Below are 288,358 nucleotides of genomic sequence, written 5' to 3' on the forward strand. Positions count from 1 at the left end.
CAACAGTGACAGAGCCCTGGCCTGTACCTATGGTCTGGGGGGCTCTGTCACAAGGGTGAGGCTTCATATGCACAATGCTGGTGTTGGACCAGCCTCTCCAGGTTTTGCTCCTAAAATTGTGGAGAGGCAGACTCAGGCTGGTCTATCCGCTGAGGTCGTACAGACCATCCAAGCTACCACGTCTTGCTGTAAAGCTAAGTGGTTGGGCTTTCAGCGTTGATGCATTGAGAGGGAGACGGATCTGCCTACCTGTTCGGTGGGATCCGTTTTCTCTTTCCTGCAAGGTCTGATGGAGAAGGGGCTGTCGCGCTGCAGCTATCTCTCCTGTCACGGGGGGTTTGGTGACAGAACAGTCTTCACCCACTTCCTCGTGATACGGTTTCTGCCGGGGGTGAGAAGACAGCGACCGGTGTCGGGTCTCTCGGCGCCTCAGTAGGACTTGCTGCTTGTGTTGGTGGCTCTAATATCTGCACCATATGAGCTCCTGGAGCAGTCCTAATTGAAAATGCTATCTCTTGAAAAGCCCTCCGCCTTGCTCTCACCTCTGCCAAGAAGGTGAGTGAGCTGTGTGCCTGTCAGTTTACCCCAGCTGCATGCTGGTTCTTGGTGTCCACAGTGCAGCCGGATTGAGACAACGCACCTCCTTTGTTCTTAAGAACATAAGGAGCATGTTCAGGTCCAGGACAATAAATCTGGAGGCTCTCTACCCTCCTACCCCACTTAGGGTGCAGGGAGGTGAGAGTGCATCTGTTGTGTTCATGTGTGCTAGGCTAACGTCCTATGCAGAGCACACAGCCCCCATTCGATGCACTGGTCAGCTGTTCGTCTGTTTCAGTGATAGTGCAGTCAGTAAAACCCTGTCCAAGAAGAGCCTGGCCAGCTGGCTGTGTGAGTGAATCTCCCAAGCCTGTACACGGGCGGGAACAGACCCACCCTTAGCGGTGCGTGCACATTCCACTCGGAAGAGGCAGTCAGATGCTGAGGCAGTAGGGACACTGCTATTTATACATCACGCACATATCGGTAGCGACGTCCTATTGGTCGGCTACGTGCACGATAAAATTTCAGTGGGCAAGTGCGTGCGTGTGATTGGAGGAAACTAGGGTTACCATATCATAACCTTCGTTACTAGCCAACCTAACACCTGTTTAACGAGCTAGCGGTTAGCTTGCAAACCTAATCTGTTCATTCTGCTATATTTTTAAATGTAATTTAAAATTTCTCTGGCTGCAAATTTTAAAATAAATGTTTAATTCACCAAACATGACCACCTTATTTTATAAATTTTTAGGAATACAGAAGAGCTTCAAAAATGACAATAAATTATTGTTAAGGTACCAACACTACTTAAATGTACACTCTGTGGTGTGGACCCATATAGCAACTTTAAAAGTATTGAAATTAACTCACAGAGTTAATTTGGTTATTCTGATTTGGCAGTTTATCATTACAGAGCAAGTAAATATATCAGGGTCTGTTCAGGGTCCTGTGGATTTAAATACTTCATATTTATAGGGGCTTCATAATGAACTAGAATAGTAACCTTTGGAAAGCATATTTTTGTGTCACCACAAAATAAAGCCATTGCAATCCAGTAATGCCCATTAGATCTTGGTGTTCGAAGGTGAACACCCCCCCCACCCCCCCCAGGTTTAACTCCGTTCAATTTCATGAACTCACCTTAATTGATTCAGGACTGCCTCTCTCCAGCTGGCATCAATCCATCACCAGTCTTGCCTGTGTGGAATGTAATACAGCCACCAGTTAGGCAGGCTGCATACATGCTTCTGCTTGCTCTCCTCCACTCCCCTCCCTGTGTCATTCCCTGTTTGAAAGACAGATTATATTGGCCTTCTCTTAACACACAAAATCCACACCCCTCAGACGTATCATAACAAGCTGTAAATTAACTCAAATGCTGCCGTCAACTGAAGAGCAAACTGGCAATGGACATGAGCATGTTCTTTCTCTCTTTTTTTCCATAGGCGAGGCATTGGATTTACTGATTTAATAAAACTACCATAATTCTTCCTCCTCTACATCCACCAGCCACGTATTTATGGTACCATGAATTATTCCACCAAACATTGTGCCAGTAAGGCCGGAGTTATGGGGACATCATTGCACATCACCATAGATGGATCAGTGTGATGAAAAATGAGCATACCAGGGTTTGCTGTACGGCTCTGACATTTGGATAAACTGTCGAACAGGCTTACAGTACAGAGCAGGGCGATCATAAAGCTAGTTTTGCTTATTGCTGTACATACTGCAGTAGACACCAGTCATTGCTGCTGAATTTCCCTCTTCAGCTTCCCAGAGACAGCAACAGGTGTTTTCACAATGGCTCATTTCAACAGTTTTTTTTTTTTTGCTTCTTGTCTTCCCAAACAGGCCTTTAAATCAAAGCAAGTCAAGCACAATAGCATTATTTCTGATTAAGTCTAGACATTAGGAGTTTAAAGGGAAATATGTTTATTATAGATTAAATTCAATGCAGTAATTCTGTTACAGTGAGCTCTCCATAGATCCTTTTTGATATCAGTGTTTTTGACATCCAGAATAGCATAAAGATGAGAGCAATCTATTTACATTGTATCTCATGGAAAAGCCTGCCTTGCTGCCTCAAGAAACCTAATACATGTTTTTCCTACAGTAAATCAGGTATTGTATAGGCTTTCTAAAGAGTATTGTCAATACTGTATAGAAGAAAGAATGGGGACTGATCACAAGTGTCTTTGCTATTCTTATTTTTGGGGATTTCTGATGTGAAGGTATGTAACTATAAATGACAACACAACATGGATGCTTTGTCTATGGTAGAAGCAGCAGAAGCAGGTACTGTAATGTGTGAAAGGTGAAGACAATATTTCAGCTTTTAATTTTTAAAATAATAATGAATATTTGAATCTCTTTCTTGGTCTCCCTTGTCTTTGTCTGGATTTTTTTCTAAGACTTGTCAGGTAGTTCCATAATGTTGTCTAAATGGTAATAACAAATAACAAAAGTCCCATTCTGTATAGAAATGCCCGTATAAAACACTGAAGATACTACTCATTTATTTATCTACCATATTTCCTAGCTCAGATAGGAATGCTGGTTGTGCTTAGTGTTGTCACCTGACTCGTATTATGAAAATTTGCCTCATCTTGGCATTTAGCAATGAATGCTGGAGTGTTGATGTTCAGCGATTTGTTCCAGTACCAGAAAGCACTCAATGCTGGTCTCATTATCTGCCACAGCTTGCACATAGTGTGCCTGCGGGCTGTTTTTAAAAAAAATTAGTCTACGTTAACATAGTTTTTTGAGTATGCCATGAATGTCATGCCATGCATGTAATCAAGCGGTATGTACAGAAGATGAAACAGCATACAGAATGTACATGATGTCCTTAATCTCTCCCTAAGCTGTTTGACATACAGATGATCTGCAGCTACACAGTCAACAGAGTGACCAGACAGCTGTAGGATCACTGTTCACCCTGTGAACCATTTTGGCCTCATCTTTCCTGGCTGTGGCATTTGTCCCAGCTTTTGCTCCTAATTCACTCCATCATAATGCTAGACATGTCAATCAGAGCTCTCAGAACACTCATCTCCCAAGGAGATTATATATCATCAGAGGATGGAGGAACTTGCAAATCCCCCTTTCCTTTCACTGCTCTTATTGAGGGCTTGAGCAGTAGCCTATCTCCTCCTCGGTGATTAAAGTGGGAGATTGAGTGTGTTTGCGCAGCACACAGAGAGGCTCATTACAATGCACTAGCATGTTGTTGGAAATAACCCAGGCCAGAAGCTGTAATCCAGAATGTGCTTAATGAGGGGCCACACAGCCACTTCATGGGTCCAAGGAGTCGGTCAGGGGAGGGGAGAAAGAAAAGGTGAGGGAGAGAGAGAAACAGCTTTCTCCACCAATATATCAATCTTCACAGTGATTGAAAAATTATAATAATAGAGCTCACAGATGATATTTCGGCCTCTCTGTCTTGCGCTGCCTTTGCTTTAATGAGATTCATGTCAGATGGCGGTTCAGGGGAGAAAATGAGAAAGTATGGAGAGTCTTACAGGAGTGTGCAAGCACACAAAGACAATGCAGGAGATGTTTTGACGAGATGTTATCGTGATTAAGTGAATATTGAAGAGACAATTGGAATCGTTATATCTGTGTCAAGCACAATAGATAAGGCAGCTTATTTATCTGTGCTGTATACTTATTTTAAAAGTGCACTTCTCTTTTAAAAGAATAATGATAAAAAAACACTACAATCCACTGCAATACAAAGCACTCACATCTTCACTACTACGAAACAAATCCCATCAGTCCAACACAGTGGCAGTGGCAGTAATGCAGAATAACAGCTGATAAAGATTGACATCCATAAAGGGAAGTTTTACCTGTGAATGCAGCCACAACTGTTCAAAACTCAAGAGAAAGAAGTCACAATCTTAAAATTCTGCAGGGAGAAAAAAGCAATATTAAGATTTTTCGTGCAAGAACTTCTCTTAAGAATGGAACAATACATGTTTTTATTTATCTTGAGGCAGGAAGTGCGTGTTCAGTCAACATTCTGCAGCCTGAATTAGTCAGTTTACCTTCAAACTGCAGCTAACGTGATGACCTCTATTTCCGTGATTACTTTTAACCCAGCCACACTCTGGCCAGGCCCTTTGGCCATTTGCCCACAGCCAATACTCGGCATGCCACAAATCATTCTCTTAATTATTGATAAGCCATAACACAATAATACATCTAATGCAATTATTTTCTTTTAAAGTAAAATAGGTAGTGCCATTTATAGCTTAACATTTCTGGAAATAATGGAAACGGTATAAAGATAATGGACCAGTGTGTTTTATTTTGCATTTTTATTTTATTTTATTCATCCCATCTTTAACCAGGTATAACGAGGTATTGTTATACCCTTATCCTTGGTGGTGAGGCTGCATTAAACATTTGATTCATTACAGATTACTGTAACCTGTATATATAAAATTGGAGTACTCAAACCTAATATCATAACAAGATTTGTTAATATCTTACTTAGGTGTCCCCATCCCCCACAAAAAAAACAGTAACCAGTTAAGTGGAATGACTTCAGATCACATAACAAAATTAATAAACTTTATGCAACATTATATTGTCATTAGTTCAAATTGTGTTTTTTCAGCACAACTGTTATGAATAAGTAGGATAATACTGTCAAAAAACAAAATAATAATTTGAAGAAACTGAACATACAAATGAGTCTCAAGCCTCCAATATTAGGTGAAACTGTCTATGGAACAATAGCCTTATACATAATTGAGAGAAAATTACTTTTTCTCTCTCTTGTTTTCTCGATACATCTCCCCACAGGAGGACCTGCATACATATCTCTCAATCCCTTGTTTTTTTGGGGGTCTTTTCAATTAATTTACTTAATATGTATTCATGTATCTAGTCAAAAGGAACTGCCTCCTTGTTGCCGGGAGACCAGTTGTATTATCACAGTCATTCATCCTTGCTGCACTCTCTTGGGTCAGTATGTGACTAGAGTACTGTGCACATAGCTTGTTGTGTAGTGACATACAGCTTGTCCTTTTCAAGTCCCAAATTAGCCAAACAATTACTCGCACAACAAAATGGGTTTGGAACTACAAAGGAAAGTCAAAGTGTGAAAGACTAGTACAACTTAGTTCTGAAAAGATTGGTATATAAATATTAACAGCGCTGCATGTATTTTAACACCAGTAAATCATTGTCACATTATAACAACAAAACCAACAATTAAGAGATTGGTAGTGTTTGCAGGCCTCCGCTCTACATTTTACAGGGCTGGATTTTATGGTAAAGTCTACTGGATTTTTATTATTTTTGTGGCAGACTGTCTACAACTCCATTTCTTCCTGTTCCTCTCAAAGTCTTCACATTTTCTTGCAATGGCAGATGGTGTAATACATTTAAAAGCTTTTGAGAACAACATGTGAATCATCCAGTGTTAAAGAAGGGAGAAAACGATCACACTGGAGTGATACCTGGGAGAAAGTGATAATAATGGCTGAAACATGGTAAATGCGCCTGTGTATCTCCTTTGCAGATATCATCTACAGACTGCAGACAGTACGTTAAACAAGATACTGTGAGGATTGAAAGACTACAATGAGTTCCCTTAATGCCCTGGAGAAAACATTGACCCCCCCACCCACCTGGTTGTCTTTGTATAATTTGCACTCTGGCTATATGTACATATTTTTGATGTTATGCTTTGATGTAAAGATCCTCTTTTTGCCTTTGCACAGTGCTGATGAAATGCTGGAAGCTACAGAAAATAATCAGACTTGAATGCATTTGTTGAATGCCATTTAATTTGACACCAGCACATTTACATTCTGTTAAGTAGTGTGACAAGGAAATTTGTTACACTACTTGTTATATATGTTAAAAAAACAAACAAGAAAATAACAACTCACCAACCAAAATATTTACAGATGATAAACACTGTGTAGACCTTGGTATTCCTACTAGGTGTCTCATTGTTTTCTTTGGCTGCTGTGGTTTGTAGGAGCAGGGATTGAGTGGGGCTTATGCTGACAATTGGTCACCAACAATCAGCTGTGTGTGCAGTTTTCCCATCCACAAACAGCGATGTTTCAACTTTTGAAACACTCACCAGGCCTGCACACATGGTGGAATTATACCACTGTGAACGTGCAAGATGCTGCATCCCATGCCAACTGCTGAGAGATGCATGTTGGGGTCTTAAGTCACACGGATCTGAGAACATATGGTCTTATTTTTGACACACTCTCTGGCATGAGGTTCACTTTTGGTATCCTGTTTACATTAGTAATGAGGTGCAAAGGTATCACAAGTAAAATAGTAATTGTTAAAAATGGGTTTTGACTTAGTGGTCCTGTATTTCCAACTCTTTTCACGTGTCCTGACAGACTTATATTTTTGTGTGTCACCATCCTTCATGGTACATTTCAGATGTTTAACATGCTTCATGTTCATGTGCAGCTCTGACCTTTTTATAGGACATAGTTGACATAGGTGTGTTGTAGTGGACTGCATTGTAATGGAAGTTTGTCCATTGCATTTATATACATAAGCGGGACAGAATAATCATAAGAAATGTACAATTGTAGATAGTAAAATTTTGTCTTACTTGATCTTTTCCCTTATTTGACCCAAGTTATCCAGTTATACAAAATAAAGTGTCTAGATTTGAGCTACGATATCATAACATATTTAAAATAGGATTAGTCAACAGCATCTTCCAAATTCCAAACTCATGCTTAATTAATTATTTCAACGATGCTTGTGGGAAGCACATTTTTTATGTCAACAAACAGGATTTCACATTCATTATGTGAAATCCTGTTTGTTATTATAAAAATTGGAAGGTTAGAATATTTATTGCCAAACACAGTAAAGCTCAAAAATGTAACATAGAATAACATCCCATCAACTAGAAACTTCTTCCCTTATTACCCCTTTGGAGACCCATTTCACAGTATAACAGAGTGCTTTTCAGACATTGACTGAAATTAGCTCTGTGCCACAGAACCATAAAAACACAGGGAGGGAGGGAGGGAGGCAGGGAGGCAGGGAGGAAGGGAGGGAGAGATGGAGTGGCTGGTGGCTGGATGCCAGGTGAATCTCTCCTGAGAGGACCATGGGCACAGTGGCAGATAGATCCAGCCAAAGAGCTTTGTTGTGATAAATCAGATTCACAACCCTATTTTTACTGATCTATAAATCTCACTGGAGAAAAAAGGCAAAAGAGCCAGGGAGCCATGGATGCTTCACATACGCAGGAAATGAGCAAGTTACTTCTCGGTGCTGCGGTGGTTGAACATGCTCTAATGACCATTATTTATTTCTGCTGTCGTCCTGGTCCCAGATTCTAATCTGCAGCAGATCTGTCTGTACCAAAATGAGATGATGATTAGGGAAGGGCGAGAGTGAGAAAGAAAAACAGAGAGAGTGAGAAGGTGAAGAGAGACGAGAGGCAATTACCCTGCTTTGCTAATTGCACTTATTTGCGCTTATCATGGCAATTACAGGCCCCTGTGAATACAAATACAGCAGTGGGTGATACTGAATACTGGAGGTATGTTTCTGGGGTGCCGTTGTGGTAAAAGATGGAATTGGCAGTAATTCATATTCCAGCGGTTGTAATGCAATTATTCAAGGGATAGTCTTGGCTACACCTTGGACTTGTACTTCACTGAATTCCTCTTCTGCAGCAGATGATCCATCTGCACATCATAAAAAATCCATTTACATTATAAGGAAATAGGTTCTCTTACAGTTTATGAGAACAGTAGTAAACTAGTGATGTATTGTCTGTGTGTAAGTGGTTAGTCACCTACACAAAGCATAATTAGAAATAATATTTACGGAGCTCAAAGCATTTTTGACTGAAAATCATAGGTCATAGAAGACTTTAAAATATTCAGACTGAGAGACAGTTGATTGTTGTCATACATCTCTTCATCAATATGTACGAGCCTCACTACGCTAGATACATGGACTAATAGGGACATTTTAAATTGATGAAATGATATGGAGTATACTGGCTAATGAGCCACGCAGATTATGGTAATGATTGGTACTTGTCCATAATTTAACCAACCCTTCCTCTTTGACAAGCATATTATTGATTGCCTGTGTTAAATCTAAGAGGTTCACTCTGTCTGAGTCAGGATCTGTTTCCAGACATCATGTCTCAATTCAGAATTATTCAGAGGACGTCTTTAAATTATAGAACATTGATTAGAGTTGATTATTTAATTCTTCCTTTTTGCAGGCATCTACTTTTTCCTCTCTGGACATGGAAAAGTTTAATGATCTGTTTATCTGTTTCATCAGTGCATGGAGAGAATCATCTCACCCACACTTGTAGCTTGATTTAATAAAAATTAATGATGTACAAACACTGATAATTAATTTCATGGCATATCTGCTTTCCCGCACTATCAGCTTACTCAGCAAAGGGCAAATACTGTATATGCTAGTTGTGTATATAATGAAAAATGCCTTGTTGAATTCACACTGGACTGAAGATTGATGTTCCATGAGCAAGGGTGACTGTGATCCAGTAAAAGTCAGGGAAGGTTAGCAAAGTGGTTCAACTTTAAAAAAGTATAATATAAATTAAAATCCATTAAAATGCTTCTCTAATTACTAAAATGCTACTCTATTTTCCTACAGCTTCACTAAAGTAAACATAAATTGATCAAACGGTAACACTTTTTATGAAGGTCATCACTATAATGACTTATGCATATATTTATAACATGATATAATGCTTCCATAAGACATTATAACAATTGTTATAATCACTTACAAACATACATTAGGCGCTACAGCAAAGTTCATAAGTCATTAGTCAATATTTCATTTAATGTTTTGCCGTTTTGGCTTTCTGTGTGTCCTGTGTGTGCAAAGCGAGTGTGTGGACCAGCAAAAGAGAGAGAGAGAGAGAGAGAAAGTGGCAGAACGGGAAGAGCTTGACAGTGAAAGTAAGTGGAGGAAAATATTTAAGTTACTTAGTAAGTTGTCAGTCTGGTAGAACATGTGCAGTGTAGGTCACAGTGTGTCCGTTAAGTCTATTGTTTCCACAAATCCTGGAAAAGTGAAGGCTGCAATGTAACGTTAGCTAAATGAGTAACGGAGAAATGTTAATTAGTTGCATGTCATTACTACCTAACTTGTCAGGAATAAGTACATCAGGTGCAAGTAAAACTGGTGTCCTGTACACATACTGTACATCCTGATAGTTAAGTTATATTTCAGTTTTCAGAGTCTGACAACTGGTTGTTAAAAGAAGGACGCTGGTGACCACGGAGGAGCTGAGGCTAGTAAAGTAAATTAGGGATGTAAGCTATTCCTTTTAAGCAATTGAGACATTTCTTTTGGATGTTTGAATGTGCACATTAAATGCTTAGTAATTATACAACATTAAACATTACTATAAGCTATTATTCCATTTTATATCACTTATTCTAAATTGTGACTAAAGTGTATTTATAAAGAGGCAGAGGCAGATGGGTGGAATTTGATTCGACTTTCAATCTCACAGTCAAAGCTTCATCGTGAAACAAGGATAATGCCATTTTGGCGATTTTGCCATTTTAGGGGTGCTCAACATCATATTTTACATAGAACTACCAATTTTCTCCCAATAAGTTAATATACAGCCTATTATAATATATATTTCAACGTTTAATGCTGTAAATAAACATGTAAAAAGAAATAAAACTTTCAATAAATGTTTCTAAAGTGCGTGAATAAATCCAAAATTGTAACCTTAACCCTGGGTCATCAGTGCGCATGTGTAGGCGTAGCGCGTATGTGTGCAGAGGCAGAAGACGAATACTTGCTGAAGAGACTGAGCCCTAGCTTCACTGGTGTTGTGCCGAGTTGTCCGCACTTCGCGGGACTTTTGGAAAAAAACTTTGATAAACCACACAAAGAAAATTTTATTGTTAATAAATAGCCAGCTACTTGACATAGACCCATGAGGAATGCTGGAAATTTACAGTGTAAGTTGAATGAATAGGGACTACAGCTCTGCAGCTTCTCGCAATAGTAGTGCACAAAAACACACATGATTCGACTATCAGTCGACTACAGGCAGGACTTGATGATTCTGATTCGATCTAAATCCTTAGTCGGTGACAGTCTTACGGAAGCATTATATCGTGTTGTAAACATATGGATAAGTCATTATAGCGATGACCTTCATAGAAAGTGTTACCATGCATCCATCCAGCCATCGTCAACCTCGTATCCTGCGTACAGGGTCGCGGGGGGCCGGAGCCAATCCCAGCTGACATCGGGCGAAAGGCGGGGTACACCCTGGACAGGTCGCCAGTCCATCACAGAAAGTGTTACCAATCAAACTTTAAATTATATAAAAATGGATGGTTTGTACATTTCGTTTGTTTGTTGTGTCCATATGAACAGAAAGATTCCACTGCGATTTAGCTAGTCAAGCAATATTGTGTTGTATAATTTATGGGGCCAAAGTGTCATTATTTGTTCACTTCAAATAGCTTAAATAAAGCAACTTAACAACTAAAACAACCATGCGTTGTTCTATAAAGGTAAATGAGGCTTAAACATCAACTTTCCTTCAGTCTAAATGACAAATAAGCAAAGAATGGCTTTATTTGAAAACTTTCTGGAAATACTGGAATCACTGCAACTGGAGCTGCATCTCTGAAGTTTCTTACATCTATGGTACAGATGTCATTATCGTGCAGCACAGAGTGGCAACAGCGACAGGATACCAGTCATTATGTATTGAATATCAATACATATGATGGTGCAGGCCTCTGAGACTCAATGATTGACTGGCACCACTTAAAGGTGTTGAGAAAGTTAAAACTTTGTGCAAATGTCCTCTGACGTGTTCATTTTTAATGGCCACTGGAAAATGGAACTACATCACTAAATAAACAATAGGGTTATGTATCAGACTGTTTCTTGCCGGGCATCCAGCAGAGACTCCAGGAAATTACTGCTCCTGGCCAAAAAGTAACTACTGTGTGACTGTATAGTGATAACACAGGGCAAGCAAAAAAAATAAAAAGAAAAAGCTCAATATAAGCTGATTTTGTAAATTACATGCTCAATGTTAAACTCTTAAACACAACAGAAAGCTGCTGCAGACTTAAATGGGAAGCAAAAGACAGCTTGCTACTGTTGAATCTGCATGTCTGAATGATCCATTAACTCAGTTGGTGATTTTTTGTCAGGCATATATACTCCAGACGGTTTTCACAACAGAAAATAATAAGTGGTTAGTTAGATTTGTCTCTTGACCCCCAAATTCACTGGCCAGAGCTCAAGTGCAGCGGACTCTACAGGAGCCATCACCATTGCTGTCAAGGCCAGGACAAGGGCTAAGCATCATCTTGTTCAAAGGCTGTGGGGGAAACACCGCAGCCAACATCGAAAGGGCATTTACCTTTTCACTGAAATACCATTTTCATGTTGCTGCCAGTACTCTGCCATCTCTGCGCACAAGAAAGTCATATGAACAGAAGGCATCATCTCTCAGGGCTCTTCAGCCACATACAGGTTGAGCGTCGAGTGCAGGCTGCCTGGAAAGACTGGAACAGTTAAGACTGGAGTTCTTGTCTTGACAAAAAAGACAAGTCTTACTACTATCAGTTAAAAAAAAGATCTGCCCCAATTAAGCTCTGGTCATCTGTGTCATTTGATCAACTTAACCATTTGTTTGATTACCTCTATCTAATACCTCTGTGTTACCAATGTTCAAACAAATGACTAAAAGAAATAGACTCTGTAGTTTACACACATAGTATCATTTGGACTTTTCTGTGTGAGAGCCAATGTAGCTCAAAACAGCCCCACTATGGTAGTTAGGTTAAAACGCAAAGGTTCTGCATCACAGTTGGGGGTTCAAATCAGGTCTGCATCTTTGGGACATTTATTGGAACATATTTTTAATATCAGTTATCAAGGTCTTGGGTTCAAACCCCAGTCGCCCCGGCCTTTCTGTGTGGAGTTTGCATCTGGAGTTGCTACCAAGGCGCTGCACAGTGGTTGGCCACTGCTCCCTTCAGGGATGGGTTAAATGCAGAGAATGAATTTCACTACATGTATGTGGCAAATAAAGTACCTTTATCAGTGCCTTTTTCACTCCAAAAATGAGTAAATTCGAACTCACCCCCCCCCCAGCCCCCCCCCCCCCTTTCTCAATTTACTACCCGTGTCAAAATTTCATGTTAAGTGCCACTGGGTTACATATAGTATATGGAGTGTATTAAGCATATTAATAGTGCTCTATAAAGAACTCTCTGTTCTTGTGAAGCCTGTAATTGTAGTAGCAGTGAGCTGTTCCAAGCAGATGTCTCCACCAAAGTTGAAAAGAAAATTATGCTCATGACCCATGAGCGTAATTTTCTTTTCAACTTTCAACTACCTGTTGGGTCAGCCACAGCCAGCTGCATGAGGAAAAGTAGGCTGCTGAAACTGTCCTGATTTTCACAAGTCTGTGTTGTGTTTTGTTGACATCAGCATGACACGAGACATTATGCAGATGTTTACTGGTGTAAAGGCAGGAGCAATAACACCAATCTCCACTGAGCCATCCTGATTGGGAAACTTTGTTTGTTTTTCTTTTTTTCATGATTAATGTAAATAAAAAGCCCACTTTAAATCTGGACCTGCAATTTATGAAATCATTACTATAGAATTAGAACAGTAAAGTGATGTGTTTACCAATTTCTTTTAATAATAGATATGTTAATTCAAAGCAAAGATTAAGGGGTCTGTTCAGACACAAAAAATCTTCTTGAAAATGTATTTAGAAATTATTATATAGTTATTAGAAAGCTATTTAACATTTGTTTATCCCATAAATGTCTGATTTGTTCAGAAATTTCTGTGGCACACATCCTTCTAAAGTTGACTAGTCTCCTACAGTCATGTAGAGTCCTACAGAAGTAAGTCAAGTCAGTTAGATTTATATAACCTAATACCACAATTCACACAATTGCCTCCCTCACATTTGCTTTACAATCTGTACATGCATGCCCACAGAGTGGGATTCTTCAGCCCAGCTTACTAACCGCTTCGTTATCATCTAGTACATTTAGCTGTGCGCACATTGCTGAGCCTCCGGTGAATGATACACAGATTGTAATGCTAGTTGCTGAAAAGCAGCAGGCGAGCTAAGCTGTAGCATGTCGGCTAAATGCCATAAATGTAACATTATCATGTAAACAGCATAGATTATTTCAACCTGCAGCTGATAAAAATATTTCTGTACATTCCAATGTGAGTTTCCAGCATGTTGTGTGAAGCTGTCTCCCTGTCTGTCTAAAGCCACTGTCACTCCAATATGCAGTATGTATGAAAAGTGTGGAGCCGGAGTTGATCTGCCTCTGAACCAGGAACATTGAAGTAACAGAGCCGGAGTTACCGCGTTCATTGTAGGATCTTTGTATGAAAGCGGTGGTGTTTTGGATTATGCTCGCTCATGAGTTCAAGCAAGCACGGGTACAAGCACACGCCTGGTTGCAAACTTAGAAACGCACAGCTAGTAGCTGCTGAAAACGCCATAATGCCCCTTTAAAGTAATGATTATTTTTTCATTAGTCATTTAATCTAACAACTAATTTATGAATTATTTTAAAGATTACTCGGTTAATATGACAATAAATTTATCCAAAATAAACTTGCCTCATTAATATTTCTATCATCCTGAAAAAGAGACAAATAAAGCACATTAGAACAATGCTAATAATAGCGTATTTTAAAATTTGTCTAATTTCCTAGTCATAGTATCAGTTCATATCATTAACAATAGTAATATGCAGTAAGATAATCATTGGCAAATGTATTTTTGCATCAGTGAGGGGGGAATGCTTTGCAAGGACAACAACAGAAACAATTTACAGACTATGTACAGACAGCAGTCTGTAATGTTAGTTTAAGTCATTTTCTCATACATGGCCATTAAAATACTCAGAAAATTGAAAACAGCGTAATGATAGATGACACATGGTGTAATGTTTTTTTTTCTCCAAAAAGTAAAGAGGATTGGTGGTGCTGTCTTGCTTGCTTGACAAAGCACTCAGGGATGTTTTCGCTTCAAGTATTCGCGCCATGTCAACTGTTCATGCGTAGCGGTTGTTCTGCTGCAATTTTTAGAGCTTTTAGAGCACCACTTTGTTGGGTCTCTGTCTCCCAAAAATTAGATGGTTGTAGGCAAGGTTTTTTAGCTGGAGCATGTTCTCCAGGGTAATCCCTGCAAAGATCAGGCGAAGCACTTCAATGCATTGCACGTATACTCTGAAATCAACGTTGACGTTCAACAAGATGTTCATGAAGACATCTGTAATTTTAACGCATTTGGAAGAACTTTCTTCCCATGCTTCTCTCCTTTTAATGCGGCCCCTCCTCAGCTCTACCATTTCTCTTTCTCTTGTTCACTCTCTCCTGTGCTGTCCAGTTTTTCTCCACATTGCTTGGCCCGGTGCACTCTGTGAACTGACTGAAGGTTGTGTTGATGTGCTTGTGACCTTTGATGACAGACCGATATCATATCATCAGGTTAAAAGCAAGCAGGGGGGGGGGGGGGGCTGACACTGTCTACACTTCTGAGGGCCTGTAGCTGCACTGTGTTGTTTATTCATTTAGCATTTTAACACTGGCCTGACATTGCAGGCCTGTCAGCTTACCAGGCCATCAGGAGCAAGGAAAGAATTCCTGGAGATGTCATCCGAGCCGCCAGAAGAATATCATGTCTTTAGAGCAATAATGCTTTGTAGTAACCCTGGTGAATAAAAATCTTGTATCTGTTTAAAGCCATGTTCTTAACCAGTTAATTACCTTGACATTTCATTGCCTTCCATAGCAAAGAAAGTTTAGAACCACACCGCTATACAAATAATTGCATTATTATAATATTGTATACCCAGATCAGGGAATTAGGCACAATGGACACAGGACTCAAAAAACACCAGACTTGTTCAAAACAAAACAGGCACATGGACACAAATAGACGGTATACAGACTGTTTTGTTACAACTAACTTAATGAAAGCTCATTTAGATTTTATCTAAAACTATTTCTCTATAATCATCAAAGTAAATCACAATAAAGAAATCACCTGGAAAGCTACAGGGACCGGTGGAGGTGAGGTAAAATGTCCATTCAGGTGTGGTCTCTAAATCTCACAAAATATTTTGGGGGGCAGGTGGATCATTTATCCGTAGGCCTATATGAGTGTTCTGTTAATGTCGGAGCTGATCCGCGCATCACACCAATTCAGCTGCTATAACCGTGACAAAACTGTACAAACAGCAGCTGAAGTCAAAATATTAGGCTGTAATATCAACCAGATCATTCAGCATTGATCTGTATTTCATGTTATAATAATAGTGGTCATGCAGTCTATACATGTCATTCCAACAGTAGCCTATTAGTCCTGTGAAGACAGTTTTAATTGGTGCTATAAAGATAAATGAGATAAATGTTACTGTGTCATTTTGTAAAAGGACTGATGATGAAACACTCACCTCATCAGGCTGAGGGCTGAAATCATCTCTTGTTTTCAGGCAAGAGTTGCTGTATTTCTTTCACTGTAGTGAATGATTAGGCTACTGTAATCTGATGCTTTAATGTTTATTGGAACCTCAAGATGTTTCTACATCTTATAATGTTGACCCACATGCTTCTAGATTGTGAAGATATGATCTGTAGCCTTTAGTGCCACAAGCTGGTCTGCTCATCTGACAGAGATCACAGCTCAAACAGTGGACGGATGATGCAGCTGTGCAACATGGTCTTATTTAATTGACTTAATTGCTTTAAAATGACGGCTCCGATGAAAGGACATCTCATTTCATTAAATGCCTGTTTCCTCGACTCCTCTCTCCTCGCGTCTCCTCCTCAAGCTCGCATCTTGGGTAGGAGGGAAAAGATGCGCCACAAGGAGTCGAGGATTGATGAGGCACAAATTTGGGAAATGAGAAAGGCCCAGAGTGTATTTTTTTTTTAAGATACATCTGAGCGAATTCACATCTGCATACATCTTATGCCTTTGGCAGCATGGTGGGTATGTATTGATTGTTCATTGTTATCTACAACCTCAGAGTTTATTATTTTGGGACAATTTGATATTTGTGAAGTTTGATATCAGAATTTGTTCAATCTGCTATTAGACTACAGTGTTCTTAAGTCATATAGGAAGTTCATAGAATGACAATTACAAATGAATGAATTAACAGATAATTGATTTCATGTTACAAAGACAATGAGATTTAATTCATTAGAATTTGAGTTTGTATTCATTATGCTCTGTATCTCTGTACACGTTAATGGCATTTATTATGCTTTTGTACATTTTAGTTTCAACGGGTTATCAGCTCTGTAAGTCAACCCAGGGTTTCCCAACCCAGCCATGAGCACGTTCACATAAAAGGGGCCGTGTTTGCAGCGGATGACCAATCGCAAACTTGGACAATATTTTACAAATGAAGAGCACATTTTAATATTAGACAAATATAAAAAGGCAAACTCATAATCCTCAACACAGCTGCAGCTGCCACATGCAGTAAGACTGAAAATTGCTGACTGTGGGAATGGCTAGTTCACAGGCATATGATATGAATATATCGCTTTGATATATTCTTAATGACAATTTCCGCCATATCCTTTCAGTTCCACAATAAAGTCGTGGGCACTGAACAAGTGGTCGTTAAACTAAAAAAATCTGATTGATTTTTACACTCAAAAATGTTCCAGACATTGTTCTAAATTAACTTCATAAAACGAGACAAAAAATCCATTCATGTCATAACAAGTGCTCAATTAGTGGTCAAAAGACTGTATCTCAACCTTTGCTGAAAACCCCCCTCATTATTTGTGCCCAAACAGCAAAAGGTGGGGATTCCCAGTCAGAAATTTCAACTGGTATGCTCCCTAAAGTTAGATTTCTGACTTGGAATTTTGGGAGAACCACACTACCCCCTGTCTTTGTGATCCAAAATGGCTGCTCCATGTCTCAACAGTTAATGAAAGCTGTAATTTATAGGGTTTATTATCATTTTTGTGTATTTGTGTCTCATAGAAATTGTCATACATAAAGTACTGTCCAACTGTTGTCTGTGGACATGTTGCTATTGTGTTAAGTATGCGTAAATACCATGTAATGCGTTTTTATCAGCCGGGGCACCACCACAGTTTAAGGAAAACAGGGAATCTTAAACCAAAGTAATTAAAACTCGATTAGTAATTTGATCAATCTTTTTAGAAGGAATTTAATTATATTGACCTTGTCTTCTGCTTCAAAGAAAACAAACAGACACTTCTTACTGATTAAATGAAGGCATTTATTTATAGCTAAATACCTGATGAGTAAATGAGGAGTAATAAAAAAAGAAACAAACAACAGATGAACAGCAGATATAACGATGAAATTAACCTGATCTTATTTGTAATAGTGATGTGAAGTATGTGATCTTATGAAAGCTAACATTTCGCTGGGGCACTTAACTTCTCTAAAAGGGAATTAATATATTTTATCCGCCATCAACTCTTTATCACAGCAAAACGGTTTATGTTATGTTGCATACATGTTGGGGGCAGCTGGCACCTCCTTGTGGTTCCTTTGGGACTGCTGTCGGCTGAATGTCATTGCTGTGTTGATTGGTTGTGGTCGCGTGGGTGGGGTCGTGGTTCGGGCCGGCCATTTTGGATTGGTTTAGAGGGTCTGGATGATTCATCTTTGTTTTGTCTTTGGCATCCACCTGTGTCCAGCCCTGGAGAGGCTTTGATTGTGAGTTGTATTGCGTGTTTTGGCTTTGTGGATGAGTGTCGATGCATGTGTTGTTGGGTTTGTGGATCATTGCATTGCCTTTTTGCCATGTTTGTAGCAGCCATCTGTTTGGTTCCAGCATGTACATTTCTACACTGTTTGGTTGCATTGATGGCTTTTTTGTGTGTTTGCTCTTGGTTTCGCAGAGGTTTCATTATTTTTCAGAGCAAAACACTGTAAGAAAGCAAGTTGACGAAGACAAACAAGTAAACAGCCCTCAACTTTACTTCCACATCTCACTCATCATTTAACCCTTTCAGTGTCTAAGACATCTGTTTAGCTATCTGTCACCTTGTGTAGAGCCACACAAGCAGTGGACAGAATAGTTTAGTTTAGCCTACTGTTGTGAAGCGCTTGTGGAGACGAGCCGTTCCATGTGGCTCTCTGGCGTTGTAGGCGGGGCTGAGGCTGCTTTGCAGCAGGGAGAGGCAGTCCCAGGTGACTCGTGTTGAGCAACGGATCACAGAGCGGTCCGGGTCTCTGTCCCAGGACCCTGACTTCAGTGATTTTTAGTCACTTTGTGTGCACAAAATTCACATACTCACTATGGTTTAAACATGAAAATGACAGTGATTAAAAACTTTCAAGGAAACACAGTCTGTTTGTCAGTAGATAGTGTAGTTATATGATACACAAGAGGTTAATTTTGTAAATTACCAACTTGCTCAGTTCATGTCCTACAAGAAAAAAAAATGTGTTAAACATCAAGACAACCTGTGTTTAGGAAGGTTAGCTGGATTACTTATTGATTAGACAGCTGATTATCCTTAAATTAGATTCTTGCTCAAAAATAGGGATACAGCAGTTAATTTCCTTTTAAGGTATGTCACTTCATCTATTATGAGGGGCATCTGGCATCTTATCTCTCACCACATCAGGCTGAGAGGAAGTATTTGTGTGTGTGTTCAGTCTCTTCTCTTTGCGATAGCCATCAAAGAGAAAAGAGATTCATATTGGATTGTGACTTTTTTTATTATCCTAATCAGACCACCTTTTCAGAGGTGAAAAGTTCTTGTCTTGCCTGGCAAGTCTCCAAAACTGTCCCTTTTACTGTCAGGGAAAATAGGAGTTAGTCCGGTCTCATAGAGGCTTTTCCAACCCCACACCTCTGGTATTCAAGAGGGTCGTAAATGCAGAAGTGTGCCTGTGAACGTGGGAGACGTGTTGTGATTACTACATATGTTTACAAGCTTGCAGAATTAGAAGTTGGTTTAATTCTGAAGGTCCACTGACTCGGGCTGCATGGTGACGTCTGTCCTGACGTCAACGTCCACTGGAAGCATCTCAGAAGCGTTTCAGCAGCACAGCTTGTAGCCTGCCCCACGTTATTGACTTGTGGTTAATTCATCATTTTTTGTGCTTCTACTTCCTTCTCCATAGCTCTCTGTGACCCCGATTTGTTCCGTCGGCTGCACCCACAGGGAGGATTTCAGAATCAGAGCATTTTGCCTGCCTGATTTTGCTAACATGTTTTGATTTGGTAATTAGTGCTTGCTTTTTGTGCTTCTACTATGATTAATTAGGCTACTTAATTAGATGTTTTCTTTTTTTTCCTGTTGTGAACATCCGTGTTTATTGTTGTATTATGATCGGGAGTCTGCACAGGGTGTTTTATATTGAAACTTTACCCGATTCTCTACGCCATTTTTGTGTCTGACTTCCTGCCTTGTTTGATCTGCTCTGTGCTGCTTGACGCGGCTTCTGTCAAAAATAGACTAGCTACCTATTCTCTGCAGAGTGGAGCAGAGAGCCGCCTCTGGGATGCTAGGACCCGCTGTGGCCGCGTCTCGGGGACTCACAAGCAATTACTAGAATTGCCGTGATTAGCTCCGGCAACTGCGTAACACGAAGCAGGCGGATGTAGTGGACTTAGCGGGTATGACTTTCCTCTTGACACCTGTTTACACACGTTAAGAAAAGTTTTACTGAGAAATGGAAATGAACATCTATGCTGGTGGTGGAGTTGACCCTATTGCTATGTATGACATCATGTTTTATGAATCTGTTTACACAATATGTCCACAGTCACTGGTTGAGACTGTCTGTGTAGTGAATGCGGAATAGAATATAACAGATTGACACCATGATATGTCCTCTAGTTGACTTTTTTCTTTGATAGAACTGGATACATTGATTGAAATGATATACTCATATTTATATTTCCACAGCATCAACTACCTAGCTAATACTAATTGTTCGCAAATGTGTAATAAGCCCCTTTTCCACCAATGGTATCAGCTCGACGCGACTTTGGCCCACTGTTCTACGTTGCAGATTGTGCCCCCTCAATGTAGCTGGTCGTCATAGCAATGTCTCACACAACTGCTATGACGTAATGTTCAACGCGACCCACACACATCAGCTGTCTCTTGATTTAAGTTAAATCGTTTCAACATTACTCAGAATGTAAAGACAGAAAATACTTATAGCTGTGTTTACCTCAGCCGCTGTTGCAGTGGTCTGTGAGCTGACTGGCCGGCTGGCCCCCACCCACAAAAATTTAGGACAACTTACCAAATCAACTCAATCTAAACAATTCAGCAAAATCAGGCAGGCAAAACGCTCTTATTCTGAAATGCTGTGATCGGTTGTCGAAGCACACAAAATGACAAATAAACAACAAATCAACAACGTGGGAAGGCTAAACGCTCCACTGCTGAAATGCTTCTGAAACACTTCCAGTGTGACGCAGGGCTGAGGACGCGGCGCCTGTGTGAGTCCGGGGTGAGGGACACATATAAGATGGGGCGGTGCTTGGACAGGAAAAAAATAGCAGCCTGGTCTTTCAAATTACAGCTAAACAGTACACTAAAATGTGACAATTTGATTTGAGTTTTTTGAGCCAACCAATCAGAGCAGTCATCGTATAAAACCGTCCCATATTAGATAAACGGTTGTGATTGGCCTGACCAGATCCAGTGCAGGTTGAAATCTGTATGAATGGGAGGGTGGCCAGGCGTATCTGCCAGACCAAATGAAACATGCGCTTAGCTGATTTGTCTGGTTCCCAGGCTACCAACTACGCTGATTGAATGGACATCAGTCAGCTTTATTTATTCTGCTGTCAGCAATCATCTGATGGAAACTAAAAAAAAATGCCAAACAATGTGGACTCTGAAGATAACATTTATGGTTTGATGGATAATTTTGCTGATAGCTTGAAAATTCCAAGTTTTCCCTTGCCGCATAACTGTATTTTTCCAGTGGCAAGGTTACAACAAACTATGCATATTAGCATTCTTAAACCACTTTTTAGTCCTCTCTGAGAAATGTAGTCATAACAAAATAACGTAATGTAATTATTAATTGGTAAACATACTGTTCTACTAATTCTAATAAGCAAGTGTATCTAAACATCCTTTGATTTGTCTATCTAATAAATAACCTATAATAACTAACCATTAACATTGTCTGTCTGTAGTGAGGTAAGCCTTCTATATAATTGCCATTCAAGCCCCTCTATTTAAGAGATGGTTTTAAAATATGATCTCATGTGGAAATTTTCCACCTCCCTGTATGAACAGCACTGTTTTCTCCTTGTTTTATCTCAGACTGCAGCTGACCCTGAAGCTCTGCCAGGCTTTATATACTGTAAGTCAAACAAGGTCACAGTAGTACTGAAAAAGGATTTACAATAGACATTTGATCCATAGAGCCCCTCACCTTTATCAGGAAGCACAACATCTTACTTCTGAAAATGAGTTAAAATCCCTGAGCAGAAAAGCTTGTCAAGTGAAAGCCAAGAAACAGGAGTTAGCAGCATTAGTTCTTGGCCAAAAATACCATAAACACACTCCATGTACAATATGTCCCGGTGAAAACACACTCTGCATTTTATAGGTCAAAACATCATTTTTTATCTGCATTAGGTGATTCTGGATCTTATTCCAGCAAAATAAAATTGTTGTTGTCGTGGGTTGATTGAATTCAATAGTGATTTTGGGGGCTGGAGTGTGTGGTGGTGTGTTTGATTAAAATGCCTTAAATGCACAAAAGTAAATGTAGGTATGCCATACTCATATATATATATATATATATATATATATATATATAACTGTGCACTTACTTTATTTATTTTATTCAGCTAAGCACTAAAATACAAATCCTCCCACACTCATGAAAATAGTGTTTGACCTTTTTGATGCATCTACAATGACGTCCTCATTATTTTTCATACAAAAAGAGAATGGATCAAAAGTAGCGATAAGAGGAGAATTGTAAAGACACATGGGACTGAGTACTAACCTTGCCAATGGCATTCATTGTCTGTGTGTGTGCACAGTTGTCTTTATGGGGCACAGAGATGCTGGGGTATACAAGCTGTCACAGCTTGCCAGTCTCTGCCCACACCGACCAAGTGTCTGCACCCCCCCCCCCACACACACACATTGGATGGTTCCATGTGTAGAGGAGCTGCAACCTTCTCACCATGGGGTCTGGCCTATTGCCTTCACATCACTTAGCAGACTGCTTGATTGTGAACTCTTTGGTAAAAGTAATTAAATTTGTCAAGGGTGTAGAAGAAAAAGAGCAGCGATTTAGAGGAAATTCCAGTGGTAAACAAGCGAGGCTATGTGAGGATGTGTGGTTCAATGAACATCAAAGCAAATTCAAAAAAAGGAAAATCTTTTCAGACAATCCTCAAAGCGAAAAAAAAAGTGGAAAGTGAAACTAATTTTTGTGCTGCTGGATCAACATTTCTTGTCACAGCAGCCTCATTTCACACAGTGCAGTATTGAAAATGTAAGATAATAATTTCATTATTTCCACATCACAATTTCATAGACTTGAAGTAAGTAGAGGCCACTATATCGCTGTAAATATTACATGAGCCAGGTCATTGAAAAAGTAATTAGCTTTTAGAGTTGGCTGATACTGCTACTGTCTAGATTTATAATGTTGACTTACTGTACAAGACAGAGAGGGTTATCACTAGGACAGTTTATCTTAAAGCTCCATCTGTCTGTCACCCTCCGACACTGGGCAAGGAGTACAATTGGTTTAGGGCAAAACAGTCAACCTAAATCAACTTGGAATGCTCCATGGATAAAAATGGGAGGAAAAATGGAAGTTTTAATCTATTGAAATTAGATCCAGGGAAAATCTAATGCTTCATTCAGAATGCATTTTCTTTTCATCTTTTTCTAATTCATCTTCCTCTCTAAGTTTCCCTCACTTGCTCTCTCCAGGTTTTAGCTGAAATTAAATTGATTTGCATAATGAAAGGAGATCAAATTTACTGTACAGAAGTAAAATAGAAATAAAAAGGACTTTCCTCTGAGGGTGGTATGAGCCACGAGAGGAAGGGAGAGGTGAAAGAAAGAAACAATAAAATGCAATTATACAGCTTCAATAAACCCATAATTCCAGCACGTACAAAAATACCCAGATAGGCGGTTCACATTATTTCATCCGACAAAGCTATAAAGACTCATTCAAAGCCGCACCAAGCCTTACAACACCACAAATTGGCTAATCGCTGGTGTTAAAAAAAAGGAAATTAGAATGTCGCTAACCCTAGTGACAGCCTCCACTTTCTAGGTGTTATTACTAATTACATTTCCATTATCATGGTAATGCTTAGCAACCTTCAACAAAGAATCTCATCCAATTATTCTGTAATTTGTTATATATCTCTGTTCTGGGTACCATTCTGAGATGTGGGATCGCTTTTGAGTCTGATACACCTCGGCTTGGGATCTCCCAAATGTTGACATAAATATGACAAACATGGGGGAAACGGGACGTGAATAAATGCTCATCAGTAAATTCAGTTAAGTTAAATTAGTTTATAATATTTTTTTTTCTTTTTAGAAGGCAAAAAAATGGCATTATAAAGTACTGTTTGCATGGGTGTTCTTGTCAAATAAATAGTGTTGTCAAATCACACTTCCATCCACTCCAACTCAATGAGGAAAGCGTCTAGATACTTGCTGCGGTTTCTCTCTATCGGGGCCTCCCCTCTCTGCTGCATTTAATAATGTATGACGTCTTCATGTCTGCTTCCTCTCTTCCTTGCTGAAATGTCAGCGGTGAGTAGAAAGGAGGTGTGAACAAAATAACACATTACTTACACATTTGAAGCCGAAATGCAAGCTTCAAACCTACGCGCAGGCATGCACACATACATGCACATGTTTCTGAAAAGACCATGAAAACCTAAATGTTTGTATTTCTAAGTAAATATTAATCATATATTAATTAAGTTTAACACTCAAGTGAATCTTCTTTATCAGGGCTATGTCGGCTTAATTAATTGAACAAGTAAAATTTGACAAATCGGAAGGTAAGCTTATTTGCTTCTGGCCGAGAGTTAGATGAGAATATTGGTACCACAATCATATTACTCTCTGTAGGTAAATATGAAGCTACTGTCAGCAGACGGTAAACTGGAGCTAGCTCCACTGGTTGCTTGGCAACCTCACTGTGATGACAAGGATTCAGGAGGTTACTGCGCCAATCCAGACATTCAGAACATAACCCCCCATAAAACCCAAACCTGCCATTTTAACTTTTTTTTTTTTGTACGTATTAGCCCAACCAAATGAGATGTATCATGTTAATTGGTGATCATTAGAGGTCATGGTATTTTTCCAGTCTTTGTGCTAAATTAAGCTAACTGGCTGCTGATGGTGGGCTTCATATTTACCATAAAGACAGACTGATACAGATCTCCTCATCTAACTCTCAGGAAGAAAGCAAATAAGCATATTTCCTAAAATGTCACTAAATATTCCTTTAAACATTTTAGAGATTTTGGTGACAGATCAAATTTTTCTGAGGGGGATGGGAGCTATGTGATGTGGTGAGACTTGGACTTGTTTCTCATGTACTCTAAAAACTAAAGGAAAAATTCAACTTTGTTCTGTGAGTGCAGACTGGTTGCCAATATATCAAAGGGCTAACACTTGAGTGTAGACAGTGTGAACAGTTTACATTTATCAAACCTGCATGTCTTTGGACTGTGTGAGAAAACCCACACTGACATAGGGTGACCATGAAAACTTCACACAAATGCCCCAGCTGGCCAGCTGTGAGGCAGGTGCGAACCACTGAGCTCATGTGCTGCCCTGTAGTATATTACTATTTATTTTCATTAGACGGGATCTCTTCCTTTTCTAATTAAAAGGATGTGTCCATTGTTCAGCCACTGGAATGACCATACCTAGATTAGGTTTGTCTTATTAATGCAGGCACATGTGATTTCTAATCAAGGAGTGAGGCTCCAGCAGACTGTGGCTCTCTTAAATCCATTGTTGAAGTAGCCTCTTCAGAGACTCAAACCCTTTTTTTGAGATGACCTTATAACATCTTCTGCTCATGAATAGCAATGAATCATAACAACATTGATGACATTTCTATTAACAAAGTCACTGCACATTTTTGACAACACAATGCTCATTCATGTGAGACCCAAACGAGAGCTGCATACCCTGGACATTACTTTTCCTTTATCTTCACAGAACTTGTGCCAAATGCTGTTTTATGGCCAATTTTAGTATAAGTGTGAAAACAAAGTGCTGGCGAGGATATCAAACTGGCAGTACAAGCCTGTTTATCACATTTCAGTTACCATTTGCTGGAGTTTATCTAGCATTGTTATTGTATATTGAATGCAAAGTCAAGTAATTGGTCATTGTTGTTGGTTTTTTTGTCTTTAAGGTCCCTAACAATGTTTGCATAGTCAATCAAAAGCGAGAGAACGTAACACACATTAGTATTTCATACTCATATAAAAAATAAATTGTATCCCAGAAATTGAGTCCAAAACAAAACAAAAGAGTTATTTGACGAAAAGCACAGGCATTGAAGACAAACTTTGAGAAACACAATAAGACAGCTCCACCTTTGCCCTTGATGAGTTTGGTAGTTTGTCAACCCTTACAATCTCCATTTAGATGACAATTGACCCTTTGCTAAGCCACGCCCCAAATACACAGCTGGCCAATCACAGCGCAGAATAGGACTCACTCTAACTGAGATCCGACACTTTCATGACTGCGCTCCATTGACTCTAATGCAAAGGAGTCATTTTCTAGCTTTCTTCTGACGTATTTTTCCAAGATATGGTCAAACGCTGTTCCTGGGGAACTTGAAAGTACAAGTACGATTTATTTTCTATCCTAAACCTAAAATAAATCCAGAAAAATGTGGCTGTTGGTGATGTTAGTTAGCTAAAACTAGCTAACTTCCTACTGTGTAACATTATAAAGCCCTACTGTTCTGCTTTTTAACGATTGTAATAATGAATAGAGGTCTACCCAGCTTTACAGGAACAGTGTTGATCCTTAATATCGTTGTCTTTTGTCTCAATCGTCGGGGGATGCGGTGGTTCACTTGTACTGTGTGATCGGTAGGCTTTTGCTTCTATCTTTAATTTTTTTCACATCCGTTTGAGTTAGTTTGACAGCCTGAATACAACCTTCAAATGTACAATGTAACTGCAAAACTGTCTGCTTTTTCTGAGGTCGCTTTTTCCAACAAATTTGTGAATATTTCTCCGGGGAGTGCAGTAATAGACAGTGGCAGCGCAGTGATAAAAGTCCAACAGCTCTAACAGTTTGTCGGACTTAGCAACAGTATCAACCGGGGAAAGAAATTGGGGAGTATAGTGCTTGGAACACCTCTGCATGCAGTGCTATATGGTGTATCTCTGTCTTCCTACTATTACCTAGACGCTAGTAAATTTTTTGAGACATGAGAGACTCAGACTACTTCCCTGTGGGAAAAGAGGCTTATGCTGTAAACACCTCCCAGTAGAGAGATTATTTACCTGGACACCCATTAATTAATCCATAAATCTTAAATTTGAACGTCACTGATGAAGTGCTACATGTTCAGTAAGACAACTTTTGACATGTGTGGGACTATATGTCTCCTTGGATAAGCCTTTGCAAGATGCTGTTTAAATGCTTGATTAAATAATATTAATATGCACCCTGTGTTGCAGGCACTGGATCAGAATCTGCAGACTCATTCCAGCTGCATGGAAGGTCATGGCTTCAGTTTGTTGAAGGTAGCGTTATAATTTAATTTTTCAAAGGTTGAGGCCTCAATGGGGACTTATGTTAAGTGACAACATAATTTAAAAAAAACAGTTATGTTAGATGTGATGACAGTTGATGTCTGCTCAGGAGGAGTGGTGTTCTTAGGGAGGGAGGCATCATCTAACAGCGGAGTCATAGAGCAGCAGAAATTGGGTCTCAAGGGCATCTACAAAGAGAAACGAGAGTGGATCAAGCCACCTTTCAACTGTATAAACTGGGTAGTTAGATTGTCAGTTTTTCTCCTCACAAAGCAAAGGATTTTGCTGGTTTGCCAGAAGAGAGAAAATAAAAAAGACAAGAAGAGAGAGGACAGCTTTCATACACAATGTAATTGCAGTATTAATCGGAAGATTCATTACCAGGACATCCATTTTAAACTTTATCCTCAAAGTCAATGATATTCAACATGTAATATAATACAGTCCTGTTAGAGCATCATCACAGCATGGTATCAGTAAAAAAGGTAATTAATTCTTCCATTTTATTTCCCGCCAGCTAATATTATAAAATTTAATTAAAGACATATTTAGGACCTATGTCACAAACATATGACACATTTTAATTGATGAAAATAATCTAGGATATGCAGGTTGTTTGTGTCTACCTGTTGTGAGTGTCCTGGTTATTTCTCCCTTTTTTTTGTCTGTGATTCTATTTTTCTCTGCCTGCCTCCCTGTGTCTCCTCCCCTGTGTGCTCTCTCTCTCTCTCTCTCCCTCCGCTCCTGAGCCCAGCCAATGACCCGCACCTACACCTCGTCAGCCACCTCCTCTGCCTGCCACACCTGCCAGCAATCAGCCTCATCTCCAACACTACTTCTACCCCGGTTCTCCACTCCATTGCTGCTTGATCGTCATTGCTCCTTACCCGGTGCCACTTCAACATTCAAGCTCGCACGTATTTTGCATCCTTTCTATTTCCCTGTGCTTTGTCTCCACTGTGTCTGACCCTGTTTGTTTGTCTGTCTGTCTCTCCCTTGGTTCACTCACCCTCGTCTTCAGTCAGTCAGCTGGGCTTGCTCACCTGCCCTTTCCCCTCGGGCTACCCCCAGGGCGTCCTCCCAGTTCTCTTGTGCCTCCTCTCTTCTTTGGCCCCAGTGTCCCCCGGCTCTCTGGTCTCTGTCTCCTCGGTTCCCCGTGCCTGCGTTTCCCCGGCATCCACCTCACCCTCAACTCCAGTCCCTCAATCCCTTCTTTCCCCTAATAAAACCTGTCAAACCTGAGCGTTGCATTTGGGTCCACTCTGTCCCCACACCACACCTGTAACACTACCTTTATCTTGTAACTAAATCTGGTACAAAACACTTTTTTCTTCAGATTCGTGTTTTAATTCAGTCTCCAATAAATGAACTGACAACAAATACCAGCAATTGTGGCTTATGGTAAAAGAAGAATAGTGTTCACAGAAGTTTTCTTTCTTTCTTCTTTGAAATGAGTTTGTTTCCTCATCATAACTGTGAGAACTGAACAACTGCCATGGTTTTCTGCCTCATATTTCTGCATGTTAGCAATATAAAAAAAATTATAATTTTTATTTTATGCATCTAAAGCTGTGAAATAATGCACTTCACAGCACCCACACAAGCAGCACGTCAAGAGACTATACAGCATTAATGTCCTCCTTTATTTAAAAGTGACAGAGATGCTATAGAGGTACACTCAAATGTAGTAACACAGATACGGCATTAAATCAATTGTCTGCTATAGTGCCAGTGTGCAATGAGGTATAGAGGAGTCACAACTGACCTCTAAATCAGGTGAACATACTTTAAATGACTGCTACAAAACTAATTTACAGCTTTTAATAGAAGCGTAACCATTCGGAGCTTTGTGTAGTTACCAAAATATAGTTATTGATGGTTTATGTCGTGTATCTAAAAACTTGAGGGCCACAGGTATGATCCCTAAAGTGTTTCAATGTAGTAATCACCAAACCCTCAAGTGTTTTACAATTCCTGAAATACCATCACTAATTTCTTCTTAAAACTGAGTTTGGACTGAATTTTCAAAACCCTTTTGATAAGGTTGTGGGGTCAGCAAGTCTGGATGGCTTGGAGCACCAACAATAAGACCAACCAGCCAGTATGTTTTCTCCCGTGTGGTGGGTGTGTAAGAGGCATTATCCAATCAGCAGTAACACGTTTCTGCAGTGCACTTGCAAAAACAACGGGGTGTTCAAGGCACCACTGTTTCTGTTGTAATACATTTTTTGCTACTTTTTGTTTGCACTGAACTCCCTGGTAGAGTAATGGTACGTCACGTTTTTGTGAACACACCCAAAGAATGAAAGAAATGAACAAAACTGTGTCAAAGTATGTATAATAACTACAGACAAGATACAAACCAGCCAGGTGAGGTAAGGGGATTAATCTTGTGCCATCTCACTCTCCTTCCTTCAATTTTTGATTAAACAGCAACAACATGTAAATATTTAGTAACCTAGGAGAGTTGCTGAAGGGAAAAAGGATTATAGAGCCTTTGCATTATCATAAACCTGTGTAATCGCCTTTTATTTTAATGACACTGAGAAATAAAACATCTTTCAGTACCCTAAATATCAACTTTTCAAGAGTATTCGAAGAGTGTGCACACGCTCAGTTATTCCACCACACCATCCTGTAACGAAATGTTCATCGTAGGGCTGTCCCCGACTGAGGATTTACGTAGTCCAATCACTGATAGTTGAATTATGTGTGTTTGTGCCAGAGATGGGGACTGGAGTTTGAGACTTCAGACTTGACTTGAGACTCGTCCTCAAAAGACTTCAGACTTGACATTGGCGCCTGTTTCACACCCAGGTGCGAAATAGTGACCTAAAAGCAGAGCCAGTATTGACTGCGCTTCTAATCTTGCAGGTCACCCCGGTAACGCAGCCGGCGCCCCCTTCAGGTATAAGTAGACCTGAGCACAACCAGCACATTGTCTTTCCACAACTTCACAAGCGGTGATAGGAGACACAACTTTCTCAGTGCTGAACTTTCTTTGTTCCTGAATACAGACTTCACTTGCCAGACGAGCTACTCTTTTTTTCTTCTCTTTCTACCTCTATTATTTTTTTTCTTTGTGTTACCAACACAATTTTTGATCACTAAGGAAACTGTTATACATAAGATAACGTTTCATGCCCGCATAAGAAGACGAATAAACTCTGTGCTTAACTGAGAAGATCACCTCCGTGTTCTACCTTCTCAACCTACGGTGACTTCACTGATTCCTGTTGCTGCTGCTGAAGAATCAGCTGTGCCGCTGAAACTACCGGCATCGTCAGAACCGAGCTGATCTGTCTGCTCGATTTCCTAAAAGGACCGATGCATCTACTCGCTACCCAAAGCGACATGTAAGAGGCTTTAGTATGTCTGGGCAGTTCTTTAATGTTGTTATTGTAACTTACTTATATTATTGAAGATATAGATATTTGAAGACCGCTGTATCTTTTTTTATTGCTGTGTGTTTTCCATGCTACGCATGTTTGAGTCTGGTACCACCCGCTGGGCCCTGACTGCTTTGTTCCTATTACTGTGTGAAAACATATCAGTATTTTTATCAAGCCAAAGAACACGGTTGCTGAATGCAAGTTCATTACCGTCCCTCTCATTGAGAAAGTTGTGGCTGAGTGTTTGCAACAGTAATAAGGATTTTTGGTGTTGGCTTCTGTTGTCTGAGAACAGATACAATTGCACATTCTATCTAATCCAAAGCTAGCAACCGCTGCTGAATGAACTTTCACTGCTGGTGGCTGTAAGATAGTTTGTGGTATATTGTATGTATATAGCTTTGCTCTGTGCCTTTCTTTCCTCCTTCTGCTTACTAACCCCACATGCATACACCACGTGATTTCTGAAGCTAACCAGACCTGCGACCCACAGCAGGCTCGCATCAGAGTGCGTCTCCAATTTTTTTAGTTCAGTGGAGAGTGATTTTCTGTGTGGTATCCGAACAATAATGCTGCGATGATGTGTTGATAAGAAACCCGCTTGACACTGTTCTTGATCATAAAAGTTTATTAAATCAAAGAGTTCAGCATCAATTACAAGCTCTGCAGCAGCTTGGAGAGTGACCCAGCCTGATGGCCACTCTGTCTCTCTGTACTTCAAACATAGCTTATATAGGATATGTTTAGGTATCTGTTAGGTACCATAGAGGGGTTTGAGTAAAAGGTCAAACCCATAGAAGGGTACAGTACTATTCTGAGGTAACAAAACAAGTGGCTAGAGGTCAAATTCTATAGAAGGGTTCAGTCCCTACATAACTCATAGAAGACCACGATGCTGTTGTGCAAATCTCCTCGACGCTCACCCCGTTGAAGAGGGCCGTTGACACAGCCACACCCCGTGTGGAGTGAGCCCTGTTCTCCGAGCCTGGGACATGAAGGGCCTTCAGAGACAGCAAGTGTGCTGCAGCCCACGTCCATAGGTCCTCTGCTAACGTCAACAGAGCTGCGGATCGGACTCCGCCCTGTCTGTTGATGTAGGCGACTGTCGTGCGGTTGTCTGTCCTCACCAGCACGTGCCTGCCCTGGACTAGGGCTTTGTGGTGCTGGAGGACCAGAAACACCGCCTGGAGCTCCAGTTGGTTGATCTCCCCAGGAGGCCACACACCACCCACTGCTCTCCCCAGGCAGGTCCCTCCCCATCCGGTCAGAGACGCATCTGTGAACACCGACACGTATGAGGATATCAGGCGATGAGGGGACCCCCAGAACTGCAGGTACTGACTGGGGGGGCGTCACCATGCATCGCTTGTGCCTCTTGAGGTTTAGATGCAGGCTGGTAAACCAGCGTTGTAGCCGCCGCATGTGTAGCAGGCCCAGGGTAACTACTGGATGGGCTGCTGCCATGAGCCCCAGCAGCTGCATTACTGCCAGCGCAATCACAACAGTTCTCAGCTGGAGCTTGCAGACCGCTTGAAGAAGGGTCGTCTGTCTGAGTTCCGACAAATGAGCTCTCAGGCTGGCTGAGTTGAGCACAACCCCCAAATACTCCACCTCCTGGCGGCGATAGGAGGAGCTCTTCTCCCAGTTGATTGCAAAGCCCAGGTTGTTCAGATGCAAAATCAACTGAGCTGTGTGGAAAACTGCCCATTGTTTTGACCTGGCCATGACAATGAGGTCGTCTAAGTAGAAAAAGACTCTCATGCCCTGATCGTGCAATGGTAGCAGTGCGGTGTCTACGCACTTGCTGAATCTGCGTGGGGCCAGTGAGTAGCCAAAAGGGAGTCTGGTGTATTCGTACGCCACCCCCTGGAAGGCAAAACACAAACACTTCCTGTGTTTCCGGGCCACCTCGACATGAAAGTAGGTGTCTTTCAGGTCTATGGTCGTCAACCAATCGCTGGGCTGCACTAGCTCTAGCTGTTTCCTGAGTGTCAGCATGCGGAACGGTTTCCGTGCAATACGCTGGTTCAGGTAGCGGAGATCCAGGATGGGTCTGAAGCCTCCAGTCTTCTTGGAGACCAGGAAGGGGCATTCTGGGATATCTGGCTATCCGAAGTCCACACAAGTCACCACTGATGCAGGCTCGGTAAAACGGGCGGCGCGAGAACACATCCGGGTATTTGACTGTACTTGGCTAGATGCTATCTATTGAATTGGAACAGTACTTTGGCTGCGACTTATGACGTTTCACAAGTCCACAAGAATGCAGAATGAGAAACAGCTTTGGACTCTAGCTCAAAGACTTGTGAGCATCTCTGGTTTGTGTGTGTGTGTGTGTGTGTGTGCTACTTAAAAACGATATTCTTTGTGTGGTTCATCAATGGTGATAAATAATTCGAATGTCCCGCAAGGTGCTGACAAATTGGCACAACACGTCTCTTCAGCAAGTGTTCCTCTTCTGCGACTACACACATACACATAGATGCTACACCTAAACATGCACACCCCCATTCTTTAAGAGTTAGGATTACAAACGATTTATTCACACAATTTAAAAACATTTATTAAAAGCTTTTTCACATTTTTATTTACAGCATTATATGTTGAAATTTATATTGTAATAGGCAGTATATTAACTTATTGCCAAAAGGGCATAATCCAGTTTTGCAACGAAGACTGTGAGGTGTTCGAATCAGGCTCCGCCCATAGAAGCATCAAACCTTAGACTATTTGGGGTCAGCCCTAGTTCATCTACAACAGGCTTGCTGTCAGTGCTAGATAAAACAGTGAGGAGTCTTTTGAAAGTGGCAAGAAACTCTCTTGATCGGGACAAGTTTGGACATTCCTAATATGATTAATCAATATGGTGTTCTAATCTACGACATAACGTGGCTGTTGTTGGTGATGTTTTTTCGGCACACAAATTATTGCACTTTATCACTTGCTCAGACAAAAAAACATACATTCATCAATATGTGAAAGAGTTGACATTCAGAATTCAACTTTGAAGATGTTCATCTGCATGGAGGATAAAATAATCCGTAACAGAGCAGTAAACCACTATAAATCCGATCATCTTATCAGTAACAGCGGTCTCACACGTAAAGTACTTACACATCTAGACGAAACAGGCAAATACGGACATTTCCTGCTGGTGTCCACACCTGAGGAAAATATCTCCCTGACTTGCTATGTGCATCTTATTTCATGTGGCCATTGCTTACTTTGGCTCTCTGCCATTTTTTAAGTAATTTCTGGAATTTTCAGTAGACTGAAAGTGAGTGAAGAGTACAGTTTTATGTGGGGGAGTTGTGGTAGCCGGAAGGTCTCATCCACACAGACCAACAGACCAAAAGAGGAAAACCAACAATCAGATGAAACTTGCATAAAGCTGTTGTCTCAGTGGGATAAGCAGTACTTGCAACCCTTGTAATATAATAAAATGTATAGTTTATAGTAACTCTCTTTATTGGAATATAAATCAAAAGCATCCTCCGTGTCACCAGCCTACACAGAGCAAAATTGTCACGTAAATTTTACTGATCACCTTCAAAGCCTGGTTAGGTCATTGGTTGGTCTGGCCCCTGGCTATACTACACACCTTTTCTCTCTCTATGAGGCTGTGCACATCCTCTGATCCTCCAGCAGGGACCCTCTAGCTGATCCAACATTTAGAATTAAAAGAAGGGGTAACTGGGCCTTTTCCATTAGGGCCTTTATGATTTAGAACAACCTGCATGAGGAGCTTGGGCAATAACAGAATCAATATCATCTTAAGGGCTTAAAATGTATTTGGGTAGATGTGTTTTTATTTGATGGAGCTATTGCCTCAAAGCGAAAAGCCCCTGGTTTTTCCCGCTGGCTTTTTTCTCTGTGGAGTTTGCACATTATCCACGTTCCTGCGTGGACTTCTTCCAGGTACGCCATGCAGGTTTGGTGAGGAGGTAACTCTTGGAAACTCTGCCCTTGGGCCTGTTTATATGTGTTAGTCCCGTGATTGACCGGCGACCTGTCCAGAGAATAGCCTGCCTCTCGACAAATGCATGCTGGGAAAGTCTCCTACCCCACTGCAACCCTAAACTAGCAAAGTGCTTTAGAAAATGGATGGATGTTGTTATTTGATGCGTTTCTCCTTTTTTTTCTACTCTTATCTTACCTTACTCTCTCATTTATGTTTTATGTTGTTTTATATCACAAGGCTGTATTGTTTGATTTTCAAGCACTTCAAGTCCTGAGTGTTTGAAGTACAATACAAATAAATGCAACTATTGTTTTTTCTATTTAATTTTGTATAAAATAAATTGAATGATCTTCACAGTAACGTACTGTCACAAAAACAACAACAACAAATACAGACTTCATCATTATCCATGCTTTGAATGAAGTTCTTCTATGGGAATGGGAAAAGTGTCATTTTGTGAATATAACACACGCTCACGCAATCCTCAACCTAAGTGCAGTTTTTGTAGTGTCAATTGCCATCTCACTATAATAGTCAGCTTACTTTATTAATTCAGCTTGTCAGAGTGCTGTTGTGCATTTGTTGTGGTAAAGTCAGGTTTGCTTATGCATTGTATTTTAGCTAAATGGATTTGTTGTTACCCTAGTGAAGGTGAAAGCTGCAGCTCAACACTCAAAACAAAGCTTTTGTTTTGAGTGTCTCTGAAAACTAAATAGCTAATGCTATTCAGCCATTACGCTATATATGATTGATATTTTCTGCAGTACACATTCATATTTCCCCCCAGTGCTTAATCAATTGTCATTACCCTGCCAAGTACAGAAAGAAGAGGATAGTTAATGTGCACATAGCTGCACCCTTGGAGAACTGTCAATCACCAATCATCTATCTGCATTACTAATGACATGCCTCATGTTGCCCTTGGGGTTGGGGGGGTCTGATTTATGGCAACACATTCATATGTTCACATGTGCAGGCCATCACTAAGGAGTGACATTTTCTATGACAATCATGAAAGATGAATCAAAGGCTTGTTTGCAGGGAAAATAGGACTGAAGTGACCAGAGGTGCTTTCTTCCCCTGAACATGTGCTTACTCAGCTTTCACAGCATCAGTCACATGACCTGTAGCCGTCAGGATGACATCGTCTTGTACAGAGTTTCTTTAAAGGCACACGTATATTCACCGCTCCCTGTATGATTGTGACTGTGAAGCTCATGCTGACCTATATCTGTGTAAATCCATCCAGACCATGGCATTTGCTTGTCAGTTAGCAAATGCTGTTGGGCTAAAGGCTAGTATTAATAATGGATGGCCAAATCACTCCTTGGCAAAGATACCCAAATAAATACATACACCGCAGGAGTATAGGTCAATACAGTATAATAGAGTATGCTGCATATTGATAACGGCAGCAATGTAAAATGTCATTCAAATTGTCAAATCAATTTAAGTTTGAACTTTAACCTACTGTAACTTAATTACTTTACACATCATCAGGACGCCCATTTATCCATGTCCTTGGTGAATTACACTTTTAAGTTGGTCATTCAGATTTTTATAAGCATATTATAAGTAAAACCCTAAATTGCAAATTTGTTATCACACTATGATTGCGACACTCTTGTAAAATTAGCAAAACCTGCATTTCTTTATTGTGGCATCACTCCTTTGGTTGTACAGACAAAAAGTCTGTGACAGCTGCACTACTTTGTATTTTTCCAAGTTGCAGCCACTTCATCCATAACAGAACAGTTAAAGTCTAGAAAGCTTCTTTTTGTTTAGCAGTGATGGATAATTTATGTTTGAAACACAGTACAATGACAGCTCTCAGAAATCAGTGGATACAGTAGACCTACTAATGACTGGGGAAAAAAGCTGACATATTCTTTAAAACCCAGTTGTGAAAGCAATTGAAAGTGATTCCCAGCCACTGTCTGACTGGCCATTTTAGCAGCAGATCATAAAGATGAAAGCAACTTCATCTGCCTCAGCATCCTCTGGTGACTACGACAATTACAGTAGTATGGCAGAAGGCAGCCAGGAGGGAGCCACGCTGAGAGGAGAGTCTTTGTTTGGCTGTGGCCTGTCATATGGTCTGTTTGTTTCCATCTAAGACCATTCTCTGAATCTACCCCTGGTGTAAACACAAGCTAGCTCCACAATTATTCATAATTCAGGAGACATATTCAGCAAGTGGCAAACAAAAATTAGTAATACAGATGCTCTATTTACTTTATCACTGTGATCTCACTTATGGAGTAATTCACCGAGTATAATGTAGTTTATTACACACAGCGAAATGTAGGATTTTACCAAAAAAATTAAATATTTATTTGTTTTCATGTTTTTTAAAATTTTCCATACATTTGCAAGTTAAGGTCAACATTGAAAAGGTTGTGGATATCAGGTGGATGTGACCAGTCCATTAACCCTCTCCCTCTCAGTTAGACACAACCATCCTGTTGTCACTAATTGCCCCTCCCTCCCCCAAAGCAAAATCAAATGTTTCAGGATATAAAATGAATTGAACATATAGTACACATTCACACACAAATCTGGAATGAAAATTGGCTCCCTGGAGGACAAAGCTGGCCACCAGCCAATTCCATGAAACAGTAATTTTTCTTAAATCACTGTTGCGGTTTGTGCCTTATTGCCTTACAATTGGCTGTGGAGAGGGTATGAAAAGAAATTGTTAACACGCAATTGTCCTCATTTTGTGACCTCCAAAAAACACTTTATAAATCACTAAAATACAGCAAATGTATGTCAGTCTCAACCATTCAGATTGAACTGGCAGCTCTTTTCTTCTGCAATGCCTGCACTCTTTCTATTTGCCTCTGCTTTTCATCTATCTGTCTTAAGTTGGTTATTTTACAAAAGTGGTCATAGAAAATAAATACAAATATTTTCTAGAACGTAATTTTTATATGACCCAGATTTCACCTCCGCACCAGTATTTTCTGGCCACTGCAGTCCTTCTTTCCTTCTGTCTTCCATGCATGTTATCTCTCATTCTTTTCATAATGTCCTCCTCCCTTTACTTTTACTTTAGCACTTCAGCAGAGTTCACTGCAGTTACCATAGTGATCATGATGTAAATAAATAAATAAATAACTACATAAAAACAAATAAATACATAAATATTTCCTCCTCAAATAAATACATGTTTGTTAGACAGTTTGCCTTGGCATGATTAAACCCCTACCTACGTAATGTTGATACTCTGAACTCATAGCTCTCTCGTAGTCCTTCAGACTAAATATCAGTTCTGGGGACTGGATAGCTCTTTCTTTACTCTTTCTCATGTCATCGCCAGAGCTTTCATGCTTAAGTCCGAAAACTCACAAAAAACAGTGTCAGAAGTCAAAGTTCGACTCTCTGTGATTTTTCTTTCAAAGAAATAAAGAAGTGGCGCTCTGTCTTTAAGGAGTACACAGTGCTGGCTCTGATGATCTCAGTAGAGTGCCAGAGGGTGAGTAGAGGAGGCAGAGAAAAAGAAACAGGAGGAGGGAGTTTAAAAGTCTCTCTGCAGAGGAGAAGCTGTGCTAGGACCCTTCCTCTTCAGGGTTTCCTGGAGCATAGTAACCTGCGAGTTGCCTGAAACGTGGTCCCCAGTCGCTGAGGTAGGAAAAATCCTGCTCCGACGTGGTGGACAGAGTGTGGATGGAGCTGAGTGAAAGCGCTGGTGAACTGGTGCCCTCAAAGGCGTAAGTCTGGAAGGAGTCGTACGGTGGTACTGACAGGTCAGCATCTGCCTGTTCCACCTTCTTTCGGATGTAGCCTTTGAATAGGGAGAAGTCAGCTGCCGCTGCTGCAGCTCCCTCTGCACCAGCACTCACCCGGCTAGCCTGTATCCACTGCGGCAGTGAGCGGATGTCCGAGCCAGAGTCACAGCTCTTGGCTTCAGGGAAGTCATAGAGGTTCCGCAGGGCACTCATGTCGTATGCCTGAGTGTCCTGCTCTCCTCCACCCTCGTCATTGTACTTTATGACGTTGTCCCTCATATCCTCCTCATCCTCCGCCATCCTCTGGCCCTTCCTGTGGCGTTTCAGGGTCAGGATCAGCAAGACAAGCACTGATGGTGAAGGAGAAAGAACAAGACAAAGAGAGGGAGAAAGACCATCATTGTAATTACACGCTATTGGTCAAATGCATATAGGTTAATTGTGCAAGTTTACAAAGAAAACCTTGATATTCTTAAGTGTTGGCACATTTCGCAACCTCAAGTTGTGACACAACACAACATAAAGGTTAAATATGAATTTGTCAGATCAACTTGAACAATAGCATGAGATAAAAGCCAGGAGAAAGATAGTTTCCCATTTAAGGGATTACAGCAAGTGTTTTGATACCAATGGTTTTAACTCTCAGATTTAGAGTTGTCAGGACTAGTTTAAAGAACATACATGCAAAAATGGAATTCCTCTTCACCTTGCTAAGAATAATGACATACCACACCCAGATTCAAATAATTCAATACTAAAAACAACTGTTCTAAATAAAGTAATTGCACTATATGTGTACATACTGTATAGGGCTGCACATCACACATGTGTGATGAATTTGCACATACTTTTAATGGCAAAGTTTCTAACTACTCCCATTGTAACTTTGCTTTCACCTCTCAGGGCAAAGGCACAGCAGGGGAAGATAATATATTATCATGTTTTACATTTCAAATGCATGAGCATTGATTTTTTCGCAATCCTGATTGCCTTTCCCAGAAATATGATTCAAAAGGCCTAATGGAGACCAGTCTGTTTATCAATACTCATCCAAGTCGAGTGAAACGAAGACTTTGTGGTTCCTTGACTACATAAAACCAGAGGCAACCACCTACAAAGAGAAAGAAATACCTCAGAAAGTTAAGTTTGGATAAAAAAAGGGGAAACAATTGGATCACGTTATAGAGTAGTGAGACAAGAGGAAAACAAAGGCTGTATGCGCAGATAAATCAATGAGGCTTTAATTTCAGCTTAGTTATTTTAATTACTGCCTAAATTTGTGATTAGACATGTCTCACTTAGCTCAGACACCCACCCCCTGACTCCACCATCCCTCCTTGGGGCTGCACTCTCCACCAGACTTGTCTCAGACTTGCAGCAACATCAAATGTCATTTTCAGTGATGATAAAAACATATTACAGGCAGTTATGAATGAATTACGCACACTGAGAAATATGAGAAAGATAATTAAAAACTCATTTTAATAGTCTTATAGATTAACAACAATCAAGCCTATTTTAAATCATCCAATTAATAAACAAAGAAGAATGTGGACGAGGATTGGTGTATAAGTACCGGGTAAATACTCTCAAATTGTCATTGTCATAATTTTATTAATATTATCCAGAAATGTATTTATTAAATCAAAAGGTCAACAAGGTGGGGTTTTACCTTCAGGCAAAGGAAAAGTTACAAACAGCTGGACCAGAAAGTGAGCCTGTACAACTACAGTTTAAGAGCTCAATATTAATTTGAATACCTTTTATTCTTTTGCACTGCGTGAATTCACATTAGCTAGTAGTAGTATTTGTTTCCTCATCTATGATGGATAACTGATCAAAATAAATGTGAGTCTTTCCAGAAGATGTTTATTTCTGTTCTCCTACATCACAATAGCATTTGAATTAGTAAAGAGTTAGTTGGCGTGTGTTTTTTAAACTGGCCATTTGATAATTGTTGTACATGCTGAGAAATAATTACGGTAATATTGGTGATAAAAATCAGGCTTATTATTAAAGGATTTCTGTGATTAAAAAAAAGTAGATGGTAATCAGATGTAGAGATGGAAATGTTTGTCCTCGGTTATTGAGTTTTGATTGGCAGCAGGATGTGTTTCCTGTGGCCAGTCAGCTATGGACTACGTTACTGTGTAACAGTGGAAAGAAACTCTTTGTCTTCCTCTTAGCAGGGACAATGAGCAACGACTCTAAAAGGGATGCCAGTGAAAGGACATTTAGATAGATCATTAACCAGTAGGCGCCATGCATCTTCTGGAACAGATAGCCTGTTACCTAAAACAAATGCCTACAAGCCCACAGAGATAAAAAGACTATAAATTATAATGAGACTTTTGCTGTCTGGGATGGCACATATTGTTTGATGGGCTGAACCCACCAGAACACCCATCCATACATTGTGAAAATGAGATATGCCCACATCGTTTCACAGTCAAACTAGATCAGTGTCAAGCCTTTATGTGATGTGTACAGGAAATTCACATATGTTAAAGCAAGTATATTATTATGCATGAAAAAAGACCATGGACAAATGCACTCTTTCAAAATGACCTTGGAAGTCAGGATGTGTGTATAAAACACCATGTTTCACCATGTAGTCTTTTCTTTCTCCTGAGCAAAGTGCAAAATCTGTTTCAAGCATATAATCTGTACAAATGACTTGTTGCTGCTCCCAGTAATTGTCTTCATTTGGTGTAAATGGCCTAAAAACTAACTTGCGGAGTGAAAACGCCCCGTGTGTTCCTTGCCTAAAGAGCTGTGCCAGCCTGAAGAGCCTTGCTGATCTTGAATGGGGATTTTATGCAGTATCTCTGACTGATAATGTACATTAGTTCTCCTCTTGCATTGTTTACTGGGCTCCATTGGGAAAGCAGTGTCTGTAACCATTGTGTTTATTCTTCTCCTCCTTGAATGGGGCGAATTAATTGCCACGGGGTTGAGGAAGCAGTCATGGTTTGTGGTAAATTGAGGCGCACACCGCCATGCATACTAAACAAGTGCCAAGACAATTACGCTAAATTCACACTAATGAGGAGAATAATAGGAGGTAGAAAACTTGATGCTGTGAACTACCCTATACGTGCAGATCGGCTACTTCTTCCGTAAATAGTATTGAAGGAGCATGTGACCGTATGTGGCAAAGACGATCAGATAACCTCACTTCTGAAAAACCCTTCCTCACTTATCACATGTGAATGTTGCTGCTTATTAGGTACACATATGCTTGAACCGTAAGCTATTGAAAACCTATTTAACTTGGAGATTGGCACACCCAGGCAATGTTAATACAATGCCATGTACAGAATTTAACTTTGTAGGAAGCATATGTACCTGTGTATAGACGCCTCCTATACATACAAAGCTGGTCCCCATGTGTACAGATGTTGCGATACGCTTTCCAGCCAAGACGGTTAATTTACCCTTGGGCTGCGTTGGTTTCCCCCCCACCCAGGAGTTCATCACAAGCAGATGGGAGGTAATTGGAATGGATGCATGCAGATGCTGCGACGCAGTGGAATGGATTCATCACATCAGGCCTTTAAATGAACTGATGGAGGGACTGTTTGTTTGTAAGGTAATTAGGCAGAAATTTGTTTTCATTTTTCTCATCAACCAACAATTGATGTAATAGAGGTGGTCCAGCCTCTGGAGAGAGGGAGAGCTGGCTGGCTGGTTAGGTGTGTGCGCAGACAGAGCGTGTGTGTATGTGTGTGTGTGTGTGTGAAAACATGGTGCACACAGTAATTGCGCATTGAGAGAACGGATTGCACTGCAGTTAATAGGTGAGGAGTGATTTGTCTAAGCATGTGGATGTGTGCTTAGCATTCAGGAGCAGACACATACTAAATCTGCGCATGTGTGCACATGGTAAGTAAAACAGGAACAGGGAAAGTGTAATGTGCAGTCGATAAGATTGCTGCCACATGCCTCGCTCCCGTATGTTATTCACACCACATGATAGTTGTGAAAACACTGCTCATGCCCCTGATCCCAAACCCTGCAGCCCTAAGGTTTTTTTGTCCACATGATGACTGTCAGAAGCCAGACTTAGCCTGTCCTTCAGTGCTTTGATGAGGCGTGTTCAGTCCATTTTCTACCAGTCAGTATGAGTCACTCAAAGTGGCATGGATTTAGCGCCGATTAGAGTCACTGACACTATTGGAATCATCATTGCATTAGTGAAATCAAAATAGTACAAAACATGACATAATACCAAAAGCATCACTTTCTTTAGCATATGTATGCTACTCTGTGTAATGTATGTTTCATCCAAGTTGCCAAGGCTGCAATGAAAAAAAAAAAAAATCTTTGTACCATGTAACTCTATTTTTCTGCAGTGTCTAGCTTTCCACAAATTTAAAGGCCAGAGAACTGTTTGCAACTCAGGTCTTTGAGGGGATGTCATCTAGCCCAGAATACCAAAACAACGATATGCAGGCAAACAGTTTTTTTTTATAGCCAGCAGAGGTTGCCTCAGATTTGTACACAACATTTTTGTTGAGGCTTTTAAAACCATGATGAATAAATGATGCTCTGCTTTTGAAGTTCACTTCAGTAGGACGTTTGGTTAATGGAGGCAGAGTTTTAACAACTCTCATTAGAGAAGCTCTTAAAAGAAATATATAGCAATGTTAGTCACAGTTAAAGCTGCCTGATGTCACATCATCCATCATTCACTGCCTGCACAATGTAAAACGTGTATAGGCGCGAGCGGGGGAGACAAAACACTGTGACAGCGTTGTCGTTTCTTTCTGTCACTGAGGAGTTAGATGATAAGATGTAAAGCGGGGAGGGGGGGCGGGGGGTAACTCATAAAATTTTCAGATATGACAATACTAAACCTCTTCGGTCTCTGAGAGGGTGAGAGTGTGCGTGCATGTGTATGTTAGGGTGTGCATGTGTGACCTGAGTGTATAAAAATCAAAGACTGTCTGGAAAGCCTTGTCTATTTAAAGCTTGCTGCTCCAGATGTATACAAGTGCTGAGGCAGCTCTTTTGGCTGTTTGCTCTCTCTCTAACCACTCCCATTCATTCCATCTCCGTCTGTGTTCTGAGGATCAAAGTGGCTTGATATCATTCATAAACCCAGGCATCATCTATGCTCCTGTCTAAACAAAAGCTTTTTCCACATAAAAGCAGCAACAAAATGTTCAACAGGATAGCTGCTCATGGAAGAAAGATGAAAAAGCGATTTTGTTTTCTATGTCATTCGTCAAAGTTTTTCTGCCACTGCATGTGCAACTGTATTCGTGAAATACAGATAACCTAAAAGTGGTCTATCCCTTAAAAGACACATGCTTGGTCGTATGATTTTGTGAGCAGAGGGCATGGAGTGGTGTCTTTAGGTGCAGCCCTCATGCTTTCCTTTTTACTAGTACATCCCACTATTGAAAGTGACCTGGTGGTCCTGCTGGAGTAATTGATCTTAGCACTGACCCCAGAAAGGAATTACCAATAAATTGTGCCTATCCATCCATTTAGCCATCTATTCATCTCCACATACATACTGTACATCTACTTACCTATAAGGATGAGCATGCAGACCAGCAGTGCTATAAGTGCCCCAGGGCTGAGAGCAGCACTCATTGCATAGGCTGTGGCATTGCAGGACTGGATGGCTCCCTCTGTGTTGCAAAAATAAAGAGAGGCATTTACTGTACAGATTCAACACTAGTTATGACTCAGTTCAGTGGACAAGGATTAGGCAGTGTTTTATCAAGAGAATAAGCTGTGGTTTTAGCATGCATATATTATATTTTCACTCATCTTAAATCACTGTTTGTCTGGGATTTGGGGCCATTTGTCTGCAGATTTGTGGCCTTGTTTTATTTGTTACTCCATAAATATAAGCTGATAAGACCTGTTTGCTGATGAAAACAATGGCATGTGGATGACCTTTTAGTACTGCTGCTGCAGATGCACAAGGTGACAGTGATGATAATGTTAGTAATGGTGCAGCTCCTCCAGTAGCACTCACCTGTGTCGCAGCCACAAACATGAATGGTCAGGGTGCCCGTGGAGCTGAGGGAGGGAGGCCCTTTGTCAACCACCAGGATAGGCAGGAAGTACACATTCTGCTCATAGCGGTTAAAGCCTGACCGCTGGGTTCGGATGCCAGCTGTGTTGTCTGAGTGGGCGGTGTGAGTGTATTGGGGGAGACATGGTAAAACAGAGAATTACACAAAAGACACTTAAAATATGAAGATCAAAGCCCCTTTGTCTGCTCACCGATGTCTGTTTTTTTTTACCAGGGTGCAGTAGAATTGATCAATCTCCATCCAGTGAGTGCTTTTATTACTCTTATTGTTTTGTCTCCTTTGAACTCAAGACTGTACTGATGGAAAATGTAGTGATTTGACATGACAATGTAAGATGTTTGCCATTTGATAAAAAAATAACAATGAAAATAACTTTGCAAGAAAATAGTTGCAAGTGCTAAAGTGGTAAAGAAAAGGACAAAAGTACCAACCTTGTTATACATAGTCTGAATAAATCTTTTGTTACAATGCATAGTTCAAGGACTCCAGGCAAAGAGTGTCAGGATTGTCAAGTTTAACTTGGGGTTGAATGATTTCACCGGGGGAAGTGAACTGCTTCTGAGCTATTAACATTTATCATGTGTTTACAAAAACAGGAGAAGAAAATGCGTGAGAGAGCCACTATTTGAAATTAAACTTCACCGCTGTATATTTGAGCCCTCTCCTGGAGACACAGATAAATGTAATGCAGAATACAGGATGAGGCTTTGACAAATAGAGTCAGAGAAGCTTTGTGGGTAGACTTGCACAGAGGATAAGCAATCCATCTCTCAGAACATATATCACCGTTATCCATGTCACCTCAGAGCTTCTCTGGCACGAGTAGAACAATCTTCATGTTAGCGTTTATGTAGGGGATGTTACGCCCCTGAGTTTGTCCTTTTGACTTTTACGCAGCATTCTCTTCCTAGAAAAAAAATATTCTCTCTAAGACATATGCATACATATAGACTACATGTGTATACAGGCATCTGTAATTTTATATCAAAACAATAAATTTGAAAGGTTGGCCATACATAAAGTTTGATCAGACACCTTTTTCTTAAAGTAGTAAATTAAGTAATTGTTGTTTGCCCTTGTTGGAACAAATAGGTGAAGTGACAACTCTGAACTGAGAAAAAAAAAATATATATATATATATATATAATTTTTTTTCTCTTCTCCATCCAGATTGACATTCGGGACTATATCTGATGACAGCCAAGCCAGCAGCTCTGTGAGGCTGTGCCTTGGCACAGCGGTGCTTTGCTCTAAATGCTAATGTCAGCATTCTCACACTATCAACATGCTGACGTTCAGCAGGTATAATGTTTTCCATGCTCACCATTTTAGTTTAGCATGCACACATTTGCTAATTAGCACTAAACACAGGTGGAAAGTCAGGGGATCACCAAAATCATTTGTATTAATTTTCTGGGGACCATTGATATCTGTACACATTTTCATGGCAATCCATCCAATACCTTTTAAGGTATTTCAGTCTTAACCAAAGACGTGGACTGACCAACAGAATGACACTGCCATCTCCAGAGCCACACTGCTGGCATGACTTTTTTCTGAATGCTGAAATACTTTAATAATTAACAGTCATTCTTGATGCGCTATTTCTGAAACCATTAACACTTGTAGCCAGTGTGCCAAACTGAATGCACGTTCTCTGCTTTAGACAACTTTAAACACAACTCGCTGCTTTACACTCAGTTTGCAATTCAATAACACACCGTAAATATTATTATATTTTGCTACACTATTCCGCCAACTGGCATTTCACATTGACACAAGTGAAAACACTTTTTTAGTGCTTGAGCACTAACACGTGAATAGGCCGCAGGTAAAAAAGTTTGGCTTGCAATGGAGGCTTTAGAGGGGACAGAATTAGAGGAGGAAGAGAAGGAAATGGACAAGGAGAAGAAAGAAGAAAATGATGAGGAGTTGAAGAAGTGAGAGGAGGAGAGGGCAGGATAAAGTAGGATGTGGCAGAAGGAGAGGACCAGGAAGGGGAAGAGGGAGGGAAGTTAGGGACATAACTGATGAAGTCAGGGCAACTGTGGTTGACCATATTGTCAACCATGGGATGAGCTTCAGGGAGGCTGGCAACAAATTCTACCAAATCTGAGACGCTATACCATTGCAGGTATCATCTGGTTATTTTGAAATGAGAAGTGGCAAGTAACTGTAAGTGCTGTATACAGCACTGGTACTGGTTCAGTAATATGCACTGTAATGATAAGAATCTGTCACCACTGTAAAACCAATCAAATGTTACAGAATTGCAAAAAAAACCCAGCCTAGAGCCAGAGATCAACATTGCCAATATGGTCATTGCAAATAACTGCATCACACTTAAAGAACTACAGAACAACATAGTGGCTGATAACACAGTGTTCCAAAACATCAACAGAGTGAGTCTCTCTGCATTGAATAATGTAGCTGTACAGAGTCCCTTTCAAAATAAATTCTATTCATATAAAACAAGTGAGGAACACACATCCATACTTTACATTTACAATTGGGCAGTTGTATGTATGTGAGTTTACATGCATGACAAAACTTTAGTGCAAACTGATATGCCCTACACACAGAAAACACAAAGGCCACAAGTTTTCATTTTTCATTAGCTGCTACTTCGAGTGCTTACTCAAAGACGTTTGTGTGTACTGTCATGATGCAAAAACACATTTTTAAAAGAGGTTGAAGGGTTTTGCAAGAATTGTTTTGCTGAACTAAGTTTCAAAAATTGCGCCTAAACAATCAGAAAAAAATGTACAAACAACTGGTTTCAAGGTTACAGTAAGGTTGACTGCTGGAAGGAAACGAGATGCACACAGCAGCAGTCACTTACTTCAGCCAAAAATGCCCAGGCCGAATTTTTGTCCCAGTCTAATATAAAGTATATAAAGAATAGGATTGCTATAGCGACTTTGTGTGGCTGTTGTACTGCAAAATATGACTCCTCTTATGTTATATCACTTTAGCTTTGCCATTCATGCTTTGTCAATGTATCCCGCAGTGGTGCGTCTGCAGTAAGGTGTTTGAAATGTCGGTCACTAACCAAACCACAAAAAAATATAATAAGTGATACAAAACCTGCTGAGTTTTTTCAGCTTCATATCATGAGATTTCTTTTAAAGCTCGACTAGGGGACAACATGAGTTTGAAGATTTATGTCAATTATTTCATATGACAACAAAGTTTATTTGGTAAAGATGATGTTTTGCTCTACAGACTGCCAGCACTGACTTAAAAGAATTTAGCAACATGGGGGGAAAAAATACCTTTTTCATCATTGTGTGTCAAGCATGGAAACAGAACGCAATGTGAGGCCGTGATGGGGGAAAAAGTGACAGATTGAAAGTGACAGGTTGACAAATGTGTCCATGAAGAGACACCAGAGTGGAAGAAGGAGGGTGGGAGGATAAAAAGTCTGTGTGGGGTTTTGTTTGTCTATACACAGGGTCTATAGGGGTTTTTGTGTTTGTGAATACAAATATTTTTAAACAGATGTGTGTATTTGTGGGAGTGTATGTTTGTATGTGTTGGGGAAATGGGGCAGGAGGTATAGCATTTACATCTAAGCATGAATATACTTTGATTATTATTGGTCTACCTAAAAACCTGCATTTCACACAAAAGTAGACTTCACACTGTGTGTGTGTGTGTGTGTGTGTGTGTGTGTGTGCATGCATGCGCGCATTTATGTGTAGAGGAGAGAAAGAAAGAGCTAGATGGACACTTCTGTCATACTTCTTCCTTCCTGTTTATGCACGTGTGTGTACAGTATGTGTGTGTACATTACGCGAGGCTTGTGTTGTGTGTGAATCCATTCATGTGAGCGGGACTGCAGCAGACCTCGCTGCCTACACACGGTGACATTTCCCTGGCTCGGGCTGCTCCCCTGACATTTTCCTGGTGTCAGATCAATCTTGGTTTAGCCAGATGTCACATTCACTGAAGTACACATCTCTAAACGAGGGCTCTGCAAGCATGTTTGCAAAAGCACAGATAAGCATGAAAAACATGTATTCCCGACAAATGAAAGTCATCACTGGCGGGAACAGTGATATTAATGTTTTTTTACATTGTGCAGATGCGTATAAATGTTGTGTTTTTGCAGAATGCCATTTTCCCGATGACACTTGAGAAAATGATGTAAGCTGTTGACATTCTATTTAAGAGGAATCAAGAAAATCTTATGTTAAACAAAGTGTTCAAAACAGAAATATATGAAAAATGACATTCATATAAAATGTTACTGCAGTAGGGAAAAAATATCATCTTATCATTGCAGTTAATATAGTCAAATTGACTGTAAAACTTTATTTTGCAAGTACAGAGTATATCTGATATGGAGTGGCAGGAAACACTTTCTAATAATTTTACTCTGCTTTGAGGACCAGAACAGGTGTTGTTTATCCAAAAATAATAATAAAAAAAATCTGCCTGCCTGATTATCAGTCGCATGCCAAGTAAAAAGAAATTTGCTACTTTGCATTCACATAGAAAAAGCCTCCTGCCATTATCAAAATCGTCTGGTAGTGTACTCCATGAATTGTCTTATTTAAAAATGTCAACCATCTGGCACCTAAATTAGGTAACTAAGACACAGGAACTATTGGTTAGAATTTTGACAAAGTTTTTGGAGCTGCAGTCTTTTAAACTCAATATTCAATCATTTCACCAAACACACACACATTGCCTATTACTCTGGTAAATAGTGACATCATCTTAAATTCTTCCATCTTTGTGAGCTTCATCATAACTTTGAACATTTGTCAGTCAAAAATAGTTTTGCTGCACTGTTGCACACAAAATGTTCACACCCACACACACAAAATATAACAACTGGCCTTAGAGACTCCTGCTTGTTATTATACCCCAATTATACCCCAAAAATCTAATTATGCTGTAATTTTTATGCAATAACCCCAATATAAGACCTTTGCCGTCTCACCTTTGGCATCCCGCAGGATGAAGTGTCGATTGCTGGAGGCTTCAGGGTCCAAGGTGAAGAAGAAGTGATGTTCAGACTGTGGCTCGTCTCTATCCACCGCACTGATGGTGTGAATTAGCTGAGGAAAGAGCACCAAAAGCAGATGATGAAATGAATGGACAAGAAGGAAAAGAAACAGGTTAGATTTTCTACTCAGATCCACTGAATAGGAACAAGAAAATGAATATGAAAAGCACTTTACACTTTACATTTCAAATGCCTCTTTCATGAGTGAGAGAGTGAGGTGGAGCAAGTATACTTGGATGCAACAGACTCAAAAGGCTTCCTATGAAAGTGCAGTTCAAAGGGGGTACAGTCACAAGAAGATAACAACTTCTTTTTCCAGAAGGTTGACTAAGCAATATAAAAAATGTCATAAAGTTAGAAATGCAAAACTATCATAAAATGCCTCACTAAAAAAAAGCTTTTTTTGAACAGTAAAGGACAGAGATATTCTGTGGGGCTGCCATATTTTTTTCTAAGAAGGAGCAAAGTCAAAATGCTAATGTGCAGAGGAACAGTAAGAAAGACACAGAGAGTCAGTGAGGGTGTAGTCCTCCAATCTAATGTAATAGTGATCCACATTCAAAGATAAAACTCAACTGTGATCCAATTTTGAGAACTCTGCATGGACACAAGGTGAGACAGGATACACTGTCAGATGAACAGACATCAAACATCTCCTGGAGATCCTTTCACCTAAACACAGGCCTCTCAGTGACAATTCATCCTTTCTATTAATCTGCAGCCAGTGTCAAACCAAAAGCTGATAAATGATATTTTCACATCACATCTGTTGGCCGTTTCCCCCTCTGCTGGCACAGTACATGCGAGTCCACATATTTCTTATCATTTTGATTTTCTTCGCCTTTGTTTACTGCATAATCTAAAAAACAAAAAACAAAAATCTACTCTTTAATGTAGTTCAATAACATAAAGTAGAAAAGTTGCAGACAACATACAGTGCAGTACAAGAGTGAAATGTGTTCTAAAAGAAATAAAAAATCTTTACATGAATGGTAAGAAGGCAGTAGACCGACGGCAGAGCATCATGATGAGCCAGGCTCATAGATGTTTCGTCTTAAAAGCTAACTAACTTGAATCCTCTTGTGGTATTATATTACATTACTGTGAAAACTGTTATATGTAATATATAGTCCAATACTATAATCTTTAATCAGTCTGATGGTGCTTTGAATGATGCTTGCTTGCCTTGAGTTAATGAAAGCTATGTATAAAATATCTTTACATTTTGCCTGTGAATATGTTGCCAAGAGCTTGAGATTTCGCCTACCTGGCTTTTCTTTTCAGTTGAAATAATAGATCTATTCTTTTAATTTGATTTTCTTGATTTTCCCACAATATTTATGTGAGTATTGTTTGCGGGTGGGAAATATGAAGTCTCAATGCTGTAAAGGAAGTGAGTTGGTTTTCATTCATGGCAAGGGAAACCCTAACAAAGCTCTGTGAAATGATTTTCACAGAGCTGGTCTAATTTTCCTAAAGCCTATCAAAAATAATAAAATGATATGTACTCCCTAATTGACAAGTTATACCTTATTTGTTTAATTCCAGGCTAACTGTTTCAAGTCATATGTGGAACGGACAAACATGAGAGAGATCACGATATTGTCATCTAACTCTCCACCTCAAAGTGATTGAACGTATTTCCCAAAATGTCAACTATTCCTTTATAGTCAATTTTGAACAATCAAGAAAAGCTTTATAACTAAATGAGTGACACACATGATTAGTACACATGATTAAAATACATTCTGAAAATGTAGTTTTTTACCAAGCATGCATCTGGTGTGTTGTCTGTCACAGAATGCAGTAGACACGAAGCACATATGGCAAATGTGATTTTGTCAATAACACTATAATTGTTTTTATCCTGGTTTACAGGAAAAGCTGAGTGCTGCCACTGACTTTGTGGAAGCTCATTTCCCTTCTTTTCTGTCTTGGCCATTTTGATAGCTTATGTGTTTGTTCGGCAACAGCTCATCCCCTTCCTGACAGATTTTGCAAGTATGTATAGCAAAACTCCCATTGCACACACAGTTGTTCTCACTTGCCTATTCTTACTCTACACAAAGGCCTTTCTTGGAAAACATCTTTCTGAATGTTCAATGAGTCACATGATGAGGAATCAGAACACATTAAAGTGGATAGGGAGGCTTTATTGAGAGATTTTAAAACATGACTCTATAAGTTGTGAATAGCTGGGAAAAGACACAGAGAGAGTCAATCTCTCTAACCTCCACTACTGATTTTTTCATTTTTGTACCTTGTAGGATCCCCAAGTTCATTCTTATTTGGAAGTTTGAGAAATACTAATACTTTTGTTTTTGTCAAGCTAATGTCCCAATAAATGTTTTTTTTCCTGTTAAGGAAAAGTTTAATTGCACAGTCCACCCCCGCCTCCACCCACTTCTGTTTCAAATCGACACATAAACACACGCAGGTGAACTGCTCAGAAGCACTGTTAGAAATCAGCAGCGACGCACATGACAAACAACCCCCTGAACTACCATTAAGTGAGACATTTCTCAGAATGATTAAAGCAGGATGTTCGATGGCTGTGATTCCTCTGTCTGGTCTCACAAAAGCTTACAATGTCAGATAAGATCGAGGGAAATATATCAAGCCATTACTCAGCTGTTACAGTAGCAGTCTCCTCTTTAAGGGGCAGGATACTTATAAAATGTTAAACATGGCTTTGTTTACTGGACTGAACTCTTCCTCTGTGTATCTTTTCTCCTCCACCTCTCTGTCTCTTCAGCCTGCTCTCTGTATTCATCACTGTGGTTTCCGTTTCCTCTGATTCCTTGTCCTTCACATTTATCTTCTCCAAAGTATCTCCCTCTCATTCTTGTCATTTCTGGAAAAATTTGCCCCTTATTTATCATCCACCTGAAAATTGATTATTCAAACAATAATACTGTAGACATACTCCACACCTTTCTCGCACATGTGCTTTAATGTGTGATATTTAAGCTCATGTTGCCTGTCTTTGTGAGACAGCCTCATTCATTTACAGCTTTGCACACAACTCTGAATTATGAGCCTGAGCGGTAGCTATGCATTACTGTGACTAAGCTACTGCCGAGCACACTTCCGGGCCACAATTGTACCTTCACAATAAACAGCTTCACAGCACTGACATTGCATCACAGACCCAGAACAGGCTTAGTCATACCCACAGCTCAAAGAGGCTGTTCGGGATAATATGGCTTACTTTGTAATTACAAAATGCTACGGCATGATTTCAGGGTAAGTCGCATGCTTCTTCATTCGCGTGCTGCAAAATCTGCACTCGAGAAACACACAAAAACACATGGAAATGAACCAGGAATTACTGCCCGCATTACTACAATTGTGGAGAATGCCATTACATCTTTAATCTTAACCGTGGTCCAGATTGCTAGAGTTTCAGAAACTTTGATGCCTTTTATTGCTTTTGAGAATGCGGCCCTAATTCTTGCAAATTTGGAAAAGATGTGCTAAAGATGTAATGCCAAGATGCAACCTAATGAGTTACAAGATATTGCAGTAGCAAAATAAATGGCTGTAATGCTGTCCAGGTTGCATTTATCTTTGTTTTGTTGAGTTTTTATTACACAAAACACCCCGTTTTCCAAAAAGACTAAAAATACCACTGAAACTAATAAAAACTAAGCATTTTCAAAAACTAGAAAAAATAAACTGAATAAGCAAATCTGCTATAAAAACTAATTAAAACTAAAGTGAACTTGAAAAAAAAAAAAAAAAACATAAGTAGTTAAAAATTTGATATTTATTAACATATCAGAACTAATGTTCATACTGTATTGAATAAACATGCCAAATGTTTAATGCTGATGTTTTTCAAATGGACAGTCTACAATAGTCATGTTTGGCAACTAATATATGATTAAGGTACCATATTTTCAAAGTTAGGCCACCACTTTGCTAAGAGTTAAGAGCTACACTTCCTGGCCACTTTATCAGGTACACACAAGGTGTTGGAAACATTCCTCAGAGACTTTGGTCCATATTCACATGATAGCATCATGCAGTTGCTGCAGATTTGTCAACTGCGAATCTCCCGTTCCACCACATCCCAAAGGTGCTCTATTGGATTGAGATGTGGTGACTGTGGAGGCCACTGGAGTACAATGAACCCATTGTTATGCTCAAAACAAAACAGTTTGAGATGATCTGAGCTAATAAAATGGCCAGTGTGTGTATACACCAGCTGTGTATGATGTGCGTTAAAACCTACATGTTAATACATGTATTGTATTCACTGGCAGTTGCTGGGTCAGGATACGCCAATGTCCTGTTTCCCAGTATCGAGGTACAGCAGTGCTCCAGAAACGGTGCAATTTTATCACATTTTCTACCTGGATTGGCACATCCTGACTACAGTTCCTTAACATCATTCAGTGTGTGCTGTGGGTGTCAGAACACACGGCCAGTGTTCTTCCCCGTCATGGTTAGGGTTAGATAAACACTACACTACTTCCTGCTCTGGCTCTGGTCATTACCAATAAGCACAAGTTGCTGATGCATAGTAGTGGCATAAGAATGATATTTGTTCAAATTTGCCACATCACTTCATGACTAACTCACATGACAAGTTAAGTCTCAATATTGCAATATACACACAAGAATCAACTAAATTATCATATGATGGCGTTTGAGGAAATATAACCAAATATCAACAAACAGCAAACAGTGTACATTTAAATCTCCAGATGTACTTTCCAGCTTGTTTGAAAGCAGAAAAGGAAGTAGGGCACAGGCTAAACAACCCACAAAGGGGCTAACAACTTCAGAGAAATGTAGTAGTTCTTTGTAGGAGTTAACTATTTTAACTGCATTCGACTTCTTTACATGCATTTGTTCTGACACATAAACACATGATCATTGGGATAAAGCAAAGACTACCACTCAACCAGGCAATCTGGAGTGATCTATGAAAAATACAACTGAGTTTGCTGTATGCCAAAACAGGCCTGATCTTATCTTCTCATTATTCTTTGAAGCCCTTTCACTTTTATTTTCAGTCTGAAGGTAAAAGAATGACGAGCAATGAGAAGACACTTAAGGCAAAAGCTTTATTATCAGCTGAGGGATGAATATACTTGAATCTTTAAAGAAATATGAACAGTAGTGAAGATGTAGTAAGTGAGCCATGATCTGCATCCTGTTACTGTGCCCTCAGCAGGGGGACTCTCAGGCTGCATCTCGGGTTGAATGCAAACTGCTTAGGGGGAGAGAGAGAGAGAGAGAGAGACAGAGAGTGAAGCAAGAGAGGGAAATGAGAGAGGAGGAGAGCGAGCGTGTGGGAGTTTATCGAGCAGCTAGCAAAGCTCCCTCAAGCACAATCACCTAATTAGATTTCTATCTAGCAGTCCCCTTTCCTGACCCCCTTAAATCTCTTGCATCTCTGGAAAGCTAGAAGGGGAGACTTTCCCAAAAGTACATCCCATCTACACTAGTTGTGTCTGAAAGGTCAAGGTTGTGAGCGGGAGGAGCCTTTCTCATTCAGAGCAGAAATCAACCATTTCACGATGGCAGTGAAACACAACTACTTAAAATGGACTGAGAGAGGTTCATCTGTGAAGCATTGATTTACTATAAGCTTCAGAGTTGACACATCCATTATTTTCAGCGGTCAAAAGCATCCCCGTGATGTCCAGTCGAGCGTTAAAATGTCTCATTGCATTGCTCTGAACTTGATGCAATTTTTGGGTGCCAAAAAAATAAAATTTTATTTATTAATTTATGAAAGCCTAAATTGGCATGTCAGTGTGGCATGGAAACAGTAGCTAAAATCTCTATTTAGAAATGTAATTAATGTCTAGAGCAAGGTTATTATAGTTGTGTATTTTTAACTAGTTATGTTTTTATTTTGTTTTCAAGTTCAGTTTAGTTTTAATTAGTTTTTATAGCAGATTTGCTAGTTCAGTTTATTTTTTATTTTTTAAAAAAGGTTAGTTTTTATTAGATTCAGTGGTATTTTTAGTCTTTTTGGAAAACGGGTGTTTTGTGTAATAAAAACTCAACAAAACATCATACATTTTTAAAACATGTATACACTTAGGACTGATGAACAACCATCCACAAAAGACAACTGTAAAAGCTGTGTATCAGCTGCCACAGCTAAGAAATTGGAAGATTGGAGTTCATATCTACCCAAAATACTAGACTTATGTAGGCCCTATGAAATAAATTGACAAAGACGAAAACTAAAGACATTTAATCTATGATGTTATACATGTTAAGGGCAGCTAGCACCTCCTTGTGGTTCCTTTAAGACTGCTGTCAGCTGAATGTCATTGCTGTGTTGGTTAATTGTTGAAAAACACTGTAAGAAAGCAAGTTGATGAAGACAAACAAGTAAACAGCCCTCAACTTTACTTCCACGTCTCACTCATCATTTAACCCTTTCAGTGTCTAAGACATCTGTTTAGCTATCTGTCACCTTGTGTAGAGCCACACAAGCAGTGGACAGGATATATGAATTTAGTTAGTTTTGCAAACAGACAATACAGTTTCAGTTTGTTCTTGTTTTTTGTAAAGCCTAATTTTTAGACGAGTTAGAGTCTATATATAATACACATGGGTAAACAATCTATGTTACACTACCTTTTATGGGGATGAAGCTAGCCAGTGTTCACACATGGTCAATGTGCTCCTGAGGACATAACTGATGCCGGGCTATGGACGCATCAAAACCGTGGCGGAGCTGTAACGTGCCATAGCCGGAGTCAGTGGATTCCTGCTGTCAGGCAGTCAGTAAGTCAGGAATAGAGTTTTGCATATATAGCGGTCCCGCTTTGCTGTGGTCCAGCCAAAAGTATTGTTGGAAACAGTAAATATTCCAGTCTCTCTAGTCTAGCTGGTTTGTCTGATTCAGTCCTAACATTTGAGATACAAAAGGAAGAGACGATTTGTGAGTAGAACAGATGACTCACTGAGTCTCCTACTCATGAAATACTGTCTGAGTATGTCTGTTTTTTTCCTCGTCTGTGTTGGTTTGCTTCTTTTACTCACTTCTGTTGTATGTCTTATGTGTGTGTGTGTGTGTGTGTGCTTGTTTTTGTATGTTTTTATTCTGTTGGCGCAGCGGGTGAGTAAGAGTTGCACTCACATGTTGTGATGTGATGTGTATGTGTTTCAGACAGGCTTAACATTTAGCTATTTCAAACGGACTCTCCAGGGGTTGGAGGTTGGCAGTGCCGTGGCCAAACTGAGGTGATCTGTCGCAGTGACCCACTCAGCTAGCTGTGAGACGGCATGGTAGAGCTGACAGGCCTCCATTACCCCAGGCCATACTTAATATTTGGCTTTCCACCCAGCCTTTTTTTCTGCACATCTGGCACTATATGATATCTGTCCCTCTGCATTTAGTCAGATAAATACCACGAGGTGGGCGAGGAATGGGTTGAGAGGCGAAGATTGTGTTCTCGTATCATTCAGTGAGGTTCAGCAGATTGTGAAAACTGGAAAATCAGGACATGGATCCAGAATGGTAGAATGGAGGGATTTTAATCTATAATTTCAATAACATCAGTAAACTAAGATTTGTATTATTTATGTCTGTTCAAAAACATGACTGAATGGTCATACTGTAGTTAAACTGTATCACATCTTAAAATCTTGAAGGCCCATTTAGAAACTGGGTGTTTTGAGCACAGTGATCTGTATGGCACCAAATTGCTCCACTGCTGGATTTGTTAATGTGAATTTACTTCTAATATGATAATTATATGTTTGCACTTCATAAATCGCATCACACTGTTAACCCAGAGTAACTGCAACAACTAAAACAGCAGGATATGGTAAAATCTTTCTTCTGACTGACTCAAGTCTTGACTCAAAGTGTATGAGAGAGAAACAGTTTTAAGGAATAATTGATTTTTATTAAAGCTGTATTAACAATAGAAAAGCAATAGACACAGGGTTTGTCTTATGTCATGTTACATGTTTAGCTCAAATTGTGCTCAAGTTTTAAAAACTCGGAAAGATGCTTATTGTGAATCAGCACACTTTAAATTTCCTTTTTATATCTTGAAAGTGAGGTCCAGTTTGTAAAGTGGCATTCTCAGTCCTTCCTGAAAGGGTTGTTTGAGGATTAAGGCCCTTAAGGTAAGGCCTGAGTTAGTTTATAGGGCTAGAGAATACATTCCAGTTGATGAAGGTCCTCAAAAGCATAGCAGTTAGTGTGCGTGCATGTGTGCGTGCGTGTGTGTGTGCACGTGTGTGTTTGTGGTGCGAACAGTAGTTTGAGGGCCAAAGCAAAGAACAGTAGGATGCTGGTTCTTTGCCTTGCTTTACGCAATGATTGCTAATTAGACAAGAACTCCTTCCAGACAAATCCTGAGTACATTCCAAAGACACGGAAAAATCTGAACAGAAAAAAAACATTTGCAGTATTTTGGCTTTGTTTTGAATTTATAGCATTTCTAAAATGAAACACATTAAAGAGGTGGATATAAATACATTTACTGTGCAGCTGAACCTGTAACTGATACTCTAGAAAATGATTATGAATGCATTTCTTTTTGGCATGGTTGAGCACATGTGTTTTACATTATAACATGAATCCAATCTGTATTTACCATGTGCCTTTTTTCCTTGCATTTCGCTCTTGCATTCTGTTTCACTGTGAAGTGACTTATTCTGCTTTCTCTCTCCATCCCTGAACATCGATCTGCATAAGACCTTAGAAGGCCGTGTAAATCAAAGGTGAGAAGCTATTTAACACTTTGTGTCATGGCTCTGGCTTGAACTGTTTCCCCAAGCAAAAGCTGCTTAGCCTGTGTCACCCATTTTTTATTTACTTCTCAGCCAACCCCTCCCCCTCCCCCTCCCTCCACATGCATTTTCCCTCTAAATACAAACAAAATAGGTTGTGTTGCCAACTCTCAAATGGGATCAAACCCAACCGCGGTTAAAAGGCTTAGGTTAATCTGATTTTCTCTGTGGTTCCACCGAAAGCTAGACCTGAGCCAAGGAGCTGACACGCCACGAACGAGACTGGGTGATAACACAGCACACAACAGGAGACAATGGAACGCTCCTCATTACCTTAGTAAACCGGGGGTTGATCTGACATATTAAGAGTGTGACAGTGAACGCTGTGTGTACACAGCATGTGTGTGGGTGTGTGCATGCATGTCTTTATTTCATTGCAGCCTGCGTCTCTGCAGGGACAGCCATGTATGATTGTGTTTATTATATAATTTGTGGTAAACAGAAAGCAAGCAGATTCTGCTGAGACAGACAAACAGACAGGCAGACAAGATGAATGCATTGATGGTTATGTAGTGAAAGGTTCTTTGTATGCAGATGAGAGGTCAGTCCAAACAATGTCACTGTGAAAACAATTTTATGCCCCCACGATGCAATATTTACACACAAACACACAAAGAACAATAACATATAAAATAACACAAACACATGACGTGCTAACTTGTGTTTTCACAGAAAGAACACCACACAGTGTACAGTATGGTATATGCCTTGTTCTTCCGTTGACAGCGTGATTAAATGACTTAGCTATAAAGTAAATAAGTTTACTTATAATTAGCCATCAAGTCCTGCTATCAATTAAGTGATAGTCATAATGCCTCAAGTGGGTTTTAGCTGGTTTGCAATTTCAACACAGAACTAAAAGACCACTCTTCTGTGAAACGTTTTGAATCTCATGCCATGCAATTGGACAAAAATCACAGGTGTTATGTTTGCTCTAATAAATTCTGCCAGTGTAGCAGACCAATAAAGAAGATGAAACAGGCTAGACACTGAACAAAGCAGCCATAACCATTCTGAACTTCAGATTTCCTTTTCACAGAGGCCAGATTAACTAAGCAAAGTGCGTGTTCTCTGGGTCCGAAGGCACATGCATAATAGAAAAGAAGGGCAGCTCGCTAGCATTTTACGTCTATTCCAGGTGAAAGAAGAATGTACTTAATTATGCCTATTTCCAAGAGCTGCTGCCCTGTCCAAGTTTCAAAATTGATTAACAACATTCTGGGGAGCTGAAACAAAATTGAAGCTCATTTTACATGCAAACATCTGCTGGCTGATGGTTATATCTCTGGGCTCCTCCTTTGGCAGCTTATTTTACTGAATAAATAAGTGCATCCTGGGAAGCAGCAGACATCAAAGTGCTTCAACATATCAGGCAACAGGCCTCTGCTTCAATAGAGACCTCCCATTTTGACCCCTGAATTTATATTTTAAGGTAAGAGAACACCGTACAAAATCTTAGAATCTCAGAAACAGGTCCAAATGTAAATTTTTCAGTTGCAGTCTCTGTCTTCATCATGCGGTTTGTCACTGCTAGTGTATAGACCAACAGACCTGCTTTCAGATAAAAAGACAATGAGATAAGATTTAATGTCACATTCTTGAACATTATTAGTTTTATCCCAAACACCTAATGAACACGGTTCTATACAAGGCTGGGCACTGACAATAATTATATTCATATATTTGTGAAATGTTGATTGAAGATGTTCTTTCAGTGGGATAGGACATTGGCTTTATCCTCTGCTTTACCCTAATTTGAGTTTGAAATGTACACTTGGTGATTTTACACCAGGCCTGTATTGAAGCCTGGCAATGGCACAGTCCAGTTTATGTGGACTACTCAAATATATTTCTGATTATAATAAAATAAGTTGTGCTGAAACTGTAAATGTATTGTATGATTCAATAAAGAGAGAATGTACAACAGCTAACAACAGATCATGAATTAGGCTGGCATTGTTGACATGCTGCCTCGTGACAAACCTAAATACATGCCTATCTAGTGTCGACTTCTGCCCCTACTGTATGTATCATGAAGTCAAAAGTATGACTATGCATGCATTTATGTAATTTTGTTTATAAATAATAGCATAATGGCAAAATTAAACCTTGATCAGTATATTTGCTTGTGTGTGCCCTTGCAGGTGTGTGAGTTAGTGGCAGAAAGCCACTCCGTGCTGCAGTGGCAGAATGAAGAGAAGTATATATCTTCTTTGATCCAAATGCCTGGACCTACAGTGCATGTATATGACGTCTGCCTCATGTCATTTCACAAAGAACAGCGTGTTGGTGTTCCTTCGACAAGACACAAATAAAAGAAACAGAGCAAGCGCTAGCTTTGATGTGGCCAAATTGCTCTGATCGGACAGTTGCCAAACAAGTCGATTACCTCTCAAGAGACCAAAGGGTATGAGAGAAGGGACGAGTGCCAGCGCCGCTGATTTGCTTAGAGTATTGTGAATTAGACTTCTGCTTGCAAAGCTATTTTTTTTGGTTCAGCCTTATACACCCTGTCATTACCTAAACTTTTATTGGTCCCCCTTTAGTAGAGAAGTATGTATGATATATGAGTTATTCATTAGTCAGTTGATTTACTCATTCACTTCCCTCTCTGAGCTGGAAGGCCAACAATAGAAAGGCTCTATCCTTGCCATTAATCAGAAAAGAAAATCATACAACTGCTCTCAGCACCAGGGTAGACACAGAAAATCCCCGGGCCCAAAACATTTCCTTCACAATACTAACTCCATTTTTCAAAGGTAAAGATGCAGTGACTGACAACAACTAGTGGAAACCAGTTTTTTATATTATTCTGAAAATAACATGGAGGAGAAAATTGTTTCCCCCGTGCCCCCCAGTGGTTACCCCTGAGGCTGAAAATGAGCGTTAGAAAGCCTTTGACCCAAGGCTAACACATTTTCATTCAATCTCAGAAGCCGACTCCTGCAGGGCTCTCCACAACACCATACAAAAAGAGAGATTCAAAAACTGAGAGGAAAGAAATGAATGAAAATGAACAGAAATTGTCAGATATTGCCTGTCATTTGTCCGCTCCTTCTAGATAAGACATAAATACAGAAAAAACATAGACATTCAGACAGACATAGAAATAGCTAAAGTGATACAATGTCCAATCCCTTTCTTTGGTTTTTAATTACAGTGTGAAATATTTCACTGCATTTCTCTTCAATAAAAACCTTTTCCTTTACAATGCTGGGAGCCAGCAATGATCTTTTTGCTGGAAGACTAATCATCTCTGTGTGATTAGGAGCTGAAGGTTAATGTGGGCTCTCGCAGATGGGAGATGGAGCGAGGTGGGAGTGAGGGAGATCAGACCAGACAATGTTCTAGAAAGGCGCAGGCGGGTGCCTTTGCAGAGGCACAGGGGGGCTATAAGTGGTTAAGAGTCTGTGGATCAAGGGGAGGAGAGGCCTAAGCCTCATTACTCATGTAAATGCAGCTTCCAGCGTGGAGGCCCCACTTTAAAGCCTTGCTTTTTTAATTATTCCTTTGCTCTACACATGATAATTGGGTCTAACTCGGCCCAGGGCCTGTTGACTATGTAAGGAGAATAAAACACCCTAATGACTTTGTCCATTTTTAATGGTGATCAGTGGAAAGATTGGGCCTTCTATTGGATTGGAAATAACCATGGTATTGACTTTTTGTCTTGATTTTTCAGACTCCCACTGTTTGATTGGTGCTTGTAATGATGTACATAAAATTATTCTGGAATTGAATGTTGTCACCTGTTTGCCATTTAGGAATTAGTGTTAATCTGTGCAAAGTGCTGTATCACTGTTTTTGTGGCATAGTTTAACAATAAAATACGTACCAGGATAAGTAGAACTGCATTTCTCTGGGATGCTTTTGTAGCAGTAAAAATAACTGATGATTGATGTCTTTCATGAAGAACTTTTTAAATGGCACGCAGAAATGTCATATAAACTGTGTATCCATTCTAATGTGAATTCCCCAGATGTATTTTGTTTAAACAACCACATTGCTGACATAGACAGAAATCCAATATTGAAATCAATATTAATCCTACTGACTTTTAATCTGCATCCAGCATGAAAAAACAGAGAAAATAAATATATTATTTGGATTACAGTTTGTTTCTAGCTCTCTTTCTGACACTTTTTGGGAAATGGTGCCTTTTCCCAAAAGCTGAGTTATAAATTGCCTTCGGTTTGAAGTGTCAGAGAGATAATAGTGTGCAATTGAAAACGATCCAAACCAGTATTATGGAAATAATAAGGCAGTTATAGAAAGACAAGACACTGGCTGGTGCAAACGACTGGGACAACAAATCAATACAGAAATATCTGTGATAAAATGTTCCCAACTCAGGGTTGACTTACTGGCTTTTTCTGAAGCTTTTGACCATATGCTAGAGCCTTCTTCAGCAAGTGGAACTTGCTCAGGTGACATCATGAAGAAGGCTCTGGTATATGGTTGAAAGGTCTGAAAAAAGCCAGTATGTTAACCTTGAATTTAAAATATTCTATCACACATACTGTATGTGTTCCCAAGGCCGAGAATGAATCTCTCAACATTGGGATATGTGAAGCCAGAGACCATGCTGCTATTTGTGACTCACCAATTTAGTCTAAATCAAATGAGGTCACAGAACACAGGACATTGGTTCTCAGTATCATTGATGTTGATCCAAACAGTTCTTCTGTCTAACAGTATTTTCAGGGGAGACTGCCTGCCTGAGTAGGGGTAAGATAAACCACTTCTATAAACATGGCTTTATGAAATAGAGACTAGTGACAATTAAGAATAGTAATCACATAATCACATACTTCTTCCTAAAGTGGTATTGTGATTTATGTGTATAATCCAAAATCATTGATGTTCCGATATATTACCCACAGAGTGCACTTCAGCTCACTTCACCTCAATAAGAGCTTTGGGTTTTGAACACCAAAAAATGTGTCGTGTTTAGTGCTGGGCAACGATAACATTTTTCAATCGTGATTAATCGTGTGATTTTCTGCGATTAATCACATAGCTATGCGCAAAATTGAATAATGAATTCTAAAGTAGTGTATTGCCCACTTTTAAGTTAAATGTACTGCTAGATAAACAAAAGTGCAATAACATGTGCATAAGCAGTCTATGTTCAATAGCAAGTGTCCTAGTTAGAGTGAGGTGAAGTGCTGGCCTCATGCCCGCCTGCTGCCGAAGTTGAATGGTCTTGAACTTTTTGTACGCGACGCGGAGCACAAATCATTGGAAGAGAGACTGATCCTCACTGTTTGTGAGTTTCCAGAATCTATTACTGTTTACATCAACAGGAGGGAAAGTTATGTAACATTAACCTATAATTTTAACTTAAGTTAAATAGGCTACAGCTGTGTAGCCCACAGCTAGCATAGAGCGCCTGCCGTTTACTCGTGGAGCGCTTGTCTCTTGTCTGAGCAAAGAGCAACCCCGCAGGGCCAAGCGACTACGTTGTGATTTTAAGAACGTTCCTAAGACCGACATCTTCCCCGATGCTAATCAGCATTAATGCATTAATGAGTTAATGCGATAATAATGCATTAACGTGTCCAGCCTAAGTTGTGTTCAATATTGTATGCGTTTTTGGTTATGCCTTCCAAACTGAATTACCCACAAGTAGAAAGTTTCTTCGTGGCACTGTTAAAATTATTTTTTTCCTATAATGTTAATGTAATATATTATTGCCTTGGTTTTCAAGTGCCTAAACTCCTGCCACTAATGAAATGGAGTGTCCGTCTGTGAAGCTACAGTAACTTGATCAGCACAACATTCATCTTTAACCTGTTGCTGAGCAAACAGAAATCATGAATGAGTTTTGTCCATCTCATTTTCACTTTAGTCATGAACAGATTAAATACTTATTGTGAAAAAAAACAGTTATCTTATTTAAATATTGAATCAAGAAAATCTCACCTGGTCTGGTTTGGCATCTTCACATATTGAGGCTTCATATGGTGTGGCCAGTTCAGGAGGATTGTCATTTACATCCAGAATCCGAATACTCACTGCTGAGTGAGACACCATGGTGTGGTTATCTACAGAGAGACAGAATGAAAACCATATCAACGACATCCATCTAGACACATTTTAATAGTGTAAAGTGCTGTGGCAGATATCTCTGCATGACATTCTAGCTGCATTTGCAACAACAAAATATGTGACTGACTGTGTTAAGCAAATCACAATGAGCATAATGTTTGGATAAAGTAAGATCGCCTCACATAACACCAGTGCCTGGAAACTGAATGACTGAGGTTGGAGTGTTTCTCAGTTAACAGGCTGTCTACACCGGAGGCGTATCAGTCACAGTTTTCAGTCGTCCGTCTTGACAGCATCTGACGGTACAGATACACTTTTACTTTATCAATAAAGCTGTCCTCACAGGCGGCATAACACCCCGTGTTGCACTTGCGCTTAACACATGTACTGCAACACCATTTTCTTCAGATTGATGTGTGTAACTACAGGGATTGTGTACTGGGCTGTTAATGCTGCCAAAATGCAACTGACCACACAGCAGTCCTTTGGCTGAACAGACCCAGTGTAGACATTGACAGAGGGCTGCAGCTGCTGCTGACGTGCTGCTGACATGATGATTTTGCCACAAGAGGCTGGAATAGACAATGTATAACATTCCAGCGGCAAAAACCTTAATGTTCTACTTGTCTGTCTTCAGTATGAGTAAGACAAGACTCAGATGGATGTAATTTTCACAAGGAAACAGGTAGTTGGTTTGGCTGTGTGGCTAAGTGCTGAAGGATTTTAATCTAATGCCTCCTCAAATTGCCCCCATTACACTTTCTGGCTCCAGTGAGTGACAAGAAAATGGTACCAAAGATTCCATTTTTGTCTCTAGGTCCTCACTATCTGATAATGACACTATAGTATTTAGCTGTTTAATAGTCTGAGTGCAAGAGGCATACCTCTCAGCACAATAGTAATGACAAATGAATGCCTTTGACAAAATTGCAAATGTTGTGATGTAATTTTATTTCTCATGTCATAGATAAAACACAAGAAATAACACCACAATGCACTCTCAAGACGTTTTTCTTAATGGGCCAGAATGTAAAAGTGGGAATGGAGAAGATTATATAATTAGTACAATCAAAACCCATTTCAAATTAACTCGACTTCCCCATGAATCTTAATTCCCATTTTTAATCATATGACAATGTTTGATGGAGTTACCATTTTACTTGGTAAAACTCTATGTACAGTACAGAAGGGAGCATGAAGCCCCTGGTGTGCATGTGGGTATGTGAGAGGTGAGTTAGAGAGAAATGGAAAGAGAAAGAGAGAGAACATTATGTCTGTGTCAAATGACTGATCTGGTTGCTTCAAGTGCTGGTCTGGATATCCTGGTTAATTAGAGTACATAACTTATGAATAAAACACTTTACATAGCTGTCACCAATCCAGTTCATGAACTCTACAGAAAATGTAACGTAGCTACATTACGCAGTGGTGGAAATAAACATATACACACATAAAACCTTGCTGTAAAATGCGCTCCACTGAATAAATTTACATTTTTGTAATTATGTAACTATAGTTAAGTGCAATTACCGTCAGTACCTTCAGTGTAATATTACTGATGCATGTGCTGTAATTGTAAACACTAAATTAACATTTTGATCTACGTTCGCAATAGTCACTTCTCCTCTAATGTGTCTTCACAACAATTTTTTAAATTATTGTTTATAGTGAAGACATAAAGTCTTTAAGTGAAATGTTTGCTTTAACTGATAAATGTCCACACTCACAAGATGATGTGAAGGGTAAACTTTAGGCCTCAAAAAGTACGGGTGAACGCAGAGGCACTGTGTCTTAAACTTTCTTCCATCTATGCTCAGGGCAAATGACAGAAATGGCAGGTGGGCCCCAAGCCATATAGAAGAAAAAATACAGGTTTACCAAAGACAGCCAGACAAACCTATAATCAACAGACTTTTGCAGACAAATTCTCAAACTCTCTCCCACCATCTCACCACGCAGTTCTGCATAACAGTGGCACAGCAGCTAATGAGAATGCTGGTCTCAACTAATAGCATAATCCTCACATCAATGCAGGGTTTTAATTGACTGCTTTTTGTCAGAGCAGCAAGAACATAAATGCACAGAGAGCTCCACCAGTGCTAGATATCGCCTCTCTTCTCATAATTTCGTCTTCACATTATGCTGCTGTCCCCGCTGTGCCAGAATGAAAACCAGCAATCATCAGATGTTACACATTTTACATTTCAATTCCAAGAATTGAAAACAGATGAAACTATGTGAGAATGCCCCGCCTCTACCCACCCCAAACTCCCTCCATGGGGAGAAAGAGTTATTCAGTGAGACAGGTTCATTCATCTGGACCAAGTGGCGCTGTTCTAAATCTGTCTGCAGATAGAGACGAAGAATAAAAGGATTTCAACAGATTATTGGCATGCTCTGCATCTGTGCGGCACTCACCAGCTGTTGCGAATCTTTCAGAATGACTGCATAATAGATCTCTCAGGCAGTGAATTATACTGACATAACTTCAGGGAGGACAGATAAAGGATGTGAGAGTGTGTGCACATGTCTTTGCATGCATGTGTTTGCCCGCATGTGTGTGTGTGTCATGCTCCTTGTGACCAAATGGTTCATCTCTTTGCTGGAGGAAACAGTTTGGTTTAAAATGTCACTTTTGTCAGGAGGGGGAAATGAGGATAGAAATGTTCTTAACGGTGTCTGCGTCTGGTCTCTTTAGTGAGCCAGAGGCCCGGCAACTTAGGCACAGAGGCTGCAAAGTATTACGGTCATTTTTCTTCAGTTGCATAGTTCCAGTATTACACAGATTCACCAGTGTCCCCCGTTTTTACAAAAGCCAACAGATTCAGGTATTGTTTCTCATATGCAGTGTCTGCCACTCATTTCTATTACATTATCCAGCCAAAATCCCAATTAGCCTTTCCATCTAAACACCAACTGAGCACAGACAACTTTGTTTAATTCTACTTTAACATGAACCATAATATGCGATACAAAATCAGCGAGACAGCTTGCGAGATAAGACACTAATCAACCCAAGCAACCAAGAGACATGCTCAGTGTAAACGCTATATAAAACATACTAAATAATAAATGCTTCATAAATATCACAAAAGCAGGTGACTGACATTTTTTATGAGGGAAATGTTTCTTGATGATTTTTTTTATTCAATTATATCCAGATTTATATTCCTTGGAATGCGTTGTTGTGGGCTAACAATGTGACGTGATTAAGTTTTGTCAGTCAGTCATCTTCTATACACGCTCATCCGTGCAGGGTCACAGGAAGCTGAAGCCAATCCTTGCTGGCATAGGGCTAGAGGCGGGGTACACCCTGGACAGGTCGCCAGTCCATCGCAGTGCACATAGAAACGAACAACCACTCACACTCACACTCCTAAGGGCAATTTAGAGTCACCAATTAACCTATTAAACTGCATGTCTTTGGATGGTGGGAGGAAGCCAGAGCACTCGGAGAGAACCCATGCAGACACAGGAAGAACATGCAAATTCCACACAGAAGGTTTTATGTTAATGCTAAAACAATGACCTCTTGAATGAATGTGTTACAAGGTCAGTGAGAGTACAGTTTAGTACATTTTGACCATTCAGGCAGAAACACTCTCCTCAACAAATCTCCTTGGCACTTGATGCCTTTTTGTTCACTGATGTCAAGACACCTCACAGTGTAATACAACACTGTTTAGTCGATATCACTCTTATAGAACTAGGTAATGGTGCCAGAGTTGCCCTTTCCAAAAAGAGAAATCTTCAACATTTGTTTGTTTGAAAACAGAAAAAACTGACGGTAATCATAAACTCATAGTGTCTCTGCCAACACACCTCTCCTGGTGACTGAAAATTGTGAATCATCCAATTGATGTGGTACTTTTTTGGTCTTGGAAATGAGGTGCAATACGAGTTTAGACTCTTAACTCTTCAAACGCTGTCATGTGAAGATATTTCACATCCCTCCGGAAGAGACATTCTATGCAAACACTGACATTAAGTTAGTTATTGAAAAAATATTGTTGCTTTTATCAGTTCACTGGTGTTTTTGCATATAATCTGAATGAGGACTCTGTCCAACTTTAATGGTGAATATTTGTTCTGACTTTGACATGCTAGCTAGAAGCCAACTATTGCCAACTAGTACCACAGGACTAACAATGTCAAACAATAAAATGCACACAGACACACATACAAATAAACTGACCCCTACATGCCACCTCATTATTTTACAGCATCTTTGGCACCTTTTCTATGATCGACAAAATATTACAATATAGGACATATTATTGTAACATCATGTTAGTGGTTAAAATGAGTCAACATGTCACCTTTAACTAACAGCAATCATCTTGACCAATCAATTTATAATTATACTGCGACACAGTCACGAGATGTCCAGTTTCAGTCAAACAGTCAAATGATTAATGCTAATTAGTGTAATAATAATAATAACATGCTGTACACCAGTGGTAGATACATCAAGTCTATGTGTTTTATCAAAATTCACTGTGTGGGGTGTGAATCATAAATCATAAATGGACAGATGATGAAGCAACAGAAAGTTTGATTCATATTCATCCCCAGTGAAGGCTACTACTCTATAAAGCACATCGGTACACAATAAGCAACAAAATCTAGATAACTCTGATGACAGTGGCACGTCTATGTAACCATTCATCTTTACAATATTCTGAGACTGATACAACTGAGCAACTCTGTGGCCTTGAGTGCCAGAAATTTCAAGCACTCTATATATTATGCATGACAACTATTTTAAAAATTAATTATGTCACCCTACCAAATGTGCAAAGAAAACTACTGTTATTTGAATATTCAACATTTCCTCCTCTCCAGCGACTACACTGACAGTAAGGACAAGTGATTGATTATATAACGGGACAGACCAAAAGTACACATCAGCCAGGTCACAAACTCTGGCTCCTGATTACACTTTATTATGTCTCCTAGTGGTGTACTGGTAATCTGGCATATGAATAACGCACCTTGGTGGCTGGTCATACCCCCCAAGGTATGCTAGAATGCTAGATTACCAGTCCACCACTGGGAGACATAATTATGTGTAATCAGGGACCAGAGTGTGTGACCTGGCTGATTAAAAGGCTGGCTAAATTTTTTGCACAGTACTGCATATCTACTTTTTTAATTGCTAACAACTGTCCCATAAAGCAAGGGCCAAAGCTTGTTGGTTCATTTTATTTTTTGTGTCATCCTACAACAGAGATTGAAGTACTAAAATCCTTGAACTCTTAAGGTATGAAAGTATGATTACTTACTGCTTTGAAACATGTTTATATTGATTTTTTTATTTGTTTCCAAGTCTGTTTCATTCTGTTGCAACTGTTAAAAGAAATGGCTTGATTTTTTTAGGCTAAATATTGTGATCATATATTTTGGTATTGAATTTAAGTTTAATAAGAATTTTAGGTTGCATTTGTTTCTCATATTGTAGAGACTGGTCATATACCACCTAACTTTTGCTATCTGGCCGCAGGTAATGCGGGTGAGTTTGGAACTGAAGGTGTGGTTGAGATACAATCTTTCAACCACAGTTTGAGCACTTTTTATGGCATGAATGGATTTTTCATTTTGTTTATTTATGAAGTTAAGTTAGAATAATGTTTGGAAAATTTTTAAGTGTGTTAAATAAATAAATCTGATTATTTTAAAGTCATAAGAAGTTCTTAAAGTGAGTTGAAACGACTACCTATTCAGGGCATCATTCATTTTAATGTCGAGACACCGAAACAGCCGCTGCACGCCATGAGAATACATATAAGCAACGCATTACTTTAATGGAATACACAAATGTCATTATAGTCAGATCTACCATTGCCCTAATTATGTGGCTGTGATATTATAAGCCTGTTAATTCATACATTCACACAGTTGCCGATTTTCTGTCTTCTTGCATTTGGCAACTATATTGCTTTTAACCTGGATAATGTGTTTAACTTTTTCATATTTGTCTAATAGAATAGTTTTCTCTTTGTTAGCAAAATATGATACTGGTCCATATCAAATCATAATATTATTTAAATTATTATTATTCCCTTGATAAAGATGCATAATAATCTCTCCCTCTCTTCCTGTGTCACTGTCTAGTCAAGCCAGGTTGTTGAGGTAGCAGTGGAGGTGAGAGACAGGGAGGAATAAGAAGCTGTTGACTACTTAAGCATGAATTTTGTGAACTCCAGAGCCACCTGGGAATGATCACCAGGGAGTCTGTCAAGAGCGAGTGAGTACACTGGTCCACTTGCACTGGCACACTTGACCACGGCACTTACTACTCAGCTTTGTAGTGGTTTGGGGGAATAGTACAACACACATATTTAAGTGGACCACAAGGATGGTATACTATAAAAAAACGAATAAATAAATAACATCCCATGTTCTGTACTACAAATTTAATCTAATTTTGACTCAAGTAGGACAATGCTCTTTAGATCAATTTTTGTTTTGCATTTTCCAACTTAGACTTAAAAGAGACACTTATCTCCCTTCACAATGAAACAAGTGTGTGATTCATTTGGAGTCAGATAGAAAAATGTTCTAATGCCATAAAAATCAAACAGTGTGCATTTGTGTGTCAGACAAGTGGAAAAAGTTATGCTGTAGAAAATGTCTCCTCCCTGCAACAGTGCAAGAGATAAAGACTTTCCAGCTACTTCGGTATCTTTTTGCCCTCGGGGTGATGCTCTTTTTTCCCCACCTACCTGTCTGGGTAAAAAAGCAGTTTTGCACAGTGATATCGTACTTGCTATCAGTTCTCGAAAATTATATGTCACTCTAACTTACCCTGATATGTTTCTATGGAGAAGACTGTCAGGTAGTACGCCAGCTAGTGACAGTGCAGTTAAATGCTCCTCCTGTACTCAGGAGGTTCTGTGTTCTTTGGAAGGGAGACAAGTGCTATACAGATGAGAGGTTGTTTCCTCTTTTACAGTGACAATGTCTGCAGGAAGAGATGGTAGCAGGTGCTACTTTTAATTGGGTGAATTCGAAGAGTGTGTATATTTATGTTTGATTGGTGGGGTATCATCACAGTGCAGTCTTCTCACAGTTGCACTTGAACTGAAACATCTTTACTTGATCCACGGACACGTGTGCAGTAATTGACATTTAGTGTGTTTCTCAGAGTTCTGTAGCCGTGGTTGATCCTAGGGCACAGGCTCCAAGCGCTGTCAGAAAGCTGTTGTCACTTGTCCAATACTGATACAGTGGCAATACAATAGTTCAAAGGTCAGTAATGGACTTGGGGAATAATTAAGGGTGGTGACACAAAATTCTAGTTTTAACAATGTCCTCAGACAAGTTGACCTTGTGGCTCTCAAGTCTTAATGAGCAGAGGAAGGGAAGAACGAAATTGTTATGGAGAAAATGAAGTCCTTTCTTAAATTACTCTTGCTAGTTGTTTCAAAAGTCCCATCCCCTCTCTGTTCCAGTCTGTCTTGTGGCTTTTTTTTCTTTATATGTCCTCCTTTTTTTTCTTTCTGTCTCCTGCGTCTACAGCTCTCAGGACTATGTGAGTTAAAAGGCGATAAAGAAACATTCTGGATGCGAATTCCGATGGCGTTGACCACTGACTCTGTCTGTCCGGATGTTTCCTTGGAAGGCAATGTGAGAGGCTTTATCTATCAACTGCAGGCATGTGTTTATGTCTGATATTGGAAGGGTTAGGGCCACTTTAAATGTTCAATTAACATTAAAATGTGCCTATGACATAATGCCAAGCACAAAGAGGTAGAGCACAAAAGCGCCAAAATTGCTCTGGGAATTACAGCTTGAAAAAAAATACTCTAGTCTAATTTTGTCTTAATGTTTGTGTTGGATGAGACTGCTTACTATTCAGTTTAGGCTGTATTGATTATTGGAGTAATCTCAGTCTGAGGCTATGTGAGAGAGGAGCAAATATGAAGAAATTTTAAAATCAGCTTTGTTTATGTGCATTGTTTTCTTCTTCCTCCTTGTGTGCGATGTTGGATACCAGTAAGATGCAGAATGCAATCTCCTCTGCTTTCACTGCAATCCCAAAATCACTTCATCTGTATGAGATTGAAAAAGTGGGGAGTATCAGGCCTCCTCCTTTCTCAAGTTTAATTCTAATGGTAGAGTAATAACTTCCCAGCTCCCCCAAGATATTACATTCTTCATTTTCTTTGCAATGACAAAAGGACCCGATGAGATGAAAAAATACAAGGTCTTCCTTCATTGTCAGTGATGATGTGTTTGTCAGCTCTAAGATAAGCGATAACATGATGCCTCTATTTTCACCCTGGTATCAGAAAAGTTACTTCAACTGTGGGGGCTACCACCAAAGACCGTGTCCTTTTCATATGTTGTGCTAGTCCTTGATGGACTAGCAGAACATGAAAACCAGCTCAGTGCAGGTTGCCTGTGATGCTAAACAACATACAGTAAAGATATATTTTTCATCCACAAGAGAAACAAGCACCAGCGGATGCTGCAGTATGTAAAACTACATCTTACACAAATTCCATTAAATGCAGAAAAAAGTATATTTTTTTCTACTTACAGTTACTGATGTTGGCATTTTTATTTATTACTTATTAATCCATTTCATTCCATCACACTGTATCTTGTTCTCAGATGATCATTTTTATTTTTCAACAAACTCTTGAGTCCATATAAGTGCTGTTCTTCCGCTGTAAATTACTTTCCTATTCCCTGTCTTTCTCAAAGCTAAACGCCACAACACTCTGCTGCTAAAAATGTGCCAAACGCTTTGGTAGCTAATGATGCACGGCCATTTGAGGTTGTCTGTCACCCCTTATCACCCCTAGTGGGAGTCAGCAAATGGTGGACTGCTAATTCAACTTGTACAGTCTCCATCACTGGCCACAAACTGATCCATGGAAGTGTTCTCTTTTAGAGCAATTTTAGCTGCCCTCATCTAAGTTTTGTTATTGTTTCGTTAGTTTTGCCAGTGATATGAGAAGGAGGCATAAATGGCTGCTTGATTAACTGTTTGTGAAAGATTTTTTATTTTTTAATTTCATTGCTATTATGTATATTGTTGTTATCTAAATGTCGTGTTTCTTGCTTATTCATTCATTTTGGCTCAGATGGTATCTGGTACTTGTTAAAAAGGATTTTACAGTAGTTTTATCAACTTTCAGGAATGTTGGCAAACTGAACATGTCACTAGATAATAAATAATAGCAGTATGAAGATGTACAAATCCTGTTTATGAGAAGCTCAATTTGAAATGGGAAGCATTGTACCTGCTTCTACAGCCTTCACAGTTATATTGTGCCAGCCTGCGGTCTCTCGGTCCAGAATCTTGCCTAGTGTGATGGCACCCGAAACAGGATTGATATGGAAGATCATCTCCTGGTCTGTTGTCCGATCGATGGAGAACCTGTAACAAAAAAAACAAAAAATGGTATAGTTTTTTTTTAAGAGCTTAACAAGCAAGGTTGACTTTGGGGCACACTGAATAATTACAATTACAACTTATACAGAAGAAACCAGGGTTAAAGTAATTATATTTTAAAGGCCTTTACATGAGACTTGCAGATGCTGTGACCCTAATAACATTGTGTCCTTTAACTGCAAGCGGCCATATAGTGACTCTCGTTGCCTATTCAGAGTAAGAAAATAAACATTAAATTTTCATTGTGCACTCTAGAAAAACCACAAATGCTTCTTTCCTTTTTGGGGGTACTTGGTGCTCTGAAAAGAATGTTGAGTCAACAAAAATCTGCTGAAAGGTTTCTTTGTTCTTAACCCCCCCCCCCCCCCCACCATGACACACACACACACACACACACACACACACACACACAGCTGCCTAGCTTACTCATGCCCACATAAACCCTTATAAAGTAGTATGGGCATTATAATATCATTTTCCCAGGTCCCATGAGAATGATGGTTACTTGTTGTAGATATAAAACATAATGTCAAAAGAAGAGAAGTATATGCTATATAACTGATGTGATATAAAGAACAACAAATGGATTAAAATGGTTTCTCATCATGGATTAATTCATAAAACTGTGGTGGGTGTAGAATTGCTTTTGCGTGTGTACTTAATTCACGATACCATGGCGGTGAACCACTCAGTGTTTAAGATACTGAATTGAAGTTACACACTACCACGCAGACAATCGTACGGCCTACATGTATGTGTATGTGCTTTTATGTATCTGTCACTGTACAGCCCTGTTACATCTATGCAGTGATTAGATTTGGCAGGATACACACCTGCCATTGACATTTGCAGTACAAACATTTGATTGATTGGATTTCTCCCCCCTTTACCATACCTCAAATAGTGCTGCACAATGTATCATTGCATCTTTCTTTGTTTCTTAGAAATTGGATTCAGATGACAGATTTGACAGCAAGATAGTCCAAAATAAATAAGAACCTCTGAATTGTTTTTGTCCGTCTTAGTCTCCCCACACACGTACCATGATTATTATTCAAAAGAACACAACAAAAAATAACCTTTGGTTTCGAGTACATGTCAGTTTTTGTGGGATGGAGTGGGGAGACATCATCGCCCTAGTTTTAGCAATCTTATCAATCCCTTTGCACATAAACACCATCAGAATCCAAAACCCCTTCCTGTCCAAACCAATTTGTCTGCATTACAAAACACAAACTTCCGCATCCCAATTATTATAGGCAATAATTGTTTTATTTGGTTTGTTTTGTATCTAAAAGCATATTTAGAGTTTTTAATTGCATCTAAGTAGTCTGCCAGTTGTTTGATAACCTGGTTGACTCCTTGCCAGACTTTATTTGTTTTAGTTGTCGCATGAGTAGTGATGAAACCACTCCTTGCAGCTTGTTTTTCTATTGTAGCAGAATGAATCTCTCATCAATGAAAGGTGGTTTTGCTGATCAGATCCACAGTGCTTGCATATTTTGCACTACAACCTCATCACTAAGGATACGCGATTATGCAGAGTTCAAAGAGGGTGTGTTGCCTAATGCCAGAGGGTGTGTTGCCTAATGCCAGAGGCCGTGAGCTCGCTAACTTTGCCCAATAGGTGGCTCCTGGCCAACCTCTCTCCCTCCCTTTTATTCACTCACTCATTCACTTATCATGCACACACACATGCACACGCATGAAAACACACACTCAAATATGCTTGCACACACAGCGCACACTTTCAGCTCCAGGCTGCCAAGACGCTGGTGAACGACAGTGCTGCCATTGTGTTGTACTTTATTACACCTGGAACTCTGAGCCTCATGCATTTTTAATCGAGGTAATTTGCACAGGCACTGCGTGTGTCAGTGTATACTCTGTCAGTGAGACTGTCTTAGCCCTTATCTACATTCCCCTCTCACACTGCAATTGCTCTTCTGAGGACATAAACCACAGACCTTGGTACAGAAGATTACCAAATGATATTGTTTTTATCATGCACAGTGATCTGAGAGAAAAAATACAGCTTCATCCATTGTACAAGTCCCACCATTCACTGTTATCTTGGGCTTTCACTCCATAGTCAAGAGGAATTGTAAGAAGAAAAAAAAGATTTTGTCCTTAAGCCCATCAGCTACCAATGTATCTGTTGCAGCGAGTGAGTTATAGTTCTTTAAAACCACATTTTTCATAGTACAGATTTTGTTCTAATAAAATGTATCTACAAGTAATATACAGTTGACGCAGGATGTAGTGAGTGCATGATAGTGGGCTTGTGGAATGGCTGCCCACATTACAATGCTAGTGTCCCATCTAAGCCACATAAAATTGAGGTACTCATTGCTATGCAAAACTTTGCTTTGTTATGCTGCTTATCATATTTAGCAGTAATCTTTGCACAGCAATGTTTCATTGCAAATGTTTTGGTTGATATATTTTATCAGGCTGCCAACTGGTGCGAAAAAGTAGTTGCGTACCTACAGTATCTAAGCGCTGTTTTAATCTTTTCTCTACATTTTCATTACTTTTTTTATGCCACATTTTTAACTCCACCAACACATTTTCATTTATAGCAAATGTAATATTATTAATCAAATCATGCATCTACACCAAATCTCTTTCAGTGTGGACCATGATTGTGTAAACACATTGTCCTATATTAACCATGGACAGTACACCAATCAGGGTTTATGATAATAAAAACCATCAGAGACCCAAGTAACCTTCATCTCACTATGCAACAGTTTACATGCAACTCGTGAGTAAAAGTTAGCCATAACCTTTTTTCGGATACAACAAGTAGCTTTAAGTCTGATATGCATTCTACCATTTTCAACAGTATGATGCATTTTTCTTTTGGGGAAGTTGGTGTTAGATCTCTTGTTGTACCTGACAGGTTTATTCTTCACATCTGGATCCCTGGCAGTGATGACGCCAACCTCCGCTCCTACTTTGGCATCCTCCCGCACTTCCATGATAGCGCCTTCTGCTGGCTGAAAGATGGGTGGCTCATCTATGTCTGACACACTGACTCGGACAATGGTCTGGTCTCGGAAGGACCCGAGGTCCACGAAGCGAGGGTCAACATGCTTATTGATTGCCTCCACCACAACATTGTGTGTGCGTTTGGTCTCGAAGTCCAACGACTGAAATAAAAACAAGATTCTGTTTTATTCTGTTTCAAGAGCAGTTTCATTACACAACTGACTGATGGCCAGAAGCTGTTTTGCGACAATACTGATGAACAGTGGTGGACAGTAACTAAGTACATTTACTCAAGTATTTTACTTAAGTACAAATTTGAGGTCTGCTTTACTTGAGTATTTTCTTTTCATGCTACTTTCTGCTTCTACTCCACTACATGTCAAAGAGAAATATTGTACTTTTTACTTCACATTTACATTTATCTAACAGCTTTAGTAGTTACTTTACAAATTAAGCTTACAGACAAATGGAGAAAACAATGGAGAAAATAATCAGCAGATGAATTCATTAATTGTTAGTTGCAGTCAATACAAAATAGTTCAGAATGAGCTTTACCCCAGCTAATTTCAACAGTAAAGTCCTGCTTTACATGAATGCATGAGTAACAATAATCTCATGATGAATAGTATAATAGCATAGTATAATTTCTGCATTGAGTACTTTTACTTTTAATACATTAAGTACATTTTCCTGATCATACTTACATCCATTTACTTAAGTAACATTTTCAATGCAGACATTTTACTTGTAACAAAGTACTTTACCACAGTGTGGTATTAGTACTTTTACTTAAGTAAAGGATCTGAATACTTTATCCACCACTGCTGATGAATGATAATAGACTGTTGCAGTAATGATTCCAGCCTGAGCCAATGCATCGGCGTACATGTATCTCTTCTTGTTCGAGTTTATGGTTTCTATCATGTTATTGTTGTGTCTGCAGCATCAGCTAACCACAACGTCACCAGTGGTAGCTAGAGTGATTAAGCATGCCATTGTTGACATTCCATTGAACTACAGCACTGCTAATGGCTGAATGTCACATCTTCAATCTGCAATTAGGGCCCATTCACAATAGCAGTGTGTCACTTAAGAGAAACACTTTTGAAATCTGTGTATGTCCATGAAAAGATACTACATTTATTTTCTCTTTTTTTGTCACAGAGTGCAAGGTGAAAATAAGTTGAAAACAGTTCACCTTTTGCAGCGACACTGCACTGACAGGATTTGTCAAACCCCAGTGGGCAACCGATGATCATCAATCATCAAAGACCAATGATCTCTCTTTCTCTTTAGTGCAGCTTGAATTTCTCTGTCTGAACAGCGCCAAAGAGCTGTTCAGCTTACTGACTAGCTGCTTGACACAAACAATATTAACTTTACCAAAAGAAACCATAACAGTTTTTGTTGAATGCTAATCAGCAAAGGCCCAGTCTCTTGTTGATTTCTAGCCAACAGAATCCCAATCATGCACTCAAAAATGTGTTTTTACATTTATACACAAGTAGAAAATAAACTTTAGCTCGTTGGTGTCATGCTGTGGAAAGAAGGACTGAACCAAATGTTGTGTTTGTGCGCTTCTGCTGGTATACTGGTAAAAAAAATCAATAGTGGTATAACAGACAACATTCACAGCATTCCTTTAAGTTTATATTACCTTCTTGATGGAGACTATAGCTTCCTGTGTCTCAACATCAGTAGAGACCTTGAAGAGCTCCCCACCCTCTTTGATCAGATAGCTCATATCTGTGTTCTCTCCCATGTCTGCATCCGTAGCAATGACGCGTCCAACTGGTGTCCCCACAGCCACCCCCTCTGACACCGAGAACTGGTACATCTCTGGCATATGGAGAGGGGGTCAGAGGTGGACAGATGGACAGAAAAAACAAGTAGAGTTAGGTTTAGCAAAGCAGCAGAGGGATGGAGTGACAAAAAACATTTGTAGGTATAGAAAACACCACAAAAGAAGAAGGATGAGAGACAGGTAACATGGAGAAGAAGAGGAAAAATACCAGTGATGGAAGGAGAATGAGGAAAGATGGATGGCCATAGGTGGAAAAGGGAAGGTGCGAAGTGACGATATTGGTCGAAGAGATGGATAGGCAGCAGAAACAGAAAAGTGGGAGGAGGAATGGGTGGGAGAGTAACAAAGATAAAGAAGGTGAACAGAGGAAGAGAAAGGTCTTGGAAAAATTACGGGACAAGATTATAATGAAAGAACAGCAACATATACAGACTTCAAGAAAATATTTTCAGTGTCATTGTGTGCACATAAAAGGGAGTGTACAAAATAATGTATCTTTTGTCCATACACAACGATTTTCCTCCATCTGAATAAATCAATGTTTGTTAGTACTAGGTTGACAGTTGACACTAGCCCTACTTATTTCCCTTAGAAGTGACATTGAATTTACATGATATTACTGTTACAATGTACGGTAAATAGATGGATAAAATATGCAATTAAGGCTAAGTTATATTGAAAATGACAGAAAAGACTAAAGAAATGGTCTGCCAGAGTTCATTACCGAGAAGATAAAAAGTAAGAAGATAAAACTTTACTGTTCCCGAGAGGGAAATTATGTAAAAACATCAAATTACTTACATATACAGTATGTCATCTTGCTTTGCATCTTATTTATAAAGCTGCTTTCCAAACTCTATCTATTCCCTATGTCATACAGTGGAGACACTCCAGTCCTGCAGGATTTATCCCTCTGACTGGGTAAATATGATTTACTGAGATGAAAAAAAGGATTTATACAGAAATAAAAGGTGTGTGGAGACATATCAAATACAATCAACCAGGCTGTCAGATGCTGTTCCTCCAGCTGTAACAAATGTAATACTGTTATGGTTTAACTCCAAAAAAAGAAGGCAAAATGGCAAGAAGGGGAAGTATAATTGTTTCATAAAACTAATTATTACTCAGTTAGAAGGAGCATATGGCGCGTTAATATGTCTGTAATTGGAAAGAACACCATATTAGGTGCTCGTGATATGACTTTGAAAAATGTATGAAGCCTTAAATACACTCACTTTTGTGTTACATGTACTCCTGTTGGTGCAATATGTCAAAAATAAATTTGTTTCTTTGTTTGCTTCAAAGAAGGCTATCTTTCTACTGAATTAAGTGTTATTGTGTGTGGTGAGGTGAGATAAACTGCATTTTTAGCTAAATATTTTTACCTCTACCTGTTGCGCATGTGTGCACTGAACCTGAGCCATTTAGCCCCAAAACCACCTCACCATCATAAATCCATAACATTTCAATGAGGGAACAATCAGCCGTATTGATTCTGATCTTAAAAAGAATGATCAAACATGCAGTGGAACGCATCAATTCTCCACATTTGATAAACTACTTTTTTATGGGCTGAAGGTTTGATTGGCCTATAAAACTGATGCTGCCATTGCTTATTGGTGCATGTTTCAATCTACACTGTGTGTCTTATATCATCTTTTTAGTGTTTTTGTGTCTTGACTTTCACCTCATTATGTTTCCTTCCTCTCTGAATTCTGACTCGTTTCTCTCTGCCGCTTCCCCCCTCTCCTCCTCAGCATCTCCTCCTCTGTCTAAAGTAAGATACTCACTCTGTGGGAAGCGCGGTGGGTTGTCATTAACGTCTGTGATCACTATGGTCACCGTGGTGGAGCCTGAGAGACCGCCCATTTGTCCTGCCATGTCTGTTGCCTTGACGACCAACTCGTAACGATCCTGCGTCTCACGGTCCAAATCTGCCACTGCTGTCATGATGATCCCTAATGATTGAGGGATAGAGGAGAGATTGAGGGAGAGAGACATAGGGATAGAGAGAGTGATAGAGAGTGGGGAAGAGTAGGAGTAGTAAGTGAGGCCAATGGAAAGGTTACGTTAGTGTTTAGCACTTATGCAATAACCAACTATATTTCCCCTCTCAGTTTGAATATCAACTTCTCCTAAGCACAGTATTATGGAGACACAAGTGCAGCGCATTCCATTTCGCCACCACCACTACTGGCTGGATGGAAGAGATTGTGTCATATTTGCTCCTCTGCGCATACACCATTTTATGGTTCAGCTGTACTAAAATGAATAATATATAGGGCCAGAATGAAGGCATACTTCAGCCACCCAGAACAGCATTACAACTTTTCCATGATGGGTAAGACTGCAATCAAACCTGAGAAGTGGATTTCAAAAGAGCAAGCGAGGGGCATAGAGAAAGTGATATAATGTAGAAATTGAGTAAGGGACTTCAATGGCTCTGATGTGCACATTCAGGTCAGTGTTCAGTTAAAAACAGGCTGTTGACTGAGTTAAGCCATGCTATTTTTAATGAACTATTATAACATGTAAAACTCCCTAATTTCGACACATGATCAGCATGACAACAAACAACTGACAAACCATTGTAGTAACAATGACAAACCAGACCAGTGGTAGTAAAGGTTTATGTTAGATGTTAATTCATCCCATGCCGATATTAGGGTGAGAGTATATGACATTCCCTTTGTGAAGTTACATAAAAACTATTTCAATCAGGACAACTTTCATCAAAGAACTGATATTTGCAGCATTATAGTTATGTTTGGTCTGTTCTGGGATCTCCCTGCCCTTTCACATGCGTCAGGGAAAGCCATAGCACAACTCTCAGCCCTTCCACGTGCATACGTGGAAAAGCCATAAGGAAGGGAGAACACCTCCCTGCCCATCCATGCATACATGGAAAGCCCGAGGCAGAGAACAGCAGTAAAGAACCCCAGTACAGAACAGAGCAGGCATATGCCTACTTACATGATTATTTAGATACTAGATGGGCACTGAAACGCAGTGTTAAATGGACCCGGGGCTGAAAACCATGGTGTTCATTACCAGGCTGCAGCTTCTCCTGCTCTGTGTTGGCTCTTGAACACGAACACACACATGCAGGCGCACACGCACACACAGCAGCCAGCGCAGAGATAGCCATGATGGAGACGGTGAAGTAATAATAATAGTAATAGTAAAAGTGAAGTGAAGGTAACTCTACGATAGCTACATAGCTGTTACTTATATCTATCGATCAAACCAGATGAAACTCATCAGTTAGCTAAACTTCAAATGTGCCTTCAGGATGTTAAAATCTGGATGACCTGTAATTTTCTAATGTTAAACTCAGATAAATCCTGTCTAAAAATAATGCAGAAAAACTAGTCCATGCATTTGTTACTTCTAGGCTGGATTACTGCAATTCCTTATTATCAGGCTGCTTGAAAAAGTCCATTAAGACTCTTCAGCTGATCCACAATGCTGCAGCACGTGTTCTGACAGGGACCAGGAAAAGAGATCACATTTCTCCTGTCTTAGCTTCTCTGCATTGGCTTCCAGTAAAATCCAGAATAGAATTTAAAATCATTCTTCTTACCTACAAAGCTCTTAATGGTCAGGCACCATCTTATCTTAAAGAGCTCACAGTACTACTACCCCACCAGAGCACTGCGCTCCCAGAATGCAGGGTTACTTGCGGTTCCTAGAGTCTCCAAAAGTAGACTAGGAGCCAGAGCGTTCAGCTATCAAGCTCCTCTCCTGTGGAACCAGGTTCCAGTTTGGGTTCAGGAGGCAGACACCATCTCCACATTTAAGAGTAGGCTGAAGACTTTCCTCTTTGATAAAGCTTATAGTTAGGGCTGGCTCAGGTGAGTCCTGAACCATCCCTTAGTTATGCTGCTATAGGCCTAGACTGCCGGGGGATTTCCTATGATGAGATCCTCTCTCCTCTACTTTCTCTCCCTCTGTATGCAACCTCATCCCATTATTGCACTTACTAACACAACTTCTCCCCTTTCCGGTAGTCTTGTGCTTTCTCGTCCCTCTCCTCTCTCCTCCTATCACTTCCTGCAGGTTTTCTGGCTCTGGAGCTGTGGTGTCTGGATCTGTGGCTGCGGGTCACCTGCTGCCCCCGTGTTCCTGCTCGACACAACAACTACTGTTACTAGTCCTATTGTTATTATTGTTATTATATTCATTAACATTACGATTGTTTTCATTAACACTACTATAAATATCTGTACCATTTTTCACTTAGTGTATACATGTATACAACATCACCTTTACTGTCTGTACCTCTGTGTGTGTATATTGTGTAGGCTTCCTTCCCTACTCTCTCCTTCCATCCCTCTCTTTTTCTCTCTGTTCCTCTCCTGCCCTCTCTCTCTCTCTCGCTCCCCCCCCCCCCCCCCCCTCCCTCTCTCTCCCTCTCTCTCCTTCACCCCGACCGGTCGAGCCAGATGGCCGCCCACCCTGAGCCATGGTTCTGTTCGAGGTTTCTGCCTCTTAAAAGGAAGTTTTTCCTTGCCTCTGTCGCCTAGTGCTTGCTCTTGGTGGGAACTGTTGGGCTTCTGTAAATAGCTAAAGTCTCTAATGAAGCAAGCAAAGGAAAATAAAGCCTGCACATCCAGCTGATCTCACCTACTGCATCTAATGAAAGCAGCCAGCGGCTCCCCGAATAAAATCAGCTGATGAAAGAATGAATGAAAGCGCTGCTGCGCTAAAAAAAATCGTTGGATTGATATTATGGAATGCAGTGATCGATCGGTGACGAGCGATGTGACTTGCAAATAAAATGTATGCAGTAGTGTTAAAGGAAATAACAGAAAGCCTAAAACTGAGCTGCACTTTTGATATGAGTTACATCATTTAAATTTCCCTGAAACATTTAGCCTAATAAATCGAAAGACACCATGATCATATTCTGGATTATCCAATAACGAATTCAGAATCAGAATCAATAAATATAAATGCAGATAATATAAGCATTGTGCCAGTAGAAATTATCCTGTGCCTTTGAGCAGGACATATAGCAACCTATAAAAATCTTGTGCAGGTGTTTGTTAAACAGGTAACAGGTAAGACTTTATTAGTATCAACACAGTGCACATGTACAGACAAAAACTCCATCAAAAGTCTCCACAGCTGTTAGAGCCGACTGAAAGCTGATTCAGCTGCAATGGATGTCGCTTCAAGTGACGCTTCAGAGGAAAGGACATCTCATGTCTCTAAAAACATATTTCCTCCTTCCTTCTCTCCTGGCTTGGTTTCCTTGCGTCTCTTCCTTCCAAGCATCCCCGGTGGGTGGGACTAAGATGCAAAAGACGCAAGTGAGGGAAACGTGGATGCAATTAAGAGACTTGAGAAGCACGCAATGAATGCTAGGAGAGTAATCAGCTGAGCTGTTAGCTGATGTGCTGGGATTGCGAGAGGAGCTTGACTTGTTGCCTGCCTGAACCAACGCTATGCTTGATATTTGGTACCTTGAAGAGCTAAGAGTTTGGTCTCTCTTTTTTTGTTTCACATACACTCTCACAATCTAGCACATGGTCCTTCTTGGTTGGTGCATCACTTCCTTATTAGTCCAGCGGCAGCAACATTAGCAGCTGGCTGCAGTAGTAATGTAATTCCACTTTACCCCTTGGGATTTTCCACATCAGAATTTATTGATGCATTTCCTGGGCTTAGTGTGCTGTCTCACTCCCAAAGGTTTGCATTGTTGGGTACACAACTCACTGATTCCAGTCACATTAGCCCTGAGCCATTTTTTGACTAGCCAAAATACAGTACATGCATGGAGTTAAGGGGGAGACAGATAACATGCTCCTCTTTCATCAACTAAAAGCCAGAGGGGATGCATCTAAATTAGGCCTGTCAAAAGTGAAGTCCCACTCTGCAACAAGTATACCGTATCCAACATCATGGTAAAGACCATATGTAGATGAGTCCACATTGTTATATTTTTATGAATGCAGTCAGTTAAGTGGTCCATATTCCAATGCATATCACGTAGCCTTAACATTAAGCAATTTAACTGAGCAATAGGGCCATGTACACCAACTGTGAAGTAGTTTCTCAGCATGGTAATGCATTATATGCATTAATCTAAAATAAATGATGTTCAAATCATTTTTTTTACTCACATCAATTGCATTTCTCTTTTCATCTCGCTGGGCAATGGAAATGGAAATCTACTGTAATTCTACTGTGTCCCTACGAAACAAGCTATCAATTGGCCTCCATGGCTAGTATAAGAGTTGAAAAGAAGTAGTTTTGCCAGGCTAAGTTATCAGCTTGCCTTTTGCACCTACTCCACTCTAGTGCCATTTCCTCTGCCACTGTGTGTGTTTCATGGGAGGTGCTGTTGCTGTTAACATAACCAGGAAACACACATCTCTATGTCTAGACTTCAACCACTGCATTCAAATACAGAACCCGTGTTGTGATTTTTTTTGTACTTGTTTGTTGTTCTTTTTGCTTGAAATATATAGAAGCTTCCATTGTCGCCCGTGTGCTTTGGGAGGAGGCAGAAGAGAGAATAATTGGCTCAGTGTTAGCGCGGACCAAAAAGCCAGTCATAAACATGGAACAACGCACGTCTTCACAACTGTTCTCCCATTTCGAGAAGTACACAGCACTTAGAAGCTGCATTAATATAACTGCAGAGGTTTTAGTCGGTGCATGTGGGAACACACACTGGCACAAAATGCATTCAGAGGCTCTAAATGCAGACTCTATGTCGCTGTTTACTGCAATGCATATTGTGTGTGATGGATATTGCCATCAAGTATATTCATTATTTTGTAATATTTAATTTCTTTCAGATTTATTAAAATATTGTGAATCAAATCTCTTTACATTAACCTAAGGTTATTGTAGATCACAGATGGATTTTTATCTCAATACATTTTTCATAAACCACTGAAGTAAAGTCAACTGCTGTATTCCTGAATTAAATATGTAGGTGTATATTTATGTTTTTGTCTATTGTTTAATTATAACAGTGATATAATAATATCAATAGCAAAATAGGATTTAAAATATGTGTAAAAATGATTATGTTTTAGGAGGAGCATGTTAAAATTATAGTTTTGTATTTTTCTATGTAACAATGAAATCATGATCTACTTTCAAATACAAAAACACCTACAGACAATTTCAGCATGGTCAAAAAGACAGACACAACACAGTGACTTGCTGTTGAGTTTGTTGTCAAGATGAGCGAGAGTGATATTAATGAGGCAGATTTTACAGCTGTTCTGTCTCCTCTTCATTTTGACCTTCTTGACTCGCACCTATTAGGCTGGCCTGTCTGCCTACAAAATGGGGAAAAGGAGTGGGTGGAATTGGGGTTGTGAGACAGAAGCTGGAATGAACCATCCAGTCTCCTGGCTAGTCCCACCAAGGTAGAGCCATTTATCATCCACACTCCCAGGCTGACCAAATCAAAGTGGTGGAGACCAAAAAAGGAATCATTAAAACTTTAATGTTTTTCCCTGGAGAGGCATTCGAAGGCAACACCAATGTTAAGCTACTTTTGAGAGACTGTGGGTCAGGCCATGTCATTTCTACCAGCCTCAGATGGGGAATAGGGATAGCTGGGGTAGCGGATATGCTGTGCTGTGCTAAACAACCAGTGCATTTGTCTGATGTACACCAGCAGAGTCTAAAAAATCAATTACACTGGTGGGAACAATAAAGCCAGTTAGGAAAAATACATGTAATTATAATATGTGCTATGATTACGTTGACTGTTTCTTACTTGTTATAGAAAATAAGTTCTTCAGGGTTAGTTTTAAATGTGCAGGCACATGTACACATAGACATCAAAAGGGACTTGAGAACCTGCCCTTTTCGTTCGTTTCTTTTTTTATAATAATGAATTCTAAAGCAGTGTATTTCCCACTTTTAATTTAAATGTACTGCTATTTACACAAAATGTAATAACATGTGGTTTGCAATCACTAAACAAATTATGTATTTTTTACCAGCAGTATTCCCCTTACACAGTAGCAATAAAAAATTTTGTAAATATCAACTTAAACATTAATGTAATCAAATCAAATATAAAACCAAAGCTATTTGCCACTGCCAAGGCATTACCTTTTATCTAAGCTTGTTAAGACAAGTTAAGAGTCCAGAGTCACAAATATAACATCATAACAGGCACCTTCTGTGCAGCAGGTTAACATATATAAATCTGTTTTCTTGTTGTTTTTTTCTGAACAGGTATCAGCAGAAACATTTTTCTTTTATCAGGGAGCAGCATAAACAGTCTATGTTCAGTAGCAAGTGCCTCTGTTAGAGTGAGGTGAAGTGCTCGCCTCACGTACATGCCCGCCTGCTGCCGAAGTTGAATTGTCTTGAACTTTTTGCACGCAATGCGCAGCACAAATCATTTGAAGAGAGACTGATCCTCGCTTTTTGAGTTTCCAGAATCTATTACTGTTTCCTAAATAGGACATCAACAGGAAGGAATTCGCATGGCAGAGCATCCCCGCAAAACTAGATGAAGGCCTATCAGGTAAAGTTATGTAGCCTATAATTTTAACTTAAGTTAAATAGGCTACAGCTGTGTAGCGCACAGAAGCCATGCCATGGTTACTATCAATAGTAAAATATTAATAATGATAGTAATGTATTTGATTAATACTTTAATGTATTGAGGCAATTCAGTGTTTTGTTGCTTGGCTGTGGGAAGCTGAATGTTATCTCGCAAGTGAAACAAAAAGTATTTAAACAATTAATGTCCCCCTCCTTGGTGCGGTCATTTAATATACTTGAAACTAGTAGCATAGATAACATGCACATTGTGGCATAGATTTCTTTGCTGTTGCCTGCTCTTGTGATAAACCTAGTGAAAACTGAAGAAGACCGTGACATGAACTGATTATTTTGTAGAACTCTGATGAGAATGAAACAATTGCATGAGTGTGAGGGAACTAAAATAAATTGGTTAGGAATTCAAAGTTGTGTTATTATTTTTAACATTTTGTTGTAAAAAAATATTATAAATTAATAAATATTTGTGAGAAATCCCCCAAAATGTCTGTGCACATCACTGTAAATGTGGCACCACTAAAAACTGTTGAGCCAAACAATTTATGCCACATGGTATTTTGAGTGTTTGCTACAAGAAGCCAGTAGTTATTGGCTAAAAATTTATAAAGTGGCTTATTGTTGGCCAATTGATTTTACGTTTTTGGCCACAAATTTTGATTGATCTGGGAATTATAGTCCCTGGGCTGAAATTGCTTAAGGTATGAAGGAGCACAAGAAAACCTTACCAGAAAAAAATAAAAAGCAGGTGTAGGGAGTGCTGAATGTGTGGTCTTTATCATTCTTACCTGTGTGTCTGTCAACAGTGAAAAACTTTTCTCCATCCAGTACGCTGTACACCACTCTGGCACTGCTGCCGTATGTAGGGTCATCAGCATCTGATGCAGTAACCTTCATAACGGATGTTCCTGTTGAAAAGAGACATAATAATCAACAACATAATCTCAAAAAAGGGAATAAAAAATTTTGAGCCAGAAGGCCAATTGGAAAACTTTGGACAAGTGCTAGAATTGAGTTAAGCTAGTGTATAATGTAGAAGAATGGCAGATGTAGGGATATGAGTGTTTTCTTTGCTTGTATGTGTGTAAAACACTGGTACCTCTATATTTATGAGGACCAATATGAGTTTCAGACCTTGAGAGTGTGGACATTTGTTCAAAAGTAGGAAATCTATTTGTGTACACACCTGTGTACGTTTTGCTGTGATTATACTTGGTGGAGGGAGGTTAATGCATTTGTGTATCACAGCACCAGGTACTTATTTCATTTCTATGCACATAATTTTCCCAACAAATTTTTTGATGTTTCAAATTACCTTTTCACTACACCAGTGCTCGGAGTTGTTTTGCCTCTCATTGGCACAGAAGTTGTGCTCAGAGATGAAAGGAAACATGGAGTCATAAAGTCAACATCATATCTTCAAAGGCTGTTAGAAGCTCAGGAAATCTACAACAAACAATTACTCATGATTACTGGCACTTAGGCAGAGAATAGTTATTTCTAAATGAAACCTTAAAATTTGTATTTGTGGAGCAACATTGTTTAAGTTATTATTTCCCACTCAGTGTAGTATATTTGTCAACAGTGTGCATACACAAGCCTCTGTCAGCATGGCGCATTTCTCTATTTAGTCACACAGTTTAGTTAAAGCTCAGCCTAAAGCCTCTAAAACTTTAAGGTTCTTCATTTTTAGGTTAAGAAACAACCAAATGCTTGTCTTTTAGCATGTGAGCATATATTTATATTTTTTCTTTCTTTCTATAAATAATTTCATTTACAGGAAAAGGAAAGGGAGACGTTCCTAGGCGCATATAGGTCCTCAAGGACAAGGAGTCAGTCTTTGTCTTTATCCCTCTGGACAATGCTATGGGTAATTACTGACAGCTGGTGTTGTCCACCAAAGGTCATCGCTGCAGCCTTTCTCAGAGCCCTGTCATGCTACTGTCCAGCCACATAATGGTCGTATGCTAATGATGCTAATTAGTGGGAAGTGTCAGAGCACTGTTTGTTTCCTGTCATCCATCAGCAGTCCTAAAGGGGGGGGGGGGGGGGGGGGGGGGGAACAATCATTAAAGTCACCCGGCCATTAAATCAGACAGCTCAGATCACTATCCTGTTGCTGTCAACTATAGCTTCTGTTCCTCCCTGTATGTAGATTGGAGCTGGCCGGTTTGAATGCTAACGCGTATAGGTAGCGCATGATGCAGCACTCTACCTGGTCTATGATACTTGCGAAATTATTTTATGCTATGTTGCAGCTATACTGAATTTCGCGGCAAAGTAACAAATTAGCTGAAAGGTAAAATAGCCTCATAAGCAATTGGTGTAAACCAGAGATGGTGACTTGAGTTTGAGACTCAGATGCAAGTCCAACTTAAGTCGCACAACCAGTGACTTGAGACTTGACTTCAGACTTGTCCTCAAAGACTTCAGAGGTTAGGTACGACTGTCGTTCGTTATGAAAAGATGAATGAGTGTTTATTTACTTGCCAAACTTGTGGTGGTCGATTAACGTAATCATTTACGTCACACTGGCTGCCATTACATTAATTATTAATGGTGGCTGCAACCAGGTTACAGGTTTATTGTTTAATCATGTAACGTTACAGTTTTATTTAGTTATAATGTCACACTGGGTTTGAGAGTCTGGGGGAAGTGTTGACTTACAGTAGTTTAAGCTGTCATTAATTGCATTGCACATTACATGGTTGTGCTCTGGTAAAAACAGGTTACAGGTTTATTGTTGACCATGTGACGTTAAAGTTTTATTTAGTTAGCTAAGCAGTTTCATAAGCAGCCTGGATTGAACGCAGCATGTGATACAACACTCATTTTAACCACGAGTGACTTGAGACTTGACTTGGACTCTTGCTCAGAGACTTGAGACTTGACTTGGACTCTAGCATCTCTGGTGTGAACACATAAAAACAGATGGGTAGATGAATGGATCAGTGCATCACCAGTATGTGCAACACCAAAGAATCATTAATTCTGGTACTGTCAACAACCTTGCGTGGGTTCTCAGTTAAATCCGGATATATACGCAGATCACAGTGGATTTAAAGCAGTGCATATTAACTAGGATGGAATGAGCTTTTAATTCATATTCGTATCATACAGTCATTACCTCATCCAAATATGCAACAGTACACACCAGCCTGATTCTTAGAAAATCAAGATATGCTGCATCCCAGTTGGGGGATGAGTAAGATATCATTCTTATCATATTGAAAACATAAGGATTTATAGAGGCTAGGTATTTTCATTACTGGCAATAGGCAGGGGTCTGTTAATTCTGTCTACCTGGTTGGCCCTACTGCTGTGGGTCCAACAAAGCCATTTTCATCCATGGGATTACTTCCTTATCTTAATTTTCCCCAGGTAACAATCAGTTTGATGCTCAGCTGTTTCTGGGTACTGGCTGGCAGCAACGTCAGATGGCTTGGAAGAACCATATAAATGCAAATGGGTCTTTATTGTGTTTATATTAAAAAGAGAAGCGAAGCAGTGAGTTTTTGCGCTTGGAATCTTATTAAAGTTCTGGCTTGCATCAGTGTTTTCAGTAGAAGCAGTCGTTACTTACAGTATATGTTGGCATGGTTGGCATCTCACTTAAGCAGAGTCTGCTGTTGATGGACTGGTGGAAATTCATTAAAAATTATTGACTTTCTCAGATTCAAATGTAATGCATATGGCAGTAATAGTAGAAGTATGTCTAATGGAGAAAAGCTCCAGATATTCATTAGCTAAAGAGTTGTGTTTTTCTCTCACAAACTAAAACTTCAATCACAAATTGCTCTCAGACGAGACAGCATGCACTGTAGCAATAATAATTTTAATTACCAAAATATACAGGTTTGTCTGTGTTTATTCCCCCTTATGGGCACATTTGTTTGGGCTGAGTTTGTTTGGTTAAACACAACAAAACGTTACTACATCAAATTAGTCACATATCCATGAAATAACACCACAGATGAAATTGAATAAAGTAGTCAATAATACCTTGTGTTATTGCTTCAGGTTTTTTTTTAACTTAAACAGTAGTTTAACAATTAAAAATCAATTATTTATAACACCCAGTGGTTGGTGTTCTCACCTTGCATTGTGTTGTTACTATAGTAAACCCTGACACCCTGACTGTTGACTGTTCTTCCAGGTGCAATAAAGCAAAAACATTTCTGAACACACCCAATCAGGCGAGGTCAAAAATGCTACTGTCAACAAGAAGAGATCAGTGAAACAATCATTTTCAGCTCGATTAAGTAAATCTTTATACACATACTATGTCCATAATTCTGTCAGAAGTCTGAGCCACATTTTGACACTTGCTGAACAAATAAACATTTAGTCACCTCACTTACTCATGCCTTTAGTGCCTTTACTTAGAATGAAGCTAATTTATGTAGGCTGCAGATATTTACATTCTTAGTCTCATCATTTAAATCACACCAAAAGAGAAAAGTTAGCATTGTACATTATGCATTTTCATATGATAATTTTCAAATCTAACACAACTGATTTTCTGTATAATAATGAGATCAGAAAATTATAATTTTGCATTTTCCCTAATATTCATGTGAGCAACACTGTTTAGCAGTGTTTCTCCCAGTGACTAGACAGGGTTACAACAATCTCATGGCTGTGCAACTATAATGAGGATATGGATTTGTTATTCACTTAATCCTCTAGCAGAGCAAAATGCCTCAGACATAACTGGCATTGAATGGAAGCTGTTATTTAACACTATTTACCACTTCTATTTAATAGTAATATTACTATAATTCTATTGTTACAATATAATAACTCCTCTTAAGGCACTAATATCCCACCAGGTATGTGAAATTAACAGCTAATTAAGAAAAGCAAATAACCTGGTTAGAAGTTATTCCTTTCTGGTGTAGTCTGTTTCTTACTGGAGCACATGAAACTTCTGACAATGTGGTAACATTGTCATGGTGGAAAGAACATGAAGGAAGTCAAGAAGATTCCAAAATAACAACATATTATACAGTCTGTGCTGCAGATGATACTTAAGCACTGTACAATTTCCCTGAAGGATAATGTAAATAATATTCAGATGAAAGTAACCCATCTGTGGTGAAATGGAGTAAGGAATAGGGTTGTTTTTGGGGCGTAGAGGATTCGGTGGAGGGTGCGTGACGATGGCTTTATAGTTAGATTTATGCATGAGTTTGGTTTAATGGTATCAACACAGGCTGTTGGAATGGCATCCCACACCATTTCAGCACTCTAGGAGAGATGGTTCAATTACTGCAAGGGGAGCTAGAGAAGTGCACCACGTGTGAGACACTAGACTGACAGCTATTTAAGAGGCAGCCTCGTAAAAGAGATTTGTGCCTATCTCAGCTAGTGCCGTACTGGTGCGAGCTTCAGTGTGTGCGGGGTGGGGGGGTCTAACGGCTGCAGCACCGAGCCTCCTTCTCGATACGGCCCGCCTTAATCTGCAGGACCGAGTGCTCTCCGCCCGCATTATGGATCATTTAGTAAAGCCATAAAAGCTGAGGTGTTTTCACATGAAAAGTTATTTCTTCACTACTTCTACTGTGATTCATTCCTCTCTCACCCACATAAATGCCCCAGGAGAGAGAGGAGGTTGAGAGAGAATGAAGTATAAAAGGGGCCAAAAATCTGCCATGTCATAAAAGCCAATGGCCTGCCTACATTGATCCTCTTCGCAAGCTCTACAAGGATTTAGGGATATTTTTCATCCCTCTTGACAGAGATTGTAAAACAAATCTTTTTTAGCCTTTGAACTTGTGTCATTAAATACATAAGTAGACAACATTGTGGGCCAGTGTGGCATGTCAACTTTAAATCTGAACCTCTCTTTATTTGCATTTATCTCTGGAGTGACAAAACATTGTCAACTGCTGATCTAGAAGAACAAACATTAAGGTACAGAAACTTTTCTATGCAGAAACCATCAAATTCTTTAAAAAGAAGTCAATCAAACCGGATTTATAGACAAATTATTACATTTGAATACCCCCCTGTATCTTCAGGTCAGGTATCAACATTATTGTTTTAGACACAGTGTATTCCTTGCACAATGTCAAAATGCATAATGTACAAGAAACTATGCCATGTCCATGCTTTTCAACAAGGAAAACCCTTAATCAATTTCACAATTGTGAATCTATCGTGCTGCTGCTGTTGTCATCTTCCATGCCTCCTCACACAATGAATCAAACATTCTCTCTCTCTTTTCTCTCTCTCTCTCTCTCTCTCTGTCTCTCTTTATCTCTCTCTGTTTGCCTCCCCTCTCCCCCACATGCACACAGATTCTAAAACATGACCACACATACAGATCAGCTATAATCAATTATGTCAAGCACTGCGGTTGAGCACATAATGTTACTGGTCATATACATAAAGGTGGTTGGCAGAGAATATTGATTGTAAGTTGCCCCTGCCTTGTCGCATTGCTTTCTGCTGTGATCCTGCTGCTCCAAATGTCTCATCTTCTGTTAGCATGACAGGCCCCGGCTGTCCTAATGGTGACTGCAGCAATTTGCAGCCTCCTGGGCAACCTCTCTGGACCACAGCAACAGGAGGGGTGATTATGACTTTAATCCCCTTGTGGGGTTCTCACATTACGTAAAAAATCAGTGGCAAATTTATTTCTAATGCTGACTATGCTGAGGGTGAAAGCAAGAAAGAGAGAGAGAAAAAGTGAAGGAGAAAGAGAGAGAGTGAGAAAGGTCAAAAGGAAATAAGACATATGGCTTGTTTTGAACGACTTGTCCACCTAAATGGTGTATTTTGTTGCAGTTGTCTACTCATACAAAGGCCTCTTAGTTCTTGGTCCTGTATGTGTACTGGTCACTTGTCACAACAATACTGAGAAAAGTAATTTGGAGTCTCACCAAAAAGTTTAAATAATATTGGTCATTGATATTTTTAAACCATTATTGGAATCCGATACATTTCTCTTTACTACTTTATTCTGCCTAGTGCTCTTCCATGTCTTAGTCACCACAAACAAACTTCAAATTCCAGTTATATTGTGTGTAAGTCTAACGCTGATGTTATAATTTTGTACCCAGTGATAGATAGGACAGCGACCTTCACAGAGACACTTAAAAAGTACATTCTACAAGGCTTCTCCTATGCTGCTCTCTGTGCTTTCAGACTTGTCAATCTCTATACCTCACTTCAGGTATTTTATGAAGCATCTGTCAACTAGATGTCTTTTGCAGTACCACATCTGCCCACATCCATACTCCAAAAGTATAAAAAATAGGGGTGGGAGAAATAATTGATTCTTAGATGCCTCGTGATGCGGAAGTGGAAGATTATGAATCGCTTAACATGATGTCTAAAAATTGATGTAATGTTGAGGGAACGCAAAAAGCAGAACTCGCGGAAGTGCAGCGTATGTGTAGCGCACACAACAGAGAGACCACCAGTGTTCCCCTGTATTCCGCACACCACCGCTGCAGAATGAATAGCCACCCTACTAAAATGTCACACAATCATTAATATATATCAATGCGCAAGTAATGCTTTTAACTCGCACACTGCGAACATGGTGACACTCGACATTCGGCAGCTCTCTGTGTATCTTGTGTGTGAGCCCGAGCGAGTGACAGAGAGCAAGCGGCAGAACGTGCCGCTGAAAGTTAGTGGAGAAATATATTAGCAGTAAGTTTCAGTCTGGTAGTAAACGTGCAGCGTAGATCACTGTGTGTCCGTTAATAAAAGTCTGTAGTTTCCCCAACGGCAGGAATAGTGAAGGCTGTTAGCGTTAGCTAACATCTCCCCTGTACAAGGGATTGCTCTGTCCCCCACAGCAGACTCCGGACTTAAGTGCAATTTATACTTCTGCGTCAAATTGACGGCGTAGGCTACGGGGCTACGCAGAGGCTACACAAAGGCTACGCCGTCGCCTGACGTGCACCTCCTTCAAAATGTAACTACACGTCGAGTCGACGCGGACCCTAAGCTCTGTGATTGTTCGGCTGGGTAGCCTCGCAATGCCTCCGAGCCGACCGGAAGTACCCCGCGCTTTAAAGTAACATTTACTAGCGGCCAAAACGGTGGCTGTAACACAGTGAATCAATATATTTGACTGTTGCAACCCGAGCAAAATGACTCGTTTCGTAGCCTACGGCGTAGGTACGCACGTAGACCCTATGCAGGAGTATAAATGGGCCTTTAGGGGACAGAGCCTTCAGCGTCACAGCCCCCACCCACTGGAACTCATCCCCACAGAGATCCGAAATGCTCCCTGTCTGGACACTTAAAACACTTTACCAAGGCATTCAATCCTGAATGACATTTTGTTGTTCTGTCACTGTCACAAGTGTAAAACGTCATTGGGGTCTTGTGAAAGGCGCTAAAAATATTTATTATTTATGTAACGTTAGCTAAATTAGTAACAAATTAAGATTAATTATCGGCTGTACGTCAGTACTAACTAACCTACTAGTCAAGGGTTGAGAACATCTGGTACAAGCTTAGACTAAACTGGATCCTGTATAGAAAAAAATTATGCATTAAGATGCATCGATAATTGTTTTTATAATTGAATAGCAGCCCTCTGAATCGTAATCGAATCGAATCTTGAGGTGCCCAGAGATTCCCACCCCTAATAAAAAACCCAGAAATTTGGTAGGAACTCTGCTGTAGTCACAAATAAAGTGTGTTTGATACTTGAAATCAATGCCGTTTCCAAATATTCCAAAATATTAAAATAAACATTTGGGCCAAAGACACACTGCCACAGCATACTTAATAATTGAATTACCTTTAAAAAGGCACAGGCTAATTGGTGTAGCATTTACAGAGATAATATGCCTTCAGGTATGAGGAATTGTAAGAAAACCTCAGATGCTGACATTTCTTTAGTGGATAAAAGTACAAGACATTGTCTTAAAATGTATCTGTGTTGTTTAATGGCCTTTGCAGTTTGTCAGTTTTTCCGACCTGGCTTTATATATTAGACTGTGTCTTTGATAGAGAATAAGATAAATGTCAATTCAAGGCTTCCATGGTGCTACTTTGAACTGTGGCAATTCTACACTACATCAGCTTGTGTAATTAGTAGATAATAGCTGAGGATAGTGGCCAGCTTAATGGCTGTTATCAGACTGCTGTTTGCCTGCCTGTTGTTCTTTGGACACTGTGCACTGACTTGTCAGTCAGTGTTACCTGAGGTTAGAGGCTATGGCACAGACGTCGTGTTGTGCCACATCTCTGTCACTCAGAGGTCCTGAGGTTCTCTCTAATGGAACCACATCAATCACGGGATTAGCTCCGTGGAAACTTTTCACCCTGTTGTGATTCCACCATCAAGAGATGCACCTCCTAGCCACATTTCCGCCCGACTCCCTCCTTGTCACCCAACCTTTGAGTGGTAGGAAAGGCTGTCTGCCTCAGTGACTAAATTATTTCAAACCCAACAAACTGTGACACTTAGTCAGTCAGCTCGCACAGGGACTAAAACAAACAGATTGCAGATGTCTCAGTATGCATGTTGTAACACACTGTAATACTGATTTCAAATTGGAAAAGGCCTGTCTTTATTACTTCAATATTAGTTGGGCGTGTGTAGCATAATCATTAGCTTGGGGTGCCACTGTGTCACTGCCAATACTGTCTCTGCAGCATATTGTGTCTAAAAGCTTAGTCTATCCAATGCTTAACTGTTGAAGATGCCAACATAAATGGCTATGTAGTATTGTCTGACAGTATACCAGTTTGACATTACTTTAGCCTCTTGGGTTTTGAAATGTTTTAGGCCTAGCTCAATGCTGCATACAAATTTAAACACTTACTATTGTTGGGGAAAACCAGAGGGAAAAGAAATGGATCCAATTCAAAAATTAATGATAAGGCTTTCCACAACATAAACATTAGCCAAAAATGTTATCCTATTTAAATGACCTGGTATACACATATAATGATGCAAGTACCTACAGTAACACTTCTTGACATGCACACTAACATAAACTAAATATTGTAGTTGTGCTGTCAACAATATCCTGATTTATCCCCTGAAATTCATACCCTTTACTCTCTGACTCTTCTCAAAGGAGTCTGGCAATCTGGGAAACACACTTGTCTTTCTTAGAGAGATTGAGATGATCTGTATGCTAAATATAAAGCTAGATTCAGCAAGGCAATTAGCTCAGCTTAGCATAAAGACTGGAACCAGGGCAAACAGATAGACAAAACGGTAAAAAAAAAAAAAAATGCATCTACCAGCTTACCAGTAGAAAGCTCACAAACGAACAGATTATACTATATATTGCTATATAAACTTCAATGTGAAAATGATGTTGTGGCTTTACATTATTTTGTTCGTACTTCTAAGTTGTCTTTTATGTTGTTATTTAAAAAAAGCATTAGAGGTTATCTACCTCTTTTTGTGTTAACACATTATGTAACTTTAAGTGGATCGCACTGAATGTTATTGGTACTTTTAGGATGACACAGGGCTTTTTGCCAGAGATGAATTTGAGGTATTTTATAATGGAAGGATGGGTATTGTAAATGGACAGCCCCGTACCTCTAACATTACCTCGCAAATGGACATGAGGCAACATTAGCTTTTAACATTGTCTGTAATTTACATTAATGATGGGTCCATTTTTTATTCATAAAATACCGGGGATGATGAGCCATAAAGAGAAAGATGACCTGTTGGATTGTAAGTGAACATCTATTAATCAAATAGACATATAATACACAGTTTCTGATTTCAGAACACAATGCATCTTTATGTCCTTTAAGCTTGAAAAACACATTTAAACATGTAATAAATTAAAACTACCAATACATGGCAACTAAAATGACTTATTCTTATATCAGATAAAACTGTTCTTTTTTAATTCTACATATAAAGTAAGCACACATATCCATACAGTGCATATCCATACAACTTTTACAGTGTAGCTAACCTAGAGAATTGTTTGAGACAAAAGTTGAAGTCAGCTCAAGGGTATGCAAGTGTTTGAACACATCATATATTTAGTACAACCAAATCTTTGAGCCATCACAAAATCTCTAATCAGTTACAGTGAAAAACATATATATATATATATATTTTTTTTTTATGTACACCATGCGTACTATTATGGTCCTGCATTACTATAAAACTGAAGAATCTTTCAATGTGTGACACTAGGCAGTATGCTTTTAGAATGGGATTCAATATGTTCAGAAAGGCAAGCTTAATGCAGCCACCCTGCACTCTAGCCACAGGCTAATAGTGGTGAGCAATTACTGTTGTTTGAGTAGAGTTGTAAAAGATGACTGTTCAAGACTACTTATCCTTGTGTATCTGTCATATAGAGATGCAGGAGAAAATATTAGGAAACAATGAATTCACTGGAAGAAGGTAAACAAAAGCCAGATGGAGGATTCATTGTTCTAATGCACCACTATATCAGTAAAATGTATGCATCTTCTTATATGGATAAATATGTTTCTCTGACCAGAAAACAGCCATAACCATCCATTTTCTCAGACTGCTGGTCATGCATCACTGGGAGTGATGCAGGGACACACCCTGGACAGGTGGCCAGTCGATTACAGAGTGGCTACTGAGAGAATATATAAACTCTAGGGCTGACCCCGAATAGTTGAAGATTCGATGCTTCGAAGGGCGGAGCCTGATTCGACTGTCAATCTCACAGTCGAAGATGGCAGTGAAACAAGGATCATGCCATTTTGGCTGTATGGGGCTGCTCAACGTCTGATTTTACATAGAACTACCAGTTTTCTCCCAATAAGTTAATATACAGCCTATTACAATATACATTCAATGTGTAATGCTGTGAATAAACATGTAAAAAGAATAAATCTTTCAATAAATGTTTTTGAACTGCGTGAATAAATCCAAACTTGTAACCCTAACCCTATGTCGTCAGTGCGCACGTATAAGCGTAGCGTGTATTTGTGCAGTGCCGCTTTAGCTGGAAATTTACAGTGTAAGTTGAATGAAAAGAGACTGCAGATCTGCAGCTTCTCAGGATTAAAGCGGAGCTACCGTGTGTTCCCCCCCCCCCCCCCCCCCTCGCAATAGCCCCGCACAAAACACACGATTCCTATAGGCAGGACTTGACGATTCTGATTCGACTACGTAAATCCTTAGTCGGGGACAGCCCTAATAAACTCCAAAGAATATTTGCCAAAGGCCCCATGCCTTGCTTAAGTTTATACTCAAAACTCTCTTGCTGTGATGGTAACATTGTCCAGAAAGTTAGTGTAATGTATTGAACACATATTTATTTGGGCTCTAATAAATAAAAGTAGTCTCTAATCCACATCTTCTAGTCACTTTTCTTTTTGGTTGTGTCCTCTCAAGGATGTCCTCTACCAAGACACTGTTTTAAATCAATTTTTCTCAGTCTTAATCATCACGAGTCAGAGTACACAGCAAGCATTCTGCAGAGTGACTCCATGCCTGTTCAGTCTTCTATCCAAACATAAAGACATGCAAAGGTTCTCAAAGCAACATTCAATCACATTCAATTGATTTAAGACTGCAATTTCATTAGCAGCACATTTTCCAAAGGACATAACAGAGCTCAGACCCTCACACTTCATCATCATCGTTGCCACTCCTATTTTATTTGCCCTCTCTTCTCCTTTTTTAGAGTTAACCAACCCTGATAAACAAACGACTATATATACAAGTATTATTTTTGGTAGCAGATGTTGAGCAGACAGACAGACAAGAAGCCTCTGCAAAAAGAGGGAGGGGGCAGGCTGTATAGCTATGACAAAGATGTGCACTGGGAGACATGACAGAAGCGATAAGTAAAAAAGAATACGCCTCAGGCAGCTGACTACTGATTACATTCTTACTATTATGGCCTCACGTTTTCCAAGGCACTTTGCTATACGGTTGGCAGTAAAACAGCACAGTGAGCATATCACTGGTGTGGCTAATGCCTGCAACCTGCTTCCATCACCGCATAAAATGCAACCCTGCTTCAGATCACAGGTGTTGTATCCAAATTACATAAAAAGTACTGATTCTAACCCGGTTTTGACTATAAAGTGTGTTCACACAGGAATAGTTACAAAATCAAGTATATACTATTAAAGATGTCAGCCTGCTTATAAAATCTCCTTAATGTTTGTGGTATTAAAGAACACTATTGTCTGACAATACAATGCATAGAGCTGGAACAAATTAAAACATTGAAGGATGGTGTTGAGAAAAAGACATTTTAAGCAAACAAACAAAATAATATATATTTGGAAACATGTTTTGTTTTGAATAATAAGTCTGGGGTTTTGATAGTATAGTCTTAATAAGTCCATATGAAAAGACTAAAACCAACAATCATTTTAGTCTGAGTCTCGATACTTTCTGACTTGCCATGTCTGTCTACAGCCCGAAGCCTATTTACGATCCTAAAACAGCTGGGCACCGCACTTTTTAGCAAACAGGAATAAACCGTACATTTGCTTTGAATTATTTTGGTGCTGTAGTCAGTATTTACTTGAAGACATGTGACAGTCTCCACCTTCTTGAGCTATCCTTAATACATGCATTGGGAGGGGTATGCACAGCAAAAGCCCATAAGCTGGAGAGTGACATGTGGCAGTCACGCTGGTCTGTCTGGCACCTTTTTTTAAATATTCACTTCCCTAGTTATTGTCATTGTGCTTGTGACCTTATCACTCCCAAAAAATAAAAGAATACAGCTGACCTTACATACTGCTGATGTTCAACAGGAGAATGGCAGAAATAAAAGAAACAGGGACAGGGCAGAAGAATGCTTGACTAAGCAGTAGCTGTTACCTCATTAGGGCTAGTGCTCCACAACGATGTTTAAAACATGAACTGCACACTCATTTAGTGCGTAATTTGACTGAGGTGTGACAGGGTCGAACAGGGGTGAGCAGCCAAAGTGGAAGGGTCATGGTTATTTAGATTACATTAACTAACATTAACTAAGCATGGTCTCTATGAATCCATTTATCTCTTTCTTGAGGAGATAATAGCTCTCTTGGCTCCCAGCGCTTATTTCTTTTTCTAAATCTCCACATTATTTATATTCTCTTCATCTCTCCCCTGTTTTTTTTTTGCTACTTTTCAATTGCTCTGTACCTCTCTCTCTCACTCTCTCTCTCTGTCCCTCTCTCACTCAGTCAGCCAGTCACACACATATACACACACACACACACACACACACACACACACACACACACACACACACACACACACACACACCCCATTCAGTTTTAGAGAGCACGGTAGGCAGAAATGCCCATGGTTTGGATCATGCTGAGGAGGCAGGAATTAATTCCAATCAGGCTTGAATAGGGAAGAGCCATTCCATTTTGCACTACTCCTGGAGTCACTCAAACAAGAAGCACCCCCCAGCTCTACTGCATATGCACAAACACACATGCACATACCAGTATCACCCACACATGATATTGTGATATCACTTGACAGCTTAACTGTTTTGTTTATTACACATCAGTCTTTGACATTTACACCACACTTATGAAGCCCCTGACACCCTCATTCACCTATCTTTTGCATTTCACTGAGTGAAATTTTAAGCAACCATGGGGTGTATGTGAGCACATATTGTTGCTCACAATAAAACATTGTGGTCTCAAGCCGCCATGAAAATGTGGTGTACCCTCCGCATCATCTGCTCTTCTGGCGCAACCTCTCCTCTGCCCCTCTTTCATCTGCCTCATAACAGTGTGTCAGAACACAGCCATCTCCATCTCATTCCTAACTTAAGGTCATAGCCTCGACAGAGTATAGGGATCCTCTTCAAATGTCCATAACACCATTCTTCTCATCCTCAATGAATTCACTCATTCCACATCTTTTCATCTAACATCCTCTGTCTGCTTTTTCCTTTTTCCATTTTCACAATTGGGGAGATTTTTAGCATATTGCTCTTCTTGGCACTTTCTAGCTTCCCCCGAGCCCAGGACAACGCAATATGTTACAGACCCTACTTATGGATCATGAAAATAGCTGTAATATAACTGGTAATTCTGTACAGTATAACCACCTTTGGGCCATCCTGAACTCAAAGTTTGATACAGCTCTCCAGATGGTTCCTGTCTGACTGCACTGCCTGTTTCTCGCCTTACCTATGGGTGACAGTTCTGCCACGCTGCCGATATAGGGACCCTCCAAGAACTTTGGCTCACTGTCGTTGATGTCCTGGACCTTGATGACAAACTCTGATTCTGGTTCCAGTGGGTCGTTGGAGAGCCGGTCCCGTGCCTGAGCCCTTAGCGTGTAAAAGGCCTTCTCCTCTCGGTCCAGTCTCTCTGTTGCATGGATGTCTCCTGTTAGCTCATCAATGATGAAGATGGAGCCCGCCCCTTCTCCAGAGATAGTGTACTTGATGTTGCCTTCACCTTCATCAGAGTCTGTATGGATCTGTAAATTGATACAAAATAGACAGTAAGTTTATCAAAGGAGGCAACCCCTATAGTTTGTTTTATTCTATTTATTATAACACCAATGCAAGTTTTACTCCTAGAAATGGCATTTGTATAGTACTTATTTGCAACGGCAAATACATTTTGATGAAAACATACAGTGATTCCGCCCAGATTCAAGTCAAGTCAATTTTATTTATATAGCCCAATATCACAATTGTCCCTAAAGGGGCTTTCCAATCTGTACAGCATACGACACCCTCCATCCTTCGGATAAGGAAAATCTCCCCAAAAAAGCCAAACGGGGCAAAAAATGGAAGAATATCTGTCTCCCAGATGGACAGACACATAGATTTTGTGTATACAGCATAGATCAACATACAGTAGTAAAATTGCAGTATGGACAATTAGGACTGTCATGATATTATGTCTCTGATAATGTCATGAGGTGAGAATTCAGAAATTGTTTCCTTTAATTTAACCAAGTGTGTTACATAAATCCAATCAATAAACGTATTAATCTTAATATACTTAAGCTAAGAAGCAGTGACCAAAAGATGAATTCTTCAGACCTTAATTTTTATGAACATTTTGAAGCAGACAACACAACTGGTCACAGCACAGATTGGGAAGGGGTCAAGTGTTCATCTGTGAATGGAGCTGGGTCATTTGATGCCACCTGAACCAGCTCCATTCACTGATGAAGAATGTTACATGCTTTTGAAAGTTCAGAAAAACTGGCTGACGTCTGAGTTGAGATTATTATGTCATACAATTTGTGTGGAATTTAGTTTCAGCCGCTGTGAATGCTGATGGTTTGTGTAATTGATAGTTGTCAGAAAATGACATTTGGCCATCAGCCATGACCAAAATAAATTAGTGAATTTCTTCCATCCATTCCCTTATCTTGTTCCACAGTAGCAACTGCAGCTTAAGGCCTTCTCAGAGCTCCCTACAGACCAGTCATCATCGCTGTCGTGAAAAAAAGACACCACAGTTGTAGTGATGATTTATATCTTTTCTGCACAGGAAGTAAACTAGGAGATCAAAGTCATTTCAAAGATTGTTAAAAGGTAGAGACATGGAGGTGCTGGGACTGAAAAGTGAACTTAAAAGAGCCCTTATAAATCAGAGCTATAGTTCCCCCCCTAATGTGATTAGAAGACATTCCAGAGGCAGCAATAGGCGCAGCATCAGCCCCCCATCCCAACCTCCCCTTTGGCTCTTTAGTAAGTACTAGACCTGCTCGCTCGCTCTCTGTCTCTCTCTCTCACACCTTCTATCTGAAATTATAATTCAGAACTGTCTATGCAGTGTAACTGTGGTTCAATCTACTGAGCAGACCAGGGGAGAGGGGAATCGCCCTGGCCTCCCTGGTTAATATTTTATAAAGGCTTAATTAAATACAGGCTTCTATCACCCTCGCGGGGGTTTTCATTAAGTATTTGTCGTAAAACCGCGGAATAATGCAAGCTTGTGCCTTGATATTGCTTCCCTCATCCATTTTACCCTCCCTTTTTATCTGTTTTTGCCTTTTCTCACCACTCTGAATCATCCTGAAGACAAATACATGAACAGTCAGAGGAAATATACTGCCGGGTACTTTGGTGGTATCAATATTTCAGTTATAATAAAAAAAGTTTCATTGGTCCAAACTGAGAATTATCCAATAAAAGTGTGCATAGTCATTCGCTACTGGATATGTTTCTCCCAGACAATCTCTCTTACCCTCTCTCTGAATTTCTAAATTAGATTCTGCAGACAAGAATTTGTGTGAAATGTTGTCATTGTGTGTTAATTCAATTGCACAAATGCTGGCACCACACAGGGAAGTTCCTACCTACTGTACATGTCCTACTGTGCGTGCTTGCATACATACACACTAACACACATACACACACACACACACATGCACAGTGAGTTCGTCATTCTGCTAGGATGATGCTATTTCTCCCCCCTCAGGCTGGATATACCCATCCGTCTGTCAGTCTATCTTCACTGGAGTAATTCAAGTTGGCAGCTTAAAAAACACACACACTACGCTTAGCTAAGTTGTTCTCTGCAAAGTAAAGGTCAGTGCCAGGACGTCACTTGCTTAACAACAAATAACCAGGAGTGCAAACTTGCCCTAAACAAATTTACATGAGAAGAAGATGGTGAAAAAACAAACTGTCCGTTACTGCTGAACAAACTCTCCATTATCGCTGAACGAGAATCATAGGTTGAATCTTCTGAGCTCTTTGTGTTTAATATTATGCAGCTGTGGCATCTGATGATATAATGATGATATAGTAATATGAACAGGGGTAGTGCTTGAACAGGGGTAGCGCTTGAACAGGGTAGCGCTTGGGCTTGGTGTGTTAAGATTTTCTATTTTCTATAGCCTACCTATTTTCATAATTAGGTAGCTGATTGCCACTGACATTTAGTCCCGTCGGGTTACAGTTTCTAAATATAGCCTTCCTAAATAAAATCAAATGTAATGGACTGTAGCACTTTATCACTCTTTCCAGTCTGGTAAATGATGAATGAGAAACGCTGTATAGTAGCCTAATAATATTAACTAGGACTGAATGATTTTGGAAAATAATGTAATTGCGATTTTTTTTTTTACCAATATTGCGATTGCAATTTAATATGCGATTAAATTTTAGGCTCTTTACCTTCTGTATATCGACAAGCATTAAATCAGTATATAGTATGACCAACACAATTTTAAATAGATAGAACTACACTGTTCTTTCTTGTGTTATGATGAATTAGGTAGAATTATTATCATGAGCAATGAAGATATATCAAATTATAATAATATGACAAAGATAATTTGAGTCAAGTCATGGCATTAAATAATATGATATAATATCATCAGGTCGGCCTACCTACAGACCACAAGAAAAACTATCTCACCACAGTGTGATACAGTAAGCACTCAATACAAAAACCACAGTCTCCTATGGCGTAGCCTGACGTGCACCTCCTCGAAAATGTAACTACACGTCGAGCCGACGCGGAACCTAAGCTCTGTGATAGGTTGGCTGGGTAGCCTCGCAATGCCTCCGAGCCGACAAGAAGTGCCCATGCTTTGAAGTAACTTTTACTAGCGGCCAAAACGGTGGCTATAACACAGTGGATCAATATATTTGACCCGTCACAACCTGAGCGAAATGACTCGTTTCATTATCAGAATGTGATCCATACAGTCGATGACATTTGAACGTTAGCGGAGGGCTAAACTGGATGTTAGCCTGCTTGGCCAGCAAAAGTCAACACAGTGGACGCTGTAGCGCTACTGCAGACTAGCGTTTGGGGGTGTAATTGCAGATTGACGGACACACAGACGTATAAATGCCTGGCTACGTGCGTAGCTACGCCGTAGGCAGGAGTATAAATCAAGCTTAACTCGGGACAGATTGGGCCTTTCTGTTGTGCATTTTTCCTGTCCGTTAAAGCTGCGGATGGCCCGACGATTTCACCCACCACCAAGTTACCCACGGGTAGCGGGTGTTACTTTCATTCCCTTTGTGACACTAAAGTTTATGTAGTGTCAGCTTCTGTCAAGCTTAAGGCCATTGTACAACAAGAAGGCAAGGTACAGCATAACATGCAGACAAAGCATCAACTTCGTCTGCAGACTGTTTTCCTCTTGGGTGTCATGTGACCTGAGTGTAATCGCAGCCTTTGCGATTAGAAAACCTAATTTTATTACATCGCGATAATATTGCAAATGCAATTAATCGTTTGGCCCTAATGTTAAGCATTGATCCTTCTTCCACTCAATTTAAAGCCTATCATGGTCCGCGTTGGCACACATTCATATTTCTAGCTCCACCCGATTAAAATGGAGGATCTGACTTTATTCACCTGTCGCCATGGTGAATCGTAGTATCGGAGGTCCATTGATGATGTTTTTTTTTCATCCCCACACACGCACTTCCATCAGGCTCAACATACTCAGAGTTGTTTCAACTAATTCTGATCAGCTGTTCTGGAACCGAAAATTCAGAGTTTCCCACTTTTCCCACTTCCCAGGCTCAATCAACTCAGAGCTCAAGGATAAGCTCAGAGTTTGTTAAGCCTAGAAAGGTGGTCATAAAAAGTTTGTAGTTTCTTCATTGACAGAGAACAGCAGCTTTGGTCAGTTTAAGAACAACAGAATCTATTTAGGATTATGGTACTTTTTTTTACCAAAGTGAAAATGAGTTACCAATGGAATCCATGGTTACAGGCTGAATTTAGGCTGACCACTGCCAATGATCTCTGTCTGTAAGAAAACCACAAACATTTTATAACCACCTTTCAAGGCTGCAGAGAGAGAGTTTCTACTCAGAACATAAGTATTACTTTTCCATGCAGACATACTGTATTTACATTTAAAGGCAGGGGTGCACATCTTCCTACAAATACGCACAGGAGAATGCATTCAGGATTGGTCAGTACAGTACGGATTTTCTGCATTTTGTGACATACCTGAAACATCAGTCTGATACTATAGCATTTTAATAGCGCACAACAGTTACTTAAATTCTATGGCCAATTTAAATTTAACATTAACCAAAACATTTTGAGAAGGAGTTATTGGGTCTTCTAACTTCATGTTTCGTTATGTTAACCCAAGGTTTTGAAACTGTGAGGCGTGCGAGAGAGTAGGAGAGATGTGAGGTAAAAATACCATGCGAGGTGAAAGGGACACTTGAATGCTGGCGTTCTAAAAACAATGGGAAGTTAGTTATTGTTGTTTGGCCGCTGATTTGGCCTGCTTATCAACACAGTCAGCAGTTGGAGTCACTGCAAAGGGTATGACACGCAACTCATGGAGGCAATTAAGGTACTTTTAAAACCCTTAGTGCATGACTGCCATAACACACACACACACACATATTTTTATATTAGTGTGACTTACACAAAATGAAACAGAAACTGCCAATACAGCATACTTTTAATGGTGCCACTTTGTCAAAATGTAACCATATACCATCCATTGTCAACTGCTTATCCTGCGTACAGGGTCGCGGGGGGGAGCCAATCCCAGCTGACATCGAGCAAAAGGTGGGGTACACCCCGGACAGGTTGCCAGTCCATTGCAGGGCCACACATAGACAGACAACCACTCACATCCACACCTAAGGACAATTTTGGAGACACCAAGTAATCTAGCCTGCATGTTTTTGGAGGAACCAGAACACCCGGAGTGAACCCACACAGACACAGGGAGAACATGCAAACTCCACACAGAAAGACCAGGGCAACCGGGGGTATTGGACATTAAAACAACTACAGAAAGTTAAAGGAATAAATGACCTGTATGCCACATTCACTGCCACAAAATTTCACACTAGAGCACAGCTTCTCAGACCAAAACAAATGGGCCCACCAGACTCCATTGAACAAACAATCATTTTACCTTGCATATCAACATATAGACGCTTTCATCGGATGCGTTGCAAAAGTGATGTGCCCGGTCCAAAGTTAACGTCCGTTCTGTTTGCTTATTACTGGGTTTGTGTTTACTGGCTAATATGGCACCGACTACAAACACAGTGAAAGTTAAAAGTTGAATTGTTATTGTTATTGTTAAGTTTTGGCCAGAGTAATGCACATGTACAGTGCCGTTTTTTTTTATGTTGTTACCGTTTAAAGCATCAATAACGCACTTCAGACTGGACAGACACAAAGCAAAACTCACCAAAACCATCTTTGTTAGTCTTTCCACTGTTCCTATAATTACAAACTCTAAATTGGTCAAAATAATGTTAGATGACACAAGAAACAGTCATTGTACCACCCTCCTCAAAGCCAACAGTTTCATAGCGAGGGACTCACATGAGTGGCCAGACTGCCTACCAAAACAAAGCAGAGAAAAGCTCGGATGACAACACACCCAGAGTGGGAGTGATGTCATTCTCTGCTCAGGACACCATTGCTCCACTATATCTTTACATAGCAAATAGTTGTTTGCTGCTATACCAATGTTCAAAATCTCATATACAGAACCTTTAATTCAGCTTTTTTTACCTTTACCTCGTTTTGTACAAATATTTTAACACAATCATATGCCCATGTGTACATTGGAATTATTAGTTAAATGGATCATATAAGCTTCAGCTGAACTTTTGGGAAGCATTTTTTTTAATGAACGAGAATATTGATTTACTTACTACAATGAGATTACTTCACAGCCAGTATGGAAAGAATGATTACAGTGATCAATAACTCTCTCGACATACTTATTACACTGGAATATAGCAGTAATATTGTAGATATGATAAAAACAGCCTTACTAAAAATGTGTATTTGTTACTGTACTCTGGATTTTAGTTAAAGCTTATGCAAATAGTAGTTAGTGTAGTGATACCTTAGGGTTTACAGTGGAGAGCTGTGGGGTGACTCAGGGGAGAGTGAGGTTGAAGATGCCCTGTCAGGTTCACCTTTAGGTCATAACAAAGTGTCTGGCTGTCAGTGTAGGCTAACCTGCTGAAGGGGATGACATATGACTCACATACAGTGACAGAAAGTTCTTCTTATTTAGTAGTCAGCTCTTTTGTACATTAAAAGTCCGTTAATGCACAAACTCTGACAAAATAAATGAATGACAGAGTAGTTAGTGATAATTTGCTGTTGGAAAAAAATAACTTTTAGAAATTTAAAACATCTCTTGGACCTGCAATCCCACATGTTCTTATGACAAGCTTGTGAATTTCGAAGCACAAGTAAATGTACTATGTAATAACCAACATCACATGACAGAAGAAAAAAATAAAAAAGAATAGAATAGCACGACATTTGGGAAGCAAGATTTTACATTTCCGGTGGAGATAACAGAGCGTGGGCTGCACAGAATCCTTGTTTTATTGAGGGTTTCAAAGCCGGAGCAAATTGGCTGTCTTATATTTAAGTCTGTGTAATCAGGAGTAGGCCTGCCACATTTCACTGCAGCTTGTCAAGCTCTCTGATCTTAACAGCTTCAAAGTGTTAACAAGGTGACTGTATCAGAGGTAGCCTATTGGAGACAGCTATGGGGAAGGAGGGGTAAAAACCATGGGAGACAAGAGTGGGGAGAGTAAATGGCAGCATAGCGGAGGGTATCATAGCAGAGTCAGAGGGAGAAGAGAAATTGGGGTGGGATGGGAGGCAGACCTACAGAATTTAGGCAGAATATATAGGATGGAAATACAGAGATAGGAGAGAAAATAGCAACATAACATGGTAATGACATTATTTAAAACATTATTTAAAAATAATTTCAAAAGATGACAAGCAGCATCAACAAAAGGCTTTCTTGTCCTCCAAAGTGGGAAATGTGGTTCCCTAAAATGCCATGTCCAACAGCACCACAGTTTCTGTTTTTTTTTCCATTCCTCCAATCTTAAACTGTTTTGTTGGTATTTGATGACAGCCTTGTGATGTAATTGGACCTACATTTGAGTAATTATAGCTATATCATTACGTTGAGGAGAATTGCTTTAACTAGGCATAGTACGTGCAATTTTCTGTTGTCTGATCTATGGCCACAACACGTTTTCCTCTCATTCATAAAAGCACACATGGCATTAAAATTAAGCAACCCAAGAGTACTCAGGTATCACGGGGCACAGAAGGACCTCTATATTGAATCAGAAAAATATAAAATAGGTGAAAACTTCCAACAGTTTTCTCCTATTTCACTCCTCTTTTTATTTCTTCTAACAATCTGCTGTTTTTGACTCGCAGTGAAGGAACCAAAACAGCAAACAGAAAACTACATCCAGTATGCTTGTTTTGAGGGTTAGGCTATATATTATATCAAATACTACGCCAAAGCTGCTGTAGCTCAAACCAGAACTACAGGATAAGAAACACCATAAATGTAATTGATATTCTTCAGAAGTATGTAGACCTTTTGGTGAACAAAAACGAATAGGCCATCTGCTTCATTTGGCTTCAAGTTGAATGAAGAGAGTTAAAAAGGGACAAAGACCTATGTACATACATCCATATAGATCAGATAGTTGGAAGGATACAGAAAAACAAACAAAACTGTGAAAACTGTACACAAAACACTGGAACTATACTTTTTGCTGCAGAAATGTAAACACGTGCACATGCCACATACATAGTCCAACTCTCTCTCTCTTACACACACACACACACACACACACACACAGACACACACGCAATGGATTTATTTCAGACAGTTTTTGTCAAAATAGAGGAGATTGAAGCATGACAGAAGAGAAGAAGAATGTGTCATTTTTTGCCACCTTTACTGCCTTTAACAAACACGATTTAGGATTATGTGGGCTCAACGGCAGCTCTGTCTTGTACAAAAGTATACTTCTTTTATACTTCCTACAGTTGTATCATTTAAGTCCAAGAGGATTTATTACTCAAATGTACTGACTAATGCTGCCAGTTTAATGGCACATGAGTGACCATTTTATTGGTAAATCTGATTTCATTAGCGGAGTAGTGGCAGCTACAGTATGAGACAGAGCAATCTTGGCAAGTTTTGCTGAGTTGGGGTAAAGTAATATGAAAAAGAAAGCTTGGTGTAATTGTCCAGCAGAGAGGCACACTCCTTGGCTTTAATCCTCTGCTGGACTTTTGGTATCAACACTTTAATTTCAGCAGTAGGGTCCAGCTGTGTGTGTATGTGTTAGAGAGAGTGTTACACTCAGGCAGACAGAAAGTCAGATCCACGCTCACACACACCATTAACAGCTCTGATAGAACTGGCCGGTGCCCCAGTCACATGAAGTGCAATAACTTTGGATAATTTTATTAATACAATCATCTCTCTTCGCCCCCTGCTGTGTCACTCCCTCGAGCTCCCCTCAGCCCTTTTACATCAGTTCACTGCCTTCCCTGGCAACCTGTCCTGTAATGAATCACAAGTCAATGTATGAAGTACATTCTTTCCCAGTCTCCCTTTACTGCCTTCCCTCTTCCTTTGTTCCTTTCCTCATGCGAAAGCTCTATTTCTCTCTGACTCTCTCTCTGTCCCCCAGCAGACAGCCTGTTGGCCTTGTTGTTGGTCTTGCCAGCAGGAAAGCAGCACGATCACAATGGCAGACACATAATGGCCCAAGGATAATTATCCTGTAACACCCGACTCTGCTGTGGAGAACATCTCCATTCATTTGTAAGAATAGAGAGATCAATATATGTAGATGCAATATTAGCTGGTCAATTGGCATGTCTAAATGATTAGAAACAAGGGGATCGCATGACTGATGTGTGTGACTCAGTCTCATGCTGTCTGCATTAATATTCCGTCTTTTCATATCACGTCCTATGTAAAGCAATCGAATTGTACATGCTGTCCACTCTCATCAGCTCACTTGTTGCCAAATGTACGCGTGGCACAGAGATGATAGCAAACAGATTTGATTTTATATATATCATTATCCATAATTACATTTAAATAAAATAACATTCAATAATCACATTTCTGGTGTCAAGACATTGTCTTCAACATCACAGAGAAGGTCATCCCTGAGGCTGTCAGCACTGAGTAATGTGCTTTAATGCCGCTGTTTAACCAAATAGTTCCGGGTACTAAGCAGCTACAAGAACTAAACACAGTCCTGGGAGTCTTTCTTGTTTCCACTGTATCTGAAGATTTGTGAAGTTTCAACAAATTAATCAGATAAACAATGGTTATGTTTGAGACAGTTTTCGTGCATAGCAAAAGTACAAGCCAGACTGGACATAATATGTCCAGGCTTGTTGACATTGTTGCTTACTGTGTGAATGAAGTTGTACATGGAAGACATGTTTGACTAGTGAATTGAGGCTGATGATTCCTGGGCAATCAGAAAGTACTTGCTCCAGAGCAGAGGCTTTTTGGGATCCAGGCATTCTAGCAATGGAACTACATTTAGACCCTGGAACCTCTGGTGGAAAGGCAGGCATGGCTCTCGAGTTAAAATCGTACCCGGGCCTCTAAGACAAGTTCCTTCCATTTATTTGCAAAACAAATGGAATTAAATAGAATTACTTGGGTATTGGATTAGTCATTGTTTAAAAGTAAAACAAAGCTTTATTTCAGAAGGTCATCATGCTTTTATTTCATCCAGGTTAGATTTTTGTAATTTACTTTATACAGGGTTGAACCAAAAAAACATCTCACACCTTCAACAGGTCAGCTTACAAACACTAGAAGATAGGATTACTTTTAAAGCACTACATGGTTTTGCTCCCAGCTATATTGCTGAGTTGCTGCTCCCCTATGAGCCAGAACACAACCTCAGATCCTCAGGCAGGGCTCTATTGGCTGTTCCAAAATCCCAGCTCAAATCTAAAGGTGACCAGGCTTTTGTAGTCTGGCCCTCAGCTCTGGAACTGCCTGCCCGAGAACCTGAAGCTTGCAGGATCTGTGAATACTTTTTAAAACATGACTTTAAAAAAAAACCATTTTATTCATTTCTAATGCACTGTTCTATTTTCAAACTGTCTTTCATCTTTACTGTCATCTACGGAAGCCCTAAGCAGCCATCGATTCAAACATTTCTTTACTCCATTTTCCCGTGATAACGGGATAATTTTCTCGTGATCTTGAGATAATGAATGTTGTTTTCCCGTGATAACGGGATAATTTTATCATGATCTTGAGATAACAAAACAGTAATTCGACACATTTAATGGTAATTTCACAAATTGTCACTGGTTAACTCAGTTGATAGAGCACTGGAGTCATACTCTTGGAGTTGTGGGCTCAATTCTCTCAGGAGGTCAACTTGTTTTTTTTTTAACCATAATCCTCTTCAACAAAGTTGTTATGAAAAGACTGGCGATTGGTCCACATCTATCAACCTATGGACTTCTCATTTCCCCATCATTCCCGGAATGAGGAAATTCCTGTGCTTCTCATTCAGGGGAATCCATTTAACGTTGTACATTTCCTGACAGCTATTTCAGAACCTTTGAAATAGCTAAGTATATATCTGATGATATCATAACAGCTTTGTTGGAGAGGATAATAAAAAACACACAAAAGAACAAAAAATGCTGTCAAAAGCAGGAGTCAAACCTGCAATCCTTGGATTACAAATCCTCCACTCTACAAACTAAGCTAACCAATCACACAGCAAGGTACTGAAATTATCTTGAAGAAACACACCTGCAGACCCCTGTATTCAGCTATGGTTTTTTATCTTGAGACCACAAGATAATTATTCCGTCATCACGGGAAAACGGAGTAAAAAGGGCTTCCGTAGTCATCAATGTTGTAAACTATGTATCATTTAAATTGCTTGATTTTATATCTTGGTGTAAGGCCTACAATGTTTTAAATCTAGTGCGGGTCTTGTAAAGCACTTTGTAACTTTGATTTGACTTTTGATAGGTGCTCTATTAATAAAGTTTGTTATTATATTTTTATTACTTAACTCACAGTAGTTATGTATAACTATGAACAGTGTATAAGGGTCATTGTAGAAAACAATTGTAAGTATGGGGGTAATATTCAGAGAAAGAAACTCTGATTAAAGTCATAAATTTAGGAGAAAATAAATAATACAAGAGTCAATGTACATATAAGAGAAGAGGTGAAGCTTTCAGACAGACAGACATGAGGGACTGCAACAAAGCCACTTAAAAGTCACATTTTAGTCATTTACAAATATCTACAGTTCTTCCTCAATTTCTTTCTTTGAACAGAATGAAGTAAGTCATTGTTAGGGCTACCAACGTTTGTTTGTGTTTAACTGTCACTGTTTATTGGGCTGTGTGGCTCCTTGCTGAAGATTGGTCTGGCCACTGCCAGCCCTGTCTATATCCTGCTTGTCGTCTGAGGATGCCAATTGGAGCGGCACCCCTCCACTTCCTCCAATCCAGAAGCTGCCTATGGTGACGCTAATTGGAGCGATGCGCCACCCCTTCCCCCAATACCATAGCTGCCAGCAAGACCGCTCCAACCTTCAAATAGGGTGTCGTCCTGGGGTGCGTTTCCCAAAAGCATCGTTGCTAACTACGGTAGCAACTTCCTTGGTTCGAACTATGCAGTTGCAACGCAACTGTTTCCCAAAACCCTCGTTTGAACTATGGAAGTAACTAAGTTGGTAACTTGCATGGTACGTTAAGCAACGCAGGTGTTTCCCGAAACCATAGTTCCGACGAACGTTGGCACCAACTGTCGTTAAGTTAGTTCGAACTACAGTTCCTGACCTATGGTTAGAAGCTTAGTTCACGGTGACAACGTCACAGATAGCAGAAAACGCAATGTTAGGAGGTGGATGTAATGTGTTTTAAGCAAGGAACGTTAGATAATCCTGCTGTACAATATATTTTTAAATGTAGTTGTAAAAGTGCTTTTAAATGTATTTGTCGGGTCATGGGTAGGGTTGCATTATTTCAGTAGACCATCTACGAACAACATGTGTTTTTCTCACAGATTACCCTTCTGTCCACAATAACTTAATTTAATATTAGTCATCCAGTACAAAGGTTAAAGGACAAAACAGAGAATGTAAAGACTTTTAATACTACCTTATTTTATACATTTCATACATATATACATACATTAAAATTCATGAAAGTACTGTAATGAATAAATCCCTGAGAGTTTTCTTTGCCTTTATAACAAAGATAAATAGAGAACTCACGGGAGTCGAACCCGTGTCTGTCTCAATAGAGAACATGGATAAGCTCAGACACTGAGCGATTCTCAAGATCTAGATGGCTAATGCGGCCAAGGGATTCATAATAGTGTTAAGTGTTGACATGAAGATACTTGCAGATTAAACCTATTTTACTAAATGTCTTGTAATCGCTAATAGTTCTTAATCTTTTCTTCTAAGTTACAGACTATTGTAGGCTATGTAGGCTAAATAAAATGATTAGGTTAAATATTATTTATATTGTTGATTTCATTAATACTGTTGTTGATTTTCTTGTTATTGCTGATACAACCATGATATGAAAAGCCTAAATAATAAGTTAGCATAATGATGTCACTTATATCGGCCACAATTGTATTTAGGCAGAATACGACAACGTTGAAGCTAATTAGTAGATAGATTTAGTGTGTTTGTTTAACCCCTACTCGGGTATAAACTATGATTTGTCTGTGTCCTCTCCTCAGAAACCAGGCCAGGGTTTAGCTTTAATACTGATTCTGTTTGCACACATGTAGCTCTCTTTATGTTAGTTCCATTAGGTTTAGGAGTGCTGCGCTCTTTGTGTTTGGTTTGAATTACAGAGAGGGTTTTTGTTTCATGCTTTTGTTTTCAGTACTTACTTAAAAATCTTGTTTCTAGAGATCTCCTTTTGTTATATTGTTTTCAGTTGTTTACACAGCACCCTCTTGCCCATTTCTGTTGGTTGAACTCCTTTTTTGTTAAACTCGCTGTATAAATAAATATATTTACTATACCTGAACCATCTGGTTTATGTTGCTTCCCTTTCCACTTCTGAGCTGGGTCGTAACACTCATAATTCTGGCTGGTGAAAGTAGCTTATATGTGATAGCTATTGTTATTAATATCTGCATACCCTGCATGTTTTTAATAGAGGACAGAGCCTTTAATAACATAAGCACAATTGTGTTTCCAAAGTTTCTTTCTTGTAAATTAATGACTCTAATCTCGAAATAACTCGTAATGTTATCCCCCTCCCCTGGCTATGTATTATTACTATTATTTGTTTATACCTACAATGGTTCTAATACGCAGCTCAATACGTAGCTCAGTAGGTAAACTACACACTAAATGATGTGTTATTTTTCTGATTAATACTTGTGAATCAGGCCAACTGCCAGTGTTTCCCATATGTAATGGATATGGCATAGTAAAGGAACCATTGATAATACGAAGAAGTTTTAGGTTCTAACTAAGTTTTGATACTAAAGAATGCCCAAATCTATATGAGTTATAGACCGGTTCAAAACACCTATGCAAAATTTCACAATGCTTCACAATAAAATACAATACAACAAAATGAAATCTAGCATCTTGTGGTAATTGTTAGGGGTGGCACACAATTAGTTAATACCTGTAATGTATGTTTTTGTTGTGATTAAGGTGTATCAGTGTACTGGGTTAAATGAATGGAATATTACTAACAATAATGATACAGCTGGTTGTAGATATGCTGCACATTAAGTCCAGACAGTGCTCATATCTTCTTGATATCTTCTCAAATCTTCTGATACTGCACTAGACTCTAGCAAAATAAGCTAAATTCTGTATTTGCTCCATGTTTACATTGTGAACCATTAGGAGCTCCATCAAATTACTAAGCTCTGATCATAGTTTTTTCCTGAAAAAAAATATTTTTGTATAATGTATTATTGTTTTTTAATGTGGAGCTGTCAGTTGATGCAATAACATGAATGAACAGACTCTGGTATGTATGTGTACTTCTAGATAAAATCAACTATGACTTACGCAGTGTAACCTTTTGAATCACATAAGTAGATAACATTACAAGCAGGAGACAATGGAAACCCATGTCAATGTAATTGCATTAATTGCACCCTTACTGCAGAGATTGTATTGTTTTTAAAAAAAACCTTGATTTTTATATATAAAAATCGTGTTGACTACAGTTTGTGGATCTCCTAAAATAGTAACTGAATTTATAAACAAATGCTTGCCCTTGGAGGCCTATTTAGTTTGCTGTATATCTAGATTTGCGTGCTGTATTTTTACATCTTGGGACTCTGCTCCTCAAAGACATTCAAAAAAGTCATTTCAAAAGAAACAGTTCAAGGAATCAACATTCTAAAAGTTCTTTAGATATATCACAAAAATAGATGTCTTACCTTTCCCACATATAGTGGCTCTGTGCCCGTGTACTCCTCCACCACAAAAAATTGGTTCCACACCCATCCTCTCTTAACCCGTTCAAGTGACGAGGGTCCTTCCTCCTTTTTGCTCCCTCCTGAGTTTGAACCACTAGTCCTTGAGGACTCACACCAGCCAAAACTACAGCAGTTTAGAAGTCCCAATGCTGCTAACAGTGTCCAAGCCCCTGCTGTCCAAAAAAGAGCCATTTTGACAAAAACAAAATAGTAAAATAAAAAAAAAAGAAAGAAATCCGGCCTGGGTCTACATGTAATATACAAGAGGTGTGCAGATAGGAAGAGTGTGTTGCTTGTCGTTGTATACCAAATAAAACTCCACCAGGACAAACTTAAAATGTCTTTGTGTGAGGACTTCAAAGTTAATCCATGGGATCACAAATAAATCTGAAGTTATCTGCTGAATACAGAGCAGGTCATGGAGCATATTGGATTCCTACCACCCGCAGAGTACCTGTGTGTTTTGTAATGTGGTCGGTCATTCTGATTCTATAATATCTGCCACGCTTTATAGAGTCTCTTATATTTTTATTTTTATAATTATGACCTAATGTAGTGAAACAAACAGACTTTGGAAAATGTCTTTCAAGCAACAGATGTTTCTAGATTGACTCAATCATCAGTGGAGAAACTAAGGGGAGACAGGGATACAATGGCATTAAGGAACATGCCCTTAAAGAGTGATGGTTCCTACCCATTCTTGACTTTGTCATTTTTACTTCTTGCTGTGCTTCTGATTTCCCTTCTAGCCATTTCACTTCCAGTGGTTGGTGCGTGTTTAATGTGGTGGTTTAATACAAAGCTGTCCAAAAATTACTCTATTGAAGGTTTTTGCCAAGAAAGCTCTTCTATCGTCCAGTTCTTTGAAAAGCCATGACTAGTTTTGCCTCCTGAAGCAGAATCCTGAAGAAAACTGAGAAAAGGCCAACTGATTTTACCGTTGGTGATTTTGTTTGATCTTCATAGCTTATCCCTTCAGAACAATCCAGAGGTTTGGAAAGTTTATTCTGCAAAGGTCCTACTGTATTTCTTTGGCCATCAGTGAGTCAAAAGCAGGAAAAGGCGAACCTGTAAGACAGAAAAGAAAATTGCTGTTATCATAATTGCCATTTGGGCTGAATCTTGATACTTGATACCAATTGATACTTTTAAAGGTCATTCTGAGCATCAAAGTCAGTGTTTATAGTATTGTATTTTTTGTTTGTTTGTTTATCGCATGAATAGTGAATGTGTTCCAATTTGTAAACAAGAAATAAAGAAAATAATCTAAATTTCTCTAACACCACCTTTCTAAAACAAACAAACAAACAAAAATCAATAACACCACCTTTCTGGTCATCTTGCCTTTCTTTTTAACTCTGTGTGCTGTGAGCCACAAAACCCATACTGTGTTTGTGTTCAGCAGACATTCTAACAATGTGCTGTGAGCTGGAGAGCAATGGCAGAACAGTGAAAAGAGGACAGGAAACCAGGTGTGTGGAAAATAGGAAGGAAAGAGAGAAGAGGGAGAGAGAGGTCATTGTTCATCACACACCAGACCCAAAGCATCTGTCTGCCTTTCGTCCGACTGATGGAGCGGCCCTAACATCCGCCAGCTGATTAATTGCATGAGGGAGCACTAATTGGATAAAAGTATTAATCAATTAATTCTATCCAATGAGGCAACAACCCCCTAATACTTCAAACAAACATTGGAAAGCAGCAGGCGGGGAGCGGACACGGTCCTCGACTGCTGTGAAACATGCACAGAGGTTAGACAGAAATACAGAGCTGACGGGGCAGAGAAAGAGGTTGGGGGTGGGGGAGAACGTGCAAAATAACAAAAAGAAAATGAAAGAAATAACTAAAAAAATGAAATAATGAGTGAAAGACTAAAAGAAGTAACTAGACAGACTGGTGTGTGTGTGTGGCTGTGGGTGTGATTAATGGTCTCTTTGAAACATTCAGAACAAAAGACGGATGACAAAAAAACGAGGAACCACAACATTTAGGATGTCTCCAGCCTTACGACCTCAAAAAAGGAAGATTGCAACACCAGTTGAAAAAAAAACTCCTAGCCAGCAGGTGGCTTAACTTATTGTATTTCTCCCAGCTAGAAGAGGACTTCTAATCTCACTGTCCTCCTGTCCGGTAGCGTGCTTGGAGCTTCCGGAAATAATTCCTTCTCAGACTGTTGGTCAAGGCAATGTCCGTGGTATTGGAAACCAACTGGGGGTGTCCAATATCCAGAGCAAACAGTTCAAGAGCAACTTGATCTTAGACCTCTTTGTTCACTTGGTTCTGTTGGTGTTGTTAATGGAGAAACTATATTAGAGATTAGGCACATATCATATATTGGTGATCGTATTTAGTGTACAAGTGTTTATTTACTACTTGAATCTGCTTCTCTTTAAAGCAGATTCAAGTAGTAAATAAACACTAAAATAAGGTGGAAAATGACCTAGAATAACCTACTGTCAATACAATTACGACATAGACCTACACCGCTACCGCCCCAACCGGTCGCTGCCGCCACAGTTAAACAGTCTTAATGAGAGCTCAACAGTCCGGGGAGTGGGTGTGTCACGGTTCTGTCTCTCGGATCCGCGACACAAGACCGTGGACTTTTGTGTCACAGTTTCGGTCTCGGTTTCAGAACCACCATTTTAGTTTAACATGTTAGCATGTTAACATTCTACTTAGCACTAAACTACACGTACAACTGAGGCTAAAGGGAATGTCAATAGTTTTGGAATAGTTTTGGAGGTATCCTGATGGGACATGAATGTAGGCTATGTAATTTTCATGACAATGCATCCAATAGTGGCTGAGATATTTCACTCAAAATCAAAAATGCCAACTTGATGGTGACACCATAGGAAAAGTCGAAGGATCATCAAAGTCATTTAGACGTCATCCTTCATTAATGGTTTTAATAAATTTCATTGCAAAATCATTCAGTAATTTTGTATTATATATATTTCAGTCTGGATCAAAGTGGTGGACTGACTAACAGGCCGCTGGTGTGGCTAAATTAGAAATTATAGAAGAGGCTGAGATATCTTGACTTTTAGATCCTAATAATATGGGTCAAGCTCCAAAAACACTTGATCCTACAGTCCCATTATACAATATAATGTAGTGAACAACAGTGTGGATTTGTGCATTTTATATTAAATAATTTAGAGACTCAACTCCTCTTTTCTCTCCCAGAGAGAAGCAGGGGGTTTGATTATCAACCCTCTACAGACGGCTGAAGAGACCCAAAAGAAAGGGGGGTGGAAAGGTCGCTTTCCCTAAGTGCTATTCCTGAGCAGCCTGATCGTAAAACTGGCACCTTTGATTCCGCAGCCTGATAACGCGGTGCCTGACTGTTAAACTGACAAAAGGGACATTAACCAGCGATTAGCATTTCCCTGAACAGCCTATCAGAACTCTCCTTAAAAGGGGGCAGGAAACCCTAAACTTACCTCATCAAAGGGATACTTCTTCTCACCCAGGTGTGACAAAATCCAGGACACCAAGGACAGCCCTGAACTTTATGTAAACAAAGACTGCAGTCTCCAAAGACTCAAAGCATTACCTGTTTAATTAAATAATCTTTTAGTTACTTGATTACGTTTGCCTCTATTTGAATAGTTATGTTACCATGTTGTTGCTATCTGTTGTTGATATTATTGCTGAAAATAATCTAAATAAGTTACTTTTGCAGTGTTTTAATTTTCAGCAAGATTAAGGACACTCCTTCATTTTATGGGTAACCAATGCTTGTTCACAATACTTTCTGACACAATTCCTTTAGAAATGATGATAAATGTCATACTACACGCTATTAATTGCCAGCTTGAATTTAAGGCTAAATAACTAAATTTTCCAGCTCCTGAGAAGATTGTTTTGGATTAATCTAAGCTTTCCTCATGTAACCTGAGCTCCCCCCAAGTGGACGAAATAAGTATTACATACCATCGTCGGAAATGCCGTTAATGTATAAATGTTTTTATCATTATTTATCATGACCAATAATTTGACAATTGTTTTCCTGTTACCAAATGCTTAAACTTAGAACGGTACAACCGTTTGACCATTGAGGTTTGATTGTGGGAAATATTTGATTATAATACGCGCAAATAGATTTTCTTTTTCTTTACAGACATATTAAAAGTTTAGAAGACAGTCCCTCGGGAAACCGGGAACGGCCTCCCTGCGGGAAACGAAGGACTGCCCTCTGGGGAACCACGCCCCAGACAACAAAAGAGCGACACACGACGTCGTCGCTCTCTCTTCCTCTTCGCTCTGCTCTCTGGACGCTTCGGCACGCGCCCGGCGTGCCCCCTCCCGGCAACGCCCTAAGAATTCGACCAGTGCAACAAAAGTCTTTGTTTCGCTTGAAGCTACACACGCGAAGTGCCGCGACTTCAGTTTCCTTCAGTTCCAGCAACTTTACTTGTTTTATTTTCTTTCTTTTGTTTTGTTAAAAGTTATCAGTCCGTTAAGTTACACTGGACTAATTCAGGAACGACCAAGTTCCCTTTTAAGCTTTTTCGTCGAGCTAATTTCACCGAGGTCAGACCCAGCCACGTGGTCTCGCCAGCGGCAACGAAGGACACCAGAAAAACAGCCGAATTGCCAGATGGAGGACGGCCAACCCTTGGAGAATCCCCTAGCAAAAAGCCAGGATTGGGCAGCTAGCGTGGGACCCGTGCAACCGGCCAATTCAGGGATGTCCCATAGTGTTAATATTGCCTTTTTAACTCCTAAACTCATAGCTTACTTTCATTAGTTCTCCTCTGCCGTATGAGTCAAATTATTCCCACAATCAAACCTCCATTCTCATTGTTTAGCCATTGTTTATTTCTCTGATGTATTTAACCACCTTTTTATATCACCTTAGTTAGTTAATAAATTCACTGTAACCAAGGAATTGTGTGTGTTGCCTATTTCTAAGTTCCTGCCAAGAGAATTTACCCTTTAGATATAAGACTGACTGACTGATTTTAAGATAATTGAGCGATTATTAACTAACTTATCACTGGTGAATAATTGTATAATTATTAAAAGCTACCTAGAGGTCCGGAGACTCTAGGTTAATAACAAATCCGGTGGTGCCCCGCAAAACGAGAGATTTATAGATTTAATATGGTCTGAATATTAAAATTCATAATTGGATATTCTCATAAATTTATTAAAATTCATAGGTAGTTTAGACATGCTACAATAATAACATATTTCGTTAGATCACTCACAGGCATACCATGCCCTGAGTTTTTAACTCCTTCAGGAAAAAAAGCCTCTCTTAGCCCAGCATGTTATACCTTGAAGACATTTTCTTTCCATTGGAAAGACATCATGCAGTTTTTCACAGTTTACTTCTCGAACACTAAAGAATGTACTTGGTGGAGTGCCCTTTTTTACTACATCAGGTGCAAACACTTTGTGGCTTTGTTTGCACAATAATCATTGGTAAAATGTAACAAAGGTGTACTCCATTAACAGAGGACCCACTAACCACTTCATGGCTAAACCTGACCACAAGAACTATTAACTGAACTTTGTATTCTTCCGGGTCGGCCAATCAATGATCAGCCTGCAAATAGCCTTTGAAGGCAGAAAATGGCTGTTCTGACCCTATTTTGTATGCACTTCCTTCCTTTAGGACTAGACATAACAACACTGAACTCCAGAGAGACAATTCAGCAGTCAAGGATAACTTTGTCTCTCGACACAGACAGACTTTCCCTTTGTGCCCTGAACTGATTGGCATGGCAGACCAACACCCGTGGTGCACTGTGCGCCTCAGCACTGAGCATGCAACAGTAGGAGTGTGTTTGTTGGCAGTGATAGGCCTATTTTCCAGCATTCTCCTCACATGGAGATTTCCTCTGACAGCAGTGAGACAGAATGTGACTGGGCTCTTCTGATTCTGCCCTGTGCCCCTCTCTAAGATCCACCACTTGCCCCTGCAGAGGATGATGGCCAATCCATGCTGCCTGGCAGTGGAGATGACACAGTATCATCATTCTCTGCTGAGGCAGAACTGTGTCCCTCTGCAGCCAGGACACCCCTAATGTGATGTTAAAGAGCAAGTTACAACATTTTTGTGTCTCCAGTTCCACACTTGCTGTAAGCCAATGTTGTGGCTGACTGCCTGCAAAAGGGTCACGAAACACACACAATATTCTTACTGTTATGATTTCTGTAAATTATATGCAAATAATGCATACTTTCTTGCAAGACAACAAGATTTTGCACCCATGCCCTATTTAGTACACAATAAATCAGAATAGACAGTTCAGAAGGATTGTAACTTAACTAGATGCTTCATAACATCATTTAGGAGTCAACTACAACAGTTCAAATTAAAGGTTTATATTTTAATGTGAAAAATGAATAACATATTCCTTTAGTGAGAAAAAAGAGTGCTTTGAGTGACAGTCAATCAAAAAAAGGAATGAAAACAAGTCCCTCGTTTGACTTAATTTCATCAAAAATATTTCTTTTCAAGTTTCCAATTAGATATGTTTGAGCTGTGGAGTGATAACTTCAAAGAAATAAAAACATACAGTTTATTCCTCTGTGCCTCAAAGGCAAACATCACTGGGAGGATAGAATTAATTTGTTTTTTCCTATCTACACTTTCCCCTGTTCCCTTACAGTAGATGACTTAACAGTGTGGCAGGCAGTTTGAATATGTTTAATTAGCGAGCATTTGTAACAAATATTATTCTGCGTTCACAGAAGTGGCTTTGCAAACTGAAGCATTTGCTGAGCACCAACTGCTTGGTATCTAAAAACAAAATCTACACTCCTCCATTGAATCTCCTTCTCCTTCTGTTCTGCTTCCCCACTTAGGGAATTTCATTAAGTGTGTACACATTTACTCATAATTAGGCCTAAAAGTAGGAAGCTCTAATGAGTTAGAGGGGGAGGCCAAGGCAAGAAAAAGAGTTTTATGTTAGTTCTGGGTTCACTTAAACTTGGCCATCACTACAGTGGAGTCAGAAGCCGTCACTGGCGGAGGCAAATTAATGGCATGTCAGTTACTGCCCTTTTTTTTAAGCAGTGGCCAGCAAACTTGTTGTTGATGATAAAAATATGGCTGACATATCTGTCCCTGTGTGTGTCTCTCTCTTTCCCCTATATCGTTTCACTCCCTCCTCTATTCATTCTCCAATCCAAAGCTATTGGCAAGCCCTGTGCAGCCATACGTGACCTATTAGAGTGCTGGATTGATTCTGGAGCATGGCTGCAGCCTCTCATCAGTGGACATGCCCAGAGCAGGCCCTTTGACAGCTGGCAGTGGACGGACGACAGCCAGGCAAGACTGATCACTGCAAACTGATAGGCATGGGGCCAATGGCCAGCAGACAGCCCTCTCTGTCTCTCTGACACACACTCTCACACACACAAACATTCAAAGGCATGCAAGCATCCAATGTAGCAGTGTGTGTTACATTGCATTTGACCAGGCACATGAAACGTACAAGGCTACAGTGGCTCAAACCAAGTGGCCTTTTGCCCTCTTTGGCTGACATGCCGCTCTGACCAAAAGTATTTATAATTAAATAAAAAAAATAAAAACACAACAATAATTTAATATAAAAATATTTTCTTTTCCAGTACTATAATCAAATAATGATTAAAAATGACAATAATTATCATTATCTTTGTGTGAGAGTCTTCCAAGCTCCTTCTCGGCATTCATGTCATTATCAAGGCTTAACATGATGTAAAGTAAGCTGTTCTTTATTCATTATGTTATCATTATGTTGGTGATTTACTCAGCAATTATTTTTGGCTTAGATTTAGGTTGGCCTGAAACTAAGGATATATTGCACGGCTGCTGCGTTCTTAATAGGCCCACTTAAGTAAATTAATTAGTGTAGACTCTATACCATTCCTTGCCATACGCAACTAACCACTACGCCGTATTGCATTTGATGGCGGCTCATATGTGGTCATTGTGTGTTGTAACCACCATCCCTTAGTGTACATAGATGTAAGGAAATTGTCTCTGTTTACATACTGTCAATTACCGCGACTCCATCACATTAAATTAGATATCTTGGAGCTTGTAGTTGCACTGTAATGGGCTAATGGGCTAACTGTTGATTGTATTTAGCTTTAATAGGCTGATTGTTGACTATGGTTAGGTAAGGTTAATGTAGCTTTACAAATGAAGCTTCATAATGGTTGTTGCACATTGTTTATAATGACAGTGCCCTCGAAAGCGAGAAGGTATGGGCAGCATAAAGACAGAGCTGAGCGAAGCAGCTAGAGCTTTGCAGAACTAGTTTCAAAGCAGCAGTAGGCAAACAGGTGGATTGTGACTGAAATATGTAGATGCCATTTGACACACTTTATCTCAAATACATATTTTTGTCTCTGTCTTTTATTTGGCTTGGAAGTAAGCGTGTTTTTACAGACGGAGAAACTAACATTATGTTTAATATGGTTTACATTATTAGTCATTCTAATGTCATTTGTGTTTTTATCATAAAAATGTTAATTAACAATGCTACTTTATGTGGCAGTGAATTATGATATTTTGCTCCGTGTTTGCAACATACATCTGATCAGTTGTTGAAGATTGAGGACTGTACAAGATGGAGTGGGGACTGGGGAATATATGAAAATGCCTTCCTTTATTAGGGGAAAATATTCTGAAAAGCTTATATCTAAATAAATTAGAATTATGCATTAAATGAAGAAAGTATTAAAATTAAAAAAAAAATACACACAATAGAAAAAAAAATTGAGTAACTATTTTAGAAGAGAAATAAAACTGGACCTCCAGCAAACTGAATCCATTGCTGTCATTTTCTATTTTCTATGCTATTTCAGGGTTAATATTATGGATAACTTGTTACCTGAATGATGTTGACACGTCAGCTGATTGGTCAGTGGGTTTGTCTCCAAAACATGTTTGTTCTCACTTTTTTTTACACTGTGATAAGCTTGTTATCGTTGCCTCTCTGCTCTGCCATTAGCCCGCTCTCCTCTCTATTGTGCCTTCCCTGACCAATCAGATTAGATGCCACTTCAGAGAGTTGTGTGGAGTGCACATGAGTACTGTGAATTACTGTGAGTGAAAAATACAAGGCTGCATCTTTTTTCACGGAACCACCTTTTAACTTGGGTTGGAAATGATGAATCAGCCTCTGCAATGATTTTTACCATTTGTCAGAGTAAAGTAGATCACGCTGGCCCTGACAATTATTGCAAACACAGACTCCACGGCTGCGACAAAAGCTGGCAAAGCAGGTAGATGACAACACCTAATCAGATCCCTTAATGTACTGGCAGAAGAGATGTTTTCCCTCCATGTTACTGATGTAGTGGTACATTTACAAAGAAACATCATTCTGTGTGCTGCAGGGCTTATCTACACAATGCAACCAAATACCAGACATAACTATCTCAGTAATTATTGCCCATGACATTTTGTACAGACTTTGATGGTGACTAAAAACTACTGAATGGACTGCCGTGGCATTTGTAAGGGACTGAGAGGATGCATCATGAGGACTTTTCATTTAGTGCCACCTGCAGGTTAACATTTATTCTGCTGTGAGAAATATCTCCAAAACTGTTGGATGGATTGGCATTTGGATTACCACTTTGTGACTTTGTTCTGTCAAATGCGCTCTATTAAATAAACTGTACTTACTTAATTACTTACATTTGTTACATATATGCATGTCACCCTCAGGATGAATTGTAATAACTTTGGTGATCCCATAACTTTTCATCTAGAGCCATCATTAGGTCAAAATTTCAATTTGTCCAGTACTCTGGACAAACCCATCATCTTCAGCTGTACTTTGTGTTTAGTGCTAATAAACAAATATTAGCGTGCTAACAGAAAACTGAGGTGTGATAATGGTGAACATTATATTTGTGTATTAGCATTGTCATTGTCAGCATGTTATCATTAGCAAATAGCTATAGTAAAAGTGCTGCTTTGGCTGAATACAGTCTTATAGATCTGCTAGCAGGCTATTAGTCTTTGTCCCATTTACTTTTCATAAACAGCAAATAATATAGTAATATATAATAAGTAATACACATATCCTTTGAAATTAAGGGACATTCTACATCTGATCCTTATTTAATAGTTTTTGGCTTTAGGTATGGATGATTTTCATATCTATTGATTTAATAAAAAAAGGGATGCTACAACAGCAAGGGACAAAACTATGAAATGGAGTCCAAAGGGCATTACAACATGAGCTATCAGAGAGGTTCATACAAGTGAGAAATAAAGGTGAATGTGTCAACGCTATCCATTATATCCATTCACTGCTTAGGAAAACATAGGCATATGTATTAGGTATAGTGTGGTTTAAGGTCTTATGGCTGTAAAGCTGTGTTGTTGCATCTCTGCATGTATATTGAGTTTCACCGGCAAGCAAACAAAGTCGAACTTCTAACAATTCCTCAATTATAAGCATTGCAACAAAAGTGTGTAGTCAGTTCTTCCCATAAGAAGTACAGGTCTGAGTTCTAACACATGACAGCCACTAACAGCTTAGCTGGATTGGTCCAAGAGTGCATTGCAGCTGTGAGTTATAGCCTACAACCAAATTTTGAATCATGCAATGTTTTGAGGAAGGGAAATATAAAATTCCTCACAGGACTGAATTTGCACATTAGCGGAAAATGTCATGCTTTAATTCATAATTCATGTTTTCACAGACATTAGTGTGTGTTGGAGCTGGCCAAAAATGCAGTGTTCTTCCCCTGCTGGGCAGTAACGTTTTCCTTCCTGGGAGGCTGGTATAATCAAAAAACTGAATTCATGCAAAGAAACATACACACACATTGACACTTACTCATGCAGAGACCCAAACATACACACACACACACATACACTTATTCACACAAATATATGCACTGAAGATATAAATGCAAACTGGAGTATAAACCATTTGATTTTGTTAATGCATGCAAGCATGTACACCACATACACAAAGGCACACTCTGTCCTTTCATCACCCATCCTACCATTAAGTCTCTTTCTCACTCTTCTCCTCTTCATCTTTCACCTTCCTTCACCTTCTTAGTCTATATTCCATGCGCCTCTTTGGCTTCTCTGTCTTTGTCTCTCTCTCTGTCTCTGTGTCTAACTCACTGTCAACAAGTTCTAAAACCTATTGCTTTTCAGCTTTCTGCTCTCTCCTCTTTCTTTGTCACTTTGTTTTGTTGTCTTTTCTTTTGGCTCACTCTTTCCCTCTGTCCTTTTCTATTATACCTTATGCTGTTTGGCCATCCACACCACCTTCCTCACTTGTTTCTCCTTCTGCACTGCACTGTCACTTTTATTTGTTCTTTTATTGCCTTTTTTGCCCGTTGTCTGCTTAACAGTCTCAGCATCGCTCCCTCTGCAGGTTTATCTGTTTGTCCTGTTTTTCTATCTGTTTTCATCTAGCCCTTTCACTCCTATGTCTTTTACACTTCCACCCTGTATTATTTTAAAACTATTTTTCTCAGGTGAGTGTTGTATGTTGCTCTTACCAAATTAGTAATTTCTTTAATGCTCAAACATGCATATCTTCTTTTGTTTCTTGCACATTCTTACACATTAACATTTCTCTCTGCACCTATACATACCCAGATATACAATGCTGCAACTCAGTGGAGCCTGGTATCATTAGGGAATATTGCTGCATCTCCCTATAATAAACTTTTCAGTTTGTTAGTTTATTTTCAGGTGCCACGTGACAAATAAATGGCACAAGTGATTACTATTGGAGGGAAGGAGTTTATATTTGGATATTAATAGCCTGAAGTTAACACATGGCCACATTTACTCCCCCCTGGCTCACCCACTCTCCTCAGTGCACTATATCTCTGCCTCAGATTGATGTCTGCACTGATTTTGCATTTACTCAAAACTGTCCCTGTGCACACACACACACAAGTATGCACAGCTTAACAAACACACACACACACACACACACACACACACACACACACACACTGTAGATAGTGAGACAGCCTCCATCTTCCATTGCCAGAATCTCCCTATCAGATGGATGAAAGCTGCCATCAAAGCCAGGCCCAGGAGGAGTTCAGACAGTCTGCTTATTCAAGTGAACCCGACACCAGAGTCCAATCCCCTCCGCCATGCTTATTAAATAGCATATTTTGTCATTTCCAATCCCAATTTGTCACAGTCACTTGGCTCAGCGGCCCCATGCCATGTCACAGAGGGGTGAAAAAAAAAGAACCAAAGGCACAACAGAAAAAAATATCTGTTTCTGTAAAGTGTTTGTGTAGCAATGGTACGGTTTTAATGGGCCGTTTGTTGCGAGGCTGACAAAATAGAAAAAATAAAAGGAACAAAAAAACCCAACATCTTGCTTTGGAGTACAGTAGGGTTGCCATGAAAACAAGTGTGCTGGCTCATGGAAGTTTTGTGAATATTAAGAAACAGGCAGAAATTATGAGCCTGCTACTCAGGCAAACATGCAATAATGACAAACATCTTGGTGTCCTGTACACATTTGTTGTATTGTTATTAAATGCATCTGCTATATTGTATAATGTATATGTCAGCATGTGTTTAGAAAAAAGTAATATTATGGTCACTGCAATGATACATAACAAAACAAAACAGCATAAACAAAGTCTATACAATTGTCCAATGAAATGTTGATGCAAATCACACAGCTTCAAAGCACAGTGCAAATTTTTGTGCCATAATTGTACAAACATCAGTTCCAGCTGACCACAACGTATAATCCTCCATTCAAACCACCTCTGCACAAACATCTAACACATTTCATCCATCTAAATTAATCAATCCACTGAAGTTTAACAAGAACACAGACTCCCTTCTGTTTGCATCCCATACTCCAGTAGCATGCTAGTTGGACCTTGCTATTGTTTGGGCCTCTCTCTCCTCAACTGGACTCTACATTCTGAATCCAAACCCCCATGTTGTATTGGCAAGTCAATGATATGCAGCCAAGCGTGACTGGGGAGAACAAAATCTGCATTGACACAGGGAACTGTCTAGAGAATGGGTGCTGCCTTGCATTAGGCTGCTGTGTTTGCTTATGGGTTATAATGAGAGGTGACATATTGTCAGTGCCTTGCTAAAGCTGGTCTCCTAATTACACTAATTGCTGCTTTTCCACCCTTGCCCCTCCCTCCCTTTCTCTTCAAATCTCTGCCCCCACCCCATCTCCTCTCTACCATGCCAATACTGCTGCTACTCTTCAAAACTCAAAAGCTTCCACCCACATACCAAGATGAGCCTGCACCCACTCTCTTTTCTCTCGCTTCCTCTTTACATCCATTAATTTTTCTTTTAAAAAGAAAATGTTCACACACTACCCCTGTTCCGTTCCATTCTTTCTGTCTCACTGTCTCTGCTTGTCTGTCTTCATCTTTCTGTCTTTCTCTTTTCTCTCCCCATTGGACTAGCCTTTGTGCCCATACATACCACAGGCTCTACTCCTGCTGCAAAGGCCCCTATGCCTGGGCTGCCAGCTGCACAATTACTAAATCGCTCATCTCACGGGTGGCTGGCGCTCTGTATCCCCAGCTTTGGCTGGGGAAGAGAGAAAGGGGGGGGGGGAAGAGACTCAGAGAGAGAGAGAGAGAGAAAGAGAGGTAGGATATGAATGAAATAAACATAACGAAAAGGGCAGTACAGTGGGATCTGGAGGGATAGACTGGACTAAGAGCCCAAGCCAAAAGCTTGCTCGATTGATTCTGTGTGTCTGTCTCTACTTATACATGTATGCCTGTGTGCAATGGAAATATTATGCATGTCAGTGTGTGCATTCACGCATACATGTAGATGTATGCGTGAATGTGTCCGTGAAAGACAGGTGATGGCCCCGGTAGTTGACAGCTATCAGTGCACATGTTCCCAGGATGGTAGAAGAGTGCTGGTGTCTGTCAACACATTGCTCTGACTCTGCCCTTAGCCTCAAACAGACTATACTTAAGACCCTCTCAGGACAACCAGAGACCACTGGTGCCTTTCAGAACTGCTTCCAGCCAATGCAAATGCAAAACTAAGTGAGCTGGACGAACTGCCATAAAGTCAACAAGTTGAGTTTCTTGCATAACAAGTAATGCAGGTTTCTTTTGCTCTTTCTATAAAAGGAAGCTTAATGCATCATGATCCGGAGACTAGTTTGGAGCAGAGGGATTTGCATCCTTTATTGAACATTTTAAAGCAATGGAATCATACACAATTGCACACTAGCCTTAGGTTTACTTGGCATGCAGTCCTGATAACATCTGCCTATAAACGGGTATACTGTGCCATGGGCACCGAATTCCTGTGCAAACTGTTCTGGTGTGCAAAGCTGTAATACAGAAAATACTATAGAAAGACTCTTATGCAATGACATGGATTGGTAATTTTCTCAGCAAGTATTTTTAACTATATGTATTGCTTGTATAAAAACATAAAAATAGACATGTAGGTATAGAGAGCAGATCCTGCATTGCACACTGTGTCATCCAAGTTGCTCTTTTTCCAATTTCTCATCCCCCATCTCTTCTCTAAGTAATATCAGAATTCACCGCATGTGTATTTAAGAGCCAGGGGGCTGGAGGGAGGGCGAGGGCTTTGTTACTTTTTTCTAGTAATTTACATCACATCTCACAGCTAATTGAGGAAGTGAAAGTACAAGGTTACTAGATGATTTGGAAGCAGGCTTTTGGGAAACCAAATAAGGACCTTAGAATGGTACCTCAGTGTCTGTAGACATTCCCAGACAAGTCATCATTTTTAAGTGGGTAAAATTTACCCTCCATCCATTTTCTATATCTGCTTATTCTTAGAGGGTTTTAGTAGGGCTGCAGACAATCCCAGCTGGCATTGGGCAAGAGATGGGGTATACCCTAAACAGGTCGCCAGTCAATCACAGGGCAAACACATAAAGATGGAGACCCATTCACGCTCACAGTCATAGCTATGGGATAAAAAGTCACCAGCTATTTACAATGAAAAAAAGTGCTAATCAAAAGAATCTGACTGTGATGAAACTCATCCAACTGTCTACTTCTTAGAGCTTCACCCTGCTCCACACAATCCCTGTGTATTGCTGTAGCTCCCTTCTAACTGTTGTTGTGTTTGCTCGACATTATTTAAGTGAAAAAAATATTTAGCAGAATATTAATTTGTCAGCCTGGCGCCAACCAAGCAAGACTGACTTCATCTGTAATAATACACCACTCACAGAGGAAATTACACTTTAAACTTGAATGCATAAACTTGAGCCCTTTGGAAACAAATGTGGATAGACCTTACTTTAACAGGATTAAGTATTTTACTCAATTAATACAAAAGCAAGCAAGCAATAAGCAATGGAAATACAGTGAGAGAGTGTAGATAAAAGGTTAAATCTCAAGAATAACAAAATAAATGCAAATTAGAGATCATTAACATTAACCACATCTATTTTAGTGTATCTACTTGGACTCTTGACTGAATGCTATTCGATTTTCATAGCTAACTACAACTAAAGAGATGTTTAAAATATTTAGACAACTTTTATTTGGCCATTTTAGCTCAGCTATTGCCAATGATTTGCCTGGGCATTTAAGCCTATTTTTATTTAAGCATTTACATGCTTTACACACAAGCAAAAAATAAACAACGGATTCATATTGGGAAGTAAAAATACTTGCAAAAATAAAAAGAAGACACTTAATTGTGGTTAGCCAACAATATCATGTTTTGACACTTAATGAATGCTTGCACTGTGTACTGAACCTGCAACAGTTAAAGTGTATCAGTAAAGAGCCTGATGGATATTCACAAAGCTCTCATAACAAAAACTCGTGGGCAAAACCTCAAAAGTGCAAAAGTGTTTTTCCAGATTTCCAGATTCCAGTTTTCTTTCATAGGAAAGTATGTCGCTAATGTTTTGTTTTGATTAATGAAAAAATCTTGTTCTGGAGTAATCTCTTAATCCGTCTCATCATTTCTGTTTATCCCTCACCTTTTCTGTCTCCTGTGTATGTGTCTGTAAGTGTGTGTGTGTTTACTCTCTCCCTCACTTTGATCACACTTCAGTTGCTTTGTTCATAATCATGTTACATACAATCTCTAATCCTTTAATATATTCAGAGGAATAAACATTTCAAGAGGACTTCAGAGGCAGTAACATGCTTATTTTACTTTCCTCTTCATCTCTGTGTGAACCCAGAGAAGCTATATGTTGTGACAACATCCAATATGAAACCTCAAAGCGAGGAGAAAATATGTGCAAAGTAAAAACAAGGCAGACTGTACACAGCTTTATGCCTGTTGTATAGTGAGGATCCCTTTTCCAGCATGATTAAAAATAATCATCTGTGCCTGCAATATAGTCCTTACAGTCAATTATCTAATAATAATTGATTTCATACTTTAAAAATATGTGTGAAAATACAATGTAAGACCTGAAATCTTGTGTCTCATAAAGAGAAAATATTGTAGACCTGATGCTGTTTTTTTTTCACTCCCCATCTCTCTGTCTTCCCCCATCCTCTAATAATATAGCCCTGCTTCTGGAATGCTTTCACCAGGTGGCCGTACAGCCTGACTCCGTGTGCTGTGTGGTGCACTCTGGCATAACATTTCCATTAGGCCAGACTGTGGACAGAAAGAACCAAACCTGAGTCTTCTCACCCTCCACAACTTTGTGATGGGTGTGTGTGTGTGTGTGTGATTGTGGTTGTGAAATAATGTGTGAAGGCCTCCCCAAATGACTCTCTTTTTAAGTCCCGGGTGCATCACTACTCTAGCAAAGGTTGGACGATCATTAGAGTCCACAATAAAAAAAATTAAAAACACAGAGAAGAAATATGGCCACACTTTAGAAAATGTGATGAGGTCGTTGCTGTCGATGTACTTCCTCCTCACATATAGAAAGTCACACACATGCACTCACAATCATAGTACAACGGTACATGCTGTTCATGCAAGATGACATCTGTGTTGTGTTCGGAGCACACAATAGGAAATGACATCCTTGTTTTCACATTAAGGGAAATGAACATGTTATTTGCAGAAAGGTCAAGCCTCCACGCCTGGGGACAAGTTATATAACTGCAGTAATTATTACGTAGCTGCTCGGGAATTAGAGGGAACTTCATGTCAAATGTCAACAGCCAGGACACAGGCTGCCTGAGTCGTCTTCCATGGGTTGGCAAATGTCAGTGTTGAGGAACTTGAGAAAAGTAATTCATTAAATAAGATTACTTCACTGAGTCTCTCTCATTATTCACTTTCTAAAAGTCACACCAGTCTTTACCTGTCATTTGTATCATTTCCAGAAATTCTGAAACACTGTATTGAGCAGTTGTTTCCTGTACTACACAGCCTGACATATGTCTGCATTTCCACCAGGGGTCGAGTCGTTCTTACCAACATCTGTAACGGTTCTTCTGCCATCAGTTTCATGTCGACTTGCAAGTGCATTGCTATGCTATTTTGTTAAGTTTGAGACAGGTGTTTCTGACCTGTACACTACTTAAATCTCTGGTAATACAGTATTTTAATCCTAACGTAACATAACTTCAAATATTCATGCTTACAAAAATGCTTGCATGCTTCTCCACCTGTGAAGCATGTGTGGATGTGCACACACCCTTCAAACTAACAAACTTTACTTGAAAGATTTTGACACAGGTTTGACTTCAGAGTGTTGTGACATAATACTGTTGAGATTTTATTTTTAATTTTAACATAATTTTTATCAGGCCAGTAACTGTGTGCAATTATGAAAAATCTAAACACACTGCATTAGACTACAGTGTCACTGGAAAGAGTCATGTACAGTCACGTTACTCCGAACATCGGTTATTATTTAATCAACTACAAGCTTGTGTTTTCACTCCTGGATCCTATATCCTTGATCAAAGAAAAAAACCTCCCACTCTGTATTCAAAGTGGTTACTATGTCCTGCACCTACTCAGTATTAGCATTGTGGTAACCAACACATATTTCCTTTAAAGAATTTGAGAACATGGAATTGGTGGATTTCCACACAAATCTCACATTAAATCTTGCAATGGGCCAAGAAAAACAAGAGCTGGAAAAGCCATGGTCGATGCACCTGTAAACCATGTTTGCTAGGGGGTTTGAATGCAATTGCATCCTAAGAAGATGCAGCCTAAGCTATTTTGGAGAACTGGAAGCAATGAATATAGAGCACAAAGGATCAGCCAACGGCAACTGATTTCATATAATAGCCACTTCAAAAGACACACCTCCTCATCATCTCAGTGAGAGCCTTTTCCAAAATCAATAGCTGGCTCAATGTTCACTTCTTCATAGTTTCACACACATGAACAGAAATGCCTCTCCTTCACTCTGTCTCTCTGCAGCATACACATACACAAATACCCCCTTCCCCCCCCACACACACACGCAGACACCAATACTTGTGTCTATGTGTTAAAGGTATGTGTCTGAAAAACAAACCTTTAAAATTGTAAAACTTTTCTGAAGCCCTATAAATATTTTAAGTTGTTCCCCAATTTCTAACAACCCTCTCAGGATAGGATGTGATCCATGAAAAGATAGGCCAAGCACTGAGGTACACAGGGAGAAACTCACTTGTTAGCCACATAGTTGTAGATAAATAGAGCAAATGTTCTGAGATAAATACAGAGATCGCACCCCAAAACTGAACTCTGCTGGAGAGGGTCATTACGGAGCACATTTGTTTTCTGTAGCAAACGTCTTTTGGGTTAGGAGAACTCGAGTTGACAGTTTATGGGGCGAGAAGTCAAATAAAACAAATTGCTTCAGCTTCAAATACAAGGGAGTTTGCACTCCATGCCCAGCAGAAAAACAAATGGGACGGCATGCAGAAGGTTTCTTTCTCTTTCGGTTCATAATGTACTTGTTCATGCTGGACATTACTGGGCACTGGCTTCTTAGAATTTATATTTGCAGTGGGAAGTAATTAATTTAAACGAGGTGCATGATGGAAAATACCACTATGTGACCCTTGACATCTGGGTTAGTTGACATGCCCAACATAAAAGGGCAGAGAAACATGCAGGGTGACATGTAATGCAAATCAGCTAATTATACCTTCTTGTCAGTTTATTGCCAATAACTAAGGATGCAACTGTTCACTCCTGTCAGCGGGAAGCCTTTGTTTTCATGAGAGGATTAAAGAGCTCTTAATTTCAATGGTAAGAAATTTAACAGTTTAATGCTTTGGCATGTGGTGTGAGTATTTAAGTGCTGTAGGTATCAAATTAATTCTGTCTAAAAAGAGAGAAAAGTCTACGTTATGCCCAAACAGTTTCTGTTTCAGCTGTCTTCTTTGACTCATCCTAAAAGAACTTTTTTTGCCCCCCCATTCCTATCCACTAGAAAAGTAATTCTGCTGCCTGGGCGTATTTTCTCTGTCAGACACTGCCCACTCTATGATTGACACTCTCATTACCCTATCCCCATTACGATATTGCCTAATCAATCTATTCATTGTGTTCTCTTCGAAAAAGGCAATCTTTTGCATGAAAATGACCAGGCCAGTGTAGGAAGGATTCCAGATGGGAGTGGATGAGTGTTAGGGTTCAATTTGCGGCTGAGCAAAGTAGTGGAGTTTACTGGCGAACTGATCAATATTAATGTCAAGATGAGCCCCTTGTAACTTTCCTCTCTGTCCAATCCAAACTGGCACTACAGTGCATGGCCAAGATCACAATTATGGCGGTACTACAAAATGGGTGGACTAAGTATAGGGCTACTACAGTATATGAAGGTAAGAGCGTCGCTAAAAAAAGAAAATCATTGAAGACCTTCATATCCTTTCTCTCTGTCCTCAAGTACCTGGCCAGTGAACAGTATTAATAGTGAACTACAGGATCAAAAGGGAGAAGTTCACCAAGAAAATGACAACCGCCCACGTGTGCCGCAATGCCCTGCACTCCACTGTGAAGTAAATCATACCTTTGAAGTCAGCTCACTCACTCCCCGCTGCGGCTGCTGTACGGCTATCAACACACTATTGGGAGAGTGAGTTCCCAGCATTATGATCACTATCATTAGGTGAGCATTGAAGTTATTATTACCATCATAAAAAGAATAATGTCCATCAGAAGTCAATCAGATTCACGGCATGTGTCCAGAAGTGGACCGGTAGGAGGAGAGTGGCTGTGTTAGTAAGGGTGTGAGGTTAAATTCAGCTGAGTTAGCTTGACTTATTGGACTTCATCAGCAAAGTAAAAATACCTCATTTCACTTGTGTGTACGATATGATGCAAACGGAACATTACTCTATAGATTGCAGACAAGGCAATTGTTTCACTTTATGTTTTTGAACTACTCTAGCTGTAAAATTATAACAACTGCTTGAAATGTTCACATATTACTCGGCAGCAACAACTGGACTACCAGTAGTACATGAAGATTTTTGTAAAAGAACAGGCTGATATAAAACAAGCAAAAAGAAGAAAATTGTAATATGAACAGATAAAGAATGGATGCACGACAAGCTACTTTAAGCATTAACATTATTTATGAGTGGGGAATAGAAGAGGAAAACTGTTTCAATTACACACTAGTATACTTGTCTATTTAATAATGAGCTTGCAAATATTAAAAAATCTAGTGCAATTTGCACACTAATACCCTGAAATGAGTAGAATGTAACAGAATTAAGATATGAAAATATCGCTAATCATGTCAAAACTAAAGGTCAAATTCTACACTTGGCACTGAATTAGTCATCCATTTAAAAATGGAGCTTACATAGCCAAACTGCGTGTGGAATATAATAATGTGCTTAGGATTTTACTTAACTATTAATTGCTTTGGTTACCCAACCACCAACGGTAGCTTTTTCTCTGCACCATCCCTCTAAATCATCAAAAAAAAAGAACAAACAAACAATAATCAATGTCATTCCTGTGATCTGTTAATGTTGACCGTATGTATGAACAATGAGGTGCAATAGTCTAATCTGTGATGTTTTGACATTTAGTTATGATTCTAACTACATACATATAATACATTACACACATGTGATACAAATCATGCAACTTAATAAATGTTAAGATGTCCGTTATTGTTTGATGCTCTGTTGACCCTGCTATTATTACAATGAGAAGTACTCTCAACTCTCGACTAGGTTACACCCCCCTCTTTCTGAAAAAGGTCAGATAAACTGAAAAAATCGTTTAGTAGCTTTTAGCTGCTGGTTGACGTTTAATGTATAGCTTCCCATGAGGAAGGAAGAAAAAAATATAAAAATGTTCCACAGTTTAAACAAGCATAATTTCCACGCAATTTACAGCACTTCTTTTCAGCTTATTTTACATCAATTTTGTTTGTGACTGCCTGAAATACAAAAATGAGCCTGTATCCACATACAATTGGCACCCAGCATTGTCAGGAAACTGTGAAAAATTGGTACCTGGGGCCCGCTTAGTAATAGTACATTTCTGAACAGTTTTTCAAGACTTCCAGCTGTGTTCACAACAAGAGTGAAATTTCCTATACTGTGCACAAGCTGTTGAGCACACTTCCAAACCTTTGCATTCAATGCCTGGATATACTCAGCAGCATGTTACTAATAATCGGAGGTTTAGCATTTCAGACTTTCAGAGCTGGTCTAGGAAGATGATTCGATATGGAAGCTTTGAACTCAGTGCCCTGTTGAGTATTTCATTAGGATTTATAGAAATACCTAAAACAATGAGAATTACCTTTAAGACATAATTTTTATCCTCATGAAAGAACACATTCAAAAGAAAATGGCTGACACATTAGCTGCATGCAGTAAGTAAATGCCAACTTGACTGGGGAGGTGAACAGAGAAGAGGAAGCGATGAAGAAATTGTGAGACAGACAGAGATCTTAGGGCTGCAAAGAGTGAGAAGCTAATGAGACTTGAATTAAGAAGAGTGTACTGGAAAAGTGTAGCCTACAACATACTCCCACGTCAAGGAGAGGACAATTATAGTGTGCATCAGTGTCAGCTTTCAAACTCCACTTCCTTTCATTTTTCTTAATTACCGGGCAAATATTCTCTCCTCTTCTGCTTCATTAGCTACTTTGTTGAGCGTTGAGTGATGTCAAAGAGATGATGGAGGGACAGAGCAGTGAAGCGAGAGGGGGAAAATTATACCACCAAGAGCCCTTGTCTTTAGTCTGAGATTAGGTCCCTTAAGAAGGCCTTCTGAGTGCTGCCAGCCTCTGTAACTCAACCAACAACTCTGACAACCAAATGACTATAGATTAGGGTTTTGATGGGTGACCCACTCTCGTCCGGCAAGTTAAAGGGATACACGAGCATTATGAATTTTAGTGGGTTATCTCTCCTCACCAGGCGCCTAACCCATTGTGGGAAAATGTCCTTATATTGGTTCTTAGCCATTGTATTGGATGAGGAATGTAAACAGGGCAAACAAAGCTAGATATAAGACAAATGTGCACACACACACACACAAAGAACAATGTCTTGTAAGTATTACTATTCAAAATGTCGAATGTATCCCATTAGGAAACAAAAGATGGTCAGCAATCAACCGGACTTGTATCAAAACAAATGCATCAGGAAGAAAAATAACTGTTTTAATTCATCAGTGCCACTTGTCTAAAAATACAGAACGTTATCTTTTCGGAAAACCCACAGGGATTGTGATTATTTTCTCCAATTTAGAAAAATCCTGTTAAGTCGGCCGCCCCTGGAATCTGTTCACTTACGTCTGCCTCTTTTTTTTCTCCCCTCTCTTCCTCACTGTCTTCAACACTTTCTTTGTCTGTTTCTTCTCTCTCTCTCCTCCCTCTGTCTCTTTCTCTCTCTCCAGTGCCTTCCCAAACGGTGCAGCGAAATTGTTATTCCCAAGTCATTATCTTATTTGTGCGTCTCCACTCAGCTGTAAATCCTCTAGGTATTCCTCTCTATTCTCTATTAACTCGACTGCAGTCAAGCTTCAGCTGCCAATCACAAAACATTGCTGAGGGAGAAAAGAGGAATAGGGACAAAGACAATGAGAGAGGGAGAGAGGACGGGAGGGAGAGCGAAACAGAGACATGGGGACACAGAAATGCGGTCAAGAAATACCTGAGTAACAGTGAGACAGAGAGGATAAGTCACTGCAGTTACAGGAAGAAGTAGAGAAGAATAAGAAAATAAGAGACACAGAGAAGACAGAGTGTTTAAGGCTTATAGGGGCTACAGGGCCAAGTGAGAGTCCAAATGAGGGGTCAGGGACTCAAGTCTGCTGGCTGCTATGGAAATGACTAGAAGAGATAACTCCATTCCTTTTCATTTCCCATATTTCTGTGGCGAAGATAAGAAATGCAAGGAGTATTCTATACTAATTGGAGCCTGGGTAAAAACTGGAATTAAAGTGTCTGAGAGAAGGATGGAGACTGACCATTGTTGCATGCACCAAAGAGAACACACACACACACACACACACACACACACACACACACACATTTAGATGAAAGGCAACTGAAATTACAAATTAACAATTAGCGGTTAATTTAATATTATTTTCTGTTAAGTTGTTGTGAACTGCCTCATGTAAAAGAGTTGTTCAATTATGGCTCAACAAAACAACAAAAAATATGTCAAAAAGTCATTCAGATATTTTCCACGTTTGAAGACACTGGAACTAGCTAAACCGGCAAGACGTTTCTGCAGGCTCCTCAGAAATGTTGCAGAAGCCAAACTCAGAAAATCTCTGCCCTCACTGCCAACAGGATTACTAAATTTAGGCAACCGATTAGTACCGTTGAGAGTAGAGGATTTTGACAACTAATGACCTACATACAAGCAGAGTACATGGTCATGGTTTGAAAAAAGTATTACCTTTAAATGTTTCAGTTACTGATGCTATAGAAATGTATCAAATGAAAGCCACTCTGGATAACGTGTCTGCCAAATGAGTAAATGTAAATTTAAATAGAAGAAACACATATCAACAACAGGAGACACCCAGACCTCACTCACTATGAAATCATATATTTCATATCATATATCCTTTTCAAAACAGAATCTGTGGCTCCAAAACCATGCAGTGGTTTCCACTGCATTTAAATGCTGCACAGAAAACAGCATGTGCCCCGTGTGCCAATTTAAATTAGTGGTTTGGGGGACAAGAAAACAAAAATACCATGTAGCCTGCCTAAAGGTATGGTTTGGCTTTTCTGAATATAAATGTAGGATGACTGTAATAACGGTATAAAGAGTATGATCTAGACCTGCTCTATGTGAAAAGCGCTATGAGGTAACAGTTGTGAATTGGCGCTATACAAATAAAATTCAATTAAACTGAATAAAGACTAATTCAAACTTTGCTTCAGTGATGGTCGTATAAACTGTATGTGTGGCCTGGTTACCCTCCCTGATTTTTACCTGCTTCTAGCACATCTTTGAACAACTTCTTTCTCAACAAATGATTATCCCTGATTGTTTGATCACCACCTCCATCACTTTTATACCTGCCACCTGTAATGCATTTAAGTGTTTTTTCCACCCTAAAAATCACATGGCTGTTCAGTTTATGGCTGGTAGCCTCAACAACCGCAGAAGGTTGCTTGAGAGAGGCTTCAGGGGGGCTCCAGAATATAGAAGGTGGCATGAGAAGGATAATAAGGATCAAGATGAAGATGAAGGTAAAGATGATAAGGGCCAAGAGCAAGCAGAAAGAGACAGGTTGAAAAGGAAGGACACTGGAAAAAATTTATAGAAAAGGAAAAAACTAAAAACAAAGAGAGAGCTATGCTGCCAGACTACACTTAGATGATGGTTAAATAAAAAAACTGGCAGCCACAGAGAGTGCAAGGGCTGGAAAATATGTCTAGCAATGCAACACCCGCTTAATGACAATTACAGAATGTGAAAAAGCTTCCTGGGTTTGTATTTGTGCATGTGAAGCAGCTGAGCAGTGGTTCCTCATGTGCACTTTATTTCTGCAGTGTAACAGACTGGCCCCTGATGATGGAAGCACTGCCCCAGGGATCAGTGGACATCTGGCTGTAGGAGCAATGAAAGCACCCTGGTCAAGACATGGGACTACATTGTTGTGCTTTATTTTTACTTTACTGTATTTTATATATGGCTAGCTCTGCTGTGAAAAAGCAGATAGAACCTGCTCTTACAACTTTCCTGACATGAGCAGCAAAAGTGAAGAAACTGTTGACTATGTTACAGTAGTGTACAGTGGAAACAAAGGTGGAAGTTAAAGGATAAAGAATAAATTCCTTTCCATTTCCTCAACTGATGCCAATCAACAAAATTCTCATTACATGTATGTAGTCAACTAAGAACAGTCCCAGACGTATATTTAGCAAATCATTGATAGGAGTTACCAACTCTCCTTTGCCTAAAAAAGGATAAACTGAAATTATTTTTGGTGCAAAAGAAGAAAGAGTTAAAGTAATCTAAGGCTCATCTAAACTCCCAGTCCCAATTGAAAACCTGAATCAGAAACCTTGGTGCAGTGATGGATTTAGAGCAGCAACATTGAGACAAGAACAAAAACTAACCATTACAACCTGCAGATATAGTAAGAATTCATGATGTTTAGACCACGGGAACTCAGATAAATTCATTCATTTCTGTGATTCAAACTGTGATTTTAACATAACTTTTGTCATGAAACTAAGCTATTGAACTCAGTCTCCCACAATCCTCCAGGAATTCACACCCAGGGGAAAACTACCTTTATCTTGGTAGTTCAGGTCACTGTAATGGGCTTTACACAGGTCTCTATAAAAGCCCTCAGACAGCTACAGCTGATTCAGAACACTGGTGCTCCAGTCAGACAAAGACAGCGAACTCAGCATCAGTCCAGTTATCAGGTCGCTTCCAGTCTGTTTTTTATGTTTTAAGGACCAAATCACACCTTCAGTCTTCTACATCATAAGCCTACTTTACCTCTCAGGTCAAGCTTGTTTCCAGATTTAATTCCTTGTTGTTTGTTCATCATTGCTTTTATACATTTGTAGAGGCTAATCTACATTTTTGTTGGTAGCTCTATTTAGAGAATCTTCTCCATGCTTTCACTGGATATGCCAGTTTGGCTGCATTTGATTAGTCCTTAACAAGTGTTTTTAAATGTTTGTTTTATTAAAGTCTTATTGGTTCTCTGCTTCTCATGGGGGATCAGTACTGTACACCAGTACTGTTTCAAGCATAGGCTTGTTGGATTTATTACTATTTTCTTGGAATAAACAATGGATAATTCCTTGGGAGATGTGGTCAATGTTTGCTTTCTGTGTTTAATAATGAGTGGGATCGGCTAGGATTGAAACAGATAAGAATGCAAAAATAATACTTGTATTGAATACTGTAGCCTTGACCCTAACAGTGGGTACAAAACCATGAGAATAGTTACACACATGGCCCACACCGGCAGACATACTGTACATGGAGCCCATATGGGTTGCCCAACTGAGCCCAAATGCCATCCACCCCTAAATGTGGCCAGCATGTTGGCTAAGATCTAAGTGACTCTTTTTTTCAGTTTTAACCTTTAAAAATAAAGGTACTGAAATGAATACACACTGATGCAGGTATGCTGACCACACTGAGAGCACAAGTTTGTGCATTCTTAACACACACACAGATGCATATATTCATTGTCACTGCCACCTGATGTGACACAGTGAGTCCAGTCTGAACTGCTCTCCGTGAGTGAGGAGCTGGTACTCGTTGTTTGTTCTCTTCTTCTATCTCAGATTGGTAAACACAACTGGTGTCTGTGCTCTGCATTGGAATCAGCCGGAGCGCCTGCTCAGCCCTGTCTGCTTGGATTAATCCTTAACAGGTCAAGGTCAGACACATTACAACAATGCCAGCCCGGTAATAAGCATGTCTAAAGATTTCGCAAGCTCTAATTTAATTCCTAGAGCGTTATGTGAAGCAGTTGAGGGACAGAAAAAGAGAGAGAGGGAAGGTGAGAGGAAGAGTGTGAGTGCGGGAGGGAAAGACAAGAGGTGAAAGAACTCAGTAGCTGAATTAATGGCAAGCTGCTGCAGGACCTTGTCACTGCACCGCTAACAGTTTTCTTCTATTACCCCCTCTGCACATCTGAATGTGGCAATCAGCTTCATTGGAGAATTAACAAGACCATTAGAGTGGAGGACACAAGCAATCAGTGTCCTCTGAGTTTGCCGTGCCGCCTTGCCAAAATAAGGCATTAGGACTCATGTTATCCTACTTCAGAGAAAACACATTTCACAGACAGAAAAGATACAAACAGTAGGAGCAAAGCTTCAAGAAAAATTATTTTTAAACAGAGCATGATGTTGATTTAACACAAGGAGACAAGACCATGCATTTGCTGTTAGTCTTATGGGACATCTGCTCTGCCTTGTTTCTGATTGTTCCTATGAATGGTAATGGCCTTATATATCTTGGTAGGCTAGTGTTGTTAGCTGAGATCACTGCTGGAAATTGAAAATCTCTTGTCAGGTCCAAGAGTTTTTTGGGAGCGGGGGAGGGTATAACTGCATTGATAAGCAAAGGCAGATTGGTTTTGCATCAAAGAGAAATAACTCTATTATTCCTAATCAAATAAGAAAGTACCTATTTACAAAGTAGCAACACATGTAACCTTCACCCCTCATTGTACATTGTACAGTTATTTTAATGAAATACATAGAAGAGGAGAAAAAAAGCCATGTAGAGTCTGAATGCTTTGCTAAAGAAGAGAGACCTGCAGTCTTGAGAAAAATAAAATGATTGATCTGTTCCAAACTGAGTTGAGCTGGAGAAAATAAGGCCCTGAAGGTGTTCAGTCAAAATGTTAGTAGAGTGTGGGTTGACTTTCCCATCTAAGGCTATGAGTAACTGGCTGCAACTGACATCGCATTGAACACAAATACACAGACCTTGCTCTACCTACTGATGACTGACAGACAGACAGGTAGAGGAAATATGGCTAAATCACTCACGCACATCTCATACACTGATACATTGATGTCACATAAAAATTGTGAAGCATACATAATTCCTGTGATCAATTAATATTGATTATAAGGAAAGATAATTGATGATTGTTCAGGTGAAATCCATTACAAACGCCTGCTTCCAGGGCTGATTTTCACCTACAGCCTAGTCTTTACTGAGAAGAGCTTAAATAATGTATTGTCATCTCCTTTTATTTTAACGTAATAATAATAATTATTACATGTAGCCCAACTCATATAAAGTTTGTGTGCTTGTGTGATTTTTTAAATTTATCTTTAGTTTACCTTTATTTTACCAGTCAGGACACTTAAGAACAACTTCATATTTACAATGACAGCCTGGTAATGATAAATCAACAATAGTTTAAAAAAAAATTTAAGTATAACTGTGACAAAGATGGAACAGCAATTGAGTAAATGTAAGACAAAAGCCACAGTAGAGAGAAATGTGGTATACTGTAAAGTTACATCCTAATGTAAATGACCTTAAGGTCATTAGGCCTAAATTACAAAATACAGTAGATCATTTATCAGCCTGTGCCAAAGGGAATCAAATGAGCATTTTCTGGTCCGCTGTTCCTATGGTTTAGGTGTTATCAACCTTCGCCAAATAAAACTTCTTGGATAATGTCAGGTGAAAATTGCCTTTATGTTTAAAAGAAATAGAACATAGTTTGTTTGTCAGAGACAGGATGCAACCCTAGTCTCTGTTGTCAAAGTCTGGCACTTTGTATGTCCATTCATTGACCCTTACCTCGTTCCCAAGACTAGCAGGATAACAATGTCATGCTTGTACCACCATTGCTACTAAACATTTATTTTGGACAAACAATCAATGCAACAATACATTTTTCATCTACAAAGGGTTACCTATTAAAAAAGCATGAACACAGGTCATTTTAACCCTTTGAATCATCAATGCTATTGTTTTCCTGCTGAGGACAGTCCCAAATTACAATGCCTCAAACTGTACTTCAGCCGGGCAGATAATTCTGCATGCAAGGTGTGTTTAATTTGTGGGAAATTAAACACACCTTACTAACTAATTGAAAAGAGAAAAAAACACAAAGAAAGAAAGGAAAACACACACACACACACACACACCAACAAACAATCAATAGATCCATACCAGTAATGATGTGTCTGAAAACAATATGTAGTGCTCCCGCAGGGGCCAGCCAACCATTTCATTTTAAGGCCACACATGCACCACAGTACCACACATTTATCATAGAGCAATGTGAGGTTATGGACCCTGGGAGAAAAGAGCATTGTAGATTGCACACATGCGCGCACACACAGGCACTCTTGATACATGCTACACAAGTATGATAAACATGCACACACATACTGCATAATGCAGGCCTGCGCACACACAAACAAACACACACACACAAACACACACACACACACACACACACACACACAAGCATTTACACATTCCTCTTCATGCTCATACACAGAGCACAAGCACAGCTGTGAGGCAGAGTTAACATAGGAAAAACAAATAGCCGCAGCTGCTAGCCATATAATGACACCCTGTTGGGTTACTATGACAGTAATAGCCCTCCAAGCAGCAGTGGGATATTATGGCTAGTCACACAATACTATCATCAGAGGAATTTTCTACAACCAGACATTGACACTAGGTGAACATTTGGAGAATCGTTTGCATTATTTAAGAGGCATAGCTCAACTAAGGTTAACACATTAATTTATCTTTTTATATCCTAAATTTACATTGGAAGTTTGCGAGCTCAGGGAGTTGCTTTGAGTTTCATCATATAGGATCGGTGCTCATATTTATCAAGCATTCCATTACCACTCCTAGGAATTACACTGAAATTTAAACTAGCCCTCAAAATACAACCAACCAGTTCGACTTGAGTTATTCACAAAGCCTATGTAGGGAGGAGTTCATGTGGGTGGATTGTTCAAACACAGGACTTTCACACAGGAGACCGGGGTTTCTTTCCTGCGTGAAACCAACAGGCAGTGTTGATTGTTTCAAGGAAGTAGCTATGTTAATGCAAACCAGGATCTTTTCTTAAACCTAACAAAGTAGTTTGCAGACTGCGACTATGATGTGTGTACACGGCATCAGAGACATGAAATTATATTTATAATGGCATCCTAAAGTGTTCATCCTGTTCCCAAATCTTCTGTTGTTCCAGTGTTTCATGTTCCAGTGTTTTATGTGCTTGTGTTTGGAGTTATTCTTTTTTTATTGTTAAGAACTGGGCTGATTAAAGAGGAATGAAATTAAATAAGTAACAAAATGATTATTTTCTCTACAAAGCTGTGTTTTATGTGACTGGTTGCCAGTATCATTGAAGGCAAATGCTTTTTTTCTAAACTTAGTGTTGACAAACGCAAAGCATCGCTGCAGTTAAAATGCCTAACACAAGATATTTCAACAACTTACAGCTACAAGCCACTATTCCCTTTTCTCCAGAAAGGGGAGATGGCAAAGCTATATTTTTAACTTCTAAAATGGATGTGTTTTTTTTCCATGCACAGAAACTGATCCCTTTACATAAATCCATTTTGAGAGCACATTCAGGACTTACACCTTGTGAAAAGTGCCGGCAGCTTGAGTAATAGCTCGGCACATCTTTCTTATGACACAGAACAGGCGTTATAAAAGCTACTTGATAGGTATGGTAATTGCTGCCAGCCCAAATACTTGAAGACGCCAGCCTTGATTCTTTAGGAGGTGTAGAGATAAATAAGCCTCTTTTAATGAGAATCTAACTCACGCTGAGCTTATACACTCATGCTCAAGCAACACAACTCATCCCCCTGTAGGGATTACTCCTTGTGTAGTTCTTCAGTTAAACACCACCATTCATCTCCAGAAGTGTGTGGTGTGAGTGACGGAGGTTACATTGTGGCATACACCACACTGGCCCTCATGTGGTGCCAGAGTTAAGCCTGATCTGACTGATCTACACATGTGACCCAAATGACCCCATGTAAGTGTGTCTTCATTTAATAGGATATAACTTCAGAATTCTACCCGTATGCTATGTTGTGTTTAAATTTTTCTCAAATAACAGGTCTTAAATGAGGGTAATTAATAATTTATTATTAATTTATCATGTATCTCAAAATCTTTTAGATATTAAAATCATATATTCATTCTCATTTATCCAATTTGTCATAAGCAATTATTTGTTTTATCTTTAATTTACTCATCTCCATGGCTTTAATTCTCAACTCTTGGAAGAGATGGAAAGTTATGCTTGAACACAATAAGACTCAATGAGCAGAGCCTTAAGACAGTTGGCTGCCTGATGAAGACTGACAACTACAAATCAAAGACTATACATTAGATTGCACAAACCACAGAAATATGGGTGCTATAATACATAAACACACGCACACCTTATTGAGTCAATATGCTCCTCTTCCAGATTCTCTATTGCTTTAGACACTTCCGCACTGCTGCCATTTATTCAAGGTAGAAAATCAAAGATATACGCAAGACTGAACACATGACAAAAGAGCAGTTGAAGAAAATGAGGAGATTTGGACTGGAGAATTTGGAAATAAAGGGAGAGCAGAAGAACACAGCAAGTGTCAATTACTAAAAGACAAAGGAAGGGAGAGGCAGAGAGGAAAAAAAGACACAAGTGCAAGAGGGAGAAAGGAAGATCCAGAGGCATTGGCTGAGTGACCTTTGTGTGTCATCCTTCACCCCAATGGCACAAGACTCAATCAAATTCTCCTCCTTCTTGACCATGTATTAGCTTAGCAAGCAGGGACCTTGTTTCACTCCCTCAATTAAATGCCCACCCGCACATAATTAACGACTGTTTTGTCCACAGATCAATAAAGAGCCTGTTCATTAAAAGTCCCTTTGCTTCCTCAAATATCCCCTTGCTTAGTTCACTATTGCATCTGAGGAGGTGGTAGCGCCTGGCAGAATTTCCATTCCGGTTTCATGTCTGTGGGTTTTCTTTTTTCTTTTTCTTTTTTCAGCTGGTGCGAGATAGTGAAGGAAGTCAAAAGACTGAAAGCATGCAGAATGCGAGGAAAGCTTTTGAAACAGAGAGAAAGGACTTATGGGAACTTATTAGTTAGAATCACAAGAGCGGCCCAAGCTTGGCTGTTTATCTCACAGACACATGTAATTACGATAAAGTAATACAGAGGAAACAACATGTTCTGTAAAACAAGCTAAGAAGAATGAATTTATATTAGCTCTGTCTAAAGTGTCAACAGTCTGCATCTATCCAGCATTTGCCCCAGAAAAAAAAATCCAATTATTTTTCTATTTATATAACAATAATAAACTTTATTTATTTAGCACTTATCAAAACAAAATGCTTCAAAAAGACACAGAGAGAAAGATGAAATAAAATACCACAGTGAATAACAAAATAAATGAGGGGCAAAATAAAATAAAAATAAAATAAGAATTAACATAAAATAAGCAGAATATAAGTAAAAATAAAATGAGAGAACAAACAATAAAATAAACCGGCAGCTCAGATAAAATCAAGATATGCTTTCCCATAAATGTGTGTTTTTAGAAGAGACTTAAAAGGAGACTGACTCATGCAGCTTAATTTCCTCGCGCAGATCATTCCAGAGCCAGGCGGCACTCACCGCAAAAGCTCTGTCCGCTTTAGTTTTCAGCCTGGACTCATGAAGAGACCTCTGCCCGAAGATCTGCAAAGGCTTATAATGAATCAATGGATCCAAAATATAATCTGGAGCCAGGTCACTAGGAGCCTTAAAAGTAATAAATAAGATCTTAAAATCGATCCTTAAACATGCAGGGAGTCATGCAGGCAGTGTGATTTGATCGTACCTCTTGGTTCTGGTTAAAAGCTTAGCAGCTGAGTTCTGCACAGTCTGTAGTTGTTTAAAGGTTTTTTGATTAAGACAAGAGAAGAGGCCATTACACTAATCAAGGCGAGATGAAGTAAACGTATGTGCAACGGATTTTGCATCCCATAAATTAGCTTAGTGATATGTAATATATAATTGAGACACAACATTTCATATTGGACAAATATGAGGAAAACTAGTTCAATGCAGTTCCAGATATCCCCACCCAGTGCCTCAGTCCAACCAACACCATGCTATTTATGGCTGAAGAAGAAATGCAGCAGTAATTTGAAGGGCAACTTCTTCACATCTGTATGCACTAACCATACATACACCACCCTGTAATCAGTCACAATCAATGTCTACATCAGCTCCGCAGCCTACACCCATCATCAGTGTTTACAGATGCAAAAACAAAAGACCTGTCTGTTACTTCTTAAAAGATAAAAGATCAATCAATGTAACAGGAGCTGGATTTAACATGGAGCATGTCTGACTGCCAGCCACCTGCCATAGCTAACACACTGAATGATTAGACCAGTAGTTGCTTCAATCTCACACACACAGATACACACACACAGACAAAACACACAGAGAGTTTGCCCAAAGTAATGATCAGTGTGCACTTTACTGTTGCCTCTCACCTTTCCCATCTGCTGTGGAATCCAGGGGTCTCTGGAGATGGATAATAGGGTTTGAACAAACAGCAGTCTCATACTGGGGTGTGTTTTTATTGTGTTTATAGGATTACCCATCTGAAGCAGTATCTTGGAATTACAGTATAAATTCATCTAGTTTCTCTGCACCATTGCAGCAAGTGGATATTTCTCTGTAACTTTATTGTTGTTTAATTTCAACCTCACTATGACATTGTTCCCAGGGGATTTGCTAGATACTGACAGCAAAAGGATGACCAGGTAGCCTTCATGAAGGACATATGGCACAAGGCATTTATCTTTACATGCTATCGGGCTGCTTAGGCCAACCTGCTGTTTCCTTTTGAGACCGTTATGTTTTACATTTGCTTGTGCTGTACATAATAAAAAGTAATACTTTACTTCAAGAAACTTGAATATATTAATACTCTCTGGCATATTGTATGTGATGACAATGTGAAGGTCACCTTAGATCAAATATTGTGCTTTAAGCCTGTAAACCCATAAGTATAGATACCTTACAATAATAGCAATGTATATTGTATGTGGTTCTGAATTGAATATACATTGTATGAAACATGGTGTGTCTCCACTGATTCACCAGTTGCAACTATGTTACAAAACTAGAAAGCACACAGAGAGCACACACTGTACCTCTGCCAAGTCTCCATAATCCTGTTTATGTATTATTATTTTAATAAAAGGAATATCTTAAACATGCATTTAAATAATGATGTGAACAGGATACATGCACCAAGTAAGTGCAGTAGTTGATGGAAAAATAGCAAACATTTTCAAAAATGCTATGCTTATGCTAGTTTTGAGAAATCCTTCAAAAATCTGAATTGGGATCGGCACCAAAAACGAATCATTCCTTAATCCATGGCTGGACTTCCCACCAAATGTGGCTGAAATCTGTTGTCTACTTCCTGAGCTACCATGCAAACTAACAACAGGCAGACAAACAAAGCTGATAACATAACATCGTTGGCAGAGGTAATGAAAAAGACGCTGAACTGAACTGGCAACCATTTTTCATAAAACACTGTTCCGTAAATATTTCCTTTATCTGTTTGTATGTGAGGATCCAATTTTTCAGAGCCAATTTAATATCATTCCACCCTTGATCAGTCTTGTTGCAGATGGATTCCCTTGTGTAACATCTGGCGGTCTCTAGGCAGTATGCATCCCTCTATTCACTCCCTTGCTTATAAGCTGGTGTAAAATTGCCCCTTTGAATCTCCTCCACAGTGGATCCCTCATTCAGCGAGGCAGCCGTTCCCTGCGCACAGTCAAAATCTTTCTTTATTTTGTGTAATATGCTAAACACAGCCACATAAGTTCTCTCTGTCTGTTTCTTTAGACTGATGAATGTGGCAGAACGGCTTTGAATTCCCCAGCTCCCAACGGTATGATGTGTGCCAGTCTCCTGGATTATGAGACATATGGAGGCATGTGAGTACACAAGCATGAACAAATGAAAAGTCTGACACAATCTCATACACACACAGTTACATCGATGGGAGAAACCAATATAGGTGGACACACTCACACCCAGCAAATATTCACATTTGTGTTTAAAGCTTGCACATTACAAATTTTACTAAACTGTGAGAATTTGAGATTTGGAAAAGCCTCTAAAAACCCTCCAACTCAGACTCGCAGACTTAACAGTCATATTTTCATTTGAAGAAGTTAATCCAAATCTTTCGTTGTTAAACCTCTGGGGCTGGAGCAACATACTCTAAAGAGCCTTTGCCATCGCCCATCACTCTAGTGCCCCAAAGCAAAACTGTTCCTTAGGGTTAAATTTGAATATGAACTTATTGTTCTGCAGTAACGGTACAATTGATTAGAAGTAGAAATATAGAATGCAAAACAATGCATAATTGTATAGTAGGTCAAGGGCGGAATCATTGTCCACAAGAACACTGCAACTAGAGTACAACAACCATCTCTGTGATACCAGTTGGAACAAAATAAAAATGCTTTGTTTGTTGATGCATTATTGATAATGCTGCAGTTGTTGAAACGGACTAAAATAAATATAAAGTAAGAGTGTGATAAAAGAGAGGGACTACAGAACCACTCCATCCCTGGCAACATGGTATGATCTACTGCTGAATGTCATCCGGCCTGTGAACTGAACTGCAAAGGTCACTGTTGTTAGTGTTATTGTTTAAGTTGTAATCATCAAAGTTTTTGTGTGTGTGTGTGTGTGCGTGCGTGTGTGCGTGTGTATTTGCGGGTTGCTGTTGAATGTACCAGTTTCTCTCTGTGTGCAGAAAGTCTGGTTTTGATCAGTGCTGAAGGATTTAAAGCTAGTACTGTAATACCTCATTCTGGCTTGGTACCAGTGACACACTTTTCACTAGTCTTCCTCTTTGAACTACAGATCCTCTGCAGGGTGAAAAAAAACAAACAAATCACATGTAACATCCTCTTTTTGTATTTCTGTGTGACAACCACACTTGTGAGTCTTCATGATGACAAATGCTGCTGCTGAACCTTGTATAAACGAAAGACATGTATTTACCTCCTGTAACATCACCGGTAGGTATGCTATTAGGTTAAGACAATTGTGAATTTCCATGCATAATATGTTAAAAGATAAAGTGGTCCATTTTAGTCAAATACTTCAACATTTTGGAAATACTCTTATTGGAGCTACAGGAAGGAGATGTTAGCTTAGCTTAGCATAAAAACTGGAAGCAGTTTAATCCATACAAAATGCCCATTGCAAGACTCCAGGAAGACACTGTACCCAGATGAGAAATAGTCCAGCATGGAACTCCCTGTAAACCCACAACTCATTTCACAGAAGAAGTTTTATTTTTTTCTATTCTATAAACTGCTGAAACTGTACTGTTTGCAGTTCAGATACAGTTACTAAAAGAAGATGAGCAGCGACTACTACTCTGTCATTGTATGCCAGCCAGTTAGAGACACCTAGTTCTAATAGGGATGATTTAATCACCTCAAGTGCTGATGTGCCCCAGCAGCAGCCTTGTGCCCTGTAGAAGTGTCCTTGAGCCTGACACTGAACCCCTTCTGTACCTGCTCACTCATCACTCTACATGGCAGCATCAGACAAAAATGTTAATGTGCATGTCAAGTGTAAAGTATCAAATGCTCCAGGTTGTGGTAAATGAGGACTGTGGTGTTAAAGGTTCACAGAGATAACCTTAACCTTAAAGGTTCTGTATATGATATTTTGAAAATTAATATAATTTAACTACTGCTATAGGGATCCCCAGTGCAATACAAACTGACACCAATGGGTCTTGACCATGCGTCCATATGTGACGAGTGAGAGTGACAACGGATTGGTTGAGTCCCTCCCTGTGAAACTGTTGGCTTTGAGGAGAGAGATTATAGGGCGTTGCTTTTCTCATGTAGGGTTTATTTAACAAACAAACAATATTTCTGCCAATATATCTGTAGGGACCCTTTCCATAATGTTGTCAGACACACAGGATTATGTTGCAGCCATTGCGTTTCTTGGCTGCCTTTTCACATCTAACTTGGTGAATTAAGGGTTTATATCGACCAAACCAGAATTTGTGTAGGAAGAGTGGAAAGTCTAATAAGTATGGTTTTGGTGAGTTTTATTTTGTTTCTGTCAAGTTTGAATGAAGTGTGGTATGCATTGATCTGCAAGGTAAAATGCTTTTGTCAATAGACTGTAGTTGGCCGTAGCACCTATTTGTTTTGGTTGAGATGCTAATGAGCCGTGTGGCAGTGAATGTCGCATCAATCAAACACTAAACGTACATTACAAAAACAGTAAACATATACTAAAGTTAAACAGAAAAAAAAATTCACTGAAAGAACAATCATTGGGTCTCTTGCAACAACAGTTTTGTCACCTATTCTGTATACACCAGTGATTACAAAAAAAAAAAAGTACTTTCATCAGGGTGTGTAGCATCCTTCAACACCTTAATTAAATGCAGAGGAGAGTATTCACCATAAGGCCGGGACTAATTCCTGCAGGATATCTACAGGCTATTTTGGATTCCTACAGGGCATCTATGGGCTATGGAACCCCCCCCCCCCCCCCACACACACACACACAGTGACAGCAGTAGAAAAACATCGCCCCCAGATGCATCAGATTATACCATGCAGTACATTCAATTACATCTGATGGCAGATGCTGTAAACAAAATCAAACACACATAATCTCAAATATTGGATCCTTCAGTTAGATATTAACCCTGATATCCAAAGACCTGACACAGGACTAGACATATTAGGACAAGGAACAGTCTGTGAGGGCTCTAAACTGACTGACTCAGCAGTTTTTGGATGAGGACTTATCCAGAGCATTATGAAAACACACACTGTAGTAAAACACAAATGAGAACAGAATATTGAGTGAATCACACATGGATTGGAAACACTGTCTCTTCGCTTATCTCTCTTTCTATTTAATCGAATCGGCTTTAACTAACTGACTTATTTTATTATAGTAATCAAGGGTTGATTACCCCAAATGTAATGCAGCTGTTGTGTTGTGCATACAAATATGTCTTGAATATAAAAGATTGATTAGTAATAAAGATTCATATTAATGTATATTTTCAGCAAGAGATTTCATTGTGATTATATGCTGCTCAGACTTGCCTACAGTGTTAATACTACCTCTTCGGTGCGTCACAGAGTAATTATTTTCTTTATTAGGCCTACACTTCTCAATCCAGACCTTTCATTTTATGGCCTGTCAACCAATTACTGTATGTAATACTAGAAGGTTTTTATGGCTGTTATCAACTTTAATCAAACAGCTTGACAAAAACAAATTGTAGAGCTTTTATTTTTCTCTTTTTATTCTCCAAAGATGTGTAAGATTGTCATATCTAGGCCAACATGCATGCATGAAAGTAGATAATAGCTAAGCAAATCAAACAGCCTGCCAGTTTAAAAATGTCTTAACACTTTTTAAAGTGATTAAAATTGAGAAGGTAACCTTGTTACCTCATAGACCATGGCATATGCAAATAAAAGACTCACCATTCCTTAGCCAGATGATGTAGCCGCCACTCTGTGAGAATGACGGCCCCCAGGTCTTTAGGTTGTCTTTACTATGCCATTCAACATTTGTCTTTCTCGAGCTCGGTAGCTCCTCTCCGTCTTCTGAAAAATAAAACAGACCCTGGAGTGAACTTCATTGTTTTTCCCAGTCAAAATTAATAATTCCCCAGTTAGATTTCTAATGGAAGGGTTAGGGGGCAGGTGGGGAGGTGGAAACAAGGAGGAGGGGAAGAGGGGGAGACAATTTGCTAATGGAACATAGAGAAAAATGGTGTAGACCTATTTCAGTAAAGGATGAAAGTAGAGGCAAAAAAAATAACCTCGGTCTGTCTGGAAAGAGCGAGAGTGAGCTATAGGGCAGAAGCTAAAGTGGTTTTAAAAAACACCATCATTAACTGTCATCTTCATCTCAGGTGCAAGGATAGAGAGCGGAGGTTGGAAGAGGGAAGGAGAGGAGGGAGCAAGAAGAGGAGGTACTGCCCAGGAGATCATTCAATACCCTACAATCTTCATTTAATTACCTGCTTTACATATTCAAACCACCCCCTCCCCCACTGCCATCCTCCTCTCTTACCTTGATGCAGGGGTCCCTGGAGATTGAGTTGCAGCTATTTAACACTGTTAATTACAGAAAAGGCGATCTCCTGAATCCCAGTTGCTCTGTAACTGTGTGTCCAGATTACAAGCCACAAACTCTGTCAGCAAGATGAAGCTCCAGGATTTAGGCTTCTTAATTCAGTGGAACATTATTTACAATCTCTCTCGACTGACTGGAATCGAGGTCATTTGAACTGTGTAGATTTCTGGCTAACTGAAATGCGAACACTGACAACATTTTAAGAGCTCTCAAGGTATGAACACCCATTCTTTGGTCTGTACAGTCTATGTTGCAAATGTAACACTATTAGGGACATTTTCCAATGATGACGTTTCAACAAATTGTGTAGAATAGATGACAACCGCACTTGATAAACTGATTGATGAACTGATATCTTCAGGTATACATGTAATTAATGTAGACATCCATTCATTTCCAATGTCTAAAATATTGTCACTGTTCATTAAAGTTTAAGAGAGTTGGAAGGTTTCTGTGCCACATCTGAAATGGCATGTTTTGTCATTTTTCTCAACCTAACAGAAACCAAATCTCTTTAAATGAAAATTAAATAACACGGGGTTGACACAATACAATGTACAACAATGGAATGTACTACAGCACAAAACAGCCAGGCACCAAATGTTAACTTTGTGAATAGTATTAAATTTCTTTGATTGCCATATCCCAGATGCAGATTATATAGTACTCTGTGGTGCAGAGGCTCAGTGCATGTACCACAGAGCAGTGACCCAGTGCCACTGCTGTTTACACCATCATTAAAGACTACTGTAGGCAATATCACACGCCTGGTTAACCACGTCTTTCTAATAGCCTGTCATGTTTTCTGAAAGTACAGGTGATTTCTCTCAAGAAGAACGGTGGCCCTGGTCGATAAGAAACAACTAACAGGCACCAACGGTGATATATAAATATATTAAGTGTTTGTCCATTTAAAACTATGACACTAAAAACGAAAAGAAAAACAATATTCAGATGGGACGTGATAACACTGGAATAAAGAAAATGGTAGGAGCCTCACACTGTTTACAACTGTTGGGGAGTCAATATACGAATTAAGATAACGTGAAAAATCAATTAGATAAAGCTCACTTACTTAGCTCTGCCAAGAGTATCCTTTTTTTCCTCTTCTCTTGCTCTTCTAGGCTCACACTCATGATGAAAACACTTGTGTGTCTCAAAATAACGTTTGATCTACCAAATGTTTAAACGGGTAAGCTGGGCTTGCCTAGGACACGAAGTTTTAACACTGTTTGTAGTGGAAAACAAAAGGAAGCTTCTGGAGATTATTTTTGAACTGTTGCACAGGGCCTTGAGGAGGTGCTGAAGCGCTGAGCTTATCTTGATCAAACACCAACATGGTGCAGCTTCCTCACTGGGCCTGCAATGGTTTCATTGTTTTTTAGATTTTTTTTTGCTCTCATTGCTATTGCTTGTTGCTGTGATACTGTAGGGGCTTTCATCATTTCAGATCATTTTAAGGTATCTTTTACCTGTCCCGACAATAGCAATTTGCTATAGTTTGTCTCTAACTTCAAACAGATGACAACACAGTCACTAAGTCAATGTCATATTTTCAGTGGTCTTTCATGTGGTGGTGATATTTGTCTTTTATTAATATTTTTATTGTAATTCACTTGGTTGTCCTGTATTTTTTTTAACACATCAAATGTTTAGGATGATTCAGGAAATTATGCATATATCAGCATGCACACATCCCCTTGTGAGGACATTTGATTTATTTACTTATTTTATGGAGGTTTATGCTTACATTAACCATTAACCATAACTGCTGTGTGCCTAACCTCTTACCCTCAGGTGATAGCACCTACTCTACACTGCACAAATCATTGTCATATGTGCACTGCTGAGTTAAGAGGGACATCACTGGGGTTAATGTGCAGAGCTCTGAAAGTTTGTGTCTGTGAAAAAACGCATTTTGTTGCAGGCTTTCCTCAAACAGATTTGGAAAACATAAAATTGCTCTACAGTATGTTCTTAAAAACAAAGATGGGGCAGCAGAGGAAAACTTGTTGGTTCACACAAATTTATTTTTAAGTAATTATCTCAAATGTAGTTTTACACAGCCTTATAAAAATTAAGTCCAACAGTTTTCCAGATGCGGCATTTCTACTTCTTTACTCAGCTATAAAGAGCATTTTGATATGTTGATTTCACATGGACACACTTGGAGTTAAAAACTCCAGCCATATGCATTGCTTTCACAGTAATATCTCACTTATAAAACAGGAGGGCTGAACACAAAGACACTGATCTTCCCCATCTTTATCCCTCTTGGGTCTTTTACTTTCGTTGAATTAATCATGGAGGCCCCCCTGAGAGGATGGGACATGCACAAATCCCATGGAGACTCTCCACCTCCCAGCGTGTATATTTTTTGCTACATACTGTGGCTGTAGGGGAGTTTTACACCAATTCCCAGGAGGTAGGAGTCTATTTATACAGGATCCTAAAACAGGGTAGTCATAACCCCCCCTACCCCTAAGGCAGCAGCTTTAGGTGACAGAGCTGACACACAGCCACATGATAGTCCAATCTAATCTTTTAATCGCTCCGGTAACTTCATGTCTCTGGGTGAGTTAGGCCAAGCTAGCGGTTGGGATTGAATATCTTCTGCAGAGATCCGATATGATCCTTGAACGCATAATAAAAAACACACACAAACTCACATGCAGACTTATACACACTGTCCCGCTCCACCCCACCCCCATAGTACTATGGTGAAGCCTCATGTATCTGGGTATTAACAGATCAGCGCAGAGCAGCAGCCACCCTGCTTTAAAGTCTTTTCCTGAGGTAGTGCTTCAGAAGCCTGCTGCAGAGGAGGATAAACGCGTAGCAATCCCCCGGGCCCAGCGCCTCCTCAGCCTTCTCTTTGCTGCCCCCTCCTACTACTCCATTCCTCGCTTATCCCCACTTTCCTTCCATCCCTCATTATTTCTATCCCCCTTCTTTTCCTCAGAATCTCATGCTTTCTGTCCTACTATCTGTACCCTCCTTCCCTCTGGCCCTTCATATAATTCTCCTTTCCATGCCTCCTTATCCTGCTCCCCTCCCATTTTGTGTCCATCCCTTTCTCCATCTTTTGCCCTCATCTGTCTTTCTCCAGACTTCAGTAATGAACAAGGCCTGCGGCCCGTCTTTGCCAGCTAGAGAGTAAGGCACTCATGGTTACACATTGTAACCTTAGTTCTATGAACACAGGCTGAGCGCTGTAATGGGACTTAAGCCTTGGCCACTCATCTTAGTGTCTTTATGTCCCAAAAGGCCATGCTCTCCTGGTTTCTCATACACCAAGTCTTAAGTGAGGAGTTGATCATCTGGGAAACTGGTTCATGGGCAAGTAGCTTACAATATCCTCTCCTTTACAGATGCTACTGGTTTTACAACTTTACATTTAGTTTAAAATAGTACATACAAACATAAAACTCACAAACATTAATTCAGACTAAACAAATGGTAGTTGACAATAGCTTCTTGAATAATGTCTGAACTATGGTTTTGTGGAATATCAAAACTCTTAATTATAGTGCTACTTGACAGTGACCTTATGGCAATTAAACTTTTAGGAAATACACCCATGTATATTGTCCTTGAAAGTAAGATCAAAGTAATTGGGGTTTTGCTTTTGCCCTGTCTACCATCAGAGGACTTTCCTATTGGGCAGGACAGCTGCTTTGAATGGAGCCACTTCATGAAGGGTGACTGAATTTAACTGAAATAGTAAACTATAACAAAAATGCTTCTGACGATGTATGAATATAATACACAAATAACATCATGTGTTGTGAATTGTTAGACGACGGTATGACTTAAACAATACATCAGATTTTCTGTTTGTAGAAATGTTGACTTTTAGGATTCAGGAAATTGACAGTTTCCACATTCTGTGTTTTATTTTATTGTCAGTCAGTCCCTGGGGGCATCCTTAAGATTCTGCAATCCAAAGACACTGAGATACTATTGCAGTCAATATATTGCATTGACACCCTGCCAAGACATGCAGACAGAATGAGTTCATTACATGCAGTTTTAAAAAAATAAGAAGGAAAAAATAATAATCCACCTGAAGCAAGTGTACTTATTTGTGGAACGAACAAAATGATATATGCATCTGTTCATTGTAAGGGTGAATTATTATTTATTATTATTATTCTTGTTATTCATGAAACAACAAACCAACTGACATGAGCTCTATAAGAGTGAGGCAGGAAGGGTTGGGGGTAGGGCTAAAAATGGGTGGAGGTATAACTTGCTGTTGGTAATCCTTGTTAAAGACTAGACAGGCAGACACACAGGCAAACACCATGCCATTCAAGTAGACAGAATGACAGATGAACACACAGACAGACTGACAGGCAGCACAGGGAGGGGTGAATCCAAATTAAGCTGATCAGAGCTCACTGTGAGTTAATCTAGTTATGTGGATAAAGGACTTCCCTATGGCTAAAAACACAGCAAGTTATGACTCAGTGAGCATGTGTGTGTGTGTGTACATGTGGGAGAAAGAGAGCATGTGCGACTTTCTGTTTCCCACTTTGCACCGTTTGTATCTGTTTATCCATATTTAAATATATCCTCATGAGCCTCGAAAGCTTTCTTAACAACTAACGGTTGCAATCTGTGTTTTGTACTCTACTCACTCACACTTTCAAAAGGAAGCAGACTTCAACAAGTGCCATAAAAAGGCCAGAGATATATTGATTCGTAAGGCAAAGCTATGCTAATGACAGACAGTCTGTCAAATCTGACAAGCCTGACAGAGCCTACGCTGATGGGCGTCTGTGACTTTTTGTCTGTTTATATGAGAAAATTGGAGAAAGACTGTCAGCTGCCAACATGTAGGAGCTATGTATGTCTGGGAGGGATAAGGGGAGAAGGGGGAGTGCCAAAGTAAGCATGGTTGGGCAAGTGGAATTTCTGAAGAGCATATCATGCTAAATGAATCTGCACTGAAGGCTTTAGAGACTCACAAGGGTTCATAAGCATCCCCCTCTCATACCACTTCAAACAGCAGTTAGAAAGCAAAACAAATTTCCAAGTCAATCAGCCACCTTTTCTTCATTGCTCTCATCCAGCAATCTTGGGTTAAATGATTGCAGGAATGGTTATCAACCACCCGAATTCAGTGATACCAGCACATGTGATTAAATTAGGACTCATAGAAGAAAATGTGAAATGAAAAAAAAAATGAATACAAATTCAATCAGCTTTGTGTGTATACTGTCGGCATATCAAAGAGTATGGTATGAGGAAAAGGGGAGGGGCTGAAGTCGAAGGCAAGAGATTTAAGTTTGAAATAAACTTCAACTTCAAACAACTCCTGATTTTCATAAAATGCTTTCAACACACTGTTGAGCTACAGTATGCATCCAATGAAAAAGCATTATTTACTACTGAGAAAAGGAATAGGGGAGCTCTACAGTGAGTCAAAAAGACACAGAGAGAAGGAGCAATTTCCCTTGCCTTTCTTGGTTGCCATAAGGCTCCCCTCTGCAGAGCGGAGAAATAAAACATGGGCTGAGAAACATGACAGTATCTGGTGGAAGTGAGAGAATAAGCCTTTAAGATAACAAGGAAAGGAAAAGGTTCTCTTAGCTGCTGTGGGTCATTCTTAGCTGTGTATGGAGCCAGACTGAAGTGACGACCTGTTAAATTGGTCTATCCAATACAGTGAGGCTTAAGACTGACCATGTTTAGAGTTGATATTTAAGTCTCACGTGTGAAATGCAGCTGTACAACTGCAAAGCTATGCTACATTTCAATGCCAATAATGCTATTGCATTCAGACAGACTACAGGTGTCTGGAGAAAAGTCTAAAAATCATAGACTTCTAACTTTAACCTCTTAACATTCCTGTAAAATTCATGCTAAACGCCTATTCAAGGCATATTCAAAGTAAATTGAATATAGTTATTGAACCATTTGGAGTATATGCATGGTTTTGGGCTTCTCTGAAAGATAACACTCTGGAGTGTCTAACCCAAAAGTCAGAATGATTGTAAGTGCTACTGGAATAGATTAATATAAGTTTAAACACACAAACAAATGCATGCAGACAACTATAGTTGGGACTTCTTAGCTGGAAAACACTGTACGGCCACAGCATAAAGCCGTACCTAGTCCAAGTTAAAAAGTTTCATACCAATATCATGAGAAATTGCTATTTTACACAGGTTTTTCTAATTGTATGTCTTAGCGTATTTTTTCAAAAACAGCACCGCCCCTTGGCGGCAGGCAGCTGCTGCTGCATCGCTCCGTAGCTCGACGCAGATATGTTTTTTTTGCTGGTAGATCATGAACTTCCTACTTAAAGTTGGATATTGTTATTTTATTTTAGAATTTTATTGGCTACACGAAGTGCCAGTCTTTGGCACAATTGCTTGCAATTGGCTCAGCCCACCCACGAAATAATAGGGGCTGGCCCTTCTTTACAACGCTCTTATTGGCTGTTGAAGACTGTGAAAGGGACATGTGAGCTCTTATTGGGTCGGATTTGGTGTCACTCGAAAGGTTAGAGTTCAGTTGCTAATTTGAATACAAGCTATCGTAGTTGATTACATTCAAATTGGCATTATTACGGTTATAATGACATACGAACCACGTATGCCAGCAAATATGAAACGATGTGGCAGCAGTCCCTGGGGACTTATTGATGGAATAATGTGTTTTGGACTAAATGTTTTTACTGGATTGTATCGTCTGGACCTTTAACAATGTAACAAGACCATTTTTGTTGGAATATAATTGATCAGTGGATTACCATGAGGCTCCACAGGGGAGTCGCGTCAATTTTGCTTGTACTGGTTAGTCTGACAGAAGCCTTGATTGTACCCGCTGTGGTGATTGTTTCTTGAAATGGTTTGCATTGGTCGAATCACGAGGATTTTAGCTTTTAAATGGTGTATCATATTAGTATGAAGTTAACATATAAGCTGTGTGCACATACCGAAAGCTGCCGCCAGGACCTGACGGCCCGTGGGCGGGCCGTTGGAATGTTAAGAAGAAGAGTTTTACCAATATGTATGTACTATAAACATTATATGAGGTTTTCTTTCATACACTTTCACACTCCCCCTACTGCATGGTCTGACCTCACATTTTTAGTAGCTTTAAAGCTCACCTCCACCAGGCATCTACTCCAAAACACCTTTGCTGTTCTTATTTTTCAAAAGTTTACACCTCAAGCCTCAGTGTGCAAGTATTGCCCTCTTGCTCTCAGAAAAGACAGCATTAAGCAGTTTCAGGCTGAAGAAGCCCCGAAATGGCATCCGAGAAGAGAAAAAACAGCTCTTTAAGAGTCTTGTGCCTTTTTCTATAATAGTTACCTTTTAACAAAATGAAAGGTATTACTTAATAAGAACTGTATTGATTATTGAACTTAATGCAGAATGACCTATATCTCAGTTAAATACACAATGTCAGAGCTCACACGTGATTACGATGCTCAAGAAAATAGATTCAGGTGTCACTTTCAATAGCTGTATGTACTTTGTAAATGAAAAGGGATATATCCATTTGATAGACTATTCTCTCTCTCTCTCTCTCTCTCTCTCTTGGTCTGTCTCTTTCTTTGTCTCTGCATTTTGTAACCATTTTCTTTCTCTCAAGCTCTTTGGTTAGACTAGGGTTGCCAGCTTCCTGAAATGGAAATATGTAGGTATGAGGTTAGACAGTTGTCAACAGGCAATTGTCTTGAAAAATGTGACTCTCAGCATGGACACAAACAATCTTATTGTGCAATTGGTTTACTTGCCTTGCCAGATGTCAGAGCACAGAACTATGTGAGTTAAATTTGAAGAGGAAAATAAATGAAAATAATGTGTTTCAAACCAGAAGTCCAAAATACATTTTTACACTCACTGCTTCTGTTAAGACAATGAGCTTTGCAAACCGCAAGGGAATAATAAGAGAACAAGGTGTACCTGAATGTCTCACTCACCCTCTATTAATCCTTGCCTTTGTCTGTTTGCTCTTTCTTTTGTCATCTACAGACTTTAATCACCACAAATCTCTCTTTGCTACCCCTGGGCATTACTGTACCTGTGTATCTTGCCATGAGTACACTTCTTAAAGATCCTGCCGAGTTAGAGGATCAAAGCACTTCAAACGTAATGGAATCTCACATTCAATGAACAACAATGTATATACGTAGAACAAAAGGAACAGAAATGTTGAGCCATCAATGTGAAGATGGCCTTTAAAAGACTTAACTGCATTCGCTAAGAGAAATTATAAGTGACAAAGAACCAATTTTCTCCAGGACCAATAATTAACCACGTTTTCACCCTTAATAATAATCCACACTTTCAAGATGTGAAACTGGGATTGCTGAATTTAATTTTCTAAGTCAAACAGTTGTGCAAAGCCATACTAAGCACAGCAGCCGCTACAGACCTGGGCAGCAGAGTGAAAATAAACGATGACATTGAGATTTAGATTAACATTCAGGTTAACCTCTCTTTATGAGAAGAATTTGGTCACTACAACAGAGTGATACATATGATTGTCCACTATTCAATAAAGTTAGTGTGACAACAACCTATTCAATAAAGTTAGTGTGACAACAACAATAAAGATCAGCATCACACAAATTTGTACACATAAATCTTTCTTGTGTGTTGATTTTTCTCCTAAACACAAATATGAGGATATATATTGTCAAATGATATATTTTTTCCATTTATCCATGTACCATCTGGTAACTACTGAAGGGTATCACTGATGTAGAACACAACATCACTCACGGTCTAATCATTTTCACTAACTAATTATAAATAGTGAAATATAAAAATAATGTACAGTAGTGCAGGAACAGATGTATGTCCATTTCTGTGGTGCATACTGCAAGGCTTCCCAACACATTTAACTCATCTAACTGCAAACACATGATTAGCCCTCGGCCAGGCATGGAAATGCTGATTATGGTTTCAACTCTCTACATTGTCATCATTGTGCCTCTTTTTCAAAACAAGGTATCAACAACTCAATCATATAACTGCATTGAAGGAACCACATTAGCTGGAATGGAATAAACATATTTAATAATCACGTTAGCCTGAATTATTTAAGCCACATTGAAAGAATCTCATCTGTAATACTAAGCTTTCACAGTCAGAGAGATAGTGGGAGGTTGCCCTACACCTCTTATCTCTGATTTCACACCTGCATATAGCTCCAATCCAGATACACCTAGATGATTGTTTAGATATCGAGGCACATTTTCTGGTCTGACTGATAGTGGTACCGTAGCTCAAAACACACACACAGTCATTCAGTTATTTGTTGCACCTGGTGCAGAATATATTTTAAAACAATATACAGTATACATCTTTTAAAGCCATAATAGTAGAAAGAACATGTAAACTGAAAAAGTTACCCTAAATGTAAGACTGCTTTATATGATGGGGGACAGTAAAAGTAGCATCATCTAAGTTATTTCCCTAAGAACAATAGTTTACATAGAAAGAGTTTTGAAACCAAAGTTCATTTGGTAACACTTTCTATGAAGGTCATTGCTATAATGCATATATTTCTAACACAATATAATGCTTCCATAAGACATTATAACAGTTGTTATAATCACCTACAAACATGCATTAGGTACTATAGCAAAGTTCATAACTCATTATGACCTTTTGATTTAATGTTTTATAACAAATATTATTAGTAATACCAGCTTATACCACTGTGAGCCAAGCTCCAACCATGTTCCATAGTACATTATAACCATCGACTCTGCCTCGTTAAAAAAACACTTTAGTCACAATTTATAATTAGTGATATAAAATGGAATAATAGTTTATAGTAATGTTGAATGTTATATAGCATGTCTTGTTTGTTTTAAGTAAAGTGTTAAAATTTCCATCTCTGTATAATATATTATAGGTGGATATAATACCACATGAACTAATTATAACAACTTATAACACGTATTTGTTTGCTTTAATTAAAGTGACACACATTTTGCGCAGGAAAAAACTTTTATTTATGTTTCTTGACTTTATGAAGAATCAGTATGAATTTGGAATATTTTGCAGTTTAGCCCAATAACACATCTTAATTAAATCAAGGAAACTCATTCTCAGGGTGGTGAGAGATCGCTCAAGAGAAGACTTGTTGCCAGCCATATAACATATATATATCATGTAAGAAGAGGCTGAGATGTTGTCACAGATGAATGGCGAGCCGATGGACAGGCCCTAACAGATGCAGTGGACAACTGGAGACATCGCGGCAACCGCTGCACAAAACTTTTTAAATAACATTTTAAAGTAATTGAATGGGAATACTGTTTGGGCAGTAGGGATGAGAATCTCTTGGCATCTCACAATTCAATTTGATTACAATTCAGAGGGTGGCGATCCATCCTGATGCATCTTTTTTGCTATGTGATTTCTGCATAATTAAAAAGATTTAATCTGCACATTAAAATACAAAATAAATGTCTCCTCAATTGCTTAAAAGGACTAGTTTACATCCCTAATTTACTTTCCTAGCCTCAGCTCCTCCGTGGTCACCAGCGTCCTTCCTTTAACAACCAGTTTTCAGACTCCTCTGAAAACTGAAATATAATTTAACAATCAGGATGTCCAGTATGTGCTTTACAGGGGAGATTTTAGCTAGTGCAAACTGTCTTCACTTTTCCAGCAGTTGCGGAAACAACACACTTAATGGACACACTGTGACCTACACTGCACATGTTCTGCCAGACTGACAACTTACTAAGTAACTTAAATATTTTCCTCCTCTAAATTTCGACATCACGTTCTCCCCATTCTGCCACTCGCGCTCTCTCTTTCCCACACACTCGCTTTGGACACACAGGAACAGCCAAAACAGCGATGAGTGTTGCTGCACAGTGTGGCAGTGAAAATCAAAGTGTCGCAGTCATATGATGAGCGTGAAACAGGGGCAACACTAGTCTCAGACCAGGGCTACGTCCGCTTAGGAAGGTTCCTAACTGAGTGAAGTGACCCGGAAGTATTTCAGTGGCAGCCATGAAAAGAGCTGGTCGAATTCTCTAAAAGCTAATGTGACGGCCTGGGGCCTGGGGTGTAGGCCTGTTCTCTGTCCTTTTCTTTTTCAGGTCTTTCTTCCTGTTTGGTCAGACACCCCCACCTCATCAGTGATTGCAGCCACCTGTTCAAGTTCTTAAAAGCTGTGGTGAACAAAGATGTCTCTCTTCCCTTGTGACCTCTCTCCTGGAAGGCAGGTGCCTTCCAGGAGCTCCTTTTATTTTGGTTGTTTGCATTGAGTATGATGAGTTCAAGTTTACTTGTGTTTTGAGTTAATTATAAGTTAAGGTAACTTTAATAAAACCTTATGGTTCATTTAAACTGTTTTCTGCGTGGACCTTCCCTCTTTGTTATGTTCTTCCACGAGCTGGGCATAACACTAAGGGAAGGTGCTTCAGTGCTTCCTTTCATATCTCCTTTAGCATAGCACTGGACCATCCTTTACGAAAGGAAAGGAGAGAATGCGTACATTCTCAAAATCAAACAATAAAACCCATCAACCAGATTTAGCAAAATCCTTGCAATACAGACGCACATTATGATACTTGAATAAGCCTCACAATTTCCTTCTTTCTTGTGGTTTGTTTTATTTTAGCTTTGCTGTAATCTTATACTGTTTCAACATCGTTTTATGTTTCGAATTGTTGAAATAAGCAATAAAGTGTTTTCTACAATAATAAAAAAGAGAAATCACACACCATGACGGTTAAAGGATGTTGATCACCATATAAGTTACCTATGTCTTGAACTATCAACAATAACTGACCCAAGCGAGCTGTGTTACTAGTCTTGTAACGTGATCAAATTGAGGATAATGTTGCAGCATGTAGGTTCACGTTATGTATTACCAGCCTTCAGCAATATCATTAATTGATTTTACTTCAGTCACAGATGCTGAATTTCAATTGCTCAACTTGAATAATTGCATAAAAAAACTTAAAAAACAGAAAAACAGCAGTTCTAAATCAAATTCAGTCTGTACTCATACAAAAATCAGCCCATAAAGCTGGATGACCTCTACAGTAAATGTAATATATTATTTCAATGTTTCCTTCATAATTATTGTGGCGGCCTGCCACATTATCAACACTGCGTTTTCTTACAATCTAAAATGGGTAGCGCATATATTCGCTCCGCACCACCTTTCGCTTGGTCGCTCCTCCTCTCTCTCTCTCTCTCCACAGTTACGCTGTCTGTGGGAAACACCTGTGTTTACAAACAATAACTGGGATTCATGTTGATAAATATGGGTGGGCAGGAGGGTGAGTGTGAGCAAGAATTCTCAGTCTGACAACCCTTTCCATTATTTCGTGACTGGTACCCTACAGGCCTTTTTGCTATCTTGATTATGAAGTACTAATATATTCCACTGTGTTGTCCACCTTTAGATGGCCTGCATTAAAACAACATGAGGCGCACTGTCAGAGATGCGCTTTTTGTAGTCCATCTTCAGAACATTGTAGTTTCATCACAGCAGGTCACGTCAGTAACATCCGCCGTTGCATAATTAGGTTGCCTAGAAAAGAGCAGTCGGATTCTCTGAGCCCCACGGTCCTCTTTTCCTAAGTCCTTATGGATTCCCCTTCACATCTTTCCTTGACCTCATGACGTTTTCCATCGAGGTCAAGGAAAGGTGGTTAGGAAAGGAGATTTTTTTGACTTTTCAGACGCAGCCCAGTAACAGTGTTCAAGGGCCTCTGTTATGTGCACACCTCCGACTGTCCGGGCACTGCACTTCCACAGTTCTGAAAGTTCCGCCATTTGCGTTCCCGTGAACATTACGTTATCAATTGACATGTAAATAATAGATTTTTGACATTTGTTAATTAATTCAGAATCTCCGCATTGCAATGCATCCAAGTAGAATCTATACTAATTGATAACACAATGTATATTCAATCATTTTTTGTATATAATATTCAATAATCCTTGATCCTATTCATTTGAATCATAAACAAATTAGCACTTACTTTTTCTATTAAGATATTTATTTTATTGAGAAAAAACTGAAAAAAGATTTAACTTAATTTTACTCATGCATATTTGTTGAAAAAAGATTTTAACATAATTGTTTTGAATGTTCTACCTCAGATTTGTGAAGTGATCCACTGTATGGTAAGTGATTATCATGTTCTGACTGACCATAAAGAATAGTTTAAACCACAATTAACTATCTTCACTATCTTTCACTAAGGAGCAAAAATCAGCGTTTAAACTCGATAAAAGTAATGATTTGACATTTATCCTGATAAATATCAATATCGTATGATAGGAATCTTTTTATCGTGATAACATTTTTAGCCATACCAACCAGCCCTTGTATAAATAGTATTTTAGCTTTCAAATGTTAAAGGAAACCTGGGAGCCAGTTATTATGGGCCTGATGCATCTGTTAACATTAACATCTAGCAAGTATTGATATCTATTATAAGGGGCTATGTTTAAATTTGTCACAAGAGTAGATGCTGGATCAAGCCAGTACGAGCACAGTTGATCCAAATCCAGTACCAGCACAGTCAGAGATGTACAGCCAGCAGCAGTTCAGGCTTATAACAGAGACAGACTGTTTTAAAGGTAGTTGTGAGAGCAATGCAGTGTCAGGTGTGACTGTGCAGCAGTAGCAAATTGTTTAGATAGCTCACAGGTAACATACAGTAGCATACATAAACACGTATGTGTGCTTATGCTCCGGTCAAATTCCTTTCTGACATGACCAACATTAATGATATCAAAAATAAATCAAAAAGTTCCGTGAGGGGATGTGAGGAGCTTTATGTCTAGCAATGCCCCTGGTCTGAAGTGTTCAGTACTGACGAGGAAGCGGCTATGGTTCAATCCCGGGGCTGATGGTCTGGAAAAAAATACATCTTCAATGCTTCTGCGAAAGACTGTCAAACAGAAGACGTGTCAGAAACGTGCTTCCGGTTTGATTGTCTGAGGACTCCCTCTCTTTGCTTCTCACCCTGTGTTTTTGTCTCTCTGTCTCTGCAGCTGTCTGTCTTCCTCAGGCTTCTGAAAAGTGAAGGCTGTAGAAAGAATGGCCCACAAACTGCTTTACAAAAATTGTGGAATGACAATGGGGCTGTTAAAACCACTTGGCCATCCTAATGCTCATCCCATCCACGTTATTGATTTCCCATTCTGCCAGCAAACATCATAGCCCTGTGGAAGGAAGAGGATCCGCCTCGCCGCTTGGTGATGGTCAGCAAAGACAGTTTAAACAGATACATGGATCAGCACACACCCTGCCACACACACATACACATGCCCCATCTAGGACTGAAATAGCTCCATGTTTGAAAGCAGTACTAACCAAAGTCCAAACTCCAAGTCAGTGAGAAGAGAAGCTTTCAGACAGCACAGCAAGTATCTTGTCTTTTAGCCTGTCTGCTCGACCTCTTTTCTACTTCACTTATTCTTCCACGGCAGCCAGCGGCACTGACCTTGTGTAATGTCCTCCAACTAACTGGCCACTCAGACAAATCTTCCCACTTAATGGAAGAATGTCACTTGTTAGCCAGCACCATTAGCTCCAGCCCCTTTCTCTAAATCCACCTGAGAGAGCATGTTGCCCCCTAATGCATATAGTGTTACATTGACAACTAGAAAAAGAAAAACTCAAATATATACAAACATATTTCTAAAGTCTTCACAGATTCCACAGCATTGTGGTGAAAGATGCTCTGAAATGCACTGAAATTCAAAACATGGATTCCTATTTTTCAGTATAAAATCTACAGAGGGGGGTGACTAGGAGGGATATAGCCACGTGGGAAAGATTGAAGAATTACAAGACAAGTGATGTGTAAGTACAGTAAAATGGAACAAACTAAAAATGGCAGTGTTGGTCAGGTAAAGATATCGACCAGGCTGTGAAAAAAGAACACTGAGTTGCAGGGGCTTTTTGAAGTTTTCACAATGTACAAGAGTGTCTACAAAAAGACAAACAACAGAACACCATCAAGAAAATAAAATAAGAAAGCACTGTTGCCATGTATCGGGTGGATTTTGAGGCTAAAATAAAAAAAACTTTATTTTGAGCTGCCACAAAGCTCAAGCTCTCTGGTTTTTCCTTTCATCAGATGTGTTTGCTGCATTGAGGTTAAAAAATGTATTGCATAGCATGCCTAATTGTTAGATATTGTGCGTTATTAGCACTATAATAAGATTCATTGAGTGCTCAGCTTCAATTTAATGCAGTGTCCTGTAAAGGAAATCATGAATATTGTAATCACATGTGCTACAAATAAGTAGGAAAACCATTTAAAATTTAAGTTGTCAAAAGTAATCACATCCTGCCAACATCTGAAAGTTACTCTGTCTCTCCAGTCAGACTTCACCACACTTGAAGCAAAGTACAAGAAAGCAGCTGTCAAAGTGTTAAGGATAAGCAAAATGCATCCTACCTTTATCTCAAGGATTATACCTTTGCAATGTGATGAAGACAGACCTGGGAGATGTGTCTTGTCTTTTTTCTTTTCTTTTTTAAATGTGAACCTCAAATTCTTTAGCCTTTTGATAGAAATAAAGCAGTGCTCTGAACCACCATTCATCGACCCATCCAAATGGAACCATTGTTTGGCTGCAAAACTCTACAAGGGTCCGCGGCTCCTGTGGCTGCCACATTATGAAGAAGATGATAGATCTTGTAAGAGGTCTTTTGGACTTCCCTGCCTGATCCACTGTGTTATTTCTGAGTGGTACCCATTAATGCACACAGTCTTGACTAGAGAATCTATAAAAACAAGGGAGTCAAACATGTTTGATGAGCAGGGCCCATTCAGCCTTTGCAAACACTAACTATTTTTAGCAACATGTTGAGAGTGCACTTTCACACAGCAGACACATTACAAGCAGTCTGACTCACAGGTCTTTTGTTTTGAATCGTATTCTATCAGATTTACACAACAAAGCCAAACTACATTTATCAAGACCAAACTAAAAACATATACATATATTGTTTGACTTGTTTACTCTGGTATACCACAACTAGTTCCATTTTTTTTTAAACATGCAGGTTGTAGCCTTCCTACAGCAGGTGATTCATTGCTACTAACTCTTGCTGGTTGGTATGAGATGGTTTGGTCTAATAATCTTTTTACCCAGACTCAATGCATTTTTCTCTATCACTCTCTTTCCCTTTCTGAAATACGCACACACCAAAGTAAAAGGCCAAGGTCAAGATGTGTCTTACTCATACTAAACCAAGCTCGGCGAGCTCACAGAAATACTCAGAAATTAACCATTTGCATGGACAAAGTGTTAAAAAGGAAAGGTCAAACAGCTTACAACAGTTATATAATACACTAAATTATTCACTGCTATTTTTCTTTCTGTTTTTTAAGTGTAGATATGGACTTAAGGAAGAAGCCCCTTGCAAGAAAATAAAGACAGAAGTGAGAAGGGGACAAACTGCCAACTGAAAGATCATAAGGTTGTACCCATTCATTATGTTGCATTGTTGTTTCCTCTCTAGTACAACACTCTGAAAAATTGCTGTGTCCCAGGAGAGGTGACCTGCTTATGTAGTGTGCTTCCCCTTTAACCTAGCTGTAAGCCATTCTCACCTGTCAGATCACTGCCTGGATATGTGCTTATGCGTGTGTGAGTTGTGTATGTGTTTCACATATGAGTGCGCACTTTGGGATTGTTTTTTTCATACAACGGGGAAAAGCATTTTTCTCCACCCTTGTCAACAGCCCAAAGCCATTGAAATGAAGCTTCAAATTTATATCTTCCTATTCTTCACTGTCCCCCCCCCCACTACACATACACACCGCTTCAACAGTAGAGAGTCTGAGAACACAATTATGTCTATAGTTGCTGCAGTAATGAACAAGCCAAGTGTTCTCAGAAATGTTAGTCACTCCTGTGAGTTGTGCAGTGTATGTGTGGCAATGTGTGCCATATTTGCTTGACCATGGATGTGCGTGTGAGTGTTCATACTCCCAGCCCAATATTATTTACACAGTCTAACTCTCAAACATTCAATCAGGAGCAGAAAATTGAGTGTTCTTTACACATCTTTCACAGCCTAGCTCAGGTGCAGTTTATATTGGGAAACGTCACAAACCTTCCAACTCCTCTCTATTCATTTGCCTTTAACCTTCTGTTCTACTGCTTTAGCCCAATGTAATCATAACTGTAATTGATATTTACAATAGTGGTGCTTTGTATATTTGAGGTGACATTAGGACATAAATTATTTATGAGAATCGTTCAGGTATAATAAAATGCTGTTTAGTATACAGGCATTCAGGACAACACTGGAGGTTATGCAAATTGGCAATTTGCAACCAGTTTTGAAAATACATGTCTAAGATTACAACAATTAAAAAAAAAAAAACTTTCTCAGATGCGCAGAAACTTGAGTAAGTAGTTGCAGGTGAGGTGTGATGATGATATGGAGATCTTCAAAATTACAATTGCAATAACCTCTTTTACACCTGTGCAATGCATCTCATATCCTAGATATGATTTTAACCTGATTACATTTACACCTGTTATTAATGTGTGTCCTCAGTATCCACATTGAGATCTGATAGAGATCTACTCGCTTTGTCCAGCTCAAATAACTGAATGTCACATCCTCAGCTCGTTTGCTCGGGTCCAAAAGCTGCTCTGTAACTAGGCTAGAGACTGTATAATAACCTTCTGAACCGTCTCTTTCCACTTCCATTTATTTTTCTCAACGGATTATACACCCATGTTTTCCTTACTCTTTAGAGGTGTGCCGATTCAATAGCTCAGCAAAGTGAAAGTGAACCTTAAATACACCCAGTTCACCGTTCACCAAAAACACGAGCACATTCATTAAACGGTGCTCTTTAAACGCGTTCATGCACAGTACTGTATGGACACACTGCCTTTATGCGCCGTCAAACTTTTGAGACCGGTACTCATTTCCGCCTAGTAGTTGTATTATGTTGTTGTATGTTATGTTGTATTGGTCACAATGTGTCTCTGACCACCTCCGGAGGTGGTTTGGCCGATCGGATCACAATCCGTCCTTGTGTGTCTCCGTGTGTCTTCGGAGCATTTACATCTGTACTTTCATGTGGTCAAGCACCATTCAATTGCAATCTGATCACCCAAAATGCATTTTAATGTCAGATGTTAAGGGGGTCAAAGTTTTCTTATATTGTGTTCCTTAAGGGCTTTTGTTGAAAACCCTATGGGAATTTTTGTGTAGACATTGTAGGCGCAACAAAGAATAAAATCAAGTTTCATTTCATTCAGGTCCAGTTAAAGGAGGCTGATTTTGCTATAAAATTCTACAATGGCTTCTATATGGAAAACATAACCATTTTTTAGAGAACACAGTAACAACTTCACATCAAATAAAAAAAAAATGTTAAAAATGTTCCACGCCTGTGCATGGCTACGGCAACATGGTTAAGGAACAGAAAGTAACTGAAACGCTTGATTAAGGTTAGGGTAAGAATGTGGTTATGGTTTAAAAAACATCTTTTTGAGATGGTGTGAGATGGGAAGTGATCTTGTGTCTCTAGCATGACAGTCTGACTTGCTGAAGGCTCATTCACTATTCTGACCTTCACACCCTCCCTTTTCACTTGGCTGCATAAAAGGCGTAGTAATTCCAGTATTTGTATGGAACGCTGGCCATAACGTATGTCCTGCAGGACCTAAATTAAATCTTGTTCTGTTAGTAATAAGAAATTTTTCTATTCTTGTGTTATTCACTATCAATAACATTTACACTTTTACTTATATTGAGGTGCAAGCGGTTACATAAAGTAGAATTCAGCATAATGTCATCTCTTCTTCTTTTTTCGGTGGTGTGTGGTTGCTTTAAATACCAGCATCCCTCACATAGGTCCCTGCATTGACAATGCATTTTTTTTATTTTTGACGAATAATGAGGAGGAACAAATAGAATTTCATTTGGGATTGTTCCACTAAATCCTATGGAAACAAACTGAGTAAATATCTGATAATTGCACTTGCATCATTGCACAAACCTTTGTTGCCAAGATTTGCTTGAAGAAAGGACAAAGCTGTACAGACAAAATTGACCAGATATGTACATTAGCTTTAAATCTGAGAACTTGCATCATCGGATAGGTCACTGCATATTTTTAATTAAGTAAAAAAGCAATCTTTTTAAATGAGAAACTCAAAAACCTGTTTCAAAATTACAGGGGGTGGGAAGGGGGTGCAGTGTTTTGTTTTGACTAGTTCTTATTTTGAAAGCTAATTAGCTAAATGTATTCACACCATTCCCTTGAATGTGACATGCATTTGGAAATGGTGTTTTTAATCATTTTGATCATTATTTCTGTTCAAAGGCTGGAACTTAATGTGTGTTCTTTTCACCTAGAGTCTTTAGTGTCTATGTTGCTTGAAAACAGAGAACAATGGGCTGAAGGTCATACAGTTGTCAAAACACACTGTATATTTAGACACCAGTAAACACTGCAATTTTTTGTGGTCATTTGTCAAGAGCAATTGTGAGGAATAACATCAAACAGCAAAAAAAATCTAAAGTTTAAGCAAATTAACCACATGAGAATCAGGCTAGTGTTTATATTTTGAATCCAGCTAGATGCATAAAGAAATTAACACAAGCCTATGCACAAGCATGCACACGGACACAAACGCTCACATGCCTGCGTGTGCATACAGACACAAAAAAAGCTGAGTGTATGCACATTGTTTGAGACCCATGGTGCATTTGAAGGAATGGAACGCAATTTTATTGTCAGTCTGCCACTGTAAGCTGGATCATCATGTCATTTGGTGATTAGGCCTTTGTGGACTCGCTGTTTCAAATGCAGTGGCCTATAACCATGTATCCAGGGAACAGACCCCCCTTCACTTTGCCTGGCCTTGTCTTGCCAGCTGAAGTCTCTCTGGCCTTTTCAGGCTTGGCCAACAGAGTGTTTAGAAAACAGTGTGTAGTAGTGTTCTGTTATCCCTGCATACCGCCTTGCGGGTTTGAAGATGCGTAATTTTCTCACAACAAGGGTTCCCATGATAGCTCTCTGCTTTGAGTAGCTATTAATGCCCTTTCTTGCTCAGTGGTTTGTCAAATACATTAATCTGAGGCTTGGCAATGGATGGAAAGAGGCAGAGGAGGGAAGCTGTAGACAACAGGGAGGGGAGATGGGGAGAAGAGGAGAGGAGTGGAGAGGAGAAAACCAGACATATTCTTTTATGTGTATATGACTGATAATTCTAAGCCAGTGCAGAGATTGGGGCACCTGGCCACCACCACTTCGATCCTTAATGCCTTGTTCTGTCTGTCTAAACACTGACCTCTGATCAACAAAGCCAGAATTGCTTGAAAATGACTTTCCTTGGTTTTATGTGGCATAATTTGTCCCTCATCATGACAATTTGTGGTGTGGAATTCTGAGCCCACCAGATCAAACATGATCTGAATCTGCTTGAAAAATAACCATACTCCTTTCAATTTTGATTGGTACACTGCCTTGCCATTTCCTCTTTTCAGCCTTTTGTGTTGCAGTTGCGGCTACATATCTGCATGGAGTATGAGAGCGTTTCAGCACTTACAAGAAAGTTAAAATTAAAGGCACGTTTCGTGGCTGTGGCTTGTTGGATCTCTGCACTACATGTTCCATAAAGCATAGCTAATGCACTGACAAGCTCAATGAGATTTGATAAAACATTGAGTGCCCCTGACCATCTTCCCAAAAATGCTCCAGAAAATGCATGCTGAAAAACACACACATTTGGCAAGACAGAAAAGACAAAAACAGCAAGTTCCTCTGATGAACCAAGCTCTTACTTAGTAAATATAAAACATAACAAATAATCGCAATCTTTAATTTTTTATTTAAAGAAGATCTTTAAATAAAGATTTGACAAATGATAAATTGTAAAGTACTAAATAATATGAATAATATGGATATGAATACCACATTACCTATAGCAACCATGCAAACACAATGCATCTACAGCACACTTACTTGTTTTTCGTTTCCATGTGCTTCGACTACTGATTGTGATGTCAGCTTATGTGTAAACAAGCTAATGATTATCTAATGATCAAATTAAGGAAATCTGACTTAGATTACCAATATTGCAAGATCAAAGAAAATGCTACACATTACTGAGGAGTTCGCAGTGAGAATAGGAAGGGGCTGCCCATGGGATGTTTTGAGTTGAAGGAGATAAACACGTAAACCATGAACTTAACATCTCTGTGGGTAATTACAAGGGACTTCAGGGGCTCTTTGTCTGTGGGAAATGAGTGCCTCATGTACGAACACAGTAAAAAAGTCTCTGGATGCATTAGATTCAATATCAAAACAGAGAATAAACAATATTACGTTGCACCATGGCTATCCTTTCCACTGATTTTATACAATTACTCAAGGAAAACCAGACATGCACAAACAAGCTGGTAATGACCTGTTACACTGGGGCAGAAGTTATCAAGAGAAAATTTATCTAAAGGGTGTTTGCTAGTAAAGAGTTTTTTTCCAGCTCAGTAACAACAAGAGCAGGGAATTAATTCAAAGAAGATGGCCTCTCTTATGGTTTACAGTTTGTTTTATTTCATGAAGCCACTGAACCCCTTTACTTACATGAAGATGATGTAGATATTTTTGCCATTGTGCACAAGCACGTTTAATGAGGTATAGGCTCAAATAATATTTGTGCAGGCAAGACTTGCTCTGTTCTCATCATGACAGCAGTGAAAGTTTTCTCAGGCTTTCTGTGATTTTAACTCATCCTAATGCCGGTGTGTGAAAAGCAATCAGTCCCTTGTTGGGTATTTAGCGCTTGGCTTCGATACAGTGTCACCTTCTGGCTCAGGGGCTGAATGGAGCCTTACAACTAACTCTCCTGCATAGCAATGACACAGAGAGGACACTAGTGAGGTCTCATTGATTTCCCTTATATAATATTTTAACATCCGCTCTGAAGGCTTACTGATCCTTCAGTGTAGGCAATGCAAACTCTTGCCCAAACTACGTGTTTATCCAAACACATACAATACTCCAGCCTCCTGGCGTCTCTTTTCCAGCATATAGTTTTATTTATAGACTTCGGTGTTTTTTTTCAAGGTCTGAGAGATTGAGATCTTTGATTCATACAAAAAGGAGGAAAAGACAGCGGGTTAATTTAAATCCGCTTCAGTACATGTACAGACACAATGCATGTGCTGTGTTTGCACAGTGTACAATAAACATTTCAGAGTTTAGCACATAAAGAATATCAAAACATTCAGCTGATAGGGTTTTTCCATCACATTACCATACATTGTTCATGAATTTCAAAGTGAAAGTTGTTGTGCAAGGTGATCCACTAGAAAAGCTTGTGTGTTCCATTATAGAAATGCAGCATTAGCCTTTATGATTAGACTTGACATCAGAATGTAAAAGAGAGAAATATTTTGACAAAGGAAGGAAAGACAGAAAGAAACAGCATACTAAAGCAAGGGAGAGGGATATACTAGCTACTCTGCTGACAGCTTTCAAGCAAGAGCCAGTGAAGTAAGAAGAGGGGCCCTCTCTTTTACTCTTCATCCCTCCCTCCTTTTCTTTCTGATCTGACCCTCACAGTCACCCCCACCAGTCCCTTCCACCTTACTCACCCCCACCTTTACCTCAGCCTCACATTTCCCAAGGGGCATTAAACTCACTGCCCCTGTTTGATTTAGGCAGGTCGGGTGTCAGTGTTCGCTACAAGCCCATGGTGAACCATGAATAATGGATCTGCAACGGGTCTGAGTCCCCCCTGGGACTCCCAGCTGCCCCCTCCCCACACTCCTGCTGTGACTGGAATAGTCAATGTGCCATTAACAACCAATGATTCATAAAGGTTCTCACTGCAGGCGCACAAGAAACAGGAAGTGTGAAAGAGAGATTGTTAATGGGAGACCGATAACGGAGGTCTAAATACAGTATGCCTTATATGTTGGTATTCATCAACAAAATGACTTTTTTCTTTCATGGCAAACATCTTGGCTTTAAATAACCAACAATTGGTGTGCTAATTTATAAAGTATGTTTTTAAGCTTTTTGATGTAGACTTCTTATGATGCCCTAGAAGTAATGAAAAAAGCTTCTGCATGAAGGATTTCAAGATTTCCAGCTTCACTGTTATCCAGGTCATAAAACTCAAAGTCCCGCCTCGAGCTTCAAAAGTCCCTGTAGCTTGTTTACATAATCTTTTGTTGATCCTGTTCCTCAAAATTATACAGTATCCTGACCATATGTGTGAGAGCTGTGCATTAAAAGTACTTTGTCTGAGTTTTATGATTTATGTTGAAGGACAGTTTCATTGGCATATATTTGTGGGTTTGACACCTCTGCTGGAAAAGAAAGCACTAGATCTGTATTTTTGTTCACAGCATATTTGTTTACACATCCTCTCTTTTAATCTTTTTTCTTTTTCCCTTAGGTGCAATCTTGAAAAAAACATCTCTTCTTTCCATAGACTGTATAAAAGAAGTGGATGTAGCCACCGCGTCACCCATTGGTTTGTGGACTACTGTTTTGAAGCATGGAGTATGGCATATTGGTTGTCACCAACTTGGTGACCATATTTGGACGACAGGGTGGAGCTGGGGAGGGATATGCATTGCTATGCCTTAAAGGTCGCTGTGGTAGCAACCTGTCAATCACAAGGTAGCCACGCAACCAAAAGCATATCCTGCTTTATCATCTATTTTACTTTAAATGCGACCATAATTTCAGAAAATGAACACCACGTTGTATCAAAGAAGACTTGAAATTAGCGATTGAGTCCATAAACTCATTAGGAAAATGTTTAATGAAGTAATAAGTTAAGTTAGAAGTAGGGTCATATTCTCATAGACTTCTATACAATCTGACTTCTTTTTGCAACCAGTGGAGTCGCCCCCTGCTGGCCATTTCAAACAATGCAGATTTAAGGCACTTCCACATTGGCCACACTTTTCAAACCCAGGGGTTAAAGATTGCTTCCTTCATACAACATCTATTTGAAAAGCAATTAAGAGCCTTTCAAATAGGTCTTACTTTATTTTAGCCTGTTGGCTATATCTAAGAGAAAATTAGTGCATATTGTACTGTACATCTGACATTTCCTTTTACAGTAAATTTTTAAAAGCAGCAGCATTTTTAAAAGCTTATAGCAGCAGCCATCTTGGATTTAGTATGACATATCAATCAAAGAACAAACTTTAATGGGGGTGAATGTGTTTGGAGGGAGGAAGAACAAAGTTAAATATAGCTAGAATATAGATTTAGAAGTTAAACACATATTTGTAAGGCACTCATTATTAGACATGTAAGATTTAATGTAGCTTGTGTAACTATGTTGAGTTAATAATACTGTGTTCATAAGTATATAGTAAGTATTTCAGTGGGTTATCAGTAAAATAAACAAAGATAACAATTTGTTGAGCAAAATCTACAATAGCAATGTAAGGCTCAGTAGATTCCAGCATTCTTGATACACAGTCCTGTAAATGCTCTGACATTTTTCACAGGATTATGCTATTTAATTTTTATATATATGCAGTTCCATTATGAATAAACACTGTTTTCTGATGGTTTTTAATCTGCCGTGGGACTGGGATGGGACAGGAGTGAAAAACGCATTCCCATGTCACCCCACTAAAATGAACCACTTTCAATAGACAGACATTATACAACTCTTCCACTTGAGCAAAAAAAGTTCACTACAGATTATCCCCAAAATCAGCATGATCAGTCTCATCATTGACATGGATGTTTACTATGGTGGTTTGAAACTGTCTTCCACTAATCCGCTGCAGCTATACCAGTCCGCAGATGTCATTTACTGTAGACTCCACTTTGTCATCTCACCTTCAATTCCCTTACTGTCTTTTTCATCAGTCCTCCTTACTCCCCATACGCCACCTCTACATCGTATGTGTTGAAACATGATTCGGAAGAACCAGAGGACAGTTAATCCATCACACTGCTGCTAGTAATTTCCTATTTTCAACAGCTGCAAAACTGAAGGAGCACAAATGTAAAGTTCTAATTTCCAAATAGGTGAAATTAATTTAACTACCTGTTGTGGCTGTTTTAATATCTGTTACACCTTTGCCTCTTTAGTAAGAACCTCTCTTCAGTACAATCAAGTCTGTGCAGCCCAGAGTTTTAGGAGACAAGTTCAGACATGCTATGCTGAAAGGCTGGCATAATGTATTCATAGGGATGCATGGTCCTACACACACAAACACACACATCCACAAAGGAGCAGGTCACAGAGCCCATCTGAACTGTCATCAGTGCATTATTACCATTACAAAAATGACCCCAACTTACTCTGGGGTTCTGTCTTGCCAGCAACGGTAAGCTTATTCAAAGGACTATGACAGGTGCATGCACAGTTGTCAATGTGGACACCAAAACCTTTCAGGCATCACAAAGACCCAGGTGCGCGCGCACACACACACACACACACACACAAAACCCAGAAGGTTTCATTGTTTTTACATCAAACATTCTCCCAAGCACACACAGAGACACACACACACACACACACATACACAAACAAACAAACACATATACATAATTGAGTCCGTTGCTGAGATATAAAGTTTCCAATGCCACATAATCCCCCATAAGTATGCAGGTAGCATGGCAAAGACTCATACAGCTGGAACCTGTCTGTCAAATCACATCCCCATCAGTAACAGTGCAATGGAGTATGGGGGATAATAGGCAAAAATGATGCTGCTTCACTTGAGAGTTTTGAGCTTGGGACCATTCAAACAAATATGCTCTTTGAAGTCTAAGTGAGGGTAGGTGGCCAATGCAATTTTAAATTCAGCCAATTCAAGTGTGGGCATCATTTCTAATTAAAATGAGGGTTGAAAGAAAGAGCACGGGGTTTTCTGTTACGCCAAAGGCGTGGTAGAAAACATTTCACTGATATACTCATATTTCTCAACCGTAACTAGCATAAAGCAGTGCACATGGAAGAGGAGCTGGCAACATGCGATAACACGTAAAACTATGCATACATGTTGCAAACATGCTAGCACATCATAGAAAGCACTGGGAGTCAAAACCACTTCCTTAATTACAAATTAGAACTTAATGTGTGCTGTCCGCTTTCAGTTACTGTACTTACAGGTTCAGAAACAGCATAGTTTGACAGCCATGTCCTTTGTCCAATCATGATCAGATGAGCAAGGAGCTTAGGAGCCTATGAGCCACAAGTGGACAATGGATTTTGTGGTAGATTCAGCAGGAACATGTGTCTGCTCTGTGTGCGCTGTGCTCTGCTTTTATAAAGCCTAAACAAATGAAAACAGATTTGCTAGTTGCAAAACCCATTCACTGTGTTTTGCTAATAAATGCCTTGTAGATATTATAGCAATGTCAGCATTAGAATTACATGTCAACTAGGAATTGATGGAAAGGTTGAATATGTCAGCTCTGTTTGTTTCCCATCTCTCAGTTGTTGTTGAATGCTAGACTGAAACACATGTGGGAAGAGGGTTTTTCAGTCATGAGACTTCTGAAGCAAAAATATCAGACTTTGAAAACTTGAAAGGGCTGACTCAAACCAAAAAAAAAACAAACAAACTGTGAAATGACAATGTTGGTCACTGAGCCACTAGTAGAAGTAGATTGTTGGATAGGTGAATGAGGAAAAGTCTGTATGACTCGATAAGCTGACTTGCTAGCTGTAAAATTAGCTGCTATAAGGTTGTGGGGCATACTAAACTATAACCTGTCACAAGAAATGAAGGCCAGACAGTTTTAGTGCCAAATGTCCTAATCAATACAAGCTAAAGGAGCTCAGAGCATAATTGTCCTGTTTATCAGTTCTATTACAGGCCTTCTAGAGGCATCGAACGAGGGCGATAAATACACAGGTACTGTCAAGTTACAGTGCAATACCCCATCTCACTTGATAGATCTCTAATAAACAGTGCATCCCTCACAAAAAAAGAATTATGCTATCTATTTCAATGTCTTCTAGAGTGCAAAGTCTCCCATACCAAAGAAATCACCAGGAGAGGCTGATACACGCCACTGTCAAAATAACAATTCATACCTTTAGTCCAGGGGTATTCAATTAGAATTCAAAGAGGTCCAGTTAGAGAAAATTTCCCGAAGCAAAGGTCCAGAACTTCAAAACAACTAACTTGCGTTATCATTCAGTACCATAACGTATAGTTGTATCAACATATGTTTTTAGTCAACAACAGACTGTCAAATCACATAATATTTCAGTCAGTTTTCACATCAAACTGGAGGGACAATAAATAACAACTACTCTAATAATAAATTCTAAATTTAAGTAAACTAAAATAAAGTGCCTAATTTTTGTAGCTTGAAGTGATGAAGTGCAGTCTTAATTACACAGAAGAAAAGCAGACCTAATGACTTCAAACTGCAGGCAAAAGGATTGTTTACCCCCCTCGTTGTTAGTCGTGGAATCTAACATGGCTAATAGAGCAAATCGTATGGACAAAAACAACTATGATAAAATGTAGGAATATATTACGGACCAACTTACTTTAAAACAGATAAACAATACCTGATGTTGGCAGTTCGGATATATTGGTTGGAAAAGCAAACATCTCCCAAATTACCTCTGCCAACTAAGCTCACGCTTTGGTAGCTAGATTAAGGCCATACAAACATGGAAAACACTTGTCTTTACACTAATCATAAACAAACACAGCATTAGGTTAGAGAAGAACTCATTCAGTAGAACAGTGCTCTCTTATTCCTGTTGGCACTGGTTGCTTTCTTTGATTTATCTTTGACTCACCAACACTAACAGCAGGTTGATGGCTGCAGCCAACTGCTGTCTAGCTATTGGCCGGCTGCTCGCAAGTCTCGGCTTGCTTGCTGACATGAAAGCTCAGGAGTGAAGCTGTGTGAAAACGTGGGTCTTGAAAGCTTGAGATTGAGTCTGTCAGCACTCTCTGCCTCTCTAACTAAAACTGAAGCATTTTTTATAGGTGAATGTGGTTGATAAGCAAGCTAGTCTAATATTAGCAGTTAAGTGTAGCAACTTAGCTATAATTAACGTAGTAAAAGACGCTTTCTAAGTTTTTTTCATTTTTTATTCAGCAATACTTTGCAACAGGATATCATGTTATGTATGTACATTTCATACAAACATAAATGCTGGCTGTAGTCTGAATATGTTTGACGCAAATGTGTGATAGCTGGGCGTGTGTAGTAAGTTTGGAAAAGTTGAGAACATACATAACTTGACTTGACTAAATAATGTTTCTCTGTTGATATTGGGATGTTCACCAATAACTAGTAAATCAAGATTGATATGATTTTATTTTTGCTTTTTAATAGAAAAATATCCAAGTGAAAAGATATTCATATCCAAGTAAAAAGTAAATGCCTGTGTATGTTTCTATTGTAAAATTGTAATATTTTTGAACTTTATTAATTTTAGAAAAGAAAAAAGCTATGAGCCTTGACAATAGTAAATTGGCACCTGTTTTTTCATTGTAGGAGTGAATTAGAAGTACACAAAATAGCTTAGAAACTGAGGGCAAATTGATTCAAAAGAGAATAGATGATAAAGTGAAGAGGACCGATTAATATCATTTGCCAGTAAATCCAGGTTCCGCTGGGTTTCCAATCATGGCTGAACCTTGGAGCCAAAGCGGTGCTGCGAAGTGGGACGGCTACACAATCCCCTAGCTCAGAAGTATTGTTATGTCTCTTGGGTATTATCTTACAAAGCCCATTATGTTGCAGAAACAAAGAGGAGACACAGGCCCAGAATTGTAGTAACTCTAGTGTGCACGCGAACGTACACACACAACACAAACTGGTGCATGCACGCATAGTGGTTTAATCTTTGCAAAGATATGTATTATCAGTACAAATCCCAGCGTGCCCCCGGATTACTGATATGTGTGCATGCAGCTGTGCACCATTAAAAACAGATGTGACATCTTCATATCATAAATCTCTGAGACAGATAATGCGAGCACAGCAAATTTAGCAATGTGTAAACAATACATAAAAACGCCCAAACACTTGCACCACATAACCCACTGAAGCTTGTAATTTCTTGTGGATGTTCAGTGAATTAAGCCGGTACAGTCATAATCACTGGTGCCGTCAGAGGCATATGCACTTGCTCGTTCAGATGTGAGTCTGGTCTCCTACAATTTTGTTAAATGAGCACTCGTGTTGCAATATAAATACATGCACTGTGCACAAAATTGCAGATTGCACTGCTGTTCTGCAATTAAGCTTTAACTGCTACTGTATGGTCGCAGGCACCACTGTGGCAAGATTGTGTCAGTCACTCACTTCTCTAATTTCCAGCCGACCACCATCCAGTTCAAGAGGCCATTCAAGAGTATGACACACACTCCTTTAATGTATTAACCCCAGAGTGTTTCAGATAACTGCTGCTTTCAAATCACTTTATAGAATTATAGCTGAAGTACCATCTATTGTATAAGAAGTATCAAAGGTAGCACTTTATATTAAAGATTGGTAATAACATGGTAATAGTGGGGTAATAGTTTGATAATAAAGAGGCAATAATTAAGTAATACCATGTAATTACCAAAGTAATAACCAGGTAATCCCTTGGTATTAACAATGGATATATCTGGGTAATATTAGACTGAAATTATGTAACTGTGTAATGACCAAAAACAAAGAGGAATAAGGGGAAAACCCATTTAAAGATAGAAATGAGGCAAAACGATTTGGTAATAGTAATAGTGTTGTACCCAGTAAGGAAGTACATTACTGCTCAAAATGACATTGCCAGGGCACCACGTTAGTTCACCTGGTGCTCAGAGTGCATACTTATAAAGTCCTTCACCGCAGTAGCCCAGGGTCAAGCTCTTTGTTGTTTGTCATTCCGCTCTCTTTCTCCTGCCTATCCTGTCTATCTCTGCTATACTGTCAAAATAAAGTGAAATGCACCCCAAAAATAAATTAATACAGAACTAGAAGAGTTCACTCAGTAGATCTCCACCAGATGTGTCTAGGGGCATGTGGGTGGGAACAGAGAATTCAGGGAAGGTTGTGTATCCAGCATGTATGCATGAAAATAGTGAAATCAATGGGAGGAAGTTTTTTTGTTTGTCTGTTTAGGATAGGTTTTCCTATATTCTGTAGATGTATGCAATATTTTTATTGTGTTTCTGTACATTATAGTATAGTATAGTGCATGTGTTCTTATACAGATGTATGCAAAGTTTTTAATAAAGTGTTTTTGTATAGTATATTCTCACTTTTCTTTAAGATAAATAGAATAATATAATGATATTGTAACCAAATGTCCTGGGTTTGCCTAACTGTATAAACGTAAACAGGAAACAATGAACAGATACGATTAGACAAAACTTCTGAATTTAAATATTCTTATTTATTTAGAACTATTTGTTATTTATTTAGATCATTTTGTTGAAAGACATCCACACAAAATAAAACCCTCCCTACCTTCCCGTATCAAGCATATTGTAAAATGGTGAATATTGCTGAAAAGATGACAAGAGATCCTTGCGCATACAGTTAGAAATGTGCACAAAAAATAGGTTAATGGGTCCTGTAGTATGCAAAATTAGATGGAAACACATGCACACACACACACACGACCAAACGCATGATCCCCTCCAGAATTACGCTTGGCGGAGAAAATACAAAAGATGACACAACCACGACTACTGTTTCAAATCATACTGCCATAAATCTTCATCTTAAAGCTCATCTTATCCATGTTTTAGAGTCTAGTCAACACTACTCTGTGAAAAGATCCTCAGCTCACTGGAGAGGGAACTTCCCAACCCGTCTTGGCAGATCTGCTTTGTAACCTTACTAACTTTGTTGGCTGAGCCTCTGAGAGATTTAAGAAGGAACATACTCTTGAGGGTGCAGTACATGATCCAATCTGATACTTATACTGTTGTCTACATCTTTCCTCTCTGGCTTGTTTTTTTAGCTTCTAAGAACAGAGCTACTGATGGCCAGATTGAGTGACTGTCACCTTTTTTTTCATTTAGATTTTTTCAGCGGATTTTTAGTTGCACAGGAGAAGTCAACCTGCAAAGTTAGCAGCCCTGATTACCCAACATCATCCCTCATCTGTTTATTATGAGGACAAAAACACACAATACATTTTATTCTTCATCATGTGCTTCCTCCCATGCTTGTTCTTTTCGGCTGGGCTTAATTATAATATTTTTATTTGCACGTTTGTAAGCAGGAGAACATTTTTAGATAAGGTAAGGTAAGACAAAGTACAAGAAAGAAAAAAAAGCTATTGCTCCTGTGTATGACTCCCAGAGCAGCTAGTGTTAGTGTTTGAACTTCTCTAGCATTACATCTACATAAAAATTTGAAATGTTTTTTCAGTTGAAAATTGGGATCTGAGAATACTTTTTTTTAAATAGTTCAGAAAGTCCCAAAGCAAGCATTAATGGGGAGATTAGGAATATATTAAACAGTCTAACAAACCCACACCAAAAAACACACAATTTCTCAAGTTACCCCTGTCCTCTTACATCGCCTCTCTTCTTTATTTTTTCTATAAACAAATCATTGGTTTAATAGATAAATTAGTTAACTGGTTCATTGTCAGTCCATTTCTGTCCTTTATAAATAGTCAAATACATAACTTTAATGTTATGTATTTGACTATTTATTTCACAATTCAATAACTAATACAATCTTCACAGCTGAAGATGAACATCATACTGTCGCATACAGCCAGATATATGTGGCTTATCAACAATAATGCTGAGTAGGGTAGGATAATAGCTTTTAGCAGCTTATAGTGTACTAAAGACTGACTAAAGTCATTATTTGCAGTTTCACATTTGTCACATTTGTATCAGCTCTTCATATATGAACAACTGATGGGTCAAACCTTTTGCAATTTGTTCATAGATGTTTTTAACTGCATACATTTGGTTAGTATTTACCAATTACATTGTAAGCATGTTTGATATATAAAAGGAGTCACGACATGATGTTATTTATTATTGTCTAAACATTAATGTTGGGGGGGTAAGGGGCATCTTCAACATGCATACCAAATTTACTGCAATGTATCGAACTTGCCTAAGACGTACTCAGGTTTACAGATTTTTGACTTAAAAGCAGAGGGATGTATTACAGTTTCTGAACTCATATTTGGCCAATGGCTATGGTAATCCATGGGTAATGGTTAAATGAATACTGAAAATGCGGTAATTAAAACATGGTAATTAAAAAACTATGAGTGGTTGCTATACATACCACAGATTTTTTCACACACACAGCTGGTAAGACCTCAACAATTATTAGTTGGGAAAGTTGGAAGGAGAGGGTAGCAATGCAGTGGTTAAGTGAAAGAAGAAATTATGGGCCATATTCTTTCACCAGGGCTTAAATTGGACAGCGGAATAAACCTTAATATGTCATCACTATGACTCGACATGGCACCTCAGCGGTCATTAAGCAGACAAATGATGGTCTGGGCTCAGCAGAGATGAGGCTGTTGAAAATGTTGCAGGTTGTTGCAAGAGACCAAAAGAACCAAGAGAAAGAAGTAAAAACAACCTCCATCCATCCATTTTCCAAACAGGTTATATGGTTCAGGATTTGTGGGGCTGGAGCCTATCCCACCATACATTGGTCTACCAGATGAAAACAGAAAAGCATGTGCAATCCTACAGGGACATTTACAGTTTCCTTCATTTAACCCGAATGTCTTTGGACTGTGAAACTAGAGCACTGACAGGAAACCCTACAAACATGGAGAGAACATGGAAACTCCACACAGAAAGAACTATAAAACTTGTTTTGATGTAAGGCCACAATTTTAACCACTGAACCACTGTTAACCACAGATAGAGCTAAAAGACACAGAAGTGAACAAGAATTATGAAGCAAGTTGTAAAGGAGGCACAGAGATATTGAGCGGCCAAGAAGGAGACAAAGAGTGAGACAAAGGATACAGAGACGCAGATTGTAGACAACACAAAAAAGAAAAGGCCTTTTTATCAGTGCTGTGTATTTTTTTATAGAGCAGCTACCTATGGACACAATTTCCTAATGTAGGAGCTAAGCGAAAAACTAGTGTACACACTAGTACAACACAGCCAATTATAGTGGCCTGAATGCAAAAACTATCACAATGTTCCACATTACACATCAATTTTCAATTTAATTTAATTTTGGTGATATTTTAGCCAGCTCATGTAGCATTGATTTTTACATAGTCACTCGAGACACTAAACATTCCCAGCACAATTAGGGATGTCATTGAATATGTGATATTTACATTTTATATAAGTTTCTCATTGTCTGCGTCCAAAAAAGTCATGAGGATTATGTCAAAGTTTCATGACTTCTTAACAATACTGCTTTTTTCCAACCCTCTTGGGTAGATGTCTTGGGGATATTATTGAGTTTTGTTCCACTATGAGGTATTGTGGAGATTATGCTTTTTAATGAAAGGACAAAATAAGCTATAACTCAGCATTATCAGGTATTTGCCTGGGATGTTGAGCTGAAGGCTTTGTTGTCCAGCACAAACAGCTCAATTGATGGCTCCCTGACCATAATCTGTGATGCAAGGTGATTACTCAAGCAGACTGTCCTCAGTGCATGCTGGTACCATCACAAATATAAGCCTGAAGGGCTGCTGCAGAGCAAAGGGGTTTATAAATGGTCTTTAATTTTTTTTTAAATTAGGAGTCATGTAGATGACCATGAAAATTTTGCCCTCTAAAGGCAGTAAATAGTGTTTATTTGAAGCAAAGTTAGTTTAGATTTAAAATTGGTTCACTACTGCAAGCTAAAGTTCCATATTTTTACCCAAGTAAGAGATGTTTTCACAAGGGAAGAAACTTTCTAACCTTTCAGACACACTGTAATACTGTAAATGTGTGACGTGTCTGTTCTATATGCATGCTCATGCACTTATCTGTGTGCACGTTGGTATGTGTGTGTGTCTGACTTGTTTTTCTTTGCACCAGTGTGTGTAGGCATGCTTTACCCAGCAAAGGCTAATACCATTAGTACGACTGTACAACCATCCCCAAGAGTGTGTTCTCAATGAATAATTCAGCAAACACATAAAAACTTTAAATTTTTTATCCTTTTTGGTGTTTGTGTATGTGTGCTAGTATGTGGCACTGAGAGGAAAGAGCATTAAGGAGTATTTTATAAAACCAAACCAGGCACTCATACCTAAACTATTCAATCATTCACCCCTTCTCCCACAGTGGAAAATTTCACTGCACAAACAAACTTGTAATTTTTGCATCACATCATACTTTATATTCTCATGCCTGACAGAGATTTGCTCCAATGCCTCAATATCACTTTAACCACAATTATTTAAGGATGTCTTTTCCATTATGCCTCTGCAAGGTGCCAACTGCATCACATTGGAAAACAACTTAGTTCCACTCCCAAGCAGTCCCTAAAAGGACTGTAATAAGAGCTATTACTTTGCCCAGAGGAAGTGAAATCCATGCAGACTGCAGACACATTTCTTAAAGCTGCCACTTAGCACACACCTGCTGTTCTCTGTCAGTCCAAATACTATGTAACTGTTATAGATTATAACAGTGCAAGAGTTTGTATAATATTCTAAATTATGTAAATTCATTTTATAATGTTACCAATGCTGTTCATCAGATCAACACTTTCAAAGCTACAAAGCAGAACGTGCAAAAGAGCAAAGTATTGCTGTATATATATTTGCACAATACTTTACAATATGCTTATTTCACTTTACATTATGACTACTATAATTTATTTTTTTAATTCCTACTTATTAGATACTGTGCCTTCTGACAAACCTGTCAAAGAAAATATGAGTATGTTTTTGCAATCAATTCCATGTTACACACCAAACATAATTACACTGGAACTATTCATCAGCTACAAGATTAAAATGTCAGACAGAGGTTTGAATATGAAACAGCATGAGCGAGAGAGGGAGAGAGAGAAAGAGAGGAAGACAAAGACAAAGAAGTAGCCAAAGCATGTATTAGCCAGGAGCCAACTGTCTGTTGCTAGGCTGAATTAGCAGACGCTGAATGAAAAGCTTTGGAGTGCAATTTTGACAAATATATAAATTTCTGTATTGATGTTTGTTCATTCATCCATTGTCTTATCCGCTTATTCCTACTCAGGGTCACAAGGTGCTGGAGCCAGTCCCAGCATAGATTGTACAGAAGGCTGGAAAATACCCCTGACAGGTTGCCAGCTCACAGATGGACTGACAATGGATAGACACTCGCTTGCACTTACATTCACATCTATGGACAATCTGTAGACTATAATCAACCTAACTAACATGAATTTGAACTATGGCAGGTAACTGGGGCAGTTGGAGAAAACGCAGCAGTGTGGATTCCTATTTCTCTGAGCACCAGTTCTTGCTAAGGCACAAAGCTGCACTTTTGTAAACGCTAGATTAATTGAAATTAACTGCTTAAAAAGGAAACATTTGGATACAGAAAAATACTTAATTATTCTCATTATTCTTAACATTTGGTGTATTTTCAGTCACAAACCTAAAAGATCTAGCATTCATGTCAGCCACTTTATCTTCTGAAAATAATTCAGCTCTTAACTTACTGAACCAAGCTTTTTTAATAATGAAGCTTTCATTGGTGTAGTTTACACGCCAACTAAACTACATAGGGAGTGATCTTTTCTATCATGGCTGTACCTGAGTCACTATGTAAGTCTTTGAAACTGACAGCCCATCATAAATCTCATTTCAGGGACACTCGTTGTCAATGAGCATCCTCGTCCGCAAAAATGTCACCTTATACTGCCAGCAGATAATCATAGATGAGACAAGAGTTGAAAAAGCATGAGCCTCCCCTGTCGAACCGAATGAAACTCATATTTAGTGGTATTATAGTCGCTTGCCGAGCAGGAAAAAAAACTAACTAGTATTGAGTGTAGACTGTTTACTTATTAAAATGACACCAAAGCCTCCCCTCACACTGGATTGCATGCATAAATCCGAGAAGAGCAAACAAAACAATATGATAATAACTTATTCTTCTTCAGATCACCTCTAATCCTTTGTTCATTTTAATCTTTTGCATACAAAGAAAACCCCTGTCTGTTCTCAAATGTGAGAATGTGCGTGTGTGCATGAGCATGTATGTGTGGCGAATAACTAAAATCAGATATTTCAGCCTAAAAAATGTGGATGACTTTCCCTACCTTGGCAGCCTTCATCCCTCCAAAGCCGACACTGACGCAGAAATACACCACAGTATAAGCCCTGCCAGTGGGGTTATGCGAGGCTCCGAGGAGGAGTCTTTGTGAACCGTGACATCCAGGTGAAGAACTGCCTGTTTACAAAGCAGTTGTTCTTCCCACTCCAGTACAAGAGGCACAAACCTAGACCGGCAGACCAGCTACAGAAGGCAGATTGACTACCTGGATCCCATCACCAGCAATGGGATGATGCCTCCAGGCAACCATTAGGTAGAAAGAGAGAGGAACATGAAATACCTTTCTTCATCAACAGTATATCAAGTGCGACATGCCCATCATTGTTATCAGAATGGCTTATCATTGTGCCACAAAACTTATTTTCAGCTGTATACAAGGGTGTAGTTAAAGAAAGTTAAAAAAATACTAATAATACAGATCACGATTTTAAAATGCCATCAAATTCCCACTATATATCTGTGTCCCCTGATCTTCAATCACTGACATAGTAAAGTAAAATCATGATGCTTTTGATGTTATTTTTCTTTACTTATACTTGCTCATTTTTTACATTTTAGTGCAGTACTTCTAGTTATGACACAATAAAATAATTTCCATATCTCAACAATTGCACTAGTCTGCCTGAATTGAAGACCCTTCAACAATTCATTGCCCAAAAGTCCTTTGATGACTTCATCTGCTGTACATTTGAAAGCACATATTCAGATTGTGTTTGAACTCTCCATTCAAAATTGCTCCTTTGGCTTCAAATAATTGGAGAGACTGATCCCATATCCACAGATTGTACTGCATCATAAGCACAGATGGACTCAGCAGCTGTCTGAATCTTGTTAGTGTCTATTTTCTCCTCTTGTTGCTTAGTTCTTTGTTGTTTTGGTTGGGCTGGAAATTACAATATCATATTTGTAATCTTTAACTATGTGAATCTAAACAGTGCAATGTCCTCCCAGTTTTTTGGTTTGAAAAAATGATTATCTTTTAGAGAAAACCTTTAAATGTTCAGTGTGTAATATTTAGGAGGATCTATAGACAGAACTGCAATATTATATCCATAACCATGTTTTCAGTGGTGTAGACCTTACATAATGAACTTTTATGTTTTTATTACCTTAGAATGAGCCATTTCCATCTACATACACCGCAGGTGCCCTTACATGGATGCTGCCATGTTGCGGCGCCATGTTTCTACAGAGCACATTTCGTCACTATGATGGATACGTAAGAAGAAGAAGAAGAAGAAGAAGAACAAGTAACGTTAGTAGAAGTAGTCGACTGGTTTATTAGAAGAAGAAGAAGAAGAGAAATCTGTACAAATGGAGGCCTACACATTTCATTTAACACAAGAGCCGACAGAGCGTGTCAGCCACTGTAGCTTCTCCAGTGCACTTGGAAAGGGAGGGGTGAGTGGTGACCGATGGTGCATTCACGTGATGTCGGAATAATTAGGGCCCGAGCACGAAACGCGCGAGGTCCCTATTGAAACTGAAGGGGTTATTATTTTTAGGGCCCAAGCACGAACCATGCGAGGTCCCTATTGAAACTGTACGGATAATTTTTTTTTCCTTTTTCTGCAAAGTAAGCTCAATTTTGGGGGCCTAAACATGTTTGAAAACTCACCAAACTTTGCACACATGTCAGAAGTGGTGAAAAATTACGTATTTTATGGGTTTGGCGCATGGGCATGGCAAAATGGCTCACTAGCGCCACCTACAAAATTGGAAAAAATTAGCCCCTCGGCCACTTTCAACCTACATGCACAAAATTTTCTGGGGACGTGTCATATCAAGACACACAAAAAAGCCTCAAGAACCCATACCCTAAACTCAACAGGAAGTCAGCCATTTTGAAATTTACGGCAACTTTTGGATAATTTACACACTCTACTACTACTACTACTTTAACGAACTAGGGATTTAGTCTGATCAATTTCAAATTTCTGCTGTGCCTTCTAAAGGCATTGATGATGACAAGTTGTGCTATCTGTGAGTTTTCGTCAATGGGCGTGTCTGTGGCATGGCATCAAAAATCAACTCTTCGCCATGAAACAGGAAGTTGTTGTAACTTCAGTGTACATGCTCACATCTGCACCAAATTGTACATGTAGGATTAGAGTCCCGCCCTGAGCACATGTACATGCCAACATTCACCCACAGTCATAGCGCCACCTGCTGGCAACAGGAAGTGACCTTTAACGAAGCAGCCCCCACCGCACGTTTGACCTACATGTATGAAATTTCTGTGGCACATGTATCATGTCTAGACTTCAAAAAGCCTCTTGGAGCGATGCTCCAAACCCAACAGGAGGTCAGCCATTTTGAATTTTATGGTCATTTTGGATGATTTACACACTACGTACTTTAACAAACTCCTCCTAGGGGTTTGGTCCGACCAACGTCAGATTTTCCGTGTCTACTCTAAAGCCTTTGACGATTAAAAGTTGTACAAACAGTGTGTTTTCGTGAAACGGCATGCCCGTTGCGTGCCATCAAAAATCAATGATTCCCCATGAAAGAGGAAGTTGTTTCTGGATAACAGTCCTGCCCCGAACACATCTATATGTTCATTTATAGTCGTAGTGCAAAGTGCTATGTAGCGTCATAAAGGGGACATAGGAAGTGATGATTAACACGTTTGTTCAGTGTCCGAAGCGCGTTGGAAATTCAAAGCCACACTGGCAGAGCTCCAGAATCTGCAACGCGGCCACCTCACATCTCGACGCGCTACACGTGCGAGGGCCCACCCAACGCTTCTTGAATCTGTTTTTCCTCCTTAAATTTTTATTGCAAAAAGAGAAATAAAGTGTACATGGGACTTAAAGAGGTATACAGAACTTTGATTCGTGCAAAATCACATACTGCATATACACATTTTGCAAACATGTAATTTGTAATATGGTTACATTTGAGATGTCTAAACAAGCTGAAAAAACATTGTCAGTGACTTACTGTAGCTGATTTTGGATATGCCACATAAATAACTGCAAGACTTAAATTGTTTTATGTTTCAATGAATGTTTAAAAGAATTTTAAATATTAAATAAAATTTAGAGAATTAAGAATAAGATTTTCATGCTCAAAGAAATAGTTCTAAATTCTGGGAAACTTTTTTGCCCTTTGCAGCAAGTTAGGAATATCGATACCCCTCTCACGTGTAAGCTAAATATGAAGTTAGAGCCAACAGGTTTAGGTTAGACTTCCCCTGCTTCTAGTCTTTTCACTACTTCTCGCCCACTGACTGTAGCTTGATATTCAGAGTACACACTTGAGAGTGGTTATCAGTCCTGTCTCGGCAAGAAAGTAAGCATAAGCTTATTACTGAAAATGTCTATTCGTTTTAACTTGAATGACTGGTGATGACACGTGATGTTGATGATAATTTGGACAGCATATAGATTCAAGGAAAGAGTTCTATATCGAGCCTGCTCCAACACAGTCTCACATCAATTTGACGTCTAAAACTGCAGCAACAATAACGAAAAAAAAACTGTCTTAGTAGCCTGTTTCATCATAAGTAAAAGCATAAAAAAACATAAAAAAGTTTGAGTCTGAGCAACAGTACTGTCAAATGGTTGGATCAAAGTTGCCTGTAACCCTCTCCTTGAAAATCAGGTGCAAACAGGACTGGAAAATAAACCACGGAGCCTGTCCACAGCCCTCAGCTCTCGATCTCCTTCTACCTAGTGATTCCATCACCGAGCTCAGGAGTTTATACGGATGATCCAGTCCCTGCCCGGAAGGGGTAATGAAGTGACTAAGGGCTGACTGTCCTTGACTGGTGACAAGACAGCAGGTGTGAGAGGTGAGGGTGTGACTGTGAAAATGCAGATATGTGTGTGTGTGTGTGAGTGACAGACAGAGATAGAGAGAGAGAGATACTAAGTATACTAAGATTGCTGACAATGAACCAGGCACCTAACCACAGGTCCAGATCAATTAGTTGGCCCTCTCTGTTAGCCATAAAGATCCCCTGATTTACCCCTGTATCTGTCATTTTTACTGCCACAGCACTGCCATCTATCAGCCTCTCTCTCTCTTTCTCCTTTTCTCTTTCTTCCCCCCTCTCTCTCCTGCTCTTTCTCTCTCTCCCTATGTCTATCCAAGCCATCTCTACTTTACACACTACATTTATGCTCCAGCTTGGTAAAACGGTAATCAATGTCTCACAACAGTGGACTTCTTCATCTAAACGATTTTTCAGGAGGACTGTGTACCTGTGTGTGTGACACAGAGGGTGCATGTGGGTGTGCATGTGTGTGTGACACAGAGAGAGAAAGAGACAGAGAGAGAGAGTGACAAAGTGAAATATAGATCTTTTGCTGTATTCACACATCAGTACTAACAAAGTTTTGTATGTAAGTAAGCTTCTGTTTTTGTTTATCTATGATTTGTTTTTGTGTGTGTGTGTGTGTGTGTGTGTGTGTGTGTGTGTGTGTGTGTCTGTTGAAAAATGTGTGAAAATGCCTGCCTGGAATTGGCACTGACTCCAGAAGCTCACAGTAATGCATTCACTTTTGGTACATAAATCACAATCAGCCCATTCTGCCATCTGGGTTACTGCTACATGGCCCTTGTAATGTACACGGTGGTTAGACCACCGGCTGAATAAATGAGGAGTCCAGGATACACAGCAGATATGCGTCTGTAATGGGCAGTAAGGTGTTGAATTTATTCCTTTTCCTTTTTGTTCGTGCAGAGAAAATGTTATATATTCTGTTTCACCCAACAGTTAGGAGATGTGTATCCATGCATATCTGTCAATTAGCTTTTTTTTTTATAGAGGCTTGTAATAAAAAAAACATATTGCGTTCTGTGGTTGCAGGTAAGATGGGTTTAGTACTTAAAGAAGAAAAGGCCCACAACTGCCACACCCCACAGACATTTGCACAATGTTACAGATAATTAACCAGATTTGGAAATTTAGTTTCAGTATGGCAGAAATCAAGCAGAATGATGAATTTAAATCAATTTAAAATAATTTACTTAAACGAAAGACAATGTAAGAAAATTACCCTATATAATTTATCATTTTATTACACTGATTACATTATTTATGGAAATAAGAATGAAAATAAAGAAAATATGAATGCATTCTGATGAGACTTAATGTTATAGAGTACTTTAAAGCATGGGTCTGTCTGACAGTTTACTGATCTCTACACCAACTAATTTTCATCCCATATTGTAACCTGCAAAATTCAATTTTCCAAACACAGTGTCAATAAAGGTCATGGTCCTCACCCGGAGGTCCTGCCTCTTTGACAAATTTCTGTACAGAACAGCATCTAATTGGAAAATTAAAGTCCCTGATTTGCTATTGGAACTAGGGGTATTTCTCTCACTTTCACAAACACCAATTAGCTCAGGATAAATGAAAAACAGAGGCATGCCAGCGGTCTCACAAACACACAGTTCCCCATGCGCGCACACACACACACACATACACACACGCCTGTACAGGTCGATACACATGGCCAAGAAAGCAGAGTACACTTGAACATTTCTAACCTTTCAAGGTCACTCAGTAATATCCAAGCTTAAAGTCTACTGTAAACCCCTCCAGTCACAAATCATATTCTGCAATATGAAGCACATGCACACAAGTCCTACTGTTGGGAATAGGTTGCATTTCATCCTGATACCACAGAGGTGAAGCATTTGCCTCCTTACAAAACAAATATTAAACTGGAATTAGATCAGTCTTGCAGTTAGAGCTTAAATACAATTTGCCTGTCTCATCAGTGACTGTTTTATAAGTTATATGAATTTCAGCTTAAATTGAAATAAATCTAAATGTTACAGATAATTTGGGTATTACATAATGAACTCCAATGGAATGTTGTGAATTGAAAAAAAGAGAAGCTGAATTCAAAGACAATTTTTAAAAAAACTGGGAAAAAAAGCATGTTGCACAAAATATGGATCTTGTCCATCAAAATGTGTTAAACCACATGAAGATTAAAAATGATCAAAATATTATACAAATGACTAAACCTATAGTAATTGATGGTTAACTGAATATGTTCACAGTAGGGATACTAATTAAAAAAGAGAAAAAAACCACCTTTTTATGCAACCCTTATTATCTGTAAGGAGACATGTTAATCTACAACAAATACATCCCTGATGGTATATTGCAAAGGCAAGAATTAAATTTATTGTTTCCTGATAAAACTGTTTTGATGGTTGTATGCTTCTAAGTCTGTATCCAGTTATTCAGCAGCATGGCTTTAGTGCACAGTGGCACGCATCCAACTTTCCCAAATGCATGCTGTTGGCGCATCAAGTGGCTGCAGTCCTAAGAATCGCATCGCACTGTGCACTCATTTTCCACCCCTGTAATTTCATTTATGAAAGTCGGCAGCGTTGTTGCTAAAATGGGACTGGACTGCATCTTTACACATATACTCTTGATTACAGGTAGCTGCAAATTATTAACACGGGAGGATTTAAATTTCTACAGCCAAGCCACATGAAATGCTACTACTACTGCTGCCCAATCGCGGAGATTTCACTGAAATGTTGCAACCATAAATCTATGCGACGTAATTTTCAGTCATATCACTGCTTGTGTAAACCGGCCGATACCATTTCCTACTTCACTGTAACCTGAAAATCGTTGCAATTAGTCCGTTTAGCTTCTAAATCATTTAATGTGATCGGAATCACGACCGGTCTCCTGCGCAGCGCTCATTACCGACTAACCCGCCGTTAATTGTGTTACAAGTGGCAACAAGTTAGATGGTGATGTTCAGCCTTGAAGAAAAAATTTAAAAAGGTTCACTGAAAAGCAAAAGCCACCATTCAGGCTCTTCATACACATACATGCATGCACGCACACCAGTACAAGGACATAAAAATCGTTCTATGCATTAATGCAATTTCCCTCTGTTGCAGTGCACACACAACTCCTACAGTACAACGAAATTCATTATGCCAGTCGACAGTGGAGTTGTATATTACAAGACCAAGCCATGGCACAGTGAACTTTCCCTTTGAATTAAAACACCCCCAAAGTCCTACCTTTGTTATCGTGCGGCGGAAACAAACGCCTATGCCTCGAGTAGCAGATGCGGTCACGGCTACTCAACTTGCCGCGTCTCCCGGAATGAAAGGTATACGATCCCCTGTGTGATAAAAATCTGAGGGACTGGCGCTCTGTGCGCTCTGTCTGACACCGCGCTGCGCGTCTGGAGTCTCCGATCTGAGAAGCGCAGGCAGAAGGACGGCCAAGCCGCTCTCGGCACGGCACGGTGTGGAAAGCCCCTGGTGGTGATGGAGGGATCCTGCAAATGAAGAGGTGGAGAGAGGGAAAGCGCGAGAGAGAAAGAGAGATAGTGTAGAGTGTAGTACTGTGATCATCTGAGCCACCAATAGAAATGAAAAGTGATAGAGAAACATTTTGTTTTGACAGACCATTTCCTTTCTGATACCTCTACTTACACTGTACATCTACTGGATGTCACAATGATGTTTGTCTGTCAGCCTAAAAAACTAAAAGGGAGAGACAAATACTGTAGATGGGTGGCTTCACATTTAACTCCACCATGATGGTTTTGACACAATGGCTTAAGCGCTGTCTATTTGTTCATTATTACAACTACACTCAATAGATAATTGTACGCATTTGTTTGTATATTCTGAATTTAGGGCTGTGGCAAAAAGAGGTTGCTACAGTCCAGCATCTGCCCTGTTTTCAGATTCTGTTTTTTATTCACTTGCCTTCCTCAACTCCATATTCAACTTTTCTCCTCAGTGGCAAGTCTCTACAAAAAAGTGTAGATTGTGATTTTCTGTCCAGTGCTCTAAATCGTTGATTCTCATCAGTGCAAAGAGTAAGAAGGGCCACTGTGGGTTTCAGCTGCAATATAGGAAGGTGGTGCCTCTTTTTTAATTGCCTGCATGAGTGGTAGAAAACAACTGTAAGAGGAAATTAAAAAATGCTTGAGCACAATGGACTGTGATGAAGTCTGGAGGTGGTATTCAGATGAATTTTCTTTGGGTATTTGAGGAGGTAAAAATGTCAAGTATGCCTGCTTCCTTGAAGTGGTTCAAGTGTTAATCAGAGTGTGCGTGTGTGTGTGTGTGTGTGTGTGTGTGTGTGTGTGTATGTGTGAGAAATATGCACAGCGAGGGACAGGAATGTGACAGAGGGAGAGAGACTGAGACAAAGACAGAGGGAGAGGTTTCTGCTGCAGATTACCCACCGTCACAACCAGCTGGAGTCTCTCAGAGGCTCAGTCAGCAAGGTTACGAAGCTGATGTACTAAAAGGCCGTCGTGCGGAGGCAGTTCACAGAGAGGCGCTGAATAAAGGAAGAGCAACTCAGAGAGAGAGAAAGAGGAGGAGGAGGAGGAGGGGGAGTCAGAGAGGGGCAGAGGGTGAGAGAGAACGTGAGAAGGAAACAGGTTATATCTGTTCTAATATTAATCCAAAGTAAGGACTTCATGACTTGCAAATCGATAATTCAACATGTAGACTCACAAGCAAATGATTAGCCTACATAGAAACTGTATGGAATTGGCAAGAAATCTCCTATTAATCAAAATTATTTCACATAATAATTCTGTTTGCATTTATATTTTTTTAATTCCAAAATTTTAAAATGTTATCACCTTGCCAATTAGCAGCATTTTAGAGATTGTTTGCCTTGATATTTAATCAGTTATTTTGTCAGTTTACTGACTGATGCTCCTGCAATTTTAGCACAGATGACTTGCCTACATTTGGATCTCTGTTAGTTGCCTCAAGTTGGTTTGACGGAATTGATTTAATTTGGTGTCCAAATTTAAGCAAAGTCCTGTAATCACCTTTGCTCAACCTTTGCGTTATGTTCCAGTATTGCTGTCCCTGGTCATTTTACATAGCCAGCTCTTAGGGTGGAAGTGCTGACTAAGGACGTGTCTCTTGAATATTACATTTTTCTCCTCAGCAGCGAGGTGTTGAAACACTGCCCGTGCCTATCGCTCAAGCCCATAATGGGAACCGGAGACCAGCATGCAGCTACAAACATAAATATCTCTGTATATAGTACTGTAAGACACAAGCAGCAGCAGATCAATACAGGGCCTTGAGAGAGAGAAGAACCATAGATGGCAACAGTAGTGTTACCAGAATACTTCACCAGTTCACCAGTACTACTCTATCACCCATGTTGATAATAAATGAAGGTCATAGTCAAAGGTTACAAACTCTATTTTCTTCCAATAAAGTATTGTTTCCCTGCCACAGTTGCTATTGTGTATTTTAGCCATCTCATCTCAGGATATTACCCATGCTCACAATTGCTTCTGCCCAGTTTTAAAACCAATAGCCGACTAGGCTGTATTCGCCTGAAAAAGGAGCTGATCAAAGCTGATCCCAATTCAGCACCCCGGACAGCTCCTCATTTTCAAACAGTAGACTGTAGGAGAAAGCTGATCAAAGCTGATCCCAAACTAACACCCTGGAAAACTCCTCATTTCCAAACTGTAGATTGTGGGAGAGGGCTCCTTCAAAGCTGATCCCAAATCAGCTCCATGGACAATTCTTCATTGCCAATTGGAAGACTGTGGGTAAAAGCTGCTTCAAAGCTGAATACAAATCAACACTCTGGACAACTCCTCATTTCCAAACAACAGAGCTGCTGCAAAGCTGATCCTATATCAGCACAATAGACATTTCCTAGTTTTCAAAGGATAGCCTGTGGTTATTTGCTGATTCCCAATCAGCAGCATGGACAACTGATTTTCAAATGGAAGACTGTGGGAGAGAGCTGCCAAAAAGCTGATCCCAAATCAGCACCACCGACAACTACTTATTTCCTAACCGCTGCTGAAAGCTGCTTCAAAGCAGATCCTACATGTGTGGCCACAGTTCTAGACAAAGAAATATTGAAACTATGCTAAAAAAATTACATTGCATATTTCAAGTTACCTTAATTTAAAAATGACACAAAGAAGATGAGTCAATTCTAATATATGTTCGTGGGGCAGGTGTGGCAAGCGTGAGCCACTTTCAAGATGGATTAAGATAAAAAAAAAGAGCACTCCTCTAACTAGCCTAAAACAAAATATATTGACTGTAATCAAAAAATAATAAGCCAAATAACTTTATTTATGTGCAGCTTTTACAAAATACTGTACAATCAATGCAAGATTTGAACCAACAAGGTTAAAACAAGAAGCATCAGAAGCAAAGCGTAAGGTTGAGGATATGATGTGTAGGGTAAGTTCTTCCAAGAAACTATGTATAAATAACTGTATAAATATAATCGACAAAAAAGTACAAAAACATAAAAAAGTAAAAATACAAGTAATAAAACCATGAGGATGGAAAAAGAGACTAAGGACTATTGTGATATTTATGACAAACCCTTTAACAAAGCTTGCCAATACTCAGAAATGAGCAATAGTGTTTCCTTACAACACAACACAAAAACATTAACACTTTTTTTATTTAATAAAGATTTGTCTGGTCTTAGTGTCAAATTAGGAGGGCTTTGACTCATTGAAAGTTCACTCTAGCTGTTGCAGGGCCATTTCAATTCAATTTGATTCAATCCAATAAACTGTATTTATCCCTGCAGGCAAGTTTTCATGGGGTTTAAAATACATTAAAACAACACACACACTATGAATATAAAAAGTAACCAGTTCACACTCACCTCAACAGAAACCAAACTCTAACCAATGTTTACCTACTTACATAAGCTAGAATTTACAACAATTTAAATTTAGTCATTTTCAATTAGCAGTATACATCGAGATTCTGAGGTTGACTAGATAGGAGAGGTTCAGTCACAAACTAACAACAAAGTCAATTTAACCCTACAATAAAAGCAAAGCCAGTATTATCAAGCATTAGTAAATATATCAGATATCTTGATAGATTAAAACAAGGCACTGAAGCTCACATAAAGTGGAGCAAAAGCAACCTGGAGCTTCAGTACAGCTCTTCTGTCTAACTATACTCTTTATCAGGTTCTATCAGATCTATCTATAGTTGTTCTGGAGTATTTTTTAGGTATGTCAAAGTCAGCTGCAGGCTCTAGGTTAAAATCAACACACCTGCCAGACATCCCTATCTCAGTTTTGAGAGATCAAAGAAGAGCAACCGGAGGCCCAAATCAATAGTGCATCATCTGTATTTTACTATGTGGATTTCAAGCCACTACCTTCTACTTGCAATTGCTTTTTCCAGTGCATTTAACCATGGTGGTTCAGTGTATGGGTTAAGAGGAGTTGTCCGTATTTTTCCTATTGGTATCTATAAACTTGTGGAAGAGACAGCTCTTCACTTCATTGCTTTATTTTACATTAGTTTGATTTGCTTTCCGAATGCTGTATCCAGACTGCTGTGTCTATTCTTCATTTACCTGTTTTTTGTTGTGGCTTCCAAAAATCTAATGAGACATAAAAAGGTCAACCTAAGATTTGCAAACAAACCGTGTGCCCTATAAATGCTATGCAATGTAAATTTGACAAGTTTATCATTTTGTATCCCTGTCACATTTGTGTTCTACATGAAATGCTAATTTTTATGCAGAAAGGTTGCACGCACAGGAAATTTGGTCTTGTTAAATTTCACTCTTCTACTGACCTATTCTGTTACTCTTTCTATGCCAAGTCATAATAGACTTTGCTACTTTTTATTTACTACGTGATTTTAGCATTGGGTGGTAGCCTCTGTTGCCGCCATGTTATCTTAGCTCCTAGCTTAGCCTAGCCTACTAGCTTAGCCTCTAGTCACCCACAGCAACCAAGCCAACTGTGTTATGATGGTTTGTGTAAACTATTCCACCTTATATTTTGCAGGTGTCTCTTCGAGAGAGATGTGTATGTCAGGTAGAACAGCTCATCTCTGCTAACATTACCTTAGATGAGAATCAGATTCACTTTTAATGGCAAGGTATGTGTACACATTTGAGGAATTTGACTCTGGCCCTTACATTGCTCTCAGTGTACATACACAGAACAAGTGTAACAGGACAACAAGGTCAGCAAAAACAGATACAAATTATAGTGTACAGTACACACATACACACAACCATAAACAAAAACAACAACACAGGTAGAAAATAGTCTAGTGGAGCAGAGAGCAAACGATGCTGGAATGAATATTTTGAGCAAGTATTATAATGTACATAATGTATATGGATATGATATATATATTATATACACTATGAGCAGCAACTATATTACCACAATGATGAGTAAATAGTACATAGTTAACAGTATACAGGTAGATGTTAGAATCAGAGTCACAGGTTCTGATTCTGATTTTTTAAAATTGTTTCTACAGAAAAATAGATGAGATTAGATACAAAATTAGGTCCTTGTGTCCAGCTAATTCTGCAGAATCAATATAGTTATATTCATATGCTGAACATAGTCTCTGTTCTCACAATTGTTGACAAATATTTCTCACAAACTTTTTAAATATCTCTGGCCATTTCTGGGACCTACAATGCTGTTTATTTATCACTGCCCACAGGCACTGTCCCCGCTAGCTTTAAGACTGCTGTGTTAAACATCTACTTAAGATACCACACCTTGATCCAGGAAATAATTATCAACAGTCTCTAACCATCCATTCTTTTCAAAAGTAATAGAAATAGTTCTGTCACAGGAATCAAAGATGGGGACTCGAGTTTGAGACTCGGACTCGAGTCCGACTTCAGTCGCACACACAGTGACTTCAGACTTAACTTGAGACTCGTCCTCAAAAGACTTCAGACTTGACTCGGACTCAAGGTGAGGGACTCGTGCACAATGTTTATTTTTAGGAAACGTCTGATGAGCTTGTTGTTATTCCCCTCCCTGCAATACCTATAAACTACCTACGTAACACATACTGCGTATCTTCTGCGCATGGCCACACATGACAGTGGACAACAAACACAAGCAGCTGCTGAGCCATTCCTCATAAACTTTGGCTTTAAAACTTCATACAAGACCCACGCAAAGAAGCACTGAACGCAAGATAGGTTAGTAACTGAATCCGATTCTGTTATGAAAAGATGAATGAGCATTTGTTTGCTTGCCAAACTTGTAGTGGTCGATTAACGTAATCATTAACGCTGGCTGCAAACAGGTTACAGGTTTATTGTTGATCATGTAACGTTAAAGTTTTATTTAACATTAGTTAACATTACACTTGTTTTGAGAGTCTGCGGGGTGTGTTGACTTACAGTAGGCTAGTTAATAAGCTGTCATTAATTGCATTGCATGGTTGTGCTCTGTAAATGAAAAACAGGTAACAGTTACATAATTCCTCATAGCTTAACAGTATTATAAACAACCTGGACGCAGCAGGTGATACAACATTCATTATAACCACAAGTGACTTGAGACTTGACTTGACTTGACTCTAGCTCAAAGACTTGTGAGCATCTCTGACAGGAACTTTCAGCCCACATGTTTAACAGTAATCTTTTTAAACCTTTTTAGTGGTGAATGATCTTCTCCATACTATGGATTTAGATTCCACCTCTGTGATTCTATTTAGTAAACTCATAGGTCGACTGGAAAATCAGTTTGATGTCTCTGGCCTGGTCTCACACATGGGTAAGGTCTTATCTAACCATACATCTGTGTTTCGTACACAATTTCTAACATTTTCTGATGTTAAATACTGTATGTAGTACATCAAGACACTGCTCTGAGTTCTGTTCTCCCGCTGCTTTACTCCCTTTATTTTTCATCCCTGGGCCAAATTACACACAGTGATGGAATTGATTTTCATTGTTACGCTGATGATACTCAGTTGTATGTGCCTGTAAAGGCAGATGATCGTTGCCAAATTAGAGGCGTGATTGTCTGCTGTGAAAAACTGGTTGTCATGCAATTTGCTTCTCCTAAATTCTGGTATAACTGAGATGCTAGTCATTGGCCCTGCTCGACATGGACACCAGTTTGATCTAGTTAACAGCAACTCTCGACAACTGTGTGATTTCTCTTACAGGTTGACAGCCCAGACTGTTGGCTCATGCAAAGACCATAACTCACACCTTAGTTTCATTGAGACTTTATTATTGTAAGACAGATAGATAAGACTTCTGATGATGAATTTATAAATAGGCACACACCTTCGTATTTTCCATCTGATCTGATGTCCTTAAACCTTATTCCCAGATTTAAGAGACCTTTAAATCCAAACTTAAAACTCACCTTTTCGCCTTAACTTCAGTTAGTTGGTTATTCTTTGATTACTTCAGGGTTTGTCCCTGTTACCATTATCCTTCCAGTGGGTCAGCCTCAGTCTCAATGAATCTATTAAGCCTAGTACTTGTACTCCATGTTTGTCCTGCCGATGATGAGACCACTGCATGCTCTGTTTGTTTGTTGTCCTACAAGCAAGCACATGAGCATCCAAGCTGCTTGCTTATCTCTCTCTCGTCCGATTTCCTCCTCTTTGCCCTCTCTTTTCATTCAGGCTTCTCTGTGCTGGTCCATCAGACTTCCTGGTACCACTTTCTCTCCTGTATGTGCCTCAATCCAGATGTTTTGGATCCGGATCTTTGTCCTCCAGGAGATTCGGCCTCTCCTCTTCTCGGTTCAGTTCAGTTCAGTGTGCTTTATTGGCATGAATGTTTCATTTACACAATATTGCCAAAGCAGTTTCAAAATCAAAAATTTCATTTGAATAAGACATAACCAGATTAATCCAATCAAAACCATTTAATTTAGCAGTTATAGATTACAAAAACAAAAATAACAAACATAGATAAAACATAAACTACATATAAAAGTGAACAAGAGTTAACCTGCCATGCAGCGAACATTGCGCAACAGTTGGCTGAGTCACTCGCTATCCCTCAAGTTGTGACACAGGGACACATACTTGGAGGCAAGGTTATATGTCCTTCTCCTAGGTTTATTCTTAGTTTTTTGTTTTCTTCAAGTTCTTCAAAATCCGGTATTAATAGATAGAATTTCTCAAAATATTGCTCTCTTATGTTTCTATATTTATTACCTTTCAGGAGAAAATGTGTCCCTGTGTCCAGTGCTCACATACATTCTTTAGGTAACCAGGACTTTTTATGTCTCCCTTTCTGCGAGGGTGTGGTCACACAGTCTGTACTTGGTGAGAAGCTGCCTCTGCTTAACTGTAAACTCACAGTGTTGGTGTATTCTGGACAGCAGGAAAGATGACAACAGTGACAATTCCATGCACAACTATGCATACACTCATGCGTGGTGTGAATAGTCCTTTTGAGTGAGCTTGTCTTGTAGTCAAACATAACTGCCCATATATCAATAAAAAACTGTTGTCCACAAATCAATACAACAATTCATATCAAGCAGTCCCAGTGTTTTGCTCAGGCTACAGGCAAGCCCAGTTATCTTGCCCATTTGACAGACATCTGAAGTATATCAGCCCCTATCTCTCTGTTCATCTTCTGCAGCATGTGGGTAGAAAAGGCTTTCAGATATCAGAGACTTCCATACCCCACAGCTAGATCACAGTTCCCCAGCAGGGGTTGTAAAGTACCACGACTTGATAATCTGTGCTGATTTGATCCTATCTTCTTACAGGCAGTGAGCTCTCCTGCAAAGAAACCCTGCCAGTTGAAACTATCTACAGATTCTGTGTCACTGCAGCTCTTTCACATCCATTCATTCACCTAAACAACGCTAAAGCACAACATCCCAGTTTGAAACGACACTTTGAAGTCCAATGAGAGGAAATGAGAGAGATAAAAGATGTGCAGCCAATGGGAACATGAGAGGTGAAGCATGATTCTCTTCATCAGATTTAATGTTAGTTTGCCATACATTGTGGAGCAATCAACCAAACTGAATCAATGCTAAGCAGTCCAGGAGACCTAAAAATAGTTTTCCATATTTACCACATTAATCTTTCTCTATGCCTCTCGGAGACATTATATTGGGGGCTAAAATCCAGTTATTTTCCCAAAGAGAGTTTCTTTAGTCATGTAATATTACCAAGGCATTGCATTACATCGTGTATGTGTGTGTGTGAGGGGAAGGGCTTGTTCGTAGCGCAGAGGCAATTTATTGCATACCAGTCTATTTCACTGAGATCTTAAGAATGTTAGAGGAGAAAATATCAGCATTTTGTGTTCATAACACAATTTCAGAGCCTCAGCTCACAAAGGGAGAAAGTGAAATATTCTACCACACTCTTATATTAAGCTTGTGTATACTGTTTGGTATTTATATCAGGTACACATTTTCCATAAGTACATCGATACTGAATGTCAGTTTCTCCAGGTTCTTAAATTCTTAAGTACTTTGTGCGAAAAACTGCTATTTTTTAGCAAGTTGAAAAGTTCTTTACAAATTTGTGAACACATCATTCATTATCAATAACACATGGTTGTGAGCCTGAATTTGAAATAAATTCATGTATCAATCTTAGAATAATTGCACAGTTGAATACACTGTAAGGTATTCCGTAAGGCCTGTCACAAATTAACCTGGGACACCATAAAGTGAGCAAATTTTTATGTTCCTTTCAGAAAGTTCTTTTATGAATTGTAGCCACCAATCAATGCCTTAGCAATAAAACAAACTTTACCGTTTACCACTGCGGATCCAGCATTGAAACTAGGCTTTTTTAAACTCTCATGCCACTTAAGAAACCTTTTAGCGTTCTGTAATTGTACTTCCTGGTGTATTTACTTCACAATCATTTTTTATTTTTAACAATGATCACTATAGCTTCATACAAATGCTCTTTAATCAAGTAACATTTTTGTACTAATGAAGGAATGTTATAAGGAACATTTTTAAACAAGTGAACTTAAAAAGTAGTTTTAACTTGAAGCTTGACCCTTCTTAAATTCTACTTGATTTGCACAGCTTCAACATGCTCATGTGCCTAGCTGACATCAGGCAAAAGGCAGGATACACTCTGGACAGGCCGCCAGTCCATCACAGGTCACACAGACACGAACAACCACTCACATTCACACCTAAGGGCAATTTGGAGTCACCAATTAACCTATTTAACTGCATGTCTTTGGATGGTGGGAGGAAGCTGGAGCACTCGGAAAGAACTCATGGAGACGGACATGGGGAGAACATGCATGCTTTTTCACTTTGCATAGTTTGCAAAGTGAAAAAATCCATAGTCCACCCAAACGGGTGTTCCCATCTTCCACTGAAAACACTGCTCTGAACTGCCTGAAAACAATTTATTTGTAGTCCTGCCTTCTTCCCCGCTTTGTACCGACGTCACAAAAAACATGCGTCATAATGCTTGACACACACACACCCTCAAATACACTGGTGGAAAAACACACTGAGCTGCAGCACACAGTGACAAGACGTTTGCTGCCACCCCTCTCCCTTCCAAACATTGGCTACCCTCCAGGCAGACAGTGAACATAAAGTTGTTACTGTGATGTAGAGACAGAGCTCAGTTAAAACTTTATGGATGAAATGTTACAAATTAATAACTCACCACTCTTAAACTCTTGCTCCAGTCCATGTCGCTAAGCTGGTAAAGGGAACATATACAGCTGGACCGAAGCCGTGTTTACCAGCTTCTCACAACCCGCCCTAATCTCCTTCTGATTGGCTAGTGGTCCTTGACGATGGTTACGATATGGTAACCCTATGGGTACTACCTCCTCCAATCACACGCACACACTTGCCCACTGAAATTTTATCGTGCCCGTAGCCAACCAAAAGGACGTCGCTACCGATACATGCGTGACGTATAAATAGCAGTGTCCCTACTGCCTACTGCCGACTGCCTCTTCAGCAGACGGCGTCAGAGTGGCAGGACTCATCGGTAGAGGGCTTTGCCTGTGCTTATAGAACTAGGGTTACCATATCGTAACCTTCGTTCTATCTTCGTTCAAGCTCCGCCCTCTACTGGACTCTATGGGTACAGTGGGTGGAGCCCGATGACTGTCCGCCCTAGCCGCGACAAGCCAAAATCCACCACACCAACCCAGTTGGTCACAGGCCGGCCAAAGCCCTGACCACCACATCACTTAGTGACAGAATGGTAGGACACCCCTGAGAAGGTCGCTGGACCGATAGGGGCTTGGCCTGACCATTAACACCTGCACTGCCCTGACTTCTCACTGAAACGTCAGGCACTGCCAGTGTATGTTCCCCCTCTACACCCAGCAGTCACCAGATCCTCACTTTTCAGATGTGGTTTCAGCTGGATCCCGAGAAGAAGCCCGACATATCCAAGAGATAGAAATGCACAAACGGGCACAGTAAGGGCCACACCCCACTGAAAAAGGGTCCTAGACGCTTCCACACTTCCGAGTGGAATGTGCACGCACCGCTAAGGGTGGGCCTGTTCCCGCCCGTGTACAGGCTTTGGAGATTCACTCACAAAGCCAGCTGGCCAGGCTCTTCTTGGACAGGGTTTTACTGACTGCACTTTCACTGAAACAGACGAACAGCTGACCAGTGCATCAAATGGGGGCTGTGTGCTCTACATAGGACGTTAGCCTAGCACACATGGACACAACAGATGTACTCTCACCTCCCTGCACCCTAAGTGGGGTAGGAGGGTAGAAAGCATCCAGATTTATTGTCCTGGACCTGAACATGCTCCTTATGTTCTTAAGAACAAAGGAGGTGTGTTGTGTCAATCTGGCTGCACTGTGGACACCAAGAACCAACATGCAGCTGGGGTGAACCGACAGGCACACAGCTCACTCATCTTCTTAGCAGAGGTGAGAGCAAGGCGCAGGGCTGTTCAAGAGATAGCATTTTCAATGAGGACTGCTCCAGGGGCTCATATGGTTCAGATATTAGAGCCACCAACACAAGCAGCAACTCCTACTGAGGCGCCGAGAGACACGACACTGGTTGCTGTCTTCTCACATCCTGCAGAAAGCATATCACGAGGGAGTGGGTGAAGACTGTTCTGTCACCAAACCCCCTGTGACAGGAGAGATAGCTGCAGCTCAAAAAATGGTTTCCTCATTCTCAAAAGCCTTACCATAGTTTTACGCAAGCGGCACATGCAAAACAATGGCGTCTTGAACACCAGACGGGGGATTGTGGCAGCGTCAGCAGGCCTCTCTCCCTCCATAACGGTCACTTGGCCAGTCGGTCCCTTCAGTCCTGCCCGGTCCGGGCGCAAAGATAATTTTCTAGGTGGTGAATTCAGTGAGCAGTTCGCCGTTTGCTGAAGAAAAAAGGATGCTGAGGCAGTAGGGACACTGCTATTTATACGTCACGCACGTATCGGTAGCGACGTCCTATTGGTCGGCTACGTGCACGCTAAAATTTCAGTGGGCAAGTGCGTGCGTGTGATTGGAGGAGGTAGTACCCATAGAGTCCAGTAGAGGGCGGAGCCTGTGTGAGATAGAACTAGGTACTGCACATGTGCAACTCCCAACAAAGATCTTTTAGAAGTGAGATGCATCACTCCATAGCTAAAACGGAGCGTTCAACACACAGGGTGAAAAGAGGAGCTGCACAAGGTAAACTTGTTCTGGTAATAATAAAATTATGAACCTGAAAATGAGCATAATATGGCCACTTTAACAGGAAAGACCGGGCCTTTCAGACACACCGTGATGATGGCATAGCTGCGCTATGAAACCCATTACTTTCAATGGCTTGTGCCGCGGCAGGGCGGTTTGTTGCTGCGTGGCTGTGCTCCGTTATGCTCGCTCGCTTGCTTGCACTCTGCGGTCAAAGTTGAAAATATTTTAACTTTTGTGCTAAATGCAAGCGCAGTGCAAATCGCTTCTTATCTGAAAGGACCTTAGGGAGGTGGTTGGGGTGAATGGAAGGCCAGAAACCGCACTGAAAAGCGACGCCAAGGGGTCTTGTGTTACTAAACAGCAATATATGAAAAGAAATGTTGAACACAGCAATGCTAATATTCCCCATTACCCTGAGTATTTTAGCCCACAATTACTTTTATTCAACATTTAAAGAGGTGGTATTATGCTCATTTTCAGGTTCAAAATCTTATTTAGGGGTTGTACCAGAACATATTTACATGGTTTAATTTTCAAAAAACACCATATTTTTCTCATACTGCACATTGCTGCAGCTTCTCTTTTCACCCTATGTGTTGTACGCTCCGCTCTTGAGCTACAGAGTGATGCATCTGACTTGTACAAAATCTTTTCAGACTGCGACCCTAGCAGATGGTATAAGTTACTCACAACCACACAACATCATTGATCCACATCTTACCATAAACCACTACAAAAATCACCATATTTCAACTCAATTTTACATGGCCAAACAATTTGAACGTTTGCTCAGTAGCTTTCACATCAGGTGTAACGTTAGCATTTTAGTTATTATTAGCTTTAGCTGTGTTAGCCAACGTTTACAACAACTCCGCACTTTAACAGTCTGTGAAGTTACATTGCCGTGTTTATTTTAAATATAATTCACAACCAATAAAGCATACTTACAGGTTGTGATTGTGAATTTCCAGGCCCAAACAGAGTCGGAGTTGCATTGTCTTTTAGGACTAAACGTTGAACTGTTGCCGGTGTTCTGACGATCTATGCTGCCTTGCCGAAAAATGCTACCATAGCGCAAATCGATAGACTCGACTCTACTCGGCCCTGCTCCGTTTTCCATTGCATTACTCAGAGATAGTACGTAGCTTGTCGTCATAGCTACGCCACACACAACTGCCGCGACATAATGTCCAATGCGACACACACACCAGCGATCCACACAGCTTTCTCTTTTTTAAGTTAAAACATTTCAACATTACTCAGAATGTAAAGACAGATAAGCGGTATGAAAACCTTCCAGCTGTGTTTTCCTCTGCCGTTGTTGGGCCTCCGCTCAGACTAGCTTGGTTTGAGGGCGTGCCTGACCCTGCTAGCCACTTGGCAAGCTTTATGACGCGTTTTCATTGTGACGTCACAAGTAAAGGAAGTGAAGGGCTGGACTACAAACAAGCTGTTTTCAAGCGATTCAGAGCAGAGCTTTCTGTGGGAGATGGGAACTCCCTTTGGGCTGGACTTTGGGCTTTTTCACTTTGCAAACCTGTTACATGCACAAAAAAGAGATATAACTCAATAAAGGAGAGGGGAAAAGCCAAAAATCATAATACCACCTCTTTAATGTAATTTTTTTTTTAGATTAACACACTATTTGGGTTTGCTTGGGAAAATGTTTTTTGTTCTCCACCACGAAAAAAAAAATGCACCTTATTGCTAAGCAACTTTGTTTTGTGTCCTTCCACAACTGCCGGTGTTATGTCTGACAGTTAATTCTGGCTTACTGTCAAAATGTATCTGAATGCGCTTAAGATCATCCAGCTCCAACTCTGATAACACTGACTGTGCAGAAACAACAATGTTCGAAGTAGTTCTAAAAGTCTCACTCTTCCTCTGCCTTTGGCTCACCCTCTTTTTTAGATGTGTTCATTCTTTAAATGTCAAACCACAACTGCATCAAAAAATTCCCCACAGCAGATATTTATAAAATATGTATAATGTATAAAATTTGGCTGGGTAATTCTTGTGCTAGCTAAAGCAAAAATGGGAGCAATGTACAGCCAAATGTGTTGTTATGCAACTAATTACTGCAATCATGCTAGTACCCTAATTCATAACTTCAATTCTGAACTGACCACTAAATAAGTGGGTATAGGTGTGCTTGATTTGTGGATGGATAGCTTTATACTATGTGAAATAATGGTGAGGTGTTTTAAAAGAAAAATGGACCCCTTACCTCTGGCTTTAGTTCATTGTAGGAGAAAACTACTCTTTGCTGACTGCCATGGAGAAAGGGCTTCTGCTACGTGTCCTCTGTGTTGTAGCAGTGGAGCTGTTTGATTGGACACAAGGTCATATGAGCCCTGATTGACATGCACGACTACTGCCTTTGCCACGGAGGGGTCTGTCTTGGCAGCACCTCCCTCACTACGCACCTCAGACGCGATCAGTCATTCACGTGTTCGCTGCCACGCGACACCCTGACATGAGTGGGCAACCTGATGGATTGACTGGAGGAGAGATGGACAGATTTTTTTAAATGTACACTACTGACTAAACAGCTTCACTGCACAAAACATTCCTAAGACAGATGGACATAATAAATACATGGAAGAGACACATGTTGCTGTACTTTATGATTTTTTAGCTTTGCAATTTTAATTGAGAAATTTTAAATCTGCTTTGATTTTTTATTTTGTTAAAGGGTCAGATCAATTAATTAATTAACAAACATTTATATTTATAAGCTAAATGGACTTGTATTTTTTGGCACCCAAAAGCCCAGATCAATTTTGTTGTTTAATTCCTTTTTGTTATGCCTTTTCAGAAACAAACCTTGTTACTCAAGGTAATCCACAGACTGCTGTGAATAGTCTCCCTGACAACTACAGTATGATTTTAAGTATGGCCATCAGCTGTTCTCCTTGTTAATGGTAAGGACTATTGACAGAGATGTGTGTGGATTATCTTACATAACAGGCACAGTATTCTGTAACCGTAACATTGCTGATGAGTTTTTTTTCTTTAATGTAGTGGTTTGATACTTTGTGTACTTCAACTGCTGTGGTGGAAGATTCAGTGTGTAGAAATGTCAAAACCCTGCCAAGAACTCAAATTATAAGATAGTACTACGGGTAAATAGGAAATGATGTTTGTTTGTTTTCCCCCTTTTTTGTAATGTATGTATGGCATGCATAGGCTTTAAAATGAACAACAGCAATTTATTTCTATAGTCGAGAGCAATCCCGTCAACTTCTATTTCCACCTGGCATCGTATTTGCAGTAAATGAGCATCAAATATTTTGCATACATACATTTTCCTACCTTTGAGCCTTTATGTGGTATTAAGGACCTTAAGGTACTGGCCTCCTCCTATCTCTAATATTGAAATGTGGCATAAAAAGTCATTATAAAAACTGAGCCTTTTTCCAAGGGTTTAAAACATTTGCATGAAATCACATATATGAGAGAGAAAATGATGGCAAGGCAGTTTTCACGTTTCACTTCCAACTAGTCATGCTGCAGTATTATATGGCAATTACAGACATGGTTCACCTCTGTTGGCTTAGCCATAAACTCTAATTCTCACAGAGTAGTGATTAATTTTATTTTCTGAAGCTTTAAGGGGAGCTTGGCTCCATAACATATTTAAATTTTTATGGTGTGAGAAAAGAAAATCAACTTCAAAAGCAGAAAAAATATATATTGACTGATACCAATGAATGTTTTCATTTCCATAATAAGTATGTAATTTGTCAAGCACAACAAACTTAACTAGACAAATATAAATCCTTATATCACTACATAAGATTTACATATAAAGCCATGTGAGCTGATGACAACACTGTAGGTTGTCTTGTAAGCACAATAGCTAAAAGCTAAGTGGTGCCATTACAGGCCTGTCTCTAAAACTGGCATGTTATGACATTAATGTTGATGGTGGTGATTCAGAATGTGCTGACTGCATAGGAGCTGAGGCGGATCAATACAGACTGTATGTATGTGAACACAGTCATTAAATCTTTCTCCAGTTAGGTGTCTGGGTTCAGGAAATATGCAATAGCTAGTGAAAGACACGAGAGACAAATAATTCCCATGAGTAAGGAAGGAAGAAAATGTCCTGTTTTGTTTCGGGGGACAGTAGTGTCGTTCTTTGATCTAGACACAAGGAATATTTTTGCATGACTCTGCACAGGTGATCAAGTGAAGTTACGCATATGAAGAAGAAGAAGATACTTTATTGTCACATACACATACATGTAGCGAAATTCATTCTCTGCATTTAGTCCATCCCTCAAGGGAGCAGTGGACAGCTGCTGTGCAGCACCCGGCTCAATTGCACTGACTGGAGAACTAACATGTTTTTGATGGTGGGGGAAACCAAAGCACCCGGAGGAAAACATGCAAACTCCATGTACAGGCCAGGATGACCGGGGTTTGAACCGCAACCTTCTTGCTGTGAGGCAACAGTGCTATCCACTGGACCACTGTATGACAACATCTGCTGTTGTTTAATGCAAAGTTGCTTTTGTCCCATTCACACTATCCATAGTACCTGCAAGACCAGGGCATTGGATTTTTTAATGACTAAGTCCTATTCTGTATGATGGAAATAGAGACAGAACACATGAGCACATTTAATCAGAAAGCCCTGTAGTATCCCTGAAGCCTAAACATTAGTTACAATGCAGCTTGAATAGTAATATTTTGACCTCAGGTATAGCACCTTCTACTCTGTGTTTCATAGTCTGATAGTCAGTGTTTGAAGTTAGAAAAGGCGAGGACACTTGCAGAAGTGGAAATGTTGACTGCACTATACTATCAGAACTCAATTAATTTCCCCACAGATAAGATAAGACCCATTAAATAGATTATTCTACTTCCACTAAACACAATATAGGAAATTATGAGTCAAGCTGTAGTGGTCTTTGTTTCTATATCTCTGCATGTTTTTGCATATTTTGTGTACACATGTCTGGAACTAGCTTTTAAAATGCATAAAGTCCAATAAAATGGTCAAAACCAACAATGAACCAAGTCCCCTAACAAGCAAATACGCCATACTCTATATACTCTATTACAAATATATAGCTGACTTAAAGAAAACAAGCGTAATAATTTTCTTTAACTCAGCTATATATTTCTGACCAGTTTTTAAAGAATTCACAGTTGACAGTAGATAGATTTAACAATGATAGTGAATGAATGCTTGTCAGAGTAAGACCCCAAAACATGCTGCCACAGTGCAATTTTGAAAATAGAGCTTCTGGTTCTGGTTCAGATGTTTTCCTAACCAGACACTTTGTGCTAAGTCTGTGCCATACCAGTCACTTCAAACCAACAGTTCTCCAGTCTCTTTCAGCACCGATGCACCCTCAAGAACATACAAGCGTTTCATCTCCTTACACATCACAACTCCATGCTTCATCTCCCCCTTGTCTTTGTAGATAGAAGATAAAGACATTAATCTTGATCAAGCACATAAATGGTTAGTATTACGCATGCTCAATACAAAAATCCTCACACACAATGGACCAAAGCAGATTTCTGAAGCTAACTGACAATGTATGAGGGAAATGTCTTGTGTCATGAGTGGTGAATATGCTATGTAAAAGTATACATTTCCCCCTAAATATTTTTCTCTGGTTTTCCTCTGGTAGAATGCATGCTTATCAGACTTGCAAGAGAATTTATATTGGCGAATTCACCCTTAAAACAGAAAATTTCTCATGATGAACAACAGCCAGTCTTCATCAAAGCAAACAGATTTCTGCTCATATGTAGAAATGGCTGGGGAAAAGTGATGAAAATTCAGCATCTTCATGCCCCTCTATGGTTATTAATTCCCTTTAGCCAGACTCATATTTTTCAAGAAAATTAATTCTGCTGACTGATTTGCTTTTGTAATAACCTAATAGTATGCCATTACCATGCTCACTCGCCTGGAACTGATAGGGAGAAGAAAATATCGATTGAGAGGTCCTCACCGTGTGGCTACAAATTTAATGGAGAGATTTCTAAATTTTTGATCTAATTTTTTATTCACACAAACTTCTCTGTAATTAGAAATATAATAATATAATAAAAGTCTTTTAAATAAAAAATAAACAACATCAGGTTGACATTTGAATAGGAAATAGGAAGGAATAAATCCTGGTAACAATTCAAAATAATATGCCTGTGAATGCAAGGTTAAGGAGGAACACAGTGTTATATTGTCAAAAAGTCCTTTTGTTGAAATAATGGTGCAGTTTGAGGGTCGCATCTGAAGAAAAGTGTGATGAAACAGCATTGGCCTTTTCATGTGAGCTATGTGCATGACATTTCTCTCATCCGCTCTCTATACCCTGCTCAAAATGTGATGTCCATATGTTTTCAGCAGAACTGGCACTGCACTATATTTTACTCAGTTTGTGAGATGGAGAGGACATTTTAAAAACAAGCACTTTCTGGTTTGTCATTCACACACGCCCACACACTCTCTTTGCTCCAGTCTCAACTCTGTCTGACAATGTTACATCTATTGTTTGTCTACGGAAAAACTAAAGCCCTATGCATTTTAAAGTCATGGGGCAGGTAATTGTTTTATTTACATATATTTATTTGTTGTTTGTAAATAGCGTGTAATATGTGCCTGTCAGATTTTTTTGTTTAAGATTTTTTTTCATGGCGGAGACTGCTGGAGAAGTGGAGGAGAAAGAAATGTGTCAGCCTAGAATATGTCAGGATTTCCTCTCATGTAGTGGTATGTAGTCCTGCTGGTACTGTATGTGATGGTGTATTGTTGCATATTCCATGAACACACAGTATTGGCCAGCACTACTTTGTAAGCATTTTGCAACAACAACAGATGTAGCTTGTACATACAGTTGAGTCTCTCATATCACCCCAAAGGCTTATAAAGGGATGTTTTGAAGCCTGTGTTTGTTGTATGTGAGGCGGGATTGGATGAGAAAGTGCCAATAGCCACACATAGGCAGGTGATCGGCTGAGACTTCTGTCAATAAAACAAACATGCTCCCTCTCTTTAAAGCGGCAAGAAGGAACTTTCATTTTCTTTTGATTCTGGTGGCCCCTGTGGACAAAAGTGGTAATGATTCCACCGCCTTGTGTTGTAAAATCTTGATCTGTCTAGCACGTGCATTTGTTTTGGTAAGCAAGAGAAAGACACAACTTTTTGATAGTATCTTTCTTTTTAAATAACAGCTGTTTGCTGTGGCTATGTAAGATTAATAATTGTAATTTGGTGATGGTGAAACAAAGTAAACTTTGTTTTGGTACCATGCATACATCTAGGTTACATGTAAGCCTCAACCTGTCCTCTAACCTAAACGACAAAATAGGTTGTTTGTCAGTGCCTCCCTGAATGACACATGAGCATTTCTCGTACCAAACCTTAGCTACGTTATGTAAGTCACATGATATTAAACACATGGTCAACCTTACGAAACTGTCGCAGTTTGGTTAAGATTAGGCAACAAAACTACTTGGTTAAATTTAGGAAAACATTGTGGTTTAAGTTAATGTAAGTATGTTAAGACATGTGGCGTAAATCATGTGAAAGTATGCATGTAAGTCACATGACAGAAGTCAGTAAAGCTATTTAACTCAAAACTCTAAATAACTTAAAATTTACATGGGACTCGAACGCCGTGCTTGTGTATGAAGTCCTGGGTTTGACCTAATGATCCACCCGTCCACCTCCTTATGCAGACTTTCTCATTATTTATAATGCTTCATCCGACTTCCTCCATTGCTACCATTGTACGGCCACTACAGACGTTAATATGGGTCGTAATATTGAACTTGAACAAAACAACCTACAATGGTCATTTTTCTGGTGAGGACAGTCTCGTAAGCCTACACTTAACAGATTTCGTTGAGAATGCTAAAGTAAGCAACATCCCCTAGTTATGTTACGTCTTCATAATAAGTCAACGGGAACATATAGCTCGGTAGCAAGGCCGATATAAAATGTTAAGTTATAAGCCAGTTTTATTACAGTAATGTCCACTGTGACCTATACCTCCATGGCCTTGTTACGGCTGCCAAGGGCAGCCATCTGTGTGTCACTGTTGCTGCTGTGTTTCCCCCTACATGTGTTTCACTGTGAGATTCCCGGCTGGGGATTGGTTGGTCTTCGGGGAAGTCTGGTTGATCCCACCTCCCACATCCGACAATCCTGATTGGAGCGGCGGACCAACCCTCCTCCAATCGCCGAGCTGCCTGCAGGACCGCCTTCACACCTTCTCCGTCAAATAGACTGGTCTGCTGCTGGGTCGAGGCAGCTACCATTTGCCACGTAGTTTGCCCCGACGCTGGTCCTGACATTGAACTCTGTGTGTGCGTGTCCTTAGTGGAAACAACCATTTCCTTGTTCGTTAGATCTGTGTGTTATTGAGAGTTGGTAACTCACCTGGGTTGATCTCAGTATTGGTCTGCAGAATTGGGCTAGGAGAAGCTCATCACTGATTACTTACACTTGTTAGAAATTACTTGTTTTAGATACACTAGGTTTAGGGGTGCTGCGCTCCCCGTGTTTTGGTTTTTGAACGACGGCTAGAGAGGTTTTTGTTTCTTCTTTTGTAAGTAGTTTAGTAATCCCTCATTTAGGAGGGATCTCTTTTTGTTATATTTGGTTCTTTGTTTTACGCAGCACCCGCTTGCCCATTTTCTGTTTGACTTTTTTGTTGTACCGTCTGTTTAATAAATAATCTTTCCACCCATACCAAAACCATCTGGTTTATGTTTACGTCTCTCCTACCCCTAGTGAGCGGGGACGTAACATAATTGGGGGCTCGTCCTGGATACACTGAATCTGGTGGAAAATTATTTGTTACTCAGATTTTTGAGTGGACACACCTGAGTTTAGGGGACTGCAGTTGGCTGACTGAGCTATGGCGGAGCATTTTGATTTGGACTCGTTTATAGCCAACCGGACCCCTGAGAAAATTAGCAGTTGTCGTAAAGATGACTTAATTCGTATAGCCACCAATTTTGGAATCACGGTTGCCAAAACTTTATTGAAAAAGGATCTCCGGATCTGGATTATTGATGGCTTGATAGATCAGGGGGAGATTGTGCTACCTGAAAAGGCTCAGCAACCTGTGGGAGTGGCTGCCAAGCTCAGCCTGATTTGGGGAGGGATGGCGAGGCAGGTGAGCGGATGAAGACGCCATTCACACTGCCACGCTACGATCCATCTCCACCCAGCAGCAGTGCTCGTTCCAGGGATGAGGCCCGGATGAAAGTCCGACTCGCCCGTCTCCAATTTGACGCACAGGAGAGCAAACAGCAACAGCACTTGCAGCTTAAGCTGGATGTTAGGAGGCTGGAGCTAGAAAAGGAGGTTGACAAGGCTGTGAGACTGCGGAAGCTTGAGCTCAAAAACTCCAAGGTGGAGCAAGTTCCACTGTCTGCCTCAGGTAGGCCACAACCCTCTCCCTCCTCTGATACAGCTATCGATTCAGCTAAAATTAATTTTGATGTGGGTAAGCATATAGTTTTGGTTCCGACCTTCCGTGAGACCGAAGTGGATTCCTATTTCTGCGTTTTTGAGCGCATAGCTGCTGCATTACAGTGGCCGCCTGGAGTCTGGGCTCTCCTGCTCCAGTGCAAGCTCCAAGGTAAAGCTCAGGAAGCCATCGCCGCATTACCTCTGGAGGTAAGCGTAAACTATGAGAAAGTGAAGACAGCCATTTTGCGCATTTATGAATTGGTCCCTGAAGCGTACCGACAGAGATTCCGGGAGCATAAAAGAGAGCAGGGAGAGCTAGACGTATGTTGAGTTTGCTAGGGAAAAGGGCGTGTTGTTTGACAAATGGACTGCTGCCAGTCAGGTAACTGATGTTAGTTCACTCAGGGAACTAATGCTTCTGGAGGACTTTAAGAAGTGTCTCCCTGACAGTGTGGTGATGTACCTGAATGAGCAAAAGGTGCAGACACTGGCAGCAGCCGCTACTTTAGCTGATGAGTATGTGCTTACGCATAAGACTGTTTTCTCCACGGTAGCAGGTGGTAAACCCCGCTGTATCCGCCGCACTCCACCCTCACCGCCGCTTAGCCCTCCCAAAGCAACATAAGCTAAGAAGGATGATAGTAAGTGTTACTACTGCCATCAGAGCGGACATGTAATTGCTAACTGCTACACAATGAAACGTAAGGAGCAATCTCCTAGAGTTTCCCAGCCTAAGGGTGTCGGTTTGATCAAAGCAGAGAATGTGGTATGTTCCCCGGCCGGTGCACCAGATACATGTACAGTCCGACTTAATTACTGGTTTCTTCCCAGTAGTAGTGTGTCCTGAGCTACCTGTCCAGGGTGTAGTACTCCTGATGGGTAATGACATTGCTGGAGGCAAGGTTACCCCTACACTAGAGGTCCTGGACTCGCCGCCGGGTAATATAACTTCCGCTGATAATACTGATTTGGTGTTCCCCGCCTGTGTGATCACCCGTGCACAAGCCCATATGAGTGGGAACGAAAGCCTTGACATTGATGTATGTGACAGTGTGCTCATGCCAGCTTTCACAGGTGTACCTGACCTGAAAGAGGTGGAGGAGAAGCCTGACAGGGGACCTCAGTCTGAGGAGGATGAGGCAGAGAAGCCCCTAGGTTCTGATTGTCTGCCGGTCACCCGTGAGCGCCTTGTTGCTGAGCAGAGAGCTGACCCAACACTACAACCGTGTTTCGCCAAAGTGCTAAGTGACAACAACAGAGCAAGTGGGGAAAAAGTCACTTATTTCTTAGATAGGGATGTTCTAGCACGCCGATGATCACTGCTCTTAGGAGCTGATTCTGGATGGGATAGTGTGGATCAAATAGTTGTGCCCTTGCCGTATCGACAGCATGTTTTGTCCGTAGCGCATGACAGCAAGTGGTCAGGTCATCTAGGCGTTACCAAGACGTACCAAAACATCCTTAGGCACTTTTTATGGCCGGGTTTGAAATCCGATGTAGCCCGTTTTTGCCCCCGCGCCCCTGTGTCCAATCCCAGTGATTGATGACCCGTTCGACCGTGTCCTAATTGACTGTGTAGGACCCTTACCTCGCACTAGGAGTGGTAATGAGTATTTGTTGACAGTGATGTGCGCGGCTACACGGTTCCCTGAAGCCGTCCCCCTGCATAAGACCCTGTACACAACCAAATAAAATATACATTTTACATACCTGTCCAGGATGAAGAGGGGACAAATCAGGATCCGTTGCGAATGCTTTGAAATCCTGCAATTTTCTCCATCTGGTGAACGTCAAAGGTTAACTCCAGAATAGAACAACAGAATATAACATCAAAAAAAATATTCTCTAAAGAAAAATCCTGCTTCGTACGTGTCACTTACTGAGATGTTGCATGGGAAAGCAGAATTGATTAACTACATAATATAAGTAGAAATAGCCAGTTAAAAACTCCTCATGGTACATTTAAGGCTGCACTAATCAATATGTTTATATTAACATTGGATTAAATGACTACATGTAATGTGAGCAGTCGGCCTCATGTCCAGCAGCAGCAGGCAGCTGCTTTCAGTGAAAAAGCTCTGAGAAACTCATTGTATGCTACCTGCTCAGCATCAAAAGGCAGACCGACAGTCCAAGCCTATCGCTAAAGGAGAATATCAATATTTTAGGACTCTGTGCAGCCCCAGAGTATTTGAGCTTTAAAAATTCTCTATGCCTTGATTGTGGTTAAGGAAAGATTGTGGTGTGGCAAAAAAAATAAAATAAAATTATGGTACTGTATAGTTAAGGTTAGGTAACAAAGACAATTGGAAAAGAAAGACTGTGATAAGAGTTATGAGTGCAGGTCTGTCACAGGAAGCACTGCTCTTTCACATTAAAATTGGATGCTTTACATGCCCATTCACCACCCTGATCTCAACACCTTTACTGCCCACCTTTTTTGAAGTCACAACTAACACACATTAGACATTTACTTACTTACCTAAGTTTGAGATACTTGTTCTTTACTTGATTATTTCCATTATCTGCAACTTTATACTTCTACTCTATTACATTTCAGAGGAAAACTGTTTTACCCCACTAGTTTTATTTGATAACTTTAGTAGTTACTTTGCAGATTCAGATTACATTATAGTAGTAGTATAGTATTATAACACAAAATAGAATCAACCAATCCATTATGAATTATTATGGAAATTAAGATAAGGCTTTACCCTTGACCCTGGGGGGAAATTCACAAGCTACCCAGCAGTAGATAGTCATTAAAATGAGCTCCACCTTTACAAGCTGCAAAATTAATGTGATGAACATGTAATGCACCAACAATTATAATACAATAATATTCTGCATGTCTATCTATGTATCTCCAAAGGGTCGGCCAGAAAATGGTCAAAAAGACTGTGTGTATTAAAGCGGCACTTCTCATGCTCTGCAGAAAAAGACGAGAGACGGCAGGCAGCTCACGGGTATTGCGCAATAATCAAAATGGCGCCCGCTGTGAAATAGGCGGATTTTTGGACTTAAAACGGCGAAAATAAAAAAATGAAAACAGAGGTTTCGCCCCGAGGCCCGTTGCCCCCGGTACCGGGGGCGTCTGTTTTCAACAGGATATTAGAAACATTCTGTGTGGGAACGGGCAATAAGGGGGTAAAAGTCTATGATTTGGCCTGACAGCTTGCTAAATGTTTCAAATATTGAGGTCCAGGAAATCGACAGTTGCGGGCAAAACACAAACATATGGCTGTAGTCAGCAGGTGACTGTTTACATCGATTGCACGAGTTTGATCTGTCAGGGTAGATTTTGGCTAGTTTAGCATTGGTGAGATGGACCCTGTGTAAGATCTTACATTGTAAAAGAACATGTTTTGCGCATATAGAGGAAGTGTGTACACCAACCAAAATCCGCTCCCACTGTTCATCAGATAACAGGGTCCTGAGGTCCTGGCCCCAAGCCACTCTCAGGGTGCTTTCACACCTGGATCGATTTGTTTTGTTCCAGAACAGATACTTTGTTCCGAATCAGTTTAATACGTCACTTGTGTTCACACAGCACTGTTGTAAAGCGGTACAAATCGCACACCCTTCCAGGGCTTTCCTTACGCCATTACGTCACTACCTCATGTGTGCAGATCGTGCATTCCATTGGGGGACATCTCCATTACAACAGTAACACAAAATGAATCGCGGGTGGACTTGGCGCTGCAAGGTAGTGAAACAGATGTTTGGTCGGAACACATCTCCCGGATGTTGCACACCACACACAAGAACACTGCAGTCTAACAAGAGGGTCAGTGATAAAATGAAGAGAGAGGTTGTGAATCCTCCGTCGAGCAGTGCCACACGAAGTTAAAAAAACTCCACACAACCACAACAACATATCGCAACAAATTAGCAAAATACGCTGCTGAAGCTGTTGAAAAGTGATCTTTTGGCGTCAGTTGCCATAGGCAACACATAATTTGTTCCGGTTCATGGGCTGGCTGTGTTCTCACTGCAAACGAACTGCTCCAGGGTTCGTATGGAATCGAGCCGAGACCACCTCTTCTAGGCGATCTCGGCTCGGTTGTTTTGTTCCGGGTTCAGAGTGCGATTATTGTGTTCACATATTACCAAACGAACCGGGCCAAAAGGGAAATGCCCAATCGATCCAGGTGTGAAATCACCCTCAGAGACTCCAAACGGTTCCTGAGATAGGTCATGTATGTAATTATATATGGATGTTATAAGCCTTTTCTGCCCACTGTTGCCCATCAGTGACTCTGGAGGACGGTTGAAGTGCGGAAAACAGGATTTTATGTAGTGTCTGATCTGAAAGAAAGGGAACAGATGATTGTTTGGAAGGTTAAATTTTGCCGACAGGCCTGCAAAATATGGAGCTAGAATTGTGTCTTTATTACATGCAAGAAAATAAATGATCTGAGAGAAAAAAAAGTTTGAGAGAAAAAGTTATCACACTGATAGCAAAAAAGCATTTCATGAGAGAAAAAAGAATATTTGAGAGAAAAAGTTTTCATACCAATAGCAAAAAATAATATTTGAGACTAAAAAAGTTTTGAGAGAAAGTATTTTCTCATAGAACATAAAAAAAATATTAATTTTTAAAATTATTTCTGAGAAAAAAAATTTCTCTCAAAATACTTAATATATAATAATATATTTTTTGCTATCAGTGTGAAAACATTTTCTCCAAAAAAAAAAAGTGTTTCTCTCAAAATGCTTTTCTTTGGTCTCGATGCAATTTCTTGCTCTCGTGTCAGGATTTTGCTTTCGCTGTGAAAATTGTGTCATGGGCGGGGCCACATTCCTATTGGCCAGTCGGATGAGCATCGTCTTGTCTTGGGAGTCGAACTGAACCATTACACCATTTTTAGGTTCACCTAGATAGATAGGGATGTAGTCGCTCTTTCCAAGCTTGAGTTTGTAACCTGAATATTTACCAAAGTTTTCCAGTATGTTTAATAAAATAGGGAGACTAGAAACCGGGTAAAAATGTACAGTTGGAGGTCAGACTAAAAAGAAAGCTTATGGGAAAGGCCATAGTGCTCCACACCCTCAGACCACACCCTCAGACCTCCCCTCGCTCTGAAGCCAAATGGCGACAGCCAGGCACATAATAATGGGGAGAGGGGTCAGTCCTGACAGGTGCCACGATGTAAAGAAAATGATTCCGATCTTATGCCGTTAGTGCAGACAGAGGCTACAGGGGAAGCGTAGAGGAATTTTATCCAGGCCACAAAACCTGAACCTAGGCCAAATTTATTGAATACATAGAACAGGTACCTCCACTCTACACAATCAAATGCTTTTTCAGCATCTAGGGACAAAAACATTTCAGGCAGGTCGGTAGAGGGGGAAAAAAGGATGTTTAGTAACAACCTGCTATTGGAAGATGAGTGCCTCCCAGAAATAAATCCTGTCTGGTCTGGATCTATCAGAGCTGGTAAAACTCTTTGGAGGTAGCCAGCCAGTACTTTTACTAATATCTTAAAATCTATGTTCAGAAGAGAAATTGGCCTAGAACTACTGCAAAGCGGGTCTTTGTCCTTTTTAAGTAACAGGGTAACTAAGGCTTCTGACAGCATAGGAGATAACCGACACTTATCCAAGGCTTCGTTGAAAACTCTAACCAGATTTGGAGCGAGAGTTGCGGAGAAGGGCTTATAAAACTCTGCAGAATAGCAATTGGGGCCAGGAGATTTGTTGCTCTGCAAAGATTAAAATTTTTCTATGACTTTGTTACGTTATTGGTGCCCCTATGTCGGAGGACAGAGCCTTGTCGGCTTGAGGCTACACGAGCCGGTCAAGGGGGCTGGGGCCGTCCCAATCATGTGCTTAGAACTCTGAGGAGTATAACATAGAGTAAAACTTAGAGAAGGTGATACTGATTTCCATGAGGTCAGTTGTAATTTCTCCGAAAGCTAATTTAATCTTGGGTATGAGTCTGAGAGTACTGGGTATTAACAACTGATGTTGCAGCATGGTTGAGGCCTACCATGAGGAAACTTAACAGTTAAAGAGACAGGTGCGTGGTCTGAAATTACAATGCTATGGTATTCACAAGTGAGAGTAACATGTAGTAGAAAGCTATGCCAGAGGGGAATTTTGGACCGCCAGGCATCTGTTAAGCCTAATTGGTTCGAATGAAACTTCAGGGCACTGGCAATTGTATTGTTTTTGAGGAGAAGGTGAGTGTGTTGACTAAAGTGGCAATTTTGCATTTTTGCTGAAACATATCATTTTGACTTAGCTGGGATTGGCTCTAGCCCCCCTGCGACCCTGTACACAGGATAAGCGGGGTGAGGGGTGGTGATGGTGCAATGAATAAGACACATGCCTTTGGTGTGAGAGACAAGGGTTCAATTCCCCAGTGTGACCCATCTACCATCGTGTCCCTGAGCAAGACACTTAAGCCCTAGTTGCTCCAGAGGCATGTGACCTCTGACATGTATAGCAATTGTAAGTCGCTTTGGATAAAAGCGTCAGCTAATTGAATACATGTAAATAAGCGGTTGACAGTGAGTGAGTGAGTGAGTATGAGTGAGTGTATTGGTCCAGCCAATATGTTAAAATTGTCCATGGAATACAAATAATTTTCTGTCTTTTAGCTTCACCTTTTTATTTATTTATTTTTTATTTTTTATGTTTTCAGAAGCCCACCTCCCTTTCCCCTCCCTTTGCAGATTTATTTAAGGAAACAATTCCCCAGACTGTGTCTGTGAAACACTAGCTTCCATGCAAAATAGAAACACAGGATATGTAGCCACTTTTGATTTTTTTAAAACACTACAGACTAACTCAGCCCAACAGAGCCCCCTCCCAACCAGAATGTCAACAGGACATGTGCATACCTCCAATTGTCTTTATTACACTCCAACTGCCTAACATGTTTTTCCCCTTCACGGATCTAAGATTCTGAGCAGGAGAGCCTTTTAAGTGCTTCTCCTTCAAGTCTAATGCCTATGCTGTGTTTTCACCTAAAAGACTCCCCTTCACACTACAATCAGAGATGGTTTCTCAGTGCACATCACCAAAAAGCTTCCCCAGTAATGCAACAGCACAAAGTTTTATATTGGAGGTTTCGTAAGGTGAGCGTTAAGCATTATATAATATTATATGACCATAAAACTTCAATTAATAGCCCCAAATATTAAATAGTCCCGGTTTACTGGCCTGGTGTGGGAACACATTTTGACAAATAAACTCAGGTCCCCATTAAACACCTGGTCTGGTTTTTATATAAGTTATATGGATGTATAAAACCTCTTAAACCCTGCGGGGTCGCCTGCTTTAGCTGCTTCTAAGCTACTTAGATGTTAATACAAATATTAATGTTTAAACGTATGATCAATATATCAGTATGGACATGCTAGGCTACACATTGTTAGATCGGTTAGATTCTCCAGTTCCATCGTTCAGTTCATTTAACGGAAATAACAAGCCCCAAAGTCTAATTCATATAGATTTACTGGTGTAACCTGCATGGTACAAGAGATGAAAAGGAAAAAAAGTGCCGACTTCCGTTACCTTTGAAGCACTCCTTAAGTCCGAATATGTCCATTCCTTCGATTATTTCTATTCCTTTAGTCTGTAAAGGCCCACCGCTCAAAAGACTCAAAACAGCTTTTCATAAAAATTAATCCAAGTCGTGAATCCTGTCATGTGAAGTCTATTGCTCTCTGTCTGCTAACTTCTGCCACACTTCTCTCATCCGGCACCCTGTTGTTTTTGTTACGTTGTCGTCTTCATAATAAAAACGCATAAACCGTCTGTCGGCGCTAGATCAAATGAATGACGTGTATTTGATATTATTGCATAATTTTTATAAAAGTAATATTCTGTTTGAAATAAATAAACTGTTTCATAGTAGCCTATTGCAGTTTTGTGCAAGAGGACTTAAAGGCCTGACCCATAAAGGCAGTGTCAATTCAGTGATTTTAGCAAATAAAAGCCCTGGCTATTAATCCAAGTTTTATGGTGTATTAGACAAAATAAGACAAAAAAATGATTCAGCAAAGGAGTTTTTATGTGATGATTTAAAAACACATAATACTGACCTGCAGTCATTACATACATAAAAAAAAAAAACACACAATAAAGCTTGAATGTTTATTTCCATTGGGATCTCCTAGTAAAACCCTTAACACACCACAAGATAAAGGAAAACAACAATAAGACAGCAAGCAAAGACAAGACAATCATACTCTTTTTCGTTACATTTTTTATATCCTTTTTATTTAACTTAAGTTTTTAACTTAAGTTTTACGTGGGTTAAGGATTTTAGTCATCCGACATGGATTTTAAGCTAGATGACCGTAAAAACGCGATCAACGCTACTGACCACAACTAAGCTCCAGTGACTATGCTAGCCGAGATAACTCTGCCCCGTGAGGACTGCACACTCCTTAAGAAAGCGAACAAGAAGATTGCTGACCTTATGGAAGACATCCGACGACTTTCAGAGGAACGCAAAGAGAAGGATTCCCTGCTGACTGGCTTTATGGATGTGGCTTCAGTACAAGCCAGACAGATTGTTTCTCTCAACCGTGTAGCAGATCTAGATCTACGTAAAATTTTAATACAGTTATGAAAATTAATATTTCCGGGAATATTAATTTATGCCTCGAAATTAGGAGCACCATCTAAAGATTTGCTTGTCCGCCCAAGGCTTTAGGTCCTTGAGTATAGCCTGAGAATTACACGAATTTCTGGTAATTCATTAGTTGTTACTGGTTCAGTTATTCTGAAATCGTAAACTCTAGTCAATCGGTCAATCTCAAATCTGAGGGTGAGTTCTATGTATAGGGACTCTAGATTCTTAATAACACACACACAACATCATCGTGCTCAAGGTGAATTTATTAACTAACAAAAGAGAGTACAATAGTGGGTAAATGTGGTAATATTACAGGGACAACAGTCCATATGACAACCAGGAGGTGATGAACAGGGTAGCCTATGTAAGGCTCGATTGAATTTCAGTTTATATTGTAGAGGGAGAGAATTCTACGAGTATGAGGGAACGAATGACCGAAATTAGGTTGCAGATTTAGTGACTAATCTAGGGGTTTAGTAACTGTGGATGGAGGCAAATAGAGAACACCAACGAGTCACAGAGTGTGGTTTGTTTTGCCCTACCGTTGCCGCAGGTCCCGTAGCAAGGCTCGACTGCCGGTTGGCTTGTGGAGTTGGTTCTGGCCCGACCCCAGTGGCGTTTGAGTTGAGTTTGAAACCGGTGGATTTGTTCCGGAGTCCTTTGTGGGAAGCGCTTGCAGCAACGGGCCGTCAGCCCAGGCTTTTACTCTGATCATAGTTCGTTTGGTGTCGCTATAGCGGAGCCCACTCCGGGTTCTGTCGTCAGAGCCGTGGTTTCATTCATTCAAGGCCATAAATGAAGGCTTCTGAGTTTCTGGTGCAAAGTTGTTCAAAACGATCGGATGAGGTTGCAACAACAAAATCAAATAAACTCACATATTCACCGTAGGTTCGCGATGCCTCGGGAATATAGACTATTTAATGTTGCTGAGATTAAACAGGTCTGGGGAAAGTTTCACCCAGGCAGCTCCAATCAAAAATCAAAAATCAAATCTCCCGCTAAGAAAATTGGGATTCAGGGTCGTAGCTTTCTCAGCTCGTCTGAAGGAAATTTAAGTACGAAACGGAAAAAAGATTGGAATTTCAAAAAGTAAAGGAAGTTAAGAGAGCGTATACGTTTAGTTTTAAGAGTGTTTTTTTTTAGAAGAAGCAGAGCAAGACAAAAAGACAGCAAGGCCTTTTATTTGACTTCATTAGGTAGTGGTGACGTCAATTTTGGAGTGGATTTCAGGTGAAGTCCCTAAGGTGTTAACTTTTTGGGATAAAGAAATACGCGCGTATTTCCCTTTAATCTCTCTCTCCACAATATCGACATTTGGAAAAATACTCAGTTCTAAACATTCGGATAAAGACAATTAAAACGAGGATAAACACTATGGAAAAAGGTTATAATGGTTATATAAAACGTAACAAAGCTTAATTACCTGTCCTTAGTATACTTGCTGGTTACTGGTTTTAAGTCAAGAGACAATTTAGATGTAAGCGTGGCAGCAAAATTTCGTTTACGCAATTACATGGTGATAGGTAGGCCTACTTAGCGATCATGTCAGTGGTAGCCGAGTTTTAAACACTTGCGTGTTATACCTTTCTTGTCCCCTTGGTGGCGCTCGGGTCACGTGAGAAAACAGTAGACATTCCACTTTAACTGAGAGGCTGGTGATACACACAGCGTATCAATGGATATTTTAGTAGGAAATTGTATATGAAACATTTAACTAAAGCATTAGTTAATACTGAACAGACAGTGATTACTAGGGAGTAACAGGGATGAATTAAGACAAAACAGAAAGAGGTTAGAGAACTTCTTCAAGATTACTTTCTTATGGGTCTGCTAGTTTTCAAACATCACTAAAAGGATAACAACAGGGTCATTACTTACTAAACTCAGAGGCAAACACCGCTGCTCACATAGCAAGGTTATTATTTAAACAGAACAAACACAGTTATAATGGAACCTTGCTTGGTTCGAGAAACAGGGGTTGTTATGGTCTCGTTTCTTTGGATTCCTGGCTTATCGCATCGGCTATCAGAGAATGAAATGGTGGTTTATGGCTCAGCCGTTCTGTGGAGAGAAAAGAGTCAGATTGAGGCCAGAGGTGACCTGCGGGAGGGAGAAGGAGTCAGATCGCCCATTTTCCTGTCCTGTGGACTGTCTTCAGTGACACCTTAAGCGGTTCATTGTCTGATTGAGTCTCTTTCGGTCCTTACCAAACACCAGGCGATGTCTCTGGTTTTTACATGTGAAAAGGTCAACTCTCGGGGAGGGAAACTTCCCTCCCTCTTTTGACACCATCTGACCTTCTTTGAAGTGTGTCTGGTTGAGTTCACAACAACCGCTAACATCCAGGACACCATGTTATGGGACCCCTCTAGCCTTCCCAGGCTTTCCTCCTGCTCGACTCCAAAGCATCATTCAACCTGGGCTTAAGTGGTGGTCCGTGGCTGCAAGAGAGGCTCGGATGGGGCTGCCTCTCCTCCATACATCGGCCTTTCCCACCACTATGCAGCCCTGTCTGACGACACTCCGGTCCAACCAGCGGATGCACCTGGGGCTTCGAGTCTCCCTGATACGGATCTCTTTCGGCGGACAGTGCCTGCCGACACTGTTGCATCTCCTTCACCGGCTACATCTCCCGCGCTGGGCCGCCGGTCTGGCGCTGGGCCTGATCGGTGGCCCGTCATCCCGGTCAAAAAACCTCCGCTTCCCGACATAGGATCCTGAAGGAGGCTGTGCTCAGACGCTCCGGAGGCCGTCTCTATCCTGCACCGTCGGGCAGCCCTTCTCTCAGGTGTGTTACTGCTACTCCAACACAAAACTCGGCAGCTCACACACTCCATCCTCAGTCCGCACGCAGTGTTGAAGCAGATTCTGCTCAGTCCTGCTCTGGAACCCCACAACCGGCATCTCCTCGTCCTCTTTTCTCCCCAACCACACTAATAATTGGTGACTCCATAACCAGAACTCACTGCTTCCCCGGTGCCACCACGGCTGACATTTTAAAAAAACTCCAGGACCTAATGCCGTCGCTCCCGTCCTCCATCACAAGAGTGATAGTCCATGTTGGAAGAAATGACAGCTCTTCAGCAGTCTGAGCTGACAAAATCAGATTTTAACCGTCTTTTTAACTTTTTAAAGCAGTGTGGAAAGTCCGTTTTTATCTCTGGTCCCATTCCCACAGTTGGTCGCGGTGCTGGCTGCTTCAGTAGACTCCTTGGCCTCCACGACTGGCGTGTGTTATGTGGATAATTTTAATATTTTCTGGCAAAGAATGTCTCTTTTTAAGACAGACGGACTTCACCCAAACAAACGGGGCTCAGAAATGTTAGCTGCTCACATATAGCATGTGGTGCGGTCCACACATGACTTATGTGAATGACTAATCATTCATGCAGCACACCTGGACACAACACCGCTCACTGAACAGATCTCTGCCTCACTGCCACAAACAACTGTCTCCACTTGCTGGCATGTAAAACTGTTTGCTCCCAGCGTTGTTCCAAAGACTTCTATTCCTGTCATCATCACGCATAGACCAGTAAACCGAAATGTGCACATCCCACACAGAAATATTAGCAACTGCACCAACTCCAGGACCTAGAACAAACACATTTAAAATGGCTCTCTTCAATGTGAGATCTCTGTCAAGTAAGACTTTTATCTTAAATGATTTTATCTCGTCTGCAAATCTAGATTTTATGTTTTTAACTGAATCCTGGTGGCAAATGAATGACTATAGCCAGCTAGCTGAACTGTGTCCGCCTCAATATGATTGTTTTAGTCAACCGAGGGTCAGTGGTCGTGGTGGTGGGCTAGTGAGCGTGTATAGGAAATATTTAAAATGTCATCAAGTACGCTGTGATGAATTTAACTCTTGAAGTTCTCACTCTTAAACCTGGAGGGCTGCAACCTATCATATTTGTTATAATTTATCGCCCCCCAAAACCGCCTGGAGGATTTTTATCAGAACTTCCTGAATTTTTATCTACTGTGGTTTTAAATTATGACAGAATTGTTCTTTGTGGAGATTTTAATATTCATGTTGATGACCCCACCAATGTTAATGCAACTGACTTTAAATATGGCCACTTCTTTTAACTTCAAACAACATGTCAAAGGGCAAACCCATAACCGTGGTCATACACTGGACTTGGTTTTTACCCTGGGTGTCAGCATTTCCTCTGTGGAATTAGTGGACATGACCATATCTGACCACAGATGTATTGTTTTTAGCTGCGATTCGCCTGTTACTCATGCTGCCTCACCAAGCTCCGTGTGTTCTCGCATCTTTAATGAACATCGTGTTTCAAAGTTTTGCGCATTCTTTCAGAGACAAAGTCAACACCTGTCTGATTCCAACACCAACAATCTGGTCGATCACTTCAATCATATCTGCTTGTCGTCACTAAATATTACTGCTTCTCTAAAGGTTAGGCCTACGTCTAAAGCTAGTAAGCAACCCTGGATAAATGACAGCATTCGCAGCCTCAAAAGGGAATGCAGGAAAGCAGAGCGCAGATGGAAAAAATCCAGTCTCAAAGTCCATTACCTCAGTCTGAAGGATTTATTAATTAACTACAAGAGAACACACTATTTTTCTGAACTCATTACTATACATAAACACAATCCCAGGTTTCTGTTTAAGACTGTGGATCAGCTGGTAAACCCAACCCCTCCTTGTGCCTCAGCTGGAAGTAATGATGACTGTGAATTATTTTTATCTTATTTTACCAATAAGGTGGTGTCAATCAGAGCCTCTATTAACCCCGGGGGCCTCTTACTCAGAGGTTCCTCACCAGCAACAAGAGAGTACCACAGCACTGAGACTGCCCTGCTTAAAGTCACCAATGACCTTTTAATGTCTGCTGATGAAGGCATGTGCTCAGTCCTGGTACTCCTGGACCCTAGCGCTGCTTTTGACACCATTGATCACAACATCATTTTAGACAGACTGAGGCACTGGGTGGGGATCTCTGGTACTGCCCTAGAATGGTTTTCATCCTACCTGTCAAATAGGAAGTTTTGCGTGTCTGTAAACAACTATGTCTCTTTGTTCTGTCCAGTTAAATATGATGTGCCTCAGGGGTCGGTATTAGGACCCATTTTGTTTTCCTTGTATCTGCTTCCCCTTGGACATATTATCCATAAACATGGCATTTCTTTTCATATTTATGCTGATGACACACAAATATACTTGCCTGTCAGATCCACAGACCCTGGAATGCTGAGTTCACTTAACAACTGCCTTTGTGAAGTTAAAAAATGGATGTCAAATAATCCATCCAATAATCCTCCAACTGAACTCTAAAGACTAAACAGAAATCCTGGTCATTGGTTCCATAGTAAATCACATTAAGCCTGTGGCAAAGAACCTTGGTGTTTGGTTTGATAGTAATTTAAATTTCGAGCAGCACACCACAAAGCTTGTTCAATCATGTTTTTATCAACTTAGAAATATAGAAAAAATTCGATCTATGTTAACTTTTTTTAAGGACACCTAAACCATTTTACACGCCTTCATCTCATCACGCCTGGATTATTCCAACAGCCTTTTCACCTGTTTAACCCAAAAATCTACTGATCGACTCCAGACTTACTCCTATTTTAGCTTCATTACACTGGCTCCCAGTATGTTTTAGAATTGACTTTAAAATTATATTGATTAATTTTAAAGCTCTTCATGGCCTCTCGCCTTGTTATATTTCTGAACTTTTAGTCCCATACGCACCAGCACGTACCTTGAGATCCTGGGGCAGAGGTCTGTTGTCTGTTCCAGAGTCTCGACTGAAAACTAAAGGGGACAGAGCGTTTGCTGTCAGGGCCCCGAGGCTCTGGAACAGCCTGCCCGAGGAAATCAGGTCGGCTGAGTCAGTGAACTCTTTTAAGTCCCTTCTTAAAACATACTTTTATAGGAGAGCCTTTCCCGATCTTATTTGACTTTATTTTATCCCTTTTATTTTATTGTATTTTACTAATTTTATATTTATCTTAAACGTGTATTTTAGTCTTTTCAATGTTTTCATGCTTTTATCTTGTATTGTTTTTGAATTATTGTCTCTTGGGTATTATTGTCTTTACACTTGTTAAAGGACTTTATAACTTGTTTTTGAAAAGTGCTCTACAAATAAAGATTATTATTATTATTATTATTATATAGCAGGCAGCTGGCTAGATCAGCATGCTCTTGTCTTCTTGTTCATAAAAAGTTAAAACTGAATATACTACGTGGTACTTTACAACCATTTATGTAAGTGTGCTATGTGAAATAGGTCTACTCAATAGTAAAAGCTGGTAAACAATAGGATTTGTTTTTGTTTTTTTTGGATTAGAAAACACAAGGCGTTGCAGATTTATGCACATGATGAACAAAATATTTTTTGTACTGCTAGCTTCAGGACCTGTGCAGTTGAAGTTTTTTAGAGTTCAGCAGTTAGTGGGTATCTAGAGGGTATATTTACAACTCTTTCCTTTGATTTAGTGTTCGAGTTATTTCTAAGTCCTCAGTCCTGTAAATGCATGACATATACTCACACGCGTATACACACCCCTGACATTATCAGGCCTACACAGAGAATGTGTTTACTCCCAAAACTACCCTCACTCCCTTAGCTCAAATATTTAGACTGAGAGTCTCAAACTCTTTCCTTTGAATTTAAGTAATTGGTTGGCGTTTGGATTGGAATTTCACAGGCAGAAGATTGTTGCGCAGTGTAGTGGAGTAAGTAATACATGTTGTGTGTGTGCACGTACGTACATGTGTCGAGCTTTATTAGTATTCTTTTGGTAGAGCCATATGAAAGTCGTCTACCTCTTTTAATGTCACCCCACCTTCTCTTCTATGCTGCTCACTGGCTTTCTCCCCTTTCTATGCAAAGGTCCTGAGTGTGCCCTGTGGGCAGCTATTAATGAGGAACTATGTGGTGAGTCTTATTAAACCTTAATGACAGGCAGGAACCTGTCTGGATGTCAATACGAGTTGGGCTCAGCCAATCATCAACACAGAGAATCTCTAATCCACAGTGTGGAAAAAAGGTCCCCTGCCAGGATGGATCCCTCTGTGATCTTCCATCTGAGGTTTGCAGTGAAACGAGTAATTTTCAAGAGATTTGAAATGTTTGGGTTAGCAGACACATGCTGTTGGGAAGTTTACCTTGTCAGATTTGCATTGTTTGATGCACAGATGGAGAGCAGAAGTCAGATCACACAGAAAGATATAGTGAATAAATGTACTGGAAGTTAGGATTTGACACAGCCATATTCAGCTGATTCGACAGCAGAGAAAAGACAAGGGCAACACTTTGAACAAAGCTAGAGGCAGAAGGTGAAAGATAGAGCAAACTCCCAAGGGTTGGCTTCAGGAAGAGCTTGGCCATGTGTCACTCATTTTAAGCTCTTCTTGAATCATACCCTGGTGTGTTTGGTGCATATACTCTAATATTTCTCACCTACTGTGAGAGCATAGTTGGTGTAGACCGTAGCTGCCAAAAAATCCACATTTGCCCACATCTGTTTTCCAATAATAGGTAGGACACCTTCTAAAATAGAATAGAGGTGTGTGCCATTTCTTCTTCAGACGTTCTTTTTTCCAGTTTGCTGCTGAGTGTGGCTGATATCACATAATCTAATCTCATCAGACTCCTACTGTACCATCACTCCCTTTCTTTCATTTTCCCCTGGTCCCTGTGTCTAACTGATGATGTATGCCTAACATCACATTGTAAACTATGACCTATTAGTGGTGATGAATGGTCACGAGGCACTCTGTCTCCCCCTGTTTGCTGCAGCTGAGGCTTGCTGTTCAATTATTTCAGTCTGTGTCAGCTGCCCTGAAAATGTTTATCGAAGGCAGACACATAAACAGACGACGGGTTCTAGCAAAACCTGCAATTCATGAGTTTTTAAAGTGAGAACACACAGCAGCCAGTTTCAATCAATCAGTCAGCTGGTCAGAAGGTTGAGACCACTTTGGCCCAGTTGGGTATCAGTAGTAGGATAACATTTTGTCAAGTTTGTCAATTTTAAATGAAAATAAATGAATGAAGTTTATCATGTTCTAGCATTCCAGTGTAGTAGTGGTATTTTCAGCTACAGAACACTACAGGTAAGTGAGAGCTAATAAATGTTTGCCTCATTTGATTTCTTGAATTTGAAAATCAAGCTAAGATTGTTTGTTTACGCAATATAAAGTGCTTCACGCCAGGCATAAAAATGGATAAAAACATCATTAAAGTACATTTACAAAGCAGAAAAAAAACTTTAACGTTAAATTGAATTAACATTTAAAGAAAAAAAGCACTGGCAGTGGTGAGGTTTTTTAGTTTTGATTCATAAGAGCTGAGCAGATATCAGATCTTGTTTAGTCTGAGATTAGGTTCATAGATGCTTCACTAGGCTCTGGAAGACTAGACAAACTGGTCCCAATTTGTCATATATAGACATTTTGGCTCTAAACCATATATTAAAAAGGTAATAAAACCAATCAATTGAACAATATGCAGCCAGCGCATTGAAGTGAGTGAACTCTACTTTCTTAGTTTTAGAATTCCAGAAGAAACCTGTAAAGATACCCTTTCAGTTGTTCATCTTACTAAAAATAAATGCCTGGACAACCAAACAAAATGTCTTACTGTGACATAAAATCATATAATTCCTGCTGTAGTTCTGACAGCAGGCTGATAATTATCTTGATGTGGCTGACAGGACGACCTTGTTAGGCCTTTGTTTGAGTAACTGCAATACCTAAAGCACCATATCTCCTGCAAATCTGCTAATTCTGGCATTGGACATTGGTCTCTGATCCATCTGAATGTTTTCATGCTTTTAACAGAGACATTAATAAATAAATTACAATAAAACAAGTTCCTAGAAAGGGGCATAGGCTATATTAAAAGGTGAATCTTTTGTGATGGTTTACATTCAGAGCTGGATCAACCATGGTAATTATCAGTGTGCTGTATAATACTTGGATTTTTTAGAACCTCAGGCCATGCATGAAATTATTCTAGCTGCAGGGTTCAAAGCCATTCACATATTTTCTGACTTTTGATGTGTTAGTGAGGTGGACACAGTTGGATTTCTAAGGGATTTTTGATCAGAAGGATTATTTCTATACAAAGAGATCTCAACCGAAATGCCAGATGGTCAAGAGCGTTGTCACTGTATAGGGTCCCTAGTTCATCTACACTCTAGCAGGAGTGAAGAGACCTGGCATGACTCTGTGTGTGCCCAGAGGTATGAATCAGAATAAAAGCCATCATGTGGGGATATTTCCTCCAGAGGCTGTTTGTCAGGTGACCAGCTGTATTTCCAAAAGCCTGAGGATGTGTAGGCTTACCCTGGCCAATCCAGGATATAACTCTCAGATTAGCACCCTGAGAGGAGCAGAGCAGAGACGAGAGCTGAGTAGACCTAACGACTGGATTGGAAGTTGCAAGGCTGTCTCAAAAGATCAGTAGAGGCTTTGGAGAATTTCAGCAGGGGATCCCTTTCTACCGAAGACTGCGTGTCTGTGTGTGTGTGTGTGTGTGTGTGTGTGTGTTTGTAAGGGACAGCATTTAGAAAATGCATTATAATGAGATAACAACTGTATTCTGTATTTTTCTTTTAGCAGGGTTTTATTGTGCCAGGGACTTGCCCCAGTTGTCCACCTCCACTAACATCATAGCAAAGTTTGCTTTTGTGATTCTTTTATTGTTTAACATGAAATAAAAACATTTGAAACCTTGAGGCTAGTACCTATTATGCTGAGATTAATTGTGAAATTGAGTTAGCTCCTGTAGCGATTTCAATCAAATCGGCTTGTGTAAAAAGAGTCTTTTTCCCACCTTGTTTGTATTTGCAAAGCGCACTCTATTTTTGTGGATATGATTTTACACAACAAACACAAATGTAGAAATACATGTTTGTGGGTAGTGAGATGTGAGATTTCTGCAGTACACATTGGACTCCACAAATAAATAAAAGGGAAGTCACAAATGTAACGTAACCCACAAATTGACAGGTGATCCACAAATGTTCTCTACAGGTCAGTATAATTCAGGGATCATCTTAAAGTATTTGTCCATAGAAATCACAGTGCTCCAGTCCTCTTCACTCTGACATGCCAGTCACTGCAAATCCCCAGCTGAAGTAGTTATTAATCCTTTGGGCTTTAAGTGGTGCTAATTAGCCGAATTCTCTCCTCCGTCTCCACGCTTGAGACCCCGCTTTATACAATCCTAAATTCGGCCAGGGAGCGGGTGAGTCCAGCCTTAACGCCATCCGCCTTCCACGGTCCACTTTCCTCATCAATCAGAAACATTGCACCCGAAGAATCCCCTGCCTCTCATCAAACAGCTGATCACAGTGTTTACACGCGCCAGCGAGGTCCCGGGTCACACAGTCTTCACGAACAATCAAGACACAAACTATAGCCTTCTCTTCAGAAAACGGTTATAAATGTAACAATTCCGATTTAGAGAACAGACAATACAGCAAACTTTTCAAGCTATCATGACTGCACAAAATGGTCCATTACACAGAACCATCTGAAAAGTTTCACTTCGAGCTAACAGCCGTTTCGCGCTTACTTTGAGCTAACAGCCATTTCGCGCTTACTTTGAGCCAACAGCCGTTTCGCGCTTACTTTGAGCTAACTGCCGTTTGACAACCGTGACACCCCAAGATACCAATCATACACCGCCGCCACATGTTCTGCAGGTTTTTGGGGGTTCTACAAAGAAGACTAATTGCAGGAAAATGGTCCCCGAAACTCTACTACCAACAGCATAGCCCTCTCTCGGGTTACACGCTTGCTTTGAAGAACTCAGCCACCATCACAACAAGCACAACACGACCTCCCCGTCATTTAATCTCGTCACCACTTCTCATTTCACCAACACACCCACAGTGGCAACAAAACACACTCCACTGAAGTCCATCTTAGCGGAAGCACTGGCTTCCAAACGCATTCCCGGATAACCCAAGTTCTTAGAGGCACTCAACGTCAAGAGACATTTCAAGACCCCGGCAGCCTTCCTCTTACAGCAGACTCTCCGTCTGGTCTGCATCCACACCATCTACGCCAGTTACAGCATCCCTCACTTGACTTGAACCTTAGCCGTCACGGTTTCATTTCACTGCATCTCATGCCCGCAATTCATCATCATCATCAGTCATTCCTCAAACAACACCGCTTTCTACCAAAGCGATCCGAAGTCCAGTCAATCGGCCCAGCTTACTTTCATCTTTTCTTCAAAGTCCAGTTATCTCTGAACCCTCGAAGACCCCCGTGAACTATAGAGAAATCCGGCGCACAACCATGCGAGATCGTCTGAGACTGGTCTAGTAGCTACTCAATTCTGGTTCTACCAGCAGGTCCGCCAAATGTACTCTTTCACAAGGTATTCTCCCATCCATTACTTCGGTCACTCCTCCAGGATCTGAGCTAACATTCAGGCTACCGCGGCGTCATTCCCGAGCATCCGATACAGATCATGCGCACCGGTCTTATAAAGCGTACAACCACTACACTAAGATCTCGAGATCCCACATCACCCAATGTTCTCTCAAATAACTGGAAGCTTTTGGGGGTCCGTCGTACCCGGGTGCTACGGCGGATTTCCCTATCGTAGCTTCCCCACAACGGTTTCTAATGTCTATTCAGCTACTGCAAGCTTCATACATCTGTTTGTTACTCAATAAATCATTTAATCATACCTGTTGATTGTGGTCCTTGCTAGTGAAGTGGTGCTAATTAGCAGAGTTTCAGGAGCGGGACCACACATCAAGCACGTCATCGCCAGCATTTCCATAAATACCCACACGTCCTAAGTCCTCCCCTTCCCCCTCATATCCGGCATCCCTCCCTCCCACCCCTTTCTCTGTCCTGCCTCCTGATCTCCTTCCTCCTCTCCATAGGTTTATAGGGGGGCCGTCGTGTCCGGGTGCTACGGCGGATTTGCCTATCGTAGCTTCCCCACAACGCTTTCTAATGTCTATTCAGCTACTGCAAGCTTCATACATCTTCTGTTCGTTACTCAATAAATCATTTAATCATACCTGTTGATTGTGGTCCTTGCTAGTGAAATACTGTTGTGCTGCGTATGAGACTAGCTGAGCTCATCTTTATGTGACCTAACCCAACATCTAGCCCCACACCCAGTTGACACTTTAGATCAGAGTCAAGGACCAGTCAACCAGTGACCTATATGATGACCTACATGATCAATATGTGTGATATGTGTGCTGGCGATGTTCATATGTGTGGGCTGCAACACTGTGCTGCAACATCATGTTTCAAAGTGGAATAAAACCAAGACGGTGAATTACACTGAGCATCTGGTATCATGACAACCTCAGGGGGCATTTTGACAGGGCAATGACAATGATACATCTGTGACCTTTGTGTTTCTCACATAAAAATGAATGAATGCTGTTTCCTACACAAACATGATAAAAAGAAATAGCACAAGACCAAATGTTTGTCTCATTTATAATTTGGTTATGTAAGACTTAACCAAACTCTAATCTGGACACAAAACATTGGATTGTGCTCACACACTTGTCAAGATTATTTTGTTGCGTTTTCCTTCTAAATATCTCATGGATCAATTTCACTACAGTGAACTCGCAGCTCAATACAAAAACATTTTAGGTCTACCATTAATTTTCATTGGAAGCTGTATTGCTGAAAGGATCTAATTAATTTTCCCTATTACAGTAATTTGAACACAACTACTGCATGTTGTATGCAAGTATACAAAATACAAAAAAGTTACCAATTTGCAAGAAAAATATTTTATATAAAATAATGGTAAAATATTTTATATCAAATATTTTAAATTTAATATATGAACACCACTGGTGAGACACCTTTCCAATGTTATGCAATTAACTAGTGTTCTCTGCTTTTCTGGCTTAAGTAAGATATTCTGCTCTTTGTCTTTGGATCCACTTCGCATGCATGAGTCAAAAATATATAAAGTGGTTGCATGTGGAATGAAGTTGAAAATGGCCCTTCTCAATGCCTCCCCTCAAACTGCAGAATCTGTTTCCCTAAAGCTTTTTTCCAGTCAGTGACACTACACTAGAAAAGCTGCTTATAGGCATTACCTGGATGACTATAAATGAGTTGTTTTGGGTAAATTCAAAAATAATACATTTATAACCTGATATTTTTTTGATAAATGTTACCCAGGTTGAACACGTAATGACAATATAGTAACTTTGATTATGACAGAATTTGTTTGTGGCCAGAGCCATGCAGTGAGAGGGATCACGTCTTTCTGTGGACTTTCTGCATGGTTTCCTGCAATTTGGTGAGTATTTGTTTGGTTTGCTAACAACGATATGATTTTTTTACTCAATGGCAGTTACAGTTAAAGCAGCAGCCAACACAATATCCACACAGAAATACAGACAGTAAAGGTAGAAGTGGTACAGACTGAAAATTAATAATGGTACAGAAAATTATAGTGATGTTAATGATAATAGTAATAGCAACTGTAGCAAAAAGTGTTGAGCAGGAATATGGTAGCAGCAGGGGGCTCATAACCACAGATGCAGACTCCACAGTGCCTGAACCCAAAAATCCAAAATGGAACCTGGTTCCACAGGACAGGAGCTTGACAGCTGAAGGCTCTGGCTCCAATTCTACTTTTAGGAGACTTTAGGAACCACAAGTAATCCTGCATTCTGGGAGCGCAGTGCTCTAGTGAGGTAATAAGGTACTATGAGCTCTTTAAGATAAGATGGTGCCTGACCATTAAGAGCTTTGTAGGTGAAAAGAAGGATTTTAAATTCTATTCTGGATTTTACAGGGAGCCAGTACAGAGAAGCTAAAACAGGAGAAATATGATCTCTTTTTCTGGTTCTGGTTCTGGTCAGAACATGTGCGGCAGCATTCTCGATCAGCTTAAGTGTCTTAACGGGCTTATTCGAGCAGTCTGACAATAAACAATTGCAGTAATCCAGCCTAGAAGTAACAAATGCATGGACTTTTTTCCCCGCATCATTTTGAGAGAGGATGTTCAAAATTTTCCAGATTTTTGCAATATTACGTAGGTGAAAAAAGGCACTCCCCAAAGTTTGTTTAATGTGAGTGTTAAAGGACACATGTCCTGATCAAAGATAACTCTGAGATTCCTCACGGTGGTGCTAGATGCCATCCAGAGAAATTATATCTTTATATAATGCGTCTCGGAGGTGTTTGGGCCCCAGTACAATAGCTTCCGTTTTATCTGAGTTTAATATTAGAAAATTGCAGGTTTTTACCTGCTGAAGGCACACTTGAAGTTTAGCTAACTGATTAGTTTCATCTGTCTCTGAAGTCGTTACTGCTGAGGGCTATAGGAATACATGGCTCAATAGAGCTGTGACACTGAAATGAAACCTGGGGTTGTCCTTATTTCCCTCTATACACTACTCTGGCGTTAAGTTTTAAGACTATCTTGCCATATTAAATGAGATTCTTCCTGATTAATAGAACGCCATTTCCAAAGTTTCCAAAATGTTTGTTTTTATTTGCGAGTTTTGGTGTTATACCGCGGAACTTTGTTTTATTATCTTCTTTTTTAGAGGGGCAACAGAATCGAGTGTCCTTCGCAGTGAGCCTGCAGCACTATTAACAATATGATCAAATTGGGAGGGACCTTAATTAGCATAGGAGTCCTTATTTTGTGATATAGCCTAATAATGAATAAAATGCGGATGGAATCACTTCCTTAAAGTCAGATAGGCATGTAGAGTTACAATTTTTGCCTAATGGTGTGTAGGAACTCAAAAGTTATTAAATGGTGGTCAGATAAAAAGAGATTCTGTGGGAACACTATAAAATCTTCAATTTCAATACCAGAACAAGGTCTAAGGTGTGGTTAAAACAGTGAGTTGGTTTATGAACACTGACAGAAGCCAACTGAATGTAATAATTGTATAATGCGTATTTTATATACTGTATACCAAATCCAATTACTTCATGTACATAAAACCGCACATAATACTTGTTTATTCCAACATTCTTTGCACTCATCACACTGTGTACATGTATGCTTGTATGTGTATGTGCACCTGTATATCACATCCACCTCCAACATGTACATAATTATAACAATAAGGGTAATAATAATATTCTCCTGCATCCTTTGCACTATTGTCTCAATCTGTCTCTTTTGTTTATAGTGTGTATATATGTGTTCTCTATACTGTAGCCTGTGTTTGATTTTATTACTGTATTACTGTTATTTTATTATTGTATAAGTAAGTACATAGTGAGCAATGTACAATCCGTATGTGTACACATACATGCCAATAAAGCTGAATCTGATTCTGATAATGAATAAATAGTACTATCTAATAGTACTAAGGCTATCATTGTCAACATCCACATGAATATTAAAATCACCTACTATAATAACTTTATCAGTTTTAAGGACTAAATTAATGTACTGTTAATGGAGGTGGAGGAGATTTCAGGGGATGGGAGCTGCGACTGAAATGAGAAAAAGGACTGTTGGCTGTCTATTGAAGAAATTACGGTACAGATGCTGCAAGCACCCTTGGAGGCTCTTACTGAACAAATGGAAATGCATTAAATGCTGCACATGGCATAATAATGGGAGAGCCGCCAATAGGCACAGCAGAGGGACTGAAGCAATGCTGTACAACAACACTATGCTCTGTAACCTCCACCAGCAAAATGCCAGGCAAGTGCAAGACAGTAGCTGCCATTAAACAGAAAAAGGTAAAGCAGAATGAGATCAGTTAAGAAAAAATCTTGCCTGTCTTGTTGGGAAGGAGTTTTGACTTAATTCATTTGTTTGTTAAAGCCATAGAATCTCATTTTAAATCCATTTTACCTTACGTTTTAAACTTAATCCTAACAGGTTAGATTGAGCTTCCACTGTAGCTCATTGCACACATTGTGTGCCCAATTATTTCAGGTTACTTAGGTTATGTAGTTTTTACTATAAATATTTATGCATTAATAAACTTTCCTTAAGAGAATAAAATCAAGAATACACATTTTGCCATCATAGGACAGAAAGAACTGCAGGAAAGATAAAGTTTTAATATTTCTATCCTATTTTAATAATTAAATTCAAGTCATAGGATGGTTGTGACATATTGTTGTTTTATTTATCTGATTTTGTAATTCTAACTAGTCTTGGACCACTATTGACCATATATGATCAATAAAATGCCCCCCAAGTATCACTTTTAATTCTGGTTATTTGTCAGAGATGTAGAGAAATTAGTCTCAATGCTAGTGACAAAGGCATTAATAAATATTTACAAATTTGTGTGACAAACAATTTTGGTATTCTGATTCTGAGCTGAATTAATACTAAATTGCAGCTGAATCGTATCCAGTCAGCTCAAAGTGGGTCATACCTTTACAAAAGTATTGCAATAATTGAATTCACATTGAATTTGATCATTTATCATGTATCTAAATAGGTAACGAATTGTCTGACAGGGAGAGATAAACCTTCCTCCACTTGGTGTTAAATGGTTTCTGATGTACAGTGCACATCTACAGTCTGTAAATAAATTGTAAAATTGTAAATAAATGGAGAATTATTATTTTTTAAACTTTATTTTATTTATTTTATATGTTACCATATTTTAATATAAACCTACAGTATATTGAATTACCTGTTAAGTTGTGGGTGTGTTGCATTAAGGCCCTACTTCATATAATCTTGTGTTGTATAATGATACAAATAACTACCTTGATACCTTGAAAATGAATTATAGTTCAATTGTATAAAGTTGTACTTTTCCTTAATCAACTTTCACAATTTGCATGCATTCCACATCGTATCTCTTTGCTTATCTATTCACGGAAACTTGCATACAATAAACCCCCTCTCCAGCCTACATGACTAACATTACATTATATTCTGGCTTATACAGCGATGAATTCTATAACTCAGTGTGTCAAGAGTGCTACAATAGCTCCTAGCTGAATTCCTTTGCCTCACCAACGACCAAACAAGGCCAGGTAGCCAAGGTGGATTGTGTGCTAATGTTTCCTCCTCTATCTATGTGTGTAAATCAGTCACAGTCAGTGAATAAGCTACTGCCAACAAACGAAGGGGAACACATGAATCTCTGGCTGCGTGAGGCATAGGTAAGTCGAAGAGTTTTGGGTTTTTGTTTAGTTAGTTAGATAGATGGATAGATAGATATACTGTTCAAAGCAACTTATGTGAGAGCTAAGCCTGGTAAACAGCGCTGTAAAATACCATAGGTAGTAACCTTCCTCCTCCTCTACAATGGAGCCTATTAAACTTAGACCTCTATTAAATTATTCATAGGTCCTGTGAGAAGCCATAGGCTATTTCATCAGTCAACCGTCTGATACTAGATTAGTCTGCTGAATTTAAATACATTAGACTGTGGTGTGGCCTTTCATCAGTCGGGCATCTAATATTGGCTATATATTGGCTATGGTTGATTACAGCAGTGGCAAGTAACCATTGGCCGCAGATGGTTATGGAAAGTCATACACACACACACACACACACACAGAACTAAAAAAATAAGGGAACACTTAATCATCACAGTATAACGTCAAGTCAATTAAACTTCAGGGATATCAATCTGTCCAATTAGTTTTGCATTTTGTGTACTAGTCACTACTGGTAGCCCATTCAGGTTGCACAGGTAGTCAGGCTCCTCCAGGATGGTACATCCATACGTGCTGTTTGGTTTGCTGTGTCTCTCAGCACAGTCTCAAGAGCATGGAAGAGATCCCATGAGATGGGCTGTTACACAAGGAGAGCTAGACATAGCCATAGAAGGGCATCAACCCAGCAGCAGGACCAGTATCTGCTCCTCTGTTCGAGTAGGAACAGGAGGAGCACCGCCAGAACCCTACAGAATGACCTCCAGCGGGCAACTGGTGTGCATGTTCCTGACCAGACTGTCAGAAACAGACTCCATGAGGGTGGGATGAGGGCCGACATCCTCTACTGGGATCTGTGCTCCCAGCCCAGCATCATGTAGCTCCATTGGCATTCACTAGAGAACACCAGAATTGGCAGGTCAAGCATCGGTGCCCCGTTCTCTTCACAGAGGAGAGCAGGTTCACACTGAGCACATGTGACAGACGTGAAAGAGTCTGGAGACGCTGTGGTGAATATTATACTGCTTGCAACATCATCCAGCATAACCGGTTTGGCGGTGAGTCAGTGATGGTCTGTGATAGCCAATGGTACCCTTATGCTGGTGCAGTGGGCCCTGGGTTCCTCCTGGTGGTGAACTCCTGATTCGAATTGAGAACCTCTGAGACGTTATGTATCAGGGCATCCAACACCGCCAAGTAGCGCCACAGACTGTCCAGGAGCTCACTGATGCCCTGATCCAGGTCTGGGAGGAGATCCCCCAGGACACCAGCTGCTGTCTCATCAAGAGCATTGCCAGATGTTGTCAGGAGTACATACAGCACACTTTGGGGCCATACACACCGTGATGAAAGTCACACAAGTTGGATCAGCCTGTGATTTTGTTTTTTAAATTTTAATTTATTTTCTGTGTGATCAATTGGTGATTTTGGTTTCCATTGACCATTGTTACATAATTTTGCTGTCAATGTATTATACAATGTGCAGTAAAGATTTTGAACTTTGAACTATTTAATTCATGAGATCTGATGTATCATTTAAGTGTTCCCTTAATTTTTGCAGCTGAATTTTTCATTTTTTTGTAGCAGTATATATAAGCATTTCTCAATGTTAAGCTATTGTTCGTGATTGAATGACTAATAATTGTGTTCCTCCTAAACCACTGTCATAGTTCTTGGAAGTGAATCCATTTTCTCTACTGCCCTCTCAACAGTAAAAGAAAAATGAATTAAACAGAAAAAAGCTGTCAGTCATTTAGCAAACTCACTGGACCCAATCATAATTGTTGGTAATTATTTTAATGTTCCAATAGTGGAGAGGGGCAGGCCCTGAAGCTTTTGACAGGTTCTCTTTGAAAAGCCAGCGTAGGTGGTTTGCATTGTTCACTGCTCAGTTTCTCCAGTGCTTTTATTAACCACAGTATAACCGCAGCATACAAGTCTTTGTTCAAAGTCTTTCCCTTCAAAATGAAAAGTTGTCATTTTGACCAGCAGCTATGTACAGCGGGCCCCTAGACGTATTCAATCATACATGGAAGCTGTATGGGTAACACTAAACACTATGCTAATGCTAAACATTTATGTTTATAACAAATTATGAAATGAATAATACAACATATTAAAATCACATATTTGAAAGCATTCTTTTATATGAATAAATTGAATAATACTGAAGGAAACATACACAGTATTTCTCAAAATTGAAAAAAAGGACATTCTGAAAGATTTAGCCCAGGGGGATCTGGTTGTCTATAATTTTTGCTACCATGCATGTATGCATGTATTGTATATTGTGTATAACCCACAACCAGACCTGCTTGCCAGGGAACCTCTGCAGGCTCTCTTCAAGATGGTGGCGAAGATAACAAAAACAGGCATTTATTCATCTCTTATTGTACCTTACTTTAGTAGATCATAACATATCAGGTATGAAATTAATCTGCAGATACTCCAGTTCAAGATGAGACCAAACCTTTCTATGGATGTCAGTTTTTCACTCACAACAAAGGCCAGAAAAAGACTAGAAAAACCTTGTTTTTAGCCTAGCCTATTACTTTTTGCTAGATAGTAACACATAGTAAATGATTAATACTGCTGAAAACATGAAAAGTCTAAGTTGATGATAGGCTCAGTAATTCAAATGTTTTTTCAAAAATTGTAAGTCACTGCAACCACGAGAGGTCCTTGAGCATACATTCATGTGCACAAAAAATATTAGGCTGATGGGTCCGGTAGTTGCAAGATTAGCTGCGGACAGATATACACAGACAACCAAACACACACTCACCACCAGTCTATGCCTGGCTGAGATAAACATAATATTAATATAACTATCATCAAAAAACCTTTTAAAAATGTCGACAAAAGCATTTTAGCATTTTTTTGCTTTAAAATTAGACTTGAGTTATAGTGAGACTTGCTGGTTTCATATGAAAAGTATGACATTTCATGAAATATAAATAATTAGGACTGTAGCATTATTGCATTCTCAGTAGACATCCTGTGAACGAATGACTCAGTGAATGACAGTGTATCCCTGCACATTTGCTCGCAACTGGCTGAGAGCTCAGAATCAGATCTGTTGTAAAACATTAGTGTCAATGCTGAAAGCCTGATCAGTGCATTCCTAATATATACATGCTTCATGTATTCTGATACGTCAATTGTGCAAGTGGTTGGTACAACACTTACAAAGCTAAAGACAGTTCAGGGTAGTTCATGTAGACAGCGCTGGCAGGACATCTGAGCATAAATCATTGCACAATCTGAATATGTGAAACCGAATGTGCTCTGTAGCTGCATCACAGCAAGGAGTGGGATTTATTATCTCAAATGGAGTTCAATTTTGTCCTCATGCTCCTCTCCAATACTGTGTTAAAGCTCAGCCCCACAGCAGAGACATCCTTTTTTCACCTTTTTTTCACCTTTTTTTCATCCCACCTGCCTGCACCACTTTGGTGTCAGCTCCCCAGCACACCACTCTAAAACTATTGTGCTGACCACTGCTGATTCACAGAACATGTAGTCTGTTGCATTCAGTGAAAACTTGTGCTTCTTCGAGGAGAATCGCCCATTTTCATAACCTGCCCTCTCTCTTTCTGGCATCTGTGTTTTTAGACCCATCTGCTCAGGTGTTGTCCAAGACACCTTCTTTCTTGACTCCATGCTTTTATCCGACAACAGGGGAGACATCCAAGGGCTAGCAGGCAGCACAACCCAGAGTTGAATCTTAGGTGAGAAAAAGTAGAGAGAAGAAGAAAGGTGGCGCCGCTTCCTTTTGAGGCTACTTCTACTGGCCTGTCTATGAGGCAAACTTCAAAAATCCAAGAAATGATGGCATTGTGAGATACTCTGGGTAAAAGAGACAGGATGGTGGAGAAAAGAGAAACCCATGACTATCTGGGGCTTTTTCAATGCGTCAAGACCAGTGACCTTTCAAGGTAAGTGCCCATCAGACTCAAGCTGGAGCCAATTATTGTGCACACTTCATATTCACTTTTCATGCTCTCCTTCCAGATTCTCCTTATATACTATATAGTAAAATGAGGTTTTCATCCATTCTTTTCAACATACACTCACATTTCTAAATATATCACATTGTCATGGTTTTGTGTTTTGTGTTGGTGTTTCCTGTTTTATTTTATTATAGACGCTTTCAACGGTAATAACATAAACAAACGGTACTGCGCATGTGCCCAAACTTAACTTCCGGCAGACTTCCGCAAGCAAGTCTGTCTGATTTACCGCAGTGTTTCCCACAGAAAGAAGTGTAACTGTGGTGAGCGCGGCGGGGGGGCGTTGGATGGATTTGTGCAACGGTGTTCATGATATTAACCATTCAATACACAGACTGGTCCGCTGTCAATGTGTTTGCGGGAGAGAGAGATAGAGGGAGCGAGTGAGAAGAGGTGCTGAGCTGAAAATGCGCTGCATGCAGCTCTGCAATCAAATACAAGTTTTCCCATCTTAAATAGTAAAAAAAAAAAACGGAAATCAATATATGGCAGTCAGCACTGATAATGTGGTGGGCCACCGCAAACAAATTAATGTATGGGAAACACTACTGGATATCCCTCATCATATTAGCCAGTAAACACATACCCAGTAATAAACAAACAGAACGGAAGTTAACTTCGGGCCGGGTGCGTCACCTCGGCAATGCTTAGTGATTGTTTGCTCCTCCCTTATTAGTTTCACCTGTGTCTTGTTATCACCTCCGTCCTTGTATATTTAAGTGAGTGTCTTCCCATTGTCTGTTGTTGCATCGTCTACAGTCATTGAGTGTCTCTGCCTGATTATTTTGCCTATATGTTAGACTACTGTGGATTTTGTGTTTTGGTTCTAGCCTGCCTTCTCTGCCTGGATTATTGCTTTTATTTTGGATTGTGGACTGTCTACTCTTGGCATAACGTGACACCAGTAATACAAAGTGAAGAGAAAAATGGGAAGGAAATGCAAATAAACTGCTCATCATTTGTTGTGCTTGTGTTGCTGTGGGTGTCTCTGTCTCTGCAGATATGTACCTGGGCCCTGAGCGTGACGCTGTGTGAATCCCGCAGCTGGAGCTGATTAGCGGCAATTAGTGGGGCATAGAAGCTGAGCCAGTGAAGTGCTCTCGGGCACTCTCACTCCTTGGTTGCTTGCGTTAGACTGCGTGACTTACTGTATGGCTTACTGTGTGGTTTATTGTGTGGTCCGTAGCGGGACTTGATCTGATGGGTGCCGATCTTAACTTCTTTGTGCGCCGTGCGTCTGGTGACTCTGTACCCATGTGCTTCCCCAGCGCGGTGGGAGCCGTGGAGACTGTGTATTGTGAATATCCCGTGTGACTTGATTTGCTTTACATAATATTATTCATATCGTCTCTGATGTGAGCAGAGATCGCTTTCAATTGTTAAACACCTTTTTTGTTACTTTGCTGGAATAAATACATTAACTTGACAAGTGTTTTGTGTCATCCTTGGTTTTTCCACCTGGTTTATTTATCTCTTGTTAGTCCCACACCCCTAGACAAGCCAGGGACGTAACAAAAGTGGGGGCTCGTCCGCGATATATCTGGAAAAACCAGGATGCTTGATTCATGTTTCATGTTGTATGTATGGTGATTCAGCTACATATCTTGCTGTTTATGGTAATATAATAATTGATGTTACCCCAAGTGAATAATGACTTGACTGCTTCCTCAGCTTAGCACAGGGTAGTGTCCAGCTGGGTTGAAGCAGCCTTTCCATCAATTTATTATTTTGCCTTCGCTGTTTTTGGAAGTAAAATCCTTGACGGAGACGGTGTTCTCCGAAGGGGGCTGGCGTTTCAGGGTTTCGACCGCTAATGTACTGCCTGTAAGTCACCTCGAGCCCGGCACACTTCTGAAGACATATAGGTAAGTTTGGTGAGGCAGGTGCTGAGGAAGTTTGTTCTGTGGGGGGAGGCTGCCTGCCTGTTAGAGGAGTTAATATCAAGCATTAAGTTATCTTATTCAGCATAGTGATATTGTGTGTATTTTACGTGTTGTGGCTTTTGATTTAAATGCTTTTGTGTCCAGTCCAGATTTGACCCAGTTGGATAAATGCAAGAAAACTGAACACCATGACATTGCAAACCATTATGACATCTCTGTGTCCACTTTTTTAATGAAAGCTGAACTTAAAGCTGTAGTTTTAGATAGACTCATCAGTAAGGGAGTTATCACGTTACCTGTAACTGTGAGCAATCCTGACCCAGAGCTCAGTGTGGGGGGGACCAGCTTGGTAACGGGACTCCTGCTGGTCAACCGGGGGTAAAGACAGGGAAGCCCGTAACAATAACCCATTTTTTGCCATTCTCAGTTGAGTCATCCCCTGGCTCTAAGCAGGATGGCCGGCTAAAAGTTCGTTTGTTGCGGCTTCAGCTAGAGAGGGAAGAGAAGGAGTGAGATTTCCAACTCTCCCGGGAGCTGGAACTAATGAGGCTAGCAGCAGAGACAGAAATGAGCAAGGAACCAGAGCTTAAGAAGCTAGAAGCAGAGACAACATTTAAAATGAGGCAGCTGGAATTGCAGACAAATGTTGACGCTGCTCGCCCCGCTACTTCTGCTAGTGTATTGCCTCCACAGTCTGCCAGTGGTTATGATGTAAGCAAATATATTTCCCTGGTGCCTGTTTTTCGTGAGGCCGAAGTTGAAGCTTACTTTTGTACAATTGAGCGTGTTGCTAGGGCTCTATGCGGGCCTAAGGAGGTGTGGGTACTACAGTGTAAACTTACCGGTAAGGCCCAGGAAGCATGTGCACCGCTGTTGGTGGAGGACATGCTGAATTATGACCTTATGAGTTAGTGCCAAAGGCATACAGACAGCGTTTTCATGGCCTGCGGAAAGCTCAAGATCAAACATTTACAGATTTTGCTCATGAAAAGGGAATCCTCTTTGATTGTGCGGAGCATGTAAAGCAGATGATGTGGCCTCTATGTGTGAGCTGATTTTGCTTGAGGGTTTTAAGAACTGTTTGCCAGAGCGTACTGCTGCATATCTGGGTGAACCAAAATTAGATTTCTCACAGCAGGCAGCCATATTCGCAGACGGGTTTGCGCTTCTGCATAAATTACCTTTACCAAGCGCAATGTTTCTTCACGAGCAGGGTTTAAAAAGATTGAGCAGCTGGTGCGTAATCCCCTTAACAATCGTCCCAATGTGTCCCCCATTAAAAAGGCAGACAGAGTCTGTTTTTTTTGTCGCAAGCCTGGACATGTAATTGCTGAGTATAGAGCTTGGAAGAGGGAGCAACCTAGCCCAAACCAAAAGCAACCAAAGGGTGTGAGGTTGATTAAAACACCTCCGTGACCCCAGGGGCTAGAGCTTGAGATAGCTGATGACTGTTTTAAACCTTTTATCTTTGAAGGTTTTGTCTCTCTGTCAGGGAAAGCAGAAGACCGACGAGTGAGAATACTGCGGGACACAGCCTGTAGCCGCAGTCACTAATCCTGTCTGGCATTCTCCCTGTGGGTGAGTTCTGATGTGAGTGAAGTAGTGAGGGTTATTGAAATGGGTTTCGTACCAGCGCCACTGTAACAGATTTATGTCCATTCTGACCTAGTGACCGTTTTTTTTCACGGTGGGTGTACGTGCAGAGTTTCTGATAGAAGGCATTGAGGTAATCATGGGGAATGATATTGCTGGGGGGAAGGTGTTTCCCGTCCCTAAGTTGGTCAGCAATCCTATCCCTGAGTCTGAGCAGGATGAGTTTGTGAAAACCCATCCTCATATCTTTGTAGCTAGCGTGACTACGAGAGCGCAGTCTTGTAACCAGACACATGAAAATTAGTCTGTCTGACTCACTTTTTGCCTCCACTTTCTTTGAGGAAGGTGTGCCCCATGATGTTCCTATGAGCCGCAAGGTAGACGGGACTGAAAAGGTAGTGGACTCCGTGGGTGAGTTTGACCCTGCACCTTTGCCGCTCACTCACGATGCTCTGATAAAAGCTCAGAGAGGTGATCCCTCATTGGTTAAATGTTTTGCTTCGGTGGTCAAAAAAAACAGAGTGTAACAGCAAGCAACCTTTCTTTGTAACGGGGTACTGATGCACAGGTGGGTCTCTCAGGCAGATGATGCAGTTTGCTACCCTACCATCTTAGGTGACGTGCCCTTCCGCACCACAGTGCTGGAGCACAACATTGACGTGGGTGATGCTAGACCTATCAAGCAGCATGCTTATTGCTCTCCGATAGCCAAACGAGAAGCGATGAAAAGGGAAGTCAGGTATCTGGTGGAACACGGCCTAACCAAGCCTAGTTACAGTCCATGGAGCTCATCCTGTCTGCTAATGCCTGAGTCTGACGGAATACCTCGTTTCTGTACTGATTTCAGAAAGGTGAATGCAGTTACTGTCTGATTCTTTTTCGTTACCCCGCATGGACGATTTAATTGATAGTGTTGGCCCAGCTAAATGTATCACAAAGTTAGATTTACTAAAAGGATACAGGCAAGTGCCTTTGACCCAGCGTGCTTCAGATATTTCGGCCTTTGTGACACCAGATGCGTTTAAGCAGAATCAGAAGGAGCTTTATTGCCAAGTAGTGTTTTACACATACGAGGAATTTGCTGTGGTGATACACATAGACAAACATCCAGTTGACATAAATAAATGTAGAATAGAAGAACAACGTTGCAGATATATACATATATACATACATGCATTATTCTGGGTCTGTGCCGGGCAGAAGTAACGCAACAGAAGAGATTATTGTGTACATATACATACATAAACTAACGTAAAAATATACAACAACAAAGATCAACCAATCATCAACAAATATGTGCAACGTGCCAGGTCTGTGCACGACACGAGATGAAACAGTATTTACATGTGCAGAGGGGGGAGTGTCAGTGGGGGACCCAGGCCTTGTTAATGAGGCTAGCTGCAGACGGGAAGAAGCTGTTTTTGTGGCGAGAGGTTTTGGTCCTGATGGACCGCAGTCTCCTGCCAGAGGGGAGAGTCTGAAACAGTTTGTGTCTGGGGTGGGAGGAGTCAGCTGCAGTCTTTCCTGCACGCCTCAGAGTCCTCGAGGAGTACAGGTCCAGAAGAGAAGGAAGATTGCAGCCAATCACCTTCTCTTCAGAGTGAATGATGCGCTGCAGCCTCCCCCAGCCTGAGGTGATCTGGTGCTGATGGTCCTGGAATCAGAAACATGTTTTCCCAGCTTCACGTGCTGCTTCCTGTCCATCAGGAAGTCTGTGATCCACCTGCAGGTGGAGTCAGGAACCCTCAGCTAGGAGAGCTTGTCCTGCGGCAGGGCCGGGATGATGGTGTTAAAAGCAGAGCTGAAATCCACAAACAGGATCCTGGCGTAGGTTCCTGGGGAGTCCAGGTGCTGGAGGATGTAGTGAAGGGCCATGTTTACTGCATCATCTACAGACCTGTTGGCTCTGTAGGCGAACTGCAGGGGGTCCAGGAGTGGGTCTGTAATGGATTTTAGGTGGGACAACATTCAAAGGCATTCAAAGGACTTCATAACCACAGAGGTCAGGGCGACGGGTCTGTAGTCGATTAGTCCTGTGGTCCTTGGTTTCTTGGGGACAGGGATGATGGTGGAGGCTTTAAGGCAGGCTGGCACATGGCATGTCTCCAGTGAGGTGTTAAAAATGTCTGTGAACACCGGAGACAGCTGATCAGCACAGTGCTTCAGGGTGGATGGAGAGACAGAGTCAGGCCCAGCTGCTTTGTAGGGTTTCTGCCTCCTGAAAAGAGCAGTGACTTCCCTCTCTGTGATGGAGAGAGGGAAGTCAGAGAGGGAGTGGAGCTGGCCAGCTCTGAGGAGTGGTGGGCTGAAGCTGAGAGGAGGAGTCACGGGGGATGGTTTCCGATTGACTCTCAAAGCGGCAGTAGAACTGGTTCAGCTCATTTGCCAGGCAAGAATCGTTTATGGAGTGGAGGACTTTGGGTTTATAGTTTGTGATCTGTCTGAACCCCCTCCAGACAGAAGTGGTGTCGTTTGCAGAGAACTGGTTCTTTAGTCTCTCTGAGTACAGTCGTTTAACTTCTCGCACCTCCTTGCTAAACCTGTACTTTAACGCCCTGCACACAGCCCTGTCACCACTCCTAAATGCCTCCTCCTTTTCCAACCTTAGCTGTCTGAGTTTAGCTGTAAACCAGGGTACAGTACAGTACATTACAGTACACTGTAATGCCCTTTGGGTTGAAAAATGCTCCTGCCACTTTCCAACGCCTGATGCAGCTTGTACTGGGGGATGTGCCTCACTGTAGTGTCTATCTTGAGGATGTAGTGGTGTACTGAGGACTGGGGTAGCTACATGTCGAGTTTATAGGCTGTGTGTCAACGGTTGGCAGACACCTCTCTCACACTGAACTTGACGAAGTGTGAATTTGGGAAAGCCACGGTTACCTATCTTGGTAAACAGGTTGGTCAGGGGCAGGTCCGGCCCCTAGATGCCAAAGTAACCGCTAGATTATCTCTACCGACTCCCACCACTAGACGTGAGCTTAGGAGATTCCTAGGTATGACTGGATACTATAGATGTTTCTGCCAAAACTTTTAGGTGGTATTGCACCACTCACCAGACTGTGTAGTCCTTCGGTACCTTTTGTGTGGGATGATGTGTGTGATCAAGCCTTTGAGGCTGCCAAGTCTCTTCTTTGCAGTGCACCTGTGCTGGCGGCGCCCAATTTTTCCTAACCTTTTCACCTGGAAGTCGATGCTCGTGCCACTGGGGCAGGGGCGGTGCTGATGCAGAGAGGGGATGGAAATATGTGTAAACCTGTGTTATTTCTCAACTAAGTTCAAGAAACACCAGCTGAACTATTCCACCATAGAGAAGGAGACATTGGCCATGCTCCTGGCTCTACAACACTTCAAAGTGTATGTGGGTTGAAGTTTCCTGCCGGCCACTGTTTACACAGATCATAACCCTCTTGTCTTCCTAGCTCGCATGTATAACAGTAACTGTTATACATGCCCCATGGGTGAGGTCGTTGCTGATTATGGTGGGCCTAAGATAATGACATGTAAATTTTGGTTAAAGACTTACAGCGGTGTACAAACCATATGAAAGGTTTGTTCTTATGGGTGGGGGTGTTACTATCCGTGAGGTCTATGTGTTGTGCTTGTGTTGCTGTGGGTGTCTCTGTCTCTTTTTCTGCAGGTGTGTACCTGGGCCCTGACGCTGTGTGAATCCCGCAGCTGGAGCTGATTTGCGGCAATTAGTGGGGCAAATAAGCTGAGCCAGTGAAGTGCTCTCGGGCACTCTTACTCTTCCTTGGTTGCCTGGTTAGACTGTGTGACTTACTATATGGCTTGGTTTATTGTGTGAGTCCGTAGTGGGACGTGATCTGCTGAGTGCCGATCTTAACTTCTTCGCGCTCTGTGCATCTGGTGACTCTGCGGAGGCAGCTGTCAGCCCCGCGTTCCCAACCAGCTGGAAGCCGGTGTGGTGAGCGGCAGGTGACGTCCACGTGTGCTTCTCCAGCACAGTGGGAGCCGTGGAGACTGTGTATTGTGTTGCGTATTTTTCCGCTGAATATCCTGTGTGACTTGATTTGCTTTACATATTATTTATATCATCTCTAATGTGAGCAGAGATCGTTTTCAGTTGTTAAACACCTTTTTTGTTACTTTTGTAGCCCGGTTGAAACGTATATAACTACTTTTTGTAGTAAACAAATAAATAACTTCATTGTAGGTTAAAATGTCGAATTCATGATTAAAATGTTCAAAGGGTTAAAATGTTAAAATTCCATATGTTTTGTTTTATTTCATTTGTTAAATGAAGGTTCACTTATAAGAGAAATGTATGTAAAAAGGGTCACAAACATGTTGGATTGTGATTGGATCACGTGCGTAGATAAAGGAGAGTGGGTAAGAGGTGAGCAGGAAGAGGAAGAAACGAGAGAGGGAGAGACAGAGGAGGTCAGCGAGTGGAGCGGGAGTTTTTGGGGTGTGTATGTGTAAAGTTGTCCGAAATAGTTTTATCGGCTAGATAATCTACAAGAAGACGTATTTGTGAGTAAGACAGCCTCTAACCGAGGTCTGCTGTATCGTACGCTGTAAAGTGCCGCTCGTTAAGTGAATGAGTGGCTAGTTAGCTGTTGGCTGCTACGAGCTAACTCAGCTTAACACGTGCCGTCGGATAGACCGCTTCAGGCTCAGGAACCCAGAGAAGGAGCCCAGATAGCGCTCTGAGCTACCGGAAACGCTCAGAGTTCCTCTGGCAATGCTGGACAACCCTGGATAACTCTGGACTCTTGGCTTCCCTGTCGGACCACATCGCAAAAAAGGTGCTGGCTATTGACTGTTTCTGCTCCAGTTGGAGTGAAGGACTATGAAACACTCCCCAGCAACTAAACAGGCCTGCAACGCTTTTTTTTTTATTATTTTTTTTTCTTTTTTTCCTCATTGAGATATTCTGCTGGCTTATGTTTTGAGTGAGGTGATGATTCAAGTTAACGGGGCTAATAAGCAGCCGCTGTTTTTTTGTTTTGGGTGAACTGAGTTACTGTAATGTTCAAACTAAATCTATGAAAATCCTTGTTTGAAGGAAAAATAGTGGAAACACTATCATTGTTTAAGTTTACATTTAATTGAATAAACTTAGAGGGTACTTATTCTCATTTCAAGGTGTGGTTATTATTTTAGAGAGATCAAGGTTTAAAGTGACCCCTAACACAACACCTTAAGTTACTCTTCTGCAATACAACTAGCAATATTCATAACTACTAAGTAGTTGGAAATCAAGAACTCCCCTCTACATACAGGGACAGTATTCGGGTTACACTGTGTTGGAATAAATAAATTAACTTGACACGTGTTTTGGGTCATGGCTTGGTTTTCCCACTCGGTTTATTTATCTCTTTGTTAGTCCTACACCCCTAGACAAAGTGGATGGTGGGTTTTTGTATTATTATTATCATATTAAGATCTAATTACATATTACTGTTGGGCCTCAGTCTGGTAGAACAAAGAATGGGCCTTCTGATATCCTACAAGTCAGACCCCAGCCTGTTGGAATCCTCAAAGCCTGGCCAAGCGGCTTGACTACACAAAGGGGGTCAGAGAACAATGGAAAGCCCAGATGGCCTGGTCAGTTAATTCACACTTACCTGTGAGCTCTTAACTTTTAAAACCAAACCAAAGGTTTGTATTGGCTAAAGCTTTCAGGGGGTGGAGTAATCCCAGGAAGTACAGCCATTTTGTCAATGGAGGTATAAAACCGAACGCCTCTGAACCCTCATCGCCATTCCCAGTCCGTCACAGGACTTTAAGGAGGTAAATAAACCCTGCCTTTCTGCAACTGCACCAGCAGCCACAGGAGGTATTTCCTTTCAGTGCTGAACTTTCTTTGTTCCTGAATACAGACTTCACTCGCCAGACAAGCAACTCTGTTTCCTTTTTCTTTTTACCTCTATTATTTTTTCTTTGTATTACCAATACAATTTTGGATCCCTAATGAAACTGTTCTACACAAGATAACATTTCGTGCCCGCAGAAGAAGACGGATAAACTCCGTACTTAACTGAGAGATCACCTCCGTGTTACACCTTCTCAACCAACGTCGACTTCACTGATTACTGTTGCTGCCGCCAAAGAATCAGCTGTGCCGTTGAACCTACGGGCATCGTCAGAACCAAGCCGAGATAAACTCTGCCGGATTTTCCAATAGGACCGATGCATCTACCCACTATCAAAGCAAGACATAAGAGGCTTTAGTATGTCTGGGCAGCAGATAGTTCTATAACCTTGTTATTGTAACTTACTTATACAAGCTTCATGTGGTGAATTTCTGTTAAGAAATTCCAAGGGATATTTAGGCCGCCATGTCTTGTTTATTGCTGTGTGTTTTCCGTGCTATGCACATTGTTGTGTCCGGTACCACCCGCTGGGCCGTGACTTCTTTGTTCCTATTACTGTGTGAAAACGTATCAGTATTTTTATCAAGCCAGGGAACACGATTGCTGAATGCAAGTTCACTACCGTCCCTCTCATTGATAAAAGTTGTTGCCGACAGTTTTTTCAACAGTAATTAGGATTTTTGGTGGTTACTTCTGTTGTCTGAGAACTGATACAAATGCACATTCTATCTAATCCAAAGCCAGCAACCACTGCTGAATGAATCATTCACTACTGGTGGCTGTAAGATAGTTTGTGGTATATTGTATGTATATAGCTTTGCTCTGTGCCTTTCTCTCCGGCTTCTGCTCACTAACCCCACATGCAAACACCACGTGATCTCTGAAGCTAACCAGACCTGTGAGCAGGCTTTTTTTTTTAGTTCAGGGGAGAGTGATTTTCCGCCATCTCAATTTTGAAATCACATGGCTTGAACCGCCATCTTGATTCCAAAATTAGCTGGCCTCTAGCACAACCGGATCTGGCACCACCCACATGGTCAGATCCACCCCCCTCTCTTAGTCTCTCCCCCTCCTTTGTCTCTCACCCACCCACCCACTCACTCACTCACTCACTCACTCACTCACACACGCTGGATTGTTGTATGTTTTTGTATGATTTGTTTATTGACTTTATTTCATTTTTGCTTAGAATAGTTAATAGTGATTTACTTACTAAAGTTATTGATCATTGATCTATGCTCAAGTTAAATAAAAAAATCCTATTATAATTTTAAGAAGTCGTTGCCTGTGATTATTTGTGTATAAGGTTGTAGTAAGAGTTGGTTGCCACGGCCAGTGTATGGATTCACCCTTCTGTTTGCCATCTATAGGTGGACAAACCCTATTTTAGACTGATCATACTTGGCTCATATTTGGTTATTGGTCCCTGATTCCAGGTGGTGCCCCGTATTTATTAATTATAATTAATATTTTTGAATATTAATAATTGTATTAATATTTCTAGAATATCTTTGATATTCAGCTAATAACCAAACCTGACCATGTTGACAAAATCCCCAACAGTACACTGACATGCCTGCTGGCAGGGAATGCAAGGGTGAAGGGAACTGAGAAATAAGGCTATCATCTGGCAGAAGAAGTGGGCATTGTGAATGTGTATGTAGGCTTGACGATAAAATCGACTGGCTAGCAATTGTAAGTTTGTATTGCCATATCTCTCTACCATTAGGAGAAACAGATGAGGTTGCATTGCTTTAACCTAGACATTACCCTCAGTTTATCTTTCACAGCACCTATCACTAACTATAAACACGTCTAGCCAAACAGCGGAGAAGCTATTAGGAGGGGAGACACCAACAACTAATAATTTATGAAGACAGTTGTCCCTCAAAAGTGCTGTGTGTGTGTGTCAGTGTTTCATGTTTTTATATGCTGGTGAGGACTTCAACTTGAATGCACACTAGCTGATGGGGACTCGTGTAACTCAAGGTCCCAACAGGTAGAGATTGCTTTGTGAGGGGACTTGGTTTTAGGGTTCAGGTTACAAACAGGTTAAGGTTAGGGGTAGGGGAAGGGTTAAGGTTGGGCATGTAGTTCTGATGGTTGAGGTAAGGGGCTGGGGAAGGCATTATGTCAATGAGATGTCCCCATGGGGAAAGTGGAACAAATGTGAGTGTGTGTGTGTGTGTGTGTGTGTGTGTGTATGTGTGTATCAAACAACCGGTCCGACAGAGATTGAGAAGGGAAATGCAGACAGTAGAAGAGGTGTAGGAACAGCTTTTTTTAAGGAAAGCCAATGAGGCCACGCTGTTGTCTAATGCAAAACCATTGGTCTTTTATCTGGGTCTCAATTATTCAACAAGAAAGCAGCCTCCCCCTCTGAGAAGAGAGTGGATATTGGACTCTACATTACCTTTCGACAGGGGAATAGTGGGACCACAGTACATTCCACCTGAGAGGCTGTTCTGGGACCAGGCACCGGCTGTGCCCCTAATGACATCATCCATTTCTTGGGGCCTCCTGGAACACGATTATGGTGATTTACAATTTATTCACATCTGTTGTTGTGTTGACTTCCTTTGTACTTGGTTCAGCTGTTCAGAGCTCTACTTCTGCACTGCAAATACCCAGCAGTGGTTCAGTAAATACCATATTAAAGGGTTTGGGGCGGTTTAGCATTCATCGAATCACATATATACTGTACACATATCTTCTCTGTATTGGATAATTATCATTATTATATCAAGTAATTTATTTTGACAGTAAACATGTCAGTGGTATAGGCCAAATTCAGTAGTATTTGGGACAATGTCATACACACTGTGTGGTATATTATTGTCACCAGAGATGGTGCATGTGCTACTTGGCCAATTAAAAACTGTTAACCCAGGTCAAAACAAGGGAGCTTCCACACCTGGCTTCAGTTTGGTTCGGCCAATCAACCTCTAGCGCAGATTAAGATTACATTCACACTGCAGGCCCAGATCTGATTTTTTTGTTTGACAGTTCACATTACTGCTTAAATGTGGCCCATATAAGACTCCCAGTGAGAATTGTCCACGACCTGAAAGTGACCCGCATGCGCAGAAGAGTAACAGGACGTCACACGCAGCACGCTGTTGTACAGAAGTAAACAGAGCCACAGAGCTTAGGTCTGGTTAGCTTATACTTGCTAACCCGATTTTCACAGACGACTGTCACATTTCTCCCAAATTATGACAAATGTTCACAACTTTCTGTTCTATTTCGTATAGACTTCGACCTCTAAGGCTATTGCTATTGGGTTTACCCCTCTGCGCGCCTGCACGGCACTGAGAAAAGTTATCTACGCCCACCCACAGTGTGGGCCTCTCCTACGTCCGCTCCCATTTTTCTTCAGCACTGAGGAAGATTTCCTGTCGGGGAAGAAGAGCGACATCTTCTAGCTCCATCGCCCATGCTGGGTGTGCCTCGGACCGTAGCACGGCGGCCGAACGCTCACCCCTGGCTCACGCTACTCCTTCTGTGACCTTTTCTCCCCCGAAGAGAAGTAGCGCTGGGCAGATAATTTTGCCGATGAGGGCGAGGTGTCGTGGCGATCCACCCACTCTCTTGACGAAGCCCTCGACCTGTTGCTATCGGTTGAGCAGGAGTTCCCCAGCGGCTCCCCGCTTCCCCGCTCCAACCTCCGGTAACGGCGGCTTCGATGTTACTATGTTGCCACAGTGAGGCAAGCAATTGTTAAGCTACAAGGATGCTACCGTCAGGCTAACGTTGAGCTAACAGGTAGCTAACGGTAAGCTAACGTGTAGCTGACATGCGTTCTGTCCCTGATCAACCGACCAAGGAGCCCCCATGTGTCCACCTGGGTTTTCACAGTGAACTAGAAGAAGAGCACTCCTCTCCCCTCCCAGAGGCTCACCTACCTGCATGTGGTACTTGATTCCTCTCTCTGAAGAGCGCGGCTCTCTCAGAGAAGGGTGGAAGCTCTGGTGGAGCTGCTCCACCCTGTTGTCCCACAGGCAGTAGTGACAGCTCTGTCGATCATGAGGCTTCTGGGCCTGGTGAAGTGTTTCCTGAAAGGGGTGCCTCTTGTTCCAAAGTGGGATTTGGCGTTCGTTTTACACACGCAAACCCAAGCCGCTTTTGAGCCTTTAGAGATGGCGGACCTGAAGTTTCTTTCAGCCAAGGTCGCCTTACTTGTGGCTCTGACATTGGCCAAAAGGGTCAGCGATCTGGCTGCCCTCTCTGTGTCTCCATCGTGTCTCAGGATTCAGGGTGATGGCAGCTCGGCTGTCCTGTGCCCCAATCCTGCATTCATGCCTAAAAGCATCACCAGCTCCTTACGCTCGCAGGTGATTACTCTCTTGGGCTTCTTTCCTCCCCCCCATGGGTCTGAGGATGATGCTACGTCCCACCTCCTCTGCCCAGTGCGTGCACTACAGGGAGCAGTACAAGGGACTTCCCCTGTTGGCGCAGCGCCTGTGTGGACTGGCCGTGCAAGGCTATTTCACAGGTCAGCCAGTGAGTCCCCTCCAGATGGCATCAGGGTGCATTCCACTAGAGGCGTCTCCTCCCCTGTGGCGTTGCACAGTGGGATGACGGTGGAGGACATCTGCATGGCAGCTTCCTGGTCGTCCCTGTGCTCTTTTGTCCGTTTCTACCTGTAGGATGTACCTGTTTCTCGCTCACTCACTTGGTACTGAGTATTTTGGCTGAGTGATTTTACCTTGTGAGTATGTAAGTATGGCTTTTGTGGAGCTTTTTCGTTCACCGCGGCTCCATCCACAGCAGAACTGTGACAATAGTCGCATCAATTCCGATCTGCCTGTCCAGACTCAGGTCGCATTTCAGAAGATCCGATCTGTATCGGATTTGGACCACATATGAAAGTGGCCCAGATCCGAAAAGGAAAAGATCAGATTCCATGTGACTTGGCCTGTTTACATTGTTATAAAAAGATTAGATCTCACACATATGAGCAAAAAAATCGGATTTGGGTCACATTGGCCTGCAGTCTGAGTGTAGCCTAAAGGACCGGGAAAAGTCCCTTTTTCCTGTGTCTGTGCCTGGAGAGACCTAACAACAGGATGGTTACCAACATGTAAATCAGTTGTGTTGCAGTAGGCCATCAGTGACATATCCTGTCATCGCCTATGAAGACACTGCCGCACCACTGCTAGTCAGAGATACGCCAGGCACAGCTCTATAACGTTAAGTCTGCGACCTGGTTTTATTCTGTCCTCTGCACAGGTTCATACCCCACAGTGAGTGTTTCAGAAGCAGAGCGTTTTGCCTGCCTGATTTTGTTGGTTAAAATTTTCCTTGATTTTTGTGCTTCTACTATGGGCAAGTAGGCTACTTAGTTAAATGGTTTCTTTTTTTGTCTGTTTTAATTGGTTTATTGCTGTTCAGCATCAGTTTGATGTGTTTATTGCAATCGAATGGCAGCAAATGTTTACTTAGCTGTAGTAATTGTGGGTTGTGTTTACACTTGGCAGTAGTCCATCGATAAAAGCTCCGCGAGGAAAGCATTGCAAGGATTAAATTTGCGCTTGGTTAAACTATGAACACAGAAAACACCTGGGTGACTATAACAAACTATTCACTTACCTTCAAATTGACACGTGATGGCCAGTTTTCTCTCCTGTAGCAATATAAATATACTGGGTTGCACATTACATTATACGAGCTCCGGTTGTAGTGGAGATTATTTATATCATGTTGTTGCCAGCTGATAAATTCACCTTAGTTGACCTTTGCTGTACACATGACACACCTCATAAACATGCTTAATAAATTAAAAATGCCTATATTCTCATCACTCACACACACAGGACTTGCAGTCACATTATATGCACATGTATACATATCACAGATGCTGCCAAATTAATCTAGTCCATCTCCACTATCTGTAATATATTACACTGGTGTGAGTGATGAGCACAATGAGAGAATGGCTATGACTTGTGCAGAGCCACTTAAAATTTTCAGATTGCCAAGAAGGACTACATGAAGGGAGCAGGCATGGTGTGGCTACAAGCTACAAGGGTGGTTTATCAGTGAACACTTCATTCATTTGAGGATGGACCTCATTCTGTGGACTTGAGGTCCCGTCTTGGAACTGATTGGATTGGACACTCCAAAGACACGAAAAACACATGTGACACACACAATGCTCCTAAATAGATATGATATTATCAGATGTACAATGGAGGTGTGGCACTGAGCCACTTATTTTATTAGCATTCATGAATGAATATCGTATGAAAGGAAATTAAATGACAGTAATATAAAACAAATGTAATTAGGTATTTTGTGTCTCCACAGATGAGATCCCTTATCATTTTTACAAGCCGTTTGTATATTTAGACAAGAATCATTGGTAAAGAATAACTGAGCTACAAAATCGAGTTGGAGAGAATGTTGTCTTCAGCATTTGCCTTATTATAATTTGACTGTAATTTAACCAAAAATAGAATAATTTAATTAAAGAAAACATCACAGTCGATCACACTAGGTACATTATTTACTAGTTCTCTTCTGAGAGTGTACCCACGCCGTGTGTAGTTAATCAGGTTCTCACGCAATATGTTTCCTACACGTCTGGGTGCGCATGTGTGACATGAGGCCTTATGTGTTTCTGTACATGTGTTGCACAGAATTTAGTTTGTGTGAACATCCTCAGTGCATACACTTCAAAGAGCAGCAGTGGTGAGACACAGCAGGGAAGTGAGTCGTGCCCCAAAGAGACCATGGGAAGAAATTGAAGATGCTGCCTTTTTAGTCAGCCAGCTTGACAGAGGTTCCTTCTCGTCCCTCTCTCTCTCCCTCTCACCCCTTCCACCGTCTTACCTCAGAGCTATAGCATCAGACCCAAATTGAAGATAGTAGATTATTTTTTAAACTTGCCCTGCAGCTGGAGCAATTGCGTTCAAAAATAAATTTAAGAACAGTCTTGGCTGAAATCATAAAAATTATGTCCAGCATTAATGCCAATGTGAATGTCTGGCACTGCAGCAGGTAGAGCATGGACTACCAGAAGCCACCCGAGGTGCTGATAGGAGGATTTTGTAACCTTTGCATAGAACCAGGTTGTCTGTTCCCACTTGTTGCTAAGCTATTGTGCAAAGCTATGCTAACTGCTAAATTTTTAGGCTACCATTCTATGAGAGTGGTAGTGATTTCCTTTCAACCATATAAAGTTCAATGTCCAAAACTATTGACTACAAAATTGCGTGTAGCCAGGTTGCAATTTGTGAAAAAAAAAAAAAAAAAAGAGGGGAAGATGGTTTTTTCTCATGGAAATCCCCCCGTGAAGTAATAAATATGGAGCGTTAGATCGCGATGCAGAGCTGCAGTGAAAACGCAGAAAAGACAGATGCATGCTGTGTTTAACTCTGAAGTGCAGTGAGTGGGTAAGGGCAGAGAGACTGATTTAAAAGCCATCACTTTCAAGAGTCATTAATAGAAACCCCGTAGCTCTGTCTACGGGCATGTTCCCTGGTGTAACAGGGACACTGGGCTGCTTGTCATCATAGAAACAGGTCATCAGATTGTGAAGTTTATTGCAGCTTCAGTAATATCGGCTGCCTTCCCTTCGACACACAGCTCCGCTGTTCATCGGAGCTAACGTTTCGTGAGTGTTGATAGGCTATTATTCGCAACTTGTAACCAATCAGACAGTGCCGTGGGTGGGACAATAACCAAGACTCTAGCCTGGTGATTATAGACAGAGAGAGGCAGCTGGATCAGTAGCACATTTTAAAATTAATTTTACCCTAACAAAACTACGGATCGAACCGAACCGTAAGTTTTGTGATAAGTTGCATCACTATTGAAGTAGCATTGATCACTCTGAGGGAGAGATACATTTTGAGAGGCAGGGATATACAAACCAGAAAGGAGGAAAGCCCACGCAGACTCAATGAAATTTAATATTGCACAGTATGGATATGACTGCATCAAAGAGCAAAGGAAGTTTATTATGTGTAATAATGATTAGAGCTGCACCAACGGATTATTTTCATCAATTGATTAGTTGTTTGTTCTATAAACTGTCAGAAAATGTTAAAGAATGTTGATCAGCGTTTCCCAAAGATGACATTATCGAATGTCTTGTTTTGTCCACAACCAAAATATATTCAGTTTACTGTTGCAGGGGACTAAATAAACTACAAAATATTCACATATAAGAATTTTTACTTTTTTTCTTAAAAAATTACTCAAAGAAATTAATTGATTATCAGAATAGTTTGCAATTTAATAGTTGACAACTGATCGATTAACCATTGCAGCGATTAATCATCTCAAATGATGTACAAATATGTAAATATAAATCCAGTCAAGTCAATTAATGTTAATTACTACAAATTTTAAAGGCCCTGAAAATCCATTTCTGCCAAAGTTAGAACAGTTTTGGTTATTTCAGTTGATAGATTTATTTGTGTGTGTGTGCGTATATATATATATATATATATATATATATTTGTGCCTCAGGCTATGTGTGCATGCATATACAGTACATATGTCTACTGACAATGTCCTTGTGGCATGATGGAGGATGATGGAGCACTTATGAGTTGGGAGAAAGCTGCAGGAAAACTTCTGCTTCTTTTCCTGAACAGGAATGTTTTGTTTGCCTGAGGCGAGTCTGATAAACATGTACAGCATCGCGGTGGAAGAGAGGTCAAGGGCCAAATTTGAAGAACATCTCATTTGCATTTCCTGCACAAACTCGAGGTTTAGCTGACTCTCTGATAGAGTGACTTCTGTTTAGTGAACAGATAAGAAAAAAAGTGTCCTGCTCAAGGACACTTTGACAGGACACATTGTTAATGGACAGCAGTTATTGTTAGGGTCAAACTAACGAAAGGAGTGTCTATAACCACCAGGATGGAGGCAGCTCTGATAGGAATTTGGTGTTCTGGAGACAAGAGGTCAGTGGCCGTCAACACAGCACACTTCCTGTCAGCCCTGGAGGGGTGCAGTTCTCCAACTGATGCCATGAAGCAATAACCCTCTCCACACTTAAGTCAAAATGACTGCTGCTTTAATGCTATCAGGAACAGTAGTTTTACTCAATCAGTGTGTCAGTGATGTTTGCAAGAACATACAGAACGGAATATTGTACTGTATTTTATGTCAGGCATCAGTCACAATTTCTGTTTTTTTCAATGTGTGAAATCAAAGCATGACCAAATCACTTACCGTGTTGCTGAGTTTCATTTGATGCTGAAATCTAATTGAATGCACTTATCAAAATGGAAGGTCAGTCTGATTGGCAAACTATTAACACAAACCCATGTCAATATTTCTCGACACATGATTGTTGGATTCTCGAGAAAGTCATTGAAATGCATGGCCATGGCTCTCAAGGAGGTTTTTCATTTGCAAAGGTAAATTATTTCTTTCCTCTAATGTCTGTGATACACGTTGAGTGGTGCCTTTGATCATTGCCACTGTGAACAAGGAAAAATAGCTTCTGTGAGTGAGCTGAAGTAAATTTCTGATACACCAAAACTTAGCCATTAAAATACAAATCAATTTATCTTTCTCTATTGACAATGGTTATCATTATTACTAATGACAAAAAAAAAAAATTCTTCGAAGACATTGTAACCTTGAAATTTGTAAAATGCCCTCACACGTTACAGAAAATCTTGGTGGTTTTGAATTTATCTTCTAAAACCTTAGGAAAATGTCATAGTTCATATAGTTCAAATTATACTAAAAAGACTGTTCCACAACCTAGCTACTGCCTGTTCATCCTGTTTCCATCTGGCAAGAGATACAGAAGTGTCCACTGTGAAGCTATCAGCTGCAGATCAGTTTCTTTCTTTTAAATTAATTTTGTTTTGCTCTGTGTTGTTTGTGTGTGTGTGTAGCATTAATGGACTACAAACTAATTTTGTTGACCAAATGACCATTAAATGAACCCATAAGCCCTTGAAATCAAGGAACAACATTTTTCTTCCATATGATATGGGTAGGGCAAGGGCTTTGAATGGTAGGGACATGTCCCTGTCAATTTCCATAGACTAGTGAATTGTCCCTAACAATAATTTCAAAACAATTAAAAATAACAACTGTTGTCGGTCAGCGTATAGTCAGTATATTTGGTAAACAAATGGCACAAAAGATTTTGAAAGATTATGTCCAACCACCCATCTGCTTAGGTTTTGTCCACTGCCTTTTCAGATGCCTCAGCGACTTATTTCTAAAAATCTCCTGCTGCAAGATGTTTTTATTGTCCCCACCAACAGTGACTTGAAATATCCACCCTTGTAGCCTACTAGGGCTTTGCAATTAATCTAATTTCATTTTCAATTACGATTTTGTCTTCTGATCAAGATAAGTGAGCTAAAACGAACATTGTTCTGCATTCCATTTCGCAATACTGCTCTGGTTTTGTCTTGTGTTATAAACCCAGCCCACCTATTTCCTTTACAGATGTGGCTCTCGCCCCTAAAATCCCAAAGTCACTCTCAGCCAGGCTGTGGGGTGTTCAGTTCAGCTTGAGCCAAGATGACCAGGGGTGATAACTGCTATTGTTAGTCAACATTATTAGCTCACTGAGTAAATGTGCCAAGCGGACATTTTCTCTACTCATAGCTTAAAATGACTTATTATTCATACTTTTACACTGTTCTTACTCAGCATTGGTTCAAGTCACTGTATCTCCTGAACGAACACCACGGTTGAATTTCAGCGTTATGTAATGTAGCGAGCTATCGTCAACTCACCTGTCACCTGCTCTGCTCCACTCCATGTGGAGCAGAGCACACACACACACACAGCCCCCCTAAGCAGTAAACCTAGACAAAACTAAATTGCTGTCATCCTCTTTTTGGGGGGTAATTCATATTTACTAATAAAAAAATCAGCATTCAATATCAAAAGGTCATTAAATGAATGTTTTCTAAGCCACTGAGTATGATTTTGCCATAATACAGCACCCCTAGTACATACACAGGCTTATATACAAAGTATGAAAAGATTATTTTTAGCATCTTATGAAAGAATGTCTTTGTCTATTCATGTCTTCATCTCTTTTTCTCTGGTTTCCTCTGACAAAAGCAGGCAACCATCACATTATGAGGGAGGGAGAAACTATCTCTGACAAGCAGATGCAATTAGTATTGATAATATATGGTCTATCTACCTGCAACAATGGAGCTGCCATTACACATAATGCTCTCTGCCTGTCTTTGGCCTGGCAGAGACAAGTAGGAGGGAGTCGGACAGTGTGACCTGGTGAATAACAGATAAAAGCCTGGCCAATCATGGCAGGCCCACAACATTAAAACCTTTTATAGATTTCTGCATGCTGCCATTTTCTGATGAGAGGGACATTTTCAATGGGTTGTGATTGCCACTGTCAGAGGATCATGGTTTGCTAGATGGAGGGTTTGAGGGCCACTGCAGGTGGAGGAAAAAGGAAAAATAAGACAATTTTGATCACCATCTAATTTCTACTTATCCATTGTCCCTCCTTCAGTCTTTGTCTGTTGTATTTCTGTTTCTGCCTGGGTGTGCTACTTGTCAACAATCAATAACTTAGAAAATCAGACTAGAATGTTGATTTTCTGTATCAAACATAAAGCCTGAGGTTCACCCATTACACATTATTTTGGGATGCATCTGGAAGTATCCAGATAAGAATAAGGCCTTTTGTAGATGCAGATTTCAGCACAGGCATTATTGATATTGTAGACACTATGACAGACTTTGATGCGTTTATAAAATTTGCATTTCATTCAAATATTGAGTAGTTGTGTCAGTGTGTCATCAGACAGTGTTAGAACGACTTTGTGAGATTGTATTGTAAAATTCAACTGAAGCTCTAAAAACGTGCAATTCAAGGTCTTGTCTTTTTCAGTAAATCTTAAAGTTTACTTGAATAATTAAAATCATGATGCAGTAACTTTGAGAGAGAAGTGACTTTTTCTGTTTGTGGAAAACTGCGATGAAGCTCCCCAGGGTTGTGTGCTCAGCCCCCTCATGTTCATGCTGCACACCCATGACTGCAACCCTTGACACAGTGAGAACTCTGTTGTGAAGTCTGCAGATAACACCACCATCATCGGATTTCAAACAACAATGAGACTTCATATCGGAAGAAAATCAACAATCTTGGAGAGTGTTGCACAGAGAACAACCTACTGCTCAACATCCGCAAAACTAAGGAGTTCAGGAGCGCTGATTTTAGGATAGAGATAAAGACATGTCTGCATCAGTGATACTGAGGTGGAGCAGGTGAACAGTCTCCACACTGGTGAAGAAAGCTCAGAAACAGCTGTTTCTTCTTAACTTTTACCGAGGAGCAATAGGAAGCATCGGCACAGCCCAGGACCAGAGGGCTGTGCAGCGGGTGATTAAAACTGTGATTAAAACTGTTCAGAAGATCATTGGTATCTATCTACCAAGCACCACCAAGGTGAGGTGCCTGCATAGAGCCAACAGAATACTAAAAGACAGTAACCACCCCAGCCACAGCCTATTCACCCTGCTGCCATCTGGCAAGAGATAAAGAAGTATCTGCTTGCGAGTAGCATGAAGGGATCTACAAAGCTTAATCTCATCATACAACCCTGTTGTAAAATGACAAATAAATCTACCTTAACCTTGAATATTCATTAATGCTAGCTTGCTAAATATAAGTAAATAATATATTTTAAAGTACAATGTATTTGTGTATTAAGTGTGCCTGATTATACATACTTTCTGGGGGGTTAGTTTATACCACTATACAATCTAATGCAATCCAACATTCCAGCTAAAATTTCTTCCACTGTGTATAAAGTTTATAATGTTTAAGTTGAAGAGTGTGTTAAAGAGGTGTTGATTCCACTATACTGTGAATTCTGAGGCACATGTTTGTAGTGTCTTTGCAATGCATTGCTTTACATTGAAAACTATTATTTTTTTTAAATGTCACCTTATCCACACATACAGCATATCAGTACAGTGTACACTGTGATTAATTAGTTCTTTGTAGAAATATTTGTCATACAAGAAGAAACAAGAAAACACTATCACCTACATCAGAGTTGCCATATACACTCCAGTTGGTCTGACATTCCCTTTAAAGGCTTGGTTTGCAAGATCAAAGGTCCTGCTCTCAGCTCCACTTGGCATTCACAGTCACACTGTGTGAGCAGCACCGACAGCTAAGCTACCACACTTGCAACATGAACCAGACTTCTAGCTTTAGTCCTGTCTCCATCTATTATCCAAGAAAAAATAAAAATAGCTCTATCCTGTTTGAATCCACAGAGCATACATGCTATCTGCATATCGCCGCTGTGCAGACTTCAGTATTATTGCAGACAAAAGATGAATCTTGATTAAGTTGGATGTGAATTTTTGATAGAAAAAATGACTGACTGTGGAGCTCTGACAGTCCAGACAACAAGCAGAATATGAAATAGAGCTCTGTCTTTAATCAAATACATGCCAGCTTTCATTTCAAAATGCAATATCCATTTTAGAAAAAATTATTCCTGAGCTTCATCATTTAATATTTCAGAAGAAGAAATGATCGCATCCTCAAAAGCCTAATCAATTTAAAGTCATTATTGTAATGCTTATTTATATTGCCCTCTGTTTTTGTGTCCAAAATGTATTTGTCACAGTCAGTGTGATGTCTTTTATGTAGTAGATATCTCATTTGGACTCCTCACAGAGTCGTGCAATAGCGCTGCACAACACATCACATTGAATTCATTTCGACAGATGTCACATTTTGCAATGATTCACGCTAGTGGGAATGATCATTGTTGCATCACAATTTTCATTTTCACAGAAAAAAACTATTAAAAGCATGATGGTGTGACATTTCTAGTCTAGGGCCAGGGCTCAACAATAACTAAGCCAGATTGCCATTGGCAAGCATTTTGAGAAATTGCCAACCAGTTCTTGCCTTTGGTAGCCAGCAGTGGCAACCACTTGTTGACAACAAACAGCAAAATATGCACCCCATATTCATTTATATTTTTGTTACCTTATGGATATTTAAATATTGCTGTTACAGATGGAATTTCTGAGTGTCATTCACTGTTTCATAACAGACACAAAACATTCCAATCATGTTCACATCATATGGCTAACCACATCCACAAACATTATCCCCTTAAGTCGTAGGCCCACAGGTTATATTATGAGTGTAGCCTCTAAAAGCTGAAGATGGCATGCATTAGAAAAGCCACTATAAAGTAAAAAAAACAAACAAAAACAAATTAATCACCCTCATCTCTCCCACTCCCCCTCTACAGCAATTATTTTCTCCATACCTTCTTTTATTCTCTCTCAACAAACCAACGATTTTGCTTAGCATTATGCCAATAGCAATGAGCCCGAGCCTGTAATTCTATATGATTTCTCAGCATGCGTAATCTCCTCTTCCCAGACGACATTCCAGAGCACCATCCCAAGAGTGCTATAAGGAAAAGAGGCTGTAATCCAACACAGGTTCATGAAATCCTCTGATCTGACACTTCATAATCGCAAGGGGGTCTCGTTATCATTGCAAAAAGGTGCCATAATAGCAGCCCATCCCAGTAACTTTCCTCCCTGACGCTAAGTCGGCCCTTATCAGAGTCCACAGGGGCCAGAGAAGCTCAGCATGGTCACCCTCAGATCCACTGCAAAGGTGCAAAGGTCAGAGGATCCCTCTAGCCAATTTCCTCTTATCACACTCTGCCTAGAGAGGGAAAACTACACTGAGGAGCACCAAGATGTAAAGCAGTCCAGGCTGGCACAATGGGGAATTGGTCTCTTTACCTGGCACAGTAATTTTTCTATTTGTGTTTTCCATCCTATAAACGGATGCTTCATAGCACTGCATACACAGCTAGGTGATTTATACTTTAATAATAATTTTAAACATTTGTGTAAACACAAAAACAGTGCATATAGATGGATTTAGTATAGTTTTGATTTGCATAAACTCAAAAACACTCACTATGTCATGTCGCATACCCTGCTTCACAACCATATGTTTTTATTTCTTTGTTTGCTTTTTGTCTAAATAAAAGTTCACAACCTAGGAAAAGAGTAAATACAACAGTCATGAAAGCCCTTTTCATAATCCTCTCTGGTCACACCGGGGACTCTATTGGAGCAGTGTCTTGCAACATCTGGCTACAGCTTAACCTTCCACTTCAGCACCCATGAGCCCAGGGCACACAGCACACCATACACACGCACAAACATACACATGCCTCTAGGGTGTGATGCCCGCTGACTACAAAGTGATTTTACACTGTGACTGTGTGCCGTGCCATGTAGTGTGTACGCCTGTAAGTCTGCTGATGGTACTCAGTCTGTGTAGTGATGCCAGTAGTCACACACTAGGCTGTCAAAGGCAATGCTGTGTCCCGCCTGATAGTCCAGCACCCTCACATCCCCAACCTCCCTCCTGTTCACTCCAGTCCAGGAGGCAGAACATAGCTGCTGTTGCACCAGTGCCCACTGGCAGCGACTCCTGAGAGATCACGACAGATCACATAGCCAAGAGTTCAAGAGTGAAAAAAATGGCTACTGGCAACAAACCACTGGCAATGGTTTTAACAGGTAGCCTCGATATTTATTTTATATTCCCTTTTCACTTTAGCTAGGTGGCTGTTTCATGTTGTCGTATCATATAGATTGAGACAGGAGTTTTATGATTTCGCCAGCTTGTTTGTTGTGTTTCAAAGTTTCGTGCTTTATTTTTTCATCCATGTTGTGGCATCGCCATCAAATAGGCTTTTTAGGCACCTGAACATCAGTCACAGCTGTGTGTGAGAAGTCTTAGACTGAAAATGGAAAAGGTCTCGCTCATATAACTGCCTTAGGGAGAGAAAAAAATCTCTGTGTCCCTTCTGTCCACTGACCTATTCTTTCTCAGAAGCAGAAAAAAATGTGGACAATAACTAAAAGAGAAGGGTTACTTTTGTACATAATGTACCAGAATACTCATTCATATTCCACCCAGGCCCTTGTTGCTTTTTGTGTGATGTTTTAAATAGCCATAATTCCAGTCCACAGTAGTGGTTGACCGATATAGCTTTTTCAGTGGCCGATGACGTTATTATAGAGTGCAGGGCGGTCGATGGATGATATATAATGCCGAAATCAAATAATTCCATTATTCCATGCAGAGTAAAATAAATATACATGGTTATCTTAGCCAGTAACATGTTGTTTTAGATGGAATTTTTATTATTTAATGAAATAGAAAAATACATGGGGTTATCCTGTAGATTTCAGAATGTGACTGATGTTTAAGGTGGATGGGTACAGTTCAGGGGGTGGTGATGGAGCAGTGGATAAGGCACATGCCTTTGGTTTGAGAGACCCGGGTTGAATTCCCCACTGTGACACATGCATGCCACATCCACTAATGTGTCCCTGAGCAAGACACATAACCCCTAGTTGCTCCAGAGGCGTGCAACCTCTGACATGTATAGCAATTGTAAGTCACTTTGGATATAGGCTGATTATCTCACAATTCCAGATATCGGCCTGATTAATCGGCCAAAGTACAAACTACAGCCTCCAAAATGATTTATTTTGGTCCTAAAGTATTACACAAACACGTTTGAGACAGAGGAAAAGAAAACTAACAAACAATTTAAAGAGGCAATTATTCCCAACAAAACAGAAACACACAAACAAGGTGTAGAAAGTGATTATTGTGAGTGAGTGAATAACAGGTCCACAGTCCAGAGCCAAGGGTGAACAATGATATAATTGGCTGTTTTATGTAGATCGCCCTCTGCCCCTCTTCACTGCTGGTGCATCTATTTCATCCAGTGGTGCTTTTAAACAATCAATACACCCCGTGGTCAGATGCATTTATGCATGTTGAAGAATAAATGACACAGGGCTTCTTGTGAGAGCTTGGACATATAGGGGAACAGACAAGAGGATATTAGCTATCCTTGAGATGGCCAGGGAGACTGAAGGCAAATTAGATAAGTTTAGAAACGGATGTGTGCTAAAGAGCTGAGCCCTAACTTCTGAGATGGTAATAAAAACACAATAGAATGATAATCAGCAAGTGGAGCGTGGCTACAGCCTGACTGCACTGAGGAGATTTGTGTTATTTTCATAGTGATTGGGATTCAGAATGCACATTGAAGCCATAACCAGGTGGGCCTCGCCTGAGGCTGCTGCTTACATATCTTGTGAAGTAATCATCAGGTCTCAGCAGGATATTTTGCTCACCTTGACCCCTCACACATTACATACTGTACTGGCGTTTATGCACAAAGGGCTTCAGTTACTTTACATACTGGGATGTGGAGTTTAACTTATGTTAATGGTTATAAGAAATGGAGCGAACTCGGTTGTCTGTGAATGTGAGATGATAAGGAATACATTTTTGTCACTTTCAAATCTGCTTTATCGGCACCAAAAGCCACAAATATTCAAATTTCTTTTGTAATTTTAGCCAAAAAAACTGGGACTTTTTTCTGTCTTTTCAGTGAGAGTATTAAGAGCAAAGATGTTACGATCTTGGCACCTTCCACTTTCACATATCTTTTCTTTGTTGTAAAAGAGAGAGAAAGCCTGTGTTATATCATTAATGGTGTATTTGCAATTTCCTTTAAAAGTCAGTGTCTGTACAGTTTTTCCCAAGGGGCAATTGTTTCAATACTTCATACTGACTGGTGGGGGTAGAATAATGTGTCCCACACTGAGTAATGTTGAACCAAAACTACGAGTAAACACTTCTGCACCCAGTCATTTTTCATCGTGTGGCTTAAAAAGGTTTCATCTGCTACTGGACAGCCTGATGTCGGCTAGAGTTTAATCGTCCTAAAGTGAGCACAGCAGGACAGAAGCAACAGAGACAAATATCTCAGTTTAGTATGATGACTGGCAGATCTGGAGGGTTTTCTATTTGTATGAGCCTTATGGAGCCTCATGTGCCTCTTCTCTCGCTCACTCCAGCTTTCCCTGCTTGGCACTACATTATTTAGTGTACCAACTTTAGATTTATACACAGCAAACAGCGGATATTAACCTTTGGCTTGAGAATACCAGATGGCCAATCAATATCTCTCAACCCCTTGATGGTGTGTGAAGGAGGGATCTATTATCTAAAAATGAGGCAGCAACAGATTAAAATATGGTACACACAAGTACACAGACACACATACTTCTTAACAGTGTTACTTCTCAAAGTTACTCTCCTTACCTACACATCTCAGATTCGATGACGAAGACCCTAGATCTCTGTCTGGTCTTCTTCCTTTGGCTGCCTTTTTTCTGTCTCCATTTCTCTCCCCCTTGCCTCTTGGCTACAATTCGCTCATCTGCAAAAGATAAAATTTGTCTCTCAAACAGACCGTAAGAGCCCCCAAATACACTGAACTTATGATTCAATCAAACAAAAAAGCAAAGTGAGGCTGTCAAAATGCTGAACAACAGCCTGCCAAATGGCTCCAGGAGGGTGGATGGATTGGTGGTGGTGGTGGAGAGAGTGGGGTTGGGGGATTCCCTTGCCTCTGTCAGAATGCTGCACAGCCATCCATCATGTCTATTTTTATGGGACTAAAGAGCTAAACCACAAGCCTGGGGGGAGGATATTAAGGGCCTGACAATGTGAGCTAAGGCAATTGATCTATTTAAAACAGCTGTGGCAAAGCAGTGGTGCGCTGCAAGATTTGTGGCATTTTCATTGACTTCTGCCTTTTTCACCTCTTGATTAGATCTGGACGGTCTACGGGTAAACACATGTCTGTCTCTAATGGTAGCCCAAACTGGTAACCTTGTTTGTCTGTCTTTTTCTGCTTTTACGACCCTTATTAGGGTAAGACTACTCTCACCAAGGATGTGACTACTTAAATGCAATGCCAACCATATAAATTCACTGTTTACTTTTACTATTATACCAATTTTTATTATTATCTTGGGTATTAATTTAACAGCAGCTGCATCACTGACAGCACAATTAACACTTGTTTGTTGATTGTTTTAAATATTGCCTTGTTTTTTACCCCCATATAATAATTTTATTTAGATCTATTTAGTATTAACAACCCCCTTGAAAACAAGGTAGTTAGCCTCAAGGGGTTTTTCCTTGAAATTCTGCAAATAGATTAGCTAATGTTGATGAGATGTTTAAATATTAACTGAGCATTCTTGTTCTTTTTCCACTTCTTTTTCCACTCACTCATGGTCAACCGCTTATCCCGTGTACAGGGTTGTGGGGGAGCTGGAGCCAATCCCAGCTGGGATTGGGCGAGAGGCGCGGTACACCCCAGACTGGCTGCAGTCCATAGCAGCTTTTCTATTCAAATAAACATTAGTGCATGCAAATCACAGTGGTGTATTGTTGATGTAAGGTTAAGTGCCTTCATCACGCGTACAAGGGTATCAAGATGGTCTTGAACACAAAGCACTTAATGAGCAATGTGAGCTTCACATTATTATTGCGATATAGAACAATAAAAATGAATTCATTCATCATGAGCACAAAGTATTTGCAAGGTACTTGCAGCTTTGGTGCAATAACATTAGTTATATGCATACATTTTTGTCATGTGTCCTTGTCAGGTGCCAACAGCATCTTGGCTCTGACGGAGGCTATTCTGATGCAGGCAAAGCTTATTTTTGTTACAGCAAAAACAAGTGAAAACAACTTATTTACAAAAAAAAATTGTTCTGGGCCCATAAAAGAGGTCAACTAAACAGAGCGAAGGTTAAGATATGGTAACCCTTGTTCTATTAGCACAGGCGGAGCCCTCTTGTGGACTCTACTATCTCTCCTATCACACGCACGTACTCGCCCACCAAAATTTGCATACTGTAAGTAGTCGACCAATTGCTTGCTACCGTACGTGCGTACCATATAAATAGTGGTGTCTTCACTGCTCAGCATCCGACCACCCCTTCAGCAGACAGCAGCGGAGTGGCAGGGCTCCATCGTAGAGGGCTCCACCTGTGCTAATAGAACTAGGGTTACCATATCGTAACCTTTGTTCTATCTCACACAGGCTCCGCCCTCTACTGGACTCTATGGGTATAGTGGGTGGAGCCCGATGACTGTCCGCCCAGCCACGACAAGCCACAGCGCACCTCACCGACACTATTGGCTACAGGCACCAGCCACAGGCCCTAAAAACCGCCTCCATCCTAAGCAATGGGGCAGTGGGCCACCCCTCAGAAGGTCATTAGACCGCTAGGGGTTTGGCAGGACCAAGAGGGATCTGATTCAGCCAGATCCAAACACCTGAACTGTCCTGACCCCTTACAGGGATGTCTAGCACAGTCTGTGTGAAAATTTCCTCCCCAACAACCGATAGCCTATGGTAGACACCAGTCTCTCTCTTCCCAGATCCTGAGTCGCACCTGCAAGCACAGATCCTGAGAAGGAACACATTCAAGAGGTAAAAATGCACAAACGGACATGGTGAAGATCATTGTGCAAATCTCCTTGACGCTCACCCCACTGAAAAGGGCCATTGACACAGCCACACGCTGTGTGGAGTGAGCCCAGACCACCGAGGGTGGTGAGATACAGTCACAAAGCCATCCGGCTAGACACTTGGGGGGGGGGGATCCACACACAAGGGCGGACTGTCCTGCGTTAGGATCGAGAACCACAGCGGGCAGTGGGTGTGGTCCAACTGCGCCGTCCTGGTTGTCGGTCCTCCCCAGCACATGCCTGCCCTGGACTAGGGGGTGAGGGTTTGAGGTGCTGGAGGACCAGAAACACTGCTTGAAGCTCCAGTTGGTTGATGTGTATGCTCTCCCCGGGAAGCCACACACCACCCACTGCTCTCCCTAATCAGGCCCCTCCCTATCAGGTCAGAGGCACATCCGTGAACACTGACACGTATGAGGATACCTGGCCGAGCGGTACCCCCCGCCCTCAGGCAATGAGAGGACCTCCAGAACCGCAGGTCCCTCTGTACTGTCTGGGTGGGGTGTCACCATGCATTGCTTGTGTGCTTGAGATCTAGATGCAGGCTGGTAAACCAGCATTGTAGCCGTTGCATGTATAGCAGGCCCAGGGAAACCACCGCGTGGGCTGCTGCCATGAGCCCCAGCAGCTGCATCACTGACATCACTGTCACAGCAGTCCCCAGTTGCAGCTTATGGACCACTTGAAGAAGGGTTGTCTGTTTGAGTTCCGACAGATGAGCTCTCAGGCTGGCTGAGTTGAGCATAAACCCAAATACTCCACCTCCTCCCAGTTGAGCTGTGTGGAAAATTGCCCATGGTTTTGACCAGGCCATGAAAATGGGGTCGTCTAAGCAGAAAAAGACCTTCATGCCCGATCGCGCAACGGTAGCAGTGCTGCATCTACGCACTTGCTGAATGTGCGTCTTCGGTGACGCGTTCAATATCGGCAGAGCTGTTACGAGAAGCAGTGACGAGCCGGGAAGCTCTTCTCCACAGCTGTTGGCCATTGTGGGAGAGAGTGTATCCCTTCTGCTGCCAAACGATGCAGCGAACCGCTCGCAGAGGCAATGAGCGATCTTCTCTGCCTCGCTATGCTGGGAGAGCAGGCAATAGTGGGCTAGGCCGCTGCTACCAGTTACTCCGTGATGCGCTGCAACCTCTCATTGGAGCAGTTGCCGGCAGCGTAGTGTTTGTGTGTGTGTCTGTGTAGCACGCAAACACTGCCATTGTGCTAGAGACGCGTCCGAGCGGGTTCACGTGAGTGTGCTGGGAATGCAGCTGTGCTGCTTCTACTGCAAGAGCGGCTCGTTTCTCGGCCATCATGCCGTGGAAGCGGAGCATGGTGAAGCTCAGTTGTAGCGAGCACGGTGGATGCCCGGGCCACAGCACCATCTCGTTCAGCCTTAGCCGGGAAAGTGGTGTGGGCCACAGGGCAAACCGTTAGCTTAGCGTCGGTGAACGCGCTGTGTTGATGTGGCGTGTTCAACACTTTGCTGGGAAGGTGTTGGTGGGGAGGAATTAGCTCTTTGAGGAATGTAGGTTGTTTTAATCAAAACATTTGGTACATTCACAACATTATCACAAGCAGCACACAACATATTATGAACACAGTGGCTTGGACATGAGGCGGAGGGGAGGGGCTCGGCAACATCTGCCATTGTTTCAGCGGCTGATTCTTTCCCCAGCCGCAGGTAGGTTGAGGAGCCTGGGCTGCTCCTCCGGACGCGATGTAGATCCCTTCGCCTGGGTGGGATCCCTGGACGGCCCGGTGTCTCGGGGAAGGCGCGGTGCATCTGTAGATCCGCCCTGAGTGGCCGGTGGTGGTGCCAGCGGTGATCTGGCTTGACAGCGAGCACGTCGTCTGAGAGTGGCATTGCGACGGCGAGCCTCGCCAACCTTGCCCTCAGCCAGCGGCAGGTGGTGAGCTGTGCCTTCTCCTCCTCTAGTCTTCTGAAGCACTGAGTAGCAGAGGATATGGAGCCAAAGAGCACCCAACAGCTCTTCCCGGTCCTTCCCGCCCCAACACGCCCCAATGCACCCCGACGCGCCCCGACGCTCATTTGCTCTTTAGAGATGGCCGAGGTGGCTGCGGTAGAAATGGCCGAAGCACATGACATGCTGTCAGCATCATCTTTGATCGGCGGCAGGGACGACAGGGAGCGTGGAGCCGGGTCCTGGCTGATTCGGGGCCGGAGCATCCCCCTCAGCAGGGAGGGGATACGGGCCGGCGTCTTCCTCATTCTCCTCACAGAAGAGGGAGAGCTCACACTGCCAGAAATGCTCCCAGCGCTGCTGACGCTGGATGAGAGGAATGGCTCGGCAGTCAACACACAGAAGCATTTGGCGGATGCCATCTCTGGCGTGATCCCTGCCGCGGCATTCAAAGCAGAAACGATGAGTCTCCACCCCAGCGATCAGACTGGGGCACGAACACCAGGGCACGACGGGCAAAAGCAAACATCAAGGAGCGGCAACTCCATCCATGGAGGTGAAAGGTCAGTGGGCGGTTCGCCGTCTGTCTGAAGAAAAAAGGATGTTGAGCAGTGAGGACACCGCTAGTTATACGGTACGCACGTACGGTAGCAACGTCCAGTTGGTCGGCTACTTACAGTATGCATATTTCAGTGGGCGAGTACGTGCGTGTGATAGAAGGAGAGGTAGTACCCATAGAGTCCAGTAGAGGGTGGAGCCTGTGTGAGATAGAACTTATATAGTTCTATCTTCTTCTGACACAAAGGGGGATAGCCATCACAAACATCATTATGACAGCATGTGTGTGTCTGTCTGTCAGGCGAGTGTACAAGGCGCTGAGCACCACCGTCGGTGAAGGACCGTAACAGAGGAAGAAGCAGCATCCTTAAATGACAGCAAAACATAGCAGTATAGTTTAGTTCGTTCGGCTTAAGTGCTGTGAAAAAACACTATTTAATACTTTTCTTTTTTTTTTCTTCTTCATCTTTCCATCTCCCTTTCCTCTCTGTTTAAATTCAGAAATGAATGGAGTCCGGTTAGCTCAAGGGGTAGAGTGGTTCCACTTATCAGAAGGTCGGTGGTTTCCTCCCCAGCTCTCCCAGTCTGCATGTCGAAGCATCCTTGGGAAAGATACTGAACCCCAAATTGCTCCCAAATTGCAGAGGCACCTCTCTCAATCAGTGTGTGAATGCATGTGAAAGGGGTGACTGTGATGTAGTGTAAAGCGCTTTGAGTGGTCTGAAAGACCAAAAAAGGGCGCTATACAAGTACAGACCATTTACCAATTATGCTGTCCAATTCTGTTATGTCGTAGAAGTCACTCTTTGCAGCAGAAAAACAGCAGGAACTATCCAGACACAAAGATGTGAATTACAGTTTCTTCACTGTGTTCCAGAGGAGAAGTGAATCCCATACTAAATATCTACAATCAATGAGGGTCATTCATGAAATGTGAGCTTAACAAAGCTGTTTGTAAAATGTTAGTAATCAAACACATGGACCTTTGGGAGTTCATTAAAGCCCCATTATGTATTATTTTTATCTTCTAATAACAGCATCAAAATCATTTTTCTCTCTTTGCCACTCTGGGCCTGTAGCACCAGGTATTGCACTATGTAACCTATCGCAAGAATGGCATAAGGCTTTACAGCACCACGTCACACACCAACAAGACTCTTCAGCAAGCTCGCTGTAAGAAGGGGCTAGCTCAGTATTCTCATTATGGATATCATGGCAGAAGATGCAAAGGGACTGAAGAAGGGAGGAGAAAGCCAGGAAGCGAAAATGTCAAAAAAACCCACCAAATCTTACATAATGTTTCTTTAATTTTTAGTCTCCGTTATTTGTTTTGACAAAACAGTATTCCATTTTCATAGTTTGCCTTCAGTTTGCTTCAGACGTTTTCTTTTTATTTGACGGGTTGATAGATTTTTGATTCTGTAATTGAACCTTAATTATAAATACACTGCAGTAGCCGGAAGCACCAAAATGTCAGCTGGAGATTGAATTTAACAAAATCATTAATTTGTGGTTGATATGGCCACACTTATGGTACTGGTGGTAATACTAAGAATGTCTTGATAATACAAGTCTCGGTGTTCTGGACCCCGTTTCAGAATATGTTAAGCCTGAGGTGAGGGAATCTGGGTTTTCTGTTTCAGAGACCAAGATCAAACACTAGATCAGTAACTGCGGCAACTTATGCTGTGTTGCTAACCACTTAGTGAGGAGGTTTACTTACTCTGAGTTTCTCTCTGACTCCTCCCCTCCTGCTGCGCCTGAAGCGGCTGTCAGGTTGGCAACACTTACCGTGGGCTACATTACTGCAGTAATCACTGTTAAAATAAAACTAATATATATAAAACTGTAACTTAATCAATCATTTGTCATGTTGCAATAAGTCGCACAGATGGAACAATCATGTCATTGTTATGTACACATCTTTACTTCCTTTGTGTCAACTGCTGTAACCTCACTTAGAAATGAAGCACCCCTGTTTTTGTCAGTCGTTATTCTGCTTGTTACATGACAATATCGGGTGGGGTGCGCTCCCGAACCTCTTGCCAACCACGACAACACCGCAGCTAAGGAAATGCAGTCCACTAACAGCACAAGACAATCATCTCCCAGTACAACACAGATAAGGATAAAAACAACAACAAAGTTTTATGTGCAAAAGCATGTCAGGTCAGTATCAGATGATGTTGGGTGAAAGCTCAGTCAAGTTTAGAAAGGCTGATGTTAGCTCGCTGGCTAACGGCAACCAGTTGCTTACATTATCCGGTGCAAAGGATTATAGTTATAAAGTTACGGCTTCCCTCATGACTTCACCAGCTAACGCCATCCATATTATCTTGTGTACCACCGGTATTGATTTTAGCCTGCAAAAAATGTGTAACAGTACAAATCAAATGTGGAGCGATTTGGTTATACTAACCTATAGTGATGCAGGGCAGCCAGCTAACTTTGCATTAGCATGGATCTACCGCTGTTTGCTTCGTAACGTTCAATTTATTGTGGTTTTACAGACACCCAGCTTTTACAGGTACACAGCTTCTCCACTATCTCAGCCCCTGTACGTGACCCACATAACATGCAGCATAACAGCGCAGGTCAACACCACAGTGGAAGACCCATTTACTACAGTAATGTAACTCACTGACTTCAAACTGTTGTAAAGTGTGGCAACTAGGGCTGTCCCCGAATAAGGATTTATATAGTCGAATCAGAATCGTCAAATCCTGCCTATAGTCGACTGACAGTCGAATCGTGTCTTTTTGTGCACGACGATTGCAGTTACACCAGTGAAGCTTAGGCTCAGTCTCTTCAGCAAGTGTTCCTCTTCTGCCGCTGTACACATACACACTACGCTACGACCCAGGGTTAGGGTTACAATTTGGGATTTATTTACGCACTTTAAAAACATTTATTGAAAGTTTTAATCTTTTTACATGTTTATTTGCAGCATTAAACGTGGAAATGTATTGTAATAGGCTGTATATTAACTTATTGGGAGAAAACTGGTACTTCTATGGTATAATCAGACGTTGAGCATCTCCATATCGCCAAAATGGCATGATCCTTGTTTCACTCTGAAGCTTCAACTGTGAGATTGACAGTCGAATCAGGCTCCGCACATCAAAGCATCGAATCTTCGACTATTCGTCAGCCCCAGTGGCAACAATCTCATTTATAATATAGTCCAGCTTACTAACTGTTTCACTATCATCCAATACATGTAGCTGTGCTCACATTGCTGAGCCTCCGGTGAAAGATATACAAGTAGTTACTGCAACTAGGGGTTAAGTGTCTTGCTCAGGGACACATTGGTGGATGTGTCGCAGTGGGAATCAAACCATACCAAAGGCATGTGTCTTATTCGCTGCGTAATATTGTTAACTTATCGATCCTTCCTCCACTTCTCTTTTTTAAGATAAATGTCATGGTCTGCATTGGCACGTATTCATATTTCTGACACCACTAGATTAAAATGGAGGCCCTGCTCTTCATTTAACTGTTGCCATGGTAAATCGCAGAATCAGAGCTCTATTGATGGTGGCTTTTTTTCATTCCCACACACACGCTTCCATCAGGTTCAACATACTCAGAACTGATTAAACTAATCTGATCAGCTGTTCTGGAACCGAAAACTCTGAGTTTCCCACCTCAGGCCCAATCAACTGAGAGCTCCGGGTTAGGGACAAGTTCAAATGGAATGTTTATTGATCAGTGGTGGGTAGTAAACACACTTTGGACAGCTACTCTGTCTGAAATACAACAGAACACAAAACACTTGTTGTTTTGTTTATACATCACTGTCCATACCATACATTGTCATGATCTGGCTGTTCCACCTCTTCTGCCCTCATGTTTTCCTCCGTCCCTTCCCTTATAGTCCCTGTCAGTGTTTGTCTCTCTGGTGTGTGTGTGTGTGTGTGTGTGTGTGTGTGTGTGTGTGTGTGTGTGTGTGTGTGTGGTATGGGCGGGGTGCTCCAGCTGGTCTCCGGCAGCGCTCCACACCTGAGGCTCATCTCAATAATCAACCTCTGCAATAAAGATCCAGCTCAACTTCAGTCAGCACCAGATCGTCCGTTTACCCAGCTCTGTTTGTGAAGACGCCGCTTGCCTGCCCCTCTCAGGGTTCTTGGAGCTTGGTTTTCCTCAGCCTGCCCGCTCTCCGCCTCAAGCCCACACCACCCACCTTTGCTCATTCCAAACCTGTCAATAAACCTGTCCTTGTGTGAACTAACCTGCCGTGAGTCCGCTTTTGGATCCTCTCAGCTGCACCTAACATATAGTATCAAAAATTGGGTTTGGTATGATGAAAATCTTAAGGATTATAACTTGAAGATTAATTTGCTGTGTAGCTACAGCTGATCAAATCTGCCAGCGGCAGCCAGTGACATTGATGGTCTATAAAAGTGGGAAGCTTTTGCCTAATTTAGTTAAAAATGAAAGACTAATTGTTCTACAAATTACTAAGAAGCAACAGTAACTAAAGGGCTTGGGTGAGGATGAAGTGTGGGGGATTGTTTGCTGACTGGTCAGCCTGCATTTATATAATATTGGTGTCAGTTAGTGAATGGTTTATATTTAAGTCTGATCTCACTGTACCAATCTGCAATGATGCCAGAGGCCAGCACTTCCCCACTGATGGCACCAACATTTTAATCTGTTTGGAAAAGTGCAGCGGCACATGAGCATGCTGCTGTGGACTTCATGGCAGCAATGTGTTTTTTAGTGATAACTTTTAAATCAAACCATTTCCTCTTAATTTCCTCTGGAAGGACATATATGGTATATCTACTTTGCTTTGAACCAACACTGCTATGTTGTATACTTTGTCATCAAAAGGTGAAATTATGAGAGGCCAAAATGCACAGTGCAGACCCATCTTTGCTTCTGGACAAGTGAGCAGCTTCAAAGAAGTCCTGAGTGTCACTTCAAAGATCTCTTCATGTCTTTAAGGCATCCTCTCTTCCACTCCAGTTTGGCTGTTCTGTGTTAAAAGTGTGTGTTTTAATCTACAGCTGTGTAATCTTCTATCAATTCCTCCATCTCCCCTTCCCACCCGTGGCTCACACCGATTAA

General features: G+C 40.2%; 1 protein-coding gene across 1 annotated transcript; it reads right to left on the reverse strand.

Moving 5' to 3' along the window:
* Positions 1 to 36,274: 36,274 nt before the first annotated feature.
* LOC119885429 (cadherin-22-like) lies at positions 36,275 to 199,786 on the reverse strand. Its single transcript, XM_038695468.1, has 14 exons — positions 199,546 to 199,786; positions 155,685 to 155,807; positions 117,251 to 118,357; positions 102,214 to 102,508; positions 87,897 to 88,016; positions 80,355 to 80,522; positions 78,418 to 78,599; positions 76,665 to 76,921; positions 73,615 to 73,751; positions 64,235 to 64,356; positions 49,463 to 49,580; positions 44,451 to 44,600; positions 43,996 to 44,097; positions 36,275 to 38,805 (listed from the first exon to the last, which is right to left on the reverse strand). The coding sequence occupies exons 3-14, from the start codon at positions 117,479 to 117,481 to the stop codon at positions 38,276 to 38,278; spliced, it is 2,412 nt and encodes an 803-aa protein (XP_038551396.1). The 5' UTR covers positions 117,482 to 118,357; positions 155,685 to 155,807; positions 199,546 to 199,786; the 3' UTR covers positions 36,275 to 38,275.
* Positions 199,787 to 288,358: the final 88,572 nt, after the last annotated feature.

The sequence above is a fragment of the Micropterus salmoides genome, unplaced genomic scaffold, assembly GCF_014851395.1.
Source record: "Micropterus salmoides isolate LMB-PRFRI ecotype aquatic unplaced genomic scaffold, ASM1485139v1 Ms_hic_scaffold_4, whole genome shotgun sequence".
Taxonomy (NCBI): Eukaryota; Metazoa; Chordata; class Actinopteri; order Centrarchiformes; family Centrarchidae; genus Micropterus; species Micropterus salmoides.

Excerpts from the sequence above, each read along its gene's own strand:
- LOC119885429 (XM_038695468.1), bottom strand. The coding sequence starts at position 117,481 with ATGGCTCTTTTTTGGACAGCAGGGGCTTGGACACTGTTAGCAGCATTG. Across the intron at positions 49,581-64,234 it reads AAGATGCCAAACCAGACCAG|CTAATTCACACCATCAGTGC; the intron begins GTGAGATTTTCT and ends CTCTTTCCTCAG. Across the intron at positions 38,806-43,995 it reads CTGCATGCTCATCCTTATAG|TGCTTGTCTTGCTGATCCTG; the intron begins GTAAGTAGATGT and ends CTTCACCATCAG.